Consider the following 255,287-nt stretch of genomic DNA (forward strand, 5'->3'; position numbering starts at 1 on the left):
GAATGGCCGCTCCAGCGCGCTCCCGAGCAGTGACAGCTCGTCTGTGCATGCGCAGAAGAGCTGTAGCGGGGAGCACACTGAAGCGGCTCATGCTGAATGGAGAAGACCGGACTGCGCAAGCGCGTCTAAAAAAGCAAGCTGCCGGCGAATTTAGACGGAACCATGGAGACGAGGACGCTAGCAACGGAGCAGGTAAGTGAATAACTTCTGTATGGCTCATATTTAATGCACGATGTATATTACAAAGTGCATTAATATGGCCATACGGAAGTGTATAACCCCACTTTGTTTCGCGAGACCACCCCTTTAATGTCTGCATGAATCTGGGATATGCCTGTGAATGTAACCATTTCATGTCACGTGGTATGCTTGAGTTTATAAGTATGAGTGATTTGGGTGTGCTAGTTAGTTAAGGTTCCTGTGAGAGAGTGCCTGCCACATGAAGGTACCATCAACTCCCATGTGGTGAAGAATGGAGGAAGAGGAGCGGTTCCCTGAGGATAGCTATGCCAGGGACCACTGAGGAGTAGAGAGAAAGCGAGGGAGAGAAAGTGAGCGATCGAAGAATCTGATCACCGTGCAGAAGTATTGTTTCCTGGAGTGTATCTGTGGAGAGTCTACCCCTTCTCCCTTCCAGGAGCGGTCCTGGACAGATAACTAGGACTGTCGGGCCGGTGTCATTCTGAGCATCCCCTTCCAGGAGTGGTCTCGTATAAGTATTAAGGATTGTAGGGCCAGTATCATCCTGAGTTCCTCCCAGACCTCTCTGTGTTGCCTACATCGGTGTATCGCTGAACCTTTGTAAAGTGTTCCAGTTATTCTACCAGGCCCTGACTGTTCCCAGGGACTGAGATACTTAATTATTTAACAGTGTGTGGATTCTGCTTATTATCGCCAAGATTTTATTGCGGTGAAAAGGGAACGGTGCCGAAATATATATTGGCCATCCCTAACCTAGGGGTGTATGGAAGAGGCCTAGTGATGCTTGGGCTGAGGTCACGTGTATCCCTCTGGGAAGGAGTCTGGTAAGTGCCACCTTGACAAGTGACCACTTTACCCTCCCAGCTCCTCCACGTGGGCCTCGTGTCCCAAATGGTCCCTTTGAGTCACCACACATACATGTAGGGAACTGTGGGTCCTTTGTTTTCAGGATCAGTGGGGGCACCAGTGGTTGCACCCCACCAATCATAAAGTTAGCCCTATCCTGTGGATAAGGGATAACTTTACAACTTGGCACAACCCCTTTGTTTTCTACTGTTGCTGTGTCCTTTAATATGAAGATTCAATGTACTTCTTATTCATTGTCACACACTTTTTATCTAATTATCACTGCTATTTTTCTGTCCACATGAAGAGTGCCAGTCCCTTGTCCACAACACAAAAGCTGCAGCCAGAATGGAAAGTACACAGAGAGGAAATACTAGACAAGTTTGAACTTGGCAGTTGCATGTTTACTGTGAGAAGGGATTAGCTAGGGGTTGTTCCCAATTTAAGATTGCTTAATAACCACTCTGTCCTTTCTGGTCGCTCCTGACTAGGACATGTGGCTGCTGTAGCCAATCACTGACCAAGGTAGTAAATGACCTTCTACAGCCAGTCATTGGCTGCAACAGTCACATGTCCTGGTCAGGAGCAACCAGGAAGGACAGAGGGGTTGTGAAGGTATTTTAAATTGAGGAAAACACCTTTAATATTTTTAAACCTCAGTTTGCAAAGTAATATATATATATATAATATATACTGCCGGTCACAGTCTTTAGACACCATGAGCATTCTGTGTTTTGGAGTGAAAACAAATGACTAAAACATGAGGACATTGCCTCAATAGAAGCAGAGGTGTTGCTAGTCTTTACTGCACCCGGGGCAACTTTGGCACCCTCCTATCATCTGAAACTTGCTTTATAATACACAGATTAAGTATTCATTTGTAATTAATTATGCCCCCACCGGGGAGCTTGGGACTTCCCAACTGGTTCCCCAAGCCAAGCAATAGGCCAACCGCGTTTAATGAAACTCAGGCTGTGTGCCCCCTTCCCAGATCAGCACACACTCCTGACGACACCAATCTAGGCACAGGTTGTCCAAGCAGCACTACCATTCTAATTCCAGGATCAGCTCTGCCTCCCGATTGTCACTCAGCACCGCCGCTGCCACAGAGCTGCGTGAGCAAGTCACGTCATGTAGTCAGCAGGCTGCAGATATGGACCCCAAGGCGATCTCTGGCACTTCACAAGGGCCCAGTACTGGTGGCCAAAGGCTGGAGAGGTAGACTGCTTGATATATTAGTTGACATGAACATCGGCTAGTCATTTGGTCAGCGTGTTTTTTAAGAGGTAGCAGTGTAGTGGCCCAGAACATACATTCCTGGCCCTCTCCATAAATGTCATACATGTAATGTGTTAAGTGAGGATGCACTGTGCAAACAGTTTTGTCTCTGTTTTGTGTATTGCACAGCTGCAGCAAATGGAGGGTTAATGTCTGCAAGTGGCTGGGATATGTCTGCAAATGTATCAATTCATGTAGTGTCACATGGTATACTTGTGATTATAAATATGAGTGCCCCAGAGCGGGAAAAGGGCTTTTCATCATCTTCAACAGTTATGAGTGGAATGCTGGCCACATGGGGGTACCTTCAACCCTCATGTGGTGAAGAGTTATAGAAGAAGAGCAGTAGCCTGAGGTCCCCTATTCCAGGAACCGATAAAGAGAGTGAGTGAGAGAAAGAGAGAGCAATAGAAAACCCAAAACACAGTGTAGAGGTACTTGCTACGATCGTGTGGGCAAACTAAGCACGGGGCCTACACGATCGCGATCAAAGGGAGGACTGGGTACGCACACGAGTTTCATGAAAACTAACCCTGTTCTACACGGGAGGATGGTGAGGCCCTACCTAAGCGGGGACATTGCCCCAATAAGGGCAGCTCATCGGTCTTCGGATCTGGGCCCTAGCTGACCCTAGGAGCTACGCACCAGAGCAGGGCGCATTCACATGCCATATGACAGGGACTGAACAACAGGACACACAGAGCCAGAATACACAGCATACAGCAGCCAAACTAATAGCAGATGATAAGCTGAATATAAACGCGAGGTGTTAGTTCGTACATTGGCCAATGAAATTAAGCTGCAAGCCCCGGCAAGGCACCCTCGTATCTTGCAGTCCTTGCAGTTTGTTTGCTATGTCTGCACTAGGGGCCAACCTAGTGCAGACATAGCAAACAAACGCAGCAGACCAAACTGACACAAAATAAACGTACAAACGGACATGAACCGCAAGGCACAGAACACGCAGCAAGCTGCAACAGAACACAGATAGCAGGTCACACAGCAAACTTCAACAGACAAGGATTCATGGCTGCTCACACTGAACACCAGACAGAGACTGACCAGGAGCTGGGTTTATATGTGAGCACAGACCCAGGAGATTGGCTAGCCGGAAGTACCACACCCAGCCAGCTCAATCAATTAACCCTGTGAGGGCTGTGCTGCTAGGAAGCTTTCTACTACTGGTCCCAGCAGCACACATAACAGTACTGTAACCTAAGCATGTCTGTGGAGAGTTTCCCTTCCAGGAGTGGCACCATACAAATAATTGAGACAATAGGGCCAACATCATCCTGAGTATATTCCCTTCCAGAAGTGGTTCTATACAGATAACGAGGACTGTAAGACCGATAGCATCCTGAGTTCCTCCCAAACCATTTCTTCTAATATGCTGCATGAATTGGTATGTTTCTATTCTGTATCGTGTTACAAGTTTATTCAGTAAAGTTTGCCACACCCTGACAGTTCCAAGGGACTGAGGTACTTAAAAGTTACCCTGCTTGTGGAGTTTTTCTTACTACCGCTGAAGACTTATACCAATGAGAAGAGAACGGTGGCGTCACCTTCCTTACGGGAAGGAGTCTGGTAAGTGCCACCATGCCAAGTGCCAACCTTACCCTCCCAGCTCCTCTGCGTGTGCCTTGTGTCCCGAATGAACCCTCTGGGTCACCACAGCAAGAGAGGAAGTAACAGGTGCTGCTGCTTGGAGGCCACACTGTCCCAGAAGCGGGCAAAGGCAGTGATTGGTGGGCTCTGAATGCTGTGACCCCAACTGAACCTAAGAATGGGGTACAGACAAAAATAGGCAAGTACAAAGCATTTTGCTATTTCTGGCAATCCCATTGCAATGAATGGGGTAGCACGACCAGTAGATAATTCACTGCAATGTTACAGAAAGAGGGGATAAAGAACTCTGCATTGAGAAATAGGGGTGACACAGGTCCCCTGCTCTCGGGAGCAGTGGGGGTCCCAGTGGTTTGAACACCACCAATCTATCAAAAAAAAAATTACTCTCTAGAATACCTCTTTAGCCTCTTAATGACACTAGGGACCACATGTGCAGTCAGCGGCAGTTCCTCCTCCTGTATATGCCACTGAATCTGTTTTAGAAGCCCGTCCTGTGCAGAGCATGGGGCACAGCAGAAGCCTCTACCGCTGACAGTGACAGGCTCTGAGTTGGCCGAATCGCTGCTTAAATAGCTCAGAGAATTGTAAGCAGCAGAATAACAGCAGCTACTGGAAACATCACACAGTTTGGGCAGCCATGGGACTCCGGGGATCTTTGGAGTCTGGCTGGCCACGCCAAATTGCCCACATTATAATTGTGGACAGACACATACACATATATGCACTACAGACAGGCATACATACATACACTACACATATATGCATTTACATACTATAGGTATGCATATGTACATAAATGCCTCCGAACTGTCCTGGATTCTGCAATCCTGGTTTTGGGATGCTGTCCTGCAGTTCTCAGGTGGCAGGAGATGTGTCTCACTTCCCGCTGACAAACATCTAATGCACCCGTAGTCCCAGACTGGTGGCACTGTTGTAATCGGTGCAACCCCTGACCTCTCCCCAAGCATCTGCATTTCCTGCATACACTGGCAGAGAGGTCAAAGGTTGCACTGATTACAGCAGCACTGTCACTGCCACCAGACCAGGACTACAAGTGAGTTAAATCCCTGTTGGGTGGCTGCAGGTCCACTATTGGGGTAACAATTAAGACTGAGGCTACTAATAGGGGTCACTATTACTACTGGGACTACGGATGGGGGTCTCTATTACTACTGGGACTACTGATGGGGGTCACTATTACTACTGGAACTACTGATGGGGGTCACTATTACTACTGGGGCGACTGTGTGACATTATTACTACTTGCACCACTATAAGGTCGCTATTACTACTGAAGCCACTATTGAGGTCACTATTACAGCTGAGGCCACAATGGGGGACATTATTACTACTAGGGCCACTGGTGGGGTCGGTATTAATACTGGAACCACTAACAAGGTCAATATTACTGCTGGGGCAACTGTGGGAACATTTTTATTACTGGGACCACTATGGTTTAAACTATTACTTCTAGGGCCACTAACGGGATCACTATTGCTACTGTGGCCACTATGGGTGATACTATTTCAAGACGCTTGCATATCTCTAAGGTCTCATGTCCACTAGGAAATTCGGGCCCGCGCGGATTCTCCATGCAGATTCTCCTCCTTTCCCAGGGACATGAGGCCTGAAAATTTAATTTAACTCACCTGTCCGGACGCAGCGGGTTCCCATCCATTGCGGCTGGATCTTCTTTCCCTCTGCCGGGCGGATGTGCTCGGCGCGCTGGCAGCATGCCGCGTGCATGCGCCGTGCACTTCTTTTTTTTTTTGAACTCCTGCTATTCCACGCTCCAGCACCGGAGAGCAGAAATTCAGCTGCGGGTGTACCGTGGATCCGGACGGCTTCCATAGACATCTATGGAAGCCTGCGAGAGCCGTCCCTGCGGGAGACCCGCACTAAAATGTGCGATCCGCGTGGCAGGGAAAATTGACATCCGCAGGTATTTACTTACCTGCAGGTGTTAAATGCATCCCTATGGGCGCGGATCAAGCGTGCGGGACACCCGCACGGATTTCCTAAATCGATTTATCTAGTGGACATGAGGCCTTAGTGTGCTGGGATAGGCAGCTGCTGTATCAACTGCTTTGCTACTGAGTGACCTAGCTAAAATAGTGTTTGGCCAGAATGGTGTCCTTACTCCCCTCAGTGCTAGCTGCGTGAAAGCCACATCACCCAGTTGCGCCCACTTTAGCTACACCCTGCTAAAAGATAACATTACTGTGTATAGGGTAAACAGCTACAAGAATAAAATGGTTAGGAGTACGAGAAAACTAATGTGGCTCAATAGAGATGTAAAGGCAAAAAAGCAAAAAGAAAGTGTTTCAATTACTAAAGCAATAAGGCAGCGAAGAAGCACTAAAAACCTATAAGGAAAAAAAATAAATTATGTAAAATTCAGATAAAAGCAGGAAAGTTGAAGACAGAGACACGTATTGCCAAAGAGTAAAACTAACCCTAAAATGTTCAATTATATAAATAGTAAAAAAGATAAGTAGTTAAAGAATTAGCGCTGGTGTAACGGGAATTAAGTAATGTGATAGACAGACTATTATTTCTTATATTTAATGACTGTATAGTGACAGGGTCTGTTCCACTGGATGGGCACATAGTCAATGTGGTAATGATATTCAAAAGGTAAACTTGGAAACTACAGGCCGGTAAGTCTGACTTCTATTGTGGGTAAAATGTTTGAAGGGTTTCTAAGAGACGCTATCCTGGAGAACCTTAAGGAAAATAGCTGTATAACTCCGTATCAGCATGGGTTTATGAGTGGTCTCTCCTGTTAAACCAATCTGATAAGGTTCTATGAGCAGGTAAGTTCTAGACTGGACTGGGGAGAGTTATTGGATCTTGTGTATCTGGACTTTTCCAAAGCGTTTGATACTGTGCTGCATAAAAGATTGGTATATACAATGAGAATGCTGGGTCTGGGCGAGAATGTGTGTAAGGGGGTAAGTCAGTGATAAAAAGCAGAAGGGGTTAATAAGAGTATATACTAAGAATGGGTCACCGTTACTAGTGGGGTACCACAGGGGTTGGTACTGGGCTCTATGCTTTTTAATATATTTATTAATGACCTGGTAGAAAAATTGTGCAGTAAAATAGCAATATTTGCAGAGGATACAAACCTTTGTAACGTAATTAACACAAGGTAAGACAAGAGGTAGTGGATCCAGATAAGTTGAGGGCAGAAAAGTGGCAAATGAGATTTAACACTGATAAACCTAAGGTTATACACATGGGTAGGAAAATATATGTCACCATTACACACTAAATGGGAAACCACTGGGCAAAACTGACATGGTAAAGGAATGGGAGATTTTAGTTAAAAGAGTTATCCAGGCAGTGGCTACTAGGATACACTGGGGTCAGAGCGGAAGCACTGCTCTGACCCCTGTGTACCAGTCAACGCTCATTGCAATCAATGGGAGCTGCACTTGTAATTTCGAGTGCCAGCCACCACAGGTGTCAGAGCAGTGCTTACGCTCTGACCCCGGTGTATCCCGAAGGCCACTGCTAGGTTGTGCTGCTGGGACCTGCAGTGCTATGGTTTTTAGCAGCACAGACCCACAGGTGTTGAATGATTGAGCAGGCTAGGTGTGGTGATCTCCTGCTAGCCAATCCCCCGGGTCTTTTACTCACATATAAACCCAACTCCAGTCAGTGTCTGTTTGGTGTCCAGGGTGAGCAGTCATGTTACTTCAGCTTGCAGCGTGAGTAGTGTCTGGCCAGCTTGCTGCGTGAGTAGTGTCTGGCTAGCTTGCTGCATGAGTAGTGTCTAGCTAGCTTGCAGCTTGCTGTGTGAGTAGTGTCTGGCCAGCTTGCAGCTTGCTGTGTGAGTAGTGTCCTGTGCTGCCTGTTTAGTGTCTTGCTAAAGTAGGGACTGCAAGACACGAGGAGCCTTGTTGAGGCCTTGCAGCTTAAGTTCATTGGCCAATGTACGAACGAATCCCTCGTCTTTATATTCAGCTTTACCATCTGCTTTAGTGTGCGAGGTTGTGTGGTAAGTGAGTTTGTGTATTTAATGTGTCAGTTCCACCTGGTTGTGAGTTTCACCCTTTCAGGAAGAGCAGGGCTGAGGTTCCAGCATGGGGCTGCCTTTATAGAGGTGATCACCCCGCTTTGTAGGTAGGGCCTTATCATCTTTCCTGCAGCATAGGGCCAGTTGTCCCAAGACCCGTGTCGCTTGGGTCACCCTCGTGTGGGCCCCGGTGCTTAGTTTGCCCACAAGGAATGTAACAGCTGCTTCCTGGATAACCCCTTTATCTGTAGGCTTAACTGGAGCAACAAGTGTCTGGAGGCTGCTGCTTAAGCAAATAGGATCATAGGGTGCATCAAAAGAAGTCTAGGGGCACACGACGAGAACATTGTTCTTCCTCTTTACAAGTCACTGGTCAGACTGCACATGGAATATTGTGGACAGTTTTGGACATATCAGAGCTTAAGCAAGTTCAAAGACTGGCAAGTACAGTAATAACTGGAATGGGTGGACTACAATACCCAGAGAGGTTGTTAAATTTGGGGTTATTTAGTTTAGAAAAAAGACAGTGAGGGGCGCTCTAATAACTATGTATAAATATATCAGTAATCAGTTAAGAGATCTCTCTTATCATCTATTTATACCCAGGACTGTGACTGTAACAAGGGGGCGCTCTATACAGCTAGAGGAAAGAAGGTTTCAACACTGACTTAGAAGGGGGTCTTTACTGTAAGAGCAGTAAGACTGTGGAACTCTGCCTAGTGAGCTTGGTTCTAGGGCTTTATTATTACAATGAACTCTTCTGGTATTAATGATTCCAATAATAGATTGTTTTGTTGCAGAATATATATACAAAAGAGTGATATTAAATATATAATTACTCTTTTTTCATTGCTGTCAGTGAAGTAAGGATTTGTTTTTGTTTTCTTTAGTGGGGAAGGTGACCCCATTTAGCTATTCAGTTCAGGTTGCAGGAAGGCTAATGTGTTTCTAGTGTGTTTTCAGAAACTGTGCAACCTCGAATCAACAGTAGAAAGGTGAGAGACGAGTATTGGATAAAGGCCCATTTAGACACAACGATTATCACTCAAAAGTCATCTTTTGAGCGATAAGCATTGTGGCTAAATGATAATTCTACTTCTACAGGGATGCAAAACTTCTTCACAAAGCATGTATTGCACCAACTAATCAAGATGGAGAAATCACGTTCACTTAGAGTCAAATTAGACACCAGCAACATTTACTTCCTCTACTCCAGGTAGACAATGACATCCCTACTCAAGTGCCCACCAAAGAATGTGGAGTACAAAGCTTGGTTCTGCTTCATTACTGTCATGTCATTTCACCTTTCATTCCATTGTATAAACTTTGTAAACAAAAAGATTAGAAGCGCTGCCAACCTGAATCTTGAATAATCTCTGAAAGCCATTGCAAGCTTGGTTCTTAGTATACAGCAGCTGCCAACTGAAACCCCACACATCACTTTATTTAATGAAGGACTATGTGGACAATGCTACCAGGAAGTCAAGATACCTTATAAATTCCCACCTTCACTGTGTAGTCTCTAATGGCATCATGGAGCGGAGGGTGGTGTGTCTTCTACTGCTGTCCGGTCTCATTGGGTCCTACGCCCAAACACCGTGAGTAGTTTTTAATTATTACGTGTCCACTGAACATCTTATCAATGCTCAAATCTCCAGAAAGAGAAGAACAAGAAGATTTTAGAGAACCTTCTGAAATGGATAAGAAAAAAGATTCAAGTTACAGTATGAAAATGTCATCCCTGAAGAACCGACCGCAGTTCGTTAGGTAGCAAGACTATTTTGGCATTAAGGCCCATGGGGATTTTCTTTTTTTTGTCAGCACATGTAGAGAATAATATCTTTTTTATTTCATTGAGGTAGCCATATGCGGCTTGTTTTTTTTAATAGCACCAATAGTACATACAGCTTGTTGATTAACTTTTTTTCTACTTTTCGGGCGTTAAGGAAAAAGAAGAGCAATTCTGCCATTGCTTTTTGTATTTGGCGGTAAAAAAAGAACTTGTTGGTTAACGTTTGCGAACTTTTTTAGACGGGGGGGGGGGGGGGTATAAATAACAGCAATGGCCTCCACTGCTAGGCAATTCACCATGCAATATAACAATCAAATTATTCTACTTTTATTCTATGGATCACCATGTATACAGTAAATGAAGTATGGGTAATAAAAATGTATATAAATCTTGGTATTTGTATAGCACCAACTTATTCCACAGCGCTTTCAGGTAATTATTACTTATTACCCCCCACCAAGCTGGGTTCTCATTTTACTGACCTCAGAAATCTTAATTTCTTAATTCTAAATCTTAATCTGAATCATGCGGGGATTAAACTTGTAACCTTCAGGTTGTAGGCAAGAGCTTACACTCTGCACCACAAGAGGCTCTATGTAGTTTCTTAATGTTTTACAACCATTGCTCAATCATAGCATGTCTCATGGCAATTTTTTTTTAATGTTGCGGCTGACCAAGTGCAACAATTCTTTTACTTTTTCATTGATGGAGGTACGTGAGGGTTTGCTTTTTACGGTAAATGTAGTTTTGATTGGTAACTTTTTGGGATATATTTTTTGTAAGGGGAATAGAAGACAAACTGCAGTTTTTTTTTCTCTACATGTAATAAGGTAACTTTATTCTAGGGATAATTATGAATGTGGCAGTACCAAACTTTAATTTCTTTAGTGGAAGGGGGGATTTTTTTCTTTCACACTATATTGATCTTAATTCTACCGTTTTTGCCGCACTGGAAGACCTGAAAGTACAATTTGGCATGGCCCTATAGATTGGTGCCTCTGCCACACCTAGGGGTCTTGATCAAGCCTTCTACTGCCATGGAAAACAATTATCATCCTGTATTTGTGTTGTGGGTGCCATTGGAGTGATATGAGCCCCCTTCCTTTCCAAGCCCTATAGCATCTAATAGGTAAAGTGGCCGGGATTAGAGGTTTCTCAGAAATAATAGAAGGAGCCAGGTAGTCAGTCACCACCAACTCATTGTTGATCCATGGCTACAGCGTTTGCAATCCAATGACTAACATGGAGTCTTTAGACAAGGCATTTCATGACGTACATGGACGGTATGTCACAGTGTATAAAGAGATTAAAGGGGTTTTTACAAGATAAAAACACGTGACTGCAGTATGTGGTATTCATACTCAGCTTTTGCTTCCATCCAAGTTTGAATCCCATTTGGAACCCTAGGTGGAATGTGATGTGACTGTCGTCTTTGGAAAAGTCTACCTTAAACTACAAATTGGGGGTCACCTGTTATTGGACCCTGAGAGGAGGGGCCCCCAACTGAATTCTAATTTTGCGTTTTACATTTTTGCCAAAAAGTTGACTAAACCTAAACCAATGGCTAGCGTCACCACCACTGAAGTAGCCCAATAAAGCATAATGCCATCAATCTACAGTGATTAGAAGAGATTGTTGGAGAGATTCCCACCAAATTTATAAAAAGTCACATGCCTAATCTCCATAATCTTATATATGATAATTAGTTTTCTGAACCAAACAACCATTACAATAAACTAACATCAACTCTGCGTCAAATCTGCATGTTGTAAAGTTTTCCTTTATTCCTAGAGACCCCTCCAGGTCTTATTTTTAGTGTTTCCTTTCGGCGCACCAGGTTACAGTTTTGTCTCCTCTGAACAGATGCACTTTGATTACTCCTGGCATCCTACGTGCCGACACTAAGGAAACCATCGTACTGGATGGACACAACACTGGATTTGAGGCCGAAATCAAAGTCCAAGATTCTCCACAGAAGAAACGATTGTTTGCTCAAGGCAAGATCTCTGTCAACAGTAGCAACGGTTTCTTGGGAACCACTACAATAGAGGTAAGTCATCCACATGTAGCAAACTTGTAGGATTCATTACTAGCTGGTGGTGCTTACAATAAACATGATCCCTGTATACGTCCTATGGTGATGCGGTAATTTTATTGTAGGCGATTAATTGTGATTTATTTTCTTTTTTTTTAGTTTTGACGCCAGTGCCCTTGGGCACAATTTTTGTAGTAGTGAGTAGTGAAGGTGCTGAATAAAACACAGAGTCAGATATTTTGCTTAACTTGTTGTAAACAGGATGTTATTATTCAATAAGGCCTCCTGTCCATGGCAGTGATTTAGCCGGCGATAAATCGCTGGCGAATCACGTCGTCTGGAGCTTTCCATAGCATTGCTATGGAAAGCGCCGGCCCGTGTCCACAAGTGGAGAATCATTGCGATGCCCCGACTCACCGTGGTTAGCCTATCTGTCAGATTAGGCTGACCGCGGAGATACGTCTGCGGCTCCTGCTCCGCCGTGGGATACCGCAATGCCCGTGGACAGTGGGCCTTAGGCAGGGAGATGAGGTAATTTTCTTCAACACATATAGTGAATAATAAATGATATACAATTTGCAACATTAAAGATACTTGTGTCTAACACATTCATATTCTGGGAGCTTACTCTGAATTTCTTTTCTCTATACTTTTTCACATTTCCATCTCCTTATTTCTTTATCTCCCTCTCTTCATATTTACATATTTTATTTTTCCTCTACTCACTGTCAAAGCTGACTGTTTCCCTGATTTTTCTTCTGTTTCTCTGCTTTCTCTCTTTCTTCTCTTGTTTCTCTCCTCCTCTCGCTCCTGCTTGTTCTGCTCTCTTTGCCACTTCTCCTACTCCTGTCTTTCCTTCTGCTGCTCTTTCTGCTCCTCTCTCATCTCCTGCTCTGCCAATTCTGCCGCTCCTCTCATCTCTCTCCTGCGACTGTTGTCCAGCTCTATATCACCTCTGTCTCCTGTCTAGTCTGTCTACAGCCAATCACAACCTATTTGGTTACTAGGCTACCTGCATCATCTGAGTCTCTAGGCATTTTTTTAACCTGTGCAGCTGAATAAAATGACTAACTGGTTTATAGGTTACCTGCATCTGTTGTGCAAAATGAATCAGATTAAACCCCCTAGGGCTAGTTATTATATTACCGGTCCCCACAGTTAAACAGCGCTATTTAGTGCCTTTTTTCAGGCCACTACATCTCCCCTTTGTTTGAGAAGAGCCGTCCTCAGCGTTTTTTCTTTAAGGACGGAGCAGGTGGATGGCAGTAGAATATGACAAAATATCTGGATATTAAAGTTGACTAGAATTTAGCAAAGTATTTGAAGAAGGGCAAAACCACCTACTTCAAAAGAGCTATGGGGCCCCTACACATATTCTTCCCACAGTCAACAAATAGTGCATTTCCGAAGTTTCATATACAACAACATTATGCATAATAACATTTGGCATACTTAGAAATTCTTGGTATGATCCACTTGGTGGGAACAAAAATTCTTCTTTAGTCCTTCTAGTTTTAACTGGAACAACAAACCCAACTAGGGATCAGGCAGTCCCTCTAAGAACCCTGGTAGACAGCCTCGCTACCACTAGCTAAGGTTATCGTCCCCAGGCACAGCTTGGGGCGTACAGTCCTTAACATGTCACTTGTGCCGGCTGTAACAAGTTATGAGAAACCGAATGTAGGAGATAGTCTTTGGAAAAACAAGAACTATAAACCGGGGTTAACAAATCTCTGAATAGTTTTTCAGAGCAATAAAACTTGAACGTAACTATTAACTTAATTGAGTTGTCTTTAAGACACAAAACTTGATTGAAGAAGTTTGAATAGATTAACTAAATAATAATTAAGGTAGAAGTCTCTTACATGGCTTCTGGATTTTATTTTTGTAGTCTTCATCTTCAAAGCGAATTGGAGGCTTTCCAAAGTTACTCTTTTGTGAGCATCTGGGAATGCTGATGGCCTCGTTTTCTGAATCTTTGCTTGAACTTTGTACATCTGGAAACCTACACATTGTTGGTACTGGACTTTCATTCACATTGAGTGATATTGCTGGGATGTAATCAAATGAGTTTGGTCCAACCAAAGTCATCGCACGACTTATGTACCATGTTAAGGGTTGTTGATGTTGAATTCACCAAGGTTTCTTCTACTTTTTGCTCTCTTTCTTGGGTTTGGTGTAGTTTTATCTTTTTCTGACATATCTTCTGAAGTAGGGTCCAGTAAACTGAGTTTTAGCCTGTTTCGCTGAATCATTTTTGGGACTCTTCCGTCTTGAGCAATTTGATACAGGTCTTTCTCTGGAAAGGGTATTCCTATTATGGTGTAAGGCCCTGTTTCCCATCTGTCATCTAGCTTTCCTGTTTGGTGTTCTTTTTTTTAGCCACACTCTTGTTCCTTTTGTTAGTGGTTTAGCCTTGGTTTGCAAGTTAAAATCTTGGTCTTGTCTTTTATGATCTTGTTTCATGTGAGTGTCTACAATTGTCAAATGTCTTTGTAGATTGTGAATCCATTCTGTGGTGGGTAAAGGAGTTGGATCTTCAGACACTTGTACTCCCATTGACAGATCAGCAGGCAATTTTTCTTGTCGACCAAACATTAGATAATAAGGAGTGTGATGTGGGGGACCCGTGATCCCATGGTCCTCTGCCAAAGACAGAGTGGGAGACACTCACCTCACCCCTCCACAGGTGGAGATTTCCTCTGGCACCAGAAGGACCCGCTGATCCCAGGAGAACACATCATTACTGCAGAGGCACAGTAGCTGGATCTGCGGAGTGCCGAAGGAAAGGCTGCACAATCTATCTGAGTGAGTCCCCTGCTGCTCTGCTACAGCCTGCACAGCAGAGCCAGCAGCACATACAGCTGAAGACTCACACCCAGGGCAACAGGGACATATCATAAAAGCAGGACAGGCAGTTTCCAGCACACTGCCCCACAGAAGTGCCCCTGCTTTCCCCACAACATGCAGGCCCTGACTGGGCATTAGTCATACAACAACAGACCCTGATTACCAACTACAGCCGGCCCCAATCTCCGCGCTGAGGTCCTGACCACCATTTGCTCTATAATAAGGACTCTCTCCAGTATACAGAGATCAGTTCAAAATTATATCTCCGCCACAGGCGTTGGGATTAATATTTAAATCAGTGACGCCAATAATGGATAACGCCTGGAGTTCTAGTCCCACTAGAACAGGGGTGTCAAACTCATTTTCACCGAGGGCCATATCAGCCTTATGGTTGCCTTCAAAGGGCCGATTCTAATTGTAAGACAGTATACTAAAAGTGAACCCCATACTGGCCCGATTCATAATAAGGTGCTGCATAATGACCAGTAGCGCACACTATTATACATACATATATATTAGATACACACAGGCGGGCACTATTATTATACATATATGTATGTCCGCACAGGCGCACCCCCCTTACGCGCATATACACACAGGCGCACACCGTTACGCGCATATGCGCACAGGCGCACACCGTTACGCGCATATACGCATAGGCGCACACCGTTATGCGCATATACGCACAGACGCACACCGTTATGCGCATATACGCACAGACGCACACCGTTATGCGCATATACGCACAGACGCACACCGTTATGCGCATATACGCACAGACGCACACCGTTATGCGTATATACGCACAGACACACACCATTATGGGCATATACGCACAGACGTACACCGTTATGCACATATACGCACAGGCGTACAGACGCGCACATACATATATACATACACAGATTTTTATATATATATATATATATATATATATATACACACACATACATACATATGCACACAAGGACACTTTTGCATTTTTATACACATTTTTATACTTACCTGCATCCAATGCAGTCCCACTGGCAGGTATACTGGCTGCTCTGTTCTTGGGGCCCTCCTGCATACTTGGGCCACTGATGTCTCCCAGGCCTGCAGCCATGAACAGAGGTAGGGCCGGTGAGAGGAGTTCACCGCTGACCGGCTCTCGCCCTGCAGCTGCTCCTCCTCAGCGCCGCTCTGCTCACTCCAGAAATCATATCTTCTGCAGTTTTCTTCCCTCCTCCGCGGCCGTTGTCAGTCTGCTATCAGCACTCCTTTATTACTGTCTGCACTAGACAGAACAAGCCGATAGAAGATCGTCTACTGACAGCAGCACGGAGGTGAGGGAACTTACTGCACAGCCGGCGGGCCACAGAAAATGAGGTGGCGGGCCGGATTCGGCCTGCGGGCCTTCTGTTTGACACCTGTGCACTAGAAGATCCAAAGTTCAGCCTCAATGCAATATACCTAGTCACACATATTCGGCAGGCTGTCTCTGTCACCACCTGGTGGCCGTTACTGGTACATCAAGAACAAAGTAAACATACAAGAGCGTACTTCTCCCTCACAAACATTGACACTTCACTGAAGCCACTGCCATATAATATACACATAACACGCATCTCAGCAAAATAGTGTGCCATGTTTGTAGCTTATTAAGCAAGAGACTCTAGTTTCTGCAAGGATAATGTCATTTTGAAGCAAAACCAGCCACATGCAACAATGTGAAGTGGTCCTTACCCTGGAGAGACCCTAAACCCTACCCTATCTGCAAATCCGGCCCAAACGCCTTTCAGCTTAACTCACTACTAACACAGCAACCATGAGATGCATACAGTCCAAAGTGGGGAAATGCAGCGTGTGTAAAGTCCTTGGTGGTTGGGTTCAGCTCCCACTATGTGTCTACTAGATGGTATTGCTGAAGGAGAGATTTAAATTTCTGCGAAATCGAATGTTGAGGTATATGAATTTGAATTTGGACTAGAAGGTTTTCTGGGAGAGTGGGGGTTGCCAGACATCACAACAATTAACTAAAAAGTCAGCTAAGCTGCAGGTGACCCATATCCTCTCAGACGAATCATCCAACTCGTCGATGGTGGGTTTGCAGCCTCCCTCCAACGCCAACATGGAGAGCCCCAGCCACGAGGTTTCAGGTGGCGCAACCCCCACTCTCCCAGAAAACCTTCTAGCCCAAATTCAAATACTATTGAAGAACGAACTATCAAAAATGTCTTCCGAAACCACGACTAAGCTATCCAACGCATTTCAAGACCTTATCCAAAGACAGTAGAAAGAGAGTATACAAGCAGCACTCACTCCAAATCCACAAGGGCAGCACCATAAATAGATGCACAGCCATGGCAATTGGAATCCGGACCTTCATTCCCAAGACATGCAGTAAGAATGGAGTCTGCGCTAGCATGGATAGATGCAATAAAAGCTGAAACTTTATTCTTCCATAATACAGATAGCTGCAACGTTTTGACCTCTCTAACTTCCTCCCCTCCTCCACACCCCCTTTCCCGTGGGGTAGAGGTTCTGAGACAGTTACTGTGAATAATATACCTCACACACCCCCATGGACCTAAAAATTGTATCACACAACATACAGGGGTTCAATTCACCACAAAAACGGTCAAAGGCTTTCCGATATTATAAAAGTAGACATGCAGATATTGTGTGCCTGCAAGAGAAACATTTCTTCACCAATTCTGCCCCATGCTACCTCTCTCCCCAATACCCTATGTTATACTCAGCAAAAGCCCCAACCAATACTAAGAGAGTTACCATTTGTTTCGGTAAGTCAGTGCCTTTCACCCACACCTACAAAACAGCGGACTCAGAGGGTCGCTATTTAATATCAACAAGAACTATACAGGATGCACCGGTGACTATCGTCTCCTACTACGCTCCAAATTCCAGACAAATACAATATTTTACAAAACTCTTTAAACTAGTGGAAACCAACAAAATGGGCACAGTTATTCTCTGCGGTGATCCGAGCTGCATCCTTAGCCCAACATAGATAGAAACGCTAGTACTCCTACTGCCCCATCTGCATTACCTCAACATTCGATTTCGCACAAATTTAAACCTCTCCTTCAGTAATACCATTTAGTAGACACATAGTGGGAGCTGAACCCAACCACCAAGGACTTTACACACGTTTCAGCTCCGCACTCCGTATTCAGGCGAATAGACCACATCCTAGCACCCGACATATTTGCTACCACAGATATCACAGTCAAAGATTCTCTTGGTCCCATGGTCAGATCATAGCCCAATGTCTGTCACCTGTAACTTCCTGAAGTCTAAACCGAATACAACTTGGACCCTTAATGATTCTCTTTTATCTATCCCCGAGGTTGTCACCTTATTAATGCCAAAGCTAGAAGAATACTTCCAAATTAACAGCCAGTCTGCTTCCTCTCTCATTTTCCTCTGGGGAGCGCACAAAGTGGTGATTTGCGGTCACCTAATTCAAATAGCCGCTCATCGTAAATGTTCCTATCTAGCTGTTTTTTTTTAACACTCTGAGAGAGGGTTGTCAGGTTGGCCAAACAGCCCTTTTAGCGGCAATATCAATGATACCTAAATTAAAGAGAGACCCTTTGGACAAACAAAATTACCGTCCCATTTGCCTAATAAATGTGGATATGAAACTCACCTCCAGCGGCGTGCTTAAATACGGCTGTTCCTTCACTAGTCAGTAAAGATCAGGTGGGCTTTGTCTCAGGCTGTCAGGCTTCAGACAGCATTCACAGAGTGACCCACCTCACTCACATCTGCAAAGCCAGAGGTATCCCAGCCACGTTACTATCTCTTGACATACACAAAGCTTTTGACACTTTGGGATGGGCATACTTATTCTCGGTCCTTGAACATTGGGGGTTCCCTGGCGAGTTCCTCACGTGGTTACGTATACTATATGCCCACCCCAAGGCCTTTGTGCAATATAGGGGTTTCTGCTCTGATACGTTCTCGATCCAGCGGGGGACTTGACAGGGTTGCCCCCTGTCCCCTTTACTCTTCATCCTAGCCACTGAAGCTTTGGCTATTAAACTTCGCAATAATCCTAATATAAAAGGGATTGAGGTTGCGCCAGTTCACCACAAACTTTCAATGTTTGCAGACGATCTTCTTATGTTCAAGTCTACGTAACAAGTGGATGGATAGCAGCACAACCAATATCAATACCGTAGATAGAAGTCGTAAACAAATAGTGCACGATTCTGTAAATCAGGTCCGGACTTGAAGACCCATTGATGAGAATTCCAAAAAAGCAACAGGATGGATCCATACTCAGGAACTTTTTCCAAAAATAGAAAATCTTTATTTCTCAGCAATAAAAAGCTGCAACATTTTGACTTATTGTGTGGTCTCCTAAGGTGCGACTTTCAGTTTGAAGATCAATCCACTGTTTTTCTTCCACAGGTTTGTCTTCACTAGTACCAGCTGTTTGGATAACCTTCTGTTGTACATTGTAGCAACCAAAGTCAGGCATCTCTATCTCCTCCCATCGATCTTTTTCTTCCATGGAATAATCTACTGATGCAGGTTGTCTGGATAGTGCATCAGCATTGGCATTAGTCTTTCTGGCTATGTATTTGATGGTAAAGTTCCTCTGGTAGGTAGGAGATGGACTCAGACTCATGGCTTTTACTTGGATATATACGTCTACTAGGAGTACCCCTCTAGTGTGACCCACTAGTCCTGTGACAAAATTGGTTCCCCTGGTTCACAGGGCCCCACTGCAGTGATCCAAGATAAGTGCCGCTTCTTTTGTTACTTGATGCACATAATCAGTAATCAGTCACTGCATTCTGTTTTCTGACTGGTCAGGGTTGTTCAACTGATCAGGTAGTCTAAGCAGCGAAGTGGTCATATAGTATCAGTCCAACATGGCCCTAAAAACTGGCAGATCAGCGACTTTATGGCAATTAAGAAGGGCACAAGGTAATATACAGTAACTCACTCTTTAGTCCAGGGGCAAAATTTTGTCCTGAGACCAGAGGATCACTCTAAAGCTGTACACATGGTCATATTACATCTCCATGTATGACTAGAGCAGTATTTGATCCCGTACAGTTAGAACATACTATTTCCACAACTATCATGAACTTCAAAACCTTGCCACCATCAACCAACTTTGCTTGCAGAAAGGTGATCAGGAGAACACTTTACTGTATTATTTGGCCATCGGTACTTCAAGTGGAAGAGTCTTCTTGATTTAGTCAAGGATCTACCTATTTTTTTCCCCTTTATTTTCCAGCTTCCTTGTTCATTTAATATTTTGGTGAAGTAGATTTTGCCCGCAATAAGTATTCCAAGTAATGTGAAACATCAGACGTGTCCGACACCGGGGTTCCATATCTATATATTTTTCATGATACAGCCCATCTATAAGTCGGACAAATATTAACTATATGCTTAAGATGTAGGGCACATTAGCCCCACAAGTGTGGATACAAGTCTTCCTATTCCCATGGATGATATGTACATAGATGATAGTACTGTAGACAGGTGATTGTAGAAATGTGTATTCTAGTGTGTCTGGTATGTAGAGTAGTTGCTACCCCATACCCAATATAGGCTATAAGGCTATTCACAGAGCCGATCAATCACACGGACCAGTAGTCCATATGTAAAACATTGCTGTGGGTCGTATTCTCGTCGGTTTCATGGATGAGAGTAGCACATGCAATGGATGGGGTCTGTGAATAGCTAACAGCAAAAAGACATGTGAATCCGAAATAACTTTATACAACACTAGCTGATATACCCTTCTTCGCCCGAGTTAATTCGGTACTGGTGTTTATCTGGTGTTCACATGGAAAATCTTATGAAGTCGTGGTTACTTTAGAGATATCGAGAAAAAACATATGTTCACCATTTTGCATAGTTCTCTGCATTACCCAGGAAACACCACGGGAGGTAACCATGCGACATTTCCTTTATATAAAATGACATCAGGAAGTGAGAGAATTAGATTCCGTACGTAAAATTTGGATGCTAATTCTTTTGCACTTAGAATTGAATAATCAAGTTGGGGCCCATTAACTTTTCCTATTTATGACATATTCAATGCTTATGGCAAATTTCATGTTTCTATGACATTGGGAAGTGAGAGATTTAGATTATGTACGTAAAATTTCGACGCTAATTCTTTTGAGCTAGAATTAAATAATCGAGTTGGGACCCATTAACTTTTCCTATTTATGACATAATCAATGCTCATGGCAAATTTCATGTTTCTACGACAACAGGAAGTGAGAGAATTACATTCTGTACGTAAATTTTGGACGCTAATTCTTTTGCGCTTAGAATTGAACAATCAAGTTGGGACCCATTACCTTTTCCTATTTATGACATAATCAATACTCATGCCAAATTTCAAGTTTCTCTGACATTGGGAAGTGAGAGAATTAGATTCCGTACGTAAAATTTGGACACTAATTCTTTTGCGCATAGAATTGAATAATCGAGTTGGGACCCATTAGCTTTTCCTATTTATGACATAATCAATGCTCGTGCCAAATTTCACGTTTCTATGACACCGGAAAGTGAGAAAATTACATTCCGTACGTAAAATTTGGACGCTAATTCTTTTTCGCATAGAATTGAATAATGGAGTTGGGACCCATTAGCATTTCCTATTTATGACATAATCAATGCTCGTGCCAAATTTCACGTTTCTATGACACCGGAAAATGAGAAAATTACATTCCGTACGTGAAATTTGGACGCTAATTCTTTTGCGCATAGAATTGAATAATCGAGTTGGGACCCATTAGCTTTTACTATTTGTGACATAATCAATGCTCGTGCCAAATTTCACATTTCTATGACACCGGAAAGTGAGAAAATTAGATTCCGTACGTAAAATTTGGACGCTAATACTTTTGCGCATAGAATTGAATAATCGAGTTGGGACCCATTAGCTTTTCCTATTTATGACATAATCAATGCTCCTGCCAAATTTCGAGTTTCTTTGACACCGGGAAGTGAGAGAATTAGATTCCGTACGTAAAATTTGGACGCTAATTCTTTTGCACATAGAATTGAATAATCAAGTTGGGACCCATTAACTTTTCCTATTTATGACATAATCAATGCGCGTGCCAAATTTTAAGTTTCTATGACATTGGGAAGTGAGAGATTTAGATTCCGTATGTAAAATTTCGACGCCAATTCCTTTGCGCTAGAATTGAATAATCGAGTTGGGACCCAATTACTTTTCCTATTTTGGAGATAATCTATGCTTGTGCCAAATTTCATGTTTCTAAGACATTGGGAAGTTGGAGAACTTTTGGCAAGTCAGTGAGTGAGTCAGTCAGTCAGTGAATGAGTCAGTGAGGGCTTTCGTCTTTATATATATAGATATAAGTTATTTTAGTTTATGACAGTTTTTGCCCAAACTTTTGGTACATTTTGCTGCACACAATGTTGTATTTAGGTGAAGCAGCACCCACTTTTCTACCACAATGAAAAAAGTGTGCAGAAGTGTCTAAAACAGTATAATTGTGTTGCAAAGAAACCATTTTTGATAGTAAATTTGCCGCAGGGTATTTTTTATGTTAAAACAAAGGGACAAAAACGGCTCCTTAAGAACACTTCTTTATTCTTTTATTTTAAAAAATCCATAAAATTACAAATAGTAGGTACCGTGTGACATCATGTCTGCGCTCAGACGCGTTTCGAAAGACACTTCTTTCTTGATCACAGCTCACAAACTAAAATGGTACTACTGATTAAAATCAATTACGGAACAAACAATACACATTTAAATCATATGTGCACATTTCCACAAGCTTGATTGCCACACCCAAAATCCCCTTAAAAAAAAAATGTGTGTCTTTCCTTCCTTTCCTTTTTTCCCCCTTTCCCTTTTCTTTAATAAATATACAGAAAATCATTTTGTCCTGTTTTAGGATAGGTAGACATGAGAAAAACATTTTCTTGCTTTTGATGGTAATTTTTACCTACAGATAACGGGGGCCCCCATGGGGTCAGGATTCTCCTCTATGCTAGCTAATCTGATGATAGGCCCTCCCTCTTTTAGCGGGTCTCATAGGAGTCTATGTGAGCCTCCAGCGTATATCGGTCGAAAGATAGGGTAAGACTTATCTTTTCTGGCAGCATTAAAATTCGGTTGACGATTCAGTTTGCATATGTGCTATTTTTTCCGGCCGTCTGGAATCACTCATCTGAATGGATACATTGGAATCCAATGCTTTAAATGGTCGCGTATTTAGGCTGACGTTTTATTGCCACTATATAGCTCGTATGAATAAGGCCTTAAAGTGGAAACTTCCTTTCTTAGGAAAAGTACTGCAGGTAACACTATTCTACAAGCTAAAAGTTGTCCCCCATCTCAGACCGTTAAAGAGATACCCGTGGGAGAATTAATTAGAGCCAAGCGTATGTGTTCCCAAACAAAAGGGTTATTAAGTTGGTCAACCAAATATATGCAAGCGACTAAAAGATCAGGGGTGCAAAGATTGGATGTTGAATAGAGCTACAAAAAGGGTTAATTACATGGATACGAATGTCTTGTTGGTAGACAAAATTAAGGATAAGGTAGTCAAAATTTGGGCAGAGATCAGACTGGTATTTTCAACAGCTTATAGAAGGAATTTTCAAACTGTGAAACGATTGTTTTTCTCATACTTAGCCATTATAAGGGTGCCTACTAGAGATGAGCGAGCGTACTCGGAAAAGCACTACTCGCTCGAGTAATTTGCTTTATCCGAGTATCGCTGTGCTCGTCCCTGAAGACTCGGGTGCCGCTGCGGCTGACAGGTGAGTCGCAGCGGGGAGCAGGGGAGAGCGGGCGGGAGAGAAGGAGAGAAAGATCTCCACTCCGTTCCTCCCCGCTCTCCCCTGCAGCTCCCCGCTCTGTGCCGGCACCCGAATCTTCTGGGACGAGCACAGCGATACTCGGATAAAGCAAATTACTCGAGCGAGTAGTGCTTTTCCGAGTACGCTCGCTCATCCCTAGTGCTTACCCACTACAGTTTTTTTTCACTGCGAAATTTACAGCTTTTTTTTTCTGCAGGGGTCTATGGGACTTGTAATGTTAAAATCGCGGTAAATTGCGATTTTGCGCGATCGCGATTTTAACATTACAAGGATTCCCCCCATATGAATCGAGCAGCAGCCGAGCTAACATACTGCTGTTCCGTTCATCTCTTTAGGACTGCCAAATAGAATCTTAGTAACCATTGTATAATTGTGTTTTGTTAATCAAGATTAAATCTCAGGATCTCCTGGATGAAGTAAAGAAAACTTATTATGTATCTGTCCAAGTGAGTTCACCGCAGTGCACCATGGAGAAGGTCGTCCTTGTGTCTTTCCAAGGTGGATACATATTCATTCAGACGGATAAAACAATTTACACTCCAGGATCCAGAGGTAAAAAACATTTACCGTCTTCTTGTACACACCAGCACCATTGACACCTTACCACACATCGTAAAGTTCTGTTTCTTTTTCTTATAAATTAAGTTGACCCAGAACTCCATCATTTTGTTTGTTGATTGGAAGCAGGGGATTTGTTTCAAAATCAGAGCATCGACCCCCTATAGAGACAGAGCATGTAGTAAGTAGGTTCACCAAAATTCACTGGTGACTCTTTAAAAACCAAAAAGAATAAAATGCCATGAGCTATTAATTCTATGGTATGCCCTAGCTGCGTGTGAACAATGCGGTCACAGAGTGCTGGCAACCAGCTTATATGGGGGCACCCGGTGAATGTAGGCTGAGGGGTGAAGAAAAAGTTGTAAACTCCGCGCTCACCGGGTCCGCGAAGATTGTACAAAGTAATCGAAGTGGTATAAAATGATATACAGTGGGGAAAAAAAGTATTTAGTCAGATACCAATTGTACAAGTTCTCCCACTTAAAAAGATGGGAGAGGCCTGTAATTGACATCACAGGTAGACCTCAACTATGAGAGACAACTTGAGAAAACACATCCAGAAAATGATATTGTCTGATTTTTAACGAATTTATTTGCAAATTATGGTGGAAAATAAGTATTTGGTCAATAACAAAAGTTCATCTCAATACTTTGTTATATATCCTTTATTGGCAATGACAGAGGTCAAACGTTTTCTGAAAGTCCTCACAAGGTTGGCACACACTGTTGCTGGTATGTTGGCCCATTCCTCCATACAGATCTCCTCAAGAGCAGTGATGTTTTGGGGCTGACGCTGGGCAACACCGACTTTCACCTCCCTCTAAAGGTTTTCTATAGGGTTGAGATCTGGAGACCGGCTAGGCCACTCCAGGACCTTGAAATGCTTTGTACGAAGCCACTCCTTCGTTGCCCTGGCGGTGTGCTTGGGATCATTATCATGCTGAAGACCTAGCCGCGTTTCCTCTTCAGTGCCCTTGCTGATGGAAGGAGGTTTGCACTTTAAATCTCACGATACATGGCCCCATCCATTCTTTCATGTATACAGATCAGTTGTCCTGGTCCCTTTGCAAAGAAACAGCCCCAAAGCATGATGTTGGCACCCCCATGCTTCACAGTAGGTATGGTGTTCTTTGGATACAACTCAGCATCTTTCTCCTCCAAACACGACGAGTTGTGTTTCTACCAAACAGTTCTACTTTGGTTTCATCTGACCATATGACATTCTCCCAATACTCTTCTGGATCATCCAAATGCTCTCTAGCAAACCTCAGTCGGCCCCAGACATGTATTGGCTTAAGCAGGGGGACACCGCAGGATCTGAGTCCCTGGCGGCGTAGTGTGTTACTGATGGTAGCCTTTGTTACGTTGGTCCCAGCTCTCTGCAGGTCATTCACTAGGTTCCCCCGTGTGGTTCTTGGATTTTTACCCACCGTTCTTGTGATCATTTTGACCCCACGGGGTGAGATCTTGCGTGGAGCCCCAGATCGAGGGAGATTATCAGTGATCTTGTATCTCTTCCATTTTCTAATCATTGCTCCCACAGTTGATTCCTTCACACCAAGCTGCTTGCCTATTGCAGATTCAGTCTTCCCAGTCTGGTGCAGGGCTACAATTTTGTTTCTGGTGTCCTTCGACAGCTCTTTGGTCTTCACCATAGTGGAGTTTGGAGTGTGACTGCTTGAGGTTGTGGACAGGTGTCTTTTATACTGATAACAAGTTCAAACAGATGCCATTACTACAGGTAATGAGTGGAGAACAGAGGGGCGTCTTAAAGAAGAAGTTACAGGTCTGTGAGACCCAGAAATCTTGCTTGTTTGTAGGTGGCCAAATACTTATTTTCTATCATAATTTGCAAATAAATTAGTTAAAAATCAGACAATGTGATTTTCTGGATGTGTTTTCTCATGTTGTCTCTCATAGTTGAGGTCTACCTGTGATGTCAATTACAGGCCTCTCTTTTTTTTTAAGTGGGAGACTTTGTACAATTGGTAACTGACTAAATACTTTTTTTCCCCACTATACCTATATTTTATTGTAATGCGTTTTGGCGTACGAAAAGGACGCCTTTTTCAAGCATATAACAATAACACAAACTAGAACCAACATATATAACAAACATGTAATGCACTCACTTTTAGGAGACACGCTGGACGCTAGTAGTGATTAGCATATGGCGTCATCAGGGGAGAAGAATGTCAAATGACGAACAAGCGTAAGTCACGTGGTGTTATGGAACGCTCCAATGAAAAGTTAAATGGAACACAGGGTGTGCGTTCCACAGTTACTATACACTGGAATATGACGTAGCTGCATCTCATTCATAAAAACTAAGGTGACAAGTGCAGAATTGGTTTATATGGGTAATCTCATTCACTAAACCACGGGTGACAACTGCATTTTCATAGTCACAAATCTAAGCCAGAAAATACAAGTATATGACCTCAAACATGGTTTTTACAAAGTTAAAAATTAAAATAATTGGACAAATTGACAATTGTTAATGTATTATCCTCGTTGAATACAATTGTCAATCTGTCCAGTTATTTTGATTTTGATATTGTAGCTTGTATCTGAATGTATTTCAACTTTGTAAAAAGAATGTATCGGCTGTTTCATTCCATTTCTTTTTGGTTCATAAAGGAGATTTTTCCTCTCTACAAGTCTGCGGTATTAAAACAGTTAACTGCCCATTATGGGGTGGAGATCATCATTTCAGAATTCTCGATAGAGAGGCATTTTGAAAGCATATTTTGCAAACTTATGAACTGCAAAGTATGAACTGCCAAATGGACTTTTTATTGCATTATTAGTTATTTATGTTTTGTTTCCTTGTAATTGTATTTTGCCTCTGGGGTCATGTGTTCTTGTTTCAAGCATCTCATTGGCTGTCTGTGATATATGTGTTACTCACATGTACCTAACGTCTATGATTAAGGGCAACACACTTGCCTGAAACATTGAAAACGACACATGTCCTCTGTTCCTTTATGTCTGCATGGATCGTTTTAATAAAGGCTGAAAACATTCTCCTTAGATCCGCTCAGCCAGATGATCCTCTCTCTCAGTGTGGCAGCGCCTTATGGAGCTACATGAATCCTCCACATCCTCGTTTGGTTATTTTCCGATTCTTCTGATGTTCTGAGGCACTGCTGTCAGTCCATCAGCATCCCGCAACACAATCACTTAGTTCTGCTACTCTATGTTATGAGCTTGGTTCCAGGGCTGTATTTATGTTATGAGCTTGGTTCCAGGGCTGTATTTATTTTATGAGCTTGGTTTCAGGGCTGTATTTATATTATGAGCTTAGTTCTGGGGCTGCATTTCTTCGTGACCTGTTCTGGTGTGGGTATGCTGATGTGAAGGCTATGAGCCTAAAACTTATATATATATATATATTTCATCCTGTCTCCTATGAACATCTTTGATATACGCTTCTGAGGGCTATGGGCCCAAAAACATATACAACTGTGGGGGGTCTTTCAACGGAGACCAGTGCTGATGTTGCCTGAGTCCAAATTCAAAGGAAAGCTATAGCACGTACTCGAGGAGAACCATAAGAAGCCACTATACACACAGCCTAGTGAATCAAATGAGTTCTGCTTTATTAGGAGAAGCACACAGCTTATATAGGCCGTCGCCCGCACAGGGTGCAACTTTGAAGAATTACTTAATCAGGTGACTAGTTTGAGAAACAGAATATTAGCACATTTCATTCTTGCAAAAACTACTTATCTTGAAAAAGTACATCTGCTGCGTTCCGGTGCATCCGGCCACAAACTGTCAGTAAGCCCAGCCACAAACTGTGAGTAAGGAAACTTATCTGGTGCAAGGCCCGGACTAAAATGAGGAACTTCTAAGTCCCTCTTCTTATGTTACTCAGAAACAATATTAACCCTTAACATAATCCCCCATTTGGACATCAGAGCCACCATTATCTCCTGGTTCTGTCACCCATTGGTGCCGGCTCCAGCCGGGTCCCCATGTGGGAATGGTGCACTCTATGTCCATCTAGGGTACCAAGACATTCAAATGGGTGCAGAAAATCGGCTTTCAGTACATTTAGCTACGCATGAAATTATTACCTTCATTGCAATATATACACATAAGATTGTCATTACCACTTGTAATATAGTTTGTAGAATTCCCATGAACCAACCTCCTAACCCCCAGAACCAATTGGCAGGGTTCAAAGAACTAAATGTGTTACCCCACCAGCTATCCCGGGTTTCTTAGTGTTCATTTGTCCATGTAAGTAATTATTTCGGCGGAACAGGAACAACCAGGAAAAGAAGACTAGTGGCACCAGGTGCGTGTGTGCAAGTCCAACAGTCCTTCACCTGTGAGGTGTTTAGACCATCTATCAGTATTTGGTGGTGTCTAACAAAGTGGTTCTGGGCATTGTCATTTTTCACCCTCTCATAGGGGCGAAGCATAGCGTGAAAAATCCCATTAGTCCCAAAACAAACAACAGATCCTTCAACTTTCACCGAAGTAGGTGTGGTCAACAGAACTTGATATGGTCCGTCAAACCTTGGGTCCAAGGCCTTTTTTACGTGTCTTTTTACGACCACCCAGTCTCCAGGCTGCAAGGAGTGAGTCCCCTCTAGGTTGTCAGGGTCTGGAATTGAAGAAAACACTAGACCGTGTGTCACTTTCAGCTTACGACATAGTTCTTGTACATATTCAGTAACCTTATCACACCCTGCTGCAGGGCCTGTGGATGGTACAGGCCTAATCTTGGCACTGAGCCAAACAGTACTTCATACGGAGAAAGACCTGTTTTTCGATTGGGGGTGGTGCGTACAGAATAAAGAGCCATCGGGAGGCACTCTGGCCATGGTTTTCTAGTTTCAGCCATGGCTTTTTGGATTTTGAGTTTTAAAGTACCATTAAGTCTTTCTACTTTTCCCGAACTCTGCGGGTGGTTTGGAGTGTGAAACGCTTGTTCCACCCCAAGGGCTGACATCACCTCTCGCATCAATTCACCTGTAAAATGTGTACCTCTGTCACTCTCAATTGTCTCTAGTACCCCAAATCTACATACAAGTTCTGACACAAGTTTAGTCGCTGTACATTGTGCGGTGGCTTTGGACAGGTCCACGCACACAAGGACGTACTCATACCTGCCTGATTTGGGAAGCTGGATGTAATCAATTTGTAATCTCTGAAAGTGATCTGGGTGTGCACTTCCGGGGGCAGGGTGCACACTTCACATGCCTTCACATATGCCTTCGCCAACCTGTCGAACCCTGGAACATACCATACCTTGTCCACAACAGAAACCATGGCATTCCGAGAGGCATGCACTTTCCCGTGAGCTGGGACGGCGAGGTGGGGGTAGGCAGCCGCTGGTACATCATCTACGTCCTGTAGGACGCCAAATCCCACATCAGCAAGAGTAGTGGGACCAAGATCCAATTTACGGCACAAGGGGTCTTGCATCCTGTTCAGGAGAGCTGCAGCCTTGGCTGCCCTATCCGCTCTATCATTTCCCTTGCTCTCCGGTGACTGCCCCTGCGTGTGTGCTTTAACCTTTATTATGGCCACCTGTTCTGGCAACATGATGGCCTGCATTTAATCTTAATGGGCTTGCCTTGTGCCGTGAGAAAGCTCCTGGACCGCCAGATGGGTCCATAATCGTGTGCAGTACCAAAGGCGTACCTGGAATCAGTGTAGATGTTAGCAGTGGTACCTTTTGCAATTGTACAGGCCTCAGTTAGAGCATGGAGCTCAGCCTCCTGCACTGACATGTATGGTGGCAGTGGTTTTTGTACAAGCATCTCATTCAGAGTGACTACTTCAAAACCTGTTACAAACCTTCCTTCGTCATTCAGGTGTCTAGATCCATCCACAAACATTTCAAGGTGGAGGTTTAGGAGGGGTTTGTCAGTGACATGTGCGAACCCAGCTGTCTCCTGCTGCATGAGTTCTGCGTGTGCTGGTGTTCTGCGTCAAAGGCCTCCTCCTCATCATCAGTCAGAGAATTTGCAAAAAGCTGGTACCCTGTACTTACTCCCCCCATTTGAATCAGTGTCACCTAATGGTAATAAGGTGGCCGGATTCAAAGTGGTGCAACGTTGAAATGAGACATTGGATCAAGAGTGTACTGCAAGTTCCATTTTGATCTGTCTAGCAAGGGACAGATGTCTACGGCTTACCTGTGTCAGGATACCATGTATGTCATGTGGGGTGTAGATCACCGTGGTGTGATCTAGGACAACGTCAGAACATTTGTCCAGTAGCGCCTGAACTGCTAGAACCGCTCGGACGCATGATGGACACCCTCTAGCCACCGCGTCAAGATAGGCACTGTAGTATGCTATAGGTCGCTTTTTGTCACCATGCATTTGTGTCAGTACAGCGGTGGCGTGTCCTGCCATCTCAGTGACGTACATTTGGAAAGGTTTGTCATAGTCTGGCAGCCCCAGTGCGGGTGCACTGGTTATCTGTACTTTCAGCTGCAGGGTCAGGGCAAATGGCCGTGAACCCAAACAGTCATACAGAGGCTGCATGGTCATTGCGTATCCATGGCCGACAGTATGAAACCAGTCCCAAGAAGGTACGCAACTGGGCATGGGAGGTGGGAAGTTGCATGTCACTTACCACCTTCGTGCGCTCCGGCGTCAGGTGTTTAGTACCTGGACCTAGGCAGTGGCCCAGGAACACCACGTGAGACTTGCAGAACTGAAGTTTCTCTTTGCTGGCTTTGCAGCCATTCTACTCTGATGGAGGAAACACAAAAGGCTTAGTAATGCATTGAGGTAACTATTTGGGTCAGGAGTACATAAAAAGTAAATCATCAACATATTACAAGAGGGCGGTGCCCTCGGGAATTGGTCAGGCGTCTAATACCAGCTTCATGCATCTGGTGAACTGGTTTTGGGCTATTCTGTGCCCCTTGTGGCAGCACTGTCCAACAGTACTGCTTTCCTCTGGAAGTAAAATGCAAACAAATACTGACAGTCTGGCTGGCCCTTTATACCCTTTTTCTTGAAGGGGAACAATGGGGTATTGCCTCGGGAGACACATTCCTTAAGGGCTTTAAGTTGGCATAAAGAAAAGACGGTGTCTGCAATTGCATCTTCCTGGGCGTGTGCCAGGGGGTACTGACGGACCATGGGGGTTTTTTCCCCTTCTTTTAGGTAAGCCATTACCGGTGGGACTGACAGTCTGCCGAGGTCCTTCTGACTGGTAGCCCAAAGGCTCGAAGGAATGACACTAAGAGCTTGTTCCTCTGCGTGCGTAAGAGTGAGGACAGGGAGAGGTGTCGCTAGGTCTGCTGCCATCCGACAGAAGGTCGGGTGAATTTCAGACCCGGGGTGTATACGAGCCTCACCGGACGGATGAAGTTTGATACAAGATCCCAAGGGTCCCATCACATCGGTTCCCAATATGCTTTCAGGACTTTCCAGCACAAGGAAGCGCGTGAGGCATCGCGACCCTTCAGTGTCTTTTCTTTACTGGAAAAAGAGGGGTGTTTGCTGGAGAACGTATCTCACGCAAATCCCCCATCAGAACCAAGTCTCCCACTTGTTCCCCAATCAACATTTTTCTTGTGGGGAAACTAAAGGGATACTGTTTGACCCAGGGGTGTGTATCCTGGCTTCAGATTTACCATCATAGGGGGTATATTCAATTTCCCCATGTCTGTTTTGGAGATGGCTTACTGTTTGTCAGGACCTGCGGAAAGCTGAGTTTCTGCAGTAGCTATCAAGACAAACACATGAGCCGGATCCACCAAGAGAGCAGTTAATTTACAAACTTCTTCTGAACTGTCACCTGAGGTCTCAACCCGTACCGATCCATCTGGTGAGAATTTGATGGATGCAGCTCTTGTAACATATCAGTACAAATAACAAAGACATGAATTACAACAAGGCAGAATAATCCATAAATATCTATCCGCATTGGAATATTATATTCTTTAAGCAAATTCATTATTAATCTGATCCTGCCTGCAATGTCTCATCAAATTTGAGAAAAAAACTTTTCCTAACTACCCAAGCTTCTCACCCCCTCCTTTCGGAGAAGAGAGGAGGATGAAACATTACATACTTTTACATCATCTAGCTCCACCCCTTTGATACTGGTCGTTGGCGTGTTTCTCCTACAGAACATTCTCTCAGCGACAGTACAGTACTAACAGCATTTAGCAGTGATACAGACGTCCAACCAATCACAGAACTGACATTTACACAAAAAGCAAAAATATACCTTAAAATCCCTATATGTTTTCTATTTTTAAAACCGTATAATTCACGTAATTCATTACAAGTTTCTTATTTATATAGACGTTTGTCTTCCTTTCTATGACCCTGAATTTTATCTCTCTATGAAACAGAACAATAGCTAAAATATTAAAAAGCAGCGAGAACATTCAGACTTTAAACAGCATTAATCATTAGTAATTACAAGAGGTATATTTCTCTAAGGATATGAATAAACACATAGAAAAGACAACATACTAAGTGCTTCTAACAGCGCAACATTTTCTGCATTTTTAACCCTTGTATTCTTAAAAGCCCCCACAGACGTGAGTGGGGTATAACTCCTTTACACTTGTATGAAGAAGACTAAAACGTACAACAAAGATTAGATTACATAACATCAAGATATACAAGACAAACAATAATGGTTATTTGTCACGTAATTGTCCACAGATTCTGCATGAACTTGCTTTATGTCACAGAGGAACACAGACTATAAAAGGATTCCCTTTCTCTGATGTCTTTCATGTATTTTTCCCGTCCCTTTTTAAGTCCTATCTGTCTATGTATTTTATACGCTTGTCTGCAATCGTCTCCCCCTTCCCTCTCTTTAATTATCTCTATAGGGGTCAGATAAGCTTTAGACTGTTCAGACCCCATTTTGACTATTGGACTTACCTCTTGATTTACCACTATCACACAGTGTTGAGGATGTACACAGCTTCCTTCGGGTAAGTCAGGCGGTCACACAGACCTTATTATTTTTTTTCAACCACGAAGGTAATTTATTTCCCACTATTCATCACTAAGTATACAGGACCTTATTTCACACAGTTGCACTAAGGACACTTAGTCCCTGGTCCTGGAATAGTTTTACGGAACTACTACAGCAATCACTTAGACTACTTAGGGGGGTTTAGGGGAGACCAGACCTCTCTTCTAAGGGAACTTTTGATGATATTATAGCAGATCCAGTAAAAGCAAATTATGGCTAAAAATGACACAGACTATCAACGTACAGATTTCAACAATTACTACAGGCAACATGGCATGAAAATATCCCAGTAGTGAGTTCTTCCGTCTAATACAGTTTCATGAACAACTACACAAAGAGGTGGGGAACCTGAAAGTAACACATGCAGCGACTAACCTTCTGTCAACAGGAGACACAAGTCAGGGGAGCCCAGAGCTGAAAATGGCAAGTCAAGGGCTTACCCTACACCGGTGTTTTGTAGATCTGGGGTCCCGTGATCCTGGTCCTGGGGTGTTGGCAGTTGGTGCCGTCAGGTATCGGCTGCAGGTGAAGAGGAGTCCCCGCCCCACAATGGGCGCCAAGTAAACTGTGGGGGGTCTTTCAACGGAGACCAGTGCTGATGTTGCCTGAGTCCAAATTCAAAGGAAAGCTATAGCACATACTCGAGGAGAACCATAAGAAGCCACTATACACACAGCCTAGTGAATCAAATGAGTTCTGCTTTATTAGGAGAAGCACACAGCTTATATAGGCCGTCGCCCGCACAGGGTGCAACTTTGAAGAATTACTTAATCAGGTGACTAGTTTGAGAAACAGAATATTAGCACATTTCATTCTTGCAAAAACTACTTATCTTGAAAAAGTACATCTGCTGCGTTCCGGTGCATCCGGCCACAAACTGTCAGTAAGCCCAGCCACAAACTGTCAGTAAGCAAACTTATCTGGTGCAAGGCCTGGACTAAAATGAGGAACTTCTAAGTCCCTCTTCTTATGTTACTCAGAAACAAGATTAACCCTTAACACATATATATTTCATTCTGTCTCCTATGAACATCTTTGATGAACGCTTGTACATTCATGTGTTGCTTGTACGGCAAGATTGCATTGTTACAGGAATTAGAAATAGAGAATAGTACTCAGCAAACATATATATCTTACATTCTTCCTTATCTTCTGTTACACTGTTCAAAGGTCAGTGTGCAATAGTGTCCAGTAAAGACAATGCCTTAATGATTAACTGCTATCTATGTAAAAGCATATAACTGACTGAAATGTACACATATTGACAATAGACCACTCTCCTTTAAAATACTATATAAAGAAAGATGTTTTGTAATAAAGGTAGATTGCTTTTAGACACGGTCATGATGTCTGTGTCCATTGCTTTCTCACGGCGGCCGCCATAACCACCTCTAATTTGCAGTCTCACAGTATATTAACGGAGCGATTGAATTTCCCTAACACTGACATCTTGCTGCTTATCTCCAAAAGCAGAATACAGACTGCCTATCAGTGCAAAATGTATAGTTTCTTTCTTATGATGGGAGGAGATTCCACACAGTGTACATCTAACCTATAGCTGGCACTGATTAAAGGACATAAGTAATGATTACAGATCTAGGAGTCAGAAATCCCTAAAGATAGCATACAGCATGTATTTCTCTGTGGCCCATTTCTTGCAGTAATAGGCGACCTTCTGTTTCATCAGTTCTCTGCCGTATTTACCCTCTGAACTACCTGATGCAACGGACAGAACAGAAAGTAATCATTAAGATTAGGGTAAGTCTTTTCCGTGAGCTCCCCGTTACACTCGACTTGTTACTTAATCTATGTGACTCCTTTTTGCTTTTTTTAAATGTTTTTTTGCTTCTTTCCCAGAACCCAGATGGGATCGTTACATTAAAAGATCAAGAGTTCCCTAATAAATCCAGCATTATCTCGAAGAGCTATCATCTGTCTGAACTAGCAAAGTACGAAAAATAGTGACACAAGACTACTTTGCGCTGCAGAGATTTCCTTGATATTACAACAGGAAGCTTGAAGGATATTAAAGAGAAGCTGTCATCCATCCTGACATGAATATTTTATTAAATACCTGTATTTGCTGCTGTGAGATAATAATTCTACATCATCTTTCCTCAGGACTCTGCATTGTGCCGTTTCTCGGTTATTCCTACTGAATGTTTATGAATAAATTAACAACTAGGTGTTACCACCCAACTTCTGAAAGGGGTGTGTCCCTACATAGTCTGACACTTGCACCACTGATTGGACAGTCTCAGTGTGCTAGGACACACCTCCAACTGGTAACACCCAGCTGTCAGTGTATTCATAAATCTAACAATAACACAGGAATGGAACAACATAAAGCTCTAAGATAAGATGCTCGAGAATTGTTGTTTAATGAAGAATACAAGTGTTTACAAAGTAGACATGTAGGAAGAACTGACAGTTCCTCTTAGGTTTTCACACCAATCTACATTCAAGGATTTTTTCTTGTGGGGTTAAAAAAATTACATAGGCAAGGAAAGGCTAAAACTAGAAAAACAAGACCTTCTCACTTTTTCTGTGGCCTCCCCGGTCAAGCACAGCAATCCTGATTGCTTTAATATCAGAAGATATTGAGTGACTTTAGGTTGTCCCACAGCGGACTTTCACGGTGGAAATCCACTGCGGGAAAATGCTATGCCCATGATCAGGCGGCCTTAGGCTGAAAGAAGACAAATTTCCGTTTAGTTCAGCCTGTTTCCACCTCCACTTGTTGATCCAGAGGAAGGAAAAAAAACACAATAAGACAGAAGTCAATTTAGCCCATTTAGGGGCAAAAATTCCTTCCCGACTCTATAATGCCAATCAGAATAATCCCTGGATCAACGTTTGAAAGTTCCTACCTGGCTCCAAGACCCGGATCAACAACCCCGCTGGTTATTTAAGGTCTATATCATGTAATATCATAGCGCTCTAAAAAGGCATCTAGTTTCCTCTTAAACTCCTCTATGGACTTTGCTATCACCACGTCCTCAGGCAGAGAGTTCCACAGTCTCACTGCTCTTACAGTAAAGAACCCCCTTATGTGTTGGTGATGAAACCTGCTTTCCTCTAGACGTAGCAGATGCCATTTTGTTGCCATCACAGTCCTGGGTATAAACAAGTCATGGGAGAGATCCTTGTATTGTCCCCTCATGTATTTATACATAGTTGTTTGGTCGCCCCAATTTGGATAGCCTCTCTGGGTATTCCACTCTTCTCATTCCATTTATTAATTTAGTTGCCCTTTTTTAAACCCCTCAAGCACTGCAACATCTTTCCTGATCACCGGTGACCAGAACTGTACGCAGTATTCCATGTGAGGCCTGACAAGTGCCTTATATAGTAGAAGAATAATGTTCTCGTCCCTCGCCCCTATACCTCTTTTAATCCACCCCAAGACTTTGTTTGCTTTTGCAGCAGCTGACTGGCATTGGTTGCTCCAGTTAAGTCTACAGTCCACTAGTACCTCCAGGTCTTTTTCCATCTCACTTTTCCCTAGCAGTACCCAATTTAGTGTATCTTGGTGACATCAATATTGAACTTCATCTGCAATTTTTTTTACCCAAACCCCAACTTATTTATGTCTATTTGTAGCCGCACATTGTCCTCCGTTGTATTAATTGTCTTGTATAGTTTTGTATCATCTACAAATATTGCTATTTTGCTGTGCAGCCCCTCTATCAGGTCGTTGATAAATATATTGAACAGAATGGGACCCAATACTGAACCCTGTGGCCCCCCACTAGTCACCGTGGCCCAATCAGAGTACGAACCATTTATTACCCCCCTCTGCTTTCTATCTCTGAGCCAGTTCTTTACCCAGATACACACTTTTTCACCCAATCCGAGCTGCCTCATTTTATATATCAACCTATTATGCGGCGCAATGTCAAACGCTTTTGAAAAATCCAGATATACAATCAATAGACTCTCCATTGTTATCTCCATATTAGGACCAAAATTAAGCTGAAATAGTCAGTTAAGTCTAAATGCTGACGGAGTTTCCTTTCCTTGCAGGCTTGGCATCTGGAACATCACAGCCCATTATGACAACTCACATGAGCGGTTCTCTGCACACTTTGAAGTGAAAGAATATGGTAAGGAGATTTTGTAGGTAAAATTGATGATTAGCAATCTGGCCCCAGTTTATACAGGGGTTGTAAACTAGGTTTCCTTTAGTTCAGATTGGCAGGTATGTCCAGTTATGATGGTATACAGATGTAGTAAATGTTAATTTATCACAACGTGTTAAATGTCAAGTTAACCATAATGCTGCAAATTGAGCTAATACTATGTGCCAGTTATGTAAATGATTGCTACATCTGAACCTGGATATTGGGTTATACCATTGTCAAAAATAGGCAAATGTGGTCTTAATAGGTTTAGAAAAACTTGGAGAATTCTTCTGCAAGATCTTCAAGGGTGAGTTCACACAGCGGAATTGTTGCAGAATTTTGACTGTGGAATGTTTGCTAAATTCAGCAACAATGCGCAGTATGAAGTGGGTGAAGGTTTTACAGAACCGCATTCACTTACAGCGGAGACAATCCGCAGCGGAAAATAGACATGCTCCATTCGTCGCGGTGTCAGGGCAGTGAAGCGCTACAGGTATATTCTTGTATTCCAAATTCAAGGGTGACGTACGAGCCGCTCGCAGAATCACTGACTGGTCACTCAGCATTTTGTGTAATCGACTGATTCCCCTTTATTTGTTAACTGACAGAAGTATTTATACGTTTTAGACAAAGACATTGAAAACAAGGCTAGAGGACGCCTTATGATACATAGTAAATGAATTGTAATAAGTTATTCCTATCATCGGTTATTAAAGCTCAGCCGCTGCAGTGACGTCGGGCTGCGGGCAGAATTCCCCTCAGGTCCTGTGCAGCCTGTATACTAACTGTTTCTAGGTTTGTTAAATAGTTAACATAGAAGCTTCCTGAGTCACTTTCGCGTCACATACTACATATCTGACTCTAAAATCATTAGTTGGTTAATGTATAGGCATTTCTGACAGTGATTAGCAAAAGTTCTTTAGTTAAATGCATTCATCTTAAGATATATGGAGATATAGCTATATATGTTGTAACAACGTTCTCCAGGGGGCGGGGAGGCAAGGACACGCTGGACAGGGTCGCGTATAAAACTTCCATCAGTTTTATTTCAGGCAAAGTAACAGAAACAAAGTTCATTCAACTTAACACTAAAAGATGCACCACGTAGGGTGCTCAGGGGGTTTTCACAGGTCCACGCTGCAAGGTGGTATTTCCTCCTCAGCTGATCAGACACTGACTCCATGGACCTGCAGCCTTTTATGCCCCAGTAACGGAGTCGTGCCTACAGCTGAGTTGAGAGCCAGGGTGAATCTATGGACTGGATCTCCACCCTGTCCAGACTAAGAGCCTCGGAGGGAGATATACTCCATCCAGAACTTCACCCTTTAACTGCCTACAATGTATATAGAAAGATAAATATATAAATAGAAATAACTATTTTTTATCTGTTTTTCTAAATAGACTAATTATGCAGGCGAATATATGTTTCAAAGCAAAAGCAAGTTTTCAATCACTCATAGTTTTTTCTCTCCCTTTCCCATGGGGGTTGCATGTAGTTTCAATCTAGTATAGGAGAAAATTAATTCGGCGTACCTCAGGAGGCCTTCTAAAATGACCTTTAATTCCTCTGACTTCTTGGTACATGAGCCAAAACTCTGGATAACTGCTAAGGACATAGCGATGGAAAAACACCCAGAATAGGATAAAGGACAAGATGTCGTCAAGATACACAAAAGGGAGGAAGAAAGACAAAATAGAATAAAAGACAAGACGGAGTACAGGAGACATTGTGACTTCTCTCAAAACGGAAAAGTGACAGATCTTCACTGAGGATTTCATTCATTGCAATGTAACAAGTGAAATCTGCACAAAAATCCACAACAAAATCTGCATACAGATACTGATGTCAAATTGCGACGTGTGATCACACTCTAATGGTGGCTATAATGTTACCGGACTTTCAGCAAAATAGATACTGTGAATTGCATTTTGTCATTTAGAGCATTATAAAGGGCGGTGGGATCCGGTAACATATAATAAGAGCCAATTATTTATGCACAAACAAACAAACAAAGAATCCGATAGACGGTAGGGGATACGTATATTATGTGTATTATCTTATCACAGTTCGAGACCAGTACAGATCCTTATTTGGATCCTATGCCTAACTAAGATCAGTAGGGGGTTCCACTAGTTAAATACCGCAATCCCTGCGACTGTCGATGGTATAATTCTGATGACTCCTATTCTGTCCTAGTTAGACATAACTCTCATAGTTCTTTATATATGATAGAGATTGTTATATAGTGGAATAGAGTAACCCTCTCAGATACCCTTCCCTACGCGTTTCGCCCATATGTGGGCTCCTCAGGGGCTATGGTAAAACAAAATATGTTCTTTCGGGATTAGTTTAGTAGTCTATTGAACACCATCAAATAATGTCAGCAATATACTAGAGAGACTATAATCCAATAAACAAGGTGGATTACGTGGATAGTCGTGTACCGGGTACTTAAACGGTGTCGTACCCAACTGCGGAACCAGGTTGTTCACTAGGTAAAAGTTAGTCCCTATTGTGAACTGATCGATAGGTCATATGATACTATATCGCCTGGGAATATGGATAAGAGCCAGAGTGCGATGCTCAGCCATAAGTTAATGCCTAGGGCAGTACCAAAATAAAAATAAAAACTGTACTCTGGATATATTCCCAGCCTTGCTAGACGCGGTTTTACTAGAACCCTTCCAGGGTGAGCAATAATACAGTTATTACCAAAAGATTTATTATCTAGCTCATCCTATTTTAAATGCTTAAACTGCAATCTAAGAGAGGATTCTGCATCCAGCAGAAACATAGGTTTCCCTCCCTATCTAGATCAACAATGGATCAGACATGCACCAGAGCACAACAAAGAAACAAACAGAGCGCCAGCATGACAGTCCTAGTGGTGACTAGATTTTACTGCTCCGGTGAATTGATTTTCCAATTATTTATGCAGCTGTATTTTTCCCCCAGTGTTACCAAGTTTTGAAGTTACCATAAAGGCGGAGAAAAGTTTCATGTACCTGGATGATAAAACATTTTCTGTAACAATTAAAAGTCAGTAAGTAAATGTGTGATCGTAGTAACATAAAGACCAACATTATGGATTGGAGAACTCGGCTGATGCAGACTGCATTTGGAAAGTCTTCAGATCGCTTCACTTTTTTTTTTACATTTTGTTATGTTGCAGCCTTGTGCAAATTGAAAAAAAAAGTTTTCCCCCATCATTCTGGACATAATACCCCATAAACACAAAGTGGAAACTAGAAATCTCTGTAAATTTTGTAAAAATTAAAAGCTAAGACCCCATTTACACTGACAGATGATCATTTAAAAGTCGCTCAAACGATAGTTTGAGTGACAGTTTTGAGCAATCATCTTTGTATAGTTAATAGTAACTAAGTAGCTACTAAAGAGCTGTGCAGGCAGAGCGGGAAACCGTCGCTATCGCTCAGTGAACAATACAGCTGTTTTGCATAAGCAAACAGCTGTATTGTTCTCTGCGATTACAGCTCAAGTTCCACTGTAAACTACCAGCGGGACATGGGCTGAAAGAATCTTATCAGCACTGCCAACTGTGATAACAGCCTGCACCACTGATAAGAGTTCATTGCTCAATTCAAGTAAACTAGAATTGAGCAAGAAACGACTCGTGCACGAAAACTGCATGATGTCCATGCATTTAGACGCAATGGTTATCACTTAAAAGATGGCTTTGAGTGAATTTTGAGTGAGAATCATTGAGTCTAAATGGGCCTTAACATTTCACATTGACATAAGTATTCTCACCCATTGGTGTGACACTTGAAACTTAGCTCGGGGGCCTTCCATTCCTCTTGATCATCTTTGAGATGTTTCCTCACTTTGATTGGAATCACCTGTGGTCAGTTCAGTTCATTAGACATAATTTTTAAAGACACCCCAGTGTCTAAGTAAAGGTCTCACAGCTTACAATACATAACAGAGCCAAAACCATGTCAAGAGGAGGGAAGAACTGGCTATAGGGCTTGAGACAGGATTGTGTGGAGGCGCAGATCTGGAGAGGCAGCAAAAACATTTCTGCTGCACTGAAAGTTCCCAAGAGCCCAGCGTTTTCCATGGTTCTTACATGGATGAAGTTTAGAACAACCAGGACTCTTCCTGGAGCTGCTGACCCACCAAACTAAGTAATCATGGGAGTAGGGGCTTGGAAAGAGAGGTGACCAAGAACCCAATGGTCACTCTGGTTGAGCTGTGTGCAGATGGAAATACTTCCAGAAGATCAACCATCACTGCAGCCTCCACCAATCTGGGCTTTATGGCAGAGTGGCCAGAAAGAAGCCTTTCCTCAGTAAAAGACAAGTCTTTTGCTTGATAAAAAAAAGCAACTACAGAACTCTTAGATTGTGAGAAACAAGATTTTCTGGTCTGATGAAACCAAGATTGAGCTTTTTGGACTCAATTCTAAACATTATATCCGGAAACCAGGCTCTGCTCATCACCTGCTTAATACCATCAGTACAGTGAAGAATAGTCATGGCAACATCATGCTATGAGGGTGTTTTCAGCAACTGGGGCAGGGAGACTGGTCAGCATTGATGAAAGCTAAATAGAGCAAAGTACACAGATATTCTTAATGAAAATCTGATCCAGAGCACAAAAGACCTCAGACTGGGTAGAAGGCTAACCTTCCAACAAGACAATGACCCTGAGCACACAGCCAAGAGAACATAAGAGTTGTTTAGGGAAAACTCTGTGAATATCCTTGAGTGGCCCAGCCAGAGCCCTGACGTGAACCCAATCGAAAATCTCTGGAGACGCCTGAAAATGGCTGCCCACAGCTGGCTCCCATCCAACCTGACAGTGCTTGAGAGAATTTGCAGAGAAGGCAGAAAATCCACAAATCCAGTTCTGTAAACCTTGTGGCATCATAAACAAGAAAACTGGAGGCTCTAATTACTGCCAAAAGCGTTATTATGGGGTACTGGGTGCAGAATAAGGAAAAACTTGATTTATTTTTAAGGCCATAACATGACAAAATGTAGAAAGGATTATGAACGGGTTTGAAGACTTTCCGAATGCATTGTATATTATATTGTAACCAAGCCAAGTGAACAAACCTCTATAAGAATGTCCACGCTGAGCTACGTAAAGAAGTATTCCAATTTCCCAGCTAGTAAACTTATGGCATATCCAAAGAAAATGTCATGAATATCTGGTAGAAGTGGATCCCACCTCCAGGTCCAGCAACTATTTGGTGAATGGGGGTTCCTGGACTCCACCAGCCACCACATTCAGATGGAGAATGAATGAAGAGGCGGCCACACATGTGATTGGCTCTGTTCATTCACTTTAGAGTTACAGAAATAGCTGAGTCGGTTCAGGGTTGGGGGCCCCTTCTCCCAAAGGAAGGACCTACATCTATCAGACATTTATAGCAGATGTTCATACAAATCAATTTGTTTAATGTGACAGGCAAAACTTGTCCATTTGAGCATTGCTTCACCACAAACTGCTTTCTGAGTTACAAGTGTATGTGGTTTTCAGCCTAGTTGGACCTGATATTTCTCCAACACTTAGGTACCTTTACAAGAAGCCCGTTGACGGTGTAGCTTTTGTTGTCTTTGGTGTGAAGAAAGGTGATGAAAAGAAAAGTCTCACAGACTCACTGAGGAGGATTGAGGTAAGATAGATCAGTTTTAGGGAAAAGGCAACTATGAAAGGAACTGAGAAAACCCATTACCCATTGTATGTAATGTGACTGACCGACTAGATCAGATGCTCCCAATATTTTGCACTTTGTGAGCCATGTTCAACTTTGAGTGATGGCTGAGACCGACATTAAGATGAAAAGTTTAAGATGTTATTCACTGAATTGATACTTTATTAGAGCCAACAGCCTCTCATAATTGAAACTTTCCTGTATGGAAATTAGAGCAGCGACCCCGCAGTGCAGCATAAAATAACGTGAAAAGTTTTCCAGGATCAGTTTCAGTGTAAATCCACATTAGATATGAAAAAACAGGGATGTGAGCGATTTCCAACAAGGATTGGTCATTGGTAGAGATGAGTGAGCACCAAAATGCTCGGGTGCTCGTTACTCGAGTCGAACTTTCCGCGATGCTCGAGGGTTCGTTTCGAGTAACGAACCTCATTGAAGTCAATGGGCAACTCGAGCATTTTTGTATATCGCCAATGCTCGCTAAGGTTTTCATTTGTGAAAATCTGGGAAACTCAAGAAAGGGATGGGAACGACACAGAAACGGATAGGGCAGGCGAGGGGCTACATGTTGGGCTGCATCTCAAGTTCCCAGGTCCCACTATTAAGCCACAATAGCGGCAAGAGTGGGCCCCCCCTCCCAACAATTTTAACTTCTGAAAAACCCTCATTAGCAAGGCATACCTTAGCTAAACCCCACACTACCTCCAACAAAGCACAATCACTGCCTGCATGACACTCCGCTGCCACTTCTCCTGGGTTACATGCTGCTCAACCCCCCCGCACGACCCAGTGTCCACAGCGCACACCAAAGTGTCCCTGCGCAGCCTTCAGCTGCCCTCATGCCACACGCTGGCCTCATAGCTACACCACCCTCATGTCTATTTATAAGTGCGTCTGCCATGAGGAGGAACCGGGGGCACATACTGCAGAGGGTTGGCAGGGCCAGGCAGCGACCCTCTTTAAAAGGGGCGGGGCGATAGCCCACAATGCTGTACAGAAGCAATGAGAACTCCAATCTTGTGCCACCTCTCTCAGGAGCTGCAAATGTGGGCATAGCAATGGGGAATCCATGTGCCACACAGTATTCATTCTGTCAAGGTGTCGCATAGCTCAATCCACACTGCAAAGGGAAAGCCGTCAGCGCTCTGCCCCCTACCCAAGTCAGTCAGTGCCTTTGTGCCAGACAGGTCAAACACCGCAATGGGAACTAAGTTTGCACCAACAGCCCAGGTGGGTCCTAGGAAACCCAAGACATGAACAAAAAATTGATCTGAGCGTCCAAACATGGCAGACTTGCACCACGCCCACGGCATAGGCCTCGGCCCACAGATTCAGCAATCCTAGGCAGGAAGCGGACTTTCACTGCACCCAGGACATAGGCCTCTGCACAAACCATATATGAAGCAAAAAGCAAAGAGTCCCACCTTATGTATCCTTGTGCTGTAACCTCAATTCCGCAGACAAGTATACTCACAAGCTATTGCCATCCAGCTACTTCTGGCTTTGATTAGACGCAAAACAATCCATTTGCAGGAGTCCAGCTTATTGTGAGAAAAACTTGCTTTTTATTTTCTTTAGTGCTTGAATGATACAGAGAACGCGTTTCGGTTATGAAACCTTGTTCACCTCTGACTTACAAAACTGTTGCACGAACCTTTAAAAAGCTTAGTGAAAATCAGTGAATTAAAAACACATGCAGTTAACCCTTATGGCAATCAGTTACTTCAGTTTCCAAAGTTCGTCCCTCCTGCAGGAACTCACTCTGATTAGTTATCATACATATTATATCAAATGGCATATAGAATAAAATATTCCTGCATTACATATTCCAATAAATACAAAATAACATATGATCGATTCAATCTTAGTTGCAGAAGCGCGATATACCCTCCGACAGCAGCAACAAATTTAGTCATAGACTATTATCATGAACCAGTACTAAGGTGACATATAATGTTCAAAATCATTATATTATACAATTACAACACAATGGAATCATATTGGAATCAGTGTATATTACTTAGTGGATGTTATTTACCAAGGCTAGTAGATGTATAGAAGGTCTGTTTTATAATTCATTCCCGTTGGGAATCTTGTATTTAAATTCAAGATCCAGAACGCCTCCCTTTTAAACACTCTTTCCGGGCTGACCGTTCCTTTCTTTTTATTTATAACCTTTTCCATTCCAAAAAATGAGAAAGTGTTTAGATTTCCTTTATGTATATCACAGAAATGTTTCACCACACCCGAACTATTTACATTATTTTTTCTAATGTTACGGATGTGTTCATTGATTCGAGTTTTTAACTTACGTGTGGTACAACCTATATAGTTCAAGTTACACTCTCTGCATTGAATCATATATACTACATTGGTGGTATTGCAATTGATATAGTTACGGATTTTGAACTCTTTATTATTGCTGCTGTCAGAAAAGGTCTTCCTTCTATCAGTCAAGTGACAGGCGGTACATCTAGAATTACCGCAGCGGAAAAAACCTTGAAATTTCATCCACTGCGGTTTTCCCAGACTAGAGGAAAAATTACTAGGTGCTATTAGATCTCCCAAATTTTTACTTTTTTTTGCAACACATTTGATTCCCTCATTTAATATTTCGTCAACAGTATCATCTTGTCTTAAAACAGGCAAAAATTTGAAAAAGGTTTTTTTAATTTCATAAAAATTTCTGCTATATGCCGTGGAAAAAACTATTCCCTTATTAATTTTTCCTTTTTTATTTTTACATTTATCTCTAAGTAACTCCTCTCTATTTACTGCTTCTATTTTTGTACATGCCTCCTTTAATAATGACTGTTTGTAACCTCTCTGATACAACCTATTTTTAATATCTATTTTTGCTGTATTAAATGAAAAATCATCCGAGCAGGATCTTTTAGCACGTATAAGTTCTCCTACAGGAATAGCTTTAATAGTATGTCTGGGATGACCACTATTTGCGTGCAATATGGTATTGCCTGCTGTCGTTTTTCTGTATAATTTGGTCTCAATTCCTTTAGTACAATTACCTTTTAAGGTTAAATCCAGGAATGGTACCTCCTTCTCATTATATGTCACAACGAACTGTAAGTTAGCAGAATTATTATTGATATAATTTTCAAACTGACTAATTTGTTCATACACCTCATTTTGTGCTGGGCCTTTATTCCAAATAATTATTATGTCGTCTCTGCACAAACCCTCAGCAATCGCGTGCCTACAGCTGACTCCAATGCTAGCGTAGCTGTGCCCGTCACATTAGCGCTGTATTGCTCCTGTAGTTTGTCCCAATGCAGTGCCCCGGATAGTAGAGCTAACGTCAGATTAAATACAGGTGGGCTTCGGCCCACACTGCATGCCTCAGTCAGACTGGGGTTTTTAATGCATAGACACAGGCAGGTACAAATCCCTAATGTGAAGTCCGTGTGGACCCAAAGCATGGGTGGCTCCCTGGAACCCACTGGTGGTACATAAACAAATCCGATTGCGTTGCCCTGGACAGCAGAGCTAACGTCAGATACAATACAGGTGGGCTTCAGCCCACAGTGCATGCCCCAGTCAGACTGGTAATATGTATATTAACAGTAACCGCGTTGGTGGGAATGTGGTGGCGACTGCGGACCTAGTAGCGCGGTTTTATTTAGTTGGTTTTCGGAATGTGGCCAGGATTAAGTGGGCCGTGGCGGGGGGATGGTGGGGGGGCTCTCTTGTTGTGTCGTTAAAGGTGAAATTCTTGGACTGCCACCAGACGGACCAATGCAAAGGTATTTGCCAAGTCTGTTTTCATTGTTGGAGGAAGAGGGGGATGTTTTTGAGGCACTACGTGTCCTCTCCACGTGTCCATGGTTATATGCACCTTAACAGTAACCGCGTTTGTGGGAAATGGTCTCGCCGCCATCATGTCTTTGGGAAGCCTCCGTTTCCACACCCCAGTGACATAGCATTAGCAGCGGTATAGGCAGAGCCCAGAATTAGTAACATTTCAGCAGTAGCATTAGGGACAGGCCCCACTAACATATCACTAGCAGCATTATTGGGGGAGCACAGTATTAGTTCCATTTCAGTAGTAGTAGCACTCCAGTCAGGCCCCAGTAACAATTCTGAAGCAGCAGTATAGGGGGAGCACAGTCTTAGTTCCATTTCAGTAATAGTAGCACTCAAGACAGGCCCTAGTAACAATTCCGAAGCAGCAGTATAGGGGGAGCACAGTATTAGTTCCATTTCAGTAGTAGTAGCAGTCAAGACAGGCCACAGTAACATTCCCGTTGCAGCAGTTTAGGGAGATAACAGTCTCTTTCACATTTCAGTAGTTGCAGTATAGACAAGGCCCCAGTTACATTTATGTAGCAAAAGTGTAGGCCAACCCCACACACCTTGCTGTACCATATGTGAAGGCGAAGCCCATAAAAATTACTAGGATTACACTGTAGGCGAGGGCCCAAAAAAATTGGTGTACCAACAGTACAAACGTACCTCAGAAAAATTGCCCATGCCCAACCAAGAGGGCAGGTGAAACCCATTAATCGCTTTGGTTACTGTGACTTAATTTATAACTAGGCCTGGAGGCAGCCCAGTTAAAATAAAAATTGGTTCAGGTGCAAGTTTCAACGCTTTAATGAGAATTAAACATTGTTTTCAAAAGTAATATGACTGAGCCTTGTGGGCCTAAGAAAAATTGCCCGTTCGGCGATCTGGGGACCCCAGAAACTTGCCTCTCTCCTAATCCCACAGCAGTCGGCTGCGATACACCTGGACCAGGAGCTCGGCCTGTGCCCACACCCTGACTTGGGCCTCCGCGTCCTCGCCCCCCGTCCACGTCCTCTAGGCCTACCCCTACCCCTCAGCATGGTGTATTACGAGTAGAGCAGAAACAGAATGCTGTAATTAAATGTGCTGCTTATTGGCCTGTGGTTGGAGGCTGACTTCGCTTACGGAACGCACAGCAGAGCCAGGAAACAATTATGCGCAAGGCTGGGTATTAATCAGCGACTACTCCCCCCAGCAGACACGGCGTAAACTGAAGACGGTCACTGCCAGGCCAAATATAGTATATTTTTAAACTTTTTGGGAAAAAGCCCACTGCCTGTGATATACACTGTATTTCGATTTCCCTGTTGGAGGATGACTGTGGTTACTGAAAGCCCAGTGCAGCCAGGAAACAATTATGCGCAAGGCTGGGTATTAATCACCGACTACTACCCCCAGCAGACACGCAGTAAACTGAAGACAGTCACAGGCAGGCCAAATATAGTATTTTTTTCCACTTTTTGGGAAAAAGCCCACTGCCTATATAGCCAGTATACCTCTTTCCCTGCCTCACCAGTACTGCCCCTATACTCTGTAAAATGACTGCAGACTGAGGACGCTATGGTCTGCACGCCCGATATACAAAAAAAAATAATTGTGCAACATTGCTAAAAGCAGCCTCAACAGTACTGCACACGGTCAGATGTGGCCCTAAGAAGGACCGTTGGGGTTCTTGAAGACGAATATAACACCTAACACTCTCCCTATAGCAGCTACAGCAAGACAGCACTTTCCCTGATCTCTGTCAGCGTGCATCTGTGGCGAGCCGCGGGCGGGGCAGATTTTAATACTCGGGTGGCACCTGATCTCCCCAGCCACTCACTGCAGGGGGGTGGTATAGGGCTGGAATGTCACATAAGGAAGTTGTAATGCCTTCCCTGTCTTTCTATTGGCCAGAAAAGCACGCAAATTTCTCAGGGAAGGAAATGAAAGTGACTCGAACACCGCGTGGTGCTCGTCTCGAGTAACGAGCATCTCGAACACCCTAATACTCGAACGAGCATCAAGCTCGGACGAGTACGCTTGCTCATCTCTAGTCATTGGTGTTACACTGGCCGCGGCCAGGATTTTACTGCCAACCTTGTGGGTTTTTCTTATTCAGCAGTGTGGACAGTATACATATTATGGTGTGATTGGAGAAAAACATCCAGCTAAAGGGGATCCCATGGACGGAAACAACTTGTAGAGGAAAAGGATCAGAGGAGGATGTCAAGATTTGATCAGATGAACAGCTACTACACAGTAAAGAAACTGCATCCGAATACAACTCTGGTGCTCCAACTAATGTGTCCCAATGTAGAACTCATCGCCCCTTAGCACGGATAGGCTATAATAGCAGATGACCAGTTCTTGCACCACTGTTTCTAAGAGAAACAGAAAGGTGAGACTCCAGGGGGAAAAAGAGCCCAAAAATTGGATCACTGAGCAGTGCAAAAACATCTCCTGGTCAGATGGATCAATAAACCTGTCTGGTCAGCTGTTCAGAACATGTCAGCACCTTCCTCTGACCTGCGGCAACTGCAAGAAGCTTCCTGTCTGCATTAGTCTCATGAAGTCCTATGTGGTCATCAATATTTTTGTTGTCATTCATTGGGTGCTAGAAGTCTTAGCTGAATGCACTAGATATCTCTTCCGTAAGTTTATCTAGAACACTTTTCTCTCTGCTCTATGATGTATATGTAAATTTATTGTCTGCAGAATTGATTTGGGATGGTAAAATGTAGCCAGTAGTGTTATCAGATATTTAACAGTCGGAGACATGCTGAGTTTAGTGTGTAGCAGAGGTGCAAGTGGTGTCACAAATGGTAAAATGCGTCAAATAGGATGTTGGTTTTCTGAGTAAGATAGATATAAATATTAACAACAAATCTAAATGTATCAAATGGAAACCTGGGTGATAAAATACAAGCCTTGTCACTTATTGTAGAAATATCCAATGTATATGTTTTTGCAGAGAAGGGAACATAAAACCTGCAATACATATTTTTTACCACTAGGCGGAGTATGTGTCACATTCTGAATAGGCATATTATATAATTACAGCAATCTATGTGGTTAGCCATGGCATTGCAAATAAAATAAGTGCTGATTTTATCATAATTTTGTGATGATTATGGATTATAATATTAAGGGTTCTCAATAACCGATTGATTCCTGCCACTGCTGTCTTTACTTCACATCTCAGTTATTTCCTTTTCCTGAGTGTTCTCTAATTGTCTAGTTTGTTGAAGGAACTACTGGACCTGTACAACTACTACGAAAAGACCTCATAAAACCTTTCAAGAATCCCGAAGAACTGCTGCAGTACAATCTCTACGTTTCGGTGACGGTCATCACTGACTTAGGTTAGAAAATTGATTATTAAAGGGAAATGACTAAGAAACGAAATCTGCAAATGGAATGAAAATGCTTCATGGATGTGAAAGCTGGACAGTAAGATGATGTTCTGTGCTGAAGGCCATCTAAATTGCTGAACATTTCTCTAACCCCCCTAAGGATGCAAATCTTAAAAATCCCCGCCTCTTCAAAGTGCTGGTCTGATTGGCTGAGCACTGTGACCAATCACAGGCACCGCTCAGCTGTCATTCAATGAATGGCTGAGCACTGCCCGTGATTGGCTGAGCGCTCAGCCAATCAGACCAGAACTTTTAAGAGTCGGGGATTTTCAATCCCCAGCCAGGAGAATGTGCTTTAGATCAGTGCCGGGATGCCAGACAGTAGACGTGCCGGAGCCCAGACAGCACTACTAGGCGGGTAATTTTTTTTCTCTACAACTAGGGATGATTTTCAGGGAATGGCTTATATTTAAAGCTCTTTCTTGTAAATCACTGTGGTTGGTGCCTGCATTCCATAGCTTTTAATGGGGCTAGCGGACGCATGTCCTATCTTTTGCAGGTGTGAGTATTTTGCACCTGTAAAAGACGGGCATGTGAATACACCATAGGAAACCAATGGTTCTATTAGATGTGCTTTTTTTTGCAAACATAGGTGCGAAAACGCTCGTCTGACTTTACCCTAATACTTGATTTCCCCTGTGGTGGTGCTGTAGGAAATTAAAGGCTTACTGTTAAGTTCACAAAAGGTTACTGCAGATCGCTGAGGGTCTCAACAGGGGGACACTTTGTGATCTGCTTATTGCCTGAAGACCCTTCTCTTCCATTTGTAAATGTGCAGCATGAATACAAGCAATGAATGCGATTCTTTCTATTATAGGCAGTGACTTCGTAGAAGCCGAGTTGGATGACATTTACATTGTGAATTCTCCATATAAAATTCTGTTCACCAGAACGTCCAAATATTTTAAGCCCGGAATGCCATTTGATCTCATGGTTTGTATTTTCTATCTACATTCTATTTACAGTACAGTATGCCATTTTCAATCAAGGTTGGGCTTGCCCCATGGAGCCCTCCAAAGATATACTTATCTGATTGCTGCTATTTCACAGACTACCTAATGTTCTTTATTAGACTACAGCCAAAGTTTGGGCTATCCATGATAACATGACAGTACTGAGAAACTTGGCCTGTGGAAAAGGAAATACTACAAGAGCCAACTGAAGTATTTAGTAGGTAGCCCGCCAGGGGGCTCATGCTGCTGTTCAGTTGCCAAGTTCAGCACAGGCTTCAACTGCTGCTTATTAGAGGAAAGTGAGGGATAATGAAATTAGAAGTGATGTGCCAAGATATTATCCCCTGTTGGTATCCCCTATGAGGCATATGAACGAGATCCCTGTCAGGGTTCCCCATCAATGAGCCAAAACAGAGAAAGGTTCAGTAAGGGGGGAGGGGTGGGGGTGCTTTCCTACTGGCAGACCTTGTGTGGTCCTATTATTATAGAAAGACCAATTATGTTATATAATACTGCATTTCCCCCACAGTGGCCACAGCGGAAAAAAAAGCTTGGATGACCACAGTCTTCCCCAGCATAATCAGCTTATTGCTGAGAGCAGAACCCTGGGTTATCAGCTCATCAACCCAGACCCCGTATTCAGGGATGGGGTTGTGCATGTTGGCACAACTGTAGGAAGCTGAGGTGAAAAAAAAAATTGAAAGCTGTGGATACGTACTACCGGGCTAATTTCTCAACCACTGGTACCAGTTTTCTGGGATAAAAATGACACAAATTTACACAAAAATTTCCAGCTTTTTTTTGTGTGTGTATGTGTGTGTGTGGGGAAGGGGGGGGGGGAGATTCTGCTACTGGTCACTTTTCAAAAATGTCGGCGGGTCACAAGGACTTACTAGAATTTACACCAGAAACTGGCATACAATATAGCGCAAAACTATAGCTCATAACTTTTCTGGCACAGGTATAGAACTCCTCCATGTCATGACTTTCTGTACATTCGATGTGGCATTCCCTCCCTGCATTTATAAGGAGTTATTTTGTATTTTGCTTCCATGCAGGTGATGGTAACCAACCCAGATGGTTCTCCTGCAAATAATATCTTGCTGGTGGCAAACCCAGGTGGTATCAGAGCTAAAACTCATCAAAATGGTTTGGCACGACTGACGCTGAACACGGACGTAGATCTGAAATCTTTACATATAACTGTAAGTCTTACTTTATTGCTTTTCTGATGGACTTGACACTACTAGACCTTACCAGAGAGCTACATTTAGTTCGATTACACCCAGTAATTTTGCCCAAATCCCCATCATTTTAAATGTTTCTGTAATCTGAGTATAATGTAAAAAAGTTTAATCTCAAGACCAAATTCCTCCATCGATTGCAAGAATGTATTGGGCTGTTTCCACACGGCCGAGACAATTGTGCGAGATTTGTGCGATACGAGATGCACAAATTTTGAACAAGTATGAACCCCAATGTATTGCAATGCAGGAAAAATTGTGACATCTTCTATCTTTAGGTGTTCTCTCGGAACGCCTTGCCCATTGTTTTCAATGTGGCCGGAAAACACATCGCACAGTGATATGCATGCAATGCACTGTGTGTGAGGTTTCCCAGTGAAAACAGTTGGAAACACTTGCCCATCCTCCGCCTCGGGTGAAATCCGCGCTGGAGGATCGCTACTTCACTGAAGTGATGGAAGGTGTTTTTGGCACAAAAATGCCTTGCATCCGCAGATACCCTTCACATTGGTTAGCTCAATATTGTGCTTGCCGGTGGGAAATTAGCCTTAATCCAACCCTGTCAGTTTCCTACCTGCTATTGTGGTTATCCCTGTCTCTTCCATTCTCTTAGTTCATTCTCCATTAAGCTGCCCATATTTGACTAAAGTTTATGAAAATGGACGATTTCAACTACGACGGCTAAAGTGACTCTCAGGTCCCAGGACAAAATTGGTAATACTTGAACAGCAGAAGGTCCCCCACATCTAAAGTCACTTTTACTATTCCATTATGGGTCATAGAGAGAGATCCTGAGCAGGGGAACCCACTCTATGGCATTCCTATATGCTAATACAACATATGAGCAGATGTTGTGCTCTTAGTACAACCCCCTGGGGAAAGCCAACCTGACACCTTCAGAAGTTTCTGGCTTTTCTCCCTTTTATAGATATTTCTGGTATACAAATTGGGTTGCACTAAAGAGGAAGATTTCCTTCTGTCTCGAAACAGAGTTAATTTGCATTTTTTTCACAACAAGGTTTACATGGTCTATTAAGGTGACCATATACATAGAAAATGTTCTACAATATGGAGTGGTTTAGCCATTTTGGCTGATCACCAGCTGCAAAAGTGACGTGAAGGATAGGTCACGATGGGCTATGGCAGATTATAGTCTGCTACAGACACGTTCTATCCTATTGGAAAATTCCAGCTGGCCGCAGACAAAATTGTGAGTGTATTCAATGATTGGCCGAATCCAGCTGATCCTTTGCCATAATGTTCAACCCAATGGAGTCAGTTTTATTTTACAAATGACTCCCCGATCATCCATCTTCATGTACAGTGTTGCTGATTGGATCGTTCATATGGATGATCATTGTCCAATTGATATCTTAAATGTATGTTCAGCTTTAGACTCTTTACACCAACCTGGCGCTCTCTGTCTGGAGAAACAATCAACCCCTCCCCACACATAAACACAGCACAGACCTTCATGACTGGGTGTTTTGTACTGTAACAATGGTAGACTCCAGCTCCAAAAGTAAAAAAAAAAAAAGGGTCAAATGCATAAATCCAAATTGATCTGGAAATGTGTCAATTTGGTGTTTTATGGTCTGCAAACCATGAGTTCCTAAGCCAGTTTACCAATAAAGCATGGCGTTATGGCATTTCCTTCCCTGGGAACCAGCTCAGTGTTTATGCCTCCTTGCATCGATCGTTGGACTTGTAGAGTGTGTATCCTCTCGTACAAGTGGCGGTGAGCTGACGTGGTTTTACCTATACATGGGGGGTTGTGTCTTCATTATCAAAGCAAAAATTCCCCTTTTTCAAATGCTGCATTGTAAAGCGATATTTTATTATTTCTTGGTTAACCCCAAATTTTTTTCTCATTTTTTTTGTGGGACACATAGGACTTATTTAAAATTAAAGCAAATATCAATTACATTTGATTTCCAAAAATATTAATTACTCATTTCGGTAAAGATTTGAGTCACAAGTGGACAGAATGAGATTTAAAGGGTTTTCCCATGCGTACCAGAACCAATGACCTTCTAAAGTCAGTGATTGGCTGCAGCAGTCACATGTCCTGGTCAGCAGCGACCAGGAAGGACAGAGGGGTTGTGTGAAGCAATTTGGAGTAATGGGAAAACCCCTTTAAATAATAGTTCAAGGCAGATTCTCCATCCACAATGCAGACTTAATCTCTCTGATGTATTTATTGCTCACAGGTAAGGACAGCTGTGCCCGGGTTACCCGACAACTTGCAGGCATCTGGAGAAACGACAGTGACAGCATACAAGACACCGAGTACACAGTACAATTACCTGCACATTGGCGTCACCAATACCATCCAGGAACCCGGAACAATTATTTCCATAAACTTTATTATCTTAAATAGTAATGTTGGAGTCCAGAATCAGATCAACCACTTCACCTACTTGGTAATTATGTATAACTGTATTTGTTGGTGTAATGTAAGCACTGTATTGTTGAGTTGTTTGGCCAAGCTACAACAATGTTATTTGGCCGCTGTCCTGTATGGTTGCTATGTTCCCTACGTATTCTAGTCCAGGGTGTACCTGGATGCTGGTTCCTGGCCAGCTGGCAGCAGGTATGCCAATGGACAGGCATAGAGAGTTGCACAAGTGGAAAGTGAGATCAAGTTGGACTTGAGGGTGTTGGAAGAAGCTTAACAACAAGACAGGTTGGGGGAAGCTAATCTGAGCAGCAGAGACCTGAAAACCATGCAAGGAGGTGTGAACTTTACTGGACGAGAACGAGGATCATGATCCACAGGATAGTCGCCAAATGCGGGTTGCAAACAGGCAGGTGAATGTCAGGTTCAAAAGCAGTTTTGGAAGACAGTCCGAAGATTAGGATGGGGTCAGTATACAGGATATTCAAGAACAGTCATGCAAATTGGATCAAGCACAGGAATATAGCCAAGAAACTCACCAGAGAGATGGTAACCAAGCCCTAAAAAAATGGAGCTGGTGGTGCCCCTTCAGGCCTCTTTTACATGGGTGACAGCGATATTGCTGCGAGAAATTTGCAATGGTTTTGATTGGTTCAAGTGCTGTAGTGATTAGCTAAGCCACAGTGCTTGAGAACCAATCAGAACCAGCGCTTCCCAGAAGCAGGGTTTTCGAATCTCCAAACTAGGAGGTGCTGGCTGAAAAATACAAAGAAGTATGCTGCAGCTGTGAAGAAGTGCGGCGGACCGGACAGTGCCTGTTAGGTGATGTATTTTTTTGTGTTTTTTTTTAAGCAGCCAGGGCTTATTTTAGGCCTCTAACAGTAGGACTTCCTACTTTAAAAGTTGCATCGCAGCGCACGAAAATCGTGTTTTCGTGCGATGTAACACAAAGCAAGGTTCCATAGGGAAACATGGACTACAAAACATCGTAAATCACAGCTGTATGGAGCGTGCCGCAATTTTGTATTCTCGCAATAAAGCAGGTTATAAAACATCGCTAATATGAAGGAACCCATTGGAAAGCATGGGCTTCACATACATGCGATTTGTTTCCTGTTGTCATGAGCTCGGCCAATAAAAACAGCCTAATTTGAAGCCCAAAGACATACTTTGGACAGGAATCTTTAAGCTTTAACTAACACCTCTAACAACAATCCAGTGGCGTGCCACTAATGGGGGCAGAACATATGACTGCTATGGGGCCCATGTGGCAGGGGAGCCCTGAGACAGATGAGCACTAGAGATGAGCGAGCATACTCGCTAAGGGCAATTACTCGATCGAGCATTGCCCTTAGCGAGTACCTGCCCGCTCAGAAGCAAAGATTCGGCTGCCGGTGGCGGGCGGGGAGCGGCGGGGGAGAGCGGGCAGGAACGGAGGGGAGATCTCTCTCTCCCTCTCTCCCCCCCACTCAATCCTGCTCATGGCCGCAACTCACCTCTCACACGCGCCGGCAGCCGAACCTTTGCTTCAGAGCGGGGAGATACTCGCTAAGGACAATGCTCGATCAAGCAATTGTCCTTAGCGAGTATGCTCGCTCATCTCTAATGGGCACACAATAACTTTGAGCGACAGAGAGGATGCTATAACTGTGAGGTGCCACTGTCAGCTCCCGATGGCCCACGGCTGACAATAACGCTTATAGTTGGTTCTTAGTACATTGTATGCTAGTGCATACAAGTGCAACAAACTTTACCTTGATTGTGATAGCATGGTGCAGAAAGTTATCTTGTGTTAACCCATTAAAAAACTATTGTTCTCTTATCTTAACACAAAAACGATTGTAAAGCAATTCATAGTGTAAATAAAACACTCTGATAGCACCACAAACCATGATATCACATCCCATTTAGGGTGCTTTCACGATAAAATCACGTGATATTTGTGCATTGCGAGATGCACAAATATGAACCCCATTCATTTGAATGGGATCATACACATGAGGGATGTTTTCCTGCATGGCACCGTGACTCGATGCTATGTAAGAAACACATTGCAGCATGTTCTTTCTTCCTTTGATATCACCCGTTGTCTTCATTGGGCCCGGCGGCAGCAGCAGCTGCACCATTGAAAGAAATGGGAGAACTCCATGATCCTCTGTGACAGCAGCGGCAAGGGATCCCTTCCTCCCTGCGAGGAATCCCTGCAGACGCGGTGGGGGTGAAGCGATTCCCCGTGGGGATGAAAGAATTCCCTTCCTCTGCTGTCAGAGGATAGCGGAGTTCTCCCATTGCTTTCAATTGGGTCAGCGCTGCTGCCGCGCCCATTAAAGGCAATGAGATGAAAGAGATTCCTTGCAGTGATGCAAGGCTCTTTTCACATAAAACTCCTCGCATCCACGGGGCTTTCAGAAGGTGGGATCACAGCCCGATATCGCCCTTCCCCTTGTGAAACTAGCCTAAGAGTCAAGCTGAAGAAAAACCTATCTGTGATACGAGAGTATGGCACCAACAGATGAGACCACACAGGACTTCATCCAAAATAAGAACAGCTGGATAATTACGATAAGGAAACAAATATGTTCACTTAGTTCGCCATACTAAAGTGGATCGTTGCTAGGTAATACCAAGAATATACAGTATGTGAGTTTAATAAATTACTTCCTTTTTTTCCAGATCCTAAACAAAGGCCAGATAGTGAAAGCGGGCAAGATAAGCCGACCGGTGGGCCAATCCCTGGTCACTATGCCACTGTTCATCACTGAGGATTTAATACCATCTTTCCGTATTGTTGCATATTACATTGTTGGGGACGAGATAGTATCTGACTCCCTATGGATAGATGTGGTGGATAAGTGTATAGGAACGGTAAGATTATGAAAGGAATAGTGCATGAGTCAAATTCTTTGGGATTCTGTTTATAAAGTGCATTTTTTTCTTCGTATCTTAATGTTTCAGACAAAATCTAAATTTAAATTTATAAATTTTAAAAATACTACTTGCAATACCATTACCTGCCATGTGGTGTGCTGTTAAAATCAAACATGCTTGCATATATTACAGAGTATAAAGCCCTGTAATTCAGATATATGTTCCTAAGGGCTTATTCACACAGGCATATTTGTGCAGGGTATTATACGCACATGTCATTGAAATGGAGCTCTATAGGTATATTCTTGTGTTCCATATTATAGTTAGTACGAGCTGCTCGGAGAATCACAGGTCACACCGCATTTGTGTAAATCACAAATGATTCAGTTTATTTGTTAAAAATCCAAAGTATTTATAGTCTTTTTAGACAAATTCATTGAAAGTGAGACTAAGGGTCACCTGACTTATACATACACATAACTTGTTACACCTCTTTATCATTGATTACTAGAACTCAGAGTGTGCAGTGACATCGGTCTATGGGTAAACGCTTCTCTAGGCATATGCTGTTTGCTCACTGTCTGAGATCGTTAATTGGTAATCTGTAAGCATTCCTGAGCTCAGTTAAGGTTTATATATATGTATAGAAGATCAAATAAAGAACTCTGTTCTGTGATTTATCTGTTTTACGGTTTGCTAAGCAGAGTACATTTCTAAAACAAAGTTTATATTTAATTAGCCTTCTTCTTCCCCTGAATAGACATTTGTGTGAGTGAAGGTCAATCGCAGATTTCTTCTTCAGGCCTTGTAATCTTCTGATTGTCCCATACTTCTGAACAAGCTATCTAAATAGGTGTGTCAAGTAAATTAGAAACTGGAGTGGGGAACAAGATGGTGTTCAAACACTATGGCTTCTCTCACACACGTGATGTGCTGTGCTGAATCCCATTGATTTACATTGGGGTATTCAAATGAGCGTATTTTTCATGCCATTTTCAGTTTCGTGACAAAATATGCAGCATGCCCTATTTTGGTGTATTTCGCACTACAATAGACCATAGAATTGATGCACAGACATAACTTTCCAGGAACACGGGTTTTGTGAATAAATATCTTCCTGCTATATTTAGATGACAGCGCTCATTTTACCAGGACAGCTGGAGAACGCGTTTCGTTTACATCCAAAAACTTGATCACCTCTAGTTAGACATCACATCCTGTTTCCTTAAAACCATTTGCAATTAAAAACCACCTGTTATTTAGCCATGTCCTTTCCTTGGGAATTTAACAGGCTTTTAGTACTCCTCTGTTCCCATCAAGAGAGCCAAAAAGGTCTGTTTACCCCACATCATATACTGGATTCTTGGTTATTTCAACCTCCTTTATTCACTACTGTTATTGACTTAATCGTTATTCATTGGGATCATATATTACTACAATCTATCTTTTGAGGCTATAGAGAAGTTTTCTTTCCCGATTTGTTTCCTTTACTCTTCTTTTACTTCTTTTGTGCCATGACTAGAGATGAGCGAGTATACTCGCTAAAGGCAATTGCTCGAGCAAGCATTGCCTTTAGCGAGTACCTGCCCACTCCAGATGAAAGGTTCGGGTGCCGGCGGTGGGCAGGGAGCTGCGGGGGAGAGCGGAGCGGAACGGAGGGGAGATCTCTCTCTCCCTCTCTCCCCCCCCCCGCTCCTGCTGACAGCCGCTACTCACCGCTCCCCCGCGCCGGCACCCGAACCTTCCGTCTCGAGCGGGCAGGTACTCGATAAAGGCAATGCTCGCTCGAGCAATTGCCTTTACCGAGTATACTCGCTCATCTCTAGCCATGACCTCTATATGCATCATTATTTACATTTTTCTAGAAGTTACTTGCATGATTTCTTTCAGATGATATTCACTTTGCATTGCATAATATATCATTTTCATATCAATGACTCTATAAATTTGCTAGATATTCTTCCATAATGATTACCACTATTACTTATTATCTCTCTTTTTTTTTTAAATCATCTTTTATTGGAAATTTTGTATAGGAATACATATCATATTTTACATAAGAGTGCCATGAAGGTACATTGACCGTTCCTTGAATCTCCCAATTAGCACTCAGTGGCAAAATAATATACACAAAACCCGTGTACACTCTAAGGGAGGCCTAGGAAAACAGTCTTGGGCCTTGATTGAGACACGGCAAAATAGAAAATCATCAGAACCATTTAACCTACAACAATAAAATAGAAGAAGAAAAGAAAAAGAAAAGAAAATAGAATCAAGTGATGGTAAAAAGGAAAGAAAGGGAAGAGAGAAAAAAAGGAAGGGTATAAAAGGGGAAAGGGGAGGGGGTTATAGCTCCTTTATAACCTAAAACAGATCACTCTGTTACAATATAAGGTAAACTTATTGTCCCACTCCATTCAACGCTCGGGCAGTCATTTGGGCTTTACCAGATCCTTCCTCAACACTCTCCAGGGGTCCCAGATGTGTAAGAACTTCTCATGCACTCCTCTTGCCCAGCTGGTGCGCTTTTCCAAGTTGTACGTAAGGTCAACCCTTTCTATCCATTGGTCTAACGTAGGAGGGAGTTTTCGCATCCAAAGGCGCGGTATGAGGGACTTAGCCGCATCTAATAAGAAAGCCACCAACTTATGTTTTTGGGGGTGAAAATGTGTAGATGGCCTCCGTAGAAATACCATTTCTGGGGTAATTTTCAGATTGTTTGAGGACAACTTTCGTAGCACCGCTTCGACTTCCTGCCAGAATTGAACCACCAGCAGACACTCCCACCAGATATGAATATATGAGCCAATGCCATCATTGCACCTCCAGCATCTCTTGTGAGAGGCAAGTTTGTGGTCAAACAACCTCTGGGGTGATCTATACCACCTCACCAATAACATATAATGACTCTCTTGAGCCATTATACAAGGGGAGTGTCCGAATGCGGTACTTAAAATCAACTTGGTATCTTTAGCTGGAAGCAAAATACGAAGATCCTTCTCCCATGAGATAAGAAAGACCAGTTTAGAAATGCTTGGCGGAGCAACGAAATTTCTCCTGAGAAGTGCAATTTTCCTAACACTCAGATGCTTATTACCTAGAGTTTTCTTGAAGGGAGTTAGGGGCCTAGGGGATTTATGAAGTCTGAGAAAATTTCTAAAAACCCTGTCAAAATGTGTCTTATGCAAAAAGGAGAAAGTTTGATTTGGCAGGAGAACACTAATAATATCCTCTGGGTTCAAATGCGCTAAGGCTTGTAAATCTCTTATCTGCAACTTTTCTAACATCATCCAAAGTTTCCCAGTACAAGAGTCTCCTTCCAATCCCCGGAGTTTACGTAGAACACATAAAAGGAGTGGCTGGAGATGGACTGGGGGCCAGGGATTCTCTCAAGTTGTCCCAGACCTTGCAGGGTCCACGAATTAAGGGGTTAAAGTTTTTGGCTCTATATTCGTATTTTGCCGGGAACCACAGAACCTCCAAGAGGGTAAGGGTCTGGGCTCCCAATGCAAGGATTTGCAAAAGAGAGTTCCTAGCCGGAACGGCCAATTCCATCCAATAATTTAGATGGGAGGCTCTGTAGTAATCGTGGACGCACGGCAGACCAATACCACCCTCCTGGCTTCTTTTCGTCATGAGAGAGAACGCCATCCTCGGTCTCCTCTGTCTCCAAACATAACCCGTGAATATCAAGCGGATGCTTTTAAAAAAAGAATAGGGCAGGTGGATTGGCAACATGCAAATCTTATATAGAATAATTGGGAGTATATATGCGTTTAAAATATTTTTCCTGCCGAACCAGGAAATAAGTGGGAGGTCGTATGAATTTAGTAAGTTCGTGATCTTTGCTAAGAGGGGTTGAAAATTAACCGTATAGATATCATCTAACCTTTTTGTTAATTTAACCCCCAAATACTCTATTGATGTTTTTGACTACGCAAATGGAGTGTTAGTTTTTAAAATCTTACTACGGGCCACAGGTATAGAAATACGATTGATTTGCTGAAATTTATTTTGAAATTGAAGAAGGAGCCGAATTCCTCCAGAAGGAACGTGAGCCGAGAAAAACCCTTCTCAGGTTCAGTTATCAGGAACACAATATCATATGCGAATGCAGCAGAAGAAAGTACCTTTTCTCCAATGCATAGCCCTTGAATATCCGGGTCCAGTCTAACCGTCTGGAGGAAGGGCTCCAAAGCGAGTATAAAAAGAGTGGGTGATAGAGGGCATCCCTACCGCGTGCCATTTCTTATGTTGAAAGGCGGGGATAATATTTCATTCACTTTTAGCCTAGCATTAGGTTGAGCATAGAGTGAGAAAATAGCTGTAACAAATTCCTTAGGAATCTTAAATTTTAAAAGAGCTGCATCCATATACTGCCAGTCCACTCGGTCGAAAGCCTTTTCTGCATCTTTGCCTAAGAAAGCTAAAGGAATATTGTGTGTCTGTGCATGACGAATCGCATGCAACAAGCGAAGGCAGTTATCCCTTCCCTCCCTGCCCCTAACAAAACCAGTCTGTTCGCTATCTACCAGGGTTGGAATAAAATTCTGAAGCCTAGAAGCTAAGAATTTGGCCCATAGCTTAATGCCAAAATTAATGAGGGAAATGGGTCTGTAGTAGAGATGAGCGAGCACCAAAATGCTCGGGTGCTCGTTACTCGAGACGAAATTTTCGCGATGCTCGAGGGTTCGTTTCCAGTAACGAACCCCATTGAAGTCAATGGGCGACCCGAGCATTTTTGTATATCACCGATGCTCGCTAAGGTTTTCATTTGTGAAAATCGGGGCAATTCAAGAAAGTGATGGGAACGACACAGCAACGGATAGGGCAGGCGAGGGGCTACATGTTGGGCTGCATCTCAAGTTCACAGGTCCCACTATTAAGCCACAATAGCAGCAAGAGTGCCCCCCCCCAACAACTTTTACATCTGAAAAGCCCTCATTAGCAATGCATACCTTAGCTAAGCACCACACTACCTCCAACAAAGCACAATCACTGCCTGCATGACACTCCGCTGCCACTTCTCCTGGGTTACATGCTGCCAAATCCCCCCCCCCACGACCCAGTGTCCACAGCGCACACCAAAGTGTCCCTGTCCAGCCTTCAGCTGCCCTCATGCCACGCCACCCTCATGTCTATTTATAAGTGCGTCTGCCACAGGAAAAGCAGGCACACACTGCAGAGGGTTGGCACGGCTAGGCAGCGACCCTCTTTAAAAGTGGCGGGGCGATAGCCCACAATGCTGTACAGAAGCAATGAGAAATCCAATCCTGTGCCACCTCCATCTGGAGCTGCACACGTGGGCATAGCAATGGGGAACCTATGTGCCACACACTATTCATTCTGTTAAGGTGTCTGCATGCCCCAGTCAGACCGCATTTTTTTTATATATAGTCACAGGCAGGTACAACTCCGCAATGGGAATTCCGTGTTCACCCACAGCATGGGTGGCTCCCTGGAACCCACCGGCGGTACATAAAAATATCCCAATGCATTGCCCATCACAGTTGAGGTAGTAATGTCATGTTTAATGCAGGTGGGCTTCGGCCCACACTGCATGCCCCAGTCAGACTGGGGTTCTTTAGAAGTGGAAACAGATGCATTTACAACTCCCTGTGGACCCACAGCATGGGTGGCTCCCTGGAACCCACCGGCGGTACATAAAAATATCCCATTGCATTGCCCATCACAGCTGATGTTATGTCAGCTGTAATGCAGGTGGGCCAAAAATTTATTGGATTACACTGTAGGCGAGGGCCCACAAAAATTGGTGTACCAACAGTACTAATGTACCTGAGAAACATTGCCCATGCCCAACCGAGAGGGCAGGTGAAACCCATTAATGGCTTTGGTTAATGTGGCTTAATTGGTAACTAGGCCAGGAGGCAGCCCAGTTAAAATAAAAATTGGTTGAGGTGAAAGTTTCAACGCTTTAATGAGCATTGAAATGTATAAAAATTGTTTAGAAAAATTATATGACTGAGCCTTGTGGGCCTAAGAAAAATTGCACGTTCGGCGTGATTACGTGAGGTTTCAGGAGGAGGAGCAGGAGGAGGAGGATGAATATTATACACAGATTGATGAAGCAAAAAGGTCCCCGTTTTGGATGGTGATAGAGAACGATGCTTCCATCCGCGGGTGCAGCCTACGTATTGCTTAGGTATCGCTGCTGTCCGCTGGTGGAGAAGAGAAGTCTGGTGAAATCCAGGCTTTGTTCATCTTGATGAGTGTAAGCCTGTCGGCACTGTCGGTTGACAGGTGGGTACGCTTATCCGTGATGATTCCCCCAGCCACACTAAACACACTCTCTGACAAGACGCTAGCCTCAGGACAAGCAAGCACCTCCAGGGCATACAGCGCGAGTTCAGGCCACGTGTCCAGCTTCAACACCCAGTAGTTGTAGGGGGCAGAGGCGTCACCGAGGACGGTGCTGCAATCGGCTACGTATTCCCTCACCATCCTTTTACAGTGCTCCCGCCAACTCAGCCTTGACAGGGGAGCGGTGACACAGTCTTGCTGGGGAGCCATAAAGCTGTCAAAGGCCTTAGAGAGTGTTCCCCTGCCTGCGCTGTACATGCTGCCTGATCTCTGCGCCTCCCCTGCTACCTGGGCCGCGGAAATGCCCCTTCGGCCACTAGCGCTGTCGGATGGGAAGTTTACCATCAGTTTGTCCACCAGCGCCCTGTGGTATAGCATCATTCTCGAACCCCTTTCCTCTTCGGGAATGAGAGTGCAAAGGCTCTCCTTATACCGTGGATCGAGCAGTGTGTACACCCAGTAATCCGTACTCTGGCCATACACGCTGAAAGGATGACAGGCAAGCTGCATCTGTACCCTCAGCAGTGGGCCAAGCTGTCTCTTCCCCCTCCTCCTCATGCTCCTCCCCCTCCTCCTCCTCCTCCTCCTCTGGCCATACACGCTGAAAGGATGACAGGCAAGCAGCATCTGTCCCCTCAGCAGTGGGACAAGCTGTCTCTTCCCCCTCCTCCTCATGCTCCTCCCCCTCCTCCTCAACGCGCTGAGATATAGACATGAGGTTGCTCTGACTATCCAGCGATATACTGTCTTCCCCCGCCTCCGTTTCTGATTCCAAAGCGTCTGCCTTTATGCTTTGCAGGGAACTTCTCAAGAGGCATAGCAGAGGAATGGTGACGCTAATGATTGCAGCATCCCCGCTCACCATCTGGGTAGATTCCTCAAATTTTCCAAGGACCTGGCAGATGGCTGCCAACCAGGCCCACTCTTCTGTAAATAATTGAGGAGGCTGACTCCCACTGCGCCGCGCAAGTTGGAGTTGGTATTCCACTATAGCTCTACGCTGCTCATAGAGTCTGGCCAACATGTGGAGCGTAGAGTTCCACTGTGTGGGCACGTCGCACAGCAGTCGGTGCACTGGCAGATTAAACCGATGTTGCAGGGTCCGCAGGGTGGCAGCGTGCGTGTGCGATTTGCGGAAATGTGCGAAGAGCTGGCGCACCTTTCCGAGCAGGTATGACAAGTGGGGGTAGCTTTTCAGAAACCGCTGAACCACCAAATTAAAGACATGGGCCAGGCATGGCACATGCGTGAGGCTGCCGAGCTGCAGAGCCGCCACCAGATTACGGCCGTTGTCACACACGACCATGCCCGGTTGGAGGCTCAGCGGCGCAAGCCAGCGGTCGGTCTGCTCTGTCAGACCCCGCAGCAGTTCGTGGGCCGTGTGGCTCTTCTCTCCTAAGCTGAGTAGTTTCAGCACGGCCTGCTGACGCTTGCCCACCGCTGTGCTGCCACGCCGCGTGACACCGACTGCTGGCGACGTGCTGCTGCTGCTGACACATCTTGATTGCGAGACAGAAGTTGCGTAGGAGGAGGAGGAGGGTGCTTTAGTGGAGAAAGCATACACCCCCGCAGATACCACCACCAAGCTGGGGCACGCAATTCGGGGGGTGGGTAGGACGTGAGCGGTCCCAGGCTCTGACTCTGTCCCAGCCTCCACTAAATTCACCCAATGTGCCGTCAGGGAGATATAGTGGCCCTGCCCGCCTGTGCTTGTCCACGTGTCTGTTGTTAAGTGGACTTTGGCAGTAACCGCGTTGGTGAGGGCGCGTACAATGTTGCGGGAGACGTGGTCGTGCAGGCCTGGGACGGCACATCGGGAAAAGTAGTGGCGACTGGGAACCGAGTAGCGCGGGGCCGCCGCCGCCATCATGCTTTTGAAAGCCTCCGTTTCCACAAGCCTATACGGCAGCATCTCTGGGCTGATCAATTTTGCAATGTGCACGTTTAACACTTGAGCGTGCGGGTGCGTGGCGGCGTACTTGCGCTTGCGCTCAAACTGTGGCGCTAGCGACGTCTGGACGCTACGCTGAGAGACATTGCTGGATGGGGCCGAGGACAGCGGAGGTGAGGGTGTGGGTGCAGGCCAGGAGACGGTACTGCCTGTGTCCTCAGAGGGGGGTTGGATCTCAGTGGCAGGTTGGGGCACAGGGGGAGAGGCAGTGGTGCAAACCGGAGGCGGTGAACGGGCATCGTCCCACCTTGTGGGGTGCTTGGCCATCATATGCCTGCGCATGCTGGTGGTGGTGCCTCCCCAGCTGATCTTGGCGCGACAAAGGTTGCACACCACTGTTCGTCGGTCGTCAGGCGTCTCTGTGAAAAACTGCCACACCGTAGAGCACCTTGACCTCTGCTGGGTGGCATGGTGCGAGGGGGCGCTTTGGGAACCAGTTGGTGGATTATTCGGTCTGGCCCTGCCTCTACCCCTGGCCACCGCAGTGGCTCGGCCTGTGCCCACACCCTGACTTGGGCCTCCGCGTCCTCGCCCGCGTACACGTCCTATAGGCCTACCCCTACCCCTCAGCATGGTGTATTAGCAGTAGTGCAGAAACAGAACGCTGTAATTAAATGTGCCGCTTATTGGCCTGTGGTTGGAGGCTGACTTCGTTTACGGAACCCCAGGAAATAATTTGACGCAAGCCTGCTGTAACACTTAGCTGGCTGCTTATTTATTTGGAGAAATACTACCCCCAGCAGACACGGACCCAGAACACTGAGCAGAGTGACAGGCAGGCCAAATAGATTTTTTTCAAATATTTTTTTCTAAAGGACCACTGCGTATATTCAATCTATAATATGTCTTCTGGCCCTGCCTACACAATTCTGTCCCTGATGTGTGTGTCACGGAACTGCAGTGTTGCACTGTTATTAACTGCAACAGACCGGTGATTTCAGAGCCAGGAAATAATTTGGCGCAAGCCTGCTGTAACACTTAGCTGGCTGCGTATTTATTTGGAGAAATACTACCCCCAGCAGACACAGACCCAGAACACTGAGCACAGTGACAGGCAGGCCAAATAGATTTTTTCAAATATTTTTTTCTAAAGGACCACTGCGTATATTCAATCTATAATATATGTCTTCTGGCCCTGCCTACACAATTCTATCCCTGGAGTATTACTGCAGGACGCAATGCTCTGCACGGCCGATATACCAAAAAAAAAAAAAAGTGCAACACTGCTAAAAGCAGCCTCCACACTACTGCACACGGTTAGATGTGGCCCTAAGAAGGACCGTTGGGGTTCTTGAAGCCTACACTAACTCCTAACACTCTCCCTACAGCAGCTCCAACACGATAGCACTTTCCCTCAGCTATGTCAGAACGCATCTGAGGCGAGCCGCGGGAGGGGCCGATTTTTATACTCGGGTGACACCTGATCTCGCCAGCCACTCACTGCAGGGGGGGTGGTATAGGGCTTGAACGTCGCAGGGGAAAGTTGTAATGCCTTCCCTGTCTTTCAATTGGCCAGAAAAGCGCGCTAACGTCTCAGAGAGGAAAGTGAAAGTAACCCGAACATCGCGTGGTACTCGTTACGAGTAACGAGCATCTCGAACACGCTAATACTCAAACGAGTATCAAGCTCGGATGAGTACGTTCGCTCATCTCTAGTCTGTAGTTACTACAGTTCTCAGGGTCTTTATTATCTTTGTGAATCAAGGTGATATGGGCCTCTTGAGCTTGTTTTGGGGGAGCAGCTCCCAGTAGTAGAGCATTAAAGAGCTCTGTAAGACAGGGCACTAATAGCAACTTAAAGGATTTATAATAAAATAATGGTAGGCCATCAGGGCCTGGACTCTTTCCGGGCAGGCATGAATCCAATAATTTCTCGACTTCTGCCGCCGTGACTGGCGTCATTAGGGAAGACGCTTCACTTTCCTTTAGGCTGGGCAAGTGTAAAGCTTCAAAAAAGGTTCCAGCTGGGCTTTAGCATTTTGGTCATCTCCTCCTGGGAGAACCAGTCCCTTGAGGTTGTACAATTGGGAATAGTATCGTTGAAACTCTTTAGCGATATCGAGTGATTTGGTAACCATGTTGCCAGAAGGCGATTTTATAGCATTAATAAAATTCCTAGTGCAGGCTTTCTTTATTAATGCTGATGTTAATTTACTCCCTCAATTGCCCTGTCTGTAGACCACCTGTTTAAAGTGCATATGTTGCCTGTTGAACCTGGTAGCCAGACAGAGTTTTAGTTCACTCCTTAGAGCAGTTAATTTATCTAACAACTCGCGTTTTTGGGACAATTTTGCTGCTAGTTCCAATTTAGCTATCTGAGATAATTTCTCATCTATTACTTTTTGTTGTGTTTTTTTTTAGCTTGGTACCTAAGGCAGTTAGGTGCCCTCTTATGTACTCTTAGTGGGCCTCCCATACAGTCGGTATCCCTAGATCTCCCATGGAATTTATTTGAAAATATTCCTCTAGTAGCTTTTCAAGGTGGGATCTATCATCCAATGCATCCAATAATGAGATATTTAAACGTCACCTCCACTCACGAGGTGATGTCTAAATTGGCCACAGGTTTAAATGAATGGGTGCGTGGTCCGATACTGTCATTGTATCCACACTTGAGCTCTTCTAGATATTCTAGAAGGCCCAAAGAGATGAGCAGATAGTCCTGTCTCTGGTAAGAGGAGTGAACCTGAGAGAAGTAGGTATAGTCCTTAACAGAGGGATGCATGGTCCGCCACACGTCCACGACCCCCAGCTCAACCAAACAGCTGTTTACCTTTCTCAGTTTTACCTACGAGATCTGGGACTTGCCTACCGAAGAATCTAATAGGGGGTTTAGGGTGATATTTAGGTCCCCCCCGAACAGGATAAAACTGACAGCGAAATGCTTAAGGTTATCTAATTGCTCGATGAGCCAGGAAGTTTGGTCCGAGTTGGGAGCATATAAATTTGCAATTGTCACTTTAGCATTGTTAAGTGTACCCTTTAGGAAAAGTACTCTGCCCTCCGCATCTTTATACTGGGACTCACAAATAAAATTAGTGGCTCTATGGAAAAAAAATAGAAACCCCTTTAGATGCAGAAGTAGGGTGTGAGCTGTGCAATCCCTGGGGGAATTGTTTCCCTGGCAGGCTCATACATCTGCCTCCTTTGTAGTGTGTTTCCTGCAATAGAAGGATCCTAGTGTCATATCTTTTTGTGAGAAGAGCCACATTATGCCTTTTGAAAGGAGAGTTAAGACCCCTCATGTTGAATGAAGTAAGACGTAAAGAATCCCCTACTACAAGGACAGTGAGCAACACTTCGCTTTCTTCAGAGAACTCGGGAAGACAAAGAAAGTAAATTAGCTATCAGTAGAGCACAGAGTAATACTTCAATGTAATTAAATCACCAAGCAAGATCTATTAGTATAGGGGAAGGGGAAGGAGCGGAAACAGAGAAAAGCAACAGCAAAAATACAAGAGTAAGTTACTGTTAGATTTGGGGGCATTCAGATCCAGAATCTTAAGCCCAATCGGGAAACGACCCCTTAATTTCAGGAGCCCTCTCCCAAGTGAGACGCGAGACAGAGGAGCCGACAATAGTTACTTAAGATCTCAAACTAACTTTTGAGCCCGATCTGTCGGGCACAACAAGGACCAATATCTTGGGAAACAGAGAACATTAAAAATCGCTTCTCTGGGGAAGAAAAACAGTTAAACAATCAAGAGGGATGAGCAGGTACCAATAACGGCTCCCTGAAGTAACCAGCGGGTCAGACTGGAGGAAGGACTATTGCAGGCCTAGGAGAACACCGATTGCACACCACGGGTCAAGCGTCCACTCCCAGAGTGTGCCCACTAATCTTTTTCTTTTTGCCTCTCGGCGATTTTGTGCTGCCCACGGTCATCCAGCTCTCTGGGGAAGGCAGCTTAGGAAGACGAGGGAAATCTGGCAGCTGGAGCCAGCTAGAAATCTCAATAGGGTCAAGATCCAAATATTTCCAGCTATCTTGTAGGTCTTCATGTGTGCGTATGTTGAATTTCCTGCCTTTTATATGTGATTCCCAGTCCAAAGGGGAATAGCTATGCATACTTAATGTCCTTCGCTTTTAGTGCCTCCAGCAGTGGTCATAATAAGCGACATTTAGCCAGGGTGGATGGTGCAAGATCTTGAAAAATCGGAAGCTGAGCATCAGCATATTGTAAGTCCTTGCAATTCCTTGTGGCGCGCAAGATGGCGACAGCATCTGGAAATGACAGTATTTTACAAATCACGTCTCTCGGGGGTTCAACTGCTGCGGGCTGAGCTCTAAGAGCCCTATGAATGCGTTCAATTGAGACAGGCGCACTTTGTCCGCCCCCAGCAGGGAACCAAAGATTTCCATTGCAATTTTATGTAGTGAATCACCAGCCCAGGTTTCAGGGAGACCCTTAATGCGGATATTACTCCTTCTGTTCTGGTTCTCCAGATCCTCCTGCATTAATAGAGCTTTGTTTAGCTGGGTATGCTGTTCTCCATATCAAGGGAGTGAGAAGTAATCGTGGCAGCTGTGAGTTCCAACTCTTCTACTTGTCTCCCCATGTGCTTAAACTCCTCTTTGATCTCAGTGAGCTCAGCTATGACAGGGTGCAGGGCATTCTTTATCTTTAGGGCTTTCATGAATCCCTTAGTTATGGGCTCCCCTTCTTCACCCTCAAAGGAATCTCCCTCCTCCTCCCTCTCCTTACTGTAACTGCTGGGTTTCTCCTGCATGGGTGCCATCGTAGGTACTGCATGTGGTGACCGAGTCCTCCTTTCTTTCAGATAGTGCTGCATCCCGGCCTGTCCTCTCTGCTGTTTAGGGGTGCTTTGGACCTCTCCCCCTCTGTCTCTGCCTGTTTTCACCATTATATCATGCAGATAGCCGCTGTAAAGGTCCTCTGAAGTGCCACTGAAAGGGAGCTTTCAGTTCAAGCTGCCATTCAGCTCAGAGGACAGGCTCTACCCCCACTTATTATGTCTTTAGTAGAGATGAGCGAGCATACTCGCTAAGGACAATTACTCGAGTGAGCATTGTCCTTAGCGAGTATCTCCTCGCTCGTAAGAAAAGGTTCGGCTGCTGGCGCAGGTGAGAGGTGAGTTGTGGCAGTGAGCAGGGGGGAGCGTGGGGGAGAGAGGGAGAAAGAGATCTCCCCTCCGTTCCTCCCCGCTCTCCCCCGCCGCCGGCAGCCGAATCTTTTCTTCCGAGCGGGCAGGTACTCGCTAAGGGCAATGCTCAATCGAGTGATTGCCCTTAGCGAGTATGCTCGCTCATCTCTAGTCTTTAGATGTGTATAGCAAAAAAAAAAAAAGATTCTTTTTTTAGTATTATTTGTCCGTAGAGGCTATAGAGGCATTATTTTCCCCAATGTATTTTTTTACTCTTCTCTAACTTCTTTTGTACCATGGCCTCTATGTACATCATTATTAAAATTTGACTAGATGGTATTGAAATGGTATTCACTTTACATGCGCTAACTATTTAAATTAAAGAGAGAAAGACTGTAGCTGCATCCCCCTCCTCTCCTCTTCCTATATTCCTCTGTAAGTATTTTTCATTGAGCATCTACATAATTAGTAATTGTGTGGGTAACTCAGCTATGCTTGTGTGATCAGGAGTGGCATTATGGCTGTTCCTCATAGCGAGAAACTCTAGATATGGAGGAGGGCTTCAACCATTAAAAATAAAAACTTTATTGATTAAAACGCATACATCTTATAGGTAAACGCTGAATGCATTTCGGCCAGACAGTGGCCTTTGTCAACAGCTGAAAAATGTAGCTAAGGGTGGACACCCACTGGCGTGTTTTTCTCTGTGCTGCAAGAGTAAGTGAAAAGTCTCACAGCGCAGTGCGAGAAAAACGCTGTTAAATCGCTGGAACATTGCCAGTCTTTTCAATGGGGCCAGCGGCAGCAGCGCTAGCCCCATTAAAAAGATATAGAGAATGTCGTGGACTTCTGCCACAGCTGTGACAGCTGTCACAGCTGTGGCAGAAGTGCAGAATGATATCCCATTGCTTTCAATGGGATCGGCACTGCTGCCAATCCCATTGAAAGCAGTGCTTCCTGGCAAGCCCCGCAGTATGATTATCGGGGAAGGGCTTGAAATGTAAGCCCTTCCCTGAAAATCATCAATAAGTGGCAAAAAAAAAGAAAAAAATCTTTACTCACCTCTCCGCCACTCAGACGCATCCTCCGGCTGGCTCCCCGACACTGCTGTCCAGCATTTTCAGCAGGCAGGGATATAAAAATCCTCGCCTCCTGAAAGTGCTGTGCTGATTGGCTGAGCGGTCAGCCAATAGCAGCTAGTGCTTAGCTATTGGCTGAGCGCTCAGCCAATTTCAGATAGTGCTTAGCTATTCATTCATTTTTTTTTTTTTTACCAGAGATAAGCATAGGGTAGGATAAATGGAATAGCAAAAAAAGGGCAGAAAATAAAACCTTTGCTATATAAAGCAAATAAAACTAATAAATACAAAATAAATCTGTTCTATAATTCATCCCATGTGGATATCTAGTGTCCAATTCCAGAATCCCTATGGAAGATATCACACATTTCTACCTTTTGTTTTCAATTTCTACACACCCTTTCAATGCCAAAGCATGCAAATCCTTCCACCTTACCATCATGTGTATTAATAAAATGGTTAGCAACCCCCGATTTGCCTACATATCGCTTCTGAATATCCCTGAGATGCTCCGCCATTCTGATCTGGAATTTTCTAGATGTGCAGCCTACGTGAAGTAGGTTGCAATGTGTACATAGAATAATGTAGATAATATTTGTGGACTTACAGTTAATGAATAAGGATGAGCGAGTAAACTCGCTAAGGCACTACTCGTTCGAGTAATGTGCCTTAGACGAGTATCTCCCCGCTCGTCCATAAAGATTCGGGGACCGCCGCGGCTGACAGGTGAGTCGCGGCGGGGAGCAGGAGAGAGGGAGAGAGAGATCCCCCCTCCGTTCCTCCCCGCTTTCCCCCGCAGCTCCCCGCCCCGCAGCGGCCCCCGAATCTTTACGGACGAGCAGGGAGATACTCGTCTAAGGCACATTACTCGAACGAGTAGTGCCTTAGCGAGTATACTCGCTCATCCTTATTAATGAAGCTTTTTATCTCATACTTCTTATTTCTGTCTAAACTATTGAATATCTTGGTTTTGTTCAGTGTATAACAGCAGCATCCACATCGAGGGTCCGCACACTTATAGAGACCATGGGTTTGTATCCAGTTGGTATTTGGTTTGATAGATACATTATTTTTTGAAAATCTATTACCAATAGTTCTATTTCTGTGGTGCACAACTAGAACCCCACTATCCAATATTGCTTTCACTTCATTATCCTGTTTTAGAATAGGGAGAAAAGTATAAAATCATTTTTTGATCTCAGGAAATTCCCTACTGTCAGGTGCAGCAAAAACTATTTTATCAGGCTTGTCTGTGGAATTAATTTTTTTGTTGTATAGTAATGATTTTCTATCTCTCGTTTTGACTTTGTTTTTCGCTCTATTCAGGATTTGCTGACTGTAACCTCTATCCGATAGTCTCCTATATATCTTCATTTCCGATGTTTTATAAATGTCTGCATTAGTACAAATTCTTTTAGCTCTAATAAACTCTGTAATAGGTATAGCATGTGTCGTATGCTTAGGGGGGCAGCTAGACACTTTAAGTATAGTGTTGCCACCGCCCGGTTTACGGAACAGTGAGATATCTATACCGTTTTTGGCTGCATTGACTTGAAGTGAGAGATCCAAAAAATTAATTTTCTCCCTATCATAATTCAGTGTAAATTTAAGATTACAGTTATTCCCATTAATATACCCGAGAAAATTCTGGAATAATAAATGATATTATTCTGATATGGAAGGAAGGCACATATGACTCCTGCTCAGTAACTTCGTGCGAACTCCAGAATTTTCTTGGGAGTCAAGAAAGGAATATCCTATCCAGCAACAGTGCATCCGCAATCTGGATTTGTGCTTGCTACTCTGGTTTACAACCCATTGGTACCACAGGACAGTAAGAACTGTACACTACAGAAGCACTGCAATTAATGTTGTCCATGGTGTGGACATTGGGAGGGAGAGCACTTTTTTTCTTGTGCTTGACTGGAAGAGGGGCTTTTGTCAGCACAGAACTAATACAGTGGTAGACATGTAGAAACGTAGATGAATATTTTTTGATCCCATCCAGTCAGTCTCTGATTATCATGGCTATTTGTATTTTCCTACCTCTGATCAATAGGTGACACTGGAAGCCAATAACAACATCAGAAGACCTCAAGATCCCATAACACTGACCTTGAAGGCGGACTATCATTCCACTGTTGGACTCGTGGCAGTGGATAAAGGTGTCTTCACACTAAACAACAAGTATAAGCTGACTCAGAGTAAGGTAAGAACTTGCACATAGTTTCAGAACTAAGGCATGGCTTGGGAGGATTTCAGGTATGGAAGACAAGCACAGGCTTCTCTCATGGTAGTGGATGATTGATTAGCTGCACATAGAGTTTCTTAAAGTTGTAAGTAAGCTTCTCTAGTTATGGGACATGGGGGAAGCCAGTGAGACAGCTTCACCATGCTGCCAACATTTTTCCCCCTCCTTCTGCTTCTCTGACTCACTCTATCACCACTCTGACCCACTTGTTTTCGTCTCTTCACACTTTTATAATTATCTACTGAGCCACAGATCTGGGAAAAGGTTAAAAAAGCTCCACTTTACTCCACTCAGGGAACCTGTTTCAGCTGGGCTGCAGTAAGCTCCACCTCTCTACCAATCAGGGAGCTTCTTTCTTCTGCTGGGTCAGGTGATCTCAGTTTTCCCAGGTCCTTCAAACATTGTTTTACAGTGAAATGACTAAGTTAAATTAACTATTTGGTTCCCTATTCTGGCCGCATCTTCTTACTAAATGAAATCCAGCATCACTACCCTTTGCTAAATGAGCTGTAGTTAGGACAGTTGCTCCTGACTTGCAGTTAAGTACTTTTACTGTAGTGTCACACTTCAGTTCACTACAACAGCACTCACATGAAACACGCATTTACATGTGTGTGTAATGCGATGTTTTTACTTTTTTTCTCTCATGGAGAAAAATGCATGATTCTGAAAAAGAATTGCCCCAAAATAGGACACGCTGCAATTGTTCTATATCACAGAATCGCGGCCAAGAGAAAAATCTTATATATAAATACACTCGTTTAAAATAATGGGTTCTTTTCACGTGCGATTTCTGTGCATTTTGCAACACACAGAAATTGCGCACAAAAATTGCCCGTCTAAATGCACCCTCACTGTGAGAGCCAACCCTGATCTCCAAAAACATGGCCACTGGCTTAAAGTATCTGAGATAAAATATATGTTAACAACTAAATATTAACCCCTGTTACAGTCGCACGCTGGCTTTAGGTTAACCGTTATTCGTGGCATTATAGTGACTCATGCACAACTTCAGAGCATTACAAAGTCATAAAACAATCTGCAAGCTGCTTGTAGTTCTTGCAGTTGCTGCAAGTCACCCATAAGGGTAATGTTTATGCCACAAATAAGTTGAGGCAATGGTTTTAGAAAAGTGTCACCGTGCCAAAATGGTAGAAAAAGAAAAACGAGTCCTCAGATACTATGTATGACTTTGTGGATGTACCCAAATGTATGTATACAGTGTATTCTCACTCCATGGGGTGGTGGGTAAGGCAGTTTTCATCCTGGTTCAGTGCAGCTTCCCTGATCCCCACCGCTCTGGTCTTTGAAAGCTGCAATGGTCATGTGCCGTTCATTGTACACATTACCACTTAGCCAATCATAGACTTCAGTGCTGATACTGCCATGCCCTGTGATTGGCAGAGCGGTCACATGTACAAAGGGTACCCAAGCGAAATAGGAATCTTCTTCTAGTAGGCAGGGTGATACTAGTACCAGCTTCCGTTGCTAGGAAAAGTTACACAGAGCCAGCCTATGTAAATACGGAGGGTGAGGGGAGGGTGTCATGCTGTTTTTTATAAAAAATTGTTTAACAAAACATTGTTAATGTGTGGGTAAACAGGTGACTGGTTCTTCAAAATGCGTTGTCATGATGGAAGAAGCCCCCACAACATTGAAGTGTTTAAAGGGGTTGTCCCGCGGCAGCAAGTGGGTCTATACACTTCTGTATGGCCATATTAATGCACTTTGTAATATACATTGTGCATTAATTATGAGCCATACAGAAGTTATAAAAAGTTTTTTACTTACCTGCTCCGTTGCTAGCGTCCTCGTTCCCATGGAGCCGACTAATTTTCGCCCTCCGATGGCCAAATTAGCCGCGCTTGCGCAGTCCGGGTCTTCTGCAGTCTTCTATGGAGCCGCTCGTGCCAGAGAGCGGCTCCGTGTAGCTCCGCCCCGTCACGTGCCGATTCCAGCCAATCAGGAGGCTGGAATCGGCAATGGACCGCACAGAAGAGCTGCGGTCCACGAAGACAGAGGATCCCGGCGGCCATCTTCAGCGGTAAGTATTGAAGTCACCGGAGCGCGGGGATTAAGGTAAGCGCTCCGGTAAACTTTCTTTACTTCCCTGCATCGGGGTTGTCTCGCGCCGAACGGGGGGGGGGGTTGAAAAAAAAAAAAACCCGTTTCGGCGCGGGACAACCCCTTTAAGTAATTTTTGATGAAAACTAGCATGACACGATTGCAGTGGAAAAGGAAACAAAAGTTTAACAGCTGCCTGTTGTTCATATGAATCAGACATGGCAAAAAAGCTGAACAACTTGTTGAAAAAATATCACTGTAGCTGAATGCAACCTTCCCCAACAAGATCGGCAGGCGTACCGCCGACCTCGGAAGGATTGAGCAGACATTCAGATGGCAACAGAAGCCTATACTAATGCCCCGCCTACCTGAAGCAGATTTCGGTTTCTTTTGGGTACCTTCTCTTACAAAGATTTGAATGTAATCGCTGAAGCAACATCCAGAACAGAAGCGGTAGAGATCGGGTGCCTGAGCTGGATTGTGGAGGTCATAAGTCCCCGACTTGCGAACATTCGACTTACGAATTTCGCTAGATACGAACTATCTGTACAGCACAGTATGATGTAATGCTACGGCATTACATCATACTGTGCAGGGACCGGGCAGGCTTCTATCAAGCCTGATAGAAGCCTGTCCGGTCAGATCGCGGTTGCTAGGCAGCTGGGGGCCTTCTGAAAGGCCCTAGGGCTGTCTATGCAGAGCGCCTAGCAAGCCGTGCGCTTGATAGGCACTCTGCATAGGCAGCCCTGGGGCCTTTCAGGAGGTCCCCGGCTGCCTAGCAACCACACAGCGTCCCGCGATCTCATCGTGGGACGCTGTACGGGCCCCCTGAACGTCGGGTGCAGGCTGTTTCTTACAGCGGGCACCCGGCGGCAGCAGTTCCGACGAGCCGCGCCGCTCGTCAGAACTGTTAACACTTTAAATACCGCTGTCAGAGCAGTATTTAAAGTGTTAACAGTTCCGACAAGCTCCACGGCTCGTCGGAACTGCTGCCGCCGGGAGCCCGCTGTAAGAACAGCCGGCACCCGACGTTGTATGGAGCGGGGTCCACCCGTGATCCCCTCCATACAACCATTTGTTCGACTTGCGAACAAAACGGACTTGCGAACGGGCTCCTGGAACGGAACCTGTTCGCAAGTCGGGGACTAACTGTACTGCTTATTTTATTATTTTTCATAATTCCCTCCCCCAGACATTTTTTTCGTCTTGAGATACCATTTAAATAGTCGCTGACTATAGCAAACCCATCCAATCCGTTTTTTATCTAACTGGCTGATATGGGCTCCTTTGTCCCCCAGCCCCAGTTTTGATAAATCTCTTGCAATGAGTTATTAAGGTTGATAGAAAAAAGTGATAAAGGGTAAATTCAGCTCTGCTGTGGCTTTAAGTGATATTATAAAGGACATTCAAGATGTCAGGTTTATGTGACTATTATTTGTCTCCCAGGTTTGGGACGTTGTTGAAAATTCGGATATTGCATGTACCCCAGGGAGTGGAGCTAATAACATGGGAGTCTTCTACGATGCTGGGCTTGCTGTAAAGATGAATTTGGGAACGACTACTATGGAGAGATCTGGTACACTAAGTCCTAGGTTCAAATGCAATCAGCAGAAACATCTTCATGGAGTTTGCATGTTCCATCCCATATTTGCATTAGTTTCTTCTGGGCTATGAATTTAGTTGCACTGCATCTAAAAACTCTCCAGGCAAAAGTAATACAATGTACCATGCCCTGTGCAGAGTCCAAGGGACTGAGCATTACATAGGGATTGAAAAGTCACCAAATAGAAAATCCCTGTGTCATGCTCCGCCTCCTCAGGCCCATATATTAGATATGAAACAAGGTTTCAAATTTTCTGAGAATGTTCCTGTAAAAAGCGAAATATGATTGTTCTGAGCAATACAAACCAAGTAATCTTGTAGATATGATACCTTTTTAAATAGCTAACAAAAAGACATGATGTTGTAGTAAGCTTTCGAACTGTTATGGGAAATAAATTATATCCCTCTGACTTCACTGTACTGCTCCAAATTGGTTACAATGAGAAGTGCATGCATGCCAAATAAATGACACTGACATGTTTGTCAACATCAGTATGCCTCTGGTTTATTAACATCATCACGGTACAAATATACCAGAAATGATGCAGCAATAGAAATACATGCCCCCAAAGTCATAACAACTCATGATTGGCTTAGTTTGTAATAACTAACATATGTTAACGCCTTAAGGTGTATGTTATTACTAAACGTGATTGTTTCCTTCCAAAAAAAACACGTAATCTTGTAGATATGATACCTAGAATCCTAGAATGGTAGAGTTGGAAGGCACCTCCAGGGTCATCGGGTCCAACCCTCTGCTCAGTGCAGGATTCACTAAATCATCCTAGACATATTTGTAGAGTCTTTGTTTGAAGACTTCCATTGAAGTAGAGCTCGCCACCTCCCATGGTAACCTGTTTCACCCATTGATCACACTCACTTTGAGAAAGTTTTATGTAATATTTAATCTGTGTCTCCTCCCTTTCAGTTTCATCCATTGCTTCTGGTCTTTCCTTGTGCAAATGTGAATAGGGCTGATCCCTCTGCACTGTGACAGCCCTTCAAATTTTTGTAGACAGCTATTAAGTCTCCTCTCAGCCTTCTGTTTTGCAAGCTAAACATTCCCAGATCCTTCAACCGTTCCTCATAGGACATGATTTGCAGACTGCTCACCATCTTGGTAACTCTTCTCTGAACTTGCTCCAGTTTGTCTGTGTCTTTTTTTTAAAGTGGGGTGCCTAGAACTGGATACAGTATTTCAGATGAGATTTGACCTAAGGAAGGGTAGAGGGGAATAATTGCCTCATGTGATCTAGACTCTATGCTTCTCTTAATATATCCCAGAATTGTGTTTGCCTTTTTGGCTGCTGCATCATATTGTTGACTCATGTTCAGTCTATGCTCTATTAGTATACCCAAGTCTTTTTTACTGGTGCTGCTGCTTAACCCAATTCCTCCCATTCTGTATGTGCATTTTTCATTTTTCTTGCTCAGATGTAGGATTTTGTATTTCTCCTTGTTAAATACCATTCTGTTAAACGCCGCCCGCTGTTCAAGTTTTTCTAGGTCTTTTTGAATACTCTCTTTCTCTTCCCTAGTGTTAGCAATCTCTCCTAGGTTTATGTCATCGGCAAATTTGATTAGCTTCCCATCAATTCCCTGCTCCAGATCATTTATAAAACTGTTGAACAACACTGGGCCTAGGACAGAGCCTTGTGGTCCCCACTTGATACATTCTTCCACTTGGATCTGCATTCATTTATGACCACTCTTTGAGCACGATAACTCAGCCAGTTGTGAATCCACCTTACAGTTGCCTTGTCAATCCCATATTTGGTCATTTTTTCAATAAGTATGGTATGAGATACTTTGTCAAATGCTTTACTAGAATCAAGATATACCATGTCCACTGCATTTCCCTGATCAACCCAGTCAGTGATTCTGTCATAGAAGGAAATTAGAGTCGTCTGGCATGACTTGTTTGTCACAAATCCATGCTGGCTCTGGTTAATTACTCCATTTTTATCCAAGTACTTGCATACATGCTGTTTAATAACTTGTTCAAAGATATTTCCCGGGATAGAAGTCAGGCTCACAGGCCTGTAGTTTCCTGGATCCACCTTCTTCCCTCTTTTGAAGATAGGGACAACATTTGCCCTTTTCCAATCTTCTGGGACTTCTCCTGTTCTTCAGGAATTTTCAAATATTGTGGCGAGTGGCTCAGCAATTGCCTCTGCTGCTTCCTTTAGTATCCTAAGATGTAATTCATCTGGACCTTGAGACCTGAATTCATTTAAGTTAGCTAAGTGTTCCCTCACCATTTCTCGGCTTATGAATACCTTGCATTTTTTTATTCCCCCAATAGCACAGGGAAGATCAGTTGATGTTACATCTGAGAGAAAACAGATGCCAAATAGAAATTTAAAGGTACGGCCTTCTCAACATCATTCTGAAGCAATTCACCATTTTCATTTTGCAAGCATCCAATAGCATCTTTGACTCTTCTATTGACATACCCGCAAAATCCTTTTTTTTAATTGCTTTTGGTCTCTGTTGCAAAAGCCTCAATTCATTATCAGCTTTAGATATTCTGACACTTGCCCTACAGTTTTTGCAGACCGCATTATATTCTTCTTTAGATATTCCCCCCTCTTTCCATTTGATAAACATATTTTTCTTCGTTTTTAACATGTGTGCAAGTTCTGTGTTCATCCATCCTGGTCTCTTTAAACGCTTCCCACTCTTCTTTCTTTTAGGGATTGTTAACGTATGTGCTTTGAGAATCTCATTACGCAATATTTCCCAACCTTCTTGGACATTTTTGTCCTTAAGAACATCCAGCCATTGGATTATTCCTACCCTCTTTCTGAGTTCATTAAAATCTTTTTATCCAAAATTCAAGGATAGCATGATCCCTGCCTCCTAAGGTCCCAGCAACCCTTACTTCCTCAACCATCTCCTCCCTGTTGGTACGAATTAGGTCCAAGATAGCAGATCTCCTTGTTTTCTCTTCTACCTTTTGGAAGATAAAGTTGTCAGCAAGAGCGGATAAGAATTTGTTGGATCCATTACTTTTACCTGAGAGAGATTCCCAACAAATGTTTGGATAATAAAATCTATAACTATGTCATGCTTTTTCGAGAGCTTGGCCATCTCATGTAGACAGAGTTTGTCAATACCTTTTGCTTCTCCAAGTGGCCTATAGTAAACGCCTACAATAGTGTCCTTTCTGTCGTTCTCTCTTTGTGTTTTTACCCAAACAGTCAGAAAGTTTGTCACTAACCAGTCACTAACCTTTTAACGGATAACAACATGATGTTAGTGCGAGCTTCCGAACCAATGCAGGGTTCTTCTTCAGGCTTAAATTAAATAGATCTAAAGAGGCATGCATATTTATACACACATACTTATGACAAGGCACAGATATGGATGTGATTGGTTTGCACTTAAAGGAATACTGCAACAGAAACAAAAACATTTTTAACTAGACACTGATAAGGGAGTGAAAGTTTTATGGTTCCTGAATTACTGTTAGGGGGTCACCAGGCCAGCAGTGTTATCTGTGCTATAGATGTCTCATAACTCTCAGTCACGCATGAATCCTCATGAAGAATTTAACCCTCTATTCAAAGTTGCTATCAATTTATATTCCCAAATTCTTCTATAGCTTTGTGACTTGCAACCGCCCTTCAGTATCATAACTCTCATATGTTCTATGTCGTGTCCATGACTAGAAAAGTGCTCGGCCCTAGTTAATTCTGTCTTTCTCTATTTAATTGTATGGCGAGGAGACCTCATCCTCGCTTTCAGTTTTTGTCCTGTTTCTCCAACATAATGGCCCCCGACAGGACATCTACCCAGGATCAGGTGCACAACATCGTGGAGCATGTGAATGTCCCCAGCATCCTATAGTCCTGCTGTGTGTTGGGAATTTGTATCCTGTCTGCAGTCAATGCATGTGAGCAGGTCTTGCAGCTCCTTATATTACAGGAATAAGATCCTTTTTGTGTGTTGGAGGGCAATGCACTCCTGATTATAAATGTCCTTAAATTTGGAGGTTGCCTGTAACACAGAAAGGGAGGGTCTGGGAATATGGTTTTCAGATGGTCATCCTTGTGTAGGGTGTGATGGAGTTTCTTTGTGGTTTTCCTTGAAAACATAGAACATATGAGAGTTATGATACTCAGGGGCTGTTTCAAGTCACAAAGCTACAGAATAATTTGGGAATATAAATTTATAACAACTTTTGACACTTTGAATAGAGGGTTAAATTCTTCATGAGGATTCATGCGTGAAACATAAATACACAATAAATGCAATTAAAAATGAGATGAAAGAAAAAAAAAGGTTCAGGGGTTAAGAAGATATAGGTAAAAAAAAGGGGGGGGGGATTTTTAAGGAGAGTTTGAAAGTGCCTTTTAACATAGTAACTTTCATATTTTCTATATTATGTCAGTGGCTAGAAAAATGCTCAGCCACGGGTAATTCTGTCTTTCTTTAATTGTATGGCGATGAGAACTAATCCTCGCTTTCAGTTTTTGTCCTGTTTCCCCAATATAGAGCCCCCCAACAAGACATTCACTGCACAGGATCAGGTACACAACATCAGACGGGGAACATGTGAATGTCCCCAGGATCTTATAGTCCTGCTGTGTGTTGGGGATCCGTATCCTGTCCGCAGTCAGTAAATGTGAGCAGGTCTTGCAGCTCCTTATATTACAGGGATAAGTTCCTTTTTGTGTGTCGGAGGGCAATGCACTCCTGACTATAAAGTTCCTCAAATTTGGAGGTTGCCTCTAACACAGAAGCGGAGGGTCCGGGAATATGATTTTCAGACGGTCATCCTTGTGTAGGGTATGATGGAGTTTTGCTTCACTGGCTAACACAGTGCCAAACTTTTTTCTTTTCACCTAATGGAGGATACCAGAATATACTGTACACTGATGGAACTGAAAAATCTTCTGAAGAAATTGGCACAACTAGAAAGCAACATTTTCTTTTTGACCAGATGCAAGAAGGAACATTTAATTCCCAAAGGACTTATCCCATTCTGGTATTGCTTTAAGTGCAAATTAATTAAACCATGTCTGTGCCTTTTCATATGTGTGTATGTATATATATATATATATATATATATATATATATATATATATATACACACATGCCTTTTCAAATATATTCCATTAAGCCTGAAGAAGAACCCTGAGTAGGTTCGAAGGCTCGCTATAACATCATGTCTTTTTGTTAGCCATTAAAATGCATCATATCTACAAGATTACTTGCTTTCTCTTGCTGAGAACGATCACATTTTGCTTTGCTAGCTAACACGGTACTAAACCTTTCTTCTTTATATCTACCTTTCTTTTTAAAGCCATTCATGGTACAGTATTTTGAAATGTCCGTCTTTTAATATTTCTCATCCCATACCATATCCTCTTTTGTTCTCAGATTTATCATGTAAGGGAATTAACAGACGTAAAAGAAGTACATCAGCAGCCCTGATGGAATACAATACTGAGGAGGGTAGGAGACATTGTATTTGTCAGATATCTATAAAATTCATTACACTTTTTTGCCATGGGGTTGAGTAGTTACTTACCATGAAAAAATGGTTCCAAGACAATTGTGGATCCCCAGAAGCACTGTAACCCGTCTGCCCATATGTAGTGTCAGCCCGTATTGGAAATGTCTGACAGGCTTCTTTTCTTCCAAAAAAAACTGCCCTACTCATCTACAGATTGTATTTGGTATTGCATACTCAGCCCCATTCACTTCCATGTAGCTGAGCTGCAATACTAGCCACAATCCATGGACAAGTGTAACAATACTAGGAGAAAGCAGCTATGTTCCTCAATCCTGTATGATCTCCTTAAGGGTGCGTTCACACAAGCGTGTTTTTGTGCGTACTTAGGTGTGAACATACGACCGCACCTAGGTATGAGCAAAAACACGGGTGAACACAGCTGCGTGCTTGTTGTCAATGGAGCAGCGCCTGCCGGCGGCTCCATTGAGAACAATGCTCTGCCGGCCCTCTGCATTCTTTTTCAGGGAAGGGCTTTACATATAAGCCCTTCCCTGAAATAAAAACATTTTAGTGCAAAACAAAAAAATTTTAAAAACGTACCTCTCCGGCGCTGCCGTGACCCCGGCGGGCATGAAGAACACATCTGCCGCATGCAGCAGATGTTTCCTTCACGCCCGCTAGTTTGAAGAATTCCCTGCTGCTACATCTGCCACATCTGTGGCAGATGCAGCAAAGGCAATTATTCAATTCTCAACCGCAGCTGTCACACATGACAGCTGCGGTAGAGAATCCTGCTGCCGGCATCCTGTCAATGGCTTTTCAGGGAAGGGCTTCATAAGCTTCAATATAAGTGCGAGTCACGGGGGGCGGGACCTGCATCAATCAGACATGTTTGGCATATCCTGCAGAGATGCCATAGATATGTGGGATGGAAATACTTCATTGACTTTCTAAACCAGTTGTTTCCTACAGGCTTTTCTGAGGATGATTATCTTCCAGACGGGGATATTTTGGTTCAGAGTGACTTTCCAGAGAGCTGGTTGTGGAAGGTTGTAGAAATGAAAGAAAAGCCCAATGCAAAGATGTGAGTTCCATTATGATTCCACTATTTGACTCTTAGCCAATCAGTGTTTCTATTTAAAGGGTGATTCGATTAGCAATATCTTAAAAGGACAGGTTTGTTGGTGCTCGGCCTATAGTTGAGTACTAGAGATGAGCGAGCACCAAAATGCTCGGGTGCTCGTTACTCGAGACGAATTTTTCGCGATGCTCGAGGGTTCGTTTCGAGTAACTAACCCCATTGAAGTCAATGGGCGACTCGAGCATTTTTGTATATCGCCGATGCTCGCTAAGGTTTTCATTTGTGAAAATCGGGGTAATTCAAGAAAGTGATGGGAACGACACAGAAACGGATAGGGCAGGCGAGGGGCTACATGTTGGGCTGCATCTCAAGTTCCCAGGTCCCACTATTAAGCCACAATAGCAGCAAGAGTGGGCCCCCCCCCAACAACTTTAACATCTGAAAATCCCTCATTAGCAATGCATACCTTAGCTAAGCACCACACTACCTCCAACAAAGCACAATCACTGCCTGCATGACACTCCACTGCCACTTCTCCTGGGTTACATGCTGCCAAATCCCCCCCCCCCCACGACCCAGTGTCCACAGCGCACACCAAACTGTCCCTGCCCAGCCTTCAGCTGCCCTCATGCCACGCCACCCTCATGTCTATTTATAAGTGTGTCTGCCACAGGAAAAGCAGGCACACACTGCAGAGGGTTGGCACGGCTAGGCAGCGACCCTCTTTAAAAGGGGCGGGGCGATAGCCCACAATGCTGTACAGAAGCAATGAGAAATCCAATCCTGTGCCACCTCCATCTGGAGCTGCACACGTGGGCATAGCAATGGGAAACCTATGTGCCATACACTATTCATTCTGTCAAGGTGTCTGCACGCCTCAGTCAGACCGCGTTTTTTTATAAATAGTCACAGGCAGGTACAACTCCGCAATGGGAATTCCGTGTGCACCCACAGCATGGGTGGCTCCCTGGAACCCACCGGCGGTACATAAAAATATCCCATTGCAGTGCCCAACACAGCTGAGGTAGTAATGTCATGTTTAATGCAGGTGGGCTTCGGCCCACACTGCATGCCCCAGTCAGACTGGGGTTCTTTAGAACTGGAAACAGATGCATTTACAACTCCCTGTGGACCCACAGCATGAGTGGGTGCCAGGAACCCACCGGCGGTACATAAAAATATCCCATTGTATTGCCCAACACAGCGGATGTAACGTCAGCTGTAATGCAGGTGGGCTAAAAATTCATTTGATTACACTGTAGGCGAGGGCCCACAAAAAATTGCTGTATCAACAGTACTAATGTACATCAGAAAAATTGGCCATGGCTAACCAAGAGGGCAGGTGAAACCCATTAATCGCTTTGGTTAATGTGGCTTAATTGGTAACTAGGCCAGGAGGCAGCCCAGTTAAAATAAAAATTGGTGGAGGTGAAAGTTTCAACGCTTTAATGAGCATTGAAACGTATAAAAGTTGTTTAGAAAAATTATATGACTGAGCCTTGTGGGCCTAAGAAAAATTGCCCGTTCGGCGTGATTATGTGAGGTTTCAGGAGGAGGAGCAGGAGGAGGAGGAGGAATATTATACACAGATTGATGAAGCGAAAAGGACTCCGTTTTTGATGGGGATACAGAACGATGCTTCCATCCGCGGGTGCAGCCTACCTATTGCTTAGGTATCGCTGCTGTCCGCTGGTGGAGAAGAGAAGTCTGGGGAAATCCAGGCTTTGTTCATCTTGATGAGTGTTAGCCTGTCGGCACTGTCGGTTGACAGGCGGGTACGCTTATCTGTGATGATTCCCCCAGCCGCACTAAACACCCTCTCGGACAAGACGCTAGCCGCAGGACAAGCAAGCACCTCCAGGGCATACAGCGCGAGTTCAGGCCACGTGTCCAGCTTCGACAACCAGTAGTTGTAGGGGGCAGAGGCGTCACCGAGGACGGTCGTGTGATCGGCTACGTACTCCCTCACCATCCTTTTACAGTGCTCCCGCCGACTCAGCCTTGACTGGGGAGCGGTGACACAGTCTTGCTGGGGAGCCAGAAAGCTGTCAAAGGCCTTAGAGAGTGTTCCCCTGCCTGTGCTGTACATGCTGCCTGATCTCCACGCCTCCCCTGCTACCTGGCCCTCGGAACTGCGCCTTCTGCCACTAGCACTGTCGGATGGGAATTTTACCATCAGCTTGTCCGCCAGGATCCTGTGGTATAACATCACTCTCGAACCCCTTTCCTCTTCGGGTATGAGAGTGGAAAGGTTCTCCTTATACCGTGGGTCGAGCAGTGTGTACACCCAGTAATCCGTAGTGGCCAGAATGCGTGTAACGCGAGGGTCACGAGAAAGGCATCCTAACATGAAGTCAGCCATGTGTGCCAGGGTACCTGTACGCAACACATGGCTGTCCTCACTGGGAATATCACTTTCAGGATCCTCCTCCTCCTCCTCTGGCCATACACGCTGAAAGGATGACAGGCAAGCAGCATGTGTACTCTCAGCAGTGGGCCAAGCTGTCTCTTCCCCCTCCTCCTCATGCTCCTCCCCCTCCTCCTCCTCCTCAACGCGCTGAGATATAGACATGAGGGTGCTTTGACTATCCAGCGACATACTGTCTTCCCACGCCTCCGTTTCCGAGTGCAAAGCGTCTGCCTTTATGCTTTGCAGGGAACTTCTCAAGAGGCATAGCAGAGGAATGGTGACGCTAATGATTGCAGCATCCCCGCTCACCATCTGGGTAGACTCCTCAAAGTTTCGAAGGACCTGGCAGATGTCTGCCAACCAGGCCCACTCTTCTGAAAATAATTGAGGAGGCTGACTCCCACTGCGCCGCCCATGTTGAAGTTGGTATTCCACAATAGGTCTACGCTGCTCATAGAGCCTGGCCAACATGTGGAGCGTAGAGTTCCACCGTGTGGGCACGTCGCACAGCAGTCGGTGCACTGGCAGATTAAAGCGATGTTGCAGGGTGCGCAGGGTGGCAGCGTCCGTGTGGGACTTGCGGAAATGTGCGCAGAGCCGGCGCACCTTTCCGAGCAGGTCTGACAAGCGAGGGTAGCTTTTCAGAAAGCGCTGAACCACCAAATTAAAGACGTGGGCCAGGCATGGCACGTACGTGAGGCTGCCCAGCTGCAGAGCCGCCACCAGGTTACAGCCGTTGTCACACACGACCATGCCCGGTTGGAGGCTCAGCGGCGCAAGCCAGCGGTCGGTCTGCTCTGTCAGACCCTGCAGCAGTTCGTGGGCCGTGTGCCTCTTATCTCCTAAGCTGAGTAGTTTCAGCACGGCCTGCTGACGCTTGCCTACCGCTGTGCTGCCACGACGCACGACACCGACTGCTGCCGACGTGCTGCTGCTGCTGACACATCTTGATTGCGAGACAGAGGTTGCGTTGGAGGAGGAGGAAGGTGGTTTAGTGGAGGAAGCATACACCGCCGCAGATACCACCACCGAGCTGTGGCCCACAATTCTGGGGGTGGCTAGGACGTGAGCGGTCCCAGGCTCTGAATCTGTCCCAGCCTCCACTAAATTCACCCAATGTGCCGTCAGGGAGATATAGTGGCCCTGCCCGCCTGTGCTTGTTCACGTGTCCGTTGTTAAGTGGACCTTGGCAGTAACCGCGTTGGTGAGGGCGCGTACAATGTTGCGGGAGACGTGGTCGTGCAGGGCTGGGACGGCACATCGGGAAAAGTAGTGGCGACTGGGAACTGAGTAGCGCGGGGCCGCCGCCGCCATCATACTTTTGAAGGACTCCGTTTCCACAACCCTATACGGCAGCATCTCCAGGCTGATAAATTTGGCTACGTGCACGTTTAACGCTTGAGCGTGCGGGTGCGTGGCAGCATACTTGCGCTTGCGCTCAAACACTTGCGCTAGCGACGGCTGGACGCTGCGCTGACAGACATTGCTGGATGGGGCCGAGGACAGCGGAGGTGAGGGTGTGGGTGCAGGCCAGGAGACGGTAGTGCCTGTGTCCTCAGAGCGGGGTTGGATCTCAGTGGCAGGTTGGGGCACAGGGGGAGAGGCAGCGGTGCAAACCGGAGGCGGTGAACGGCCTTCGTCCCACCTTGTGGGGTGCTTGGCCATCATATGTCTGCGCATGCTGGTGGTGGTGAGGCTGCTGGTGGTGGCTCCCCGGCTGATCTTGGCGCGACAAAGGTTGCACACCACTGTTCGTCGGTCGTCTGCACTCTCAGTGAAAAACTGCCAGACCTTTGAGCACCTCGGCCTCTGCAGGGTGGCATGGCGCGAGGGGGCGCTTTGGGAAACAGTTGGTGGATTATTCGGTCTGGCCCTGCCTCTACCCCTGGACAACGCACTGCCTCTTGCAACCTGCCCTGCTGCTGCCCTTGCCTCCCCCTCTGAAAACCTGTCCTCAGTAGGCGTAGCAAACCAGGTGGGGTCAGTCACCTCATTGTCCTGCTGCTCTTCCTCAGAATCCTCGGTGCGCTCCTCCCTCGGACTTAATGCCCTTACTACTACCTCACTGATAGACAACTGTTTCTCATCGTCATCGGCCTCCTCACCCACTGAAAGGTCTTGAGACAGTTGCCTGAAGTCCCCAGCCTCATCCCCCGGACCCCGGGAACTTTCCAATGGTTGGGCATCAGTCACGATAAACTCCTCTGGTGGGAGAGGAACCACTGCTGCCCAATCTGAGCAGGGGCCCGAGAACAGTTCCTGGGAGTCTGCCCGCTCCTCAGAATGTCTCATTTTAATGGAGTGAGGAGGCTGGGAGGAAGGAGGACCAGCAGCCAGAGGATTCTGAGTTGCAGCAGTGGACGGCGCAGAACTCTGGGTGGACGATAGGTTGCTGGAAGCACTTTCTGCCATCCACGACAGGACCTGCTCACACTGCTCATTTTCTAATAAAGGTCTACCGGGTGGACCCATTAAATGTGCTATGAATGTGGGGACACCAGAAACGTGCCTCTCTCCTAATTCCACAGCAGTCGGCTGCGATACACCTGGATCAGGAGTTCGGCCTGTGCCCACACCCGGACTAGGGCCTCCGCGTCCTCGGCCGCGCCCACGTCCTCTAGGCCTACCCCTACCCCTCAGCATGCTGTATTACCAGGAATGCAGAAACACAACACTGTAATTAAATGTGCCGCTTATTGGCCTGTGCTTGGAGGCTGAGTTCGCTTACGGAACGCCAGGAAATAATTTGGCGCAAGCCTGCCGTAACACTTAGCTGGCTGCGTATTTATTTGGAGAAATACTACCCCCAGCAGAAACGGACCCAGAACACTGAGCACAGTAACAGGCAGGCCAAATAGATTTTTTTCAAATATTTTTTTCAAAAGGACCACTGCGTATATTCAATCTATAATATATGTCTTCTGGCCCTGCCTACACAATTCTGTCCCTGATGTGTGTGACGGAACTGCAGTGTTGCACTGTTATTAACTGCAACAGACCGGTGATTTCAGAGCCAGGAAATAATTTGGCGCAAGCCTGCTGTAACACTTAGCTGGCTGCGTATTTATTTGGAGAACTACTACCCCCAGCAGACACGGACCCAGAACACTGAGCACAGTGACAGGCAGGCCAAATTGATTTTATTTCAAGATTTTTTTTCCAAAGGACCACTGCGTATATTCAATCTATAATATATGTCTTCTGGCCCTGCCTACACAATTCTCTCCCTGGAGTATTACTGCAGGGCGCAATGCTCTGCACGGCCGATATACCAAAAAAAAAAAAAATGCGCAACACTGCTAAAAGCAGCCTCCACACTACTGCACACGGTTAGATGTGGCCCTAAGAAGGACCGTTGGGGTTCTTGAAGCCTACACTAACTCCTAACACTCTCCCTACAGCAGCTCCAACACGATACCACTTTCCCTCAGCTATGTCAGAATGCATCTGAGGCGAGCCGCGGGAGGGGCCGATTTTTATACTCGGGTGACACCTGATCTCCCCAGCCACTCACTGCAGGGGGGTGGTATAGGGCTTGAACGTCGCAGGGGGAAGTTGTAATGCCTTCCCTGTCTTTCAATTGGCCAGAAAAGCGCGCTAACGTCTCAGAGAGGAAAGTGAAAGTAACCCGAACATCGCGTGGTACTCGTTACGAGTAACGAGCATCTCGAACACGCTAATACTCGAACGAGTATCAAGCTCGGACGAGTACGTTCGCTCATCTCTATTGAGTACCTCTGAATCTGATGCTCACAACTGCCAAGAATTCCCATAAGCCAAAGGTTCCTTAGTTTTTGATTATTTGTAAAGGTGTTTCCTGACTTCACTAACTGCCCCGACCTACTGTATATCTATTGTGTCTCATGAACTCTGCTGTCTACATCCTTGGATTTGTATCACCCCTCTTACGTTTATTGACTCAGGTGACTCACTTTGGAAATACCATCTGTATACCATGAGACACTATTTTGGGACCCACCATGCAAAATTCATATCTAATTTTCCCCACAGATTACAGTTGATCACTGGAGATCCCAGCTAGAGGATACTTTTTCACCTGTTTATTGTCCAGAAACCCCTCTAATAAATATGTAGGGATTGACTGAAATGGAAAAAAACTATTTTTTAATTTATCTTTCATCAGCATCTCTACAAAAGTCTTAAGGAACATCTACCTTAATGACTCCATTACAACATGGGAACTTCTGGCCGTGAGTCTATCAGAGAATAAAGGTAAAATTAGTATGTAAAAATAATAATAGTTTTGTTTTGCTGTATGTTTGATGTGAGGATCTGGCTTCCTTGAAGACTCTGGTGGCCCTGGGATATCTCATCTAGGGTTCCTTGATCTCCTAGAAGTCTGCCCTTCGGAGACAATTTAACTCCTAAGACTAAAAGCTCTAGGAATGATAAATTACACCAATCATGGCCATTATTTGAGGTTTTACAGTCTAGCTCAGGATTCTGCTATAGAGCCAGAACATTAAGGTATTTCCAATTTCTGAGGTTACAATGAAGAGTTATTCCAGACCAAGACTCTTCCTATAGACATTTCCTTCTTTACTGATCTGACAAAATGGAACCACATGACTTCCAATCTGAACAAACAAAATACTGCTACAACCAACTATGACTAGGAATCAGCTTTTGCTGGTTGAGAGCTGCACAGTGCGGCATACATCATCAAGATATCAAAGTATGGGCAGTTCTATCAGTGATTGGTTCTATCAGTATCGGTGTATGACTGTACATACAGATATAGCTGTTAATCACTGATAGGACCGCCCACTGGACACATAAGCTCAGAATGAAGAGATTTAAACGAATGAAATCCAAGTTCTATTGAATCTTTTCCAACAAAAGTATGTATCAATCTGCTCAGCTCCTCCTGCTCTATGACGTGCTGCCCGCAGAATGGACTGCATGTTTAATGTGACCTGTTCCCTTTAATGGGTTAGTAATGAATATTTTATTGTTTTATGCCATTACCTACCCTAGGGTAATATTTCAATATTTTGGACAACCCTTTATTTCACCTTTATTTATACAGCGAATGTATATTATGTAGCACTCTATATCACTTCATATTGGAAACCCTTTTAAAGGAGTTTTACATGCAAAAACTATTAATCATTCATCCTCAAGATAGGTTATCAATAGCAGATCGTCAAGGGTCCACCACTCGATAGCCCTGCTGTTCAGCTGATGAGAAGATGGTGCAGAGAGCTGGAATTCTCAGAATACCGCCCATAGCACAGTGTCCTAATTTGGCATTGCACCTTTCCCATTCACAGCAATGGGAGAGAGCTGTAATAGCAAACCAGGCCCCTGCCGATTGTACTTTTTGCGAACTCTGAAAGTCCACATCATCTTCTCATCAGTTGATCTGACCCCTGACGATTTGCTATTGATAACCTATCCTGAGGATAGAACATTAATAGTTTTTGTCTGCAAGACACCTTTAAGAGCATATTTTTTCTAGGTTTCAACATGTTTTCCATTTTAATTTGGTTGCCTATTTTCAGGGCTCACAATCAGAGCTTCCTTCTTTTGTGATAGCTATTGATCAGAGAATTAAAAATGTTAAATGGCCAGGATTGTGTTTTCTATAATCCAGGCCAATCCATTGCCCTGTGGTCAGTCACCCCCGTGGATAGTTATGTTTGTACAATAACCATGCTTCTGTAATCATATTGACACAAAATTATGGTGCTGGCCACTAAATAATGTGCTGTGAGATGATAATTCTCACCATCTGTCCTATTCCATCAATACAGGCATCTGTGTGTCTGAACCATATGAAATCCAGGCCTTCCAGCCCATGTTTACAGACCTAAAACTCCCGTATTCTGTGGTGAGGAATGAGCAGGTCGAAATTCGAGCCATCATTTACAATTATGAAGCAAAAGACATACAGGTAAATGATTTCACACTAACCAGTTTTTTGGGATTTCCCATTGGACTGTTTTATATTGTGCATCACAAACTCATAATTTTCTAAACCTGTACAGCTCCCTATTAACAATGACTGCTTTGTTCCCAAAACAATGCCACACTTAGCCATGGGTTGTGTTCACTCTTGCAGCTCAAATTATTGGAGGGAGGAAAGGAGGGCAGACTCAAAGGTTATCCCAAAGAAAAGGGCTTGTGAGACTGGGGAAAGTGTGGAGTCATTACCCATAAACCGATAGCTTTGGTATGGGTGTGGAAATGAGACGGGGAAATGATGACGAATTCAGTTTTGTCCATGTTGAGTTTTAGGAAGCAGAAGAAGCTAGAAACATATAGCAACATCGAGCCAGAGAGATAAATTTAAGTAGTCAACGTAAAAGTGGTAAGGGACAGTCAAGAGATTTTAAGAGCTGTTCCAGATCATAGGTATAGACTGAGAAGAGAAGGAGTCCCAGGAGAGAGCCTTGAGGGGCACCAGGAGAAAGAAGGCAAGGTGAGGATGTGTTGTGCGAGTGGAGACAATAAATGTTCGATTGGCAAGGTATGAGGAGATCCTGGGAGGGCGAATTGTGTGATGGCGAAGTGCCAGAGGATTTGTAACAGAAGGATGTGATTGACTGTGTCAAAGGCAGATGACAGGTCTAGAAGGAGGAGCAGAGATCAGTGTAGAGAAGTAAACAAATCATTACTGACTTTGGTTGAGGCCGTTCAAATACAACTGTAGTACTGAATTCAGATTGTAAGTAGTCAAAACGATTTAGATGAAAGTTGGAAAAACAGTTCAAGGTGGACATATTGTTAATGAGTTCTTAGGCAAAGAAGAATAATGAGTTGTGGCTTTGGTTGCAAAAAAGATGGGTCAAGTGATGACTTTTGAAAAGGGGTTGTCCAATTTAGACAATATAAACCCCTTTATGGAAGTCCTCGTTCATAGAGAGACACCTGCTGTTGAGGATCCTCATGTTTTGCATAGAGCAGAAATTAGATACAGAGAACTTTCCTGCTCTGGAGGCCCTTTATGACACAGACCACTCAATGATATGAATGAACACTGTGTAATTCATCATTTTTCTTGTGGGGGCGCTACAGGACATTTAAAGAATTACTGCCAGGTTTCCCCACAGAATACAGCTGATTGCTTGGGCTTCCAGTGGGGGGACACATTGCGTTCTGCTTATTGTTAAGAAACAGAACTTTCTAACAAGTAGGGATAGTCCAAAGCTAAGAATCACTTTAAAGGGAACCTGTCATCAACTGTGAGCACCATAAACTAAGTTATCATGCTTATAGTTTAGATTATGTGGAGTTTGTGTCTCATAATCAAACGGTCCTCTGTTCCTGTGGTGTCCTCTAGAAAGTCAGCGTGCGCACAGCAGCTTGACTCTTTATAGAAGTCTGTGCGCATGCATTCCCATTCATCTTTATGGATGGTGCACGTGCATTGTCTTCTGGTATGAGTCAAGCAGCCGCATGTGATGACTTTGCATGAGAACACCACAGGAACAGGGGACTGGCTGAGTATGACACACAATTCCCCGGACTCCACATCATCTAAACTATTAGCACAATAACTATGTTTCAACTATATAAATGGTAAAGGAATTTGCATTAAAAGCACTGGCCCTTTAACAAATAAAGCAGGAGATATCATAAAAGATGAAGAGGGTAAGGCAAATCTATTAAATAGTTTTTTTTCTCAAGTGTATTCATAAGGGAAATAAAAATGTCACATGAGATGCAAGGGGATAAAATGACCCCCTCTCCCTTTCCGCTAAATATTACCTGTCTAAGGCAGGTGGAAGTGCAGAGTTGGTTAAAAAAGATTAAAATCCACAAATCGCCAGCCCAGGTATAATACGCCTATGGGTTCTAAGGGAACTAAGTGACATGATAGATAGACTGCTATTTCTTATATTTAGGGACTCTACTGAGACCGGGGTTGTACCACTGGATTGGCGTATTGCTAATATGGTTCCAATATACAAAAAGGGGTCTAAAAGAGAGCCTGGTAACTACAGCTTTTACAATGAAGTAAGTTCTAGGCTTGACCCGTGAGAGTCCATTGATCTTATATATCTGTATTTTTTAAAGCACTTGACACCGTGCCGCATAATAGGCCGATATATAAAATGAGACAGCTCGGTCTAGGCAAAAACATGTGCAGCTGGGTAAAGAACTGGCTCGGAGATAGAAAGTAGAGGATGGTAATTAATGGTTTGTACTCTGGATCACCTTTTTTAGTGGGGTGCCATAGGGTTCAGCATTAGGCTCTATTCTGTTCAATATATTTATCAATGACCTGATAGAGGGGCTGCACAGTAAAATATCAATATTTGCAGATGACAAAAAATTATACAATATAATTAATGCAACGGAGGACAATGTACGGCTACAAACGGATCTAGATAAGCTGGGGGCTTGGGCGGAAAAATGGCAAATGAAGTTCAATATTGATCAATGTAAGGTTATGCACATGGGCAGGAGAAACGCCAGCAGCAAAAAAAATCATCAGCAGCGCTCACCAACACCACATAGGGGAAGCTTGATAAGGATGCACGCTCAGTCCAAGATCCTGACCCTAGATCCCATCACATATAAGTCCAAGTAAATATAGACTGAGCAGCAGATAGGTGCAAAAAATAGATTCACATCCACTGGATGTCCTTTATTGTATTCACAGATAAACAATGTTTCTGCTACATGTAGCCCTTGTCAAGGGTTCTTTACTGTAAGAGCAGCGAGACTGTGGAACTCTCTGCCTGAGGATGTAGGGGGTCGCAAAATCCATAGAGAAGTTTAAGAGAGGACTAGATGTCGTTCTAGAGTGCTATGATATTACAGGATATAGACATTAGGTGACCAGCGGGGTTGTTGATGCCAGTCAGGGGCGTAACTATAGAGGATACAGGGGATGTGGTTGCACCTGGGCCCAGGAGCCTTAGGGTGCCCATAAGGCCTCTCTTCTCCATATAGGGAGCCCCGTACTATGAATAAAGCATTAGAGTTGGGGGCCCTGTTACAGGTTTTGCATTGGGGCCCAGGAGCTTCAAGTTACGCCTCTGATGCCAGTCTTGGAGTCAGGTAGGAACTTTCAAAAGTTGATCCAGAGAAAATTCTGACTTCCATTATGGAATTAGTAAGGATTTTTCCCCCCCTAAAATGAGCTAAATTGGCTTGTTTTTTTTTTGCCTTCCTCTGGATAAACTAGACGGACATTGTCTTCTTTCAGCCTAACATACTATGTTACTAAGTTTATGGTACTTATTATTGATGATGACCAGTTCCCTGTAAAAATTTTAATAATTCAATACAGACCTCACAAAAAAAAAGAGGATCTGAATTCCCCTTCAATTTGTGGTCCCTTGGGCAAAAACATTTGGTGGGCCTTCTCTGAAGTTAGTATCATATAATGTGTGACTTACTAACACTGATACAATCTCATTTTAGGTGCGAGTGACCCTTTCTCACAACCCTCAGTTGTGCAGTCTTTCTACAGCCAAAAAGCCGCACACAGTTACGGTGAAAGTGAAGAAAAACTCATCCTTTGTGGTTCCGTTTGTCATTGTGCCACTTTCTATAGGAGAACATGAGATTGAGGTGAAAGCTGCCGTCTATGGAGACTTTGTAGGTGATGGTGTCAGGAAGACACTGAGAGTCGTGGTAAGAGAATGCGGCTACTGTATGCGCTATGGCACTAATTCAATTAATTTCCTTATAGCGGAAAATCATTCACTCCCACAATCCTTTAATGTGTTGGACTTCTGCAGTGGCCTGGAATGAGGGATGTTGTGGCAACAGTAGTGTTACATTGTAGGCTGTTTTCTCTTTGAAGTGGCTGTATCTAGTTGCTCCACAGGGAGATATAATGGGGTACTTCAGGCTGTACTGACCCCATGGTGGATGTATTGATGGAAGAGCGGTGCAAACAGAAGACCTAGTGCAGTATAATAACTCGCCATCACTTGTCATCAAGGCTTAGCTGAGCTGGATCATATTTTCCTCCAGCAGGTTTAGGGGTATTCTGTAGCTTCCAAATTGTATAGTGTGCACACATCATCGATCAGATCAGACACAAGTGCCGGTCTAAGCTGGGAGTCTCTCTCCAATGTGTAGAGCCTCAGGCTTTTATTGTAATACATGATACCTGCCCTTTTATGGGCGTGCAACAGATTACATCAGTAACATATAGGATTCTCATTTGTCGGATCATATAGAATCCCTTACCTCTCTCCAAAGTCCACTGTGTAAGCCAGTCCTTTGTTCTATCACATGTGGTCAAAACTGAAAGTATCTCTTTGAGAAGCTGGAGAGTGGGTGAGGGGGCTTCTTCAGTATTGGAATGTGACTTAACTCTTTAAGAGGCTGCTTGTGGAACTTTTGTGCAAAATCAACATTATACCACACACACATCTTTCACCATGCCATTGTCCAGCAATTACTATAATGAAATTATGCAGTCATTAGCCTCTAAGAGTTAAAGTCACTACAGCTGCGTAATACATCTAGTTTAGTACAAATCAATAGACATTTTACACTGACTTATTATCATGTCTATCACAATCCCCCCTTAAAATGTCTATCCTCTAACTCTTCCCATCAAATTTTCACAGTTCTCTGTGTGTAAGCCTATAATCGGAGCGCGTTAAAGGTTCGATTTAGGGTCTTCAAGGGGGTGTAGGACTTGTCTACTCCTTCTGGGGATGCATCCAGCAAACTCATTGTGGGAGCGGCTTTTCCAGCATCAGTTTCACAGGTCTCTCTGACACGGGATAACACAGCAGACTAGAACGGAAAAGATAATCAGTTCACATACAATAACGACGCCCATCTGTGCCAGGATCCTTTACCACCCGCTCATCCATGGCGAGTACTGGTCCCAAAGGTTAGCTCTTTTTAGTTAGTGCGGTCAGCTTCTTTAATGGCAACTGCGTCTTTACCTGCGGGTCACGTGTCGTCTGGGATGTAGGTACAACAAGTCTCCCCTATCATCTTACAGACACTCCCCTTTTTAGCTAAAATCATATCTAAGGTCATTCTATTTTGAAAAGTCATAGTCGAGGTAGGTCCTATTGGTCGACTAGTCCCTATAAGGCATCTCTAGTATAATTTATAAACCGCTGCTAATTATAATAAACATAATTAATCCAGTCAACATTTTATTTACCATAATGATCAGAAAAGTGGACTCGAATCTAGCTTTAACTTGGTCTCTAATTTTTAAAACTCGTCAGGTACCCCCCTTGGCTATCCTATGACGTCAATGTACGCGTGTAGATCAAAACTACCACTAGGAGTCTCTCTTCTCGCTCTAGTATAATGTTACAATACTAGTAGTGTGCACAGGTACGCACGGCGTGGGACTCCCTAATCTTCACCCACACCAATGTCCCTCCTGGAGATAGGCCCGAAGGTGGACACGCGCAAACCGCCGACACTGACCCTACACTACCTAGTGACAAGACTGGAAGGAACCGCCGTACCTATGCGGAAAACAAGCATAGACCAACATGACAGGATAACCACAAAACACAGACAGAGTTGGATCGAGATAAAGTAACTATTAGGGGTAACCTCATTATCCTCGATGCTGTCTGACAGGATGCGGAGGAGCATAAGGGCTTTACTAAGGCACACTCCCCTGTCCAATTACCCTCCAGGCGGGTCCTCTACCTCATGTCTCCACAAAGCCAGTAAACGTCTCCTAAGGACTGGACCTGATTCTGCATCCATTCCCCTCCTATCGTACCGTAGGAGGAGCAATACCCGTTAGTGAGTTCCCCAAAAATCTCCCTCCACCCTGCCCATTTGCCTGGCAGGTGTAGTTTCCAGGGTAGTCAGTAATACTCTCTCCGGTGCAAAACACTTAAGTAGTTATAGAGTATTCCTTTTTCCACTTCTCACAAGCAGTGTAATTGGTGGAAGTGCTCGTGAAGAGACTAAGAAACCACTCTTCAGCATCTACAGGGAGATTTAGGGGGACCATCCCCGAGTGTGGTCGAGCACTACCGCACACGTAACAGTTAGACTTGTTGCTCCTGTTAGCATTGTACCTCATCAACTCCAACCAGAGATTCTGGTCAGAGTAGCCAGTCGCTACTGTCAAGATGTCCTCAAAGGTAGGGTCGGCTATGATCATCATGTTCGTCAAGGTCTTTATCTTACGGCGGAGGGGGTTAATTATGGGCACGGGACTAAGTGAAGGCTTCCATTCGGGTGCATCTACCATATCCCTTATTTTAAACTTCCCTAAGGGATCTGTCCTCCCGTACCGGTATGTCCCCAAACTGTAAGTCCCCCCGTCCCCCGGGCTTGGATCTCCCATGGTTAGTGTAAAAACCGCATTAAAACCAAGCAACATACTAAGTTCAGCCTTTCAATACCTGCTGTCCTTATTATTCTCAAGGAGGGTTATACGACTAATTAGGGATTTCCCGCTCTTATCTTTCTTATTTAAGGCACTTCGCGGTTTATAGGACCAGTCTGTTCCTGCGTTCCATCCCACTGATCCCCAATAGCGACAGTCTTCTCCCCAGACATTATCAGTGGCGCAAACATATTGTATTCCCCGGGTATATAAGTCATATAACCAGCTGGACTGGGCTAAATCTGGCCCGCGGTGGGATCTTGCGCCTAGGCACGGGACCACAGTACAATAGTCGAAGGAATATGCGGCTACTTGAGTGTTGGACGAGTTATACCAGAAGGTAACCATACCCTCATATTCTTCCGACTATGGATTCCAGTTGCCACCCTCCTCTCTCACTAGCCCTAACCAGAGTAATGTCCTCGGCACAACTAAGACTGGTCTCCCGGATCTGAAGCTTTCTTACAGTATGAAGCATGGATCCATATAAGTCTTTCGGCTAGTTTCACAGCTGTGGCAGTAGTCAGAAGCACCTGGTAGGGACCATCAAATCGGGGCTCAAGAGGGTGCTTCCTGAGGAACTTCTTGATGCACATCCAATCCCCAGGCTGCAAGATATGTGTGCCAGTGTCTGCCTCTGAGTCTGGAAGAGAACACCTGTGTATAGGCTTTGGTTAGTGCTTTAACAATGGAAATTACATACTTAGTCAACACATCAGATTGTAATTGTAACTACTGAGGATAGTAGAAACCTAGCCTTGGGGCTAGCCCAAACAATCTCATAGGGAGATAATGTATGATCCCCCCATGGTTCATATCTAACACTGAATAGGGCTATTGGATGACTGTCTTTTCAAAGTGGCGTCATTTTTTTTAAGTATCTTACTTTTTAGCGTGCCACTAAGTCTCTCCACCTTTCCACTACTCTAAAGGTGGTAGAGTGTGTAAAAGGCCTGGGATACACCCAGAGCAGACATGACATGTTACATTCACCTGCGAAGTTTATACCTCTGTCTGACTCTGAATCATTTCTGGTACCCCATATTCACAGTTTACCTCGTTCATGAGCTTCTTTGTGGTTACCTACTTGTTTGCCTTGGTAACAGGGTCGGCCTCCAACCTCTAAAGACATCAACAACAACAAGCACATATTCATACTTCCCAACAAGTGGGAGCTGAACGTAGTCAATTTGCCATCCCTGAAATGGGTAGAGTCGTCCCTGGCAAGTGTGATGTAGCAAATTTACTTCTGCCCTGACTCACCTATGGCATAGATCATGCTAAACTAGACAAATGATGCAGCAGCTACAGAGAACCCAGGAGTCGCCCATCCTCTTTCAAGCGTCTTTCCGTCCATCAGTTGGGCCATCATGGGATACAGGAACTGTGGTGGGCAAGTGCTGTTGACTTCACCATACGCTGTCCTGTTTCTGCTGCTCCCATATTAGTCCATTTATTCTTTCCTTCCTTGCTGGCTTGTAACTGTAAAGTCTTTAGCATATCAAAGTCCAAATTTTGTCAATGTCCAAAGTTTTTGCCACTGACTCATGCTGTCAGTATCTTTCTTCTTTCTTCCACCGCTTGACGGCCGCTGCTTTTGCTGTGCTGTTGGCGAGGGTGTCGTCTCTCGCTTCTCCAGTGTAGGAATCGGTGCGAACTCTCAACTTTGTCAGGTAGAAGTTGGGCCTCCATGAGACTCTGCACCGCTGCACCATTCTCAATTGGTTGTCCTGCTGAGGTAAAAAACTGTCTGGCCTTCCATATTGGGCCGTAATCATGAGCTATGCCAGATGCATACCAGGAGTCAGTGTAAATGGTTGCCGTCTTACCTCTCGCCACTCTACTCGCCTCAGTGAGGGCCTTCAGTTCCGCTTCTTGTGCTGAGACATGTGGAGGCAGAGCTTCTGCTTCTATTACATCTTGTTGTGTGACCACTGCATATCCGATGTGGAGTCATCAATCCTCACCCTGGTACCATCTGCAAAAAGCTCAATATATACATTGTCAACAGAGGTTCCGGTAACTGTTTGCATACCTGCAGTTTCTTGCTGTATCAGCACTAAATAATCATGTTGATGTACTATTTCACATGGATCAGAATCTTATAGCACAAAATCATTTATTTGTTTATTTAAGAAAAAACAAAAAACAATAGCTGATCTACAACACCTAGATCATCTATGACCCAGATCACCTATGCCTCCCCCCTTTTGAACCGGAATACTCAATGGAAACAGAGTAATCGCGTTCAAACTAGTACAACGTTGAAAAAGGAAACCAAGAGGCACAAAAACAAGCACTTTGTAGGTCAAGGAGGCATTGTATGCAGAAAAGCCTGAACGAAAAAATACTTTAGATTTTTATTTATTTTTTTTCAGGTCGCAGTTAGCATTTTTTAACACAAGGGGGCGCAACACAAGCAAAATTTACGGTCACCCAGTGTAATAGTATTTCAGGGAATTCCAGTGTTTAACTTTCACTCTCCTGTCGGAATATAATTATAGCTTCAGTGTAGACTGACACTAGAATATACAAAAGACTTAAGGAAAAAAACTAAAGAATACGGATGAATTGACATCCTACTCTGAGCAATTCAGTCCGTCTTTCTCACATAACAACTAAAATTACTGCATCAAATTGCGTGAAAAAGTTTGCTGGGTGACTATAGGGAAATTATTCCACCTGTAGGAGCCTTCCTTAACATCATCTGTCTGAACATCCATTGGAGAAGCAGGCAGTGGAAAACAGAGCCCCTGGGAACACACCATGAGAGGGCGTCCCCTTTTCATGGGTCCCTGGCCTCTGCCCCCCATGCATCAACTCCAATCTTCCATACACTATAAACCAGCTTAGTCGTCTACTATGTCCCAAGCTGCATCTTCGCAAAGGTTTGTTTCCCTGAACTTATCACACATCCAAGGTGGCCACATTTTGGAGTGTAACAAAGTCTGGTCAAACAAAACCTTACATCAGACAATCATGATGTTAGCACTGGATACAGTGGCATTGGGGAATGTAGGCCTCCCGAGTGCAGCAAAATGGCCGCAGAAAGAGGCAGAAAGGGGCGGGGCTACAAATCTCCCAGGTGAGGCAAGATGGCTGCTGGAGGAGGAAGGGGCGGGGCTTAGTCCTATCCCGGATTGGAATGGCCGGAAGTAACATCACACACCCTGAAAGTGAGCACATGGGGGAAGTAATTTCAGGGTGGGGGCAGGGCTCACCACACTTGCTGCAGAGTCACACTCTGTGGGGTTTTAAACATTGCAAGTGCGGCCACCATTATAGGGAGGGGCTGTAGTCAACACAAAGGCATTACATTGTTCACGATACAGGCAATACACATCCCCCCACTACACTTTCTCATCTTGAATCTCTTTCCTACATTATACCTTTTCTGTCCGTTGGGCCTCCTGCTTATCTTTCTAACACTTTCTGCAGTCTATCTTACAATATTCATTTCTTTTCTTTCTTTTAAAAAAAAACAACTTTCCTGATCCTTTCCATTGTAAAACATTTCTACATGTTTTGCATATTCCAAAACATCCTGCACTGATCCAGTATTCTATTCTGCCTGCTTATTCTATCCTATTTGAAATTTTCTGGACACAATAAAACTCCTTTACCAAATTCCACCCATCTCTTCTTATATCCCTCGTAAATCACAATGCACACTAACACTATAAAACACAAGACAAAGGGAACAAACGGGTTAACTGGGAAATGTTTTCAGTGGCTTAACTTCAGCCCACTCTACCCTCCCCCAATAATAAACACTGCACATTGTTTAAACAAGACCTCTTGACTACACACAAAGACTGACGATTATATTCAATGACCAAGAGCTCTGGAGCAATTCAGCGTATACCTTTTCACATATGAGAACATAACACGCTCAATCATACAGGTAAATACACCTTTTTTTAAACCCTGCGTATCCCTCCTCAGTATGAGAGCACATAACACGCTCAATCATACAAGTGCATACGCGTATCTTAAATTTTCCTGACCTCACACTAGTTACCTAGGAGTATGTGTCCCTCTGGCGCGCCCTCAGGCTTAAACAGCCAAGTCCGCCCTTCTGACACATTAACCCTCACAGAATTTATCTCTTGGTCTTGTATACACAATCTTTAACCGTCTCAGACATAACATACCCAGCATACAAAATACCCCTTAGGCATGTTAAAACGGTGTTTTTTTTCCCGAGTAGAAAGGACTATATTACCTGCCTTTCATTGATTTATCACTCTGGATTAGACATAGGCAGATTAACAGTTAGAAATCAGCTTGACACAGGTAGATAAAGCAATCTTATCGTGTTCTGTAGATTTTCGGGCCCCTGAGTTCTACGTTTTATCTGCCGATCTCTGTATTTTTCCAGAATGAAAGAAATAAAAAAAAAAATCTACTCGGCTCACCCAGGGACTCCAATTGAGCTGGATCATATTTTCCTCCAGCAGGTTCTGGGGTATTCTGTAGCTTCCAAATTGTATAGTGTGCACACATCATCGACCAGATCAGACACAAGTGCCGGTCTAAGCTGGGAGTCTCTCTCCAATGTGTAGAGCCTCAGGCTTTTATTGTAATACATGATACCTGCCCTTTTATGGGCGTTCAACAGATTACATCAGTAACATATAGGATTCTCATTTGTCGGATCATATAGAATCCCCCACCTCTCTCCAAAGTCCACTGTGTAAGCCAGTCCTTTGTTCTATCACATGTGGTCAAAACTGAAAGTATCTCTTTGAGAAGCTGGAGAGTGGGTGAGGGGGCTTCTTCAGTATTGGAATGTGACATAACTCTTTAAGAGGCTGCTTGTGGAACTTTTGTGCAAAATCAACATTATACCACACACACATCTTTTCACCATGCCATTGTCCAGCAATTACTATAATGAAATTATGCAGTCATTAGCCTCTAAGAGTTAAAGTCACTACAGCTGCGTAATACATCTAGTTTAGTACAAATCAATAGACATTTTACACTGACTAATTATCATGTCTATCACATAGCAGTTACATTCTTCTATATCAGAGGTACAACATTTAGTAGCAGAGGCTTTCTTAGTTTTGGTGGTTTCTCTCCTTCTACACAGAAGCACACATTCAGCAGTGCTACACACATTCAGCAGTGCTACACACATTTAGCAGTGCTACACAGATTCTGCAGTGCTACACACAGCTATACACATTCTGCAGTGCTACACGCAGCCACACACATTAAGCTCCTCTATACGCAGTTACAAACACTCAGCTCTGCAACACACAACTATACACACTCATCTCTGCTACATGCATGTATAAACACTCAGCACTGTTACACACAGGTAACACACTCTGCACGTCTACAAACTGCTACACGCACTCAGCTCTGCCACACACCCTGAGCTCCACTACACACCAGCTATACACTCAGAAATAGTATACTCCAAAGGAAAGGAAGATGCCGGTCATAGTGAAAAAAGATTTCTTTTTTTGATTTTATTTAACTAGTAGTTTTACATATCAGAGTATAAATTGGACGCGTTTCGTTCCCTACCAGGACCTTGGTCACCTCACTACCACAATAAACTTCACTTCCTTAAGAAACATACAAAATAAAAAAAAAATAAGATCAAATGATAATAATTAACTCTTGCTTCTCTGATCCATTTTATGTTAATCGGTCCATTAAGCCGTCTTTTGAGCAAAAATCGTTGGGTCTAACTGCACTGACATCGTGCAGTTTTCGTTAACGAGTCGCTGATTGTTCTCTTTCAGCATGCTGAAAGAGAACAGTCAGCCTTATCGGGTTCACAGCGGGATATAGCTGATACTGTTTCAGCTGTATCCCGCTCCATGAACAGCCAGGGTATGAAGAACACAGTTATCCAGCTGTGTTCTGCATACCCCGCTCGGAGCGCTCCGAGAAGAGAACAGCCGAGGTGAAAACGAAATGCTATAGGGAGCGAGGTGGTAACCAACATTTTTCTCTATTCTACTTTATAGACACTCAGCCCTGCTACACACACTCTGCACTACTACACACAACTATACACACTCTGCTTTACACACTTAACTCGACTACATGCAGGTACATACACTTAGCACTACTACATGCAGCTATACACACTCAGCTCTGCTATACGCAGGTATGCACGCTCAGCTCTGCTACTCGAAGGTGTACACAGTCAGTGCTGCTACATGCTGCTACACAGTCCACACTGCTACACACAGGAACACAAACTCCGCACTGGTACACACAGCTATACACACTCAGCTCCACTACACGCAGGTACACACACTCAAAACTTCTACACATACTTAGCACTGCTACACACAGGTACACACTCAGCTTTGCTACACACTGTGACATGCATTCAACACTAGTACATGCTTTTTCACACACTGAACACTACTACACGCACGTACACACACTCAACACTACTACATGCTACTACACACACTAAGCATGGATACACACAGCTATACACACTCAGCACCGCTGCATGCAGGTACACACACTACACAGTGCTACACGCAGGTATATACACTCAGTACTTCTAAATGCTGCTACACGCACTCAGCACTGTAAAAAAACGGTCTTGCTACACTACAACTTCCCCCCCTCTTTTGTCGCGGCCATTTTTCCCTGTACGCTGAACCTTTTGCTAGACTGAAAATAAATAATATTCTCTCCCCCCCCTTCGAAATAAAAAATGGCACACGCCAAGGCTGCCCTCTGTCTCCCACCCTCTTTGTTTTGGCCTTGGAGCCTCTACTCCTGTATGTCAGGATGGATCAGGAGATACGGGGACTTACAGTAGAAGACTGCTCTGTATCTGCAGCCGCTTTCGCAGACGACATTATTTTCTTAATTACAAATCCGGAAACGGGTCTCCCCAGACTCGTCACCTGTTTGGTACAGTTTGGGGCTCTATCGAATTTCAAAATAAATTTTAATAAATCTACAGTCTTGAATGTCTCGATCCCAAGAGCTCGCTGCGCGACCCTAATGTCTGACTCCCCGTTCTCCTGGTCCAACACCGCAATAGACTTCCTGGGAGTGAGATTGACAGGGAGGTTGGAAGACCTTTTTGCAGCCAACTTCCCCCAATTAATCACTAAAGTTAAAACCCTACTATATAACTATGACCTTCCCTATATCTCATGGTTTGGGAGAAAAAATATAATTAAATCCTACATACTCCCATTGATTCTGTACCAGATCCGGTCTCTCCCGATCCACCTACCAACAAACTTTTTTAATACCCTCCGCAGGATGTTTACCAAATATATTTGGAGACAAAAGAGCTCCAGGCTGCCTTACAGCCTTATGATAAGGAGGAGGGAGGAATGGGGCTGCCGAGCATCTCTGACTTCTATATTGCATCTCACATTAGCTACTGGGCGAGATTGGCCATGCCATCAGGGGACCCCTTGGTGTTTCGGATGATCAAAGCCATGTATGGACCCACTTTGTTGGAGACCTTATGGTTCCCCAAAAAAGCTGTTTATAGGAAAAGGGGCTATAGCCTGCTTCTGAAGGGACCCTCTGGGGCATGGGACTCTCGAGCTGAGGTGCTGGCACCGCCTCCCTTCCCAGTCGCTCCGTTATGCACTCTCCCAACACTGATGGGCCTCCCGTCAGACCCCTGTTCCGCCAGACTTTGGCAAAAATTTAGCAACAAGCCCCTGGGTGAGCTTCAGTCCCTGACTCATCTAAACCCCAGGGAGATAGTGGAGACTCTGTTGCCCGGCCAGCCAATGCCTTTCCTCCAACGAGCTCAAATTGAGGGTGTAATCAAAGATTTCAAGAAAACTCACATATCTACAAGACCCCCCACAGCATTTGAGAGGGCAGTGGGGGCAGACAGTCCATCTGCCGGAAGAATCGCGTACCTTCGCAAGCTTTGCTTCCCACCATCCCCATCTTTTAAGCCCGCGTTCCTCTCCTCATGGGAGAAGGAGCTAAATATAACTCTATCCTCCTCGGACACCCAACTAATTCTAAAGCTTGCACATGGACTATCCTCATGCATAATTAATCAAGAAGCCCATTATAAGCTACTAGTCAGCTGGTATAGGACCCCACAGTGGCTGGCTGACCACAAGCTTACGACCATCAGCAAATGCTGGAGATGTGAAAATGGCCCTAGTTCATACCTCCATATATGGTGGACCTGCCCACTCTTGTCGACCTTCTGGCAGAGGATAGCTGACTCGTTAAAAAGAATCCTACCCAACTTTACATTGACTCCTGAGGCAATGTTCTTGTGGAAGCCCTCGGGAGAATTCAGCCCTCTGAGGCACAGACTATTAGCGCACGCAATCGACGGGGCGAAGGCACTTGTCCCTCCCCTGTGGCTACAGAAGTCTCCACCTCTTTTCTCCCAATGGAGAGATAGGATGGATCGGACCTACAATCTGGAGGAACTCTCCAGCTGGTCAAATGGCTCACATGAGAAATTTCTGGAAATTTGGGGCCCATGGCGTAGAATACGATCTGAGCTCAGTCCCCAGACCCACGGGGAGGAGGAGACGGAGGTTGGAGTCCCGTCTTAGGCATATTTGGAGAGCTCCCCCCACCTTGGAGAGGAAATGCCCACACAGAATGCACTTAACCCCCCCCCCCCCCCCCCCCCACTCTTCCCTGTCCATCTTTCCCTACCTCCCCCTTTCTCGTTAGTCATTGTTTGTCCACCCGTTTGCCGAGTCAGGTCTACATTTATGCATAAAGAATAGAAACGGATCCATTGCAGTATGTGGTGAATAACTGTGGGTTGTTTACCCAGAGATCCAAGAATTCTGACTTGTCTGATTGTATTTGACATGTACGTTTTGTTAAAACTCAATAAAACTTTGGATTAAAAAAAAAAAAAAAATGCGACAAACACTGAGCTCTACCACACACCAGCTATACACACTCAGCACCGCTACACGCAGGTACACACACTTAACACTACTACACGCAGCTACACACTCTGCTCTACCACACGTAGCTATACATACTCACTTTTACTACATGCTGCTATATACACTCAGCTCTGCTACACACAGGTATTCACACTGCTACACGAAGATATACACACTCAGCTCTGCTGCACACATGCAGCACTACTACCACTGCTACACAAACTCAGCATTGCTACATGCACTGAGCTCTATTACACACCAGCTATACTCAGCACTGCTATATGTAAGCATACATTCAGCTCTGTCACACACAAGTACACACACTCAGCACTGCTACATGCAGCTTCAAACTCAGCATTGGTTCACGCTGTTACACACTCACCTCTGCTAAATGCTGCTATGCACACTCAGCACTACCACCAGCAGGTACACACACTCTGATCTGTTACACACACTCAGCACCACTACACACTACTACATACACTCAGCACTACTACATGCAGCTACACACACTTAGCTCTACTATGCGCAGCTGCACGCACTCAGTACTGCTACATGCTGCTACACACACTCAGCACTACCACATGCGCTCAGCTCTACTACACACAGCTACACACACTGAGCACTACTACCCACCAGCTATACACACTCAGCCCTCTTACACACAGCTATACACACTCAGCACTGCTGCACGTAAGTATGCTCACTCAGCACTGCTACATGCATGTACACACTCAGCTCTGACAGAAGCAGCTATAGACAATCAGCCCTGTTACATGCAGCTATACACACTCAGCTCTGCTACACGCAGAAACACACACTCAGCACTGCTAAACACAGATATACATACACAGCACTGCTACATGCAGGTAACACACTCAGCACTACTACTTTACGCTGCTACATGCACCCAGATCTGTCACACACACGGAACTCTACTACACACCAGCTATACACACTCAGTACTGCTGCATGTAGGTACATAAACTGAGCTCTGCTACACGCACTCAGCTCTGCTACATGCAACTGCACATACTCAGCCCTGTTACACACAGTTATACTCCCTCAGCTCTGCTACACGCAGATACACACACTCAGTAGAGCCGAGTAAGTGTACCTGCGTGTAGCATAGCTGAGTGTTTGTATCTGCCTGTAGCAGAGCTGAGGGTGTATAGCTGTCTGTAGCATTGCTAAGGGTGTGTACCTGCGTGCAACATAGCTACACACAGCTACATACATTTAGCTCTGCTATATGCAGGTAACACACATAGCACTACTACACGCTGCTACTTACACAGCTCTTCTACACACCAGCTATACACACTTAGCACTGCTACACGTAGGTACACACCCTCAGTGCTGCTACATGCAGCTACACACACAAGTACAAACACTTAGCACTGCTACACGCTACTTCACTCAGCTCTACTACCCACAACTACACACACTCAGCACTGCTACACACATTCAGCACTGCTACATGCTCTTACACACATTCAACTCTACTACACACAGCTACCCACACTCAAAACCGCTACATGCAGGTACAGACATTCAGCACTGCTACATGCAGTTATACACACATAGGTACACACACTCAGATCTGCTACACGCAGGTAACACACTCAGTACTACTACACACACTCAGCTCTGCTCCACGCTTCTACACAAACTGAGCTCTATTACACACCTGCTATACGCACTCAGCTCTGCTACACATAGCTAAACAAACTCGGCTTTCCTACATGCAGGTATACACACTGAGCACTGCCACCTGAAGGTATACACACTCAGCCCTGCTAACCACTGCTACCCACACTCAGCACTGCTATTCACACTCAGCTCTGTTACATGCAGTCATACACACAGTACTGCTACATACAGGTACACACACTCAGCTCTGCTACATGCAGGTACATGCATACAACTTTCCTACACATAATGAAAGCACTTAGCTTTACTACATGCTGTTACACACCCTCAGCACTGCTACACGCAGATACACAAAATCAGCACTATTACACACAGCTATACATACTCACTCTGCTACCACTGCTACACACACTGAGCTCTATTGCACACCAGCTATACACACTCAGCACTTCCACACATGGGTACATACCCTGAGTTCTGCCACACGCAGGCACACCCATTCAGTATTGCTACATGCGGCTTCACACTCAGCATCTGCTAAATGCTGCTACACACACACACCACACTACACTACTACATGCAGGTATACAAACTTAGATCTGTTACACACACTCAGCACTACTACACTCGACTACATACATTCGGAACTACTATTTGCAGGTATACACACTCAGCCCTACTACATGTAGCTACGCACAGCTACATATACTCCGTACTGCTTCATGCTGCTACACACTCAGGACTACTACATGCAGCTACACACACTCAGCTCTGGTACCCGCAGGTATAGTACAATCAACACTGCCACACGAAGGTATACACATTCAGCTCTGCTGCTGCACGAAGATATAGACACTCATCTCTGCTACTACACACTCAGCACTGCTACATGCAGCTACACACACTCAGTGCTGCTACATGAGCACTACATGCAACTAAGTATACTCAGCACTGCTCCAGGCAGGTGCACACACTCAGCGCTGCTACATGAAATTATATATACTCAGCATTGTTACATGCAGCTACACACACTCAGCCCTGCTACACGCAGCAATATACACTCAGCTGTGCTACACGCCACTGCACACACTCAGTTCTACTACTCGCAGTTATATATACTCAGCTCTGCTACATGCAGATATACACATCGAACAATGCTACACTGCACTACTTTACACTGCTACATACACTGAGCTCCACTACATGCAGCTATACACACTCAGACCTGCTACATGCAGGTACACACACTCAGCACTGCTACACGCATGTACACAAACTCATCTCTACTAAACACACTCAGCTCTGCTACACGTAGGTACACACACTCATCTCTACTACACACACTCGGCTCTGCTGGACACCCATTACACACCCACAGCACTACTACACACATTCAGCAATGCTACACACTATTACACACGCAGCTACACACACTCAGAACCACTACATGCAGCTTTACACACTCAGCTCGTCTACACACAGGTACACACACTCAGCTTTGCTACTCGCAGGTAATGCAATCAGTACTACTACATATACTCAGCTCTGCTACACAAACTAAGCTAAATTACACACCAGCTATACACTCAGCACTACCACACGTAGCTAAATAAACTCAGCTCTGCTACATGCAGGAATACACAGTCAGCACAGCCACCTGAAGCTATACACACTCAGCTCTGCTACATGCTGCTACACACACTCAGCACTTCCACTCACACTCAGCTCTGTAATATGCAGCTATACACACACTCAGCTCTGCTACATGCAGCTACACTCAGCTCTGCTACATGAACACTACATGCAACTATGTACACTCAGCACTACTACACGCAGGTACACACACTCAGTGCAGCTACATGAAATTATACATACTCAGCATTGTAACATGCAGCTACACACTCAACCCATGTACATAAAGGTACACACACTCAGCACTGCTAAACGCAGCAATATACACTCAGCTCTGCTACTTGCAGCTATACACACTCAGCTCTTCTACTTGCAGCTATACACACTCAGCTCTGCTACTTGCAGCTATACACACTCAGCTCTGCTACTTGCAGCTATACACACTCAGCTCTGCTACTTGCAGCTATACACACTCAGCTCTGCTACTTGCAGCTAAGCATACTCAGCTCTACTACACGCAGCTATACACACCCAGCTCTGCTAAATGTAGGTACAAACTGATTCAGTTCTGCTATATAGATTCAGCTTTTCTACATGCAGGTACACATACTTAGCTCTGTTACCACAGCTATACACACTCAGTTCTGCTACATGCAGGTACACAGACTCAGCTCTGCTATACGGAGGTAGATACTCAGCACTGCTACATGCAGCTATATACACTCAGCTCTCCCACACAGAGCTATACACACTCAGCACTGCTACACAAATGTATACACACTCAGCACTGCTAGCAGTGCTACATGCAGATACACACTCAGCCGTGCTACATGTAGCTATACACACACAGCTCTGCTACACACAGGTATATAGTGGTCTACAGCTCAGTGACTGTATTCTCTCTCTGCAGTAGATCCAATCTGTAGAGTATTCCAGAGATACAAGATATTACTACAGGATTAACTAAATATACTGAGGGCTCCACAGTAATGGCTGGTGTAGACGGGACGAATGTCGGGCAAACGATGCCCGACACCTGTCCCCACACATAGTAGCTGCCATGCACCTGCATGGGAACTAGTATCACTGGCTCACAGTGGGGAGGCTGTAGGAGATTTCTCTCCTCTCGCTCCCCCGCCCCTCTCCATTGACATAACACAGCGGCTGTTCAGTAACGGCCGCTGTGTAATGTTAATGGAGAGGGGCAGGGGAGCGAGAGGAGAGAAATCTCCTACATCCTTCCCGCTAAGAGCTAACGATACTAGCTCCCATGCAGGTGTGGGGACGAGTGTTGGGCATCGTTTGTCTAAACCAGCCTTAACATATACTATTTTAAGTGGTGTAATATACCGACATGTAATATACACTAATTGACATTTCCCATGTCCACAAAACGTGGAAGACGAACAGATCAAGCCGAATCCTCGACTGAACAGTTCTTAAAACATTTACAACCATTCTTCCAAGCGTTTTATGTTCACATAGGGAACACCAGGTCAGTCTAGTATATTAGTATAATAATAATGAATATCTTACAATACCCCTGGGTCTCAGCCTGGGACCACAGTAAATTATGCCAAAATAAGAGCGTAACCATCAGTTATTAGAATTCACAGCTGACTGAAATTTTTCATGAAATTGACTGATGGCTGTCTTAGCCCCAACTAGAATTTCTGTTTTTCATTTCAGCCGGAAGGTACCCGTAAGACGGAAATTATATCATCAGTAATACTGGAGCCAGCAGCAAGAAGTAAGTCCTCCTTTCTCTATTTGATGAAGGCTTCATTCACACTTGTGTTCAGTTTTCCACTGTTTGGCTACATGATAAGAGTCGCAGAATGGAAAAAACTGAATTGCTGGGTCCATCCTATGACTGACGAGAAGAACGGACCCCAATGACCATAATGTTGGCAAACTGGACAATTACCCCCTGTAGCAAGGGGGGTACTCTTGTCTCAGATCGTTGACCTCTCTTATATAGAAGTGGCGCGCCACACGTGTAGAAAACTGCTCAGGATATGTGGATTTCTTTATCTGGCTCCTGCCAGCCTTTATTCATCACAGCACATCATATCACAATGAAATACACAGTTCATGTGAGCACCCCACCTGGGTGTAGAGTTTAGGGTCGTCTTCCCTGTCAAACTCCTGGTCTACACTAGACCCTGGGCTAGCAGCCCTTGCAGCCCCACGAATCTGCTCTCTCTTAGCCAACGTCTCTCTCAACTTCAGTGTGAGTCCAGGGTTGTCGTCCCTGTCAAACTCTGGCCTTTGCTAGGCCACCAGCCTACAGCACCTCCGCTCTGCTGCGCTGGTCCTCTCTCTCTGCTTGGGTGAGTCCAGGGGTATCATCCCTGTCTTACTCTGGCCTTTGCTAGGCCACCAGTCTCTCTCTCTCTCTCCTCCTCTCCCCCCTCCCCTCTCCTCTCCCCCCTCCCCTCTCCTCTCCCCCCTCCCCTCTCCTCTCCCCTCCCCTCTCCTCTCCCCTCCCCCCCTCTCCTCTCCCCTCCCCCCTCCCCTCCCCACTCCCCACTCCCCTCCCCTCCCCCCCTCCCCCCTCCCCCACTCCCCTCCCCTCCCCCCCTCCCCCCTCCCCCACTCCCCTCTCCTCCCCTCCCCTCTCCCCTCCCCTCTCCCCTCCCCTCTCCCCTCCCCCCCTCCCCTCTCCTCTCCCCCCTCCCCCCTCCCCCCTCCTCTCTCCCCCCCACTCCCCTCTCCTCCCCTCCCCTCTCCCCTCCCCTCCCCTCTCCCCTCCCCTCCCCTCCCCCCTCCTCTCCCCTCCCCCCCTCCCCTCTCCTCTCCCCCCTCCCCCCCTTCCCCCTCCCCTCCCCCCTCCCCCCCTTCCCCCTCCCCTCCCCCCTCCCCTCTCCCCCCCCCCTCTCCCCCCTCCTCTCTCCCCCCCACTCCCCTCTCCTCCTCTCCCCTCTCCCCTCCCCTCCCCTCCCCCCTCCTCTCCCCTCCCCCCCTCCCCTCTCCTCTCCCCCCTCCCCCCCTTCCCCCTCCCCTCCCCCCTCCCCTCTCCCCCCCCCTCTCCCCCCTCCTCTCTCCCCCCCACTCCCCTCTCCTCCCCTCCCCTCTCCCCTCCCCTCCCCTCCCCCCTCCTCTCCCCTCCCCCCCTCCCCTCTCCTCTCCCCCCTCCCCCCCTTCCCCCTCCCCTCCCCCCTCCCCTCCCCCCCTCCCCTCTCCCCTCCCCCCCTCCCCTCTCCCCTCCCCCCCTCCCCTCTCCCCTCCCCCCCTCCCCTCTCCTCTCCCCTCCCCCCCTCCCCTCTCCTCTCCCCTCCCCCCCCCCTCCCCTCTCCTCTCCCCTCCCCTCCCCCCCTCCCCTCCCCCCCTCCCCCCCTCCCCTCCCCCCTCCCCTCCCCCCTCCCCTCTCCTCTCCCCTCCCCCCTCCCCTCTCCTCTCCCCCCTCCCCTCTCCTCTCCCCCCTCCCCTCTCCTCTCCCCCCTCCCCTCTCCTCTCCCCTCCCCCCCCCCTCCCCTCTCCTCTCCCCTCCCCCCCCCCTCCCCTCTCCTCTCCCCTCCCCTCCCCTCTCCCCTCCCCCCCTCCCCTCTCCCCTCCCCTCTCCTCTCCCCCCTCCCCTCTCCTCTCCTCTCCTCTCCCCTCCCCCCTCCCCCCTCCCCTCCCCCCTCCCCCCTCCCCCCTCCCCCCTCCCCTCTCCCCTCCCCTCTCCCCTCTCCCCTCCCCTCTCCCCTCTCCCCTCCCCTCTCCCCTCTCCCCTCTCCCCTCTCCCCTCCCCTCTCCCCTCTCCCCTCCCCTCCCCTCTCCCCTCCCCTCCCCTCTCCCCTTCCCCTCTCCCCTCTCCCTCTCCCCTCTCCCCTCTCCCCTCTCCCCTCCCCCCCTCCCCTCTCCCCTCCCCCCTCTCCCCTCTCCCCTCCCCCCCTCCCCTCTCCCCTCCCCCCCTCCCCTCTCCCCTCCCCTCTCCTCTCCCCCCTCCCCTCCCCTCTCCTCTCCTCTCCCCTCCCCCCTCCCCCCTCCCCCCTCCCCTCTCCCCTCCCCCCTCCCCCCTCCCCCCTCCCCCCTCCCCCCTCTCCCCTCTCCCCTCTCCCTCTCCCCTCTCCCCTCCCCTCCCCTCTCCCCTTCCCCTCTCCCCTCTCCCTCTCCCCTCTCCCCTCCCCCCCCTCCTCTCCCCCCCTCTCCCCTCTCCTCTCATCAGTCTCTCATGCAGAGCTTCCTGATTTTCCTTGTAATCAAGTAAGTCTTTCAATATCTCTGCTTGCTTCTCTGCCTGACTGCAAGCAGCTTTCTGTATTCCCAGCTCTTCCTTGAGCTGACTTACTTGACACTCCAAGTCACCATTTTTCTTTGCTAACTTCATTTTAAACTTTGCAACCTGATTCTGCAAACCTGTAGTTTGATTACGTGCATCTGTAGAAGCTCTTTCTAACGCTCCTTCCGTCATCTCCAACTCTTGGGTTCTCATTTGCAGTTTCTTACAGTCCTGTTCATACTGCACAGGTTGTGCCTCCAGACATACTCTGCGATCAGCCTAATCTCTGGCTACATCTCTGAGATCTTGTATCTCTTCATGGGCTGTTGAAAGATATCCCTCAAACTTTTCTTTATCACTTCTTATTTCTTCTAAGCTCTGTTCACACTGAACATTCTTCTGTTCCAGCAACACCCGGTGATCAGCTTCCTCCTTAGCCAATCTCTCAAGACGCTCATTCTCCTTTAAGAGAGCTGCACTCTCTGCTTTCTGCTGCTCAGCTTCTTGGAGAATACTTTCTTTTTCTTTTAGGAATTTATCGGTCTGCTCCTCTGCTAACAGCCTTTGCCTCTTGGCCTCTTCTCCAAGCAGGCACAAGGTAGTCCTTTCTTTCTGTAACTGAACTTCATAATTTCTATTAGCAGTTTGCAATGCCTCCTCAAGAAACTTTACCTGCGCTTGCATTTGTGCAAATCCCTCCTGAATTTTAACCCTTTCCAATCCATTTATTTTTTCTCACCCATTCTCCCCAGCTCCAAATAAATTGGAACTGGGGAGAATGGGTGAGGAAAAAATACATTTTCCCTGCACCCTCCTGATCTGACAGAGTTCAGGAAGGTGCAGGTGCTCACTGCACCGTGGAGGGATCTTCTTACCTGTCCGGCATCTTCCGCATTCTCTTTCTGCCTCCCGGCTCGGCGATCATGTGACCGCTGGGGTCAGGTGGCACCTGGCAGTCACATGATCACCGGGCCGGGAGACAGAAGAAGAATGCGCAAGACGCCGGTCAGGTAAGCAGGTCCTCCCACAGTGCAGGCTCCCGGCTTGGCGTTCATGTGACCGCCGGGGGTCAGGTAACACCGGCGGTCACATGATCGCCGGCCGGAATCTCTATGCATTGCATAGCGCTAATTGAGCGCTATGTAATGTGTAAAGGAGAAGGCAGAAAGGGTTAAAAACCCTTTCTGCCTTCTCCTCGGGGGTCCTCGATGAGGACCAGTGCAGGAGTGCATCTGCACCCGATGTGTCTGACGATCGGGTGCAGATCCACTCCTGCACTGCAGTGTCGGGCCTGCCCCGACATCGGAGCTGTGGAGGGAAATCATGATGTTGGGGCAGGCCCGACATTGGACTGGAAAGGGTTAAACAAGTGCTCTCTTGCGGTCTCACCCTGGACCTTCGGAGTTGTCAGTTGAAAAAACATTGCGCCATGTGCTAGGTGCACGTGAATGTGATGTTTCTCATTGAAAACAATTGGAAACAGTCCACTATCCTCTGCTGCAGCGGGGATCACTACTTCCCTAAAGTGATGCAAGGCAGTTTTGGCACAAAAACTTCTTGTATGCTCAGGGACATTGCATGTTGGCAAGCGTGATATTGTGTCACAGCTTGATATCACATTCCCCCATGTGAAATTAGCCTAAGGATGAAATTGGGAGATTTTCTAGAGGAATCATGACATTTCCCTGAAACCATGTGTTTCAATGTCTCCTTTTGCCTTTTCATCTAGAAAAGAGGTGGTCTAGCCTTGTTCCTTATTTACCCTTTGGTTGAGGGATCACCTTTACATGATATTATTAAGTGATAGTTCTTTGTTTAGTTTTATTTGCATCTTTTTAATTATTTGTAATAAAGATTTTGTTTTAGAAGGGCTTTTCAGTGAATTCAAATGTATAAATGCGTTTCCCTCGCTTACCCATTTTCAATGTTTTAATTGTCAACTATGAGATTATTTGAAATATCGTTGGGGAGTTGTGAACTAGGGAGCTATTTGAAGAGTCGGGTCACTTCGACATGGGCAAGTACTTCCACCATTAATATACAGCTGCGGTCAAATGTAAGTTATGAAAAAGGGAACAGTTCCAGTGTAAAGAGCAGGAAGACCCCATTAGCAGAGCCAGAGTAAGGGTCTCTAAGATAAAGATATGGAGCACTTCATTTATTAGAATCCTCTATCAACTCCAAAGAAAGATCGAGGCATTACTTACAGAGTTTAAGCTATATGACTAACAACATAAAGCTTGAAATGCTAAGTGACTCTTCTCTCACACCCGAATCTTGCACCATAAAACACCATTATTAACCTGCTACACGCTGCTTCTTTCTCCAGCACTTGATCTATCTTATCCATATCTAATGCTGACGTTATTACCATGTCTCTGCCTTCAAGGTCTGCTGCCAAGATATCCTGGGCCCGTCACATCTGTAGCCATCACGACCCCCTATAGCAGTGATGACGAACCTTTTAGAGACCGAGTGCCCAAACTGCAACCGAAAACCCACTTATTTATCGCAAAGTGCCAACACGTCAGGGGGCGGGGCTTATCACACCGTATAATTTTACCTCCGCCGTTATAAAAAGGAAAGGGCTGTTTCAGAATAGACCGGGTGCAGATTTTGACTGCTATTTGGATGCGGAAATGCTGCAGAATTTGCTACAGAAATTTCCGTAGAGCACATTCTGTAGCATTTCTGCCACATGTAAACATACCACAGTGATAATAGTGACCCTTCACAGTGGCTTCAGCGGTAATAGTGACCCTCCACAGTGGCTCCAGCAGTAATAGTGATACGCCACAGAGTGGCTCCAGCAGTAATAGTGATACGCCACAGAGTGGCTCCAGCAGTAATAGTGATACGCCACAGAGTGGCTCCAGCAGTAATAGTGATATGCCACAGAGCCGCTCTAGAGTTAATAGCGACACGCCACAGAGTGGCCTCAGTGGTAATAATGACATGCTACAGAGCTGCCCCAGTAGTAAGTGACATCCCACAGAGCCGCCCCAGCGGTAATAGTGACACACCACAAAGCGGTGCCAGTTGTAATAGTGACACGCCACAGAGCCGCCCCAGTGGTAATACTGACAACCCATAGAGCGACCCCAGCAGTAATAGTGACATCCCACAGAGCGGCCCCAGTGGTAATAGTGATCTCCACAGAGCGGCCCCAACGGCAATAGTGACACCCCACTGAGCGTCCCCAGTGGTAATAGTGACACCCCACAAAACGACCCCAGCGGTAATAGTGACATGCCACAGAGTGGCCCCAGCGGTAATAGTGACATGCCACAGAGTGGCCCCAGCGTTAATAGTGACACCCCACAGAGCAGGCTCAGCGGTAATAGTGACATCCCACAGAGCAGCCCAGGGCAGTAATACTGACATCCCACAGAGCGGCCCAGCAGTAATATTGATCCCAGCGGTAATAGTGACATCCCACAGAGCAGCCCCAGCAGTAATAGTGACAGCCCACAGTGGGCCCAGTGGTAATAGTGACATCCCACAGTGGGCCCAGTGGTAATAGTGACATCCCACAGCAGCCCCAGTAGTAATACTATTACTACTGCGGCCAATATGGGGGACACTATTACTAATAGTATCCCTTATATCAGCCCCAGTAGTGATAGTGCCCACCTGAGACTCATATACTTATCCCCTCCTCGGTGCTGCTGCTGGTGCTGATCTCAGGTGCACACTAACATCTGTGTGCTGCTGGACGCCTCTTCCCTCTGCTCTTGCGTAACCATGGAGGAGACGTCAGGGGAGGAGGGAGCAGGATCTCGGCTGTACACGGGCATCACAGTGTTTGCCGGGATCAGCGTTGCTAGCAGGGCCGCTGAGTGAATACTGGCAGGGGAGCCGTGGCAGCCGACGGCGAGCGTGCCAGCAGGGAGGGCTCTGCGTGCCGCCCCTTGCATGCGTGCCATAGGTTTGCCATCACTGCCCTATAGCAACACAAACCCACCCAACATTTGCCTCATTTCCCCTACCTGCTGTGCTGCCTAGTTTCCCAAAATATCACACTTCATGTTAGCATAGTATGTAAGGCCTCTTTCACACGAGCGCTTTATTGCAGTTATTTTGTTGCGATAAAATGTCAGCCGAAAATCGCGACAATCTGAAGTATTGGACTCCAATCCATCTGTTCAGAGGGGTGATTTTCCAGCCAGTTGGAAAAGATAGCGCATATGGGAGTCTATGAGAGCCATCAGAAAATTGTTAAAGTCCCTCTTCTATGAGAGCTTCTATTGCCGCGATCAGCTGGCAAAGGGAGGAGGAGGTAGGGGGACTGAATGGGTAAGAAATTTAGCCATGACTTGGTGGCAGCTTTCTCTCGTTCATATAATGTTGGCACAGGAAAAAGAAAGATTTGAAGAAAAACTCTTTACTGTGCATGTCGAAAGGCAGCTTGCCACAGCCATCCACAATACAGAAGTTCAAAGATATGAATGGTCGCCAGCCGGGGACAAGGCCAGATTTTGCTGTGGGCTCCCGCATGTGAAAACCGTCCCGTCCATGCGAGACTGGCCTTAGACTACTGACATTTAGTTGCGAGTTTACATTATCACTTTGCATCTCATCTAACATTTTATTTTTCACTATGAATACACTGGAGAAAAAACTATTTGATAGATTTGTTTTCTCCTCATTACCCTCTACAATTTCTCCTAAATTATTTATTAAAGGGTCAACACTTTTAGTATTAATATTTTTACTATTTATAATTCGAGAACAGTTTAGGGTTAGTTTTACTGTCTTTCGCAAACAGTCTCTCTGTCTCCACCGTTGCTACTAAGTTTTACAAAATTTAGTTTTTTCCTTTTATAGGTTTTTTGTGCTTCTTCACTTCTTGTTTTAGTAGTTTAAACAATTTTTTTTTTACAGTTTTTTACCCCCTTTACATTTTTATTGAGCCACATTGGGTTTCTTCTATACAAAGTCTCAGACAAACCACAAAATTAATTACCGGTATGTTCCCAGATCAGACCTCAAAATTAGGACATACAAACATGCAAAGTAAATATAGAGCATCGACCTCTCAGATCTACAAAAAAAAAAAAGTAATCTTGATACTTTTGTCTTGTAAACTGAAAAATATAGAAGCGAGATTTGCATTTATATTAGGCCACTTTCACACGGGCGACAAAATCACGTGATAGCGTGAGAAAACACAAGTATGTGAAGCCCATGTTTTTCAAAGAATTCCTTCACATTAGCACTGTTTTCTCTGATGCTATCTTTTGAGTGAAAAAAAATGCTGCCTTCTCTATATTGCTACGATTTGCGCTTTTTTTTGTAGCCTATACTTCCCTATGGAGTTTTAATTTTTGACGCATCGCAGCGCACAAAATTGTGGTTTTTGTGCAATGCGACTTAAGCCCTACCACGAAACTAAGCGCTAGCTGCACTCCAAAAAAAAAAGGGGAATACTTAAAAGGCTCGGTCCAGGTTCTCCCGCTGCTCTCTGGAGCTCCCCTGACAGTCTTCATTCACCCACAGAAGATCACTTCTTGTTTGCGGGATTCATAAATCCTGCCTCAAGGAAGCGATGGCTCTGATTGGCTAAGCAGCACTGGATGAACCAATCAATGCAGGGCTGGATGAACCAATGCGATGGCTGTGACTGGTTCATTTATGTGGGTGAGGCCACAGAGGATAGGTATGCAGGAAGGAGTTGTGGCTGGTTTGCCTAAAGTGATATTTTGGTGGTAAGAAATATCCCTATCCCTCTTCCCTCACACCTCCGGTCCCTTTTCCGGGCTATCACTACCCACCTCACCATCATCTTCAACCTCTCCCTGACCTCTGGTATTTTCCCCTTCTCATTCAAACACTCTATCATATCCCCGTCTGCTAAAGAAACCAACCTTTGGTCCGACCGAAGCTGCCAACTACTGACCCATCTCTAACCTCCCCTTCATCTCCAAACTACTTGAATGCCTGGTCTATTCTTACCTCTTCTCTATGATAATTCACTCCTCGACCCCCTCCAATGCAGCTTCCGCCCCCTACATTTGACCAAAACCGCACTCACAAAAGTATTAAACCACCTGATGACAGCCAAATCAAGGGGCGACTACTTTCTACTAATCCTCCTTCTCTCCTCTGTGTTTGACACTGTCGACCATGACCTCCTCCTTGCTATGCTTCGCTGTATTAGGCTAAAGGACACTGCTCTCTCTTAGTTCTCCTCCTACCTCTCTGACCGCTCTTTCAGCATCTTATCTCCTTCGCTGGTTCTACCTTCTCTTTGCTTCTCCTTGCTGTTGGGGTCCCCCAGGCCTCGGTCCTTGGCCTTCTTATGTTCTGTATCTACACAGCCCCAATTGGACAAACCATCCGCCGATTTGGCCTCCAATACCACCTTTACACTGATGACGCCCGTTATACACCTCCTCCTGCGACATCTTTACTAGAGATGAGTGAGCGTACTCGTTCAAGCTTGATGCTCGTTCCAGTATTAGGGTACTCGAGATGCTCGTTACTCGAGACGAGCACCACGCGGTGTTCGAGTCACTTCCATTTTCTTCCCAGAAAAATTTGCGTCGTTTTCTGGCCAATAGAAACACAGGGAAGGCATTACAACTTCCTCCTGTGAAGTTCCAGCCCTATCCCACCCCCTGCAGTGAGTGGCTGGGGAGATCAGGTGACACCCGAGTATGTAAACTGGGGGCGGCCGCGGCTCGCCACAGATGCACGCTGAGAGACATTAGGGAAAGTGCCGTCCTGCTGTAGCTGCTATAGGGAGAGTGTTAGGCTGTTATCTTTGTCTTCAAGAACCCCAACGGTCCTTCTTAGGGCCACATCTGGCCGTGTGCAGTACTGTTGAGGCTGCTTTTAGCAGTTTTGCACATTTTTTTTTGTATATCGGGCATGCAGACCATAGCGTCCTCAGTCTGCAGTCATTTTACTAAGTATAGGGGCAGTACTGCTGAGGCAGGGACAGTGGTACAGGGAAAGAGGTGTACTGGCTATATAGGCAGTGGGCTTTTTCAAAAAAATTGGAAAAAAAAATCTTTGGGCTGCCTGTGACCGTCTTCAGTGTACTGCGTGTCTGCTGTGGGTAGTAGTCGCTCACTATTACCCAGCTAGGTGTTACTGCAGCCTTGCGCATAATTTTTTTCTGGCTGCACTGTGCTTTCAATAACCACAGTCATCCTCCAACAGGGAAATCCATATACAGGCTATATAGGCAGTGGGCTTTTTCTCAAAAATTGGAAAAAAAATACTATATTTGGGCTGCCTGTGACCGTCTTTAGTTTACTGCGTGTGTGCTGGGGGTAGTAGTCGCTCATTATTACCCAACTAAGCCTGTGACCGTCTACAGTTTACTGCGTGTCTGCTGGGGGTTGTAGTCGCTCATTAATACCCAGCCTTGCGCATAGTTTTTTCTGGCTGCACTGTGCTTTCAATAACCACAGTCATCCTCCAACAGGGAAATCCATATACAGGCTATATAGGCAGTGGGCTTTTTCCCAAAAATTGGAAAAAAATACTATATTTGGGCTGCCTGTGACCGTCTTCAGTTTACTGCGTGTGTGCTGGGGGTAGTAGTTGCTCATTATTACCCAGCTAAGCGTTACAGCAGGCTTGCGCATAATTGTTTCCTGGCTCTGCTGTGTCCGTTACATGATCGCCGTCATCCCGCCAGAGGGAAAGAGTATACATATATATGCTGCATACGGTGTCTGTCTGGTTTTTCACCTCACCATTTTAAAAAATTGAAGCAAAATACTTAAGGCCTACCACTGTCCTTTGGCCACTTGACTGGTTCTTCGCTGTGAATTCCAGTAGCTCAGTCATACGCACCTAGGTCTGACTACAGGCTTGCGCATAATTGTTTCCTGGCTCTGCTGTGTCCGTTACATGATCGCCGTCATCCCGCCAGAGGGAAAGAGTATTGTTACTGGGGCCTGTCTTGACTGCTACTATTACTGAAATGGGCGGTTGGGCAGCATGTTACCCAGGAGAAGTGGCAGCGGAGTGTCATGCAGGCAGTGATTGTGCTTTGTTGGAGGTAGTGTGGTGCTTAGCTAAGGTATGCCTTGCTAATGAGGGTTTTTCAGAAGTAAAAATTGTTGGGGGGGCGGCCCACTCTTGCCGCTATTGTGGCTTATTAGTGGGACCTGGGAACTTGAGATGCAGCCCAACATGTAGCCCCTCGCCTGCCCTATCCGTTTCTGTGTCGATCCCATCACTTTCTTAAATTTCTCAGATTTTCACAAATGAAAACCTTAGTGGAGCATAGGTCCCATACAAAAATGCTCGGGTCGCCCATTGACTTCAATGGGGTTCGTTACTCGAAACGAACCCTCGAGCATCGCGGGAAGTTCGACTCAAGTAACGAGCACCCGGGCATTTTGGTGCTCGCTCATCTCTAATCTTTACACCTTTCCTCTAAAACATCACTGACTGTCTGTCAGTTGTCTCTAACACCATGTTCTCCCTTTTTCTCAAACTAAGGGTTCCTGCCCACTTGCGTTTTTTTCACGCGTTATAGCTTGCTTTTTTTTCATGCCATATCACTGCTTTTTTTCAAGCGATTGTCAGTGGGACTTTCTAATGTTAAAAATACTTTGCAAGTCAGTGCGTTTTTAACATTAGAAAGTCCCATTGACAATCGCATGAAAAAAAAGCAGTGATATGGCATGAAAAAAAAGCAAGCTATAAGGCGTGAAAAAAACGCAAGTGGGCAGGAACCCTTAACCTCTCAAAAACTGACCTTCTTGTCTTTCCATCCTCAACCAGCCAACCTCCCCCCAACATCTCTATATCAGTATCTGGCACCATCATAACCCCCAGACAGCACGCCCGCTACCTTGGGGGTCACACTGGATTCAGACCTCTCCTTTACCCCCACATCTAATCTCTGGCCTCAACATGCCACCTGCACCTCAGGAATATTGCTAAGATCCGTCCATTTCTCACCACGAACACGCTAAAGACACTAGTTGTCTCTCTCATCCATTCCTGACTCAACTACTGCAACTTGCTGCTCACTGACCTCCCTCGCACCAGACTCTCCCCTCTCCAATTCATACTAAATGCAGCAGCTAGCATCCTCTTCCTATCCAGCCGCTTCTCAGACACCTCTGCACTATGCAAGTCGCTGCATTGGCTGCCCATACACTACAGAACTCAATTCAAACTCATCACCCTCACTCATAATGCCCTCCATGGTGCCACGCCACCATACATCGCTTCCCTCCTGACCGAACATCACCCATCCCGCGCAGTCCGATCTGCTAACGCACTCAGATGGTACTAGTGCAATATGTCTCCACTGGAACTATGGGTGGAGACATAGTGATTGACAGTATCCACCCTGATTTGCTAGGAGAGCCAGGGGTTTGCCTTGGCTGAAGGAGTCGGCCGAGCAGAAGCAGCAGCGCCGGGACTGACCCAGCCGGCTTCAGGAGCTGCCTGAGCAGCAGCATGAGCGGCCACAGTGGGACTGCCGAAGCCACGTGCTGGAGGTGGGCGAGCAGGAGCAGTCCCCTACAGGAGCTGGAGAAGCAGGAGTGGCCACAGCAGTGGGACTGACAGAGCCGTTGTAAGGAGCTGCCATGCCACGAGTAGCAGCAGTTGCCGCGGTAGTGGGGACACCTCTTCCAGCAGCTTGGGAGGACATCAGCTGGAGCAGCAGTGGCTGCAGCAAGACAGCTGGAGCCGCTTCCAGCAGTAACTGTTTGTTGCTGCCGAGGAGGGGATTGCAGCAACTAGCAGAAGCAGGAGCTAAAAAGGACACGTCTACGGCAGCCAATCAGCAGCTGTGGGCATTCCCTTTGACTCAGCGCAGCCAACCCATCTCTCCACCCATTATTCTGGTGAAGACATATTACACTAGGACCCACTCAGACTAAACACCCCCCTAATACGAACCTCACATGCTTGCCTCCAGAACTTCTCTAGAGCAGCACCGATCCTCTGGAACGCCCTACCCCAAAACATCCGGACAATCCCTGATGCACGGAACCTCAGACACACCTTAAAGATGCACCTCTTCATAGAAGCATACCTAACCACCTAATCTAGTCCAACACCCTGACAATATGCCCCTCCCTATAACTATCCACTTTTGCCCATCATGTACAGTTCCTGCCCCGCACCACCTGCACTACCCTCACCCATTTGTGTCCTAAAAACTGTATATTGCATGTTAGCGTCACATTGCTGTGTTCCTCTTTTCTCCACCTCCTGCCCCTGTACCTTCTGTATCACCCCATCCTCTTTGTTTCCAAATAATTAAATACCTTATGTAACTTTTGCAATTTCTAAAATTTTTATATGGTTTGTGTTCCTCATGTGCCTCGAAAGTGTTGCAGAATAAGTTGGTGCTATACAAGTACAGTATTTGTGTAAAATAAACTATTATATTATTACTATAACTAGCTGATCGATAGGGTCTGACCGCTGGGACCCCCACTGATCTCAAGAGCACTAATCTCCACAACATCTGACACGATCATTGAAATGAATGGAGTGGTGGTGCACCTGCATGACCTTCACTCCATTCATTTGGGGACCAATCGGACCCCTACCGATCAGCTAGTTATTCCCTATCTCATGGAACTCCATCACTCTGTCCAAAACCGGCTCTGATGGAAAGTCTGGAGAACGTGGTGTCAATGCAGCCTTAGGTCGGGGCACACGGGCGTAAGCGCATTTATGTGCGTATTTGTGCAATGGGCATTGTGTATTTGCGCTCAGATGTGCGTGTTTTACTGTACTTTTTAAAATCATGGAAACAGTGCCTAATGGCATGTATAGCCCTTCCTGTCAGCCCTGATTGTGGCATCTAAAAAAGGGTTAAACAGACAAGATCACAGTAATGGTGCCATAATAATATGGTGGTACATGTTATGTATGCGCAGTACACAGCATACTATTATGGCACAGGGTGGGAAGAGGATGAGACATACACAAAGATTGTATTTATACACACACACACAAATCTATGCATATATTGTATACACAATTACTTTTTATGTAGGTAGATGAATTTTATGTAAACTGATGTGTATTTGTGGCGATTTTGCCACAATTTTGCACAAATCGTGACTAAATCACAAAATACAAAGGTTTTCCTGGATAGTGGGACCTGGAGCGAGTGCTCCAAGTACAGCAATGATAATCCAACAATGCCCATTAGGTGATGTAGAGAGGGCTCATACATTCTCAGAAGTCTCCTCTGTGAGAGGATAAAGTAGGGCTGTGAAATGTAGTGTCCTTGTAGTTCTGTTCTAGGAGATGAATTATAAAGTAGTTACTAGGTGGCAGCAGACACCAGAACTAATGCAGGTAGCAGTTGTATGTCGGTAATTTAAAGCAGTTGTCTGACTTTTTGCGGATCTTTATTTTTTTTCTCATAGAGGACCTGCTTTTACACATAACTTTTATATTGGACAACTCCATTAAGTCACGAGTCGCAAAGTTTCTATATTTCCCCAGGAATATGCATGTAAATTGCCATAGCTGTGTAGCATCATAGGTTGGGATTGGGTTTAGCTCCTTGCACCTGAGGATAGTCATGGGCCTGAGTGGCGGCCAGAACATGGACTGTGAGCCTGTGATATTAAAGTAGCAAATGGGGAGTTATTTTTCAAAAAACAGACCTGCATCTATGGTTAATATTCTACATTTTGAACTCCCTGAGGATAGGTCATCAATAGTAAAGGTCCTGGAGAACTCCTTTAAGTGATTTGTCACAGCACTGCCATGTTATGCTCACATAATGGGTTTGTTGCAATGTATCAGTGTATTGGATAATTGTCTTTTAGACTCCCCTAATCAGTCTCAGAATCTGGGGGACCTTCAATGTGCACTTCTATTTAATATGGAGTTGGTCCTCTATTTACCCCCATAGGCATCATAACTCTTCTGGAAAGACTTCAGTTGTAAGACCATTAATGATGCTGTGAACTGATGTTGGGTGGTCATTCCATTGGGATCTCATGTCCTCCCTAACTTCCAACAGAAGTGACCCGCTGCATTGTCATGGTCATTCTTTGCATTCATATGCCTTTCTTTCAGGTGGAGAACACGTAGTGAGGGTGCCGGCTCTTGCCAACAAGAACCTTGTTCCAGACTCAACAACTACAATTACAGTTAATGTACAAGGTGAGGTGATGAGAAATGACCAGCATTGTGGGTATTAAAAGTCAGATGGTGTCCGAACAAGTGATTGTTTCCATCGTCTTTCCTTAGGAATTCCAATTGCACATTTTCTTGAAGATGCCATAGATGGCGCCAGTCTAAACCATCTCATCATTGTACCATCCGGTAGTGTAGAAACAAGCATTAGTGATTTGGCGGAAGTTCTTATTGCTACACAATATCTTGACAAAACTAACCAGTGGCACCGATTAGGAGTGAATCGCAGGGATGAGGCCATTCAAAATATCAACACAGGTGAGATTATGCCGTTTCCTGGGGTCACTTCTAGGAGGACGATCTTCATGTTGTATCTACTGTAGCATCCATTCCATAACATACTCTGTCCTCACTTCCCCAATAGGTTATGTCAGGTCACGCGATCATCATCGTAAAAAGGATGGATCTTTTGGATCTTTCTCTAGATCGAACTCCGGCACCTGGTAGCTATGACTTCTCTCTTTGGGTCTCACTTATATTATAGTGTAGACTTTTTACATTTTCTGTAATCATTTTCTTATCTTTAGGCTCACCGCTTATGTCGTCAAAGTCTTTGCTATAGCTAAGAATGTGATAAACATAGAGGATAACATTCTGTGTGATTCCGTCAAGTGGTTGATCTCAATGAGGCAGAAGCCAGATGGGATGTTCAATGAGAGCAATCCTATTAGAATTTATTATCTGAAGGTAAGTGCTCTAGATAAGATCCCAATGCATCCACACAGATGGGTAGGGTGAATATGAGGTAAAGGGGTTTAGCATAAAGGACATTGAGGGCATATCCTCTAGATACCATATACCATAAAAGTTTTATTGGTGGATTAGTGGGAGGTCACCCACTAGGGGCCCAACAGTGAGGTCCAGCTCTGCTTGGAGAAATGGCTGCACGTATGCAGCATGTGAGACATAGAAATATTGCCGAGGCTGCACATTAGGATATTTCTGTATCTCTTAGATTTTTTTTTAACTAATAAAGATTTTTATTTGCATAAATTCTGTAGCTGACAATACGGTCAGTCTGATGCATATTAGGATTAAAATTAGCTATGCATATAGATAGAAAGGAATCTAGAATGGAGCAGAAAATATATAAAAAAATAAGAACAAGGGGAGGGATTGAGCGCAGGTGTATTATTCATTATGAGAGCACAAGTCTTGGTTTGAGGCCCAGAAGATATTTTCTGTGTCCTAGGACCAGCCAGAATCTTGTCCAACTATACCCAATTTTACCGTCACGAGAATCCTGAGATCGTTAAGGTCGCCCTCATCTAGAGAATTTGTGGAGCCATGGGTCCCACCATAAATGAAAGGCAGATAACCGACCTTGTCTAGAGTGAAATAAATTTTAAAGTATACAGTGTTTGGATAGCTGTCAGGGAATCTACAAATGGAGAGGCGGAGCTGTCAGGGAATCTACAAATGGAGAGGCGGTGGATCTCCAGTTTCTTGCAATCAGGAGGACTGCTGACTGGAAAGCATGGCAAATCAGTCTCCTGATGTTGGGTGGATAGTTGTCAATGCCTAAGGCTAGTAAGGCCAAGAGAGGGTCCATTACAACAGGACTGTCAGTTACCTCTGATAAAAATATTGAATATAGAAGACCACCAAATTTTTATTTTAGGGCAATCCCAAAAAATATGTAGCAGGGAGCCTGTCTGCCCACAGTTGCGCCAGCATAATTTGAAGTGCCTTAGAATAATTGTGCTAATTTAGAGGGGTAATAGTACCATCTCAAGATTAATTTATGGAAAATATCTTGGAGATTGGCACATGAGGATGCTCTTAGGGGCCATTTTATGGCCTTGGACCATTGTTTGGTTGAGAAAGTTCTGCCCAGATTTTTTTCCCAACTTAGTAAATGTAGTTTTTTGGAGAACACTGCATCTCCATTAAGGTAAGTTCTAGTTTAGACGATCCAGAGAGGAAATCAAATACTTGTTTAAGCACCCTGTGATTGAGTTGTGGCTGCTACTGCAACAGGTAGCTTCTGGTAGGTGTGAAAATTCAAAATTGGTATACTGCATTGTAGTGCAAGTTCCTCAAAAGGCTTAATCTCACCCTGATCTGTATCTCTTAGATTTTGAGATTAAGGCCGATTTTTATAAATTCAGAAGATATTTAGATAACTAAACCTTTAAATGTAGTAAGAGTAAGGCAGTTTATGCTATATCTTTGGATAGGCCTGGCTGTGGTCATTCACTGATCAGAATGTAAAGTTTTATGAGTTCCACAGCATTAACCCCTTAACCATCTATGACATACAGTTACGTCATGCAGGTTCGGATTTTTATTGAGGGGGATTGGTAGAATAAAGGGCCAACTGAATATAGAAGACTTTCCTGACCCGACCTCCAGAGATTAACCAGATTTAGTACTTTTTGTTGCCTCAACAAGTAGCGAGTCCCCAAAGCGCCAAATGTTTTAACATTTTACAAAAACAAAGAAGTAAACAGCAAGGTTCAGTTATGCAGCCGGTGTCTGAGTGATGTTCTGCATTCTTCCTCACTGGTTTCATTTTTGGGCCCAGTCCTGTTCTTCTTTGGGTTCTTAAAAACTGAAAGATGGGCTACATAGCTGTAATTAAAAACTCCACTGCGGTAACTGGCATAGTGCTGTAAATGTCCAGCTGGCTAAGGATAGCCTGTCAATGGGAAATTCTAAAAACATCTTAAAGATAGCACGTAGAGGTATACAAAGCAGTCCTTTAAAGTAAATCTACGGGCGCAAAATGAAAATTTTGATTCTTGCCAGATCTGTGGAGCTCTACACCTCCCCAAAATGTTATTTGCCTAAAAGTTCTAGATGTCTTCTACTAGGACTGATCTGAAGCCCATCCGTACCTAGATGCATTGACAACCAAGCAGCAATGATAAGAGAAAATAAGAAATACCCTATTGCCAACCACTGTTCTCTATTAACACATTTTTTTCCTCTTTGTCACTCAGGGTGGTCTTGCGGGTTCGCCAGATCCTGACGTTGTCATGACGGCTTTTGTTGTTATTAGTCTACTGGAGAGTCAGAAATACTGTACCAATATCATAAATGTAAGTGACCGGTAGAAAGAACTGAAATATATAATCCATATGCACCGAGCTAACAAGTATCACCGACTGGGCAATGTAGTCTGTTGGGGGTTGTAGAACTTGCGTTTTGTTGAAATAGCAGTTAGACTGTAGATTCTCCATCCATAAGTGATATGTTGGCAGAGTAAGATAAAACACAGTTGCAATTTTCAAAGCTTTTTTGGAAAGCAGAGTTACGCTCCAACATTTTGGCCACCTATACAGCTTAGGACATCGACTCTACAATAGTTCCCCTTGAACTAACTGTTGCAGAAGTTCACCCTCGGTCAGACAACTATTATCTTCCAGCTACCTCCGTGGGTCACAGTGGCAGCCAACCGCTACTCTTAGCTTATGCAGGGGCGAAAGCTACAACCCCAATTCACAAAAAGTTGGGACGCTGTGTAAAATATAAACAAAAATAGAATACAATGATTTGGAAATCTTATCTAACCATATTTTATTCGCAGCAGAACATAGAATACATATCAGAAGGAGAAAAAAATTAAGTAATGTGGAGATTGATGGCAGCAACACATCTCACAAAAGTTCGGTCAGGGTAGAGTCTACCATTGTGTAGCATCATCACTTCTTTTAACAACAGTCTGTAAACATCTGGGAAGTGAGGAGACCAATTGCTGGAGTTTTGTGAGAGGAATGTTGTCCAATTCTTGTCTGATGTAGGATTCTAGCTGTTCAACAGCCCTGGGTCGTCTTTGCCAGATTTTCCATTTTATAATGCGACAAATGTTTTCTGGTCAATAATGTTTATTAAATGATTTTGAAAAGAACAAGCGGAGAAGTTAAAGGAAATTGCATAGTCATTTACATCAAAACGATAATAAACTAACATGACATATTAGCCTAATTTAGCATGACCATTCCATCGTACAGGTAGGGGGTACAACAAGAATACTAAGATCAGTATTGATAGATGTAGCCCAGTTTCTAATATGTAAGGTACTAAGAACTGAAAATGAAAAATACCAATCTCAACATAAGACTAACAGCGGCCAAAAAGGGAAAACAGGGAAGTGGGAAGGTAAAGTTGGGTGGGAGGCATCTCAATACCCCAGTATCCAAAATTAGAGAAATAATATAAGATCAGAAGTTAGAGATAAAAAGCGATTTAATATTCCTATTTAAATGGGGTATTCTGGGTACAGACTAACATTAGTATAAGTCATTTTGTAGTAGGTGCACTGTACCTGGTCTAGCTGCTTTCTTGGAATCACAGAATTGTAGAGTTGGAAGGGACCTTGAGGGTCATCGTGTCCAACCCGCTGCTCAGTGCAGCATTAACTAAATCATCCCAGACAGATGTCTGTTCAGCCTCTGTTTGAAGACTTTCCATTGGAGGAGAACTCACCACCTCCCGTGGCAACCTGTTCCACTCATTGATCACTCTCACTGTGTAATATCTGGTCTGTGGCTCCTCCCTTTCAGTTTCATCCCATTGCTTCTAGTCTTTACTTATACAGATGAGAATAAGGCTTATCGCTCTGCACTATGACAGCTCTTCAGATAATTGTAAACAATAAGCTATTAAGTCTCCTCTCAGCCTTCTTTTTTGCAAGCTAAACATTCCCAGATCCTTTAGCCATTCCTCAAAGGACATCATTTGCAGACAACTCACCATCCTGGTAGCTCTTCTCTCAACTTGCTCCATTTTGTCTGCTGTTTGAAAATTGGGATTCCCGGAACTGGACACAGTATTTTAGATGCAGTCTGACTAAAGAAGAGTAGAGGGGGATAATTACCTCATGTGATCTAGATGCTCTGCTTCTCTCAATACATCCCAGAACTGTGTTTGTCTTTTTTGCTGCTGCATCACACTGTTGACTCATGTTCAGTCTGTGATCCATTAAATGTAGGAGATGCGCTGCAAGGTCCGTTTTCAAATTCTTTGCCACCAGTATCCAATCCCTTGAAATTAGGAAGAGCTGCAGGACATATGGAGGGCTTCTCTTAAGTAGAGAGCCCCCCAAAAGAAGAAACAATGCGCTGTTAAAAAAAAATGTCCCTGCGCTGCACGATACTGTGGTAAAAGAAATTAATCTGTCCAACAAGTAAGAACTGACAACAGAAAGACACTTACTTAATAGGAGGGGGGTATGATGTTCAGAATCCCCCTCCTTGAAGTGTCGACTCCAAGGGAAGATACACAGGTCCACGGAGGTACATTCCAACACTTTAATGTAAAAGGCAACGCGTTTCGGTGCCCATATAGTAGCTCCTTTTTCAGCCCAATGCTATAAAACACATTCAAATATTTGCATATGTATAGGGTAAGTAATACATTACGTTTTCTTCTGTACGGCGCCATCTTGGGTGCGGAGCTAATGACGCTGGCGTGCGCATTAATGATTCACGGCAAGAAAGAGATTCAGGTGCCTTTAGATAATACAACACACCACATGAAAACCTTGCTGAATTGTAAAAGGAGGTATGTGATCTATTTTTTAGAATGTCCATGTGGACTTGGCTATAAAGGGTTCTTAAACCACGGTGTTTCCCGCCATTTCCTTCAGTCTCACGATAAAGATTTTACAGGCCTAAGAGTCACACCATTAGCAAAAATTACATCAGGCCGCTTTTTCCTCCTCAAAAAGAGAGAGATGTTTTGGATTTTTAAAATGTAGACACTGATCCCCCACAGTCTAAATGAAACCTTAAAGAAGAACTTTTAAAAGGAGAATTTTAATATTTTTATTTTAATTTAAAAAAAAACAATTTTTCTATTTTGAAGTATATAGATATTTAAATATAGGTGTTTTATTGAAGTTTTCTTACTGTATTTTAGTGGTTGTATATTTTCATGTGATAATTTATATTTTTCACTTATGTGGTTCCTATATTAAGATCTCTATAGGGTCTGGTTGTATATGTATATATTTCTTTATAGGGTGAATGCAAAGCAAGACGTGCCACATCAAATGTTTTGAATATAGCTCAGTGGTGATTCTGTAAGAATTTAGCAGACCGGTGATACAAGCCGCGGCCACACAATGACACTGCACAGTGCCGTGATTTTGTGGATGACGCGGCTACCGAGGGTCAAGTGACACGGCACATGACCGCAATGACGTGGCGGCACGTGACCACAATGATGTGGCGGCAGAGGGTCATGTGACTCCTCTCATGATGTGGCCACGTCTTACTATGTATCTCTGGGACGACACAGTATATCGGTGTCACAGACCCTGCCCATGTGATGACACGGCATGTCAGCGTCATTAGCTCAGCCCCCAAGATGGCGCTATACAGAAGAAAACAATGTATTACTTACCCTATATATATGCAAATGTTTGAAAGTGTTTTATATCATTGGCTTGAAAAAGGTGCTAGTATATGGGCACTGAAACACGTTGCCTTTTACATTGAAGTGTTGGAATTTACCTCCGTGGACCTGAGTGTATCTTCCCTTAATCGTTGGAGTCGACACTTCAAGGAGGGGGATTCTGAACATCATACCCCCCTCCTATTAAGTAAGTATCTTTCTGTTGTCAGTTTTTTTACGTATTGGACAGATTAATTTCTTTTACGACAGTACCGTGCAGCGCAGGGACATTTTTTCTAACAGCGCATTAGTATACCCAGGTCTTTTTTTTACATGGGCTGCTACTCGGCTCAATTCCTCCCATTCCATTTTTGCTTTTTAATTTTTTTTTTGTCCAGATGTCGGACCTTGCATTTCTCCTTGTTAAATACCATTCTGTTAGTTGCTGCCCACTGTGCAAGCTTTTCTAAATTTTTTAATCCTCTCTTTTCTCTAGTGTTAGCTATCCCTCCTAGCTTTGTGTCGTCTGCAAATTTGATCAGTTTTGCCTCAATTCCTTCTTCCAGATCATTTATAAAAATGTTGAACAACACTGGGCCTAGGACAGAGCCTTTGTGGTACTCCACTTGACACTTTCTTCTAATTCGATATGCTGCCATTTATAACCACTCTTTTATATACAATCACTCAGCCAGTTGTAGATCCACCTAACAGTTGCCTTGTCAATCCCATATTTGGTCATTTTTTAAATAAGTATGGTAAAAGAAACTTTGTCAAATGCTTTACTAAAGTCAAGATAGTCTGGCATGACTCGTTTGTTACAATCCCATGCTGGCTCTGGTTAATTACTCCATTGTCATCCAAGTACTTGCATACCTGCTGTTTAATAATCTGTTCAAAGATCTTTCCCGGTATAGAAGTCAGGCTCACAAGCCTGAAGTTTCCTGGATTCACCTTTTTTGAAAATAGGAACAACATTTGCCCCTTTCCAATCTTCTGGGACTTCTCCCATTCTCCAGGAATTTTCAAAGATTCCAGTTAGAGGTTCATTCAATTACCTCTGGTGCTTCCTTCAGTATCCTAGGATGTAATTTATCTGGACTGGATAACTGAATTCATTTAAGTTAGCTAAGGCAGCTTGCACACTGGCCACTTTTTACCGTGATTAGCGCTGTTCTATTTTTTAGCGTTTTAGCGGTTTTAGCACACACCATCATTAAAAAAACACTGTTAAATGCTGTACCATGTGTTCAAAAACGCTGCTTCAAATCGAGGTAAAAATGCTGTGATTTCAGGCAGTGTTTTCTGAATGCCTCTGTGAGAGTGGCCTAAGTGTTCCCTCAGCATCTGTTTGTTTATAAATAGCCTGCATTTTTTTATTCCCTCGATAGTATAGGGAAGATCAATCGATGTTACATTTACTTCATGAGCGATACAATTCAGAATGATACATGGGCACATAAGTACCTTATTCGCAGTCTCCATTGTGGCAACATAAATTGAGCGATAGGAGATTGAATCCCATATGGGATGCCACTCTGCCCTATCTATGGTAGTACCCAAATCACTATGCCATTTATCCACATATGTCTGTGGCCATGACTTAGGATGTACCCATATAATCCTATAGGAGGAAGGTTAAGCCTTTAGAATTTGGTTAGGAGTTGCAGATCCTCTCAAAATCACCTAGAACCTGCTATTGTGTATGGGCATATGTCTTCTTTTGGCCTTACATACTATGTTACTATGAAAGCCATTAGCCATTAGACCACCACCAGCGAAGGGCTGCATAATTATCAAGGCCTGGTGGGAAATGGGGATTATGCCAGATGGAGAGTAATGGAAGATGTGGGGACAGTAAATGCACGAAAATATTTAAGATAATCCCACACAGTAGGGGAATGTTGCAAGGTTGGATTTAACGAGTGGGGGTGCATCTGTGCAAATAACAATGATTACATAGGGAGGGGGTAGACAACTTTAATTTGCATTTTTGGAATGCATGGCAAACTGTGTTCATAGACAATGATTTATGGAAGCATTCACAAACCCATACAGTAATTTGTATTACAGAATCATGCCTGTTTTAATTCAGTGCCGCCTGATGACCTGTAGATCTCAAGCATCCAATATTGACCATCGGCCGTGTGCCTTGCACACATAAATTTAAACAGATTCTCTCATTTTGATATTATTCCACTTTAGATGGTGGGGTATTCAAAGTTTTCCTAATTTTATGTTGAGGAACATTTTTCACAGATTAGTTTACCTCTGACTAGAGATGAGCAGGTATACTCGCTAAGGGCAATTGCTCGAGCGAGTATTGCCCTTAGCGAGTACCTGCCCTCTTGAGACAAAAGGTTCGGGTGCCGGCGCGGGGGAGCGGTGAGTTGCGGCAGTCAGCAGGGGGGAGTGGGGGGAGAGAGGGAGAGAGAGATCTCCCCTCTTTTCTTCCCCGCTCTCCCCCGCAGCTCCCTGCCGCTGCCATCACCCGAGCCTTTTGTCTCGAGCGGGCAGATACTCGCTAAGGGCAATGCTTGCTCGAGCAATTGCCCTTAGCGAGTATGCTCGCTCATCACTACCTCTGACCATTTTTGCTTTCGAGAGACTCTGCCTCTCTAGCATGCTCCTTTTATATACAGTCATTTGACTTAGTAGAAAATTGTCCAGCAAGCTGTTTTTTATTAGTACTACTTACTTTTCCTTCCTTTTTTTACTCTTGTCCTAACTTTTTTGAGATGTGCTGATGCCATCAATTTCTAAATGAGTTATTTTTTTTAAAATTAAAATAAAGAAATCTCACTTTCAGATCTTTGATGTGTTCGAGTAAAATATGATTATATGACATTTCTACATTTCTAAACCATTGCATTCTTTTTTCTTTACATTTTACACAGCATCTCAACTTTTTTAGAATTGAGGTTGTATGACCCTCAGGCACTGGGCAAGTTGTGCTGTGAATTTTTTATGAGTTAACCAACCTCTATGGGTCCTCATTGCTACTTTTCTTGGAATTGACCTTGACAAATAAACTAAATATGGAGCATTCAAACCTCATTAGTTACATTATTCAATAACTATAAACCACCTTCATGCACCCTTGTTCCAGATAGCATGGTAAAACTTAACTTTTATTTCACAAATAAAAAGCATACCAAAAAACGGGAAATTACCTATATGGAGTACCCGCCCTGATAAGAATGACCACGATCTCATGTAATGAAAAAGAAGGGGTTATAAATTGGTTAGTATGCCCAGAAAAATATAAGCAAGTATATCTGACTGGTTGGAGCAGAGAAAAACAAATATTACCCATAGGAAAATGAAAAACTGTAGGACCCTTCCTGCTAGATAACTAATAACTGTTGAGATTTGATCTTCCTAACCTGTAAAAATTCATCAGGGCATATAATACCAAACAGTACTGAACATTACAAAAAGTGGTAACATTAAGCAGGTGCACAAAATATATCAACCAGGTCAGATAAGCAGAGGGAAAAATCTATCTAATAGGATTTATCAATGATTGCATACCAATAGATGCCAAACTATCAAACAACAATATACCCTATAAGTGCAAGATGCCATAGGATATTAAACAGATATCTCAATATGGTTAGCAGCCATTCTAAGAAGTTTACATAGAATACCCACAAATATTAGATTAGACATTTCAGATGATATCTGTATTAAGGGCTTTAAAACATGCTCACAAAATCCATTACAAAGACGAAAAATGGCACATGTAACATGACCTTGCTGATAGAGCAAATGAACAGATAAATAGGATGTTACAGACTCACGATGCTGATACTGGGGCCGGTCCATCCCAGGTTAAAGGAGAGCGGTCACTACATAGACCATCACCTAATTCATATACTTTTCAAAAATGGTGGCAGAAAACATGCAGCATCCCTTCGTTCGACCTGAGTCTACACCTATTTCTGGTCTAGCCCCTCACATCCTGTGTTTTATCGTATCCTATATACAGGCGAATGAATATATAATCACTAATACGAACACTAATGCGTACAGAACATACAAAGACTTTTGTGAATTTACAACCCACCATAACCAGAGTAAATACTTTCTAAATTTGAATGCATTAATGGATAAATAGCCGAACATATATGCAGTCACAGGTGGTCTTATGCACTGTTCCTCTACACATGGTATGCAGAAAGTATCTAAGTAATCATTGCAAAGTTTGAATAACCCATCATGTATCAATTAATTCACATCAATGTTCTTTACATATCCCAAAGCCACTTACACCGATCTCACTTGTCTTCTACAAAGACCATTCCAGCAATCACCACCAAACGTTACGTTCTACCAGGATTATATCATCCAGCAAGGGCCAAACAATGAAGTGATGGATTACAAAAAAAGCAGAATGATGATAAGAAACCGCCACAGATAATGAATGGCCAACCATGCAGAACACCAGCTATATTAGATATAGGGAGTACTTGTGTCGCCATTTTGCCAACTACAAAACATTGGGGATTATTTACTTAGCCCCATGCCCTGCCCTCTTTCCTAGTTTGGGAAAACGCATAGGGAATTCAGACATAGGATAACCCTACTGCAAACCATATGAAGCAGTACTATTCGAGTAGTCCTCTCTCTACTTCCTTTCACGGTATTGAGGTTCTGGAATGTACTGCAGATTTGCAGATTCTTATGTTGGCTCCACCGCAGTTTCTGCTGAGAATCCATGCAGAATCCTAATCAAGAAGTGACAAAAAAATAATTACATTGAAATCAGTAGGAGGTGGAATACACCGGGACTTCACAAGGATTGTGGTGTGGAATACGCATGGAAGTCCCTGTGAAACCCCAATGACTCTACAGGATCCCTACATTTATCATTATGATCGGTTTAACCTTCATATATAAAGCACTAACATATAACATTTATACAAACACCTTACAGATATGTAACTTGCCTTCTTTAAGAGTAAGCTGGATCACTTGCTATAGAAGGGTCATTGATCCGGAGATGTTCTCCATATTCGGAGTTTGGAAGGAATCTTTCCCCTAAGATAAGGAAATGACTTATGCGTCATGAGTGTTTTTCCCTTCTTCGGGATCAACATTGAGGGCGAAGAGGTTGAACTAGATGGAGAGTTATGTTTTTCTTGATTCTTACTATAAAGACTGTGTAAGTCGTAGGGTTCACATGGGCGTATATCATCCGTGTATTATGCATTTTTCACGTGTTTAATAAGCCTATTGAATTCCATTGGGCTGCTCACAACGTGTTTTTTTCATACGCATAATACGCACGTGAAAAAAGCCCGCAGCTTGTCCTATTTTGGTGCATATCACACGGATAATACGCATCAATATAGGCAATGGTAATTTAACAAACACAGCAAAGATGCGCATGCAGCATGTGTATTTGCTGTGTACTGCATATTTTCTATGTGTAATATGCGGGCGACATACGGCCGTATGAGTGAGCTCTTACACTTAAACCTTTTGAAAGATATCGAATGTACCCGATGGTCACTGTTTTGTATGTAATGTAACTCCTATTCTAAAAGTTTTCTAACTTCCCCTTTCAGAATCTGCAGATCAGTATTGATAAAGCTGTAAACTTCATAGCAGAAAACTATAAAAAGCTGCAGAAACCGCATTCTGTTGCAATTACATCGTATGCGCTTGCTTTGGCTGGGAAACTAAAGGATCCAGAAAAACTACTGTCTGCAGCAATAAGTAAGGGTTAAAGGTGATATATGTGATGGTTAGGGTTGGTGAATGCAATAATGCCAGCTATATAGTTAGCTCTATTGTAAATACTAGCGGTTAGGCATGTACAGAATATTCTCATGTATGCTAATGACTCTCCTAATTCTCCTTGGCCACCACCAATACTTATTATCATTTTCTCCGACCTATCAAGACAAAACCTACTGGGATTACCACGATGGATTCAAGATCATTTCCATAGAGGTAACATCTTATGCTCTCCTTACTCTTCTAAAATTGGACGTATCAGATGCCATTGATCCAGTGGTGCGTTGGCTTATCGAGCAGCGATACTATGGGGAAAATTATGTATCAACACAAGTAAGTCATGGCATCTTAAAAAAATACTTTTTTCTTTTGTTTTTAAACATCTCTCATCAAACCAAAACCCCAACATGGCATCTCACCAGACCTTCTCAGATGAAGCCTCTCTTTATTTTCTCCTCTAGTCTACCATAATGCTGTTTCAAGCACTGGCCCAATACGAATTAGCCAAAGCTGATCGGAAGACGCTGGATATGGATGTTGCTTTTAAGTTGCCTGGAAGAACAGCCACAACCACGTATCGCATCAACATAGAGAATGCTCTTCAGCTCCTTCCTGAATTCGTAGGAATACTTTCTCTTATTGTATTATCATCATTATATTGTTCAATAGCACTGAGTTGATGTTAAATACCGGCGTCCGTACTCACAGTTTTCATGCTGATTAATGTGATGTCCATGATTTTTATAATTGCCTTCATTCATCTTGGTGTTAGTTCTTCCTCTTTTCTATCCAGCTCTTTCTAAAGAACAATCAATACACTATATGGCCATAAGCACATAGACATTTCACCATCACTCTAATATAAGCTTGTTGGAGATTGGATTCCTTATCCATGGGTGTTACTATTGAGCTGAGGCCCTCCACACTTCTGGGAAGGTTTTCCACAAGAATCTGGAGTGTGTTTGTGGGTATTTGGGCCCATTCAGCCAAAAGTGTGTGTGAGGTCAAGCAAAGATGTTGGAGAAGAAGTTCTGACTCAGTCAGTGTTTCTATTTATCACAAAAAGTTTAGATGGGGTTGTGGTGGTCAGGACTCTGTGCAACCACTCAGGTTCCTCCACCAAACATGTAAGCCCATGTCCTTATGGGGCTTGCTTTATGCACATGGGGTGCAGTCATGCTGGAACAGAAAAGGGTCTTGGCTAAGTTGTTGCCACAATGTTAGAAGCAACAACTATAAAATGTCTTTGTACGCTGCAGCATTAACATTATCCTTCACTAGAAATATGGGAATAAACCATGAATAATAGCCCGAACTATAACCACCACATTATACAGTAGGTACTATGTATTACAGTAGGTACTGTAGCATTCTCATGGCATCCATCAATCCCAGAACACATTTCCATGGCTCCAGAGTCCAGCAGACGCTTGGCAATGTGCTTGCGGATTTTAGGCTTGTACAGCTGCTTGCCCATGGAGACCCATTTCATGAAGCTCCTGGTCATTTCTTGTGCACACATCACTTCCGGTGGCAGTTTGGATGTCTGTAGTGAATGATACAACAGAGGACAGATGACTTTTACATGCCACACACTTCAGCACTTTGCTCTGTGTGTTCGCGCAGTTGCTGCTTCTACTGATAGAATAGGTATTAAATGCATGCCCATGGTGCACTGTGGGAGTATCATAGAGTGTCTATGCTATTTACGTAGCATGTTGCCTGTTGTGTTAGGGGCTGGTGAAACATGAATCAGGACACAATGTGAACACCAGGCTTACAAAAATATGTTTTTTTTACTTTAACAAACTTGGAGATGAAGTTGTTGTAGAATTTTCTTTTAATAGATAAGTAATATGCAGCTATTCAGAAACGGTAGACAACCTATCTGACTTTAGGAGTATGCTGAACTCGAACACGATTGGGGTATAGTAACAATCAGCAAAACCCTTCAACCATAGAACACTTGGTAGAACCACCAAACATTTCAACCCACCAATGACGATCACCTGCACACAATCTGAAAGAAAGACAAGTGTTGTCCAATAACTTGGACGCAACTAGTGGAAGAACATGTGTTCCTCTGGTGTCGGCTCGGGCTCACATACTTTAACTGGCAGGCCTGCTTTTAAGTCATTACCCATGTGCACACATTGGGGATTTTCCTGCAGGCCAGCATCACTTACATATCTCCAGTGGGTTCAGTATCATAATATAGGTACTAGAGATGAGCGAGCACCAAAATGCTCGGGTGCTCGTTACTCGAGACGAACTTTTTGCGATGCTCGAGGGTTCGTTTCGAGTAACGAACCCCATTGAAGTCAATGGACGACCCGAGCATTTTTGTATATCGCCGATGCTCGCTAAGGTTTTCGTTTGTGAAAATCTGGGCAATTCAAGAAAGTGATGGGAACGACACAGCAACGGATAGGGCAGGCGAGGGGCTACATGTTGGGCTGCATCTCAAGTTCACAGGTCCCACTATTAAGCCACAATAGCGGCAAGAGTGGGCCCCCCCCCTCCCAACAACTTTTACTTCTGAAAAGTCCTCATTAGCAATGCATACCTTTGCTAAGCACCACACTATCTCCAACAAAGCACAATCACTGCCTGCATGACACTCCGCTGCCACTTCTCCTGGGTTACATGCTGCCCAACCCCCCCCCCCCCACGACCCAGTGCCCACAGCGCACACCAAATTGTCCCTGCGCAGCCTTCAGCTGCCCTCATGCCATGCCACTCTCATGTCTATTTATAAGTGCGTCTGCCAGATGAACCGCAGGCACACACTGCAGAGGGTTGGCACGGCTAGGCAGCAACCCTCTTTAAAAGGGGCGGGGCGATAGTCCACAATGCTGTACAGAAGCAATGAGAAATCCAATCCTGTGCCACCTCCATCTGGAGCTGCACACGTGGGCATAGCAATGGGGAACCTATGTGCCACACACTATTCATTCTGTCAAGGTGTCTGCATGCCCCAGTCAGACCGCGTTTTTTTATAAATAGTCACAGGCAGGTACAACTCCGCAATGGGAATTCCGTGTGCACCCACAGCATGGGTGGCTCCCTGGAACCCACCGGCTGTACATAAATGTATCCCATTGCAGTGCCCTGGACAGCAGAGCTAACGTCAGATTAAATGCAGGTGGGCTTCGGCCCACACTGCATGCCCCAACCGGACCAGGGTTTTTAATTTTTAGACACAGGCAGGTACAACTCCCTATTGTGAAGTCCCTGTGGACCGACAGCATGGGTGGGTGCCAGGAAGCCACCGGCGGTACATAAATATATCCCATTGCAGTGCCCATCACAGCTGAGGTGGTAATGTCATGTTTAATGCAGGTGGGCTTCGGCCCACACTGCATGCCCCAGTCAGACTGGGGTTCTTTAGAAGTGGACAGATGCAGTTACAACTCCGTGTGGACCCACAGCATGGGTGGCTCCCTGGAACCCACCGGCGGTACATAAATACATCCCATTGCAGTGCCCAACACAGCTGATGTAACGTCAGCTGTAATGCAGGTGGGCTAAAAATTGATTTGATTACACTGTAGGCGAGGGCCCCCAAAAATTGGTGTACCAACAGTACTAATGTACCTCAGAAAAATTGCCCATGCCCAACCAAGAGGGCAGGTGAAACCCATTAATCGCTTTGGTTAATGTGGCTTAATTGGTAACTAGGCCTGGAGGCAGCCCAGTTAAAATAAAAATTGGTTGAGGTGAAAGTTTCAACGCTTTAATGAGCATTGAAACGTATAAAAATTGTTTAAAAAAATTATATGACTGAGCCTTGTGGGCCTAAGAAAAATTGCCCATTCGGCGTGATTATGTGAGGTTTCAGGAGGAGGAGCAGGAGGAGGAGGAGGAATATTATACACAGATTGATGAAGCAAAAAGGTCCCAGTTTTTGATGGGGATAGAGAACGATGCTTCCATCCGTGGGTGCAGCCTGTGCTTGTCCACGTGTCCGTTGTTAAGTGGACCTTGGCAGTAACCGCGTTGGTGAGGGAGCGTACAATGTTGCGGGAGACGTGGTCGTGCAGGGCTGGGACGGCACATCGGGAAAAGTAGTGGCGACTGGGAACTGAGTAGCGCGGGGCCGCCGCCGCCATCATACTTTTGAAGGACTCAGTTTCCACAACCCTATACGGCAGCATCTCCAGGCTGATAAATTTGGCTATGTGCACGTTTAACGCTTGAGCGTGCGGGTGCGTGGCGGCGTACTTGCGCTTGCGCTCAAACACTTGCGCTAGCGACGGCTGGACGCTGCGCTGACAGACATTGCTGGATGGGGCCGAGGACAGCGGAGGTGAGGGTGTGGGTGCAGGCCAGGAGACGGTAGTGCCTGTGTCCTGAGAGGGGGGTTGGATCTCAGTGGCAGGTTGGGGCACAGGGGGAGAGGCAGCGGTGCAAACCGGAGGCGGTGAACGGCCTTCGTCCCACCTTGTGGGGTGCTTGGCCATCATATGTCTGCGCATGCTGGTGGTGGTGAGGCTGGTGGTGGTGGCTCCCCGGCTGATCTTGGCGCGACACAGGTTGCACACCACTGTTCGTTGGTCGTCTGCACTCTCAGTGAAAAACTGCCAGACCTTTGAGCACCTCGGCCTCTGCAGGGTGGCATGGCGCGAGGGGGCGCTTTGGGAAACAGTTGGTGGATTATTCAGTCTGGCCCTGCCTCTACCCCTGGACACCGCACTGCCTCTTGCAACCTGCCTTGCTGCTGCCCTTGCCTCCCCCTTTAAAGACCTGTCCTCAGTAGGCGTAGCAAACCAGATGGGGTCAGTCACCTCATTGTCCTGCTGCTCTTCCTCTGAATCCTCTGTGCGCTCCTCCCTCGGACTTACTGCCCTTACTACTACCTCACTGATAGACAACTGTGTCTCATCGTCATCGGCCTCCTCACCCACTGAAAGGTCTTGAGACAGTTGCCGGAAGTCCCCAGCCTCATCCCCCGGACCCCGGGAACTTTCCAATGGTTGGGCATCAGTCACGATAAACTCCTCTGGTGGGAGAGGAACCACTGCTGCCCAATCTGAGCAGGGGCCCGAGAACAGTTCCTGGGAGTCTGCCCGCTCCTCAGAATGTGTCATTGTAATGGAGTGAGGAGGCTGGGAGGAAGGAGGAGCAGCAGCCAGAGGATTCTGAGTTGCAGCAGTGGACGGCGCAGAACTGTGGGTGGACGATAGATTGCTGGAAGCACTTTCTGCCATCCACGACAGGACCTGCTCACACTGCTCATTTTCTAATAAAGGTCTACCGCGTGGACCCATTAATTGTGCGATGAATGTGGGGACGCCAGAAACGTGCCCCTCTCCTAATCCCGCAGCAGTCAGCTGCGATACACCTGGATCAGGAGCTCGGCCTGTGCCCACACCCTGACTTGGGCCTCCGCGTCCTCGGCCGCGTCCACGTCCTCTAGGCCTACCCCTACCCCTCAGCATGCTGTATTACCAGTAATGCAGAAACAGAACGCTGTAATTAAATGTGCCGCTTATTGGCCTGTGGTTGGAGGCTGACTTCGCTTACGGAACGCCAGGAAATAATTTGGCGCAAGCCTGCTGTAACACTTAGCTGGCTCCGTATGATTTTGTAGAACTACTACACCCAGCACAGACAGACCCAGAACACTGAGCACAGTCACAGGCAGGCCAAATAGATTTTTTGCCCAAAATTTTTTAGCAAAGGCCCACTGCATATATTCAATGAATATGTCTTCTGTCCCTGCCTACGCACTTCTGTCCCTGGAGTATTACTGCAGGGCGCAATGCTCTGCACGGCCGATATACCAAAAAAAAAATGTGCAACACTGCACAAAGCAGACTCCACAGCACTGCACACAGTTAGATGTGGCCCTAAGAAGGACCGTTGGGGTTCTTGAAGCCTAAAATACTCCTAACACTCTCCCTATAGCAGCAGCACCAGCAGCAGCACTTTCCCTCAACTATGTCAGAGCGCATCTGTGGCGAGCCGCGGGAGGGGCCGATTTTTATACTCGGGTGACACCTGATCTCGCCAGCCACTCACTGCAGGGGGGTGGTATAGGGCTTGAACGTCGCAGGGGGAAGTTGTAATGCCTTCCCTGTCTTACAATTGGCCAGAAAAGCGCGCTAACGTCTCAGAGATGAAAGTGAAAGTAACCCGAACATCGCGTGGTACTCGTTACGAGCATCTCGAACACGCTAATACTCGAACGAGTATCAAGCTCGGACGAGTACGTTCGCTCATCTCTAATAGGTACACATCTTTGGATGTCTGTTGGGGGGTTCCACAATTCACAGAGTTGCAGGATGATGTGAATCCTTTATTGCAGTCTCTCTAGTTGTAGACCCTGCAGGTTCATTCTCTCAGCGATGTTGGTTCTAGCACATTATGGAGCTGTGCTTCTCAAACACCAGCTGTCTCCTTTCTTGTGCCACTATCCCTCTCTAACAGGCACAGATTCCCCAGGACACGTCTCACACGGCTACCTCATCCGACTCCTCACTCCTTTTGGCAGCGCTCTCTACTGGCAATGTAGTCTCTCTTAATACTAAGTATTACTGGAATTGCTCTCCAGCTTGCAACTGTCTATGATCTCAAGTCCTCCAGATCTCCCACCTGAACTCTGCAGCCAATGAGGTATCACATACAACACTCCATAGAGAAATACACAAACTGCAGTAATGTCTGACAACCAGTAGAGGTCGCGCTTACACCATTCAAATTATATAACTATACGAACCATAATAGAGCTCATTTCAACAAAAACTCAAGCCTGTGCTCCCTTTTTACACTGCTTCTACAGATATAATGGCCATTAAATGGACGGCCATGGTGCGCTGTGGTATTATCATAGAGTATCTATGCTGTTTAAGCAGTGTCCAGTCCATAAACTTTGTATTAGGATGTTTACCACGAAAAGATGTAACTGTGATGGATGCTGCATCTGTAGAGGCTTCCACATCACAATAACAGCACTTGGGGTTTATAATTGCAGTTGCTGAAGATCAAACAGATCAAAGCCTCTAAGTGCGCCCCGTACTACCACCAGCGCTCATCTATGGAGATTACACGGCTGTGTTCCTGATTTTATGTACCTGTCTACAATGGGTTTGAAACACCTGAGCCCAATTATTAAGGGGTTTTGAGTAAAGATGAGCGAGCACCAAAATGCTCGGGTGCTCGTTACTCGGGACGAGAATTTCGCGATGCTTGAGGGTTCGTTTCGAGTAACGAACCCCATTGAAGTCAATGGGCGACCCGAGCATTTTTGTATATCGCCGATGCTCGCTAAGGTTTCCATTTGTGAAAATCTGGGCAATTCAAGAAAGTGATGGGAACGACACAGCAACGGATAGGGCAGGCGAGGGGCTACATGTTGGGCTGCATCTCAAGTTCACAGGTCCCACTATTAAGCCACAATAGCGGCAAGAGTGGGCCCCCCCCCTCCCAACAATTTTTACTTCTGAAAAGCCCTCATTAGCAATGCATACCTTAGCTAAGCACCACACTACCTCCAACAAAGCACAATCACTGCCTACATGACACTCCGCTGCCACTTCTCCTGGGTTACATGCTGCCCAACCCCCCCCCCCCACACGACCCAGTGTCCACAGCGCACACCAAATTGTCCCTGCGCAGCCTTCAGCTGCCCTCATGCCACACACTGGCCTCAGGCCACACCACCCTCATGTCTATTTATAAGTGCGTCTGCCATGAGGAGGAACCGCAGGCACACACTGCATAGGGTTGGCACGGCTAGGCAGCGACCCTCTTTAAAAGGGGCGGGGCGATAGCCCACAATGCTGTACAGAAGCAATGAGAAATATAATCGTGTGCCACCGCCATCAGGAGCTGCACACGTGGGCATAGCAATGGGGAACCTATGGGCCACACACTATTCATTCTGTCAAGGTGTCTGCATGCTTCAGTCAGACCGCGGTTTTTTATAAATAGTCACAGGCAGGTACAACTGGGAATCCCCAACTCCGCAATGGGAATTCCGTGTGCACCCACAGCATGGGTGGCTCCCTGGAACCCACCGGCTGTACATAAATGTATCCCATTGCAATGCCCTGGACAGCAGAGCTAACGTCAGATAAAATGCAGGTGGGCTTCGGCCCACACTGCATGCCCCAACCTGACCGGGCTTTTTAATTCATAGACACAGGCAGGTACAACTCCCTATTGTGAAGTCCCTGTGGACCGACAGCATGGGTGGGTGCCAGGAAGCCACCGGCGGTACATAAATAAATCCCATTGCAGTGCCCATCACAGCTGAGGTAATGTCATGTTTAATGCAGGTGGGCTTCGGCCCACACTGCATTCCCCAGTCAGACTGGGGTTCTTTAGAAGTGGACACATGTAGTTACAACTCCGTGGGGACCGACAGCATGGGTGGCTCCCTGGAACCCACCGGCGGTACATAAATATATCCTATTGCATTGCCCATCACAGCTGAGGTAATGTCATGTTTAATGCAGGTGGGCTTCGGCCCACACTGCATGCCCCAGTCAGACTGGGGTTCTTTAGAAGTGGACACATGTAGTTACAACTCCGTGTGGACCGACAGCATGGGTGGCTCCCTGGAACCCACCAGCGGTACATAAATATATCCCATTGCATTGCCCATCACAGCTGAGGTAATGTCATGTTTAATGCAGGTGGGCTTCGGCCCACACTGCATGCCCCAGTCAGACTGGGGTTCTTTAGAAGTGGACACATGTAGTTACAACTCCGTGGGGACCGACAGCATGGGTGGGTGCCAGGAAGCCACCGGCGGTACATAAATAAATCCCATTGCAGTGCCCATCACAGCTGAGGTAATGTCATGTTTAATGCAGGTGGGCTTCGGCCCACACTGCATGCCCCAGTCAGACTGGGGATCTTTAGAAGTGTACACATGTAGTTACCACTCCGTGTGGACTGACAGCATGGGTGGCTCCCTGGAACCCACCGGCGGTACATAAATATATCCCATTGCATTGCCCAGCACAGCTGATGTAACGTCAGCTGTAATGCAGGTGGGCAAAAAATTAATTGGATTACACTGTAGGCGAGGGCCCCAAAAAATTGGTGTACCAACAGTACTAATGTACCTCAGAAAAATTGCCCATGCCCAACCAAGAGGGCAGGTGAAACCCATTAATCGCTTTGGTTAATGTGGCTTAATTGGTAACTAGGCCTGGAGGCAGCCCAGTTAGAATAAAAATTGGTTCAGGTGCAAGTTTCAACGCTTTAATGAGCATTTAAACGTATAAAAATTGTTTAGAAAAATTATATGACTGAGCCTTGTGGGCCTAAGAAAAATTGCCCGTTCGGCGTGATTACGTGAGGTTTCAGGAGGAGGAGCAGGAGGAGGAGGAGGAATATTATACACAGATTGATGAAGCAAAAATGTCCCCATTTTTGATGGTGATAGAGAACGATGCTTCCATCCGTGGGTGAAGCCTACGTATTGCTTAGGTATCGCTGCTGTCCGCTGGTGGAGAAGAGAAGTCTGGGGAAATCCAGGCTTTGTTCATCTTGATGAGTGTAAGCCTGTCGACACTGTCGGTTGACAGGCGCGTACGCTTATCTGTGATGATTCCCCCAGCCGCACTAAACACCCTCTCTGACAAGACGCTAGCCGCAGGACAAGCAAGCACCTCCAGGGCATACAGCGCGAGTTCAGGCCACGTGTCCAGCTTCGACACCCAGTAGTTGTAGGGGGCAGAGGCGTCACCGAGGACGGTCGTGCGATCGGCTACGTACTCCCTCACCATCCTTTTACAGTGCTCCCGCCGACTCAGCCTTGACTGGGGAGCGGTGACACAGTCTTGCTGGGGAGCCAGAAAGCTTTCAAAGGCCTTAGAGAGTGTTCCCCTGCCTGTGCTGTACATGCTGCCTGATCTCCGCGCCTCCCCTGCTACCTGGCCCTCAGAACTGCGCCTTCTGCCACTAGCGCTGTCGGATGGGAATTTTACCATCAACTTGTCCGCCAGGGTCCTGTGGTATAGCATCACTCTCGAACCCCTTTCCTCTTCGGGTATCAGAGTGGAAAAGTTCTCCTTATACCGTGGGTCGAGCAATGTGTACAACCAGTAATCCGTAGTGGCCAGAATGCGTGTAACGCGAGGGTCACGAGAAAGGCATCCTAACATGAAGTCTGCCATGTGTGCCAGAGTACCTGTACGCAACACATGGCTGTCCTCACTAGGAAGATCACTTTCAGGATCCTCCTCCTCCTCCTCCTCAGGCCATACATGCTGAAAGGATGACAGGCAAGCAGCATGGGTACCCTCAGCAGTGGGCCAAGCTGTCCCTTCCCCCTCCTCCTCATCCTCCTCATGCTCCTCCTCCTCCTCCTCAATGCGCTGAGATATAGACAGGAGGGTGCTCTGACTATCCAGCGACATACTGTCTTCCCCCGACTCTGTTTCCGAGCGCAAAGCGTCTGCCTTTATGCTTTGCAGGGAACTTCTCAAGAGGCATAGCAGAGGAATGGTGATGCTAATGATTGCAGCATCGCCGCTCACCATCTGGGTAGACTCCTCAAAGTTACCAAGGACCTGGCAGATGTCTGCCAACCAGGCCCACTCTTCTGTAAAGAATTGAGGAGGCTGACTCCCACTACGCCGCCCATGTTGGAGTTGGTATTCCAGTATAGCTCTACGCTGCTCATAGAGCCTGGCCAACATGTGGAGCGTAGAGTTCCACCGTGTGGGCACGTCGCACAGCAGTCGGTGCACTGGCAGATGAAACCGATGTTACAGGGTGCGCAGGGTGGCAGTGTCCGTGTGGGACTTGCGGAAATGTGCGCAGAGCCGGCACACCTTTCCGAGCAGGTCTGACAAGCGTGGGTAGCTTTTCAGAAAGCGCTGAACCACCAAATTAAAGACGTGGGCCAGGCATGGCGCGTGCGTGAGGCTGCCGAGCTGCAGAGCCGCCACCAGGTTACGGCCGTTGTCACACACGACCATGCCCGGTTGGAGGCTCAGCGGCGCAAGCCAGCGGTCGGTCTGCTCTGTCAGACCCTGCAGCAGTTTGTGGGCCGTGTGCCTCTTCTCTCCTAAGCTGAGTAGTTTCAGCACGGCCTGCTGACGCTTGCCCACCGCTGTGCTGCCACGCCGCGCGACACCGACTGCTGCCGACGTGCTGCTGCTGCTACATCTTGATTGCGAGACAGAGGTTGCGGAGGAGGAGGAGGGTGGTTTAGTGGAGGAAACATACACCGCCGCAGATACCACCACCGAGCTGGGGCCCGCAATTCTGGGGGTGGGTAGGACGTGAGCGGTCCCAGGCTCTGACTCTGTCCCAGCCTCCACTAAATTCACCCAATGTGCCGTCAGGGAGATATAGTGGCCCTGCCCGCCTGTGCTTGTCCACGTGTCCGTTGTTAAGTGGACCTTGGCAGTAACCGCGTTGGTGAGGGCGCGTACAATGTTGCGGGAGACATGGTCGTGCAGGGCTGGGACGGCACATCGGGAAAAGTAGTGGCGACTGGGAACTGAGTAGCACGGGGCCGCGGCCGCCATCGTACTTTTAAAAGCCTCCGTTTCCACAACCCTATACGGCAGCATCTCCAGGCTGATAAATTTGGCTATGTGCACGTTTAACGCTTGAGCGTGCGATTGCGTGGCAGCGTACTTGCGCTTGCGCTCCAACACTTGCGCTAGTGACAGCTGGACGGTGCGCTGAGAGACATTGGTGGATGTGTCAGGGAAAATTTCTAAGTACAGCACCAATCAGGCCCACCCCACTTGCCCCGCTGCCGGCGGTAAAGAAGAAAACACCACACGGAGGTCTGGTATAGTTTCTCACACGGGGACATGACTGCGCTGCCCGCTTTATTACAGATTACATGAGATCTTATACCCTTTGGTCTCATCACTAGAAATGGGTGATGGGCTCATTGGCTAAAATTCACAGCATAACCATATATGGGAAGTCCGGATTTCCGGCCTGAGACAGTGAAAGTTCAGATGCATAGTTGAACGGTCTTCATCTAGATATGGCGCTTCTGGGAAAACGGCCAAGTACACGCGGCCTTCGTGTCTGGTTATTCCTTGTGTTCAAGATACATTTTGTCTTCGCCTTGCAAGGCCTCTTGGCATATCTGATGTAAGGCGACATATAAGTTTTTCTCATTTTAACTTTGAATAGAACTTGCATACAGGTATAAAAGCATAAAGAACATATGGCAATATATATATATACCCTCACAGATGGGGCCGAGGACAGCGGAGGTGAGGGTGTGGGTGCAGGCCAGGAGACGGTAGTGCCTGTGTCCTGAGAGGGGGGTTGGATCTCAGTGGCAGGTTGGGGCACAGGGGGAGAGGCAGCGGTGCAAACCGGAGGTGGTGAACGGCCTTCGTCCCACCTTGTGGGGTGCTTGGCCATCATATGTCTACGCATGCTGGTGGTGGTGAGGCTGGTGGTGGTGGCTCCCCGGCTGATCTTGGCACGACACAGGTTGCACACCACTGTTCGTTAGTCGTCTGCACTCTCAGTGAAAAACTGCCAGACCTTTGAGCACCTCGGCCTCTGCAGGGTGGCATGGCGCGAGGGGGCGCTTTGGGAAACAGTTGGTGGATTATTCGGTCTGGCCCTGCCTCTACCCCTGGCCACCGCACTGCCTCTTCCAACCTGACCTGCTGCTGCCCTTGCCTCCCCCTCTGAAGACCTGTCCTCAGTAGGCGTAGCAAACCAGGTGGGGTCAGTCACCTCATCGTCCTGCTGCTCTTCCTCCGAATCCTCTGTGCGCTCCTCCCTCGGACTTAGTGCCCTTACTACTACCTCACTGATAGACAACTGTGTCTCATCGTCATCGTCCTCCTCACCCACTGAAAGCTCTTGAGACAGTTGCCGGAAGTCCCCAGCCTCATCCCCCGGACCCCGGGAACTTTCAAAAGGTTGGGCATCGGTCACGACAAACTCCTCCAGTGGGAGAGGATTCGGAACCATTGCTGCCCATTCCGGGCAGGGGCCCGAGAACAGTTCCTGGGAGTCTGCCTGCTCCTCAGAATGTGTCATTGTAATGGAGTGAGGAGGCTGGGAGGAAGGAGGAGCAGCAGCCAGAGGATTCAGAGTTGCAGCAGTGGACGGCGCAGAACTCTGGGTGGTCGATAGATTGCTGGATGCACTTTGTGCCATCCACGACAGGACCTGCTCACACTGCTCATTTTCTAATAAAAGGTCTACCGCGTGGACCCATTAATTGTGAGATGAATGTGGGGACGCCAGAAGCGTGCCTCTCTCCTAATCCCGCAGCACTCGGCTGCGATACACCTGGATCAGGAGCTCGGCCTGTGCCCACACCCTGACTTGGGCCTCCGCGTCCTCGCCCGCATCCACGTCTACGTCCTCTAGGCCTACCCCTACCCCTCAGCATGGTGTATTAGCAGTAGTGCAGAAACAGAACGCTGTAATTAAATGTGCCGCCTATTGGCCTGTGGTTGGAGGCTGACTTTGCTTACGGAACGCACAGCAGAGCCAGGAAATAATTTTGCGCAAGCCTGCTGTAACACTTAGCTGGCTGCGTATGAATTGGGACAACTACCCCCAGCAGAGACCCAGTACACAGAGAACGGTCACAGGCAGCCCAAATAGATGTTTTTTCCCAAATGTTTTTGGAAAGGCCCACTGCCTATATTCTATAAATATGTCTTCTGTCCCTGCCTCACCCCTACTGGCCCTGGAGTATGTAAAATAACTGCAAACTGTTGCACTGTGGACTGCAATACAGCGGTGATGTAACAGCCAACACAGAGCCAGGAAATAATTTTGCGCAAGCCTGCTGTAACACTTAGCTAGCTGCGTATGAATTAGGACAACTACCCCCAGCAGAGACCCAGTACACAGAGGACGGTCACAGGCAGCCCAAACAGATGTTTTTTCCCAAATGTTTTTGGAAAGGCCCACTGCCTATATTCTATAAATATGTCTTCTGTCCCTGCCTCACCACTACTGGCCCTGGAGTATGTAAAATAACTGCAAACTGTTGCACTGTGGACTGCAATACAGCGGTGATGTAACAGCCAACACAGAGCCAGGAAATAATTTTGCACAAGCCTGCTGTAACACTTAGCTGGCTGCGTATGAATTAGGAGGACTACTACACCCAGCAGAGACCCATTAACCTTAGGACGGTCACAGGCAGCCCAAATAGATGTTTTTTCCCAAATGTTTTTGGAAAGGCCCACTGCCAATATTCTATAAATATGTCTTCTGTCCCTGCCTCACCACCACTACTGGCCCTGGACTATGTATAATTACTGCAGGGCGCAATGCTCTGCACGGCCGATATACAAAAAAAAAAAAAGTGCAACACTGCAAAAAGCAGCCTCCACACTACTGCACACGGTTAGATGTGGCCCTAAGAAGGACCGTTGGGGTTCTTGAAGCCTAAAATACTCCTAACACTCTCCCTATAGCAACTCCAGCAAGACAGCACTTTCCCTGATCTCTGTCAGAACGCATCTGTGGCGAGCCGCGGGAGGGGCCGATTTATATACTCGGGTGACACCTGATCTCGCCAGCCACTCACTGCATGGGGCTGGTATAGGGCTTGAACGTCGCAGGTGGAAGTTGTAATGCCTTCCCTGTCTTTCTATTGGCCAGAAAAGCGCGCTAACGTCTCAGAGATGAAAGTGAAAGTAACTCGAACATCGCGTGGTGCTCGTTTCGAATAACGAGCATCTCGAACACGCTAATACTCGAACGAGCATCAAGCTCGGACGAGTACATTCGCTCATCTCTAGTTTTGAGCATATACTGTGTCGTTAGCAGTGATATGCATCGTCTCAAATAGCTTTCAATTTACGGTTTAACTTCATGTTACAAGTGACAACCGGCTTGAGATGATCTGTGATGTCTTATTCGTTGTTGATTCTAGGATTCTCAAAAGTATGCAGAAAAACCACAGTCTTCATGTCTAGATTATCACACCATTTAACATGTAACCTGTATTCACATACAGCAAGGATAGTCATAGTGTCCAGTTTTGGTTTCACATTGGTTTTACATATTGGTGGACACATTGGATGAGGCCCAGCGTGGTACCTGCTGTACACAGTGCACAAATAATGTTACCATATAACACTTATATATGAACATCAGAAGGGATGGAGACCAAATAATAGTGCATACCATTGGTCAAATGGATCCAACTGTTCCATGCAACTGTCTAAATCACAATGCTAAGCAGTTCTATAACCACCATACGCTGCTAAAATAAATGTACTGCACAGTACTTCAGTTCCCAAAATCCAAGATTGCTTCCAACAGTCATATGATGTTAAAAACAAAACTTTATTACAGCATCCTTACATACATCCTCATAGAAGCAGACGGATAAAAAGGGGAACGCCTTTACATGTTTCAAGCCTCATAAACCAGGCTCTTGCTCCCTTTTCTACAGTACTTTAGTAGTAGTGCCACACAATGTCAAAAGTAAATACTACTATACAGTTCTAACTAAGACCACTGACCATAGAACAGCTTGTTAATCAGTAGTGCTGGTAACCGTGCTTTGTACTGCTCTCAGAATACAGTGTGTCCAGGGAAGCAGTCAGGCTATGCTGTATTCTGATTGTCCAGCATAGCGCATCCCAGAGGACTGGTACAGCATAAGAATAGTCATGTAGATGGTAGAGAACGGTTTGGATAATGGAAGATGTTATCCTTAGATCATTTAGATTAGGGAAAGCAGGTGTAGAGTGGTAGACAGAGATAATGGAGGAGATATAGGGTGGTGCAGCACTATGGAGAGCTCTGTGGAGAAGACATACAGCACAATGAATAGTAATTAGATTCTCAGTGTTTCTTTGTGAGGCAGTTAAGTAGTTGAAGTGAATAGTAGAAGAAGGTGGATCTGGGTTAGGAGAGATGTCCACTGCAGCTAAGAGTTGGGGAATAAAGAGAGAAAGCAGCAGTTCCAAGATTTATGAAACACTTGTGCTGCATTGTGTAATCAAATGGCTTCAGGTAATTCAAGAAAGTGGAGACTGCATGTGAGCTTTATAGGGGTGGGGGACGGAGAGAGGGGCTGATGTGGACATATTCCACCAAAGGCACAAATGGGTGGTAGGCTTGAAAACAAAGCCCAACTAAAACAAAGACAGAGACAGTGAATGTGGTGGCAGATGAGTGCACTTATAAAGTTCCATCTGGGGATGTTACACTTTAATGACCAAGGTCAGAAATGACATCTAGTCCAACTTATTATGGGTCCAGCAAAGATTCTGTTTTTTCATCGGGCAGAATAATTTAGCAGATCACATTATTACACTCATCAGAGACTATTAGAACCTGATGAAAAGAAACCTTGATGTTATTGTGAACGGAGCCATATGACCAGTGTGAGTGGAGCCTAGGGAGCAACAAAACAGAAGAGCTCTACTTTGAAGTCACTGAGACATTATAACATTATAACAGACTTGGAGACATCCGATATGACTGTGGTTTCTTTACAGACCAATACAAACGGTGATTTCGTGGTGAAAGCAAAGGGACGTGGACAAGCTGCACTTACGGTAAGACTATACATAACCTTAGGGTATGCTTTGCAGTTAATTATAGGGGGTCTAAAACTTAAATAACATAAGCCCACCTTAAATAACCTAGCCACGTTAGTCTGTAACATTACCAGTAGAGATGAGCGAGCACCAAAATGCTCGGGTGCTCGTTACTCGAGACAAACTTTTTGCGATGCTCGAGGGTTCGTTTCGAGTAACAAACCCCATTGAAGTCAATGGGCGACTCGAGCATTTTTGTATATCGACGATGCTCGCTAAGGTTTTCATTTGTGAAAATCTGGGAAATTCAAGAAAGTGATGGGAACGACACAGAAACGGATAGGGCAGGCGAGGGGCTACATGTTGGGCTGCATCTCAGGCTCCCAGGTCCCACTATTAAGCCACAATAGCGGCAAGAGTGCCCCCCCCCCCAACAATTTTTACTTCTGAAAAACCCTCATTAGCAATGCATACCTTAGCTAATCACCACACTACCTCCAACAAAGCACAATCACTGCCTGCATGACACTCCGCTGCCACTTCTCCTGGGTTACATGCTGCCCAACCCCCCCAGTGTCCACAGCGCACACCAAAGTGTCCCTGCGCAGCCTTCAGCTGCCCTCATGCCACACGCTGGCCTCATAGCCACACCACCCTCATGTCTATTTATAAGTGCGTCTGCCATGAGGAGAAACCGGAGGCACACACTGCAGAGGGTTGGCATGGCTAGGCAGTGACCCTCTTTAAAAGGGGCGGGGCGATAGCCCACAATGCTGTACAGAAGCAATGAGAAATCCAATCCAGTGCCACCTCCATCAGGAGCTGCACACGTCGGCATAGCAATGGGGAACCCATGTGCCACACACTATTCATTCTGTCAAGGTGTCTGCATGCCCCAGTCAGACCGGGGTTTTTTATAAATAGTCACAGGCAGGTACAACTCCGCAATGGGAATTCCGTGTGCACCCACAGCATGGGTGGCTCCCTGGAACCCACCAGCTGTACATAAATGTATCCCATTGCAGTTCCCTGGACCGCAGAGCTAACGTCAGTTTAAATGCAGGCGGGCTTCGGCCCACACTGCATGCCCCAGTCAGACTGGGGTTTTTATAAGTAGACACAGGCAGGTACAAATCCCCAATGTGAAGTCCCTGTGGACCCACAGCATGGGTGGCTCCCTGGAAGCCACCGGCGGTACATAAATAAATCCCATTGCAGTGCCCAGTACAGCTGAGGTAACGTCAGGTTTAAGGCAGGTGGGCTTCGGCCCACACTGCATGCACCAGTCAGACTGGGGTTCTTTATAAGTGGACACATGCAGTTACAACTCCATGTGGACCGACAGCATGGGTGGGTCCCAGGAAGCCAGCGGCGGTACATAAATATATCCCATTGCAGTGCCCTGGACAGCAAAGCTAACGTCCGATTAAATGCAGGTGGTCTTCGGCCCACACTGCATGCCCCAGTCTGACCGGGGTTTTTAATACATAGACACTGGCAGGTACAAATCCCTAATGTGAAGTCCCTGTGGACCCACAGCATGGGTGGCTCCCTGGAACCCATCAGCGGTACATAAATGTATCCCATTGCAGTGCCCAGCACAGCTGAGGTAACGTCACATACAATACAGGTGTGCTTCGGCCCACAGTGCATGCCCCAGTCAGACTGGTAATATGTACCTTAACAGTAACCGCGTTGGTGGGAGTGTGGTGGCGACTGCGGACCTAGTAGCGCGGTTTTATTTAGTTGGTTTTCGGAATGTGGCCAGGATTAAGTGGGCTGTGGCGGGGGGATGGTGGGGGGGCTCTCTTGTTGTGTCGGTAAAAATTACTAGGATTACACTGTAGGCGAGGGCCCCAAAAAATTGGTGTACCAACATTACTAATGTACCTCAGAAAAATTGCCCATGCCCAACCAAGAGGGCAGCTGAAACCCATTAATCGCTTTGGTTAATGTGGCTTAATTTGTAACTAGGCCTGGAGGCAGCCCAGTTAAAATAAAAATTGGTTTCAACGCTTTAATGAGAATTGAAACGTATAAACATTGTTTACAAAAGTAATATGACTGAACCTTGTGGGCCTAAGAAAAATTGCCCGTTCGACGTGATTACGTGAGGTTTCAGGAGGAGGAGCAGAAGGAGGAGGATGAATATAATACACAGATTGATGAAGCTAAAAGGTCCCCGTTTTTGATGGTGATAGAGAACGATGCTTCCATCCGCGGGTGCAGCCTACGTATTGTTTAGGTATCGCTGCTGTCCGCTGGTGGAGAAGAGAACTCTGGGGAAATCCAGGCTTTGTTCATCTTTATGAGTGTAAGCCTGTCGGCACTGTCAGTTGACAGGCAGGTACGCTTATCTGTGATGATTCCCCCAGCCGCACTAAACACCCTCTCTGACAAGACGCTAGCCGCAGGACAAGCAAGCACCTCCAAGGCATACAGCGCAAGTTCAGGCCACGTGTCCAGCTTCGACACCCAGTAGTTGTAGGGAGCAGAGGCGTCACGGAGGACGGTCGTGCGATCGGCTACGTACTCCCTCACCATCCTTTTACAGTGCTCCCGCCGACTCAGCCTTGACTGGGGAGCGGTGACAGAGCCTTGCTGGGGAGCCATAAAGCTGGCAAAGGCCTTGGAGAGTGTTCCCCTGCCTGTGCTGTACATGCTGCCTGATCTCCGCGCCTCCCCTGCTACCTGGCCCTCGGAACTGCGCCTTCTGCCACTAGCGCTGTCGGATGGGAATTTTACCATCAGTTTGTCCGCCAGGGTCCTGTGGTATAGCATCAATCTCGAACCCCTTTCCTCTTCAGGTATGAGAGTGGAAAGGTTCTCCTTATACCGTGGGTCGAGCAGTATGTACACCCAGTAATCCGTAGTGGCCAGAATGCGTGTAACGCGATTGCGGGACAGAGGTTGCGTAGGAGGAGGAGGAGGATGGTGGTTTAGTGGAGGAAGCATACACCGCAGCAGATACCAGCACCGAGCTGGGGCCCGCAATTCTGGGGGTGGGTAGGACGTGATCGGTCCCAGGCTCTGATTCTGTCCCAGCCTCCACTAAATTCACCCAATGTGCCGTCAGGGAGATATAGTGGCCCTGCCCGCCTGTGCTTGTCCACGGTTCCGTTGTTAAGTGGACCTCGCCAGTAACCGCGTTGGTGAGGGCGCGTACAATATTGCGGGAGACGTGGTCGTGCAGGGCTGGGACGGCACATCGGGAAAAGTAGTGGCGACTGGGAACCGAGTAGCGCGGGGCCGCCGCCATCATGTTTTTGAAAGCCTCCGTTTCCACAAGCCTATACGGCAGCATCTCCAGGCTGATAAATTTGGCTATGTGCACGTTTAACGCTTGAGCGTGCGGGTGCGTGGCGGCGTACTTGCGCTTGCGCTCAAATAGTTGCGCTAGCGACGGCTGGACGCTGCGCTGAGAGACATTCCTGGATGGGGCCGAGGACAGCGGAGGTGAGGGTGTGGGTGCAGGCCGGGAGACAGTCGTGCCTGTGTCCTGAGACGGGGGTTGGATCTCAGTTGCAGGTTGGGGCACAGGGGGAGAGGCAGTGGTGCAAATCGGAGGCGGTGAACGGCCTTCGTCCCACCTTGTGGGGTGCTTGGCCATCATATGCCTGCGCATGCTGGTGGTGGTGAGGCTGGTGGTGGTGGCTCCCCGGCTGATCTTGGCGCGACAAACCTTGCACACCACAGTTCGTCGGTCGTCTGCACTCTCAGTGAAAAACTGCCACACCTTTGAGCACCTCGGCCTCTACAGGGTGGCATGACGCGAGGGGGCGCTTTGGAAAACAGTTGGTGGATTATTCGGTCTGGCCCTGCCTCTACCCCTGGCCACCGCACTGCCTCTTCCAACCTGCCCTGCTGCTGCACTTGCCTCCCCCTCTAAAGACCTGTCCTCAGTAGGCTTAGCAAACCAGGTGGGGTCAGTCACCTCATCGTCCAGCTGCTCTTCCTCCGAATCCTCTGTGCGCTCCTCCCTCGGACTTACTGAAATTACTATTACCTGAGTGATAGACAACTGTGTCTCATCGTCATCGTCCTCCTCACCCACTGAAAGCTCTTGAGACAGTTGCCGGAAGTCCCCAGCCTCATCCCCCGGACCCCGGGAACTTTCCAAAGGTTGGGCATCGGTCACGACAAACTCCTCCGGTGGGAGAGGAACCATTGCTGCCCATTCTGGGCAGGGGACCGAGAACAGTTCCTGGGAGTCTGCCTGCTCCTCAGAATGTGTCATTTTAATGGAGTGAGGAGGCTGGGAGGAAGGAGGAGCAGCAGTCAGAGGATTCAAAGTTGCTGCAGTGGACGGCGTAGAAGTCTGGGTGGTCGATAGATTGCTGGATGCACTTTCTGCCATCCACGACAGGACCTGCTCACACTGCTCAGTTTCTAATAAAGGTCTGTCACGTGGACCCATTAATTGTGAGATGAATCTGGGGACACCAGAAACTTGCCTCTCTCCTAATCCCGCAGAAGTCGGCTGCGATACACCTGGATCAGGAGCTCGGCCTGTGCCCACACCCTGACTTCTGCCTTCGCGTCCTCGCCCACGTCCACGTCCGCTAGGCCTACCCCTACCCCTCAGCATGGTGTATTACGAGTAGAGCAGAAACAGAACGCTGTAATTAAATGTGCCGCTTATTGGCCTGTGGTTGGAGGCTTACTTCGCTTACGGAACGCACAGCAGAGCCAGGAAACAATTTTGCGCAAGCCTGTAGTGAGACGTAGGTGCGTATGACTGAGCTAGTGGAATTCACAGTGCAGAAGCAGTCAAGTGGCTAAAGGCCAGTGGTAGGCCTTAAGTATTTTGCTGCTATTTTTTTAAATGGTGAGCTGAAACACCAGACAGACCCTGTATGCAGCGTATATTATGTATACTGTTTCCCTCTGGCGCTATGATGGCGGTGATGTAACGGGCACAGCAGAGCCAGGAAACAATTATGCGCAAGCCTGCTGTAACGCTTAGCTGCGTATTAATTATGACTACTACCCCCAGCAGACACGCAGTACACTGAAGAAGGTCACAGGCTGCCCAAATATAGTATTTTTCCCCATTTTTTTTGAAAAAGCCCACTGCCTATATAGACAGTATATCTCTTTCACCTTTCCCACTGTCTCTGCCTCACCAGTACTGCCCCTATACTCTGTAAAATGACTGCAGACTGAGGACGCAATGGTCTGCACGCCCGATATACAAAAAAAAAAAAATTGGGCAACACTGCTAAAAGCAGCCTCAACAGTACTGCACACGGTCAGATGTGGCCCTAAGAAGGACCGTTGGGGTTCTTGAAGCCTAAAATAACACCTAACACTCTCCCTATAGCAGCAGCAGCATCAGCAGCACTTTCCCTGATCTCTGTCAGCATGCATCTGTGGTGAGCCGCGGGCGGGGCAGATTTTAATACTCGGGTGTCACCTGATCTCCCCAGCCACTCACTGCAGGGGGGTGGTATAGGGCTGGAACGTCACAGGACGAAGTTGTAATGCCTTCCCTGTCTTTCTATTGGCCAGAAAAGCGCGCAAATGTCTCAGAGAAGAAAGTGAAAGTAACTCGAACATCGCGTGGTGCTCGTCTCGAGTAACGAGCATCTCAAACACCCTAATACTCGAACGAGCATCAAGCTCGGACGCGTACGTTCGCTTATCTCTAATAAGCTTGCAATTTTTGATTATTTCCTTAATGGGGTTGTCCAAGATTAGAAAAACATTCATTCAGAAGCAGTGCCATCTGTCCATGGGTTGTGTCTCACACTGCAGCTCAGCTGCATTTACTTCAGTAGAGCTGAGCTGTGGTACGAGACACAACACGACACATGGACAGGTGGCGCTGTTTTTTTTTAAAGCAGCTATTTTTCTAATCCTTAACAACCCCAATTCTACATGGATGTTGATGATTATTTCTTGTCTAGGTGATGGCCACTTACTATGAGATTGAGACAGAAATGGAAAAAGAATGCAACAACTTTGATCTGTCAGTCACAGTACATAAGGAACCTCTTGGTAAGTGTGAAATGTGTTCCTTGGAATATTTGTTGGCTGGGTCGAGTTGCTCCGTCAGTGTATTGAGCCGATAAGTTACAGTAATCACACAGCTCCGATCTCTCTGTAGTGGTGTAACTTGGTATTGTAGACAAGGTTCTCATTCACTTCAATGGGAACTTTACCTGAAAGACCATGCTGGGCCACTTTAGAGAAGACTGTGCGTGTCCTGTAACATATCGGCTCCAAACAATGACAGAGTAGGCAGATGGCTGAGATGGTTGGATAGGTCGTCAGTAATTTAATGTGGAAAATCCCTTTAAGATGGATGTAGATATACTGTGAAATGTCTTAGCAGTTCCAGACAGTTTTTGGTGAAATCTGTCAACAATCTAATGTTTATGATGGATCTGACAACACATATTTCAGGTCTTTATCTGGCTCTATACTGTCCCTTGGAAGAGATCATGGCTGGATTATAAGGAGGGTATCAGGGGCATGTGCCAGCCAAGTATAATAACCCAAGTGGACTTCGAGGCTTCTTCCAAAACCCCTTCTTTACTGCTCCTGGTTTTTCCTCAACTCTGGGCTCTGCTTCATACACAGTTCTGATACCAGTTAGCCTCAGGACTTTGGTGAGGGGGTATACACACAATTTGGAGACCTGTCAGCATCAGGACCTTTTTTGTAGTGATGCACACCATGGTCTGATGTTGATTTTGGTCCAGCTCTAACACTATTGTCCTGCTCCTATTTTTTCCACTTAATTATTTAAGCTATAGGACATAAGCAGTCATGGACTCTGTTGTTAACTGGTCTAACTGGTCTAACTCCTTTGTTTAAGGTCTTTCTCTCCAATGACAAACTATTTTGAATTCTAGGTTTGCACTCAATTTTTACATCTGCAGATTCTATATAATTACTGTACCCTGGCATATAAGATGTAAGGTCGTATACATGTTTTTTTTATAAGACTTTGTAACCTTTATTTTGAAAAATCCAATAAAATTCTAAAAAGTGGTCTAGGCTAGAATATAGAGAAGGAACAAAGAGTATGTGCCGGCTAGGCCTGTAGTCACGTCTGTCTCCTGAGATCTGTTAGACTACAGGTTCTCTGGAGCTCTCCTGCTCAGGTATTGGGCATTGTGCTGGCTGAGTGTGTGTGTCTCCAGTCAGCCAATCACTGTAGGTCAGTACACATAAAGCTGTCTTCCCAGGCGTGGGTGTGGTCAGCTCCCTTTGTAGAAGATAGGGAGAGGTGTTTTACCTGGTGTCCCCTATCCATGGTAATGTTCATGAGCGCCCTGTGCTCACTAGCCCACGCAAATCTAACATCTATATCACCCAGGAAGAAATAAAGGCCTCCTCACAAACCCCTTCTTTACTGCTCTTTACTCATGGGTCCTTTTCACTTCCAGGCTTTGCCACATACAACATCCTTATGTTGGTTGGTGAGAGGACTTAATGTGCGACAGAGCCTAGAGATGAAGTAAAGCCAGGAGCAAAAATAGAAAACAAATGGTCTGCTTTGGGGTCTAAGTGTTTTTTTTTGCTCTGATGTGTGATGTTTATTCATTTTAGGGGTAAGATCTGGGGTCCCAATTTTGGGATCTGGTTTAAGGTCTCAATTTATTTTGGAAGCCGGTTTTGTGTCTAAAGTAAATTTTAGTTTCTAGTCTGGGGTCTCAATTGATATTGCCATTTGTTTTGGGGTCTGAATTCATTTTCATGTTTGGCTTCAATTAATTTTTGAGTCTAAGGTCTGAATTACTTTGATGGCCTGGTCTGGGGTCTCAATTGATTCTGGGGTTTTGTCAGGGGTCTGGTTAAATTATGGGCTCTGGTGTGAGGTATAGAAGAGTCCAGTTGTAAAAAGAGGGGATGCTACACAATGGTAGACATGGTCCTGCCCCAACATCTGTGAGATGTTTTCTTGCTATTAATTTCTAAATAAGTTAATTTTTTTAATGAAATGGAAAAATGTGTTACTTTCTACTGCTGGTATGGTCTATGCTGTAAAAAATATGGTAATATGAGATCTCCAAATCATTGCATTCTTTCTCTCTTTACATTTCTTTACATTTTACGCATTGTCCCAACTTCTTTGCAATTGGGGTTGTATTTTAAGGTTCTTGTCTTAGGTCTGAATTTATTTTGGGGTCTGCTCCAGGGTCTCAATGATTTTTATGACATAGTCTTGGGTCTTAATTCATTTTTGGTGCATTCCGAAGATTACATTGATTCATCTCTAAAAGAATGTATTATCCTGCTCATCATTTTATTAGATAGAGATCAGTATTTTCCTTCCAAGAATTTCTAATTGTGTGTGAGCTAGTCATAGATTAAGAATTTAACAATTCTTTGTGAACTAGTGGTACCTTGAGTCACACAGATATTTGAACTAGAGGCCTCATCTAACCTTAATCCATCTTGAGGGAGGTTGATTTAGGACCAATAAATAATCATTTTCATGGATATCCTCTGAACTAATATGTTGATTATCAAATACTTTTTAAAATGTAATCTGGTCATATAGCTTGAATGAGAACATCATGTTTCTATTCCTAACACAGGAAGAGAAATATGATGGTATAGGCATAACAGAAACTTGGTAGGATGATACACATAATTGGAATACAAGGCTTGAAGAATACAACCTTTTTATATGCAACTACCTTATAAAAGAAGAGGAGGTATTGCACTGTATGTTAGAAAAGCATACATCTCCAGAGAGATTCAAGCTTCAGAGCATAGGGGTTCTGTAGAAGCTGTTTGGGTAAGAATATAAGGAGAGAACAACAGAAAGGACACTATTGTAGTAGGTATTTATTATAGGCCCCCTGGACAAGCAGAAGATATGGATGAACTCTTTCTAAATCAGATGGTCAAGTTTTCAAAAAAGCACAGCACAGTGATCATGGGAGATTTTACCTATCCCAATATTTGTTAGGAATCTCTTAGCCAAACGTAATGGATCCAATAACTTCTTTTTTTGTTGGCAACTTTATCTTCCAAAAGAAGAAGAGAAAACAAGGGAATCTGCTATCTTGGACCTAATTCTTACCAACAGGGAGGAAATGGTCGAGAAAGTAAGGGACCCTGGGACCTTAGGCGGCAGTGATCATGCTATCCTTGAATTTTGGATAACAATGGGAGAAAGACCTGAGAAAACTCAGACCTCAAGGTTGGATTTCAGAAAGGCAGATATTAAAGATAGCAGGAGAATCCAATGGCTGGATGTCCTTAGCGACAGAATTGTTTAAGAAGGTTGGTAAATATTGTGAAATGAGATTCTTGAATCACAATCGTTAACAATCCCTAAAAGAAGGAAGAATAGGAAGCATTTAAAAGAGACCTGGATGAATAAACACAGAACTTACACATATGCTAAAAAAGAAAATATTTTTTATCAAATTGAAAGAGGGGGGAATATCTAAAGAAGAATATATTACAGTTTATAGAAACTGTAGAGCTAGTGCCAGAAAAGCTAAAGCTAGTAATGAATCAAAGCTTGCAACAGAGGCCAACAGATGCAATAGGATGTTTACATGATGAAAATGGTGAACTGGTTAAAACATGGTGTTGAGAAGGTCAGATTTTTAAACTCCTATTTTGTATCTGTTTTCTCTCAGAAAGTAAATGTAACATCAGCTGATCTTTCCTGTGCTGTTGGGGGAATTAAATAATGCAAGCTATCTATAAGAAGAGAGGTGGTGAGGGAACACTTAGCTAACCTAAATTAATTAAACTCTCAAGGTCCATATGAATTACATCCTAGGCTACTTAAATTGCTGAACAACCTGCCATAATCTTTAAGAATTCATGGATTACAGAAAAAGTCCCAGAAGACTGGAAAAGGGCAAATGTTTTCCCTATCTTCAAAAAAGGGAAGAAGGTGGACACAGGAAACTACAAGCCTATGAGCCTTGCCTTGATTTTTTATTTAACAGCATATGCGCAAGTACTTTGATGAAATGGAGTAATTAACCTGAGCCAGCAGGGCTTTGTAACAAATAAATCATGCCAGACTAATCTAATTTCCTTCTCTGACAGAATCACTGACTGTGTTGATCAGGGAAATACGGTGGATATAGTATATCTTGACTTTAGTAAAGCATATGACAAAGTATCTCATACCATATTTATTGAAAAAAATGACCAAATATGAGATTGACAAGGCAACTTGAGAGCAATAACACAGTTTGTCAAACTACCATGCTGCATCTGGAGTTATCTCAGTAAATACAATCCTAACCTTGAGGCCGACCCAAAAAGTACCTCATATGGGCTGAGGCCTATTCTGTCAGGTGTGTACCTTCCGGAGAAGAGTACCAAGGAGAGGCACTCGGTCCATGGTCTACTGAGCTCTGCCATGCTCTTCTGGATCGTGGTTTCTACGGTACCATTTAAACTTTCTGCTCTACCAATGCTTTGTGGATGGTACGAAGCATAAAAGGCCAGTTCTATCCCCAACACTTTCATTACTTTCTGCATCACTTCTCCCGTGGAGGCAGTACCTCTGTCACTCTCAGTTGTCTCTGGTACTTTGTATCTGTATACCACCTCAGAGGTCAGTTTTTGTTGGTGGCATTTGTGGGCAGGTATGTCAGACTGGCTATCCTGAGAACAGCTCTAGGCAGACCAGACCGAACTTGTACCTGCCCACCCTTGGCAGTTGGAAGTAGTCTACTTGAAGATGCTGGAACGGGTAGTTGGGATGATGGGTGCACTGCATGGGAGCCTATACAGACTTACCTACGTTGTTCTGTTCACAAATCAGACAGCCCTCTGTGTGTGTGGCTGCCGTGCTACTAAATCCTGGTGCAGACCAGTGACTAGCGACTACAGCTGTTTTTGACAGGTGTGTATTTTTATGGGAGACGAAAGTCATGGCCATGATGGGATAGGGGCCTGTCGGAGACCAGGCTCGTTGGATACCATCCATTTATCCCCAGATGTCTCTTTGCCCCTCTTTAGTCGCCTTTTGTAACTGAATCAACAGGTCATAATCCACCAGGGGTGTCATCTGAGGGGGTACCTGTACCGCCCCAACCCCTGAAGGATCAAGTCTGGGCTTCGGTGTGGCTGTCTTCACTGCCTGATCAGCCGGGTGATTTACGGTTGCCTCAGGTGCCATCCATGGAGTGGCCTTCTGTTGCATTTTCAGGCCACTCTTTGCTGTTTCTAATTGCTTTATTTTCAAGAATGACCTCATTCTCCAGATTGATCCGTAGTCATGAGCAATGCCATAGGCATAGCGGGAGTCTGTGTAGACGTTAGGTTAGAAAAGGTTCGGCTTTGTAAGGAGAGCACAACATAACTTGTGTAGAACCTGCCTTCTTGACCATACCTCGATCCATCCACATAGAGTGCAAAATCAGTGTTATCTAATGACTGATCAACATGACTGAATCCCCTGTCTCCTGCGCAATTAGCTAATACATAGTCATGTCTATCAATCTGAAAGGAAAAAAACTGTCAGGTGATTATTCCCACTTCCCCCCCTTTTTCCAGAGGCAGCAAGGTAGCTGGACTGGGGGCGTTGTAACGCTGGCACGTTGAGTGGCATGAGCAGGGTGCACTGTAGGTAAAAGTGAAGCAAAATCTTAGTGAAAACCTATGACAGTGTTCTAAATACACAGTGTTCTAAACTTATTTATTTTTATTTATTTATTTTCCTCTGCTGCTAGGTATGTACCTAACTGAGAAAAAAAGGGCTAATGAAAGGAACTCAGTCCAAGGTTTGCCCGTTTCCTCCATTGCCTTTTGTATCTTAAATTTTTATGGTACCGTTCATCCTTTCTAATTTCCCACTACTTTGTGGAAGGTAGGGTGTGTGAAAGGCCTTGGATATACCCAGAGCAGACATGATGTGTTGCATTATTTCACCTGTGAAGTGTGTACCTTTGTTTGACTCAATCACTTGCGTTACCCCGAATCTGCGGATTACCTTCTGTGCAGTTACCTGCTCATTTACCTTGGTAACAAGGTAGGACTCCAACCTGGAAAGACATCAACACAACAAGCACATATTCATACTTCACAGCAAGTGGGAGCTGAATGTAGTCAACTTGCAATCCCTGAAATGGGTAGAGTGGCCCAGGCAAGTGTTATGTGGCCACTTTACTGCTGCCCTAGGTTGCCTATGGCACAGATCATGCAAGACTGGACAAATGATGCAGTAGCAGAACCCAGAAGTCACCCATCCTCGTTCAAGCGCCGACATCATCGCTGCTTTTGATAGGTGTGTCTTTCCATGCATCAGCTGGGCCATCATGGGGCACAGGGACCATGGTAGGCAAGTTCTGTTGACTGTTCGCCATACGCCGTCCTGTTCTGCTGCTCCCATTTTTAGTCCATTTTTTCCTTTTCTTCCTTGCTTGCTTGTAACTGTAAAGTCCTTAGCATATTAATGTCCAAATTTATATCAATTTCCAAAGTTTTGTCAATGTCCAAAGTTTTTGTCCCTGGCTTATGCTGTCAGTATCTTCTTTCACGGCTTGAGGGCCGCTGCCTTTGCTGTGCTTTTTATGATGGTGTTGCCTCTTGCTTCTCCACTTTGTCAGGTAGAAGTAGGGCCTCCATGAGACTCTGCACCGCTGCACCATTCTTAACTAGCTGTCCTACTGAGGTGAGAAACAGTCTGGCCTTCCATATTCGGCCATAATCATGAGCTATGCCAAATCCATACCGGGAATCAGTGTAAATGTTTGCTGTCTTACCTTCTGCCACTCTACACATCTCAGTGAGGGCCTTCAGTTCCGCTTATTGTGCTGAGACATGCGGAGACAGAGCTTCTGCTTTTAGGACTTCTTGTTGTGTGACCACTGCATATCTGGTGTAGAGTCATCAATCCTTCCCCTTGGTACAATCTACAAAAAGCTCAAAATATGCATTGTTAACAAGGGGTTCCAGAAACTGTTTTTTAAAACCTGAATTTTCTTGTTGCATCAATGCTTATTGCAAAAAAATTTAAAAATAGCTGATTTGTAATACCTAGATCACCTATGCCTTCTCCTCTGGATTGGGGGAAGAGTAGCTGGGTTCAAAGCAGTACAACATTGGAAAGAAATATTAGGGGGGGGGGGGGTGGCATGAAAAGAACACATTGTAGCCGGTTCTGACAGACCAGAGATAAGTGCTTGCGTTGCACTTGTGTGCGTATGCTCTGGATGTCATGAGGGGTGAGGACCACTAGGGGTAGTCCAGAACCTTAACCTTGTTCCCCTCGCTGAGGTAATAGACCATGCAGTAGTTGTCCACATGGACACCTCTTTGTGTCTTTTCTTGACTAAAAAAGAGAGTTGTTTACTGGAGGATGTATTTCACGCAAAACCCCCAGTGGAACCAAGTCTCCCACTTGTCCCCAAACAGCATTTCATTGTGGGAAACTAAAGGGATACTGTTTGACCCAGGGGTGTGTATCCTGGTTTCAGACATACCATCATAGGGGGTACATTCAATTTCCCTGTGTCTGTCTTGGAGGTGGCCAACAATTTGTCAGAAACCCCGGAAAACTGAGTTTCTGCAGCAGCTGTCAGGACAAACACATGAGCTGGATCCACCAAGGGAGCAGTTAGTTACTGGAACTCTTCTGAACTGGCACCTAAGGTCTCAACCCATACCGATCCATCCGGTGAAAATATGATGGATGCCAATAAGGCTTGTAAGATGTCAGTGCCAATAACAGAGACATGAGTTACATCAGGGCAGAAAAGAATTGTGATAAACAAACAGACATCAGTTGAAAGGCATTGAGGTGAGTGTTATAATGTTATAAAGTACATGATTCTATTGAGATGAGATTGTGAATGAGTGCTATTTTTGACAAATTGTGTGAAAGTTTGCTAAGTGACTGAGATGTTAATCTATCTTCCTTATTTACTGAAGCTGTTATATGCTATATTAAACGCTGGTGTGTTTAGAATGCATGGGTATTGGTGATGTTTCAGCTCCCCCCCTCTCTCCTTCCTTCTCTGTCTGTGACCCTGAGCAAAGAGTGAAGTCTAAAAATGACAGCCCCCACCTTTGCAAAATAACTCTGACTGTTATCCATCTGTGAATATGAAACACAGACTGAACAAAGTTGTTTTAGTTTAACTATTCCCTGCAGTTAAACTCATAAGAAAAGAAAACATACGCTTGGAGCTTCTGACAACGCAACATTTTCTGCATTTTTAACCCTTGTATTCTTAAAAGCCCCCACAGGATGTGAGTGGGGTATAACTTTTTTACACTTGTATGGAGGAGACCAAGACATACAACAAAGATTATATTACATAACATCAAGACATCCGAGACAAACAGTAGTAGTTATTTGTCACATAATTGTCCACAGATTCTCCATGGACTTGCTTCCTCTTCTACTGCTGGGGTCTAATGCTCCTGTTTACTGATACCCCACCTGCTCTAACAATTAAGTACATCACTGAACATCTATTTGTGACCTCAGACCACAGCAAGAATGTGCCTTAAAATTCCTATCTTTCTTGCCTTCATTAGATTAATTACAAGCTTCTATTCGTTTAAAGCAAAAAAAGCTACTTTCCAAGGTTAGTTTCACAGTCTTCTCTCCGTTCTTATCTCATAAGGCTCAAAGAAGACAGAGGCAAGGAGGGGGGGGGGGGGGTTGTCTCAGCCTGCAGCTTCAAGTAAACAGTCTTTGTTCTCACTAAAAGCAAGCTCAGTTAACCATTTGTGTTTATATATATATATATACACACACGCAGGCATCCATATCTATCTACCTAGTAGCATACGCATTTTCCTATATATATCTAGATGACACAATCACACTCTTGCACTGTATCTATATCTATTATCACATATTGATCCTCTCTCACTCTCTCACCAAATCACATGCCTTGTAACCTTTCTCTCCACTATGCTTGTTCCCCATATTTCTCTCACTACCTGACCATCAATGTAACGTTCAGTGGACTCTCTCCCGACTGCCAGGCACAATATATCACGCACTTTCAGACAATTCAGCAGCAACACAGGTTAGCAATCTGCCTTTTCTAGATAGGATCCAATAATGCACATTTAACCTATACACTTTGATCTGAGGACAGTCCTCTACCAGTGGGCCAAACCCACAACGAGCCGCTGTGTATGGTGGATCAATCTTGGCTATAACCCAGCCAATGCATATTTATTGCCAACAATAATCCCTTCTTACAGTTTGAGATGGACATACATACCATACACATAGACGGAGCACTGGTACAATCTGGGTGGTCTCACTGCCCTGCCGGGAGTAACCAGGTTGACTCATTTCAACCCTAACACCGTTCATCAGCATCCTCTATCTCCCCAGAGAGACTATCAACCCCTCACCGTAGAAGTCTGTCTAGAGAAAATTCAATAAATTTCACCCTCTCGTGACCAGTCTGTTGACTCTGCTGATTTACCAGTACTCTCAGAACAACAGGCATGCAAACCATTCCTTTTAAAATATGACAGGTTCTGTATTACGTGGTTGAGACATAAGGTACCTGTCTGACGGATCTGGACTGACCGGATCGGGCACGGACACACAGACAAGCCTGGAACTGGCCACACAAGTATAGATAATTAATTTATCTTACAGCGTTCAGATTTTTTTGGTTGAGCCCACGCCAAGTCATAGGATTATCTCTTGTGTCCACGTTCTTCCAAACTTGGACACGAGATCTGGTCATGTGCGGATCCAAATCGACCATGGCCCCACGTTGGGCACCAGCTGTCATGGATTTATTTTCATGTTCAGAAATTGTGCACACAATGGAAGAGATCACACGGAGACAAGACGGTCAGTGCAGAAAGTCTTCCTGGACTCTGTTTATTAGTAGACGTAAAACATCTTTTATAGCATTATGGGTTAACTGCTCTTTATGGGCATGCAGGAAGCAATACGTGATTGGAAATCAAAGGACGTCCGACATAATGTGGTTTCAGGTGCGAACCAACACCATCTTTTGGTGTTCGATGGAGGGGTCAGGGGGCGGGAATGAGCAATATGCAGTCAAATGACACCCGAGGGTTATGTGCAAGTAAAAAATGTGCCCTGAGGTTATGAGCGTGTATTTCTATCAAGCTGCATATTCTGATAACAAATAGCAGGACAGGATGTGGCTGGCATATATATATATATATATATATATATATATATATATATATATATATATATATCCTCCACAATTCTATTAAATGCAAAACTTATGCGCTGTCTGAGTGGCTCAGCACCTTTTGTTGCAAGGAGGAGAATGGATTTAACATGGTGCGGACCATTCTAGGATCTGAGAATGTTTAGCTTGCAAAAACGAAGGCTGAGAGGAGACTTAAAAGCTGTCTACAAATATTTGAAGGGCTGTCACAGTGCAGAGGAATCAGCCCTATTCGCATTTGCACAAGTAAAGACCAGACACAATGGATGAAACTGAAAGGGAGGAGACAGATTAGATATTAGAAAAAACTTTTCTGTGAGGGTGATCAGTGGGTGGAACAGGTTACCACGGGCAACGGCGAACTCTTCTTTATGCTCTTCTTTAATGGAAGTCTTCAAACAAGGACTGGACAAATATATGTCTGGGATGATTTAGTGAATCCTGCACTGAGTAGAGGGTTGGACCCAATGACCCTGGAGGTCCCTTCCAACTCTACTATTCTAGGATTCTATATCCTGTGATAGTTATAGTAAATGTTGAAGAATGTCAATGATATATTGTATATGATATAGGTGTATTTTTAATATGTGATTATAATGCGCTTCTATATTTTCATCTAGTACGTAAGCGGGATGTTTTGGAGACAATGTCTATCAACATCTGCTTCAGGTTTGTCTTTAATGCTTAATGGGTCTTTACTTCTTTTAACTTCTGTAAAATAACTAAAATCAACTGACAGATATATAAAGAACTTTATACTTGCAACAATGCTTCAAATACAGAAATTTATGGCTACACACTGTGCTAGAAATGAAACAATAGATCCTGTCTCAATCACTCACCACCCAAAATATGTATTCACCCCAGACTTCACACAAAAATATATTCTGACCCCAAACCAGACCCAAAAATTTATCAGACCCCAGAACAGAGCAAAAAAAGTTTGGTTTCCTGACCACACTCCTTTATTTACTTATCAATCTTCATTCCTTGTTTAGCTCTGGGCAGTGCCTCACACTACACTCGCCTTTAATATTTCAAACTAGACCCTAAAATTAAGTTAGATTCTAGACTAAACCCCAAAATTATTTGAGACCCCACACTAAAACATTAAAATTAATGCAGAAACCTGACCAGATATTCCCTTACTATTTCAAATGCTTGGATGCAACACATGACATGTTTAAGACCCAAAATTTTAAAGTCAGTCTGTGTGTATTGTTAGTGATTAGATACAAGTGGACATTTCTGCACCATTTTAAATCCATTCTCCTCCTTACAACAAAAGGTGCTAAGCCACTCAGACAGCGCATAAGTTTAGCATTTCATAGAATCATAGAATGGTAGAGCTGGAAGGGACCTCCATGGTCATCAGGTCCAACCCCCTGCTCAGTGCAGGATTACTAAATCATCCCAGACATATGTCTTTCCTGCCCTTGTTAGAAGACCTCCATTGAAGGAGAACTCACCACTTCCCTTGGTATCCTGTTCTACTCATTGATCACTTTCAAAAACTTTTTTCTAATATCTTATTTGTGTCTCCTCCCTTTCAGCTTCATCTCATTGCTTCTAGTCTTTCCTTGTGCAGATGAGAATAGGGCTGATCCCTCTACATTGTGACAGCCCTTCAGATATTTGTAGACTGCTATTAAGTCTCCTCTCAGCCTTCTCTTCTGCAAGCTAAATATTCCCAGATCCTTTAACTGTTCCTCATAGGACATGATTTGCATACTGCTCACCATCTTGGTAACTCTTCTCTGAACTTGCTCCGGTTTCTCGATATCTTTTTAAAATTGGGATGCCTAGAACTGGACACAGTATTCTAGATAAGATCTGACTGAGGAAAAGCAGAGGGGGATAATTACTTCACATGATCTAGACTCTATGCTTCTCTTAATACATTCCAGAATTGTGTTTGACTTGCTGCTGCATCACATCGTTGACTCATGTTTAGTCTGTGATCTATTAGTATAACCAAGTCTTTTTTACATGTGCTTAGCTCAATTCCTCCCATTCTGTATGGGCTTTTTTCATTTTTCTTGCCCATATGTAGGACCTTACATTTCTCTTTGTTAAATACCAATCTGTTAGACACCATCAACTGTTCAAGCTTGTCTAGATCTCTTTGAATCTCTCTTCTCCAGTGTTAGCTATCCCTCCCAGCTTTGAGTCATCTGCATTTTCCCCTAAATTTCTTCCTCTAGATGAGTTATAAAAATGTTTAACAACACTGAGCCCAGGACAGAGCCTTGTGGTATCATGCTTGACACATTCTTTCAATTGGATGTTCAGCCATTTATGACCACTCCTTGTCAATCCCATATTGGGGCATTTTTTTCAATAAGTATGGTATAACATACTTTGTCAAATGCTTTACTAAAGTCAAGATATACTATATCCACCGCATTTGCCTGATCAACCCAGTCGGTAATTCTGTCATAGAAGAAAGTTTGATTCATCTGGCATGACTTGTTTGTTACAAACCCATGCTGGCTCTGGTTAATTACTCAATTTTTATCCAAGTACATGCTATTTCATCATTTCTTCAAAGATCTTCCTCGGAATAGAAGTCAGGCTAACAGGCCTGTAGTTTCCTGGATCCACTTTCTTCCCTTTTTAAAAAAAATAGGGACAACATTTGCCTTTCCCTGTCTTCTGGGACTTCTCCTGTTCTCTCCTGCTCTGCATGAATTTTCAAAGATTACAGCAAATGGTTCAGGAATTACCTCTGATGCTTCCATCAGTATTCTAGGATGTAATTCTTCTGGACCTTGAGACTTGAATTCATTTAATTTAGTCAAGTGCTTCCTCACGATCTCTCTGCTTATCGATAGCCTGCATTCCTTCAATAGCACAGAGAAGTTTAGTTGATGTTATAGCTAGTTTCTGAGAGAAAACAGATACAAAATCTGAATGTAAATGTTCAGCCTTCTCAACATCATTTGATGTTTTAACCCCTTAAGGGTGCATTCATATTGGCGAGAAAATAGCGTGATTTTCCCGCAATACTGGAGTGAGAAAAAACACAGAATTATGAAACCAATAATTTTGAATGCTTTTCTTCACAATTGCGATGTTACACTCATAATCGCAGTATGTCCCATCTTTCTGCGTTCTGTGTTTTTTGTTTAATCTCCATGTTTCCCTATGGAGCCTCCTTTTTTTGCATTGCGAAACACAAACTTGCATTTTTCATGCGAGGTGATGTGTTTTTAACATTAGAAAGTCCTATTGACTTTTGTATTAAAAAATCATGGCAAAATCATGTGAAAAAAACAAGCGATAAAACCTCAAGTGGCAGTGATGTTTTTGCATAAAAAACAGCGCTGATGCTCAAATATTGTGGGGAAAAATACCCAATTTTGCCTCACTTTTCTTGCGGCTGTATTGCGATTGCCAATGTGAAGGAGCCTTAAAGACGCAGCCTTTTTTTTTTTTACATTTTTAGGTTTTTCCTTCCTCCTTTTACAAAATCAAAACTCTTTTATTTATCCTTCAACATAGATGTCCGGGGGTTTGTTTTTTGCGGGACGAGTTGTATTTTTCAATGGTACTGTTTAATGTAACATAAAATGTACTGAAAAACATAAAAAAAAATTCTAAGTGGAGTGAAATGAAAAAAAACCTAAATTCTGCCATCTTTGGGTGTGTCTTGTTTCTACGGTGTACACACTGCAATAAAAATGACATGATAACTTTATTCTATGGGTCTGTATGATTACTACTATACAAAATTATATAAATGTTTTTTTCGGTGTACTACTTTTATTTATTTTTTTTAAAGATATTTAATTTTTTAAAATTATTTTCTGCCACTATCTTCTTACAGCTATACCTTTTTTCATTTTTCCATCGACATAGTTGTGCGAGGGCTCTTTTATTGCGGGACGTTCTGTAGTTCCTATTGGTACTATTTTGGAGTACATATGACTTTCATCGCTTTTTCTAAAATTTTTCCTTGAAGATGGGATTACCAAAAAAAGCACAATTTTGGCATTTTTTACTTTTTTTTGTAACGACGTTCACCATGTGGGGTATATCACTGACAGATCTGACTTTTATAGATGCAGCAATACCAAATCAGTTTTTTGTTTTATTATTTAGATTCTTTTATTATAAGTACGGCAAAAGGCTTTTTTTTTTACTTGTATTACTTATTTTTTAAATAATTAGTAAAACATTTTAAATCTTATTCTTACTTTTTTTTTTAAGTCCCCAGAGGCGAGAAGAACTTGCAAAGCTTTGATCTCTCCTGCAGTATGATGTAATGCCATAGCATTATATCATATCGCTATCTGACAGGCATTCTATCAAGCCATGCCACAGGCTTGGCTTGATAAGCACTCTGCAGTGGCAGTCTTGGGGCTGTACGGGACCCCAGAACATTGGTCTGGGGATTTAAATGGGTAATAGCCCCAATGAGCAGTGCGGCTTAATGCAGGTGGGTTTCTGTTGTAATATGGAGCTGGCACCCGCATTGTATGGAGCGGGATTGACCCTTCATACAGACCTCGAATCTGCAAGACGTAACTATATGCCCTGTAGCTTTAAAGGGTTAAACAAATCCCGATTCCCATTCTGTTAACACGCTATAGCAACTTTGACTTTTCTTTTGATTTTGACGTACCCCCAAAATCCTTTTTTTTTACTGCTTTTGGCTTCTATTGCAAACCTCAGTTTATTATTAGCTTTTCTGACATTTGACCTACAGTTTGTGCAAACCGAATTATATTCTTCTTTAGATATGCCCCCCCTTTTCCATTTGATAAACATATTTTTCTTCCTTTTTTTTAGCATGTGTGTAAGTATGCTTCCCACTTTTAGGGATTGTTAACAATTGTGCTTGCAGAGTCTCATTCTGCAATATTTCCCAACCTTCTTGGACATTTCTGTTTTTAAGAACATCCAGCCATTGGATCCTTCCTACCAGCTTTCTGAGTCCATTAAAATCTGCCTTTCTAAAATCCAGCCTTGAGGTCCGAGTTTTCTCGGGTCTTCCTTCACCTTGTTATCCAAAATTCAAGGATAGCATGATCACTGCCACCTCATTGATTACATTGATAACCATTTTGATTTCAATGTTGTCATCCATTCTTGACAGGTCAACCACAAACCTTTTGCTAGATAGAAAGAGAATAATTTTGCGCGATCGCGATTTTTAGCATTACAACTCCCATAGACCCCTGCAGAAAAAAAACGCTGCGAATTTCGCTGTGAAAAAAACTGTAGTGGGTAGTCACACTAATAACAAACCTATAATGTTAGATACTATATGCTGGGTATTAACATTGACATTAGTGATGGCATCAAACTGATCTATATTTCCAAACCTGTGGGTTAACAAATGCTTGGGTTATTCTCAGACATCGCAAACCTGTGGATGCCACCATGTCCATCATTGATGTTTCCATGATGACTGGATTCTCCCCAGATGAAAAAGATCTCAATAGGGTGAGTAAAGAAGGATATAGAGCATGCATTGTAGCAGATCTTCACAATTTTTTCATGTAGATTGAGTAGTACAGATAAAAAGCAAATATTTCTTGAAGAAGCTTGTGGCTTATAGATCAATGCTAGTACATTGTTGTCTTAACCAAAACATTATCTTCTCCAGCTTAAGAAAGGAGTGAACCGGTACATCTCTTACTATGAGATAAACAACGGAGCATTTGATAAAGGATCTCTGATCATCTATCTGGATCGGGTGAGAAGTCAATTAAATTTATCTATCTTACAACCTGCTTAGGGAAAAAATTAAGAGATTCCTCCCTCCTCAAAAGTTTTCGGACCGCAGGAGGTAAGAAATGTGATTGGAGCTGTTACCACGCAGCGGCTGCCGTGGCCGCGGGTGGTTGGTCGGCGCGGTGCGCGCGCTCATGGGTCTGGGCGGCGGCATGTGCAGGCGTCTGTGAGTGCCGCTCTATGCACGAGTCCCTGTTATGAGATTCTGCTAGGAGGTGTCGCCTCCCCCTCTCCGCCCCTGTGCGGAGGCTTCTGTTTCTAAGGCTGGCAGTGAGGTCCATTCACTGCCAGTTATTGGTTTCTGTTTCAGTGTGCTAGCTTCCCGCCTCTGACAGTCTCCTGCTTTCAGCTTCTGCTATATCTGCCAGGTTATCCATCTGCCTCGGTCTGCCTGTATTTCCTGTTGGTTTTCTTCACCTGCCCTTCCTGTCGGTATCCTACCCTGTTCCATCTTGGTACGCCAGCGTCCCTCCTCGGTCCCTAGCGAGTGTAGGGACCGCTGCCCAGTTGCCAGCCTGGGGTTAGCCAGGAGTGGAGGCAAGTAGGCAGGGACAGGGGTTGCTGGTAAGTTGTAGGACAACCCAGGCTGGCGTATCATCAGGTAGGATACTGTAACATAATAACTGGCCCTTAAAATTTCCCTATGGGTTTTTGTTTGGTCTCCAATGGAGACTATGAGCGTCCTTGCTAATCAGTTACAGGAGCTAGTGGGCATGATCCAAGACCTGTCCGGTCGTATGGGGGCCCATGAGCAGCAGATGTTGGCACAGGTTACTGCCGCTCCATCTATTCCTGAACCCAAATTTCCTCTCCCTGAGGTGTTTTCTGGGGAGAGAAGCAAGTTTTTTTGTTTTTCAGCAGGCATGTAAACTATATTTCCCGATGCGGCCCAAATCCTCCGGCTCTGAGTCCCAGAAGGTGGGATTGATTCCGTCCTTGTTGCGGGGTCCCCCCCAGACATGGGCCTACTCCTTACCTGAGAGTTCTGCTTGCCTGCAGTCTGTTGATGCATTTTTTCAGGAACTAGGAGGTATTTTTGATGAGCCGGACCAGGCGGGGTTAGCTGTATCTCACCTCATGGCTTTGCGTCAGGGGCAGCAGTGGGCTGAAGACTACTGCTCTATGTTTAGACAGTATGCTGGTGAAACCTCCTGGAATGATGGCGCCCTCAAAGATGTGTTTTTGTTGGGCCTTTCTGATGCTGTCAAGGATCTAATTATTTCCCATCCCGCTCCCATAACACTTAATGAGGCGATGGTATTGGCAGTAAAGGCTGACAGGAGACTGAGATCTAGAGAAAAGGAACGCCAGGCCTGTAAAACTAGGGAGTCCTGTAGATCCGTTCCCATTTCCCCCATGCCAGCTCCAGGGGCCGAGCCTATGGAAGTGGACCAGCTAAGTCCCGGGGAACGGCGACGGTTCCGGATGACTCACCATCTTTGCTTCTACTGTGGGGAAGACGGACATCGAGTAGCAACCTGTCCTCAGAAGCAACGGCAACATCAGTCTGCAGCGGCGGAAGAACTACCGATCCTAGGTGATTCTCTGAAGGGTCGCCTAGGGTCACAGGTACTCCGTAGGTTGTTGGTGCCTTGTCAGATTGGCTTCCGGAATTTTATTCGGTCCGGTCAAGCCTATATTGATTCGGGTGCTGCAGTCAATCTGATTAATTTAAATTTTGTCAAACCTCTAATGACCGAATTTTCCATGCTGAAGCCCCCCATGCGCTTCATTGGTATTAATTCGACCCCTCTCTCCGCAGGTGTTGTTAAATGGAGGACTCCCATTCTGCAGTTCACTGTGGGTGTTCTCCATTCTTAGAATCTGTCTTTCCTAGTTATGGAAGAGATGTCTGTTGATGTGGTGTTTGGTATGCCCTGGTTGGCACTGCACAATCCCCAATTTGATTGGTCCACCCGGGAATTGACTCATTGGGGGTCATCCCATCATAATCACCTAACTACTATAGCCATGTGCTCCGCAGATACTGTGCTTATTCCGGAATATTTGTCGGATTTTCAGGATGTATTCTCCAAAAAACTGTCTGAGGCCTTGCCTCCCCATAGGGAGTGGAGCTGTGGTAGTGATCTGATTCCTGACAGTTCCATCCCTAAGGGAGCCATTTTCAATTTGTCAGGGCGTGAGCACGAAGCCCTTAAGTCCTATATCTCGGAGTCTCTGGTCAAACGACATATCCGGCCGTCCAGGTCCCCTGCCGGGGCAGGTCTCTTCTTTGTTGAGAAGAAGGATGGGAGATTGAGGCCTTGTGTGGATTATCGGGCCTTGAATAAAATCACAGTGAAGAACCAGTGCTCCTTGCCCCTAATTCCTGACTTGTTGAATCAGGTGGTAGAGGCCCACTGGTTCTCCAAACTGGACTTAAGGGGGGCTTACAACTTAATTTGCATTCGAGAGGGAGATGAATGGAAGACGGCGTTCAACACCCCGTTAGGGCATTTTGAATGTCTGGTCATGCCCTTCGGACTCTGTAACGCCCCCGCTGTGTTTCAGGGTTTTATGAACGTGGTTTTTCACGACTTCCTGGGGGTATTTCTGGTCATATATCTTGATGACATCCTGGTGTATTCTCCTGACTGGGATTCACATGTGCAGCACCTGAGGTTGGTTCTGAACCGTTTGCGCGAGTATCAACTTTTTGTCAAGTTGAAGAAATGTACATTTGGTTCTAAACAAGTATCTTTCCTTGGTTATGTGATTACATCTACGGAGATTCAGATGGAGTCTGACAAAGTAGCAGCAATCTCCCAATGGGTCAGACCAGACAACCTTAAATTCACTAGAATTTGGTGTATCTCGCCAATGCTAAAAGACTCACAGCTCGTCAAGCTAGGTGGGCGTTGTTTTTCGCCAGGTTTAATTTCGTCGTGACATATATCCCAGGAGAGAAGAACGTGAAAGCGGACGCCCTGTCACAGAATTTTGGGCTGCCGGAAAGTGAGACTTTGACCCCCGAGAATATCTTGGCACCTGGCGTGGTGGTGGCAGCTGTAGAATCTAACTTCGTCCCTCAACTACAGAATGCTCAGCAGGACGCTCCCTTGAGGGTGCCAGAGGGCAGATGGTTTGTGCCAGAGACCTTACGTCTTAGAGTCATGGATGAATCTCACTCGTTGGTTCTCGCAGGTTATCCATGGTTTCAGGGATCCCTGGATCTCTGCTCTAGACACTTCTGGTGGCCAGGCATGTCTCAGGAGATCCTCGACTTTGTTAAGGGATGCTCTGTCTGTGCACGCAATAAGAGTCGGCGGCATCCTCCGGAGGGTCCTCTGAGAACGTTACCGGTACCTTCTAGTCCATGGTCGCAGTTATCGGTAGATTTTATCACTGATCTACCAGAATCCCAGAAGTGCACCACTTTCTTAGTGGTTGTCGGCCGGTACTCAAAAATGGCACATTTTGTGGCGTTAAAGAAGCTACCTTTGGCAAAAGAGTTTGCCAAGATTTTTGTAAAAGAAATAATTTGCCTACATGGGGTTCCCCAAAACATTGTATCTGATCGCGGGGTTCAGTTTGTGTCGCAGTTTTGGCGTGCCTTCTGCAGAAACCTGGGAACGTCACTTTGCTTCTCCTCAGCATTCCACCCGCAAACTAATGGTCAGACTGAGCGGAAGAACCAGGATTTAGTGCAATATTTACGGTTGTTTGCTGATGAAAAGGCTCATCAGTGGGCAGAGTTCCTGCCGTTGGCACAGTTTGCACTAAACAACCGCACTTGTTCTTACACTGGGGTATCTCTATTCTTTTGTGTATACGGTCAGCATCCTCGCTTCCTTACAGCGATCCCTACTCCATCTGTCTGTCCTGCAGCTGATGTTGCCACAGATACGCTGCAGGGAGTATGGAAAGAGGTACAGAAAAACTTGGAAGCAACGGGGGCTCGTATGCAGTTGCATAGTGGTAAGAGTCTGTCTGTATCTAAACCTTACAGGGTGGGACAGAAGGTATACCTGTCTTCTAAAAATCTCAAATTAAGGGTCCCATCTTTGAAGCTGGCGCCACGTTACATGGGTCCCTTTGTCATCACACGTGTGGTGAACCCGCTCGCCTATGAACTGGGTTTGCCAGCTACATGGAGAGTTCACAGGGTGTTCCATAAGTCTTTATTGAAACCTTTTGTCCCTTCTGTAATTCTAATGGTGGACCAACTGCAGACTGTGGACATTTCAACATTGTCTCAACACATGTTGGCTAAGATGTACCTCCTGAAAGGGATGTTGAGAAATAGGATAGAAGAAGCATGGTATCACCAGTATTGATGTGTCATTTGTAGACAGTTTTCTGTCTCTGACATGGTCACCTGGACTGGGACATACTGGGAGAAGAGGAAGGGAGGGAAAGAATGTGTATCATTATGTGCTTAAAAGATCCACACCCAACCATGAGTGTAAAGGCCCATTTAGACACAACGATTATCTCTCAAAACTCGCTTAAAAGCCATCTTTTGAGCAATAATCGCTGTGTCTAAACGCATGTCCATCGTGAACTTTTCATGCACTATTCGTTCATCGCTGACTGTTAGCAAGCTAAAAATCAGTGATGACTCTTATCAGCGCTGCGTGCTGAGTTCTCAGCAGGATACAGCTGATATTATTCTTTCAGCTGATATCCCACTCAAAGCTCTCAGCGGGATAACAGCTGATAGCCTCGAGAACAAGGGAGCTGAGTGAATTTTGAGCAATCATCATTCTGTGTAAATGGGCCTTCACAAGTGCAACCCCAATTCCCAAAGAGTTGGGACACCATGTAAAATTTAAATACACGTAAGAAAAAAAAATGCATTATTCACAAAAGGACATATATATGAAAAGTTGAAAGTGAGACCTATTTCCATTTCATTTTTTTTTTAAATTACTTTTTTTTAGAAATTAATGGCATCACCGCATCTCAAAAAAGTTTGGACAGGGTTAAGGCTGGTAAAGTAAGTTCTACTAGTGAAAAACCATTAGAGTTTCATTTTTCTACTGCACATGACTGTATAAAAAGAGCATGTTAGAGAGACAGAGTCTTTCAGAAGCAAAGCTGATCAGAGGTTCACCAATTTCAGAAAATATTGCTCAATGTAAATCTTTCAAAACTCTGAATATCCCACCATCTGCAGTACATAGTATAATCAAAAGATTCATAGAATCTGGAGAAAATTCATGTGCACAAGGCTGACGGTCAATATTGGATGCTGGAGATCTACAACTCTTAGGCATAACTGCATTAAAAATAGGTATCATTCAATAATACAAATCACTGCATGAACCCAGGAATACTTCCAGAGATCATTCTCTGTGAACACAATTTGCCGTGCAATATACCCATCCAAATTAAAGCTGTATCATACAGAGAAGCAGTCATATACCGACACAATCCAAATAGGCCATTGTCCTCTGTGGGCCAAAGATCATTTAAAATGAGTCAAACTGAAAAATTGTTCTGTAGTGAGATGTTCCGTCAAATCCAGAATTACCCTTTGCTGAGGAAGTCGATGCCTCCGATTTTGCTGTGGGAGACGTCTTGTCTCAACGAGTCGGAGACAGGATGCAACCACACCCATAGGCATTTTTGTCGCATATCATGTCACCTGTTGAGAGAAACTATGGCAATGGGAATAAAGAACTGTTAGCCATTAAAATTACCTACTCTGAATGGAGACATCTTTTAGAAGCTGCCAATCATCCTGCAATTGTCCTTACTGACCACAAAAATCTAGAATTTATCCACACAGCTAAAAGACGATCAGCAATACAAGCATGTTGGGCCTTATTCTTTTCCAAATTTAATTTTCCCATCTCTTATAGCCCTGATTCATGAAAGGGCAAGGTCGATGCCTTATCCAGGATCCTGGCTGAATCGGAGGAGGGGTCTATTATAGACTGTACCACTTTGTTACCCAAAATTTGCTTGGAATACTCGACTCAAAAGAATGCTTTACAAAATTCAAAATATAGATACCAAAATGACGTTTTTTTTTCCAATCATCCTTCTAAGGACCTGCATCTCTGTTTTAACGAGGGGTCTTGGATGCAGGGAAACAGAATGTATGTCTCTGTTTCTATTTGACTTGAAATTGTTAAACTTCTCCATGATTTTAAACTTGCAGGTCATCTTGGAGTCACCAAGACTCGTGAACTATTGCTTCATTCTTTCTGGTGGCCCAATTGTAAGAAGGATGTGAAAAAATATATTGCCTCCTGTGTAAGGTGTGCATGAAACACGACACCACAATCTCTTCCATTAGGACTTCTTTGACCACTTCCAGTCCCATACAGGCCTTGGTGATCAATATCAAAGGATTTTATAATGGGTCTTCCCCCTTCAAAAGAAATGACTACCATCCTTGTTGAGTATATGAAGAAAAACAATGAATCCCACACTAATACGAACCAATATGAAAGGCATATGTGCAAAAAGACTCAATTCTGTGGGAGGTTCCTGTCCTTGAGACGTCAAGTGGCAGAACAAAGTAGAGGCTTTCCCAATGAGGAATGGAGGATTTCCTTAAATCTTCTAACAGCAGGATTTATTTTTTCCAAAGGACATATATACACAAAATTTGACAAATAAAGTTGACAGGTAGATGCAAAGGTGCTGAGCAATGCATTTTGGGGCTCTGCTGTGACCCCCTTACCAAGAATCCTTGTTGTGGTGGTCCGACTCACCGATTCCCACTGCTAAACAAACTGTGGAATTGATGATCAAGGAGATTTTTAGACTACACAACATTTCTGATAATGCAGTTTCGGATAGAGGTGTGCAGTTTACCTTAAGATTTTGGAAAAGCTTCTCTATTGCCTTAAGGATTACAATCAATTTGTCTTCCACCTTTCATCCCCAGTTCAATGGCCAGACTAAAAGGACCAACCAGACTCGGGAACAATACCTCTGCTGTTTTATTTCTTACCTCTAGGATGATTGGGTGGACAACTTGTCAACAGTAGAATTTGCCTATAATAACTCTAAGCATAATTCCATGTCTGAGTCCTTTTTTTGCCAACTCTGGGCTACACCTGGTATTTATTTACTACCATTTCTACAATTGCTCAGAGGCTATGTTGCAGGAAACCCAGGAAAGGCTAAAAGAGATGCTACGAGAAGCCCAGGCACATTATGAAGGGGGAGCAGATAGACACCGCAAAGCTCCTACCTTCCAGGTCAGTGATCAGGTTTGGCTATCCATCAGAAACCTGAAGATCCATTTGCCTTCTCTGAAATTGGGCCAAAAATTTATCGGACCTTTTCGGATTTATGCAAAGGTTATGTCAGGTCTGCACGGGATACTGAAAACACTGAGCTACTGCATACCAATAACAATGACAGGGACGAACCTAACCTCATACCTCGGCCACTAGGCAACCCAATGAGGAATAGTGGAATAACATGGAAAGCAAGATGGAATGAAAATAAACTTTTGTACTTAGCTTTGTGTAGTCACAGGTAAACAAAGGAACCAGCTCCAAGCTTCTAGTTTCCTCCACAGCCAGCGGATGACTGAAAATAAACTGCACCCAAGACAAGCACCAGGCCAGGCTAAATCGCCCTGACAAAATACCCACAGGTAAGATGAAGCATGTCTCATCTAATACCACTCCCACCAGAGCCAGAAGACAAAAACACGTACAAAAACCTGCACCAGATTATCTAGCAGGCAAGTGATCCCAAAGCTGCTGCAACAGCACCCTTAAGACAAGGTCAATTTGGATTCAGTCTATGAAAATTTTTTATAAGCTGGTCCGCATGGACATCTACAGCTGGTACCCATTTCCTCTCCTCAGGACCGTAACCTCACCGACGCACTAAATACTGTAGAGATTTTCTAACTTGACAAGAGTCCACTATGCAACTTCAAATTTAATATCTCCATTAACCAAAACCAGGGCTGTCACAGATGAACCATTTCCTGAATCAACAAACTTTTTAAAAAGAGATTTGTGAAACACATTAGTCATTCTCATAGAGCTGGGAATCTCCAAACAAAACGATACAGGATTAATTTTTTCAATGATTTTGAAAGGATCGATAAATAGTGGACCTAACTTGAAAGACTGTTGTTTCAGTTTTATGTTTTAAATTGACAAACAAACCAAGTCACCAACGAAGAAATGCGTCCCCTCAAAACGCCTTTTATCTGCCAACCGCTTGAAATTTGAACTGTCCTTTGAAGATTCTTCTGAATCTTTTCCCAAACAACCTCGATGTTAAAGGAGAACTCATTCTCCTCTAGTATCTCCAAGACCTTTTTAGAAAAGGGACCAAAACATGGATGGAACCTGAAATTACAAAAGAAACGTGACGTCCCCATAGATTTCAACGACCAATTGTTCAAAACAAATTCAGCTAAAGGCAAAAACCATGACCAGTCCTTCTGATTCTCTGAGACATAACACTGCAAGTATTGTTTCAGACTCTGGTTACATCTCTCTATCTGGCCATTAGCCTCTGGATGATATGCTAAGGAAAAAGAGAGCTGAATTCCCAACTGGGAGCAAACAAAACGCTGGAATCTGGAAGCAATCTGGACCCCACGATAGAAGACAATATTCGCTGCTAACTTGTGCAACCTCACAATATTAGTAATGAACAATCTAGCCAATGTTTTAGCATTAGGAAGACTGTGAATCGCCAAAAAATTACACATTTTGCAGAACTGATCAATCACCACCCACATGATAGTGTTAACCTCAGAAGGTGGCAAATCCATTATAAAATCAATAGACAAGTGAGTCCAAGGTTTCAGAGGTATAGGCAAAGTCATCAACCTTTCCAGCAAGAGGATTACAAAACGATTTTGTTCTGGCACAAACCTCACAAGAAGAGACAAAATTAATTACATCTCCTCATAATGACGGCCACCAAAAAATTGTTGTGCGTAATTTTTAGGTATTATTAATTCCTCGATGACCAGCTAACACAGCACTATGTAGTTTGAACAGCACCTGCAGTCTCAGATGAACAGGGACAAAAAGCTTTTCCACTGGAAGACTCAACGGTGCTAAATTCCCCGCTTCGTGGACATGGTCCTCCAAATCCAGTGAAATTGCTGACACCACAACCCCCTCAGAAAGAATGGGTGCAGCAGGTTCATCCGAAAGAGCATCGACCTTAACATTTCTACTACCAGGACGATATGTAACCATAAAGTTGAAATGCGAAAAAAATAGAGACCACAGCGCTTGTTTCGAATTACATCTTTTGGCTGACTCTAAGTAGTACAGGTTTTTGTGATCCTTAAAAAACATCACCTTATGCCGAGCCCATTTGAGGAGATGGCAGCACTACTCATAAGCCCACTTACTTATCAACAGCTCTGTCACCAATATCATAATTTTGCTCAGTAGCTGCAAATTTACGTGAAAAAAATGCACAAGGGCAAAGATTTTGCAACGTACTAGTTCACAGCAAAAGCACCACACCAACCCCAACTTTTGAAACATCAACCTCCACTATAAAAGGGTGGATGAGTCTGGTTGCACTAGCACCAGAGCCATCACAAAACATCTCTTTAAGGCATGAAAAGATTTCAATGACCTTGGGGACCATATAGAATGGAAACAACCCATCTTTATCATGTCAGTCAAAGGCCGAGTCAACCTTGAACTGACTAGCTGAACCATGGGGGGATTGAATTCGCAACCTTCAGGTCGTGAGCGAGAACTTTAGACTGCATTTCTGCTGCCTTAACATTCTGTGCCACACAAAGCTTTCCAAGGAAGAAACCAGCCACCTCCCTCACCGGTGAGGGTCTAAGCGGAAGAAGAAGTTTTAGTGGATAAAATTCTGGATTCTAGAGTGCACAAAGGCAAACTACAATATTTTGTACAGTGAAAGGGGTATGGCTCAGAAAAAAAATTCCTGTGAGTCAAACTAAAATGTGCATGCTGCAAGTCTTACAGGGGAGTTCCACAGGAGGTCCCCGAAAAATCAATCCCTGGGATGTCCAGAGGCCATCTTAGAAAGAGCGGGCAACTGTCAGGACTTGAACCCATGAGTTCCTGTGCTCCAGGTGACAGCTCTCCCTGCTGAGCTTACAGACATCTGGACAGCTCTACTGTTTGACCGTAGCCTTTTTTCGGGACTCCTGATCTTGTTTCCCTGTCTGGCTCCGCCCTGCTCTTGATTACATATACTAAAAAATCCCAGCTCTTCCACTGCATCATTGCATGATCATTGTGCCTCACAGCCAAAAGTCAGCCTCCACCTGCCTGCTCCTAAGCAACCAAATTGATACCTACCGTTACCAACCTCTGGCATTCCTCTGACTACACAACCTGCCTGCTCGTTTGTACTGCAACAGATACTTACCGTTACCAACCTCTGGCTTGACTAAGCAACCTGCCTGCTCCTTTGTACTACAAAAGATACCTACAGTTACTGACCTCTGGCTTTACTGACTTCGCTTTCTGTCTTCTTGGCTTACAACACTGTGACTCCAAAGCAGAACCAGATCATGGCATACGGGGATGCTTTCCTTTCTTATAGTTCTGTTGATCTGCTGGTTCGTCAGGCCCATCCTTGGTTTTCCAAGATGGTTGTACACTTTTCTGAATAAAGCAATGCACATTGGGCTTCGGTACGGTCATACAGAACCAATGAACTACACCTAATCTCTGACTGGCCAGCACTGCTCACGTGAGCAGTCAGCATTGTCCAATCCAAAAAGCAGGATGAAGTATCTGACTACCAATGCACAATGTGTATTAGCTAGTGAGTAGAGCAATGTGGCCATCATAAAAGACCAGAGAGGGGTGCTGAGAACCAGCGTGTTACGGTATCCTACCCGATGATACGCCAGCTCGGGTTGCCCTAGGACTTACCTGCAACCCCTGTCCCTGCCTACTTGCCTCCACTCCTGGCTAACCCCATTTGGGCTACTACTAGGGACCGGAGGGAGGCGTAGAAAGATGGAACAGGGTAGAATACCGACAGGAAGGGCAGATGAACTAACCCAACAGGAAATAACCACGGACCAAGGCAGATGAGATGACCTGGCAGAACTAGCAAGCAAGCTGACAAACAGGAGACTGACAGAGACAGGATGCAAGTACGCTGACAGAAACCAATAACTGGCAGTGAATACACCTCACTGCCAGCCTTATAAACAGAAGCCTCCGCCGAGGGGCGGAGAGAGGGAGGCGCTACCTCCCAACAGGATCTAATACACAGGAGCTCGTGCACGGATCCACAATCACAGGCACGCGCAGTGCCGCACGGACCCACGAGCACGCGCACCGCGCCGACCAGCCACCGTGCCCCCGGCAGCCGGACAACAAGCCAGGGGGACACGCCCCGACCGTGGGACCCAGCCGCTGCGGGAGGACCCGCAGCCGCTGCATGGTAACACAGCGGATCTTTGTCAGGACTGCAGTAAAGAAGAGGGACAAGTTATATTACTCCTATCCTCTGGTCCTTGGAAATATTTGTCCCTCGAACTAGAGAGTAGCTTTCATTTTCATCAGATCACCTCTCCCGGGGAGGTTGAGCCTTGCTTGTGGTACAGTCATGGGAATGAGATGCTGTCAGGACACACTCACCACCCCTGTTATCATAAAGTTTGGCCATCAAATTCCTCCTCTGAAAAATCTAAGCCCATTCTCCTTCTTTTAACAACACCCCCACCCATATTTAACATCCAAGCCTCAGTGAACTCAAAGTTAATTGTGGATTGGACAAAAGCCTACAGGAGTCTGGGGAGGCTCACCTTCTTTTAGGAACCTCTAAATAATTCTTTGTTTGTATATGAAATGTATAATTTATTTTATTTATTTTTTTATTTCCGCAGGTTTCTCACACAGGACAGCAATGTTTGAAGTTTAATCTTAACAAATATTTAAATACAGGACTTACCCAACCCGGATCTGTCAAAATCTACGACTATTATTCACCAGGTAACTTTATACATTTAATAAACTGCCAAAGATAAATGAAAGCCTCTAGTTTTCCGATGACTATGGATGGCAATGTACTGTTAAAGCAACAAACCATACATATAAGCCAACCTTCCTGCTTCATGTAGCTTATATTTACCTATGTAAACTGGGACAGGGTCAACAGAGTCATTTCATTATCAAAAGAGGGAAGATCTACTGCACATCTACAGGCTGAAATGAAACAGAAGAGAGATACTATACTAGTGTTGGCGAACCTTTTAGAGACCGAATGCCCAAACTGCAACCCAAAACCCACTTATTTATCGCAAAGTGCCAAAACGTCAGAGGACGGGGCTTATCACGATGTATTATTTTACCTCTATCGTTATAAAAAAAAGGAAAGACCTGTTTCAAAATAGAGAGAGTGCAGATTTTGACTGCTTTTTGGATGCAGAAACGCTGCACAGAAACTTATGTTGAGGACATTTTACAGTATTTCCACCACATGTAAACATACCCAAGTGGTAATAGTGACCCCCCCAGGGTGGCCCCAGCAGTACTAGTGACCCCCCCAGGGCAGCCCCAGCGGTAATAGTATCCCCTATATCAGCCCCAGTAGTGATAGTTCCCCCCTGAGACCCATATACTTACCCCCTCCTCCTTGTTGAAGCACCGGTGCTCCTCTCTCGGCACTACTGCTGGCACTGATCCCAGGTTCAAACTGTAACATTAGTGTGAGCTGCCGGAACCTTGGAGGAGACATCAGGGGAGGAGGATCCCGGGTGCACACTGACATAAGTGTGTGCCAGGATGAACGTCCCTGAGTGAATACCGGCTGCGGAGCTGCGGCACCCCTGCCGGTATTCAGAAACGTGGTGAGCAACTGCCGGCACGCATGCCAGCAGGGAGGGCTCTGCATGCCGCCTCTGGCACGTGTGCCATAGGTCTGCCACCACTGTACTATACATACAAATAACGCTCTGTATGCAGCTGCACTGATACTTCCTGGTCTCTAGGGTAGTGGTTGTACTCCATCTCTTCCTTGAGACCATGTCTATTAACACTCTTATGACCATGAAAGTTTTCCAGGATTATTTAACTGATGGCCTATTATTAAGAAAGGTCATCAATATCAGCTTGGTGAGGGATCGGCTCTCTCTTTATTTTGCAGAAACTTCATGGATCTGATATTGATGTCCTATCCTAAGGATGACCCATTAAATTAGTAGTTCCGAAAAAACCCTTTACCTGTCATTTATAACATCTGACCTCAAGCAAAGACAACTAGAGATGAGTCAGCACACTCGTTAGAGCTTGATGCTCATTCGAGTATTAGGCTACTCGAGTTGCTCGGTACTCGAGTCGAGCACCACGCGGTACTCGAGTCAATTTCATTTCCCCTCCCCGCAAGTTTAGCGCCATTTTTTAGCCACTAAACATGCAGGGAAGGCATTACCACTTCCTGCTAAGACATGCCAACCCTCTGCGCGTCTACAGCAGTGAGTGCCTGGCGGGATCAGGTTAGGGAAAGAGCTGCTGCTGAGATAGGGAAAGTGTTAGAGTAGGGAGGATCCTGTCTTTAAGAACCCAACAGTCCTTCTTAGGGCTACTCCTCATTGTGTGCATTACTTTTTTGGCTGGCTGGGAGCAGTAGTGCACCAATTTTTTTTTTCAAGCATCTAGGCCTGTGCAGAGCATTTCACATCTACCATTCTCTGTGTGCGGTCAATTAGCCATAATTTTCAGCGCTAAACAGTCGGTTAATTGTTGGCTGGGCCAGTGCAGAGCATCTCACATCTGCCATTCGCTGTGTGTGGTGAACTAGCCTGAATTCTCCATGCTAAACAGTCCGTTAATTTTTCCTGGGGCGCTGCAGAGTATCTCACATCCACCAATCGCTGTATGTGGTGAACTAGGGTAAATTCTCCACGCTAAACAGGCAGTTCATTGTTGGCTGGGCCAGTGCAGAGCATCTCACATCTGCCAATCACTGTGTGTGGTGAACTAGCCTAAATTCTCTATGCTAAACAGTCCGATAATTTTTCCTGGGGCACTGCAGAGTATCTCACATCCGCCAATTGCTGTGTGTGGTGAACTAGCCTAAATTCTCCACGCTAAACAGTCCATTAATTTTTCTTGGGGCTCTGCAGAGTATCTCACATCTGCCAATCACTGTGTGTGGTGAACTAGGGTAAATTCTCCATGCTAAGCAGTCGGTTAATTGTTGGCTGGGCCAGTGCAGAGCATTTCACATCTGCCAATCACTGTGTGTGGTGAACTAGCCTAAATTCTCCACGCTAAACAGTCCATTAATTTTTCTTGGGGCTCTGCAGAGTATCTCACATCTGCCAATCACTGTGTGTGGTGAACTAGGGTAAATTCTCCACGCTAAGCAGTCGGTTAATTGTTGGCTGGGCCAGTGCAGAGCATTTCACATCTGCCAATCACTGTGTGTGGTGAACTAGCCTAAATTCCCCACGCTAAACAGTCCATTAATTTTTCTTGGGGCTCTGCAGAGTATCTCACATCTGCCAATCACTGTGTGTGGTGAACTAGGGTAAATTCTCCACGCTAAGCAGTCGGTTAATTGTTGGCTGGGCCACTGCAGAGCATTTCACATCTGCCAATCACTGTGTGTGGTGCACTAGCCTAAATTCTCCACGCTAAACAGTCCGTTAATTTTTCCTGGGGCTCTGCAGAGTATCTCACATCCGCCAATCTCTGTGTGTGGTGAACTAGCCTAAATTATCCACGCTAAACAATCTGTTAATTTTTTCTGCCCCTGTGCACAGCATCTTACATCTACCATTCTTTGTATGTGGTGAATTAGCCCCAGTTCTTAGCACTATACAGTGGGTTAATTTTTTCTGCCACTCCATACAGTCTCTCTTATCTACAAGTCTCTGTGAGTGGTAAATTACCCATAGGTATCAGCTAGAGATGAGTGAACGTACTCGGTAAGGGCGATTTCGCAATCGAGCACCGCGATTTTCGAGTACTTCACTACTCGGGTGCGCTGTGGGGCGGGGGGTAGCAGCGGGAAACAGGGGGGAGCCCTCTCTCTCTCCCTCTCCCCCCCACTCCCCGCTGCAACCCCCCGCTCACCCACAGAGCACCCGAGTACTTTTCACCCGAGTAGTGAAGTACTCGAAAATCGCGGTGCTCGATTGCGAAATCGCCCTTACCAAGTACGTTCGCTCATCTCTAGTATCAGCACAAGACAGAGGTTTAATTTTTTCTGTCACAGCATAGAGCCTCTGCTATCTACAAGTCTCTGTGTGTGGTGAATTAGCCCCATTTCTCAGCGCTATACAGCAGGTCAATTTATTTGGGCCCTGCTCTATCCTTTATCCGACATGAGGGTGTGGGCACAAGCCGAGGTCCTGGGCGGGGTGAATCAGAGCCGGCTGCTGAGGGATTAGGAGTGCGCCAAGTCCCTACACTCCCCAGCTTCATATCACCATTTGGGGGTCCGCGTGGTAGACCTTTATTAAAAGCACAGTAGTGCGAGCAGGTCCTGTCGTGGATCACGGATAACACATCCAGCAATGTAAAGAACCCCAAGTCTTCCACGCAGTCCACTACTACCGGGCTAGGGACTGCACCTCTGAATCCTCTGGCTGCTCCTCCTTCCTCCCAGCCTTGTCACTCAAGGAAAATGACAGATTCAGAGCAGGTAGACTCCCAGGAACTGTTCTTGGGTCCCTGCCCTGAGTCAGAAAAAGCGGTTCCTCACCAACCTGTGGAGTTTGTTGTGACCGAAGCCCAACATTTGTAAATTTCCCTGAGTCCGGGTGATAAGGCTGTCTCAAGAGCTTTTTGTGGATGAGGATGATGAGACACAGTTGTCTCTCAGTGAGGTCGTTGTAAGGGCAGGAAGTCCGAGGGAGGAGCGCACAGAGGCTTAAGAGGAAGAGCTGCTGGACTATGAGGTGACTGACCCCACCTGGTTTGCTAAGCCTACTGAGTACAGGGCTTCAGAGGGGGAGGCAAGTGCAGCAGCAGGACAGGTTGGAAGAAGCAGTGGGGTGGCCAGGGGGAGAGGCAGGGCCAGAGCAAATAATCCCCCAACTGTTTCCCACAGCACCCGCTCACCGCAAGCCTTCGTGCAGAGGGCTAGGTGTTCAAAGGTGTGGATGTTTTTTAGTGAGAGCACGGACGACCGACGAACAGTGGTGTGCAACCTGTGCCACACCAAGATCAGCCGGGGAGCCACCACTACCAGCCTCATCACCACCAGCATGCGCAGGCATATGATGGCCAAACACCCCACGATGTGGAACAAAGGTCATTCACCACCTCTGGATAACACCACTGCCTCTTCCCCTGTGCCACAACCTGCCACATAAATCTAATTCCCATCCCAGGACCCAGGCACGAGCGTCTCCCAGCCTGCACCCATACCCTCACTCACCTCCACGGTCCTCCAATGCCTCCAGCAATGTCTCCCAGCGCAGCATTCAGCTGTCGCTAACACAAGCGTTGGAGCGAAAGCAGAAATACGCCGCCACCCACCCGCATGCACTAGCTTTAAGCGTGCACATTGTCAAATTACTCAGCCTGGAGATGCTGCCATATAGGCTAGTGGAAACGGAGGCTTTCAAAAACATGGCGGCAGCGGTACCTCGGTACTCAGTCCCCAGTCGCCACTATTTTTCCCGATGCGCCGTCCCCGCCCTACACCAGCACGTTTCCCACAACATAAACTGTGCCCTCACCAACGCGGTTACTGGGAAGGTCCACTTAACGACGGACATGTGGACAAGTACTGGCGGGCAGGGCCACTAAATCTCCCTGACGGCACATTGGGTGAACTTGGTGGAGGCTGGGACCGAGTCAGAGCCTGGGACCGCTCACATGCTACCCACACCCAGGATAGCGGGTCCCACATCAGTACTGGTTTCTGCATCATATTATGCCACCTCCTCCAAAACCCCCCTCCTTCTCCTCTGCTACCTCCACCTTCCAATTAAAAAAGGGGGGGGAACATCACCAGCAGTCGGAAGCACACAGCGGCAGCACAGCGGTGGGAAAGCGGCAGCAAGTCGTGCTGAAACTAATCAGCTTAGGTGACAAGAGGCACACTGCCCCACAGCTGTTACAGGGTTTGACCAAGCAGACCGACCTCTGGCTTCCGCCACTAAGCCTCCAACCAGGCATGGTCGTGTGTGACAATGGCCGTAACCTGGTGGCGGCTCTGCAGCTTGGCAGCCTCACACCTGTGCCATGCCTGGCCCACATGTTTAATCTGGTGGTTCAGCGGTTTCTGAAAAACGACCCCCACTTTTCTGACCTGCTCGGCAAGGTGCGCCGCGTGTGCGCACATTTCCGCAAGTCCACCAGAGATGCTGCCACCCTCTGGACACTGCAACATTGGTTCCAGCTGCCAGAGCACAGACTGCTGTGCGACGTGCCCACACGCTGGAATACTACTCTGCACATGGTGGCCAGGCTTTAGGAGCAGCGTAGAGCAATTGTGGAATACCAGCTGCAACATGGCCACCGTGGTAGTCAGCCTCCGCAATTCTTCACAGAGGAGTGGGCATGGATGGCAGACATCTGTCAGGTCCCTGGAAACTTTGAGGAGTCTACACAAATGGTGAGTGGTGATGCGGCCATTATTAGCGTTACCATCCCGCTGCTTTGCCTGCTGAGAAGTTCACTGCTAAGCATAAAAGCCGACGCTTTGCGGTTAGAACAGGAGATGGGGGATGACATTATGTTGCTTGAAAGCCAGACCACCCTAACGTCTGTATCTCAGCGCGTTTTGGAGGAAGAGGAGGGGGAAGAGATTGCTGGCCACACTGCAGAGGGTACCCATGCTGCTTCCCTCTCATCTGTTCAGCGTGTATGGGCTGAAGAGGAGGGGGAGGAGGATCATGAAAGTCATCCTCCTAGTGAGGACAGCGATGTGTTGTGTACTGAGACTCTGGCACACATTGCTGACTTTATATTAGGCTGCCTTTCCCGAGACCCTCGCGTTAGACACATTCTGGCCAACACGGATTACTAGGTGTACACCCTTCTCGACCCACGGTATAAGGAGAACCTTTCCACTCTCATTCCTGAAGAGGAAAGGGGTACGAGAGTAATGCAATACCACAGGCCCCTGGTGGAAAAACTGATGCAAAGGTTCCCATCTGACAGCACTAGCGGTAAAAGACGTAGTTCAGAGGGCCAACTAGTAGGGGAGACGTGGGGCAGAGGCAGCATGTCCAAGCAGGCAGGGTAACACTCTCCAAGGCCTTTGACAGTTTTATGGCTCCCCAGCAAGACTGTGTCACCACTCCCCAGTCAAGGCTAAGTCAGAGGGAGCATTGTAAAAAGATGGTGAGGGAGTAAATAGCCTAACGTACCACCATCATCTGTGATGCCTCTGCTCAATACAACTATTGGGTGTCAAAGCTGGACTCGTGGCACGAACTTGCGCTGTATGCCCTGGAGGTGCCTGCCCTGCTGCTAGCATCTTATCAGAGAGGGTGTTTAGTGATGCTGGGGGGATCATCACGGACAAATGTACCTGCCTGTCAACTGACACCGCCGACATGCTTACACTCATTAAGTTGAACAAATTGTGGATTTCCCCAGACTTCTCTTCTCCACCGGTGGAAAGCATCGGATCCTACAGATTCTTTTCGCTGCAACAGGAGAAATATGCATTCTCTCTCAAACCCCAAAAAAGGGGAGAAGTAGCTTGGTCTATCCCTCTCGGATCTTACTCCTCCTCCTCGTAAAGCAGCATGTCATTATGCTAAACTGCCAATTTTTCTGCGGGCCAAAAGGCTGTTAAAACCAATTTTTTCGGAGGGTTGCCTCAAGGCTCGGTTACAAATTAAGCAACAACAAACTCTATCTTTATAAAATGTTTATAAGTTTCACCTGCCCTCGCGGTAAACCAATTTTTCAGGGGTACACTTGTAGTTTTGGTACACCAATTTTTCCTGCCTTTGCCTATACTCTTGGTAAACAAATTTTTTCAGAGGTTCACCTATACTCTTGCTACAGAAATGTTTCAGGGGTCCGCCTATACTCTTGCTACAGAAATGTTTCAGGGGTCCGCCTATACACTTGCCACCGAAAGGTTTGAGGGGTTCGTCCATACTATTGCTACAGAAAGGTTTGAGGGGTTCGACTATACTCTTGCTACAGAATGTTTCAGGGGTTCACCTTTACTCTTGCTACAGAAATGTTTCAGGGGTCCGCCTATACTCTTGCTGCAGAAATGTTTAAGGCGGTTCGCCTATACCAGTGGTGGCGAACCTATGGCACGCATGCCAGAAGCGGCACTCAGAGCCTTCCCAGCTGGCACTCGCCGCCGTCGGACGCTCACCACATTAGTAAATACCGGCAGGGGTGCCGCAGCTTCCCTGCTAGTATGCACTCAGCAGCGCTGCTAGAGGCGCTGATCCCGGCGCACACTGTGATGTCAGTGTGCAGCCGGGTCCTCCTCTCCCCTCCTCTGATGTCTCCTCCTAAGGGAGGAGGTGTCCGGAAGCACGTTGCAGTGTGCTCCTGGGATCAGTGACAGCAACAGCGCCAAGCAGAAGAGGTGGGGGGTATTTGGGTCTCAGAGGGTGGTGGGGACTCTATTACTACAGGGGCCACTGTGGGATGTCACTATTACTACTGGGGATGCTGTGGTGTCACTATTACTACTGGGGACCACTGTGGGGTGTCACTATTACCGCTGGGGCCGCTGTGGGATGTCACTATTACTACTGGGGGCTGCTGTGGGATGTCACTATTACTACTGGGCTGATGTGGGATGTCACTATTACTACTGGGGCCACTGTAGGATGTAACTATTACCATTGAGACCACTGTGTGGTGTCACTATTACTTCTGGGGGGCCACTGTGGGATGTCACTATTACGACTGGGGCCACTGTGCGGTGTCACTATTACTGCTGGGGCTGCTGTGCGGGGTCACTATAACCACTAAAGCCGCTTTGGGGGGGTCACTATAAGCGGGGGGGCTGCTCCGGGGTTGTCACCCTTACTGCTGGGCTGCTCTGGGGGGGTCAATATCACTGCTGGGATATGTTTACATGAAGTGGAAATGCTGCAGAATGTCCTCAGCGGAAATTTTTCTGGCAAATTCCATAGCATTTCTGGATCCAAAAGAAGTCAAAATCTGCACCCAGTCTATTTTGAAACAGCCTTGTTCTTTTAAGAACGACGGAGGTAAAAATCATACGTTGTGATAAGCCCTGCTCATTGACATGTTGGCACTTTACAATAAATAAGTGGGTATTGAGTTGCAGTTTGGGCACTCGGTCTCTAAACCATTCGCCATCACTGGCCTATACTATTGCTACAGAGAGGTTTGAGGGGTTAGCCTATACTCTTGCTACAGAAATGTTTCAGGGGTTCACATATACTATTCCTACAGAAATGTTTCCAGGGTTCTTCTATACTATTGCTACAGAAATGTTTCCAGGGTTCGCCTATACTATTGCTACAGAAAGGTTTGAGGGGTCCGCCTATACTCTTGCTGCAGAAATGTTTCAGAGGTTCTCCTATACTCTTTCTTCAGAAAGGTTTGAGGGGTTCGCCTATACTCTTGCTACAAAAATGTTACAGGGGTTCGCCTATACTCCTGTTACAGAAATGTTCCAGGGGTCCGCCTATACTGTGGGTGCACAAAGGCTTTCCCATTGCGTTGTTTAGCTATCTGACACATACACAGAATGAATCGGGCAGAAGTGTGGGCCTAGGCCGAGGTCCTGGGCGGGGTGAAACTCTGCCATGTTTGGGCACTCTCTTTTCTTCATGTTTAATACTGTCCATGGGTTTCGTGGGCTCGCCTATGCTGTGGGTGTACAAGGGTTTTCCAGCGCGGTGTCCAGCTGTCTGGCACAAATACACTGTATGACTTGGGTAGGGTGCAGAAGGCTTTCCCATTCTATTGTTTAGCTATCTGACACATACACAGAATGAATTGTGTGGGGACACATGGGTTTCCCATAGCTATGTAACTCACGGCACCTTGGGTCACACAAGGTAGAGGCTGGGACAGAACCTGACCCTGGGCCCGCTCACATGCTTCCCACACAGAGTATTGCGGGTCCTACCTTGGTCACGGTTTCTTGGGCTTACATGCCACCTCCCCCTCCTGCTTATGTTCTAGGGATCAGCGCTGGTTGACATGTATTTGCTCTCGTGTTACCACAGTTATCTGAGACACTGGTTTGGACCAATCAAAAGAAGCATAACTGACGGGACGTTCACAGCAGTAGTAGCATCCGAGTCCACTTTATGCCCATGATTGCTGAGGGTGTGGGCAGAGGCCGAGGTCCTGGGGGGGGGGGGTGCAACAGTGCCAGGTTTGGCCTGTGGAACTTCTTCGTGCTTCATCCAGTTTTTGGAGTGATGAAAGGAATCGTAAATGGCAGCACATTGGGTCAACCAGGTGGAGGCTGGGACCGAGCCTGACCCTGGGCCCACTCACGTGCTTCCCACACAGAGCATTGCGGGTCCTAACTCGGTCACGAGGGGATCAGCGCTAGTCTGCATGTATTATCTCTCGTATTACAAAGTCAGTATCCGAGATACTGGATTGGAGCATTCACAGGAAGCGCAACTTAATTAGACTTTCACAGGGTCACTGTATACCTGTCGTGGCTGCTTTTGCAACACCTCCTGCTGCAAACCAATCTTTGGTGTTAGTATGCACTGCTGCATTGTGGAGATATGTAGAAGTGCTGGCACCTGAGTCCCCTTTATGCCCACGTTTGCGGCTCCTGACAATTTTGTGACGGAGGTGGCACAGGATTGGAATTCTGATCGTACGTTAATTTATCAGCAATTCTCATCAGTATTGTGGGCTATCGCCCACACTTTCAAAGAGGGTCGCTGCCAGGCCCTGCCAACCTTTTGCAGTGTGTGTCTCCAGTTCCTCCCCATCCAATATGCACTTATAAATAGACATGAAGGTGGTGTGGCTATCAATCCAGCGTGTGGCATGAGGTCAGCTGAACGCTGCTCAGGGAAAATTTTGTGTGCGCTGTGGACGCAGGCTCGTGCGGGGGATTGGACACCAATGCCAGCATGTAACCCAGGAGAAGAGGCAGTGGTGTCACCCGCAGGTGATGATTGTCCTTGGTTGCAGCTAGTGTGGTGCTTAGCTAGGATGTGCCAGCACGTGTGCCTTGCTGCTTATCGTCTGTCGCAAGTAAATTCTTAGGGAGGTTACCGCCAGACTCTTGGCCCCAATTTGGCTTAATAGTGGGACCTGGGAGCCTCAGATGCACCCATGCATGCTGCCTCTGCCGTTCCCTATCCGTTTCTGTGGTGTTGCCATGACTTTCTGATGTTTTCAGGTGTTTCACACAACCTCCCCTACGCGGAGCATTGCTCAGCTTGAAAAATGCTCGAGTCCCCCATTGACTTCAATAGGGTTCGTTACTCGAAATTAGCTCTCGAGCATTACGAAAAGTTCAACTCGAGTAACGAGCACCCGAGCATTTTGGTACTCACTCATCTCTACAGACAACCTGTTGTACTGACAATACAGGATGAGTAACTGTTAAGGATGAGCGAGTATACTCGCTAAGGCACTACTCGTCCGAGTAATGTGCTTTAGACGAGTATCTCCCTGCTCGTCCTTAAAGATTCGGGGACCGCCGGAGCTGACAGGTGAGTCGCGGCGGGGAGCAAGGGAGAGCGGGCGGGAGAGAGGGAGAGAGAGATCTCCCCTCTGTTCCTCCCCTCTCTCCCCCGCAGCTCCCCGCTCCGCGGCGGCACCCGAATCTTTCAGGACGAGCAGGGAGATACTCGTCTAAAGCACATTACTCGGACGAGTAGTGCTTTAGCGGGTATACTTGCTCATCCTTAGTAACTGTGCCTCCAATAAGGCTGCTGCCATGGAACTTTTTAGCCTCCTGAGGATGCAGTTGTAACTTGTAACTGCTGGGTCTCAGTGTAAAATCTTTAACATTGCCCCTCAGCTACTGTATAATGCTTTATTTACATTACTGTTCTCCTCCTATGGGAAAGATAGACTGTATGGGCCCTCTAAGGTTTCAGCGCCTGAATGCAACTTGACCCTCTGCACCCACTTTAGTTATGCAACAGTATGCAGCCCAATTTTTATTTTTGTATCGTTGCATTACAAGAGCCATGACTTCATTATTTTTTGCTCACGTTGCTGATTGAGGTTGTGTTTTGTCCATTTCAGGGTTTATTTTTTTGGGTTGTACAGTTTTGCAAAACATAAAAGCCTTTAAAGACAGATAGTCTGGTTGCCTATGCATACATATTCTTTGAAATGGGTTTGTCAGGCAGCAAATGCCCAGTAACTAACCTATTTTCAATTCCTTGGGTCTTCTGATCAAATCAGAACTGCCATTGTCATTAGGGCAGGCACATATTTTTCGTACAGAATGAATTTACAACTTCCGATTATATGGCCACTCTTTCACATGCGTTCAGAAAACACTGCTCGAAATCTTGGCATTTTTACCACAATTTCGAGCAGCGTTTTTGAACGCATGGTACAACATTTGACAGGGCTTTTTAATGCACCCCATCATTGTGATGGGTGAGGAGGTACGTTAAAAAAACGCAAAAATAGAACAGACAGCTCTTGAACATTATGACGTTAGAAATACCACGTTCAAGCTCAGGTCTGAGTAACCCCATTAAAATCAATGGCAGCGTTGTACTGCTGTCAGCACGGTGTTCGCGGCACTGCGCTAATAGCAGTAAAAAGTGGTGTGTGTCTGAGAGTGGCCTAAGGGGTTACAAAATTTTTTTCATGTAGTGCAGGAAATGCGGCACGTTTGAAAAGATTACGTCAGGGGGCAGATTATGCATGGAAATTTGTTTTGCAGCTGTATGCAGCACGATTTAGGTATGTGTCCGGGGGAGAAGGGGAACCTTTGCACCGGGGCCCCTGAGCCTTTAGTTATAACCTTGCTTTCCTAACATACAATGCAACACTTCCTCCCCTTTTATTAGGTCTGTTTTTTAGAAAAAAGTTGTATCCTTCAAGCCTTGTATTCCAGTCATGTGTATCATTCCACCATGTTTCCGTGATGACATCATATTTCTCTTCATGTGTTATGAGCTCCAATTCTCCTTGTTTGTTTCCCATGCTCTGTGTATTTGTGTAGACACATTTTAGTTTGTGATCGGTGTCTCTTGCTCCTCTACTTTCCTTCTGAATTTTTTGTCTTTGTTCTTTCTTTCCACTTCTAATAGCAAGGTTCTCAAATGTATTAATTAGCTGTATATTTTTCCTGGCCTTTCACTTCCCTTCCCATATTGTTTTAGTATAAAGCTCTTTTGATGAATGTTGCAAAATGCCTGCCAAATATATGCTTTTCTGTCTTTGTAAGATGCAACCCATCTCTAGCAAGGATTCCATCATATAAGTAATTCACTCCATGGTCTAGAAATCCAAATCTTTGCTGACGGCACCATCGATGTAGCCAGTTGTTCACCTCTAGAATCCTGTTCCATCTCCTTATTCCATGGCCATTCATTGGGAGGATGGATGAGAAGACCATCTGTGCTCCTAGTTCCTTCACTATCCTGCCGAGGTCTTCAAAGTCTTTGCAGATAATTATGAGGTCCTTTTTTCAGTGTCATTTGTCCCTACATGTATTAGTAGGAATGGGTAGTTGTCTGTAGGACTGAAGAGTCTTGAGTCTATCAGACACATCTGTAATTTGTGCACCTGGAAAACAGCACACCTCTCGTGAGGTTATATCAGGTCTTCTTCACAGCAACACTTTTTTCCTTATCCGAGAGGATTTTAAGTGCTTACTACACTGCTTTTTGTGGGCAAAGTCCTTCCTTGTTGTATCTCTTCATTCTTCTCCTGCGTAAGAGCCTGGTATTGGTCCCTGAGCAGTATGGGTGCTGGCTGACTCCTGATCCTTCTGCCTCTATGGGTCACATGCATCCATTCCTCTGCTTCTGCAGATACACTGAGTCATTTCTGGTCAAGGAAATCCTCACCTTCCTTAATGAGTTAAAATATAGCTATTGTCTCCTGAGGACTTTGCACCTTTTCCTCCAATAGAGACACAATCTTGCATTTCTGGCAGGTGAGGTTTGGCTTTTCCTCTGGTAGGTCTGTAAACATGCAGCATACACTGCAGCTCACCATATGGCTCACCTTCCCTTCCATGTTGATGTCCAGTTCCGAACTTCTAAAAGTCAAAAATTCTTGTGAGGATACATATATTACTAATTATAACATCTTATAGGTTATATAAAAATGTTGCAATTAGTAACATCTTGGTTCCTATCATTAAAGGGGTTGTCTCACGCCGAAACGGGTTTTTTTTTTTCAATAGGCCACCCGTTCGGCGCGAGACAAACCCAAGGAATGGGTTAAAAAAAAAAAAAGTTTCTTACCCGAATCCCCGCTCTGCGGCGACTTCTTTCTTCCCTTACCAAGATGGCCGCCGGGATCTTCACCCACGATGCACCGTGGGCTCTGTGCGGTCCATTGCCGATTCCAGCCTCCTGATTGGCTGGAATCGGCACACGTGACGGGGCGGAGCTACGATGACGACGCGGGACCAGCTCTCCGGCATGAGCGGCCCCATTCACCACGGAGAAGACCGCACAGCGCAAGCGCGTCTAAAAACGCCAGAAGACGGCGAAATTAGACGGATCCATGGCGACGGGGACGCTAGCAACGGAGCAGGTAAGTGAATAACTTCTGTATGGCTCATAATTAATGCACGATGTACATTACAAAGTGCATTAATATGGCCATACAGAAGTGCTGAACCCCACTTGATTTCACGAGACAACCCCTTTAACTTCAGTGAAGTCAGATGCATCCTTAACTAATTGATAAAATTCCCCTTGATTCAGAGGTATGGCCACGTATGGCATAGTTTTTGAGGCTACAGGACTATGTGTACATAGCCAACAGTTCCTAAGTTTTTGAACTGTCTGAAACCCATCAACAATAACTTCATGGTGTTTCACAAACTTATTGTTCCAATCCCAAACAGACTTATAAAGCATTCACGTTCAGGGGTCAACAATTTCTTGCAGTGACTGGTGTGTATCTAGGTGTCTTTTTCTTCCAGTTTAACTGAAGTAGCCTTTGTGAGCTGTATCTGGTACAGTCTATCAAATCTGGGCTCCAGGGTTTTTCTCACATGCCTTTTGAGGACCACCCAGTCTCCTGAAAGTAGTTTGTGTGACCCCAATTTGGAGTCTGGCTCTGTAATTAAAGAGAACACATATCTGAGTGGCTGCCAATGTCTTGTGTAGCTCCTTGGCATAAGATGTGAGGTCTCCATGCCATGCTTGCAGCTGCTGAGGAAAATATAGGCCTGTTACAGAGGCTTTACCAAACAGGACCTTGTAAGGGGACAGCTTGGTGTTTCTATTAGGTATGGTTCTTACTGAGTATAGATCTAATTAAATGTCTACCTCTATTACTTTCTATGACTTCTGGTATACCATATGTACAAATTATTTAGTCCAACAATTTTTTAGCCGTAGTTTTGGCATTTTTTACAAGCTTCCAGCTAACCTGAGAAGAGGTCTATGCAAACCAACACAAATTCCCAAACACCTACCTTAGGTAGCTGTATGTAGTCAATCTGCAGTCACTCAAATGGGTAGTGTGGCCTTGGATTAACAGTGAGAAGGTACTTTGGCAACTTTGTCTGGGTTTGTCGGGCGCTAGCTATGTATCAATACACAAACCTGATTGCAGCATTGTTGATTCCTGTGGCAATCCAAGCAGAAGACTCTGCACCACACATTACCTCCTTTTATTAATGCGTTGGTCCATGGCTCAAATGTGACATCATGGAGAAGGCATTTGGGGGAGTCACAGGTGTTTACCTTTACTCCAGACCTCCTTCTCATTATATACCCTCCCAGTGTCACTCCTATTCACCCTGGTTCCTGTAAAATGGACAACAAAGAGATTTAGCCAGTTTACATGCTTCAGCGAATGCCATCAGCTGGGCTTCCTGAGCAGACTTCGCTGGAGGGAGTGGGAAAGATGGGAAAGATTCAACTAGGGCTGGGTAAATGTATAAAGTGCCTTTTGCATCAGTTCATTTCTTACATTGACAGAAGTGACCAGTTAGTATAAGAAATGAACTAATGCCACAGTTGCCTGCACATTTACCCAGTTCTAATATGTGAAAATCCTGCCTAGCTAACAGAGACTCTGATTGAGTGTGGGGACCAGGTGGCTGCAGTATGCACTGTACGTGCTGCTGCTGAGCCGGAGCTCCATCTCCTCTTTCCTTCACACATACCCCCTGTATATACAAAGTTTGCACCTCTAGAGCTCTGAAACAGGAGAGCCACAGCAGTGGGGAAGAGGGACCTCCTGCTTTGTCTACTCATAAGAGTGGGCAGAAAGTATAGCCACATTCATCATGATTTTCTCCAGCATTCAGCCTGCCGTAAAACTCACCTATAAGGAGATACATTGAGTAATCACTTGAGGAATATTTCTGCATCTAAGGATTCAGAAAGTTATGCATCGAAATCTGCATAGTCCTAGTTAGAAAAATTGTTGAATGTCCTATTTTTGTGTGACACCTTTTCAAAAATCACCCATTATTGTCTATGGGAGCGTTAAAATAAAAATAGATTGCATTCACAAAAATGTATTATATATGCATGAAAATTGCCATTAAATCAGGTAAAATGGTCCGTTTTCACAGAGCTTTAGAACATTTCACTCACCTTTGTGAATACAGCCTTAGGGTGAACACCCACTTGCATTTTTCTTGCGTGTTTTTTCACACGATATTGCTGAGCTTTTTTAATGCGATTGCCAATGGGACCTTCTAATGTTAAAAATGCATCGCACAAAAATTGCAAAGCACCAACTTACAATGCGTTTTTAACATTAGAAAGTCCCATAGACAATCACATTAAAAAAAACACAGCGATATCGCGTAAAAAAAAACGCGCAAGAATAACTCGTCCACCCTTAGGGCGCCCAGCCACTGGCGATTTTTTTTTCTTTGCGTTTTGCGTTTTTTCTCAAGAGCAATTAGAATTGAATGTACTCCTGTCCACTGGCGGTTTTTTTTGCGTTGCGTTGCGTTTTTTAACATAGGAACTGTCAGTTGCATATGTGTCCTTATTTTTCTCCTAATGCACCCATGAAAGTTAATGGAAATGAATGGAAAAGCCGCGAAAACGCGGCGTTTTTCACGCACGAAAATCGCAAACGCCAGTGGGTGGGCGCCCTTATAGTGAGAAAAGCCCATTAACATGGTTTTATTTTGTTTAATCTCAGTCACCAATCAACTCTACAAGAAGTAATCTTCATGCACTGGAAGTAGTGCTTTTATGTTTTAGCATTTTTTTCTACCCAACAGAAAACCGTTGCACTAAATTCTACCATGTGGAAGAAGGCAGCAAACTTCTGGGCAAGATCTGCCAAGGAGATGTGTGTCGCTGTGCAGAAGGTAAAAGAGCATTTAATAATAATGTAGACTCGTTTTATGGGATCAACGGTTTTACCAAATGGTGGGACTCTCTAACATGCATATTTTGTTAAAAGAGTAAAGGGCCCTTTAACAGGGAAATATTGTCTTCAGATTTTCACTAGATCGTGCGAATCTGAATGCTAATCGTTCAGTGTAAACGCTGCCAGCGACTGAACGCCGAATGCTTATCGTTCACTTATCGTTTGTCATTTAGTTTGTGCTGGCAGAAAAATCAAATGATGATTGGCCGGTGTAAGAGGGCAGTTGTGTATCACTGGAAGCGATCTTTGCTTCGCTCCGCCTCCATTCACTGAGCAATTATCACTCCTGTGTGAAAGCACATTAGCGGTAATCGCTGGGACAAGTGTCAGGCGCTTCAGCACACAACAATCGTCCCATCTTAAAGGACCCTAATTAGTTGATGCAGTGTAGACATCCTAACTTTTTTCCTTATTCATTCCTTTCCTATATGGAGGATTTTGTTTAGAATTTGAAATATAAATTTTCATAATCAAATTACTTAAATTTGAATTTTTACATTGATTTTCTTACTAAATGGCAAAGAGTCTATTGAGGTTTCTTTTAATTTTGCAGCGAATTGCTTTATGCAACAACAGTTAGAATACGTGGATGCTGAGGTCCGATTATATAAGGCTTGTGAACCTGGAGTGGATTACGGTGAGATCACTATGATGTTATTTTCATATGCTTTCATATTTATTCTGACATTAAAACTTCACTGCAGATTTATGAAAATATTGTTATTTTTTAGGAATTTTTGTTTTCAAATAAATTGACTTAATACTTTAAAAATGTAACTTTTGATTATTTTTTTTTTTAATCTTTAAAAACCATCTTCTCTACAAGTTTCAAAGATTGAAACGGTTCTCCGCTCATATTTTCTTGTCGCTGAAGATGCACTGTGGGGAACAGCTACAGTATGTCATTGTTTTTAGGAATATGGTCCGTTATGGGTATTTTATACGAAAAAGTATTGACTGTCATGCAGTTCCATATTGTGCACCGCATGAAAGCCAAACCCAGTCTAGTGTGATCTTGTGGTCACATTCTCTTTCAACCGGAGAATACCACACAGTTTACATTAATACTTTTATTGAAGATTTGGGGAATGCCAAAAAAAAAAGGGATGGGGGAGAATTATTTTTAGGGAGTCAATTTTTTTCTGCACAAGTGAGCAATGGGGCCTAAAATTTATTCAGTTGTACCCTGAAATGCAATAGGTGTTCCTTCCATTATAGGCCTAACCATGTGTCCTGTAAGTAGATTGGGGCCACAATGGGTATATTTCTGAACACGAAACAAACAGGAGTATCCATTTGGGGGTGTAAGTCTTCCTTCATATGTGTGCTGTAAAAAAACTGTTTTTAAAATGACACAATTGCCAAAAAAATGAAAATCATAATTATTTCCTTTTGCTTTGCTTAGATTAATTCAAAAACTGTGGGGTCAAAATACGCAGTACACCCCTAGATGAATTCGTTAAGGGGTCTAGTTTTTAAAATGGGTTCATTTGTGGGAGTTCTCCATCGTTTTAGCCGCTCAAGGGCTCTACAAGTGGGCAATGGGGCCTAAAACACCTTCAAGCAAAATGTCTGTTCTGAAAGCCACCGGCTGCTCCTTTCGGTTTGGGCCCCATTGTGCATACAAACAGAAGTTTAGGGCCACAATGGGTATGTTTCTGAAAACAGGACAAACAGGGGTACTCATTTTGGGATGCAAGCCTTCATTCCTATGTATGCTGTACAAAAAAAAAATGTTTTTAAAATGAAACAATTGCCTAAAAAATGAAAATCGTAATTTTTTCCCTTATGCTTTGCTTATATTCATTCACATACTATGGGGTCAAAATACGCAGTACACCCCTAAATGAATACTTTAAGGGATCTAGTTTTAATTTGTGGAGGTTTTCCATCATTTTGGTGGCTCAAGGGCTCTACAAGTGGGCAATGGGGCCTAAATCACCTTCAAGTAAAATGTCTGTTCTGAAAGTCACCGGCTACTCTTTACATTTTGGGCCCCCTTGTGCATACAGACATAATAATAGGGCCACAACGGGTATGTTTCTGAATACAGGAAAAACAGGGGTATCCAATTTGGGGTGCAAGTCTTCATGCTTATGTGTGCTGTACAAAAAAAATGTTTTTAAGATGACACAATTGCCATTGCTTTGCTTAGATTCATTCAAAAACAGTGGGGTCAAAATACACAGTACAACCCTAGATGAATTCGTTAAGGGGTCTAGTTTTCAAAATGGGGTCATTTGTGGGGGTTCTTTGTCGTTTTGGCTACTCAAGGGCTCTACAAGTGGGCAATAGGGCCTACAACACCTTCAAGCAAAATCTCTGTTCTGAAACCCACCAGCTCCTTTCGGTTTGGGCCTCGTTGTACATACAGACAGAAGATTAGGGCCACAATGGATATGTTTCTGAACACAGGACAAACAAGGGTATCCATTTTGAGGTGTAAATTCTAATTTTCATGTGCACTCTAAAAAAAACCTGCCTTTAAAATGACATATTTGCAAAAATATGAAATTTTATTTTTTCTCCTCTAAATTGCATTAACACCTGAAAAGAAAAACCTGTGGGGTCAAAATACTCATGACCCCCCTCTTAAGGGGTGCAGTTTTTAAAATGGGGTCATTTGTGGGGGTATCTATCATTCTGACACCTATGAGCCTTTGCAATCTTTGCTTTGTGTAGGAAAACAAAGTGTTCCTCAAAATGCTGATAATCAATGTTAAATTTGTACGTGTCCTAAATGGTTCAAAAAACCAAAAGCTTTTCAAATGTGCGTCCAAAATAAAGTAAACAGATGGAAATATATATCTTAGCAAAAATTTGTACAGTATGTTTGCACAGATTGGATATATTACAATTAAAAATGTGAAAAAAATGACAATTTAAAATTTTTTTTCCCAATTTTGGCACTTTTAATATATATACACAAATTATATCGGACTTTTTTCACCACCAAAATGAAGTACAACATGTGGCGAAAAAACAATGTCAGAATCACTTGGATATGCAAAACCTTTACAGAGCTATTCTGTGTTAAAGTGAGACATGCCACATTTCCAAAATTTGGCATGGTCATTAAGGCACAAACAGGCTTGGTCACTAAGGGGGTAATGTTTTGTTTAAGATGTAATCTACAAGTTGGTCGTAAATATTAACCTATGCGTTAGACATACCTCATGTGACACAAATATATGATACAAAATTCATAAAATGTTATGAATTTATTAAATGTATGTCATTTACAGTCTATAAGATGACACTGAACGCCATTGAGAAGGGTGATAACTTTGACAGCTATGTCATGACAATTACAGAAGTCATTAAGGAAGGTAAGTTCCATATTGTGCATTTAATTCATCTATTGGTAGATCTGTTTTTGTATATACCATGAGTTACATAAACATGACTATGACTAGAGATGAGCGAGCACCAAAATGCTTGGGTGCTCGTTGCTCGAGTTGAACTTTTCGTAATGCTCGAGAGCTCGTTTCGAGTAACGAACCCCAGTAAAGTCAATGGGCGACTCGAGCATTTTTGTATGGGACCGATGCTCGGTGTCAAACACCAGAAAACATCAGAAAGTCATGGAAACACCACAGAAACGGATAGGGAAGGGCAGGGGCAGCATGCATTGCTGCATCTGAGGCTCCCAGGTCCCATTAAGCCAAAATGGGGGCAAGAGTCTGGCGTCACCCCCCTAACAATATACTACGGACAAACCCTCATTAGCAAGGCACACACAGTGGCACATCTTAGATAAGCACCACACTACCTGCAACCAAGGACAATCACTGCCTGCGGGTGACACTACTGCCTCTTCTCCTGGGTAACATGCTGGCATTGCTGTCCAACCCCCCTGCATGACCCTGCATCCACAGCGAGCCCAAGGAACTCAAGCATGGTATTACACATGAGGAAATCAGAGTGCCCAAAAATGGCAGAGTTTTACCCTGCTAAAGGGCTGGGCCTCGGCCCACATTTCTGCCCTAGTCAGTCAGTGTATTTGTGCCAGACAGGTAAAACACCGCTATGGGAAGTCTTTGTGCACTCACAGCATAGGCGAGCCCCTGGAACCCAAGGAAAGTATTACACATAAAGAAATCAGAGTGCCCAAACAAGGCAGTTTTACCCTGCCAAGGACCTCGACCTTGGCTCACACCCTCAGTAATCGTGGGCATGAAGCGGACTCAGATGCTAGTGCAGCTGTGAAGTCTCATTAATGCAGTAACACTCCTTTTGTTTGGCCCAAACCAGTGTCTCAGATAACTGTGGTAACATGAGAGAAAATACATGTTGCCCAGCGCTGATCCTCAGACTCCAAGCAGGAGGAGGAGGTGGCATAGCAAGGCCAAGAAACCATGACGAGGTAGGACCCGCAATAGTCTGTGTGGGAAGTTCGTGAGCGGGCCCTGGGTCAGGCTCGGTCCCAGCCTCCACTTTGTGTGACCCAAGGTGCCATGAGTTACATAGCAATGGGAAATCCATGTGTCCACACACTATTCATTCTGTGTAGGTGTCAGATAGCTCAACACCGCAAGGGGAAGTCTTTGAGTTTCTTGTGCTTGCCTATGCTGTCAGTGCACAAAGATGGTATTACACAGGAAGAAATCAGAGCGCCCAAACATGGCAGAGTTTCACCCCGCCAAGGACCTTGACCTCGGCCAACATTTCTGCCCTAGTCAGTCAGTGTATTTGTGCCAGATAGGTAAAACACTGCGATGGGAAGTCTTTGTGCACCCACAGCATAGGCAGACCTCTGTAACATTTCTGTAGCAAGAGTATAGGCGGACCCCAGTAACATTTCTGTAGCAAAAGTATAGGCGGACCCCAGTAACATTTCTGTAGCAGAAGTATAGGCGGACCCCAGTAACCTTTCTGTAGCAAAAGTATAGGCGGACCCCAGAAACATTTCTGTAGCAAAAGTATAGGCAGACCCCTGTAACATTTCTGTACCAAGAGTATAGGCAGACTCCAGTAACATTTCTGTAGCAAAAGTATAGGCAGACCCCAGTAACATTTCTGTAGTAAAAGTATAGGCGGACCCCAGTAACCTTTCTGTACCAAGAGTATAGGCGGACCCTAGTAACATTTCTGTAGCAAAAGTATAGGCAGACCCCAGTAACATTTCTGAAGCAAAAGTATAAGCAGACTCCTGTAACATTTCTGTAGCAAAAGTATAGGCAAACCCCTGTAACATTTCTATACCAAGAGTATAGGCGGACCCCAGTAACATTTCTGTAGCAAAAGTATAGGCAGACGCCTGTAATATTTCTGTAGCAAGAGTGTAGGCGAACCCCTGAAACATTGGTGTTCCAAGAGCATAGGCAGACCCCAGTAACATTTCTGTAGCAAAAGTATAGGCAGACCCTAGTAACATTTCTATAGCAAGAGTGTAGGCGAACACCTGAAACATTGGTGTACCAAGAGTGTAGGCGAAAGCCGGAAAAATTAGTTAGATAACAGTATAGGTGAGGGCCAGAAAAATTGGTGTACCAAGAGGACAAGTGCACCCCTGAAAAATTGCTCAACCGCAAGGGCAGGTGAAACCAATAAACACTTTTTAAAGATACAGCTCGCTGTTGCTTAATTTGTAACAGAGCCTGGAGGCAGCTCTGTGAAAAAAATTGGTTTCTGTTAGGCCTCCTTCACACAGACGACACCGCATCGCTGTGAGAAAATCTTAGCGATATCGCAACACTGCACCATGCAATACCGTGATTTTGTAGCACTACAAAGTCGCATGTGACTACAAAATCGTGCGACTTTGTAGCATCTGCTACTGTCAAAGTTGCATTGCATGGCATGCAAACCGCGTTTTCGTGCGATGCGATGCAACAGAGAGAAAGGCTGCATAGGGAAACATGGGCTACAAAACCTCGCGTATCGCGGGCATATCGCCGGACCTGCGAGGTTTGTGTGTCATTTTGTAGCATGCTACAAAACATCTCATGTGTGAAGGAACCCATAGGAAACCATGGGCTTCACATACATGCGATTTTTAGCATTGTACCAATGCTACAAAATCGCGCGACTTTGTAGCATTGTAGCAATGCTACAAAATCGCACAACTTTGTTGCCCGTGTGAACGAGGCCTTAAAGTATCAATACTTTTGAAACTTTGAAAAATTGTAAAAAACTTTTAAACTGAGCCCTTTGGGCGGCAGAAAAATTGGCAGTTCAGCGTGATGACATGCTGTTTGAGGAGGAGGGGTAATAATATCCAAGAGTGACTGACAAAGCTAATTCCCCCTTTTTTGTGGTGATAGAGGATGCATTTTTCTCCTGTTGCAGCGAAAAGAATCATTAGGTTCCGTTGCTTTCCACTGGTGGAGAAGAGAAGTCTGGGGAAATCCAGCCTTTGTTCATCTTGATGAGTGTAAGCATGTCGGCACTGGCAGTTGACAGGCGGGTACGCTTATCCGTGATGATTCCCCCAGCTGCACTAAACACCCTCTCTGACAAGACGCTAGTGGCAGGGCAGGCCAGCACCTCCAGGGTGTACAGCGCAAGTTCGTGGCACGTGTCCAGCTTTGACACCCAATAGTTGTATGGAGCAGAGGCATCACAGAGCACGGTGGTACGATCGGCTATGTACTCCCTCACCATCTTTTTACAGTGCTCCCTCCAACTCAGCCTTGACTGGGGAGTGGTGACACTGTCTTGCTGGGGAGCAATAAAGCTGGCAAAGGCCTTGGAGAGTGTTTCCCTGCCTGCGATGGACATGCTGCCTGATCTCCGCGCCTCCCCTGCTACTTGGCCCTCGGAACTGCATCTTCTACCACTAGCGCTGTCAGATGGGAACTTTAGCATCAGTTTTTCCACCAGGGTCCTGTGGTATTGCATCACTCTCGCACCCCTTTCCTCTTCGGGAATGAGAGTGGAAAGGTTCTCCTTATATCGTGGGTCGAGAAGGGTGAACAGATGAGAGGCAAGCAGCATGGGTACTCTCTGCAGTGTGCCCAGCTGTCTCTTCCACCTCCTGCTCCTCCTCATCCCCCTCTCCCTCCTCCTCCAAAACGCGCTGAGATATAGACATGAGGGTGGTCTGGCTATCAAGCGACATACTGTCATCCCCCGTCTCCTGTTCGGTTTTATGCTTTGCAGCGAACTTCTCAGCAGGCAAAACAGCGGGATGATAACGCTAATGATTGCTGCATCGCCGCTCACCATCTGGGTAGACTCCTCAAAGTTTCCGAGGACCTGGCAGATATCTGCCATCCATGCCCACTCCTCAGTAAAGAATTGCGGAGGCTGACTACCACTCCGCCGCCCATGTTGCAGCTGGTATTCCACTATTGCTCTACGCTGCTCGTACAGCCTGACCAACACGTGCAGTATAGAATTCCAGTGTGCGAGCACGTCGCACAGCAGTCAGTGCTCTGGCAGCTGAAACTGACGTTGCAGGCTCCTCAGGGTGGCAGCGTCCATGGTGGACTTGCGGAAATGTGCGCAGACGCGGCGCACCTTGCCGAACAGGTCAGACAAGTGGGGGTAGTTTTTCAGAAACCGATGAACCACCAGATTGAAGACATGGGCCAGGCATGGCACGTGTGTGAGGCTGCCAAGTTGCAGAGCCGCCACCAGGTTACGGCTGTTGTCACACACGACCATGCCCCGTTGGAGGCTTAGCGGCGAAAGCCAGAGGTCGGTCTGCTCTGTCGGACCCTGCAGCAGCTTGGGGGCCGTGCACCTCTTCTCACCTAAGCTGATTAGTTTCAGCATGGCTTGCTGGCGTTTGCCCACCGCTGTGCTGCCGCGCTTCCCGACTGCTGGCGACGTGCTCACACTTCTTAATTGAGAGCTAGAGGTGGCGGAGGAGGAGGGGGGAAGGGTTTGGAGGAGGTGGCATAAAATGCCGCAGATACCAGCACCAAGGTAGGACCTGCTATTCTGGGTGTGGGTAGGATGTGAGCGGTCCCCGGCTCTGACTCGGTCCCAGCCTCCACCAAGTTCACCCAATGTGCCGTCAGGGAGATATAGTGGCCCTGCCTGCCAGTACTTGTCCACATGTCCATGGTTAAGTGGACCTTCCCAGTAACCGCGTTGGTGAGGGCACGATTTATGTTGCGGGAGACGTGCTGGTGTAGGGCGGGGACGGCACACCAGGAAAAATTGAGGCGACTGGGGACCGAGTAGCACGGGGCCACCACCATCATGTCTTTGAAAGCCTCCATTTCCACAAGCCTGTACGGCAGCATTTCCAGGCTGATTAATGTGGCAGTGTGCACGTTTAAAGCTTGTGCATGCGGGTGCGTGGCGGTGTATTTCCGCTTTCGCTCCAACGCTTGTGTTAGCGACAGCTGAACGCTGCACTGAGAGATATTGTTGGATGGAGTGGAGGACTGTGGAGGTGAGGGTGTGGGTGCAGGCCGGGAGGCACTCGTGCCTGTGTCCTCGGAGGGGGATTGGATCTGTGTGGCAGTTTGGAACACAGGGGAAGAGGCAGTGGTGTGACCCGGAAGCGGTGAATGGCCTTCATCCCACCTTGTGGGGTGCTTGGCCATCATATGCCTGCACATGCTGGTGGTGGTGAGGCTGGTAGTGGTGGCTCCCCAGCTGATCTTGGTGCAACACAGGTTGCACACCACTGTTCGTCGGTCATCACTAGCAAACATCCACACCCTTGAACACCTAGCCCTCTGCACGGAGGCTTGCCGCGAGGGGGTGCTTTGGGAAACAGTTGGGGGATTCTTCGCTCTAGCCCTGCCTCTACCCCTGGCCACTACACTGCCTCTTCCAACCTGTCCTGCTGCTGCACTTGCCTCCCCCTCTGAAGCCCTGTCCTCAGTAGGCTTAGCAAACCAGGTGGCGTCAGTCACCTCATTGTCCACCTGCCCTTCCTCTGAATCCTCTGTGCGCTCCTCCCTCAGACTTCCTGCCCTTACTACTACCTCACTGACAGACAACTGTGTCTCATCATCCTCATCCACAAAAAGCTTTTGAGACAGTTGCCGGAAGTCACACTGCTCTGTTTGTAATAAAGGTCTACCATGCGGACCTGTAAATTGTGATATGAAGCTGGAGAGCCCAGAAACTTGCCTCTCTCCTAATCCCGCAGCAGCCGGCTGTGATTCACCACCCCTAGGAACTCTGCCTATGCCCACACCCTCACTTGGACATCCGCGTCCACGTTCTCGACCCTTACCCCTACTCCTCATCATGGCAGATTAAGAATAGAGCAGGGCCCAAATAAATTACCCCACTGTACAGCGCTGACAACTGTGGCTTAATTCACCACACACAGAGACTTGTAGATAGAGGAGGCTCTATGCTGTGACTTGAAAAATTAACCCGCTGTCTTGCGTTGATCCCTAGGGGTAATTTACCGCTCGCAGAGACTTGTAGATGATACAGGCTGTATGGAGTGGGAGAAGACTCTAAAGCCAGTGGATAGTGCTGGTAACTGCAGCTATCTCAACCCCACCAAAGAAAGGGTATTGTGAGCCGCTCTGGACAGCGGCAGTGTTTAAATACTTTGCAGTGGTCCTGGTAATATTACAGTACTGTTTAGCGGTGAGACCTCTGTCTAATGCACTGCAGACACAGAACGATATAACTGAAGTCGTTTGCAGTAGGCTATGAAATATTAGAGAGCAATTTCATGGTGAGAGCTGGTTATACGGTACTGCAGGCTGAGAACGCTATTACTGAAATGCGCAAGTGTAGCTCTAAGAAGGAGCGTTGGGTTTCTTGCACGGAGGATCTGGAGGACTGTATAGTGTATATAGCTTTCCCTATAGAAGTGGCTGTGCCCCTACACTGTGTCTAATGCACTGCAGACACAGAACGGTATAACTGAAGTCGTTTGCAGTAGGCTAGGAAATTTTAGAGAGCAATTTCACGGTGAGAGATGGTTGTACGGCACTGCAGGCTGAGAACGCTATTACTGAAAGGCCGGGAACAGGCCTAGATGCGTAATACAAAAATTGATGTACTACTACTCCCAGCCAGCCACAACTATAATGCACACGGTCAGATGTAACCCTAAGAAGGACCGTTGGGGTTCTTGAAGACAGGATCCTACACTAACACTTTCCCTATATAAGCAGCTCTTTCCCTAAACTCTGCATAATACACTGCAGACTGAGAACGCTATAGTTGAAATGGCCTGCACAGTCCGAGATGAAAAAAAACAATTGCTGTACTACTGCTCCCAGCCAGCCACAACAGTAATGCACACTATGAAGAGTGAGTAGCCCTAAGAAGGACCACTGAGGTTCTTGAAGACAGGATCCTACTGTAACACTTTCCCTATATCAGCAGTAGCACTTTCCCTAACCTCTGCCAGCATGCGTCTGAGGCGAGCCGCGGGCGGGACCAGTTTAAGTACTCGGCGGTCACCTGATCTTGCCAGCCACTCACTACTGTGGGGGAAGAGAGGGCTGGCTTGTCACAGCAGGAAGTGGTAATGCCTTCTCCGCATGTCTATTGGCTAAAAAATGGCATTAAACATGCAGGGAAGGAAATGCAATTGACTCGAGTACCACGTGGTGCTCGTCTCGAGTAAAGAGCATCTCGAGTACCCTAATGCTGGAACGAGCATCAAGCTCGGACGAGTGTGCTCGCTCATCTCTAACTACGACACCCAAATCCCTCATCTTTAGAAGTGGAGGCCTACATTTTCCCCCTTTTTTTCTATCCCTACAGTGCTGTAAAAAATGACTTTAATAAAAGTTAGTGGCCTCATGTTGTCTTGGCTGAGAAGCTGCGATGGAGACCGCGCAATAATAGATCCGCGGGTCATTCTGTTCAGGAGTTTACTGCACATGTAGAACTTAGAAATTCATAAGGATAGGAAAATCCTTATATATAACTGTGCTATACGATGATGTATCCGTGTGAGGAGTACAGATGGCTTCCATCGCTCATGCACGCCGAAAAGGGACATTTGGTAATAAAGGCTGTTGTGTGAATAAAATACAGCGCAGCCTACAAAACTATTGTTGTCAAGAAACATTACAATACAACATGTGGAAGTGTCTGCAGGATGGTAATCCTCCCAGGGCAAGAGACTTGGACCCCCGTCCACATGTTGCCTCATGGTTTTTACCTTTTTTATGAATGTTTTAGGGGTTTTTAAGGGTATGTGCAGACAGCAAGGAACCACGGTGGCAAAATCAATTACAGGTTTTTTGTGGATTTTTGGTGTGAATTTGCAGCAGATTTCACTCCTTGCATTGCAGAGGGTCAAATCCGTAGTGGGATCTTCAGCTAACAATTGGCATGGTGCTTTCAAACGGGCCGGAATAGACCGCGGCACGCAGCGCAGGGGCAGATGTTGTTCCGTTTATAACTGCAGAATGCGTTCTGCGGAATTTCTTGAGTTGTTTGCCGTACAATTTAGGTGCGGAATTATATCTCCTGTATATTAGAAATCTGCAAGAACAATTCCACAAGACGTCCTTAACCCCTTAGTGACAGAGCTTTTCCACTTCAGAAAAGAATCTATCTTGCAATTTTGAATTGAAGATACACAGATGTTAACAGGTGCAGAATTCAATCCTCATAGGGATAACATTGGGAGGCAGTAATGTTCGCGCGGACTAACTTCACCCCATGTGAAAGCACACTTAACCCCTTGAGTGGCGGGTTTCCTACCACCCTGTCGTGCCCACCAGGGCAGGTTTTTTAAAATGGTCTAATCATTGAATTTCAACTAATTTTGCAGTTGCGTCTCAAGAGCTATAACTTTTTCATTTTTCCATTGACATGGCCATATAAGGGCTTGTTTTTTGCGGGACAAGTTGTGATTTTTTTTAAACAGGGGGGAGGAAAAAAAGAAATGGTGAAAAAAGAAAAAAAGGGGCCATGTCATTAAGGGGTTAAATAATGTATTAACTTCCTTCTCTGGGTCATTATGACACATGGATACCACATGTGTGATTGTATTTTTGATTTTTTTACAAAGTAAAGGGAGACAAGTGTTTTTATTATTATTTTTTTAAATTTTTTACCTTTTTATTTATTTATTTTTTTTTATTTTTTGTCCCTTTAGGGGACTTCCACAGGGACCCATCAGGACCCCTAATCACATTCCAGGGGTCCGATGGTGACAGCCCTTTACATGCTGCAGTCACATAGACTGCAGCATGTAAAGGGTTAACACAGCAGAGATCGGAGGTTTTCTCTGATCTCTGCTGTAAGAGCTAGTACCTAGCTGTCCTCTGACAGCTAACAACCAGCTCTCTCTGCCACAGAGACCATCCGCTTGCTTCTGACAAGCCGATGGTCTCTATGGCAACCTGTAATCAAAGCAGGAGGTTGCCGACATATCGGCAATATCTTCTGCTGGTTTTTCAAAGCCCTTGCACTGCTCTGTGTGGGTCTGTGCAGGCAGAGCACAATGTCACAGCTTGTGGCATTGTGCTCTGCAGCTCCCATAGTGATACATAGCCCGGAAATCTTCCGGGCTATGTCACTATGAGCAGTGGAGCTCGTCCCGGAAAATTTCCGGGCGTGCCACTCAAGGGGTTAAAGGGAACCTGTTATGAGCTTTGAGCCCCATAAATGAAGGTCATGGAACGGGGAGTCTGTGGAGAGCTGTTTTATACTCACTGGGAGCACCATTACTGTGATGTGTCAACTAGACATCCGCATGGGCCAGCAGCGTGACTCTTCAGTCTGCTCTGTGTGCGCTCTCCCATAAACAGCGCCCCCCCATACTCCCCGCTCCCTGACCTGTGAGACCCTTAATTTAGTTTACGGGGTTGAAATCTCATGACAGGTTTCCTTTAAAATCCACAGTTTATTAAGTCTGCTGACTTTTCCGGCAACATATAGATGAGAATGATTGAAATCTCATCAACGTATTTGTGCCATGAAGGTTTTTTTTTTTGCGCGTGATCAGCATATTTTACTGTAATTTTTCTGTGCTCAAGGCATGGAACCATGCCCCGCTCTAAGTGGATATTTAGCCTAATAAGTTCCAGATGTGTTCTTTCCCACAGAATTGTACACAAAAGTAGTAGGTCTTCATCAATACGTCTTGTGTTTTATACATAAGGATTATACCCCTGTGCCGTGCCTTTTAGGCCATCTTGCTTAAATATACAACTTTTATATTCCAATTCTCCATTTCCAGGTACGGATGTGGGTGTTGTTAACCAGAAGCGCAATTTTATCAGTCATGCCAAGTGTAACAAAGCTTTAAAATTGGAGATTGGCCGAGACTACCTGACCTGGGGAGTGTACAAAGATCTGTGGAACATTGGTTCTGGGTAAGTGGCAGTAAAAAAAAGTCTAAATTAAAGGTATGGAAATGGGAAACATGAGAGCAGTAATCCTGTCCAGACATAGGACTTGCCTAATAGCCTAACATCTGCTTGTGTACCATATCAAATATGCCTGTACCACATACACAACCTTATTCTAGAAAAACATAAAAAAACTTAATTAAAAATTCATTATGGAATTAAAAAACACTAGAAGTGGTTTAAAGAAACGTCATGTTATAAGACAGGGCATAAATGTCTGCTGGAGCAGTGGGCACATGGGGTATTCGGGGGCTGTTGGACCTCCCAGTGATCAGACATTTAGTCCCTATACTGTGACTAGAGGATAAATGTATTTGGTGGTAAAACCCCATTAATGCCTTCACCCAGATATTATGGACTTGTTGATAATTTTACCCATTTGGTTCCGCCACAGATTTTCCTACATGATAACTAAGGACACTTGGATTGAGATGTGGCCAAATGTCCGGGAATGTCAGAAACCGGAGTACCGTCCACTCTGTGATGATTTATCCGACTTTTCAGAGAATTTGTCGTTCCATGGCTGTCAAACTTGATTTCAGACCCTTCCATCTATTTTCACATTCTCTATGTAAATGCTTAGAATTAGTACATCAATAAAGGTTCTTTGTGTCCAATGATTTCATGTTACATATTATATCATTCATAAACTGCATTCTCCTATACACATCCGCATGCAGGTAAATAGAAACCCATTGACCATCTTACTAGCCGTTAAAAGAAATTCGGCCACCAAATACAAAAAACATCACACCATAAAATGAATAAAAATATCTATATTGTAATTAAAAACTAGTAAAAAGGACAAAGAAATGATGAAACAAATCCCAAAGATTACCTTAATGCATGATCCCATAATCTCCGTAATCAATAAGTACTGCACATACCAAAGCCCAAATGATGAAAATTCATATACAAAATAAGATACCAACATGAGATGATGACTAAAAACACAGTATAAAAGCGATGTGCAAAAAATTATAGTGAAACTGTTTACCCATGCAGAAAAAGCTGTGGAGCCCAACACATTCCAGCACACATCCGGGGATGGTGAAACAAATAATGGTCACTACTTATATTCAAACCAACCGATCACAGACATATACTTGCAGGTGTCTGTAATAAAAAAAAAAATCAACATATTGCTGTAATGACAAGCAGTGTCATGCCCCCGAAGTATGTGTCATCAACCACTTTCAGGAGCACGTCACATGACTGGGACCTGGTCGTAACCACAGACTCCTGACAGAAATAGACCAATGTCATGGAATATAAAGTGTTAAGTTTCAGAATGCAATGTGTATGTTTCTTACTAGAGATGAGCGAACGTACTCGTCCGAGCTTGATATTCGTGCGAATATTAGGGTGTTCGGGATGCTCGTTACTCGTAACGAGTACCACGCGGTGTTCCGGTTACTTTCAGTTTCCTCTCTGAGACGTTAGCGCGCTTTTCTGGCCAATTGACAGACAGGGAAGGCATTACAACTTCCCCCTGTGACGTTCAAGCCCTATACCACCCCCCTGCTGTGAGTGGCTGGGGCGATCAGATGTCACCCGAGTATAAAAATCGGCCCCTCCCGCGGCTCGCCACACATGCCTTGTGACTTAGCTGAGGGAAAGTGCTGCTGCTGGTGCTGCTGTAGGGAGAGCGTTAGGAGTCAGTGTAGGCTTCAAGAACCCCAACGGCCGTTCTCAGGGCCACATCTACTAGTGTGCAGTACTGTGTTAGCACAGTATTTTTTTTTTTTTTAGTCCAAAATTGGATCTGCAGAGCATTGCGCCCTGCAATAGGGACAGAAGTGGGGGTTAGGCAGGGAGAGTGTTAGGAGTTAGTGTAGGCTTCAAGAACCCCAACGGTCCTTTCTAGGGCCACTTCTATCCGTGTGCAGTACTGTCCAGGCTGCTGTTAGCAGTGTTGCATATTTTTTTTTTTTTCTCAAAACCGGCTGTGCAGAGCATTGCACCCGGCATTAATACTACAGGGATAGAATTGTGTAGGCAGGGCCAGAAGACATTTATTATTCATTGAATACACGCAGTGGGGTCTTCCCTAAGCTAAAAAGGAAAAAAATTATATTTGGCCTGCCTGTGTCAGTCCTAAGGTCTCCGTGTACATGTGTGCTGCGTGTACAACGTACAAAAATCAGACGCAACCAGCTACGCTTTACTGCAGCCTAGCGCCATTGTCTTTCCTGACTGGCAAATACCTGCTCTGCTAGAGTTAATAACTCTGCTACACTATAGTTGTGTGACACTTTTTGAGGGCCACACCACAGATATTAAACTTCTTGTTCATTGAATATACGCAGTGGGGTCTTCCCTAAGCTAAAAAGGAAAAAAATTATATTTGGCCTGCCTGTGTCAGTCCTAAGGTCTCCGTGTACGTGTGTGCTGCGTGTACAACATACAAAAATCAGACGCAACCAGCTACGCTTTACTGCAGGCTTGCGCCATTGTCTTTCCTGACTGGCAAATACCTGCTCTGCTAGAGTTAATAACTCTGCTACACTATAGTTGTGTGACACTTTTTGAGGGCCACACCACAGATATTAAACTTCTTGTTCATTGAATATACGCAGTGGGGTCTTCCCTAAGCTAAAAAGGAAAAAAATTATATTTGGCCTGCCTGTGTCAGTCCTAAGGTCTCCGTGTACGTGTGTGCTGCGTGTACAACGTACAAAAATCAGACGCAACCAGCTACGCTTTACTGCAGCCTAGCGCCATTGTCTTTCCTGACTGGCAAATACCTGCTCTGCTAGAGTTAATAACTCTGCTACACTATAGTCGTGGGACACTTTTTGAGGGCCACACCACAGATATTAAACTTCTTGTTCATTGAATATACGCAGTGGGGTCTTCCCTTTGCTAAAAAGGAAAAAAATTATATTTGGCCTGCCTGTGTCAGTCCTAAGGTCTCCGTGTACGTGTGTGCTGCGTGTACAACATACAAAAATCAGACGCAACCAGCTACGCTTTACTGCAGCCTAGCGCCATTGTCTTTCCTGACTGGCAAATACCTGCTCTGCTAGAGTTAATAACTCTGCTACACTATAGTTGTGTGACACTTTTTGAGGGCCACACCACAGATATTAAACTTCTTGTTCATTGAATATACGCAGTGGGGTCTTCCCTAAGCTAAAAAGGAAAAAAAATATATTTGGCCTGCCTGTGTCAGTCCCTAGGTCTCCGTGTACGTGTGTGCTGCGTGTACAACGTACAAAAATCAGACGCAACCAGCTACGGTTGAGTGCAGCCTTGCGCCAATTTCTTTCCTGCCTGGGAAATCAAATCACTGGTAATACAGCATGCTGAGGGGTAGGGGTAGGCCTAGAGGATGTGGACGCGGCCGAGGACGCGGAGGGCCAAGTGAGGGTGTGGGCACAGGCCGAGCCAGTGCGGTGGCCAGGGGTAGAGGCAGGGCCAGACGGAATAATCCACCAACTGTTTCCCAAAGCGCCCCCTCGCGCCATGCCACCCTGCAGAGGTCAAGGTGGTCTACGGTGTGGCAGTTTTTCACAGAGACGCCTGACGACCGACGAACAGTGGTGTGCAACCTTTGTCGCGCCAAGATCAGCTGGGGAGGCACCACCAACAGCATGCGCAGGCATATGATGGCCAAGCACCCCACAAGGTGGGACGATGCCCGTTCACCGCCTCCGGTTTGCACCACTGCCTCTCCCCCTGTGCCCCAATCTGCCACTGAGATCCAACCCCCCTCTGAGGACACAGGCACTACCGTCTCCTGGCCTGCACCCACACCCTCACCTCCGCTGTCCTCGGCCCCATCCAGCAATGTCTCTCAGCGCAGCGTCCAGATGTCGCTAGTGCCACAGTTTGAGCGCAAGCGCAACTACGACGCCACGCACCCGCACGCTCAAGCGTTAAACGTGCACATTGCAAAATTGATTAGCCTAGAGATGCTGCCGTATAGGCTTGTGGAAACGGAGGCTTTCAAAAGCATGATGGCGGCGGCTGCCCCACGCTACTCGGTTCCCAGTCGCCACTACTTTTCCCGATGTGCCGTCCCAGCCCTGCATGACCACGTCTCCCGCAACATTGTACGCGCCCTCACCAACGCGGTTACTGCCAAGGTCCACTTAACAACGGACACGTGGACAAGCACAGGCGGGCAGGGCCACTATATCTCCCTGACGGCACATTGGGTGAATTTAGTGGAGGCTGGGACAGAGTCAGAGCCTGGGACCGCTCATGTCCTACCCACCCCCAGAATTGCGGGCCACAGCTCGGTGGTGGTATCTGCGGCGGTGTATGCTTCCTCCACTAAAGCACCTTCCTCCTCCTCCTCCTCCAACGCAACCTCTGTCTCGCAATCAAGATGTGTCAGCAGCACGTCGCCAGCAGTCGGTGTCACGCGGCGTGGCAGCACAGCGGTGGGCAAGCGTCAGCAGGCCGTGCTGAAACTACTCAGCTTAGGAGAGAAGAGGCACACGGCCCACGAACTGCTGCAGAGTCTGACAGAGCAGACCGACCACTGGCTTGCGCCGCTGAGCCTCCAACCGGGCATGGTCGTGTGTGACAACGGCCGTAAGCTGGTGGCGGCTCTGCAGCTCGGCAGCCTCACGCACGTGCCATGCCTGGCCCATGTCTTTAATTTGGTGGTTCAGCGCTTTCTGAAAAGCTACCCCCACTTGTCATACCTGCTCGGAAAGGTGCGCCAGCTCTGCGCACATTTCCGCAAATCCCACACGCACGCTGCCACCCTGCGGACACTGCAACATAGGTTTAATCTGCCAGTGCACCGACTGCTGTGCGACGTGCCCACACAGTGGAACTCTACGCTCCACATGTTGGCCAGACTCTATGAGCAGCGTAGAGCTATAGTGGAATACCAACTCCAACTTGCGTGGCGCAGTGGGAGTCAGCCTCCTCAATTATTTACAGAAGAGTGGCCCTGGTTGGCAGCCATCTGCCAGGTCCTTGGAAAATTTGAGGAGTCTACCCAGGTGGTGAGCGGCGATGCTGCAAAACCAGCTTGGCCCACTGGTGAGGGTACACATGCTGCTGGGCTGTCATCCTTTCAGCGTGTATGGCCTGAGTAGGAGGAAGAGGAGGAGGAGGAGGATCCTGAAAGTGATCTTCCTAGTGAAGACAGCCATGTGTTGCGTACAGGTACCCTGGCACACATGGCTGACTTCATGTTAGGATGCCTTTCTCGTGACCCTCGCGTTACACGCATTCTGGCCACTACGGATTACTGGGTGTACACACTGCTCGACCCACGCTATAAGGAGAACCTTCCCACTCTTATTCCCGAAGAGGAAAGGGGTTCGAGAGTGTTGCTATACCACAGGGCGCTGGTGGACAAACTGATGGTAAACTTCCCATCCGACAGCGCTAGTGGCAGAAGGCGCAGTTCCGAGGGCCAGGTAGCAGGGGAGGCGCAGAGATCAGGCAGCATGTACAGCGCAGGCAGGGGAACATTCTCCAAGGCCTTTGCCAGCTTTATGGCTCCCCAGCAAGACTGTGTCACCGCTCCCCAGTCAAGGCTGAGTCAGCGGGAGCACTGTAAAAGGATGGTGAGGGAGTACGTAGCCGATCGCACGACCGTCCTCCGTGACGCCTCTGCCCCCTACAACTACTGGGTGTCGAAGCTGGACACGTGGCCTGAACTCACGCTGTATGCCCTGGAGGTGCTTGCTTGTCCTGCGGCTAGCGTCTTGTCAGAGAGTGTGTTTAGTGTGGCTGGGGGAATCATCACGGATAAGCATACCCACCTGTCAAACGACAGTGCCGACAGGCTTAAACTCATCAAGATGAACAAAGCCTGGATTTTCCCAGACTTCTCTTCTCCACCAGCGGACAGCAGCGATACGTAAGCAATACGTAGGCTGCACCTGCGGATGGAAGCTACGTTCCCTCTCACCATCCAAAACGGGGACATTTCTGCTTCATCAATCTGTGTCTAATATTCCTCCTCCTCCTCCTGCTCCTCCTCCTGAAACCTCACGTAATCACGCTGAACGGGCAATTTTTCTTAGGGCCACAAGGCTCACTCATAATTTTTCTAAACAATTTTTATATGTTTCAATGCTCTTAAAAGCCTTGAAACTTTAACTTGAACCAATTTTTCGTTAAACTGGGCTGCCTCCAGGCCTAGTTACCACTTAAGCCACATTAACCAAAGCGATTAATGGGTTTCACCTGCCATCTTGGTTGGGCATGGCCAATTTTTTGGATGTACATTAGTACTGCTGATACAGCAATTTTTGTGGGCCCTCGCCTACAGTGTAATCAAATGAATTTTTAGCCCACCTGCATTACAGCTGACGGTACATCTGCTGTGTTGGGCAATGCAATGGGATATTTTTGTGTATCGCCGGTGGGTTCCAGGGAGCCACCCATGCTGTAGGTGCACACGGAGTTTAACCTACATCTGTCCACTTGTAAAGAACCCCAGTCTGACTGGGGCATGCAGTGTGGGCCGAAGCCCACCTGCATTAAGCACGACATTACTACCTCAGCTGTGTTGGGCAATGCAATTGGATATTTTTATGTACCGCCGGTGGGTTCCTGGGAGCCACCCATGCTGTAGGTGCACACGGAGTTTAACCTACATCTGTCCACTTGTAAAGAACCCCAGTCTGACTGGGGCATGCAGTGTGGGCCGAAGCCCACCTGCATTAAGCACGACATTACTACCTCAGCTGTGTTGGGCAATGCAATGGGATATATTTATGTACCGCCGGTGGGTTCCAGGGAGCCACCCATGCTGTGGGTCCACAGGGACTTCACAATAGGGAGTTGTACCTGCCTGTGTCTATGAATTAAAAACCGCGGTCTGACTGGGGCATGCAGACACCTTGACAGAATAAGTAGTGTGTGGCACATAGGTTCCCCATTGCTAGGCCCACGTGTGCAGCTCCTGATGGCGGTGGCACAGGATTCTATTTCTCATTGCTTCTGTACAGCATTGTGGGCTATCGCCCCGCCCCTTTTAAAGAGGGTCGCTGCCTAGCCGTGCCAACCCTCTGCAGTGTGTGCCTGCGGTTCCTCGTCATGGCAGACGCACTTCTAAATAGACATGAGGGTGGTGTGGCATGAGGGCAGCTGAAGGCTGCGCAGGGACACTTTGGTGTGCGCTGTGGGGGGGAGGGGGGAGGGGGTGGGGTTGGGCAGCATGTAACCCAGGAGAAGTGGCAGTGGAGTGTCATGCAGGCAGTGATTGTGCTTTGTTGGAGGTAGTGTGGTGCTTAGCTAAGGTATGCCATGCTAATGAGGGCTTTTCAGAAGTAAAAGTTTTTTTTTGGGGGGGGGGGGGGCACTCTTGCCGCTATTGTGGCTTAATAGTGGGACCTGTGAACTTGAGATGCAGCCCAACATGTAGCCCCTCGCCTGCCCTATCCGTTGCTGTGTCGTTCCCATCACTTTCTTGAATTGCCCAGATTTTCACTCAAGGAAACCTTAGCGAGCATCGGCGAAATACAAAAATGCTCGGGTCGCCCATTGACTTCAATGGGGTTCGTTACTCGAAACGAACCCTCGAGCATCGCGAAAAGTTTGTCCCGAATGACGAGCACCCGAGCATTTTGGTGCTCGCTCATCTCTATTTCTTACCTTGTATTGGACTGTTGACCCTTAAATAGAAGACTAAAACCTATGCTTTGTAGTGCCGGGAACTAGGATTTTAAGACAAATTAAATAAGGCTAAGCTATGTTAACAGAGAAGACACACAACTATTGCAGAAATGTTGTCTAATGCAACAGTAATATCCTGACTTAGGTAATTTCTATGTCTTAGACGGGTCTTAAGAGCTTTGAGAATATAATGTCAATATAGATGTCAATAAGTCTTATGATCAATAAGTATTTTCCCCTTTGTAACAGTAAACTACGTAACAGTAATCTTTGTACCAAGCAACATTTGGATACACCCATTCTTTCTGTATAAGAGTTGGCAATGTTGATAATAAAGTAGAATTCATTGAGTTCTCATGGAGAAGTGTCTTGACATAACATGGAGTGATTTCATGCTATTGATAGATAAATGCTAGCAAAATCTTCTCATCACGGGCTTCCATATCTACCAATTTGGCACCTGGCAACGAGGTCATCAGATTGGTACCGGTGTGGTCCGATAACAGCCGCAAGCAGGAGAGCGCTGGGACCCGAGGGCAGGTGCACAAATCGGTCACCTCAAAAGCCATACCAATTAAACATTGCATGTAGCATCTATGACTGCATTACCTACATCAATGTGACTACGTCCAGTTCTGTCATGGTGAGATTGGGCAGGCAATTTGGACTGTCTGTCTGTTTTTTCATAGTCCAGCTAGCCAATTACCTTTCCACCTAGTAACAGTGGTTCTTGAGGATGAAGAGAAGTGTTGCAGCAGGCCGTCACTGCAGAGGTTCCTTGTGTCGGCTCTTACCTCCTTACCCCCTGTGGTTCATGGTCTGATTGGTTGTCAGAGAGGTGAGCCCCTTGTCAGCCAATCAGCGATCAGTTGATACCATATAATCCGACCCCGTCATGTCATGCTGCTGGTCATTTTGCCTATATTTGCTATGGTGTGCATACAGCTTTGCCAGCACTCAGTCTGTCTGGTTGCTTGTCTGTCGCTCTGATGTGTGCATGCTATGCTGTGTTTCGTCCGTTTGTTCATCCATCTGTCTGTTCGCTTGCTTGGTAGTCAGACGCCCGGTCTATGTTTGTTTGTCCCACCCGGAGGTTGGCCTGAGCTTCATCCTGTTTGCTCCCCTTGTCCATCCATAGGTGTGCAGACACCCGAATTCATCCGGTAGACTATTAATTACTAATGTATTTCACTCATAGATTTGTTTCTAAGTTCATCTTAATCTCCGCTTAGTAGTCTTCACTATTTTATTTTTTCATTTTCTAAGTTTTGCACTATTGATTTTTTTTCATATATGTTATGTTTGCATGTCACATTTATATTATGTATGAATTATTTTTCAGTTTATCTATTTTTGTAATATTAGTGTTGATTATTCAATTATTTTAAGGTATTATATTGGACCTATTTACATTTTTGTAGATAACTTGTAGATGCAGACATATAATGCATTGGACCTATTCACATTGAATATATGCAATGCACTTATAGTTGTAGACATGTGATATATTGAACCTATTCACATTGATGTGCAAGTGGGGGTGCCCTGCACTCTCCCTTACACATAGCAGTATCTTTGCCACTCTACTGAGTGTTCGGGAATGCTACATGTTAAGTCCCAGACCCTCCAGTCCAGTACCTCGCTGGAAGGGGGAGTAGGGAGACGAGACTAGCCCAGGTCTGAAAAGCATTGATTAGTGCTATTCACCTGAGGTCCCCTCGGTACTGTTGTATCTGGTCTCCACCAGAGTTATGGGTGGAGACATGGGCTGGCCTGCCGGAGCTAGAGTCCCACTGCTCCAGATTAGCTGGCAGAGACACACACCTGCACCAAGCTGAGCTGCGGAGACTCAGAAGGCGTTTTTCTGGCTCCCGCTGTTCTAACCTGTGGCAAGTATGTAGCATCATCCTTTCTCCCTCTTCCGGCTACTGTCACTGCTGCACTCACTCTCCCTTCTCCTCTCCCGGCTCCTGCGCTGACGGTCACCCCCACGGACTGTCCTGTACGCTGTAATAATGTGTGCTGTCTTTCTCCGGCTGAAGGTGGCCGCGCGCTGTCTCTTTCCCCGTCCTCCCCCGCCGGTTGTCACATCTCCCAGTTGAGCAGTGCCTAGCAGCAGTAGAAAGTCACCCCTACCAGCAGGGAGCAGGTTTGCACACAGTGGCTGAGAACCGGTCAGGAGAAATTACACAGTACAGCAGGGGCCCAAGTAACAGAGTTGCCAGAGAGCATTAGGGAAAAGCACTTGGGATGATATAGTAGTTGAGCGGGGCCAGGAGGAGAAGGAGGAACATACTTGCCAAAGGTTAGCAGAGCGGGGGGCCAGAAAAGCAACTTCTGCAAAATGTCCGCAGCTTGGTGCAGGTGTGTGTTTCCGCCAGGCAATCCAGAGCTGTGGGCATTTCCTCTAGCTCTGGCAGCCCAGCCCATGTCTCTACCCATAGCTCTGGTGGAGACAAGATACAACAGTACCAAATCCTCTTTGCCAGCCAAAAGCACTGCTGGGGACGGGATAGGAGAGCAAGCGCCATTGACACTATTTTGTTGGAACCTTGGATGAAGCTAAAGAGAGGGGTTTTACCCCAATGATAATGCAGACAATGACATGGCTAGTATGTCACGACCCAAATGATCAGCTCCCTCCATAGGGAATAATGCAGGGATAAGCCTGCCTTAGTGACAGGTCCTGCAAGCAGTAAGCTTTCCGAGAGTACATGGCCCTGAAACCCTGTTTTCAACTTGGTTCCTGCTAACCGATCCAAAGGACCAAGAGAGGTAATTTTAGCTACACCTACAGTAGTTACATTGGTTCTCCTCTTTGGGCAATCCCTATTTTTTGGAGGTTCCCCTGAAAATAAGCTGATCACAAAGTGTCCTCTTCCTGAGATCCCCAACAATCCACTACAATCTGTTTGGAAACTTGTCAGTAAGTGCTCAATTCTCCTGCAGTGCCACCACAGGGAAAATTAGGTATTACGCAGTGCCCATCAAATCAGTGGGTTGTCCATTTAATGCAGGACAGGAAAGGTCCTGCAGAATAATAAACCATCTTTCTAACCATTCTCCGTGCCAATAGAATATCCTGACGAGCAGACCCCTCTCTTCACTCTGAATTCCCTAGTAGGGTGTATGAGAATAGGTTTTCTAAACCAGACAATTCCTTTAAAAAATATTTTCCTTTTTTCTATGGTTTCACCGTGGCTTCTAATCAGTCATAGGATTCTCTTTTTAACTTTATTTGGTTCCTGATCATTCATTTTCACATACAACTCATTCAGCCATGAGAGTCACCTTAATAAGAAATCCAACTACGCCCCATGATGTGTATCCTCAGGCCTCTCTCACACAGGTGTTTTTGTAAATGCCCATTTAAAATGCCCGCTAAAAACACCACACTAAGCATTCATTCGGTTGAAAAGGGCTTCTCAGACAAGCGCTTTAGCGCAGCATTTATAATGTGCGCTAAAACGAACGCTGTGTGTACTATTGTCGGCGTTGCAGAGCTTTTTTGATGTCATGCATCATAATCATTGAAATGAATGGCGTGCTTTAAAAACACTGTAAAATGCCGTGTACGTTTTTAACGCTGCTTGCTATGCCACCGGGAGGGGAAAAATGGTGACGTCATCAGCTTGCTTTGCTTGCTTTGTTACTGCACAAAATATGCAGTAAAAGCGCTGCTCTAAGGTTGACTACCCACTACAGTTATTTTCACTGCGAAATTTCCAGCATTTTTTTTCTGCAGGGGTCTATGGGACTTGTAAAGTTAAAATCGCGATCGCGCAAAATTGCAATTTCGTGGTAAATCGCGATTTTAACATTACAAGTCCCATAGACCTCTACAGAAAAAAAAACGCTGCGAATTTCGCAGTAAAAAAAAATTGTAGTGGGTAGTCACCCTAAGGCTTTAGTCAGACGGGCGTTTTTAGCTGCGATTTGCACATGCGCATGCGTCTGGTGATTTTTTAAAGCCATTGCTTTGCAATGGTATCGGACACATGAGCGCTTTTTATGCGCTCGTCCGATAAATTATAGAACAAAAAAATCGCAGATCGCACCTATCTGCGATCTGCGATTCCTGTTCTCTTCTCTATATGCGCTCAATGGGGCCGGCGGCAGCAGCACCGACCCCATTGAGAACATATAGAAGACAAATCATTCTTCTCTGCCACAGCTGTAACAGCTGTGGCAGAGAAGAACGATGTTTGCCCATTGAATTCAATGGAGCCGGCAATACATCCGGCTCCATTGAAAGCAATGAGCTGCCGGACAGCGCTGGATGAATTGTCGGGAAGGGCTTAAATATATAAGCCCTTCCCTGCAATTCATCCAGAAAAGTGTTAAAATAAAAAAAAATGAATGTACTCCCCTGCTCCCGGCAGCCGGAGATCCCCGCGGCCGGCCTGCAGTGGGTGTGAAGGGGGTGTTACTCAGACTTGCCCCTGATTGGCTCTGCCTGAGCCAATCAGAGGCAGATCTCAGTCACACCCATTCATGAATTCAAGTCTGAGTCACACCCCCTTCACACCCACTGCAGGCCGGCTGCGGGGATCTCCGGCTGCCGGGAGCAGGTGAGTACATACATTTTTTTTATTTTAACACTTTTCTGGATGAATTGCAGGGAAGGGCTTATATATTTAAGCCCTTCCCGACAATTCATCCAGCGCTGTTCGGCAGCGCATTGCTTTCAGTGGAGTCGGCTGTATTGCCGGCTCCATTGAATGCAATGCGCTGGACAGCTCCGGCCCATTTCTTATGAAACGCGGCTAGGAGCAGATTTTCGGCCGATTTTTCGGCGCCGGTCACGCTATTAGCGCATGCGCATCCGTCATGCGATGCGCAAATTGAGCGAAAAAACGCCCGTGTGACTAAGGCCTTAATGTGGTGTTTTTACAAAAGCTTGTGTGAGAGCGGCCTTACCCTTACAGGGCTAGGGATAAAGTAACAAACACTTAAGCACTGATACAGACGTTACAGGCGCCCTGCCAGATTAAAAAGCTGTAATAGTCTGCATAGGCTATTAATGTAAAGCCACTGCTTTAGCAGCTGCCACCACTGCATGTTATGTCATACTAATGTAGATCTCTAAATGTAATGAGATATCAGACCAGACCCGTACATTATCAGACCCCTGACATACCCCTAAATTAGTAGACTCCAGACCATGTCAGAAGTACTGATCAATGGGGGTCTCGGTGCTGCTAAAACAAAAGGCAGAAGCAGTCATCCCCTTGTGATTGTTCAGTGGTGTACTCCTAGACTTTCTATTCAGGACATACACAGTACTGAGGGATGAAATAAGTGGAACTGGCATACCGCTTAGAAGAATGCTTCTGCTTCTTCCTTTTAGTAATCTGTGGGGGTCTCAGCAAGTGCACCTGCATCAACCAAAACTTCTCACATGTTCACATGCCACTTTGATATGTCATAAATTTTAGTTTAGTTATATTGTTAATTATTCATTGCAATCTAAAACAAATATATATGCATAAAGATATATAATATTCATATACACATATTGCACAGATGAATATACACTCATTGACAAATAAAATAATGCACTGAGAGAGAAATGTTGGATTGCTGCAAAACTCAGGGCATGCAGTTATGTCTCAGGCAGATATGTAAATGATTACAGTTGTGGTCTAATTAGAGACTGGAACTTGCCACCAGAGGCCGAAAAATGCTTCCCCTGTTCTCGGAGGCGACTTTTGTGTAGTACACCTCTTGTTGAGAGATTGTTGACCACTAGACATATCTCTACGACACACTTGAAGAACTTTTGTGCAGTTAACATGTTTTGGATACAAATTTCTTCAGCAGGGTGTGAGGTATTTTGTAGCTTCCTAATTATGTAGTATGGCGTGCGCACATGATAAAAGCAACCAGTCAGACACAAGCTGTCAGTCTTGAATCTCAACCAGCTCTTGGTGTTACAATTCCAGAGCCCTAATTTATTAAAACACATAATACCTGCCCTTTATGGGCATATAACATATTACATAGTAATATATATTTTCTTGTTATTCGTTGAGCCATATAGAATCTCCTTCCTACCCCCCACTCCCTCAGGCCCCGCGTACTAACTAGCCTTTGTCTCCTCAACATGTGGTCAGGCGAAAACCAGTTTCTTTGTCTCAGAAGTTGAGAGGGGGGGGGGGTAGGGCTGAGGATACGCCCAAGATAGATATACTTTCACTACATACCTATGTAATTTAACCCTAGAGAGGCTGCATTGAAACTTTACATTGGGATATATATATATAAAATCTCCTTACATCATGCCATTGTCCAGCAATTGCCATAACAAATGATGACGCTATCAGCCTTTGCAGAGTTGAATCACTACAGCTGTTTAATACATCTAATTTATACAAATCAATAGACATTGTACGCTAATTAATCATCATTTCTACTACAATCCCCCTTGAAATGTCTTTTCTCTAACTTTCCCAGGTAATTTTCACAGTCCTCTTCGGTTGACCCTCCTCGGTAACCCAAATAAATATAATTAATCCAGTCAACATTTTTATTTACTGTAATGATTGGAAAAATGAACTCGAACCCAGCTTTAACTTGGTCTTTAGCTTTAAACTCATCAGGTACCCCCCTTGGCTGGTCTATGGCGTCAATGTACACGTGTAGATTAAAAACTACCGCCAGGAGCCTCTCTTCTCACTCTATGGTAACTATTGGGGGTAACCTCATTATCCTCAACGTTGTCTGACAGGATGTGGAGGGGCATAAGGGCTTTTGCTAAGGCACACTCCCCTGTCCAATTACCTTCCAGGCGGGTCTTCAACCTCATGTACCCACAATGCCAGTAAACATCTCCTAAGGACTGGACCAGGTTCTGCGTCTGTTCACCTACTAGTGTACTGTAGGAGGAGCAATACTCATTGGCGAGTCCCCCAAAAATCTACTTTTACCCTGCCTGTTTGCATAGCAGGTGAAGTTTCCGGGGTAGACAGTAATGCTCTCCCTGGGCCGAGGCACTTGAGTGGTTATAGAGTATTCCTTTTTCCACTTCTCACAAGTAGTGTAATTAGTGAAGATGTTAGTGAAGAGACTAAGGAAACACTCTTCAGCATCTGCAGGGAGATTTAGGGGGACCATCCCCAAGTGTGGTTGGGCACTACCGCACACGAAACAGTTAGATCTGTCGCTCTTGTTAGCATTGTACCTCATCCACTCCTGTGGTGGCAATCCCAATATATAAATCTTTGTGTATTGGGATTTGGTGGGCCTTGGGGAAACTTGTTAATTGAAATGCTTTAATCCTGTATTGATTCAGCTATAGAAAGGTACTTACTTACTTATGCAAAATATGTATTAGGCAGTGCTTATATGAAATACAATGCTTATATGAAATATCTGTTTTATAAACTCTGCTGGATGAAATTTAGCACGCAACCAAGATATAAATATATCTGTTTGTCCGGTTGCATGGGTGATTAAAGGAACTAGGGAGTAGACAATGAACCGAATCTGAGACAAGCTTCCGCTTTCAAGTTACCGCGAAAATTTCCCCAGCGACTTTACTGGAAACGTATGCAAATAACATGGGAGGTTTGTGCAATTTATAGTTCATGATGTAACATCCAATCATATCGAAGGAACCACACGTGGGTCCAAGACAACCCACTCATTTCATCCACCACCTGATGGCCAATCACAGATGACCGGAGGATGGAAGAATTGCAAGATGCTTATCCAATAATTAAACAATACGTTGTATCTATGTAATCTTTGACCTGCCCAGATGGGCGGATTTGTTAAACTCTTAAAATAGGCTACACGCCGATCATTAAAGTTAGAATTGAGGAAGCTATGCATGCTGAACCTCGTGTCAGTGTGAAAAACTTCTTATGCGCATTATCAATTCAGAATTAATATGGAAGGGTGTAAACATTCCAAATTGAGTAAGCCGTGATTCCGCAAAGGAATGCTACGACAGTGGTGGCCCGTACGGGGAGTGATCGACAGGTTCCATAGAATTCGGACAGAAGACACGGACATAAGCGACCTTGGACTTGGTGGGCCCAAAATATCATCAGAACACGGTGAGATAAATTAATTATCTATACCTGTGTGGCTAAGTTCAGGCTCGCCTATGTGCCGTGCCAGGCCGAATGATTTGGACCCGATCGACAGGTACTTCTTTAAGTCTCGATCACTCGATAAGAACCTGTCATAAGATATAAAGGAATGTTTACATGCCTGTCGTTTTCAGAGTACTGGTCTGTTGGCAAGGTCAGTGAATTGCTTTGAGGGAGAGGAAGTCCCCGCAGGGGCCCCCTGCTCGGGTCAGGTTTGGTGTCTAAAACCTTAGAGTCAGGGGGACCTGACGGGGTAGTTTGACTAGGAGGTCCTTGCTCGGGTCAGGTTTGGTGTCTAAAACCTTAGAGTCAGGAAACGGTCAAACGTCTGGACAGGCACCACTGCTCCGGTAAAGTCTGGTAAAAGATCTAGGACAGAGGGCTGCCAGACAGTATCCCGAGGGGCAGTTTAGACCAAACCAGCCGTACTGGTGCTCCGTCTAATTGTCTGTCTATTTGTGTGCGTCCACAAATATTTGTTTATGGTTTAAATGTCCCTACGTCTGAGGGTAGATTGATAAACTGTGTAGCGACAGAAATGCTAGAGACTCTAGGGCGGGGCATATTATGTCCGGCGTCTGAGGAGACTTTTATAATCATGTTGTTATATAGGAATAGTTTGTTTGTCTACAATATAGAATTAGTATCAGTCCTGCTCAACTGTGCCCGTAATGGTTTAGAAAGGAAAAAAAAAGCTGCTAACTACATTTAAAAAGAGGAAGTGGAACTCTTAATAGAAGCGGAGCAATTCCTGTGCTGTAATAAATAACTACTGTTGGATGTTAAAACTACTGCGGATGGCTTGTTATGTAACCTAATCCTTCAGACAAATACATCCGTCATACAAATGTAAAAAGTTATATGCCACTCACATCCTGAGGGGGCTCTTAAGAATACAAACTGTAACTGTAACAAACTGCGTAGTCCACCATGCCCACAAGAAAATACGTCTATGTTTGCCAAGTCCCCAATAGGTGTTTAGTCCCCAATTCAATTGTAACCACATACAATGTTAGGTGGTCACCACTGTGACCGTAAGGTTACAACATAAGATTTATGCATTAGACGTTAGAATTTCCCTAAGAAAAGAGGAAGAGAAGGTAGGCTAAAATGGCGTCTGTATTAATACAAGCCAAAGACACCAGCGTTCAATACAGTTTAGTGAATAGAGGGAATTGCAGTACATTACCAATCAGATGGAGATGCCCAGCATCTAAGACTGCATCTGCCCGGTCGCCGGAAGTCTGGGACAAAAACTGTTGTAATCCTCTCGCTAGGCTGTCACGGGAGGGAGAGATTCTAAAAAGAGGAAGTTACTTGCCCTGTAGTCCCAGCACAAGTAACGTATATTCACAGACAATATAAAATAAATAAATAAACTACAGGGAGTAAGAGACGGTAGAGAAGCCAAGGAAGAGGAAACAAGCAGGTAACGATAAGGCCAGGTATCCACAGGAGGAACGGGGCAGATTGACCCGTAATTTGTAAAATGTAAATTGTGTGGTGCATAAGACTTTATCTTTATTGAGTTGTGATGTGTACCCAAGGACTGCCAAACATTGAATGAGAGAATAAGGAAGTAAGTGATTAGCCACACTCAGAGGGGTGGAGCTTGATGATGCAAGAACACGTCTCTTATCCAAGGAGGGGGTAAGAATCATAGATAGCCAGAAGAAAAAGTTTTGTTTTTTCTCCTGTCCCAAACTCAGCTTTCCACGGTTCCTGACAAATTATGGGACACCCACAAGACAGGCATAGGGAAATTGGATGTATCAACCATGATAATATATACGAGACCCAGATACACACCCCTGGGTCAAACAGTATCCCCCTAGTTTATAAAAAAAAAAAAAAAAAAGGGGTGAAGGGTCAGCCATGCAGATCAGGTGCTGTGTGCTGATGCTTTGGAAAAACTGCCAACCGGCCACAATTTCACTGTTAATTTCTCTTGCAGAAGGCTGTAAGGCCTGGAGGCCTCCAAAGACTAACCAAGTTCTGCAGGCCATACCTGTACATACACCCGTTGCCAAATTCCGCACCTTTCTGGGCCTTGTTTCATACTGCCGGCCATATGACAGTATTGACACAAAAGCACGAAGGACAACCACAGCCATGAGGGTGGATCCAGTGACTTGAGGAGCTCCCTCATCTGCTTGTGCGGTGGCAGCAGTACAGGCAATGGTTGACAAATCTTCTAAGTTGGTATTGGACTACCCCCTAGTGGTCCACACCCCAAATGACACCCAGAACATACTCATGCAAGTGCAACCCAAGCACTTATCTCTGGCCTATTAGATTCGACTACAATGTGCTCTTTCCATGCCTCCCCCAATATTTCTTCCCAATGTTGTAATACCTTGAATCCGGCTACTCTTCTTTTAATCAGGTATTCCTGGGGGGAGGCATAGGTGATCTGAGTATGGCAGATCAGCTATTTTTTTAAAATTATTTAAAAATTCTGTGCAGCAAGATTCTGACACTATTGTAGTGATGTACACACTGTTAATGATGCATATTTTGAGTTTTCTTTTGTAGATGGTATCAGGGTGAGGATTGAGGATTCCGAACCAGATATGCAGAGGTTACACAACAAGATGTCCTAAACGCAGAAGCTCTGCCTCCGCATGACTCAGGGCAAGAAGCGGAACCGGAGGCCCTCACTGAGGCGTGTGGAGTGGTAGAAGGTAAGTCGGCAACTTTTTACACTGACTCCTGGAATGCATTTGGCATAGCTCATGATTATGGCCCAATATGGAAGGCCAGACAGCTTGTTATCTCAGTAGGACAGCCAATTAAGAATGGTGCAGCGGTGCAGAGTCTCATGGAAACCCTACTACTACTACCTGGCAATGGAGAATCCACACCGATTTCTACAACGGAGAAGCGAGAGATGACACCCTCGCCGACAACACGGCAAAGGCAGCGGCCCTCAAGCCGTGGAAGAAAGAAGAATAGATACTGACAGCATGAGTCAGTGATAAGACTTTGGACTTTGATAAAACCTTTGGACTTTGATAAAACCTTTGGACTTTGATAAAACCTTTGGACTTTGATAAGACTTTGGACTTTGATATGTCAAGGACTTTACAGTTACAAGTCAACGAGGAAAGAAAGCAGATGGGCTAAAATACGGGAGCGACAGCACAGGACGGCGTATGGCGAACAATCAACAGAACTTGCCTACAGAGGTCCCTGTTCCCCATGATGGCCCAGCTGGTATACAGAATCGAAAGCAGCGATGACGGCGACACTGAACAAGAATGGGTGACACCTGGGTTCTCTGTAGCTGCTGCATCATTTGTCCAGTTAGCATGATCTTTGCCATGTGCGAGTCCGGACAGAAGTAAGGTGGCCATATAACACTTGCCTTGACCACTCTACGCATTTCAGAGATTGCCAATTTGACCACATTCAGCTCACACCTGTTGGGGAGTATGAATATGTGCTTGTTGTTGCTCGAGTCTTTTTCAGGTTGGAGGCCCACCCGGATACTAAGGTAAATGAGCAGATAACCACACAGAAGCTCATGAATGAGGTAATCTGCAGATACAGGGTACCGGAAGGGAATGAGGTAAACGAAGGTATACAGGTGTTCTCTTCCAGACTCAGAGGCAGACACTGGGACACATATCTTGCAGCCTGGGGATTGGGTGCGCATCAAGAAGTTCCCCAGGAAGCACCCTCCTGAGCCCCGATTTGATGGCCCCCACCAGGTGCTTCTGAGTACTGCCACAGCTGTGAAACTAGCCGAAAGACTTACATGGATCCATCCATGCTTCATACTGTAAGAAAGCCTCAGATCCGGGAGACCAGTCTTAGTTGTGCCAAGGACATTACTCTGGATAGGGCTAGTGAGAGAGGAGGGAGCAACAAGTCTAACTGTTGCGTGTGCGGTAGTGCCCGACTACACTCGGGGATGGTCCCCCTAAATCTCCCTGTAGATGCTGAAGAGTGGTTTATTAGTCTCTTCACGAACATTTCCGCTAATTACACTGTTCGTGAGAAATGGAAGAAGGAATACTCTATAACTACTTAAGTGCTTTGCACCGGAGAGAGTATTACTGACTACCCTGGAAACTACACCTGCCAGGCAATTAGGCTGTACTAGTACTGTGCCTGCCCCGATCTCCTAAGATGGATTGTCAGTGGAATTCCCATTTGCCAAGGGATAGTGCAGAAGACCTTAGGTTCCGGCGAGGGCACACCCTGTGGGGTGTTAACTTGTACAGATAGAGGGTATGGATGCCCGGAAATGAGCCCAGGGAATCCATGGCCTCCTTCTGAGGTGAGGTAGGGATCCCTCCCCTTTTAGGAGTAGGGACTTACGGGCAGTGGGAAAACCCTGACGCAAGGGTGAGGCGACCTGGACGTGTTCACCATTAGGACTATCTCCAGGAGGGACAATGGTGTGGGTGAAGATTAGGGAGTCCCACGCCGTGCGTACCTGTGCACACTACTAGTATGTACTTCTAGTACAGCACATTAGAGTGAGAAGAGAGGCTCCTGGTGATAGTTTTGATCTACACGTATACATTGACATCATAGGATAGCCAAGGGGGGTACCTGACAAGTTTTAAAAATTAGAGACCAAGTTAAAACTAGATTCAAGTCCATTTTCCCGATCATTAGGGTAAATAAATGTTGACTGGATTAATTATGTTTATTATAATTAACAGCGGTTTATAAATTATACTAGAGACGCCTTATAGGGACTAGTCGACCAATAGAACCTACCTCGACTACGACTTTTCAAAATAGAATGGCACTAGGTACGATTTTAGCCAAAAAAGGGAGTGTCTGTAAGATGATAGGGGAGACTTGTACCTACATCCCAGACAAAACGTGACCCGCAGGTAAAGACGCAGTTGCCATTGAGAAGCACTAACTAAAAAGAGCTAACCTTAGTCTGTTTTCCTCAGTTAGGTACCTAACAGGAGAAGGGAAAAATATAGGAAAATAAGTTTTACAACATTGTGTATTTAGAACACTGTGATAGGTTTTCGCTAAGATTTTGCTTTATTTTATCTGCAGTGCACTCTGCTTATGTCCACGCAACATGCCGGTGTTACAACGCCCCTGGTCCTGTTACCTTGCCGCCTCTGGAAAAGGGAAGTGGGAATAATCACCTTGTAGCTCTTTCCTTCCAGACTAATATATATGATAATGCACTTACTAATAAGACAGGGGTTCAGTCATGTTGATCAGTTATTAGATAGTCCTGATTCTGCATTCTTGTTGATGAATCGAGGTAACGTCAAGAAGGCGGGGTTCTATACAAGTTATGCAGTGTTTACCTGAAATAGTGAAAGTCGCACCTCTCCTAACCTCATTATATTTGTCACCTTTATAGTCATCCTAATTTCTGTTTGTTGTTGCATACAGTGTATTCTGACCCTGATGACTACCTGGTCCACCCGTCTCACTACGATGTCCAACAAAAAGCCCACTGTCAGCGCAACCGTCGTCATCATGGATACAGAATGTGATGATGTCGAACCATCCTATACCCCCATGACAGCAATAGCTCCAGTATACAACACAATGCGAGTCTAGGGTCAGCGGTGGGGGTGGGATGGAGCAGGGCGAGTTTGGTGAAACAGATAGTTTCAAGGGGGGTCTGTGGTGGCAATCCCAATATATAAATCTTTGTGTATTGGGATTTGGTGGGCCTTGGGGAAACTTGTTAATTCAAATGCTTTAATCCTGTATTGATTCAGCTATAGAAAGGTACTTACTTACTTATGCAAAATATGTATTAGGCAGTGCTTATATGAAATACAATGCTTATATGAAATATCTGTTTTATAAACTCTGCTGGATGAAATTTAGCACGCAACCAAGATATAAATATATCTGTTTGTCCGGTTGCATGGGTGATTAAAGGAACTAGGGAGTAGACAATGAACCGAATCTGAGACAAGCTTCCGCTTTCAAGTTACCGCGAAAATTTCCCCAGCGACTTTACTGGAAACGTATGCAAATAACATGGGAGGTTTGTGCAATTTATAGTTCATGATGTAACATCCAATCATATCGAAGGAACCACACGTGGGTCCAAGACAACCCACTCATTTCATCCACCACCTGATGGCCAATCACAGATGACCGGAGGATGGAAGAATTGCAAGATGCTTATCCAATAATTAAACAATACGTTGTATCTATGTAATCTTTGACCTGCCCAGATGGGCGGATTTGTTAAACTCTTAAAATAGGCTACACGCCGATCATTAAAGTTAGAATTGAGGAAGCTATGCATGCTGAACCTCGTGTCAGTGTGAAAAACTTCTTATGCGCATTATCAATTCAGAATTAATATGGAAGGGTGTAAACATTCCAAATTGAGTAAGCCGTGATTCCGCAAAGGAATGCTACGACACTCCAACCAGAGATTCTGGTCAGAGTAGCCAGTCTTTACTGCCATGGTGTCCTCGAAGGCAGGGTCAGCTATGGTCATCATGTTTTTCAAGGTTTTTATTTTAGGGCATAGGGGGTTAATCACGGGCATGGGGCTAGATGAAGGCTTCCATTCCGGAGCATCTGCCATATCCCTTATAGTGGCAGTCTTCTCACCAGACGTTATCAGTGACGTAAACATATTGTATTCCCTAGGTATATAAGTCATATAATCAGCTGGGCTGAATCTGGCCCGCGGTGGGGTTTTGCTCCTAGACACGGGACCACCGTACAATAGTTGAAGGAATATGTGGCTACTTGAGTGTTGGATGAGTTACACCAAAAGGTAACCGTACCCTCAAATTCCTCTGACCAAGGATTCCAGTTGCCACTCTCCCCTCTCATGATTATTGCTCAAGATCCACCCCCTCTCTAACTAGCCCCAACAAGAGTAATGTCCACAGAATAACTAGGCCTGGTCTCCTGGATCTGAGGCTTTCTTACAGTGCGAAGCGTGGATCCAAGTGGGTCTTCTGACTAGTTTCACAGCTGTGGCAATAGTCAGAAGCACCTGGTAGAGACAATCAAATCGAGGCTCAAGTGGGTGCTTCCTAAGGAACTTCTTGACATACACCCAATCCCCAGGTTGTAAGGTATGTGTCTTGGTGTCCACCTCTGGATCTGGAATAGAAGGTAACACCTGTGCATTGACTTTGGTTAGTTCTTTGGCAAGGGAAGTCACATACTTAGTCAATACATCAGATTGCAATTGTAACTGCTGAGGATAGTAGCAACCTAGCCTTGGGGCTGACCCAAACAGGATCTCATTGGGAGATCCCCTATGATCCCCCTTGGGTGTATACCTAACATTGAATAGAGCTATTGGGAGACAGTCTGGCCAAGGTTGCAGTGTTTCCTGTGTCATTTTAAGCATCTTGCTCTTTAGTGTGGCATGCAGTCTCTCCACCTTTCCACTACTCTATGGGTGGTAGGGTGTGTGAAAGGCCTGGGATATACCCAAAGCAGACGTGATGTGTTGCATTATTTCACCTGCGAAGTGTGTACCTCTGCCTGACTCAATCACTTCTGGTACCCCGTATCTGCACATTCCTCATCCATTAGCTTCCTTCCGCTTACCTGCTCATTTACCTTGGTAACAGGGTAGGCCTCCAACCTGCAAAGACGGCAACAACAACAAACACATATTCATACTTCCCAACAGGTGGGAGCTGAATGTAGTCAATTTTGCAATCCCTGAAATGGGTAGAGGGGTCTAGGCAAGTCTTTTTGAGGCACCTTTACCTTCTGTCCTGAGTTGCCTATGGCACAGATCATGCAAGTTTAGCCAAATGATGCAGCAGCTACAGAGAACCCAGGAGTCACCTGTCCTCGTTTAAGCACCGATGTCATTGCTGCTTTTGCTGGGTGTGTCTTTCCGTGCATCAGCTGGGCCATTATGGGATACAGGAACCGTGGTTGGCAAGTTCTGTTGACTGTTTGCCATTCGCTGTCCTGTTCTGCTGCTCCCATTTTTAGTCAATGTCCAAATTGCTGTCAATGTCCAAGTTTTTGTCTCTGACTTGTGCGGTCAGTATCTTCTTTCCTTCTTTCTTCCACGGCTTGAGGGCCACTGCATTTGCTGTGCTGTCAGCGAGGGCATTGCCTCTTGCTTCCCCAGTGTGGGAATTGGTATAAGCTTTCACCTTGAAAACTGCTTCCTTATCAGGTAGAAGTAGGGTCTCCATGAGACTCTGCACTGCTGCACCAATCTTAATTGGTTGTCCTGTGTAGGTAAGAAACTGTCTGGCCTTCCATATTGGGCCATAATCATGACCTATGCAAAATGCATACCGGGAATCAGTGTAAGTGTTTGCTGTCTAACCTTTCGCCACTCTACACGCCTCAGTGAGAGCCTTCTTGTGCTGAGACATGTGGTGGTGGAGCTTCTGCTTTTAGGACATCTTGTTGTGTGTCTACTGCATATCCGGTGTGGAGTCGTCAATTCTCACCCTGGTACCATCTACAAAAAGCTCAATATATGCATTGTCAACAGGGGGTTCCAGTAACTGTTTGCATACCTGCAGTTTCTTGCTGCATCAATACTAAATAATCATGTTGATATTTTTTAAAGAGATCAGAATTTTGTAGCAATTAAAAAAAAAAAAACAATAGCTGCAATACCTAGATCATCTATGCCCCCCCCCCCCCCCCCCGACTGAAAAAAAGAGTAGCCGGGTTCAAGGTAGTACAACGTTGAAAAGAGATGCTAGGAGGCACAAAAAGGGCACGTTGTAGGTCAAGGTGACATTGTATGAAGCAAAATCTGAGCGAAAACACCCTTTTTTTTCCAGTCGCAGTTAGCATTTCTAACACAAGAGGACACAACACAAGCAACTGAGTGGAGGCGCGTTGTGTATACTGGGGGAAGGGAAAGCTATTATCAGCCACCCAGTCAAATGGCATTCAGGGAATTACACTGTTTAACTTTGATTACTCTGTCTGAATAAAATGATAGTTTCAGTGAAAACTGACACTAAAATATACCAAGATATAAGGGAAAAAACTAAAGAATGCGGATGAATTGACATCCTACTCTGAGTGATTAAGTCCTTCTTTCTCACATGTAAACCAAGACTACTTTTGGAAATTGCGTGAAAACATTTGTTGGGTGACTGTAGGGATATTATTCCATCTGTAAGAGCCTTCCTTAACATAATCTGTCTTCATATCCACTAGAGAAGCAGGCAGCGGAAAACAGAGAGCCCCTGGGATACTGCACCATGAGAGAGTGTTCCCTATTCATGGGTCCCTGGCTTCTGTCCTCCATGCATCAACTCCAATCTGCTATACAATATAAACCAGCTTAGTCATCTACTATGTCCTCGGCTGCATCTTTGCAAAGAACAAAGGTTTGTTTTTCTGAAATTATCACACTTCCAAAGAGGCCACATTTAGAGTGTAATAAAGTCTGGTGAAACAAGACCTTACTTCAGACAGTGATGATATTAGCACTGGATACAGTGGCATTGGGGAATTAGGCCTCCCGAGTGTAGCAAGATGGCCACAAGAGGAGGAAGGGGCGGGACTTTGTCTTGTCCCAGATGGGGAGGGGCCGGAAGTGATGTCATGGACCCTGTAAGTGAGCACATGGGAGGAAGTGACTTCAGGATGAGGGCAGGGCTCCCCACAATTGCTGCAGATGTCACACCATGTGGGATTTTGAACACTGCGGATGTGGCAAGTTCAGCAGGGGCAGCTGCCATAATGGTGGGGAGGGGCGCAGTGGACAACACAAAGGCATTACATTGTTCATGATACAGGTAATACACATCCCCACTATCGTATACCACCCCTCAGAAGCCTGGAGCACCTCCCTGTCTGCCAAAGCCCCTTTCTTATCTCGTAAAACATTTTTCCATTCTCTGTCTGCAACCCAACCTCTCCTCCATTATTTTCATTTCCAAATACTCTTTTCCTTTCTTTCAGCAACTAAACCACATGCTCTATGCCCCTTATCTTTTCAATCTGCCCAACTCTATCCTGCCTGCTAATTCTATCCGGTCCTAAATTACTTGGCACAGTAGTACTCCTTTAATAGATTTCACCTTAACTCTATAACGCAAAACAAAAAGGGACAAACAGTTTTACTGGAGAATACTCAGTGGCTTAAATTGTATGCCTCACCTAACTTTGCAACAGCCCACCCTCCATTAGTAATCCCCAGTAGCACACCCTGCACACACTTTGGACAAGACATTTGACTATACACAAAGATTGATGATTATATTCGATACTGACCAAGACCTCAACAATATTTGGAGTATCCAACTGTCAAGCACCATGGCTGTAATCCCAGCTTATCCCTTTAAATATGAGAACACATCGAGCTTGATCATACAAGTAAATACGCCCATTTTAAATTTTCCTGGCCCTGCTCTCTAAGTGAGTATGCTAGTGACGTGCTCCCTCAAAAGCGTATATGGTCTTAACGTGACCTACTATACACTCGAGTCTGTCTATCTCAAATTAACCCTACCAAAATTGTCTCTTGGTCTTTAGTATTCCCTCAGTAACTGTCACAAAACAACATTCACAGCATACAGAATATCCCTAGACAGGTTGCACGGTGGAAATTTGGAGTAGGCAAAACTAAATTACCTGTCATTGGTGGTCATTGCTATTGGTTAAGCTATATAGAATCTCCTCCTCTTCCCCCCCCCCCCTTCCTTTAGGATCTGTGTGCAAACTGGTCTTTGTCCTCTTGCCATATGGTCAGGCAAAGACTTCTTCCTTTGTCCCAGAAGTTGAGAAGGGTTTGGGCAGGAGAGATGCCCAATGTGTAATTTCCAGTTAACTGCATGCCTATGTAATGTAACCCTAGAGAGACTGCATCCTACTTAAACTTACATTGGGCTGATAATGCAGCACACATCCTTTCATCATGCCATTGTCCAGCAATTATCATAATGAACGATGCTGCTACCAGTCTCCGCAGAGTTAAATCACTATAACTGTGTAATACATACAGTTTATACAAATCAATAGACATTTTATGCTAATTAATCATCATTTTCTACTACACTGTGTGTGGACTACTTTATTCTAACTGGGTGATCCGCCGCAGGAGAAGGAATGTTGGACTCAGGTTACTAATTGTGATCTCCCCCAGTAGTAACGAGGGCGGGTTCCTAGCCAGCTGTAGTGAGGAGGTGGTAGAGCCCGTGGACAAGGTTATCTTTCTACCCCACTGTCTCCTCAGCTGAGGGCCTGCTCCTCAAACGCTGCACCTGCCTGGTCATCTCTGCAGGTATAGTACGCTACAGTTGGGGTCCCACAGTACTTAGACAGCTACCCCAAGTGGAGTATATGTGTATATGCGTGTATGTCTGTTAAAATGTGTCTGGTTATGTGTATTAGCTAAGGCAGGGCACAAAGAATTAATGTCTGGTGTTTGCTCTAACTAACTATGACTGAGCAGAATTCAACCTAACCCACTCTGTTACCTGTCAGTCATCTCTAGCTAGCTCTGGTATTGGGTAGGAAGAATTCCCTCTAGCTCAGGATTGGTTAGTGGGGAGATATACAAGACAGAACTGGGGTGTGGTTAGAGGAGAATGTTGTCTAGTCTAGCATGGAAGCTAATTAAGTCAGTCTGGAGACTGGGGCCTGGAGGCCAGCCAGGGGGAATGTGTAGTCGTAAAGTTAACTGGAGGGGTGAGCTGAGGGAGAGCTTTTCACCCCTGCTTAAATAGGAATCTAAGCTAGGGCAGATCCCGAAGAATCTTGAAGAAAAGCGGACATTTCAACTGTGAGTTTATCTTGTCCCTGCACAGTCAGAAGTTAGTGCGTCCGCAGAAGAGCCTGCATCACTCCCTCCATTTCTCCACAAATAACTTACTAATACTGCAAGCATATAAATTAGTCTGGCAGTCTTATCATTCAAAACAGAGAGAGTCGAAGAATCACTGTATGTTATTTCACATGTTTGAGAAGTTGTTGACGTTTCCATTGACGGATAAACTGCCAAGTGTGAACATTGTAATTACTTCGCAAGAATCCAGTAAACTGTGTGCCTTTGCTTTTACTGGCAACCTATTTGGATTTGTCTCTTTATTTTATTATTTCAATGCATTCAAAGGCACTGGCATCACATCAGACAATACATGAACTACAAATTGCTATGCCAAGAACCCCTTGCAATCCATCTGCTGCACGAGTCACATTTTAGGCAGTGTAGCAACCACAGTGACAAACCAAAATTAACGCACTCACTCTAGCTACGCTTGCCAACTTCTACTCGCTGCACAGGTCTCACCTAAAAGGTGACCACAACTTTCAATCAAGGGACTCCAGGTCCCTGACAGCTGCCACTTTTGTGTCACTTTTCCCTTAAATCTTTTGTGCTTGGTTATTCCTTGACAGTTCTAGAATCACTTTTGATTCCTTTCTCACAGCTATCACTTTTCACATGTGGCAGTATAAAGAGGTGTATCAAGTTATAAAGTTATTTCCTATCCACAGGATACAAGATAACTTTATGATCAGTTGGGACTTGACTGCTGGGACCCCAACCGCTCCCGAAAATGGGGGCCTTATGGTCTCCACATGATTGCAGTGGAGTTCAGCAAGTGCACTGCTACTCCATTCATATCAATGAGTGTTGGAAATTTACAAGTAAAAATGCTTGGCAATCTCTGGTGCTTCATTGATATGAATGAAGCGACTGCGCACTTGTGCGACATTCACTACATACGTGCGGGGGACTTTGGATCCTTTGTTTTCAGGATCGGTGGGGGTCCCAGTAGTTGAACCCCAGCAATCATAAAGTTATCCCCTATCTTCGCGGATAGGGGATAACATTATAACTTTGAATAGCCCCTTTGTTCTCTACTGTTGCTGTGTCCTTTAATATGAAGATTCAATGTACTTCTTATCCGTTGTCACACACTTCATCCAATTATCACTGCTATTTTTGTCCGAACATGAAGTGTGCCAGTCCCTTGTCCACAACACAAAAGCTGCAGCCAGAATGAAAAGTACACAGAGAGGGAATACTAGACAAGTCTGAACTTGGCAGTTGCATGTTTACTGTGAGAAGGGATTAGCTAGGGGTTGTCCCCAATTTAAGATTGCTTCATAACCACTCTGTCCTTCCTGGTCGCTCCTGACCAGGACATGCGGCTGCTGTAGCCAATCACTGACCAAGGTAGTAAGTGACCTTCTACAGCCAGTGATTGGCTACAACAGTCACTTGTCCTGATCAGGAAAGACAGAGTGGTTATGAAGCTATTTTAAGTGGAGGAAAACACCTTTCATATTTTTTTACTCCAGTTTGCAAAGTTATATATATACATACTGATAGGCAAAAGTCTTTAGACACAATGAGCATTCGGGGTTCCAGGGTGAATACTAATGACTAAAATGCAAGGCCATTGCATCAAATTGAAAGCAGAGGTGTAGCTTGGTGTAGCTTTCCTTTTAATTTTTAATTAATTATGTACTCCACCAGGCTTCAACTGGCCCACTGGGGAGTTAGGGAATTCCCGAGTCGTCCTCCAAGCCAAGCAATAGGCCAACCTAGTTTAATGAAACTGAGGCTGTGTGCCCCTTTCCCTAATCAACGCACACTCCTGATGACTCCCATCTAGGCATAGGTTGTCAATGCAGCGCTGCCATTCTTATCCCTCAATGAGCCCCGCCTCCCGATTGTCACTCAGCACCGATGCTGCCAGAGAGCTGCGTGAGCAAGTCACGCCGTGTACTCGGCAGGCTGCATCTATGGGCCCCCAGGTGATCACTAGCATTTCAGAAGGGTCCAGTACTGGTGGTTAAAGGCTATAGAGGTGGACTGCTCTATGTATTAGCTGACATGAACATCGACTAGTCATATGGTCACTGCGTTTGTTAAGAAGTAGCAAGAGAGAACATAATGGGTGCCGCTACTTGGAGGCCGCACTATCCCAGAAGCAGGCAAAGGCAAGAGCAGATTGGTAGAGGTCCCGTCAGTACACTTGATGGGTAGGTGCTCTTCCAATCAGTGCTCTTGGGAGGCACAAGTCAAAAGAGCATGAACTGCAGAAGACCAGACAATGTACGGCTGAAGACCATTTAGGGACTGAGGCCTCATGGAATCTGAGCAGAGAATGGTGTTAAAGCCATTGGCTCATTAGGTATAGGCTGCGTGGATTTTAACTATGTTTTTTGAGTTCACTGCAGGGTCAGCAGTGAGCAAGCTGGAAAATGCTGGAAGTAACTGGGGAGATTTGGAAACCCTGGTGATGAATGATGATTCTAATGGAAATGGCGGGAAGAAGCCTGGAAGAGATGCTAGTGAGCTTGGAGTCTTTGGTCTTCTTTTAATATGTCAGATCCAGCGTGTAGATCTAGCAGAGCTCGAGCTGAGAAAATGACTAGAACCCAAGAATCTGATGACCACGCTGAGGCAACAAGCGGAAAGATAGAGCAGGTCCTAATTTTTGGGGGGCGTGCACAAAACACACTCATGGGATCGAGCCCATTGAAATCAATGGGTTCTATTATCTGTGTTTTGCATGCGGTATTTTACATATGCAAAGACATGTGAAGATGTTTAACAGCGTGCCACGGTGCGTGCATTTAAATGGGTATTCCACAGAATAAAACTGGATGGGTGAAAACCGATAGGTTCGTTGGGATCCGAATGCTGGAACCCTCACTGATCCTGAGAACGGGGAACAGACAAAGATAGGCAAGTACAAAGCATTCGGCTTTTTCTGGCAGTCTCATTGCAATGATTGGGGTAGCACAGCGCATCCGCGACCAGCAGCACATTCACTGCAATATTACAGAAATAGGGAAAAACAGCTCTGCATTGAGAAATAGCGGGGTCACAGGTCCCCTGTTCTCAGGAGCGATGGGGGTCCCAGTGGTCCGAACCCCACTGATCTAACCCAAAAAAATTTACTCTCTTGAATAAATCTTTAACCTCTTAATGACACTAGGGACCCCATGTGCAGTCAGACCGGCTCCTCCTCCTGCATATGTCATTAGAATAACTTTAGAAGCCCATCCTGTGCAGAGCATGGGACACAGCAGAAGCCTCCACAGCTGACAGTGACAGCCCCGGAGTTGGCCGAGTCGCTGCTCAGCTAGCTTGAAGGAGTACTGTAAGCAGGGTAAAAAACTGCCCCTTTTCAAAGTCTGTCTGAGCTTAGGAAGCCAGAAAGGCAAGAACATGCAGGAGCCTGGGGGAAGGATAAAGAGGTGACAGCAGCGCAAACTGCACCGATGGTGAGAGTGCACTGCACCTGCTTTTACATTAAGCCATGTGTGTATATAAAGAAAACAAAAAGAGTTTTAAAAAAAGACCAAAAAGACCACTTGACCGCATGTGAAATATACCTTTTTGTTCTATTTGTTCTCTTGTTTTGCTCTCTTTTTGTTCTATCTCTTCATTCTCTCTTTTGAGTGCTCCTTTTTGTTCTCCTTACACATTCTGTATTACTTCTCTTGTAGGTTAGCCATGCCCTTCTATATAAGCCATGCCCTTAACAGGTCAATCCTACTTTTGCCTTGACCCAATTATTACCCTATGAATGGTTCTCTCCATATTAAACAAAAGAACATGTTACCCCCCTCCCCCCATGTCTTTTTTGAGAGAAGCCTGCCACAGCTCAGCTACTGGAAACAACATCACGCAATCTAATTAATACCCATTGCAGTTTGGGCAGTCATGGCCACCCAGGCTCTTTTGGAGTTTGGGTGGCCACCCCAAATTGCCCACATCATAATCTGCCGTTGTGGACAGACACATACACATATACAGACTACATGCATAAATACATACACTACACATGTGCATATATACATTTACATACTATAGGTATGCATATGTATTTACGTGCCTCCAACTGTCCCAGATTCCGTGGGACAGTCCTGGATTTGGAATGCTGTCCGGCAGTTTTGGTTGGCAGGAGACATTTCCCACCTCCCCCTAACAAGCATCTAACTCATTTGTAGTCCTGGCCTAGCAGCCCAGTTGTAATCGGTGCAACCCCTGACCTTTCCCCCAGTGTCTGCGTTCCCTGCAGACGTCGGCAGAGAGGTCAAAGATCGCTCTGATTACAGCAGCATCGCCACTGCCTCCAGACCAGGACTACAAGTGAGTGAAATGCTTGTTGGGTGGCTGGAGGTTCACTATTGGGGTCACAATTAAGACTAAGGAGGTCAATATTGCTACCAGGTCACTGTGGGGGCATTATTTCTTCTATGGCCATTCTGGGGTTGCTATTACTACTGGGGCCTCTATTGGTGACATTATTACTTCTAGGGCCACTAACGGGATCAATATTGCTACTAGAGCCAGTAACAGGATCACTATTGCTACTGGGTCTACTATGGAGTTGCTATTACTGTGGTCACTATTACTACTGGGGCCACTAACTAACGAGATCATTATTACTACTGGAGACACTATGAAGGCACTATTACTACTGGGACTACTATGGGGTCACTATTACTACTGTGGTTACTATGGGGGTCACTATTACTGCTGGGGACACAACAGAGTTCACTATTAAAGGGGTTTTCCCGCAAAATCAAGTGAAGTTAAACACTTCTGTATAGCCATATAAATGCACTTTGTAATATACATCGTGCATTAAATATTGGCCATACAGAAGTTATATACTCACCCCCTGTGTTGGCGTCCCCGTCTCCCTGGCGCCTACCAAATCCTTCTCCTTGATTAGACGCGCTTGCGCAGTCTGCCTCTTCTGTCCTGTTGAATGGGGCCACTCCAGCGTGCTCGCGCCGCACAGGTCGTCTGGGAGCTGCACTTGTAATTACGAGTGCTGGCCGCTACATAGGGGTCAGAGCAAAACTTGCACTCCGACCCCAGTGTATCTCGAAGCCCACTTCCTGGATAACCCCTTCATTTGTAAGCAACAAGTGTCAGGAGCCAAAGCGAATAGGATCATGGAGTGCATCAAGGAGGTCTAGGGGCGCATGACAAGAACATTGTTCTTCCTCTTAACAAGTCACTGGTCAGACCACACATGGAATATTGTGGAAAGTCTGAGGCATATCAGAGCTTGTGCGGGTTCAAAGACTGGCAACTAAAGTAATAAATGGAATGGGTGGACTACATTACTGAGAGAGGCCATCAAAATTGGGGTTAGTTTGTGAGATGCGATTTCAACATTAGAAAGTCCCATTGAAAAAATTGCAGCGATATTGCAGCATTAAAAAAAAAAAACACTAGTGGGTAAAAGCCCTAAATTTGGAACATTGGCTTCTTCCTCATTGTTTTTTTTTTTTTTATCTTCCTCTGTATTAACCAGAGGAGGGGGAATATGCTGAACTGACGAACATATGTCTTTTTTCGGCCTCAAATATTATCTTACTATTTTAAGTTACAGTTTTTTTTCAAAGGGGTGTACAACCAACGGCAGGCAATGCATATGGTGGTCCGTAAATATCCAAGTATTCCAAAATGGGGCAAAAGGGATATTTGTCTGACTTTACTATAACCTAGAACACAGGCTATTTGAACCTTAGGACCTACCGCAGGATGAGCACCCTAAAAAGGGTGATTGTGCCCAGAGTGTGCCCCTTTCAATAGAATGCCCTAAACAAACCCTATAGGGCCTATTGCATTTCATCCTTATTTCAAAGGGCTCATCAGGGAATAGATTACATATTGATGTAATCTATTCACTCATCAGCACTTAGAGAGAAGGATGAAATGTGTTGGGACATTATAGGGATTGTTTGGGGCATTCTGCTGAAAAGAACAGACTTCAAACATGGTCGCCGTTTTTGGGGCAGCCACCCTGTAGTCAGTGATAGGGTTCAGGTCGCCTGTGTTTTAAGGTACAATTGGGTCAGACATATATCCCTTACGCTCTGTTTTGGAATACTTGGATCATGATGGACCACAATGTAAATTGACTCGCAGAGGGTTGGACACTCAATAATACATTGTTTTAGTAGAATATATATATATATATATATATATATAAAATATTACTCTTTTTTTTGTCATCAGTGAAGTACTGTTTTTTTGTCTTTTTTTAGCAGTGGTGGTGGGGGCTCTATTTAGCTATTCACGTCAGGCAGCAGGAAGGCTAGTGTGTTTCTAGTATGTTGTAGGAATTTTGCAACTTCAAATCAACTGTAGAAAGGTGAGAGACGTATATTGGATACAAGGAGTCAAGGTAATTTTCATTAGAGTCATTAGGAATCAAAGTGATTATAGGGATTTGCAGCTGCTGAATTGTAGGAGATCGATCCCCGGCTGTGAGCAAGTGTGGACCAAGTGACAAGAGCAGTAATCAATGTATGAGTACCACAACAAAGATGGTCTTTCCATTCAGGACATTGCCTTAAAACTAAGGATCCCAAGGACCACTATTACAAACACCATCAAGCATGTTTGTGAAACTGGGACTAACTAAGAAAAAACTATGAAGAGAGAGGCCACGGAGAGGAGACTTAGATCAGGTGGCTTCTTCAGTAAAGTGCGAAAATCACTTCTTAAGGCAATAAAGAAACAGAAAGGACTGCAAAGGGTCCAGAAATACAAGAAATGAATGTAGAAGATTCTAAAAAAAATGTTGTGGCGTTGAGAGCAAAAGAATAATATATGCACGACACTTAGAGAATGAAAAGACGATGACCAACTGCATTACACCAACTGTAAACATGATGGAAGATCTGCATTAGTTTGGGGGGTATTTCCTTATTGTGGAGGGAGTACACTTTTTGAATCAATGACATTTTTGATCAAAAAGGGTACCATAAAATCCTTGTCCTCACACAGTCCCAGCAGGAAAAGCTGATCAGCCAGAAATTTATTATGCACCTAGATAATGACCCAAAGCACAGACAAAAGTTTTGCAAGAACTACCTGGTGAAGGAAGAGGAAGAGTGTAACCTGAAAATAATGGAATGGCCACCATAATCACCAGATCTAAACCCAATCAAACTTCTGTGGGAAGAAATCAACCATGAAGTGAGGAAACAGTGACCAGCCTCTCATGAACGCCTCTGGAATATATTACAAGCCTCTTGGAAGCAATTAGAACTAACCATTTTACAAAATCTGGCTAATAGAATACTGAAAAGAGCCAAAAGTGATTTATAGGCTAAAAGTGGTCTGATGAAAAAAGAAAGGTAGATTTTTTTTCCATTGTAAGAATCTTAAATGGTAATGTTTTTTTGTTTTGTTTCTTCTACTCTATGAAAAAATAGAATGTTCTTGAATGTTTTTGCCTTTAAAGCGATCCTCCGATATTGGATGAACAAAGATGGCCGAACCATTCTCTAACTACCTGATGCACACTGTGCATTAGTATGCATTATGGATCTAAAATACTACACCTGCTTTGATTGACCAGTGTTGCCCAAGTTAGCAGTGCTGACCAGTCAGATCAGCATTTACTGACATAGACCACCAATGTATACTAATGCACAGTGTTCATCAAGTAGTCAGAGAAGTGGTGCTGCCATCTTTGCTTGTGCAGCCCTGGAGGGTGACTTTACACTGTAAGTGTTCATGGTGCCCAAAGACTTTTGTCCAGGAGTGTAATTTTGTTATTACCATAATCATACTGACCCTTAGAAACAGGTAATCGTATCATTTATACCCCATAGTGAATACCATAAAAATATGGCAGAATTGATGAATCCCAAAAAAATTAATAAAACTTCTATCATGCATTATATGTATCCCAAAAGGGTGAAGGGCTGCTCCAATTGCAGTCAATAAAAGGTTAACAGGTCATGATAATTCTACTTCTACAGTTATGCAAAACATCTTCACAAAGTATGTATTGCACAGTTGAATTAGACACCAGCCACATTTACTTCCTCTACTCCAGGTAGACAATGACATCCCTACTCGAGTGCCCACTAAAGAATGTGGAGTACAAAGCTTGGTTCTGCTTCATTACAGTCATGTCATTTCACTTTTCATTCCAT

General features: G+C 45.2%; 1 protein-coding gene across 1 annotated transcript; it reads left to right on the forward strand.

The window, feature by feature from the left end:
- The first annotated feature begins 9,508 nt into the window (after positions 1-9,508).
- LOC136610271 (A.superbus venom factor 1-like) lies at positions 9,509-220,271 on the forward strand. Its single transcript, XM_066589504.1, has 41 exons — positions 9,509-9,573; positions 11,631-11,817; positions 23,889-24,051; positions 34,727-34,797; positions 34,897-34,988; positions 37,066-37,145; positions 40,120-40,207; positions 42,706-42,808; positions 49,872-49,995; positions 50,864-50,979; positions 52,058-52,204; positions 54,454-54,666; positions 57,315-57,506; positions 74,026-74,175; positions 77,728-77,857; positions 83,272-83,346; positions 84,320-84,431; positions 90,983-91,071; positions 92,616-92,755; positions 96,238-96,450; positions 113,026-113,086; positions 127,577-127,663; positions 127,751-127,954; positions 128,061-128,139; positions 128,224-128,383; positions 130,642-130,740; positions 139,612-139,768; positions 139,950-140,116; positions 140,245-140,403; positions 156,217-156,276; positions 162,168-162,258; positions 167,496-167,500; positions 173,014-173,054; positions 177,749-177,836; positions 178,000-178,089; positions 189,913-190,018; positions 206,331-206,420; positions 207,036-207,119; positions 209,728-209,811; positions 219,564-219,699; positions 220,130-220,271. The coding sequence occupies exons 1-41, from the start codon at positions 9,509-9,511 to the stop codon at positions 220,269-220,271; spliced, it is 4,740 nt and encodes a 1,579-aa protein (XP_066445601.1).
- The last annotated feature ends 35,016 nt before the right edge of the window (positions 220,272-255,287 follow it).

The sequence above is a fragment of the Eleutherodactylus coqui genome, chromosome 2 (assembly GCF_035609145.1).
Source record: "Eleutherodactylus coqui strain aEleCoq1 chromosome 2, aEleCoq1.hap1, whole genome shotgun sequence".
In the NCBI taxonomy this organism is placed as follows: domain Eukaryota; kingdom Metazoa; phylum Chordata; class Amphibia; order Anura; family Eleutherodactylidae; genus Eleutherodactylus; species Eleutherodactylus coqui.

Bases quoted from the DNA above. Each gene is read 5' to 3' on its own strand.
- LOC136610271 (XM_066589504.1), top strand. From the start codon at position 9,509: ATGGAGCGGAGGGTGGTGTGTCTTCTACTGCTGTCCGGTCTCATTGGG. The intron at 96,451-113,025 runs GTAAGAGAATGC...TTTTCATTTCAG, and splicing joins GGAAGACACTGAGAGTCGTG to CCGGAAGGTACCCGTAAGAC. The intron at 209,812-219,563 runs GTAAGTTCCATA...CTCCATTTCCAG, and splicing joins TACAGAAGTCATTAAGGAAG to GTACGGATGTGGGTGTTGTT.